We start from the raw sequence: 288,358 nt of genomic DNA, 5'->3' as shown, positions 1-288,358 counted from the left end.
AAAAGTGTCCATGCAGCTTGCAGGGATTTCACTTTAGTCACTGTACCTTTTAATTTCTGTTTAATTAACCCCCTCATTTTTGCATAGTTCCCCTTTTTTAAATTAAATGCCACAGTGTTGGGCTGTTGAGATGTTCTTCCCACCACAGGGATGTTCAATGTTATTATATTATGGTCACTATTTCCAAGCAGTCCTGTTATAGTTACCTCTTGGACCAGATCCTGTGCTCCACTCAGGACTAAATCTAGAGTTGCCTCTTCCCTTGTGGGTTCCCGTACCAGCTGCCCCAAGAAGCAGTCATTTAAAGTATCAAGAAAGTTTGTCTCTGCATTTTGTCCTGAGGTGACATGTTCCCAGTCAATATGGGGATAATTGAAATCCCCCATTATTATTGAGTTCTTAATTTTGATAGCGTCTCTAATTTCCCTTAGCATTTCATCATCACTATCACTGTCCTGGTCAGGTTGTCAATAATAGATCCCTAATGTTATATTCTTATTAGAGCATGAAATTACTATCTATAGAGATTCTATGGAACATGTGGATTTACTTAAGATTTTTACTTCATTTGATTCTACATTTTCTTTCACGTATAGTGCCACTCCCCACCCCGCACGACCTGTTCTGTCCTTCTGATATATTTTGTACCCCGGAATGATTGTGTCCCATTGATTGTCCTCAGTCCACCAGGTTTCTGTGATACCTATTATATCAATATCCTCCTTTATAAAGAGGCACTCTAGTTTACCCATTTTATTATTTAGACTTCTAGCATTTGTGTACAAGCACTTTAAAAACTTGTCACTGTTTATTTGTCTACCCTTTTCTGATGTGTCCAATTCTTTATGTGAATGTTTCTCGTCAGATCTGGCCCTTACATTATCCTCTTCCATCCTCTGCTCCTGACTAGAACCTAGAGAATCTCTATCAATAGACTCTCCTCTAAGAGAAGTCTCTGTCCGATCTACATGTTCCTCTGCAGCAGTCGGCTTTCCGCCATCTCCTAGTTTAAAAACTGCTCCGCAACCTTTTTAATGTTAAGTGCCAGCAGTCTGGTTCCACTTTGGTTTGGTGGAGCCATCCTTCCTGTATAGGCTCCCCCATCCCAAAAGTTTCCCCAATTCCTAATGAATCTAAACCCCTCCTCTCTACACCATCATCTCATCCACGTATTGAGACTCTGAAGCTCTGCCTGCCTACCTAGGCCTGCGTGTGGAACTAGGAGCATTTCTGAGAATGCCACCATAGAGGTCCTGGATTTCAGTCTCTTTCCTAGCAGCCTAAATTTGGCCTCCAGAATGTCTCTCCTACCCTTCCCTATGTCATTGGTACCTACATGTACTACGACCACCGGCTCCTCCCCAGCACTACACATAAGTCTATCCAGATGCCTCGAGAGATCTGCAACCTTCGCACCAGGCAGACAAGTCACCATACGGTTCTCCCGGTCATCACAAACCCAGCTATCTATGTTTTTAATGATTGAATCTCCCATTACTAACACCTGCCTTTTCCTAGTGACTGGAGTTCCCTCCCCCGGAGAGGTAACCTCAGTGCGAGAGGATACCCTAACACAATCTGGAAGGAGGGTCCCAACTATGGGAAGGTTTCCCTCTGTTCCTGTTGACTGCTCTGCTTCCCTGGGTCTTTAATCCTCCTCAACAGTGGAGGGGCTGTCTGACCGGAGGTGGGACAATTCTACAGTTTCCTGGAAAGCCTCATCAGCATACTTCTCTGCCTCCCTTAGCTCCTCCAGTTCCGCCACCCTAGCCTCCAAAGCCCGTACGTGGTCTCTGAGGGCCAGGAGCTCCTTGAACCGAATGCACACATACGCCACCCACCCACAGGGCAGGTAATCATACATGCTGCACTCAGCACAATAAACTGGATAACCCCCACTCTGCTGCTGGGCTTCTGCCTGAATGGTCTCCTGGTTAATGAAAGGGTGTTGTTTAAATCAGGAAGTTTTGACGGTAGTTTAGTTTATAGTTTTAAAGAAAACAGCAAGGGGCCTTTGCCCCCTTCCCACTCCCCTTCCAAACTCCCTTGCGAAATTCCCTGTTAGCAGCCCCTGTTTGCAAAGCTCCCTGGTCGCTTGCGCACTGCTTTATAAAGCCCTGGCCTGCTTGATAGCCCCGCCCACTGATTAAGGCTCAGCCAATTAACAGAGGCTTCTAGCTTTCAAACCTTCCTTTGAAGCTCACAGTTTCCAACTGCCAGCCACAGCACATGGTCCTACAAACAAACAAACAAACAAACAGGGACAAACACAAGTTCAGCACACAGCGAGTAACCCCCAAACACAAACACACACACACACTACAGACAGTCACTTACCCCAAGGGTGTTGTATTTGCTCCTCCTTCACCTGGAGAACTCCCTTGCGAAACTCCCTGATGAGGAAAACTAACTGCAGGTTTACAAGCAGACATTTGAGTTATAATTTTCTTAATTTATAAATGTTCAATATGCATAAATATAATCTTAAGTAAGTCTTAAGTAAGCTTGTTTAAATTTAAGTCCTCAACAGTATGGTTGCAGAAATGATTTGAGTATGAACAACTTACTTCTATTGTTTTCCAATTTGCTCTGCTCTAGAGATGTAATCTAGGTACAACATGAGGAAAACGTTTAAAAATAAAAGTAAAATCTTGTTTCAAAATTAACCATGCAATCAAACTACATTCTGAAGAGGATTTTTTTTAAACCTGCCCATGCATGGACCAAACTTCCAAAAAATGACCACTCAGCCCCACATTTAGCATGGTCCCATGTGCAAACAGACAGTCTTTTGTGCACAATAGGTACCTGTGTGTTTTTGTATACAGTGTCTTGCTTTGCAAGCCTGTTGATGCATACAAATATATGCTTAGAGTATGTGTGTGCAATTTAGGCATCCGGTTTTGAAAATTTGATCCACTTTGGTCAAATAGTTCTGATTTCCACTTAAATCCTCTGTGGTAACAATTCCTGTTCAAAGTTGTGGTTAATGCTGGCCTCTCCTAACAGGCTGCTTGTCATTCCAGAAAATTTGTCTAGTTTTTAAAGAATGTACAGTGAAAAAGAAACATAAGATTAGTGCAAAGCAGAGTCAAATGTTGTTTCTTCTGGACACAAAGTGAAGTTGCTTTTCCCTTTTCCATTAGGTCTTTGCCAGCCCCGGGTGCCAGGTGTGGTTGGGGCAGAGCCATTCTCTGCCAAGCTGCGCTACACTGGCCCGGAAGATCCAGACTATGCTAATCTAATCAAACTGACCATCACAATGCCTCATATTGATGGTATGTAAAAATTTCATCTATAGGTCAGCGTGCACATCATCTTCATTTTATTTTAGCAAATGTCTTAAGTAGCCAAAAGCACAATGTAATCTCGTAGTGTTTACAACAGTGGAGAAATGTCATGAATGTGTAATTTGAACCTGTGATAGTACAATATGTCATAGTGATATATGTGTAAGGAGATGAGTCATCCCTCAATTAGAGCCTGATTAAACCACATGGACTGAAGAGTCACTCCTGTGCTAGGCTCTAGCCAATCCACAATCCAGAAACTGATCTGTGACTCTCGGGGCAGGTATATAAGCCTTACAGGAGGAACAGCAGCTCAGTCTGCTCAATGGCACTCTGGAGCTTGGAACCTTTCCCTGCCTGATGATGGCAACAGACTCCACAAGCCTTAATCTGCTTTTGCTCCAGCCCTGTTCCTAGTGCTGCTCCAGCCTTGCTCTCACTCCAACCTTGTTCCAATCCCACACTGGACTCCTTATTCTGGCTCTTGACTCCCTGGCTCTGACCAGTAGGCATAACTGCCACAGCTCCAATCACTAGGCCCGACTATGCTCATCATAGTTTCTGACAGTTAGAGCAGACTGACCTCCATTGGACTCAATGACCAAGATGGATCTCCTATGTTGGCAGGTGCACTCTACAATTGAAATAAAATCTCTAGACTCCTCTGCCACTAAGATGACAGAACTAGTTCGAGCTCTCGAGAACTAAGTGGCCCAGCTACAATTGGAAAGTGCCTTCCTGCGCTCACACCTCCCAGCAGTCCCAGGCCCCTCTAACATCATCAGCCATGACAGCCCGAGATCTAAGTCCAAAGATCCTGCTTCCAGAGAGATTTGATGGGAACCATCAAAAGTTTTGTTTTGGGGGGAGAGGGGTGCAATCATTGTTGCCTACGGTTCCTGTTACACCTAGCAATGTACATGAAAAAACAAACCAAGAGTGGTGTCATCAGCAGCTTATTAACAGGAAGCACTGGATTAGGCATCGCCAATCCTGGAGCAGAACTTTGATTAATTCATTTGTGTCTTTTCATTCATGTTTGATGACCCAGACCGTACCCACTCCACCGAAGCTGCCCTGCAGTCACTCAAACAAGATCCCCATTCTGTTGCAGCCTACACCACCCGTTTCCATCATAGGTAACTGACATGGCTTGGAACAAAGCAGTGCAGATTTACCTTTTCTGTCTAGGCCCGAATGATGAGATTAAGATAAACTGGCCCAGGTAGATCCCCACTCGGCATTGCTCCCCAACATCAAGTTGTGTATCCAAATTGACTGTTCGAGTAATGCCAGGAATGAAGGAAGGTACACGCTTGGCCACTGCCTAGCCCACACCTATTCCTGCCACACACACATCCCTAGGCAGTCGTCAGACCCAAATCCATGCAGGTAGACATGACATGAAGGTGCCTCTCAGATCAAAAGAAGGAATATCATTGTCTGAAAGGCCTCTGCCTGTTCTGTGGGGAACGAGGCCACTTTGCCACCAGGTTTCCCCTCAAGTCCTGTTCTGTGGCTAGTCTGAGAAAATGAGCAAGTTCAGCCTCATTAGAAGAGACACATCCAGATGAAACAACAGGATTGGGTTCCCTGACCAGACCCCTTCTGCTACCTACGTGTATCCTAACCATCGTGGACAATGGCCAATCCCACCTTCAGATGACGCTCCGACTTTGGGCCCTCTATACGGCTGAAGCAAGCCGCACCCAGCTTGTGCAGATAGACTCCAGAGGCTCTGGCAATTTCATGGACACTGGATCCATCACCTACTAGTGCAAAGGAAACTCGCCCCCATCTTGGTGGAGGCAATTGACGGCAGCTTGCTATCCTCAGGCCCAGTGGTCTGTCAGACTGACCCCCTCTGAACTGTAATTCAAACCACCAGGAAACCCTGCAGTTTAACCTGATTGACTCAGCCCACTTCCCAATCATGCCTGGTATCCCCTGACTCTTCCCTCCACAATCCAGGCATTTTCTGGAGAGCACACAACATTCGGTTTGAGTCTGATTATTGTCAGCATCAGTGCCTAGTCCAACCTAGTGTCGAGGACATTAGACGTAATCTGGGGAAGGCCTCAATTTTTTACACACTGCAGACTCCAAGTAAGGATAATTTACCAATTCCTACAAAATACATGGACTTTGAGGATATATTCAATGAAAGAAATACTGCTGTTCTGCACCCACATAGGCCCTACTACTGCCCCATAGATCTCTAGCCAGTGGCCAAAATTCCCTTTGGTGAATTTACTCTATGAACTCAGGGCCCAATGGGAGTACTTAGATGAAAATCTAGCAAAAAATTTTATCAGTCCCTTTGCATCTCCTGTCGGGGCCCCAATCTTGTTTGTCAAAAAAAAAAGGATGGCACCCTGTACTTCTGCATAGACTGTCAAGCACTGAACAGTATCACTATCAAAAATAAAATATCCCTTGCCATTGATCAGTGAACTACTGGAGAGGGTCAGCTCAGCAAACATTTTTACTAAACTTGACCTACGCTGCACCTATAACCTGATCCTCATCTGAGAGGACAATGAATGGAAAACAGCTTTTCGTACTCAGTATGGATGTTTTGAGTAACTTGTCATGCCTTTTGGTCTCTGTAATGCCCCTGCTACATTCCAGCACTTGATTAATGATATCTTCAGGGATGTTCTGGACCAGTTTATCGTTCTCTACCTAGATGACGTTCTTATTTTTTTCAGAGAACCAAACCTTGCATGACCAGTATGGCTAGTTAGTACATGAACACCTTCAAACCAAGTCTGTATGGGAAGCCTGAGAAATGTAAGTTTGATCACACCTCTGTGGACTTCTTGGGTTATACCATTTCTCCCAACAGAATAAGTATGGATCCCAAAAAAGTCTCTGCAGTTTTGACCTGGGCGACACACAAAAGCATCCATGATATCCAGTACTTCCTAGAGTTCACCAGTTTCTATAGATGATTCATCCATTGATTCTCGCAAGTGGTGTTCCCATCTAAACCCTTTGTCATCAAAACAGATGCCTCCAATTACACGATCGGGGCAACGATATCTCAGCAACATGGGCCCCCAAATGACCTCCACTTTTGTGCCTTCTATTCTACAAAATTGATACTCGAGGAACAAAATTAAGAAATCTACTATAAGGAAATACTGGCCATCAAGGCTGCATTTCAGGAGTGTCACCACTATTTAGAAGGTGCAGGCTTTCCAGTCCAGGTGTTCACAAATCATAAAAACCTAGAACATCTCCGAACCGCCACAGCCCTGAACCAGCGTCAGATACATAGATCCCTCTTCTTTTCTAGATTCAGCTTCATCCTGGTCTGCCAGACCAGAACCCGAAATGAGAGAGACGATGCATTATCCCATGAGGGAGAGTACCTAGATAATTTTGCCTTGCCATTTTGTAAACCTACTGGCCAACACCAATCTTTTGGCCCTTGTAAAATCCTCATGCCCAGTGATGTGCTTATAGTGACATGGATGTCAGCCAATTTTGACCCAAACTTCTCTGTCAGAAACGAGGTACTTTGGTACAAGGATCGCATTTATGTCCCTGAAGGACCACCTTGTCTAGCAATGCTCCAGCTATGCCATGATTCCACTCTGGCAGGCCACTTCAGGTACGGGTAGACAGCAAAGCTGATCTCTCACAAATTGGTAGCCAAAACTATTCTCCTCCGTCAAGTCTTACATTGCTTCCAGTGAGGTGTGCAGCTGGACGAAGACCCCTCGCCCCCATACCAAACCTCTAGGTGCCCTGATCCTGCTTCCAACCCCACCCAACCATGAGCATCTTATCTCAATGGACATCATCACTGATGTCCCCACTTCTCAGGGCTGCATAGTTATACTGGTCATTGTTGACCTTCTTACTCAAATGGTGCACTTTGTGCCTTGTCAAAAGATACCCACTGCAGAAATGACAGCTCACTGAATTTTTGACTACGTCTTCAAGCTCCATGGGTCACCAACAGACATTATTCCTGATCACGGGCTACAGTTTTTCTCCCACTTTTGGAGAGAATTGTTCAAACTCCTGGAAGACACCCTACACATTTCCTCTGCCAGATGGAGGGACAAACAGAAAAGGTAAACCAAAATCTAGAACAATAACTTTGTTGCTTCATCAACTACCAGCAAGATGACTGGTTCCAGTTCTTGCCTTTTGCCAAATTTGCTTACAGTAACTCCAATCACAGATCAACCTGCCAAAGACCCTTCTATGCCAGTTATAGCTTCCACCCCCAATTTCATCAGTCTGTACTGCAGTCCTCCCATGTCCCTGTGGTTTCTGATTTGGTTCAACACCTCCAACATATTCAAGAAAAATTAAAATCACACTTAAACTCAGCCAAGGAGGACTACAAATGAAACGCTGACCTTCATTGACAGGGACATCCACCTATGGCAGTCAGAGACAGAGGATGGCTCTCAACTCAACACTTAGACTCCTCCCGACCCTCAAGGAAACTAGACCACCATTATCTTGGCCCATTCCAGATGATTCAACAAATTAACCCCATGGCCTTCAGACTCCAGCTGCTATGTACCATGAAGATACATCCAGTACTCCATACTTCCTTGTTAAAGAAATATGTGAACAACTCCTTTCCTTGATGCACACAACTACCTCCACTCCCCATCATGGACAGGAAGAACACGTGGTGAGGCAGATCCTGGACTCTAAGCTCCTCCGAGGATGACTGCTGTGCCTCGTGGATTTGGAAGGGTGTGGCCCAGCGAATGGTTCATGGGAACCAGCCAGTAACATACATGTACCTGACCTCCTTCGTGAATTCCATCAATCACACCCTGACAAGTGGGGTCTAAAGCACCCGGGGCAGGGGTGGGAGGGTAATGTAAGGTGATGAGTCATCCCTGAAGTAGACCCTGATTAAGCCACATGGATTGTTCAGTCATTCCTGTTCTAGGCTTCAGCCAATCCACAAGACAGGAACTGGTCTGGTGACTCTCAGGGAAGGTATATAAGCCTCACAGGAGGAACAGCAGCTCAGTCTGGTAAATGGCACTCCAGGGCTTGGAACCTGCCCCTGCCTGATAGTGGCAACAGATTCCACAAGCCTTAGCCTGCTCCAGCCCTTTTCCTAGGCCTGCTGCAGCCTTGCTCTCACTCTGGCCTCATTCCAACCCCGTAGCAGACTCCTGATTCCAGCTCTGACCCACCCGGCTCCAAGCACTAAACCTGACCGCCATGGCTCCAACCACTAGGCCTGACCATCCCCATCACAGTTTCTGACAAGATGTTTTCTTTTCCTCGTGTTCTTCGATGTGAAAAGTAAATGGTTCTAAATTATTTGCATAGTTTGCACAAATTGGTCTAATCAATCCTTAAGATAACTCCTTTGAAGTTTATGAAGTTACACCAGGGATGAATTTACCATGTTGAATATTAAGTGTTATGCAGTGAGGGGGGGGGAGGGAATGAAATCTCCTGGATACCTAAGCACTGCTTATTGAATGCCTTTCAGAAAACAGAGATTGATTTGAGCTCAGAAGTTGCTTATGTTACACGGAAGTGTCACTCTAGTAGAATGGGCATCTAAACATTCTGGCAACAGCCATTGGTGAACTAGTTTTTAAATTTAGCTTGAGTGTAGAATGGTTAGGGCAGACAGCTAGAATTCTTTTCCCAGTCTTGCTGCCATCCATGGACAAATAACTTACCCTAAATATACCTCAGTTTATCCATGTGCAAGCTGGGTATAATCATATTACCAATTTCACAGAGGTTTTAGGAGACTTTAATGAATGTTTTTAAAGCATTTTAATGAATGGTGAGGGATGCAGTAGAAATTGATTTGCTGGGATGATTAGGAAATCAGTTAATTAGCCAATAAGTAAACAAACAATTTAAAAAGCAAGAAAACTGCATCACAAAATGCACTTTGTGCTTTTATATTAACAGCTATAGCTCAGTTTTAATTATTTTATGATGAATCTTAATAATGTGCAATTAATGCATTATAACATAATTTATGCGGAATAATATCTTATAAATGAGATCTCGGATAAAATTGGGAAAGCACCTACGTGACTTAGGATCTAACATCTCATTTTAAAAAGTGACTTAGGCACCTGGTTTTACCCAAGGTCTCGTATTACAAAGATGTCATTATTTTCCAACATTCTGCTACACAGATGCAAAGGACATCATTTTTGTTTACATTTTAAAGTGCATTGATTAGTGGGGTTCTTCTGTATGTTCAAAGCAGGGTCTAATATACCTGATATAATGTGTTAGGTGACTGGCAAATTTTGGCAGAACTGAATGTTAAAATGTAGTTATGGTGCCACCAGTTACACATATGTCTTCTAGGCATGTTACCTGTTATCTCCACAAGAGAGCTGTCCAACTTTGAGCTAACCCTCAGCCCTGATGGAACTAGGGTGGGAAATCATAAATGCTCCAACCTGTTGGATTACACAGAAGTGAAGACTCACCATGGTTTCTTGACTGATGCTACCAAAAATCCAGATGTGATTGGAGAGACCATTCCCTACCAACACAGTGCATCAATCAGGGGTCCCAGTACTTTACGCTTCTACCGAAATCTGAACCTGGAGGCCTGTTTATGGGAGTTTGTCAGCTATTATGACATGTCTGAGCTCCTCACTGATTGTGGAGGCACCATTGGGACAGATGGACAGGTACCAAATTTTTACTTCTTATCTATAAAGTGGTCTCAAAATGAACTAATCCAGTTCAGTAATTTCCCCTGTGATTTACATGTGCTCTAAGACTAAGTGGCTTAAGAACTGCATTTAGTTAAAAATGAAAGCCTTTTCTTTCATAACCATCCGTAGGCCTGTCATGAACCCGATTATTTCATAGTGTTTATTTCATAACACTATCAATAGCCACTAAATACCAGTAAACATAATGGGTAAAATCCTGGCCCCAATTAAGCTAATGGCAAAACTCACATTGATTTCAGCGTAGCCAGGTTTTCATCCAATACATTTACATTTTTTACATTTGAACGTGTAGTAAAAGCATCCCACTCCAGTCCTACTTTGGAGTGTAGCCCTTCTGAAAAGCTTGTGGTTTTAATCAAGTGGTTGTTAGCCCGTTTCCAGTACAGATTGTGAAGTACTGCGATATTTAGATGTAGACAAAATACAATCACCTTAAAGTAACATTAAAGAGGAAGGCGTGGAGGCTGATCCCATATGCTGATGGCAATTTCCTGTGCTGCCATGTCAGGGGGGCTTAGATTTAGCTGTCAGTGCTAGTCTCTTTCTCTCTGGAGCAGCAAGAGTTGTGAGTTCAGACAGCCCTGGGAAGAGAGTGTGCTTCATATCACTCAACAGAAAACCCCTCAGGCAAGAAGGAAGGAGAGACTCTGCCAGTTTTACATGTCATATAGTGGTTGTCATATGGAGCTCTGGAAATGGAGTGCGGATTAAAGCAGGGGAATTAGGTTTCCATCAGGGAAAGAATTTCTACAAGTCTATGCCAATATTGTGAAGGAGGCAAACAGGGCTTGTATTTTTTCTGCCACTGTGACAGCAAAGTCACCTCCCAGAACTTTTCTGTACAATAAATTGCTTCATAAGCCCATACTGCCTCCACTCAACCCCAGAATAGAGCACCACTGGCTGTGAGGAGTTATCTTTTTATTTCACAGAGAAGGTTATATCTTGGAATAGTCTCAGAGGCTGAGAACAGGACCAAAACCACAACACTATCCTTCCTTTCATTGTAACTTCTCTCTAGGATAATGCTACAGAATGCAACCAGAACCTCCAAGAGGTACATTCCACTGGAACCCTGAAACTATTAGCAAGAAAGGGGAGGCTAGTGAGTATGGGATGCAAAACTTACACAGCAGGTGGAGCTAGACTGCAGAATACGTTCCCAGAAGATAAGAATGATTACAGACCCTACCGCTTTCAGAGCTAAATACTAACTAATGTCTTCAGCTCTGCTTTCCCCCAGTCTCTGAGCTCTCACACAAACATACAACACACTCACTAAAACCACACATTAATTTCTTCTCTCTCATACACAACACAATCCTTAACACACAAACTAGCACAGAGAAACCCCTGTAACCAATCAAGCTATTTCTCCCACTACCTGGAAAGGAAGACAGACAGATTATTTTTTTGGTAATCATTTCTGTTTTAAAATATTTGTAAATACTTCAGAGATAAGGCCAGATAGATAAGATAAGATGCTTTTCACATATAAACATAGCTGGAAAAAATAAGGGACATTGTTAACACTAATTTTTATGAATATTTTTAGAATATTAAAAGAAGTTATATATTCTAGCTCAGGATGAAACATGGCACTTGCTTCAAGCTCAGGAAGCATTTTGTACTGTAGGTAAGAATCATGATTTTGTGTGGCGGGGGAATCTTGAGAAGCCTCAAGCAGTGGTGAAGTCATTGCTCAGTGCCTCGCAGGATATGGTTAAAAGATTACAGTGCTGTAAGTGAAATATCAAACTGAATTGGTTCTAGCAGTGAAGCATTGCCCTTCATTTCCCCCCTCTCCACCCCCCGTCATAATGCGCTTCACTGCCTTCTTCATTTTTAATTCTTCTCTGAGTTTGGTCTTTGTCTTCACATGACCCCCCTCCAGCTGAGAGGCTAGTCAGTCAGTACCCTATGTCTGCAGTTGTCACCATTGTGGGGCTTTTTTCCCCTTCAGCTAACAATTAATAATCCTCCTATGTGGGATGAAAGTTGGCAACTGCAGTTTTCACCGTGCTCTTGGTTCAGCACGCCAAGGAAGTTTGTGTTCCACAATTCAGAATGTAATAGATAAGGAAATGACAAAAAACACTTTTAGCAATATTATACTACCCACTGCTCCTGATGGGTCTTGGTTTTTGTTTGTTCAAGGTGAGCAGATTGGCAGATGAATTGCCAGTCAGTGAGAAGATTTTATTGTCTTTGTGTCTTTAAGGCCAAGTCTTGGTTCTTCACTCTACCTGGCCCATGTGGCCCAAAAAGTAGTGCTGAGGAGGGGTGCAATGAAAAGATTTCCTGGAAGGGGTCTGCAACTTCCTTCATGCCATGGGGCTTTGCTTTGTGGTAGCTCCACCCATGGCAGTGTCTGGAATAAAATTGCGTGCATGCTCGGGGAGATGAGGCAGTGATGTCAATGGCCCAGTGACTTGTTTGGTTTCATTGGCAACACTGCAAGCAGTCTGGGGCAGGAGGTGCAGCAGCCACAGACACTGTGCAGATGGCACAGAGCATTTCTTTTGGGGCTCTCTGTCTGCAAGGGAGCATTCTCTCCCAGGACTACCTCAGCATGGCAGCAAACCCCGTGTGAGGATATGAGCACAGCCTCCTTCAATCTGTACCATGAGGCCAGGGAAGAGGGGCTAGAGAAGGTTCTTGGCAGGCATTCTTGAAGCAGAGAGCCACAGAGTTCTTCATAGGGATTTTCACAGGGGCTGAGCACCCTCAACTCCACAGTGGATGTTTATGGGAATTGCATGTGCTCAGCCCCTCTTGAAAATCAAACCACTTTTATTTAAGTGTCTAAATGTGGATGTAGCTACCTAACTTTAGGAACCTACATCAGAACCTACACTGGTTAGTCTAGATTAGAACTGTGTTCTGGCTAAAGCTGAGGTCAGCCCTTACGGTTAGCAATAGTTTTCATTATGCCAACACTCCACAATCCAGTAAGCCAAAGTCTGAAATTCAAGATATATAAAGTGTATAAACTTGTAGTATATAAAGCTCTTAAAATAATAGATCTGAGATACTTGAAAGATCCAAGCAATAGATAGATATAGGTTGGGTTGTGACCCCTATAAGTTCCTTAAATACTTCACAGCAATGTTGTGAAGCTTAGTGAATTAATGACTCTGAAGAGCTTTGTGATCCTCAGATGAAAGGTGCTATAGAAGTGCAAAGTATTATTTTTGAAAGGAAGTTAAAAATGGAGAAAAAAAAACTAAGAAAGTTGGAGTCCCTTTTAATATTTAATTTATATAGGGGGAAAAAGTCAGCCCAGACTTATTTGATAGAGTATAAAGTATCATTTGATCTTATTTCCTCCTGTTCCAATTACATTCTTGAGCCAGACAATTTGTGGTTCTGGCCATGTGTTTAATTGTGGAAGTTTCTTTCTCTGGTTCCAGTCCATTACCAGGCTTGACATGGTGGCTCAAGAAAATTATCATTCAAACAGATTTTATTAACAACATTAAGTAAGTCTCTGCCAGAAACAACAAGATGAAGAACATACATTAAAATGTTTGAATGTACAGATTGGTAGCTTGAAGCTACTGTAATGGAATACAGCCGAGCAGTTGTATTTCACTCTGCAATAGAGAGGCTGCTTCTAGCCAGGGTTTGAAAAGATTTTCCTTCCAGTCTGTTCAGCTCATATTTATAGTGCAGATGGTGTAGGCTGAGATGTTTAGATGGTCCATATAAAAATTCATTTAAAAGCGATCATTTTACTGCCTTGAGTTGTACACGGAGGTTCACAGATTTTTATTCTAAAGAGACAGTGTTTTTCCATCTTCACTAGATCTAGCTTCAGCAATATTGAACCTCAGAGCTGCGAGTTAATTTTCTTGTTAAGTTTGCTGAACAGTGTAAATTGCAAATAAAAAGAAATATATATTTTCATGGCAGTTTTTCAAGCTCAGCTAGCATAATCAACTTGTGATTTTTCCTTAAACATGTCAGGTTCCATAACACACGTCTTCCTGCGCCGCCCCCCCCCCCCCCCAGCTGTTTTTGTAAATAAGTGAATTCAGTAAGGGATGAAAAGAAAAACTGTTTTATAAAGTGAATACTTTGTGGATATATGGGCACCAGCTGTGCAACAAAGTAAAAGGTTAAACATTTCAAGAGGCCTGACATGTCAAGGCTGTGTTCCATTATCCTCTCCATTCAAATTCTTTTAAACATACCTGTTTTGCATTTCACCTTTAACTCACCTGGCCATCTGCCTTCCTGGGACTGACTTTTCACTTTAACAAACTGTTATTGTGTAAATAAGTGGTTGATAACATTGTTAAGCTTGCATGGAGAAACTGAAGAGAGATCTCCCACTAATGCAATGAAAAATAGGTTCAGGACAACTTGGAGGACAAAATTATAGTTAGCATGAAAATCCTCCTTCACTGAGAAATATATTACAAAGGATTCAAGGAATACTGCTTGCCTCTAACTATTTTTCATGCTATAAACACCTAGCGATGAGGACACACTCTCTCATGCTTTCCCTGCTAGTATCCCAACAATCACGTAAAAGATCATTTCCCTGGGCCAGGTTCTGCCCTCACTTAAACTAGGGCCATATTGTTAAAATCAGTGGGGTTGCAATAGTGAAATTATGACCAAAATGTGCCTAAAATGGACCAAAAACAGAGAATGTCCTTTCTGATGTGTGTTTTCTCATTTAATCTGTGCTGTGACAGATTTGGCACTGAAACATATTTGTATTATCTAATAAAGTGTTCTCTAATGAAAAGAGAACCTGTAGAAATGGTGTGTGGACGCAGAGGTTGTTTTTTACCTCTTGTAATCCTAGCATGGGAATCATCAATGTTCAGAAACAGACGTCAGGCTCATTCTGACATTTCAGATTGCAAAGGAGATGCTTGTAAATCTACTCCCCACACTGATGACAGGCATAAAAGATTTGCTTCGCTCACAGGAATGACTTTTATAAACAGCTGTTAGAGTGATTTATTGATCCGCAGCTTTATCAGGTACACCTCTACCCCGTTATAACGCAACCCGATAGAACACGAATTCAGATATAATGTGGTAAAGCAGCGCTCCGGGGGGGCGGGGCTGCACACTCCGGTGGATCAAAACAAGTTCGATATAACACGGTTTCACCTATAATGCGGTAAGATTTTTTGGCTCCCAAGGACAGCATTATATCGGGGAAGAGGTGTATTGGTAGAGTGCATTTCTTGTACTGCTTGGAGCAGCTCCTCTGTTCTATCTTCTCATGTTCTCCAGGCATGACATGGTTACAGTGCATTAGGCACAATTTCCTAGATCCCACAGCCCCCTCTCTCTCTTGGCTTTGAGTGTGACAGTGAACTGTGAATATCCACGTCAGCATCATAAGGTTAAAAGTCATACAACATTCTGAGAAATTATTCTAGATATTATTTTCATTATTTTATTGCTAATGAATAAAACTCTGATAATGCAACTGCTAAGTTCTACTGAGTGTGGAATACATAGATATGTAATGCACCTGTTCTGTATCTCCATAGCACTTAAACTGATACTCTACTTTTATAGCTGTCAGTTAGCCTCCTGCTTTCATAACATCAAGTTAAAATAGGAACAGCTGCCTACTTTCATTAGTCTCTGCGGGCAGTGCTAAAAAATGGAGATATCACAATGGAAGGAGTGTTTTCCATATTCCATTGAATGGCATATCCCAAGTAGGACTGTAAAAATAGGGTTTCTCAAACTATATGGAAATGGTTAGTTGATTTATTTGTTTTTTTTTCCTATCCAGACTGGAACCAGAAGCATTTGGGTTCTGTTCACTGGCAACTCAACTTGGAATACAGGGAAAAAGTCTCCTCTCCAGTCTCCACAGCAGCTTTTTAAGAAGCTTGCCTATTATATTTTAGTTTTATTTAGTTTGATCGAGGAGATGAACTACATGTTTTTATATTTTATTTTTCTGTCTACTGGGCTAAAATGATGATTTTCACTGGCAGGGTTCTGCTTATTTATTAAGAAATAGTGTAGTGATGCAACTTATTTAATAACATTTGGGGTAGAATCTGAGTATAGATAATGGACTTAATTAATCTTGGTGGGCATCGGGAGTGCAATTTTCAAACTATTGCTGAACCTATGAGAGGGCAGCTATTCTGGCAGAGGTATATTTTCCTCTCTCTCTTTCTCTCTGACACACACCCAGCAATATTACCTAGGGTTGCCAGGCGTCCAGTTTCTGACCGGAACACTCAGTCGAAAAGGGACCCTGGTGGCTCCAGTCAGCACCACTGACTGGGCCACTGAAAGTCCGGTCAGCAGTGCAGCGGGGCTAAGGCAGGCTGCCTGCCTTCCCTAGTTCTGTGCAGCTCCTGGAAGCAGTTGGCATGTCCAGCTTCTAGGCGCAGGGGTGACCAGGGAGGCTCCGTGCACTGCCCCCACCCCAAGCACTGGCCCCGCAGCTCCCATTGGCTGGGGACCGCAGCCAATGAGAGCTGCGGGGGCAGTGCCTGCAGGCGCAGGCAGTGCACAGAGCCCCCTAGCCCCTCCGCCTAGGAGCGGGACATACCGGCCGCTTCCGGGAGCCACCTCAGGTCAGCACCACCTGGTTGGAGCCCGGAGCCCGCACCCCGTATACCCTCCCGCACCCCAACCCCCTGCTCTAGCCTTGAGCCCCCTCACGCACTCCAAACCCCTCAGCCCCAAGCCTTGAGCCTCTCCTGCACCCCAAACCCCTCATCCCTGGCCCCAACCCAGAGCCCTCACTCCCTCCTTCACCCCAACCTCCTGCCTCAGCCCAGAGCCCCCTCCCATCTCTGAACCCCTTGGCCCCAAGCCTGGAGCCTTCTCCTTCACCAAAACCTCTCATCCTCAGCCCCACCCCAGAGCCCACACCCCCAGCCTGAGCCCTCCGCCTCTCCTGCACCCAATCCCCTGCTCCATCCCAGTGAAAGTAAGTGAGGGTGGGGGAGAGTGAGCAACATGCGGGGGGGGAATGGCGTGAGCTAGGGACAGGGCCTCAGAGCAGGGGTGGGGGTCTCAGAGAAGGGATAGAGCAAGGGTGTTTGGTTTTATGTGATTAGAAAATTTACAACCCTAACAATCCCCCCTGCCTTCCTTCATGGGTTCTCCCAGGGGAGGATAACTTTTAAATTCCATATAGGGGGGATGATCAAGAGATGCGTTGAATTAGCCCATCTCCTAATTCATTGATCCCAGCCAGGCCTTTCATTCTTTCTATGCTGTACCAGCTGGCTTCAGGCCCTTCTTTGAGGTAGACTTTCACTCAGCAGGGACCTTCAGACTTATTTCCACCAGTAGAAATGAATTGTCTCATTTCATTCATTGACTTATGCCCTATAGAATGGAGGGGGGAAATGCAAGTCTAAATTGTTGCTTACAGATTACGTTAATTAGTTCATGTAAACTATGCATGAATATCTGACAATGTCTGGTGTACACAGCTCAGGAAAAGGTGTAACAGAAAAACAAAGCATTGCACTATGCTTGTTTTCTTTATAACAGGTAATTGAAAATATGTCAAACCTTTTATCATGTTAGCTCTTTTAGCTAGGGTTTTTTTTCCACTCCCGTCATCACACACAAACTCAATTTAAGACCTTTGGTTGGTTGGCTTGTTTTCTGCTATATGAACATGCAGATAAAAAACAAAAACTCATATGTAAAGATCAAGAAAAGGCCATTTGGGCTGGCAGCGATGGTAGAGATGTGTTTAGTTATGGAAGCAAATGGGTTTGAATCTTGACTATGTGCCAGGAGTGCAAGATTGCCCCTGAATCAAAGGCAAACCAAATCTCCTGTGGAGCTGCATCACAACGTGCATTTGTCTTAACATAAGTGAATAGCCTGTTTTATTGCTTTGGAACAACATGCCAAATCTGTGCCTGAGGTAATTCCATTGAAGTCAATGGAGTTACCTCAGGGTGAACTTGGCCCTATTTGTGTAATACATAGTTGACTGAAGGAGCAATTTTTTGTCTAAGAACTTCTTGGCATTCAGTACACCTAGACAGGAAAGCTGCTATTTTGATCCAGAAAAAAAGTTCCTGAATATGTTTAGTAGAACCAGCAAAGGAGCATTAATCTTAACTGACTTAACAGTAGCACCTAATATTAGCTGTGAGGCCACTTGATTACATAGCACTTTAAGAATCATAAATATACATTTCAAGATCAATTGCTAAGTACTAGTAATAACAGACACCTTATAACAGTATTTTTCTATTATACTTACTTAGTTCAGAATGTGAAGTGCTGCAAAAAAGTAATATTGCTATACTTGTGGTTTCATGTATTACTGTGCTTTTTGTCTAGGATAGGAAAACATAAAACACGAGTGAGAGAGACCCAATAAATGGAGCTGGGTGAACCCAAAGAGGCTTTGGATTTCACACAACTTGTAAAGTTTTAAAACAGCGCTAGAGGTCTTGCAAAACACTTTTAAAACCCTTTAAGATATTAATCTGGGGGAGATATTCAAAGCAGTTAAGTGCCCCTCTCCCAATGAAATTGAAATCTTTCCATCCTTCTCCCATAACCTCTTACCCTTTCCCCTCCAGTGCAACCCATGGTGTTGTAAAAGTTCTTCCTCAGTTACAAGCTCTGGATGGCCCTATCTCTAATAATAGGGCAGTAATGGCAGTATTATTTCACAAAAAAAATGAATATTAAATTAAATAGATATAAAAAATCTGTTCAGAAAATAAAAAGGGCATATAAGTCAGATAATAACTCTGTCGTATATAATAGTGATTTTCTAACCTTGTTCTTCTTTACTTTGTAAAACATACCTTTTCTGGCTGAAAATATTTAAATAGAGTATTAGTATTTATATGATATAAACCAAAAATATTCTTTTTTAAAATCTGATTTAACTTTCTAATTCTTTTCAGTTGAAAGTATTCTAACTTGATCCTTCAGTGCACTATTAGTATTTATTTATGGGAATGCATGCAATATGACACCCGCTGTCTACACACAGAAGAAGCCACAGGTCAAGCCATGAAGAGAATGTAATCTAAGGCTTCAATCTTGCAATGAGCTCCATGCAAATGCAGGGTCCTCCCATTCGGAGGTTATTGCAGGATTTGACATCTCAGAAGATGAGCACTAGGTGAAGGTTGAGAGAGAAAGATAAAATGTACAAGCAAAGATTTGTTTTGTTTTGTTAACTGACTATCCCCAACTGGTTCTCTATCTAGCCATTGTTAGTTGGCTATTTACAAAGACTGAACAAGAATACATATCCTGCTTCAAATACAAACAGGGCACTTGAGAAGATATGTATCCACACGCAAGCCACTGAAATTCAGTGCTTTATTCATCATGTATAATTTGGAAGAGAGCGTACTCATCTCATTCAAAATGTTTACAGTAATCTGTATCTTCTGTATTTTTTGCTTATGCATTAGAGTTGTCTATACTGGACTATATTTCATTACCATGTACCAAACTAACTGATTTTGGTCTTTATAGGTCCTCAATCTAGTGCAGTCCTACGTGACCTTGCGAGTCCCCTTGTATGTCTCCTATGTTTTCCATTCGCCTGTGGGTGTCGGTGGCTGGCAGCATTTTGACCTACAGTCTGAACTTCGGCTGACTTTTGTGTATGACACTGCCATCTTGTGGAAGGATGGAATTGGCAGCCCACCTGAAGCAGAGCTCCAAGGTATGTGTTCAGACTAAGGGCTGGTCTACACTTAGTCCGGACTTCGGACTAAGGTACGCAAATTCAGCTACGTTAATAACGTAGCTGAATTCGAAGTACCTTACTCCGGACTTACCGCGGTCCAGACGCGGCCGGAAGTCTCCCCCCCGTCGACGCCGCGTACTCCTCTCGGCGAGCTGGAGTACCGGCGTCGATTGTGAGCACTTCCGGGATCGATCCCAGAACATCGATGGCGTGCCTCCGGACCAGCCGGTAAGTGAAGACTAGGCCTTAGTTGATTTTTACTCTTGCTCTGTTGCTGAAGTCTTAGTTGCATGCAGCAGAATAATTTTTGAAGCAATTGTATATGAAAATATTGCTTTTTAGTATATATGTGAAATAATTAATTGCAAATAAATTGCCATTGGTCAGCCATTCTGTTCAATATTCTAGAAAGACTCTCTGATTTGGAAAGTCTGTAAACTTGACTTCAGATGTGTTATTGCATTGAATGAAAAATATCAAGATATTTATCAATCACCTATGAAAAATCATAAAATTCCATTTTCTTACATGTTGACTGAAATTTAGGATTTGTTGTGTTTTTCTATTCCATTGTCACACAAGCTGTCGTTGATTATAAAACTTTTAAGTAACATGAATTCATTATTCTGCTGGCTATGAAATATTACATAGCTGGAAGCAGTTTTAACCTCAGGGAAGACACATGCATTAAACTCTCTGTCTAGATGAATGTTTGAGTGTGGGTACCAAGCCAAAATCCTTGTTGTTCCAAGGAGGCATGTTTTATAGTTTGGAAGACTGTAGTACCACACAAAGTATGGGCCCTTCATATAAATTCTTACTTGACAGTCACCATGAGTAAATCCAAAGGATGTCAGCAGACTCCCTGCCAAATTGTTGACTGACTTGGCAATGTGAAATAAAAGGGTGCCAGTGTTTTATCAAACCATGACTCATTTATTAACCATTTGCATGCTGAATAATCAGTGCTACTTGGCATCTGCTGGCAGGTTCTCTCTATCCAACCAGTATGCGCATCAGTGAAGAAGGGCGTTTGGTTGTCAACTTCAAGACTGAAGCCCGATTTCATGGTTTATTTGTGATGTCTCATCCTGGTAAGTCAATTCTGAGGTCTGATAATATTTCATAGCTGTGAATTTTATACTGTTTATTATCTTATTCCTACTATTAAAATCTGGATCTTTTTAATGTGCTGTGCCCAGCAGCAGGGGCTTTATTCTATGCCAGTGGTTTTCAACCTTTTTTTCATTTGCAGACCCCTAAAAGTTTTGAATGGAGGTGCTGACTCCTTTGGAAAACTTAGGCATTGTCTGTGAACCCTTAGAGGTCCATGGACCACAGGTTGAAGACCATTGCTCTATGCTCATAAATTCATAATGTGTAACGAATTTCAAATACATCATGCCACAACCACAGCTGGTGTAAATTGGAGTAGCTCCATTTATTGGAGTAGACTTATACCAGATGAGGATCCAGTAGAAAAGAGTGTGTGAACCATATTTTGCTGTTAATAAAATGTTCAGTGGCATTTAATCATATGTGAGGCCTTGATCCTGCAATCTAATCCATACAGGTTGACCGTTGTGCCCCATTGTAGCCCCATTCACTTCAGTTAGACTACATGCAGGTGTATGGTTCCAACTGCACAGATAAATTGCAGGATCAGCGCCTAAGTGTACTTCTGGACATGAATGCTGAAGGTGAACAAGAATATCTGAATAAATTAAACTCTCCAAACAAGATCATATACAATAATGTGTGTTGAAGAAAAAAAGCATCATTAATGAAATTATTTTAGTTTATCCAAGTTTCATTAACCAAAAAAGCTCCTTTATAGCAATTCCACTCTTTCTTTACTTTTAAAATACATACAGCGTTTTACATCCAGGGCAGAGCTGAAAGAGTTACAATACAGTAGAAATTGTTTTATGTTCCCTGGGTTGACATTCCAGTTTTAAAATAGGAGGGATTATAGATCTTTACCATTCCACTCTCCCTGTTTTGCCTTTCCGTTAAATTTAATCTTTATACAGCTTTGGTTGCATAGCCCCATAAGAGATTGTTTAACAGATATTTGAACAAGAGTCAAGCAGGCTCAGCTGTGTTGACTATAATTGGTTTTGTTTGTTTCAGTTAATAAAACCAATGCACTGTAAATGTATTAGCATCAGCCGTCACATTGTGGCTTATGAATCTCTGGGAATGCTTTTCAGGTTCTGAGAATCTGCAACTAGACATTTAAACTGACAGGCTTGTCTGTTGACATATTTCTAGCTTCCTCTCTGAGCTCCATGGTTATGTCAGCTGATCACCCAGGCCTGACATTTAGCCTCAGCCTCGTGCGGAGTGAACCAACGTACAACCAACCAATACAGCAGTGGAGCTTTATTTCAGATTTTGCGGTAAAACCTCAGATTTCCCTTCCTTGGTTTGCTCTGTCCCAGTTCTGAAATATTTTAGTGGAAGTGCCATGTCTCTCCTTTGCTTTTAACAGGTACGAGACTATTCTGGAACATACACCGTGAAGCTGATAGCTTGTACCACGGTACCTCACCAGGAGTACAGTGTACCAGTGATCTGTAATCCTAGAGAACCAATCACATTTGACCTTGATATCCGATTCCAGCAGGTACCATCAAGAAATGTTTTGCATGGTTTTTACTTCAATTCTAAAAATGTCTTTGGTAGTCATGAAGGATGCTGGATTGACAGTCCTGGGGGCTGGAATCCTTTCCTTATCCACAGAACAGGTACAGAATGGGCAATGACACTGCAAATTACTCACGCTACCCCCACCAGGGTGACTCAGCCTTGACCTGGAGGGGACTACTGAAGGAGTGAGTGTGTGTCACAGGGCTTGTCTTCACTTTTGGGGTAAGTCGACCTAAATTACGCTACTCCAGTTACGTGAATAATGTAGCTGGAGTTGACGTAGCTTAAGTCAATTTATTCCGATGTCTTCACTGCACTGCGACGATGGGAGACACTCTCCGGTTGACTTCCCTTACTCTTCTTGGAGAGCTGGAGTACCAGAGTCGACCAGAGAGTGCTCTTCACTAGACCTACTAAATCGACACCTTCTACATCGATTGCAGCAGCGTCAGTCTCCCCGGGAGTGAAGACCAGCCCTTAGCCTCAAGACCCAGGTGATCTTTGGCCACTCTGCTGTGACAGCTAATAGAGTGTCAGTTGTTGCCAATTTTGGTCCTGGCTTTTGTGGTGTATAACTATCCACTGGAGACTGGACTGAGATCCCAAAACTGTATCATCATCATAATAGGCACCAGTATAGGAACACAGATACATAGACACATAAAACTTAGCATTGATTCCTAGGATTTTTAAGTGCTCTGCAAAGGTGGGTGAGCATTATTATCCACATTTTACAGATGGAGAAACAAAAGGTGAAGGGCCAGATTGTAAAAGCACCTTGTTCCAAGAATAGTCCCACTGAAGTCATTGAGTACCTGTATCAGAACCTGGGCCTCAGAGTTTGAGTACATGGCAACGTAGTCTGATCTGCGGGAGTGTAAATTGTAGAGCGCTCTCACGAGTTGTGCTCTATCTGCTCCCTGTAGACCCTGTACCTAGTGTGTGTTAACGAAGTCCTGTTTGAAACAGGACTACATCATCACGAACTAGATACTTTTGAGTTCGCACCAGCAGGGTCTCCATGGGGCAGTTAGAGCACAACATGTGAGAGTGCTCTACAGTTCATACATGTAGACCAGTCTGTGTCACCATGTAGGCAAGCCCTAAGTCACTTGTCTCAAGGTCCAAGTGAATCAGAGGTGAAAATGGTAATAGAACCTGTCTCTCTTGACTCCCTGTCTAGTGCCCTATCTACTGGACTACACAACCTTGCCTGTAGTTTTTTCAATTTTTTATTTTTTAAAATAGACTAATATGATGGATATTTTTATGTTGTCCCTCTTGGGAATTGTTTACACAATGAATGAGGGTCTCTTTTTAAAAGCAAGTATCAAGTAAGTGGGAAGGGTGTCTCCCATTCTAATACTTTGTTTTTACATTTCCTTGTTGAAGCTTTTTGTGTCCTTTTTTTCTCTCCCGGGGAAAGCACTGTCCTCGTGGTATTTCTACAAGACACAGTGTAACTTTATGGCTAGTGGCAACTCTACTACCCAAAGCCCAGCTTCAATATCTTGGGGACCAGGAAGAAAGAATCCTAGTAGCCTTGTAAACAGCACCTTACTACCCCAGTAGGGAAAGGATTGTTTGCACAAAGCAGGAGATTTCTCCCTTTTTTTGCAGTTCCCTACGCTTCTCTCTCCAAGCCTTCTGCACACCTCCTGTAGGGAGGAATTGGGATCCATACTGCACTGGGGTGTACAACGCATGCACAGCCTCCCCAAATCCTGCCCCTTCTTTGTGTAGCAGAGATCACAGTGGCTTTGCTGCAGGAGGTCCTCTGGTCCCACCGATGTGCCCTTTAGTCAGGGGTGAAAGTAACTTAAAGGACATACCGGTACTCCGGAGTCCTGAGCAGGGGGCGTTGCCTCAAACGGAAGAGGCATGGCCTCAACCAGAAGAGGCGGGGTCTTTACATTCCCTGGGCCCTTTAAATCAAGATTTAAAGGCCCCAGGGCTCCGGCTGCGTCTGGGAGCCCCAGGGCCTTTAAATCACCCCCGGAGGTCCCAGCTGCAGAGGTGGCTGAGAGCCCTTGGGCTCAGGGGCGATTTAAAGGGCCCCGGGCTCCCACCACTACCACAGCAGAGCTCCAGGCCCTTTAAATCACCCTTGGAACCCTGCCGCTGCTACCCCAGGGCTCCGGCAGCAGGGCTCAGGTGGCGCTTTAAAGGGGCCAGGGCTCTGCCACTTTGGGGGCTCAGGCGGCACTTTAAAGGGCCCAGGACTCCCCCGCTGAGCGGACCCCGGGCCCTTTAAAGCACCGTCCGAGCCCCGCTGCCAGAGCCCAGGGACAGCCGCGGCAAGGCTCAGGCCGGGATTTGAATGGCCCAGGGCTCCCCGCAGAGGTGGAGCTCCTAGCCCTTTAATATGCTGCGTGGGGGCAGCAGCAGCAGGGCTCGGGCCAGGATTTGAAAGGCCTGGAGCTCCCCTCAGCAGTGGAGCCCCTGGCCTTTTGAAGAGCCACCCGAGCCCCTTTAAATCACCAGCTGGTCTGGTCCGGCACAGCATACTGGCTCTTGCTGGTACACCATACCGGACCGGACCAGCTTACTTTCACCTCTGCCTTTAGTGAATTCCTACAATGTTCTTCATCCATACAAAAATCTGGCCATCTGCAGTGATGATAGTTAAATATTGGTGAGAATCTCAAAGATTAAAAGCAAGTAAGGTGATACTCCTCTCACCCCAAATAATCCTTACATGTTATATTATTGAGAACCTTTGCTTAAAGTGTTTCCATCATGAAAATAATTGTATGCTTAAACTACTGCTGTAACACCCACAAGTCAATCAGTGTGTGACAGTGAGACATTCATGTGAAATTGCAAAAAAAAAATAGATGTAAAAGGGAACGTGTCAGGGTATATTCACAGCTATACATAGTGTTAATGGGAACTGCATAACTATATCTTATATAAGATTCAGTTATACAGTTCCCATTAACGGTACTGTAAATTTCATGGCTAAATTCCAGTGCTACTAGCTGAAAATACATTTCCAGTTTCTTCTTCATTAGACAGTTACTCTCTCTAAAAGAAAAGTTTGATTCAGCCACTCTTGTTTTTCTTTCACATGCTTGTGAAAATAAGCTGGAACCCAGCTGTGTGAGTGAGGCATTTGAATTTTGAACCTCTAGGACTTTGGATCCTATAGCCTGAATCCATGCATTAAAACTGAAAAATTCCAAACAAATCGGAAAGGAATGTCTTCTGTAAACAGTGTTGTTAGGTTTCATCTCCATGGAGAGTAGCAGTTGGTCTATAAGAAGAGCCTCAGTATTACATTTTCAGTTGCCAAATCCCGCTGCTTTGATATTTTGGAGTCTGTTCCGTGGAAAAGTGATTTCAAGAGAAATGAGTAGGTCAGCTGCATAATTTCTAGTGATAGTTTCTAATGGTATTTTTATGACTCACCTCATCAGCCTCACATAAGAACAAGTGAGAAGATTGTTCGTTTACTGTTTGGAAAAAAAACAGAATTCTCTCTTTTATTAGTGATTCTTTAATATCTCTTTTTCTATTTATCTTTTAAAAAACAAAACGTGTGCAACTTCCAAACTGTATTCCTAGCTAATATATGTATCTTTGTTCTCCTATTACTGTTCCTCTGGTCTTCTGCCACCCCCCTCCATTGTATTCTATGCCACCTGTCACATCTTGACCATATTTAGATTGTAAACTCTGGGAATGTCTTCTGCTTTGTGTTTGTAGAGTACACCGCCTCATGGGGCCCCAATACTGATTGAACTGACCCTGGGTATTACTGTAATATGCATAATTAAAATTGATTTGTATCAAGTATGTAAAGGCAAACATAGTAGACACTGATGTTAATATTAATTAAGAAATGGATAGTGTAAGTAAGTGCTGTTTCATGGTAAATATATTCATATAGGTGAATACACAGACCAGATTAATGACCTCATGTTGAAGAGCTTTATGCTGTATTTTAGGTCAGCGACCCAGTGGCTGCTGAGTTCAGCCTGAATACCCAGATGTTCCTCCTCTCTAAGAAGACCCTCTGGTTATCTGATGGCTCGATGGGATTTGGTCAGGAGAGCGATGTTGCTTTCACAGAAGGTAAAATACATAGATGATGGCTAATTTATGTGACATCTCTTTACTGTGTTCCGCTCTATCAGCATTTTCTTTCAATCAGAACAAACTACCACCACGTGTCTTTCTGCTTTTGTCAGGCCTAAATGGGAATTGGCCATGTTGCTGGTCGCCATTCAGGGTTAGACCTGTTCAGCTCATTGCTCACTTCTCAGGGCACCAATAATAATAATAGCAGTTTTCATATTCTAAGTACTTTACAAACATTGCTGATCCTCTAACAACATCCCTAAAAGATAAGAGTAACTGCCCCTGTATCCCTCCCACCCCTGTGGTCCACTTCAGGAGTGCCCAGACAGGTCTCTTGTCTCCAGTCATCACCTATCTCTGGGCACAACCCTTGTCCCCCTCCTTCTGACAGGGAAGTTTTAAGGCTGCTCAGCTCCCTGCCTTACACTGGGATATCCCCAGCAAGCCAGTCTGCGTAATGGCCAGCGCCTGTGGTTTGGCTATGAACAATGTATTGCCAGCAGTTACAACTTACCACACCACTCTGTCTAAGCAGACATGTTTATTCTTAAGGCAAAAGCATTACAGAGAAACCATATAAAAACCATAAACAGATTTAAACACCCACTAAGTATACCAGGAGTCGCCAGTCAGTCTGGTGGGGCCATAGGAGGCTAAAGTCTTTCCAACCCTTCCTCATGGGTTGGGACCTCTCTTGGACAGAAAGTCCTGTCCAATTGCTGGATCAGAAAGAGAAGGCCCCAAGTCAATCTAAATTCCGCCTTTTTTATGCCAGAAGCCTTTTCTTTGTCTGTTGGTCTCTGGAAAACCCAGTTTGAAGCAGTATATGCAAGCCTCTCCAGGGAGTGGTACCGCTCTAGAGGTGTTTACAACCTAAGTGATTCACCTTAATGACCGGCCACGGTTTTTCATTTCTGGAGGAGCTGAGGTAACCCTCCCCCATTGCACTGCATACAGTCCTGACCCAGAGTGATACATAAAGTTAATACAATATGATCCTACGAAGATAGTGCATGGGATGCCAATATCTGGCATGTAAGTGAGTAAGTATTAATAGTCCTCTTTGTACAGATGGGGAAAACAAGGCAGATTAATTGATTTGTCCTCTCAATGGAAATCAAAGTCAAAACTGAGATTAGATTTCAGGAATTCCTGCTTTGAAGGTCTAAGCTCACACCCCAAGGAGGGGCAGCCAGATCCAGCAAATAACGCTCTGGACTGGGACTCAGGAGACCAGGGGTCTATCCATGTCTCTGCCACTGATCTGTTTTGTGCCCTTGGCAAATCACCCAGCCTGTGTCTGACTTGGCTATTTAGAATGTAAGCTGTTCAGGGTAAGGATTGTCTCTTACTATGTGGTGGTACAGTGCCTGGCATAATGGGACTTTAGTCTCTGTCAAAACCTTTAGGTGCTTCTGTAATACACATACTAAATAACAAGCCACATATCTCTCTGAAGACAAATTCACAGTGTCCTATTCACTATAATGTTTGTTTGACTCTTGGATATGGACTACCATGGTCTGCTACTGGCAGTGCTCTTTTGTTGCATATTTTTTGACAACCCACAAATCTTCTATGGGTTTAGCAAGCAAAACCTGCCTTAAATTTTGGCAGGCAGCAGAAAGTCTTAAAAACTCCACATGTCTCTCTTCGGTTTTGGCAAAGTTAGGTGTGAACAGATTTAATCAAGTGTTAAGAGGCCAGAGTTGAAAACAAAACCACTTTGGAAATAGAGGAATGTTTTCTCATAGAGTAGATGTCATTTTCACTGTGCCAAGTGCTGCCCATCTAACTAAGTATTAGCAAGGCCACCCTGTAGCCAAGGTCTTGCTGACATAGGAGAAGGTATCTTGCTATTCCAGACACATTTTTAGAAGACAAAAGGCTGCTGTCCAAGATGGGATTTGGGGAGGACAGAAGTGGCTTTATACCTTTGCGCCTTGTGAATTATGGGTCCAGAAGCACCCAACTCATTTTTTTAGCAGCCCTAGTGGCTGCTTTAAGTTATAGCAGCCTTGTATGGCCACTTATGGGCTACTCTGCTGGCCCAGAATAGATGGAGCACAGTACATTCTAGCCATGCCTCTTCCTGCCCCTCAGGCAAACCCCTAAGCTGGGAGCTCTGCAGGAAGGTGTAGTAGGACTACACCAGCCATGGAATGCAACCTTTTCCCTACTGCCAGTGAGATTCCACCTGGGTTCCAGTCCATTTACGTTGCTAGAGCAGTGGACTGGAGCACAGCTCAGAATTGAGGTCAATTTGTTAAAAGGAGCGTGCTTGTTTCTTATAACCTGCTGTTTCACAGTATACGTGTCTGACCACCATCAGCTCATCTGACGTACTTGGATACTTGCTTTACAGAATGATATATTGTATTTGAAACAATGATTGTTTTCAGGTGATATTATATATGGTCGTGTGATGGTGGATCCAGTACAGAACCTGGGTGATTCCTTTTACTGTAGCATTGAGAAGGTTTTCCTGTGCACTGGAGCAGATGGATATGTACCCAAGTATAGTCCACCAAATGCAGAATATGGCTGTCTAGCTGATTCTCCATCCCTCTTATATAGATTTAAGATTGTGGTAAGTGTTCTGCATTTAATCAAAAGCATGTGTAATTTTTTTTTTCAGATTTTCAACACAATTTGTTATTTTGAGCCTGCTGCAGGGCAAGGGTCTCTTAAAAACATACCTACCAGAAGATGTTAGGGAGGTTCTCAAACCTGAGCCATCCTTTGTAGGTGACAAATCTGAGGAATTGTCACAGATTGAAGTGTCTCTAGAGGAGGTTTTGGAATTAATTGATAAACTTAACAGTAACAAGTCACCGGGATCAGATGGCATTCACCCAAGAGTTCTCAAAGAACTCAAATGTGAAATTGCGGAACTACTAGCTGTGGTTTTTAACCTGTCCTCTAAATCAGTTTCTGTACCCGATGACTGGAAGATAGCTAATGTAATGCCAATATTTAAAAAGGTCTCTAGAGGTGATCCCAGCAATTACAGACCAGTAAGTCTAACGTCGGTACCGGGCAAATTAGTTGAAACAATAGTAAAGAATAAAATTGTCAGACACATAGAAGAACATAAATTGTTGGGCAAAAGTCAACATGGTTTCTGTAAAGGGAAATCATGTCTTACTAATCTATTAGAGTTCTTTGAAGGGCTTGTGGACAAACATGTGGACAAGGGGGATCCAGTGGACATAGTGTACTTAGATTTCCAGAAAGCCTTTGACAGGATCCCTCGCCAAAGGCTCTTACGTAAATTAAGTTGTCATGGGATAGGAGAGAAGATCCTTTCATGGACTGAGAACTGGTTAAAAGACAGGGAACAAAGGGTAGGAATAAATGGTAAATTTTCAGAATGGAGAGGGGTAACTAGTGGTGTTCCCCAGGATCAATCCTAGGACCAATCCTATTCAACTGATTCATAAATGATCTGAAGAAAGGGGTAAACAGTGAAGCGGCAAAGTTTGCAGATGATACTAAACTGCTCAAGATAGTTAAGACCAAAGCAGACTGTGAAGAACGTCAAAAAGATCTCACAAAACTAAAAAAAGAACAGGAGTACTAGTGGCACCTTAGAGACTAACAAATTTATTTGAGCATAAGCTTTCGTGGGCTACAGCCCACTTCTTCAGATGCATAGAATGGAACATATAGTAAGGCAAGGCAATATATATACATACAGAACATGAAAAGGTGGAAGTAGCCATATCAATTCTAAGAGACTAATTAATTAAGATGAGCAATTAGCAGGAGAAAAAAAAAACTTTTGTAGTGATAATCAAGATGACCCATTTCAGACAGTTGACAAGAGGTGTGAGGATACTTAACATGGAGAAATAGATTCAATTTGTGTAATGACTCAGCCATTCCCAGTCTCTATTCAAGCCTAAGTTAATGGTATCTAGTTTGCATATTAATTCAAGTTCAGCAGTTTCTCGTTGGAGTCTGTTTTTGAAGCTTTTCTGTTGCAAAATTGCCATCTTTAAGTCTGTTACTGAGTGACCAGAGAGGTTGAAGTGTTCCCCTACTGGTTTTTGAATGTTATGATTCCTGATGTCAGATTTGTGTCCATTTATTCTTTTGCATAGAGACTGTCCAGTTTGGCCAATGTACATGGCAGAGGGGCATTGCTGGCACATGATGGCATATATCACATTGGTAGATGTGCAGGTGATGGCATGGCTGATGTGATTAGGTCCTATGATGGTGTCACTTGAATAGATATGTGGACAGATCTGGCATCGGACTTTGTTGCAAGGATAGGTTCTATAACAGGGTTTAAAAGAGAACTAGATAAATTCATGGAGGTTAAGTCCATTAATGGCTATTAGCCAGGATGGGTAAGGAATGGTGTCCCTAGCCTCTGTTTGTCAGAGGGTGGAGATGGCTGGCTGGAGAGAGATCACTTGATCATTGCCTGTTAGGTTCACTCCCTCTGGGGCACCTGGCATTGGCCACTGTTGGCAGACAGGATGCTGAGCTGGATGGACCCTGGGTCTGACCCAGTATGGCCGTTCTTATGTTCTTTCATCAAGCTTTTGACTTCAGTTCTAGTCTACTGCAGCTTGGTTAGGGCATAATATTGTTATCCAGGACCTTCTGTGTGCTGGTTACAACCTGGTTAATCCCGCCAGGGACTCTCAGCACTTGTGGCATATCTTACAGTTTGACTTGTCAAGATAACAGTATGACATGTTGCTTGTATAGTCTCATATGTTTAGGCTTGGAAGGATTAGATTTTTATCAGTAAAAGTTGAGGAACATTGATTTCACTGTACACACACAAACCACAAAAATATTTCCATTGATAATAATTAAAGTTTATAGATAGGCAAAATAAGCAAAATGCTGCTTGATAACTTATTAGAGTTTGATTTAAGGCTATTTACTTTATGTATTTTGACATGTGATGTTGACAATTTGGGTTTAAAGCTTCAACTTTTTGAATCTCAACATCTACTGTCATTAAATGATTATTTTCTAATACCCATATTGTCTTACCTGCCCCATAGTTTCCCACAACTGTGAAAATTTAAATAAATAAAAATAGAAAAAATGCTTTAAAATAAACATCGATGTTTTCCATCGAAATTATTTAAAAGATCATCGAAATCTGCCAAGCCTACATATATTGTACGTTTCAAAACAGGAAAACCCACACCAGAAGTAACAAGAACAGAATAACTTTGATTTTCAGGAACAGGTAATTTTGCTTATTAAATGGGAATAGTGAGAGCATTCAGTTGAATGAGATTTTGTTGATATGAGGAGCTGTACAAATGTTGATAAAGTGTAAGAAACAAATCAGATCCCTTGGGTGTCTGTTGGAGCAGGTAGAATTATTACCCAGGTTTTGGATTTGATTCCCTGTATCCATTGTCATTACTGTCCATTCCTGAATTGGTGGAGGTGTGCTGTGTATGGATATGATGCCATCTCTGCTACCTCTCTGATTTCTCAGGCACAGTTTTCCCTCAGTCCTTTTGGATTTGTCAACGCCTGCTATTTGCATTACCTGCTCTGTCCTGGCAATAGTAATCAAGCAGTGGTTCTGGCTTCCAGATAGACCTCTTGGTACATTTAGAGAAGGAGAGGAGTCTATCTCTCAGCTGAGACTGCTCTTTTCATTCCAGCATTCTTAAAAAGGACCCTACAGTAGCAGCTTTTTTCATTACATTTCTCCCCCAGTTTTGACTATGTTTCTTTTCTATTTACAATGATTTTCCTAGAGATTACATAGTGGAAAAATGCTTCTTCAAATTGCGTGTGTCCAACAAAATAAGTGAGAAACTTTCATAATCTTCCTCACCTTCATTTTACAGTGCTTAAATGCTGATCTGTAGGAAATAGTGATCAGAATCTTGAAGGCAGAACTTGCTATCTCCTTTTCATGTTGCACAATACCCCAGTACTTGCCTCCGAAGAAAGAGATCCCCTTGAAAAGGGGTACCTAACCCTTTATAAGCATTCTGCCTAGAATTTGACCCTCGTGTCTGCAAGTTTAGGAGTGCAGTGAGATTCACTGAGAGGACATCTCCCTCATGTTTGTCAGCAGGGGGTTGAGTCATCGTGGTGGGTCAGTCAGTGGGTGAGACAACCTAGAAGGGTTGAATCAAATATTGAATCATTTTGGGTTCCTAGGTTTCCTTGGAAACTGAGCCCCTCATACCATGACACAAAAATTTCCTGTGGGAGGGAGGGTGAAGTGAAGGGAATACGCTTAAATCTGATGTCGCCTACCTCTCTCTAAGGCAGGGGTCGGCAATGTTTGGCACGCGGCTCGCCAGGGTAAGCACACTAGCGGGCTGGGCCAGTTTATTTACCTGCTGACGCGGCAGGTTCAGCCGATCGCGGCCCCCACTCACCACGGTTCACCGTCCCGGGTCAATGGGGGCGGCGGGAAGCGGCGCGGGTGAGGGATGTGCTGGCCGCGGCTTCCTGACGCCCCCATTGGCCTGGGATGGCGAACCGCGGCCAGTAGGGGCTGTGATTGGCCGAACCTGCCACGTCAGCAGGTAAATAAACTGGCCCAGCCCGCTAGTGTGCTTACCCTGGCGAGCCGCGTGCCAAACGTTGCCGACCCCTGCTCTAAGGTATGCCTCCTGCCATGGTCCAGAGCTGGAGCACCAGAGGAAGGTTGATTGGACAGATCTGGAGGGGCTGCTTCCAGGAGCTATGCAGGGTTGTCCAATGTAGAGTAGTCATTTGATCATCTTCAGCCTAGGGTAAAATTTTCTAAAGCATCTAAGTCTCATTTTCAGAAGGGACTTAGACTCTTAAGGAGCCTAAGTCCCATAACTTTAAATGAGACTTAGACTCCTGAGGCTACTTTGGTGCTTTTGAAAATTATACCACTAGTCTAAATAAAAGGAAAATTAGTCCTTGCCAGACATCTGCTCCTTTTCCTTAAGGGAGTCAGTGAGGTGGTTTGAGCTGGCAGAAGGTCAAGGGTGGTCAAGGACTCAAGTTTCAGGGGGGGAAGTTAGGCATTGTTTCTAGGAGAGAGTTGTTCAAGCTTTTGATGTTAGTGTCTTAGAGCCCTCACCTATTTACAATTTAAAGGTAATCTGTGAAATGGGGAAGGAATGGGTTTCTGCCTATCTTTATAATAATCTGGAAAGAAGGTGTGAAAAAAAAAAAAAAGCTATAGAATTTCCCTCCATTTTATTTCTATGGCAAAAATCCTAAAACAGTAAAGAAATTAGTGCTAGTCAGATGTAATCACGATGTTGCTGAAGAGCACTTTTTTTCTTAGGAATGCACCAGATTACATAAATTAGTATGTGTTGATTATGTTCCTGGGAAAATTGCATTTCTATGTGAATATAAAAACTTCTTTCTTGGTGGAAGTGAATGTGCGAATGTACAATGCACAAACAGAATTATTTTTCCCTTTCACCATTTAGGACAAAGCTCAACCAGAGACACAAGCCACAAGCTTTGGAAATGTGCTTTTTAATGCAAAACTAGCAATAGATGATCCTGAGGCAATTCCTTTAGTCAAGCAACCTGGCTCGGATGGATTTAAAGTAGAATCAACACCACTGTTTCAGGTGAGCAGTCTATGGGTCAGCCTCAAGAATACTGTGCTAAGAATCTGAAATAGAGTCAGGCATCATATAAGGAAATACTTGATTATAAGAATAATGAACTTGAGGATGTGTAAACTGCAATAAGGACACCAACACCATTGAAGTCAGTGAATTTGCATAGGTGTAAACCTGTATAAGTGAAAGCAGGGCCCAGAATATTCATGGAGATTGAACCAATCCCCTTTAGCTCTCTCTGTCTTATTTTTGTGGTATTTCCCCTTGTTTTTTGCCCTTTCCAGTTTCTTGAGGCTACAGCCCAGGTCACTCATGTACCAAGCTGTTGTATATACGTACACTGCAAAGTTTAAAATTATTTGTAAATGATGATAAAGTGACCTGCTTTTGACTCCAGTCCTGGATTGGGAGGTAGAGGTAGAGGTGGGGAAAATCTAGAGAGGAAAAGTTCAGGATGAGTGATGATGAGGAGAACAGTGGACTAGGACTGGCCTGGAGCTGTGCTAACTGCTCTTAGAATTGAAGTCTCAGAGAGAGGTGAGGTGGGGGAGCTTGGAAGGCGCATACAGGGCAGGGGAACTCTTATCCCGGTATATTTTAAGGGCTTGATGCAACTCCCATTTAAGTCAATGGAAAGATTCCCACTGACTCCAACAGGAGTTGGATAAGGCCTTAAATGCACCTCATAAAACCTTTCAGAGCAGGGCTCTTCTCCTCTGGACTTTATACACCAACCCAACATAAACTTTTTCATGGTCAGTAAAAAAAAAAAAAAAAAAAACTGGCAAAATCAAACAAATGCTTACTGAGTTAAGGTCGAAAGTACGTTTTAGCAAAGTCCAGCTAACTAAAGTTACCAAAACAGTATCACTTTCTGTACAACCATTCTACACCGTCCAAAGCACAAAACCCCTAGAATGTCTAGAAGTGAGCAGGTAAGGGATCCAACTACTTCCTCAATGCCATATCTTTCATTCATGCTCAGCCTCTTGATTTATGCAGTCCATACAAATTTTACTTTGCCCCTTTAACATTTGCAAAAACATATGTGAAGGTCAAAATAACCAAGTAGAAGAAACAATAGGGAGCCCTTACTCTGATTGCTGAACATTTTAAGCACATGTGGAGTCCCATTAAAACCAGTGGGATTGTTTGAATGAGTAACTGCTCACCCATGTAAGTAAGGGTTTCACAATCTGGCACATAGAGATTGTAAAATCCCATTTGCTATTTAAGGGTTCTGTTTCCAGTAATAATCTAGTCATTTGTTCTGCCCTCTTAGACTGCAACACAATGAGAATGGCAAGAGACAATGGTAGATAGGTATATGGAAGGCAATGGAGGGATAAAAGTAGATTATAGGAAGGTAATGCTGACATGGTGTGTCAGGCAGTAAACATAGTTTATTAAAATTAGATATGGACTAGCTATGAAAAGCCCTAGAGAGACAAGGTGGGTGAGGTAGTGTCTTTTATTGGACCAACTTCTGTTGGTGAAAGAGACAAGATTTTGAACTACACAGACCTCTTCTTCAGGTTTGAAAAGACTTGTCTCTTTCACCAACAGAAGTTGGTTCAATAAAAGTTCATCCACCTTGACTCTCTAATATCCTGGGACCAACGTGGCTACAACAACGCTGCGAACATGAAATGGCCTATTCATTGCATGCCCTCTTTTTGATGAGCTGGTGCAAATTCAAGGCCAGATTGTAGCTCACCTCTGGTTGGGCATGCATAGTGGGCAGAATGTGCAATGATTCTTTCTCTTTTGGAGTACAGCCATAACTGTAGTCCTTGCACAAGGACTCTGTGAGGCCAGTGACACTAAAATCACCAAAAAAGGCCAGGGAGGAGATGGCTCATGCTCCTCCATCTGCACCAGGCAGCAATGGAGGCTGGCTATGGCGGTACTCGGGCTCCACACTCTATGTGTAGCAGATGGCATGATTGCCAATTCCTGCTGGGGTGCTTGGCATGTGGCATATTCTTTCTGAGCATGGCCTCAGGAGTGCTGTCCAGGCATTTCAGGATCAGATGATGAAACAGCTTGCAATTTACTTCTCAGTTTGTATTGATGTGTAACGGCTTCATCGAGGTGGGTAATGCTGAATAAAATGTTGTGTTTTCTAGGTGTCTTTGGGTAGAGAATGGTACATACATACAATCTACACTGTGAGATCAAAAGAAAGTGCCAACCGAGGTATTGGCAAAAGAAGTGTGGAGTACCAATATCACTCTCTGGTCAGTGGTGGGAATCCAGGAACTTCAATGCAGATACGTCAAAAGAGAGGGGTCAAAGAAGCTCCAGAGCTTGCTAAAGCAATTGGCATAGAAAACAGCAGAGGAACTAACATTCAGCACATAGCTTTGGATCACACCAACAAGAAACAGATCCCACAAAGAGAAGTTACAGTCAATGGAATTCTCCCCAGGGAGCTGAATAACAGGAACCCAGAGGTCAACATAGTAACGATCATCGGCGGAGCTGCTGCTGTTTTACTTGCCATCGGTTTCATTGCAATTATTATTTTGCTGTTAAAGCATAAACAGAGCTCAGAGAAGAAAGAAGTCGCAAAGGGGTCAGGGAGCAGTGAGCCAATGATGCCACCACATAATTACACTAGTGACAGCTCTGAGGTTTGATTCCAAGACCATGGGATTTGAACCTGTCTCCAGAGTGCCTTAAAGATAAACTTGAACTGCTCCTTATTAGCAGAAGGTCACCATTATGCTTGGAAATTAAAAGATCGTATGGCTCTAGCTGTACTTGAAAATACCAATTTGAGCTCTTGCTACCATTCTCACACATAAAGGAAGAATCCAACCCAAACCTCCTGTTTTGCACAATAGGCAATCCTGACGTCCGTACATCATGCACTAACGTTAAGCTGCATTGCAAGAAACTGCATCACAAGAGAGAGATTTTTTTGTTTTGTTTTTGTGTTTTCTTTCAATTAAAAAGAAGAAATTATCCAAAGGTGCTAGTGGGCCCCTCTCGGCAATACAAAAGGAAGTCTCTTATTACTGTACTCTTGTCTACTTGGGAGGTGCAATGCTGACACTCTCTGAATGATTTCTCACACAGAACTTCCTTGTTGTTGTTGTTAGTCTGTAGAGTGTGAAAATCCTCTGGCCTGATTCATCGCAGTTAGAGTCCTTTGGCTTCAGTTAAGTTACACCAGTGATGAATTGTATCCCTTGCATTTAACTGACATTTCTTCCAAAGACAAATAGATTAGTCACAACAGAGTTATAAGCAGGCACATATGCCAGGATACATTACACATTCTTCACTGGGAATTCACAATCAGCTATTTGACCTGACTTTTTTTTCTTCTTCTGTTTTTTTTCCTTATTTAAGTTTATATAAAACCAAAGAATATGATAATGTCCAAAAGGAAGCTTGATTTTTACAAACGCTGGATAGTTGTGTCCTCTTACGCTTATAATGGATTATAACAATATTTGTACAGTAAATTGTATTTGTCAGTGCACATCCAATGGTGGGAAATGCATGAGTTGGTACCATTGCAGTGTCTAGAGGCGGGGTAGTGTTAGATTCAAAATGCAGAAGACAAGGTTCTGTCCGAACTGAGGCTATGAATTGTGATGTAGAATTCAGTGCTTACTAGACAGTTACCATATTACAAGTGGCAACAATGGGAAGAAAATACAAACATTTTATGGGAGCAAGTTGTATTTATTAAGTTGATGCATAATCATTGTGCTTCTTGAGAAACATACTGTTTTATGAGTAACTTCACTTTTGGAAGAATACTTCTAGTTTTCTCTGTCTTTTTGGTTAAGGTAATATGACAGCAGGATGTTCTGCAGAAGACTGGATCAATGGTGCTTCATTACAGTGTTTATCCAGTTAGGGCCTGATCCACCCAAAAGGTCTCTCTGCAGCTGCTGGCCCACAGAAGCTCTGTCATTTCCACAGTCTTAGTCAGTTGTCCTTGCTCTGAGAGAGTCTGACCCTCTCTCACACATGCATAAACCAGGAGTAATTCCATTGCAGTCAGTGGAGTTAAACCAGTGTCAGATCAGAATCAGGCTCTTTGTGCTGTTTCTAGAACATCCTCTTTCTCTACTATAGAATCACAGAGGGACCCATCTGGACTCTTTTACTCTGGAGTTACACTGATGTGAGTCCAGTGACTTCAGAAGAGTTACTCTAGATTCGCATCAGTGACTGAGATCAGAAACTAACCCACTGATTCCTTATGGGTTTATCCTAATGGGCTGTATGATCTAAAGACATTTTCAGTGCTCTCAGGGTATGTCTACATTGCAGTTAGAGACCCACAGCTGGCCCATGCCCAGCTTACTCAGGCTGGCACGGGCCAGCCTTGAGCATCTAATTGCAGTGTAGACATACCCTGAGAGCCAAACCCTATCTTTCTCTTGTTTAAATCAGCCAGAAAGCATACTGGCTTTCAAATGTTACCAAACATTTTTGGCCTGAAACAGTTATTTACAGAAGCCCAGAAGGCACCCTATGTGTTATAACTTTCTCCCACTAAGTTCACCATTGATTTGCTGTATGTCTCTAATAATGATGTGTTTTTGAGAGCCATGTTATAACTCATGCCAGATATATCAAAGATTTAACTGGCAGATATTTTTCGCTTTTACCTCAAATTCAGAAGTAGATAAGTAGCAACAACAATCTTGGGCCAAATATGCCTTTGTGTCTGCATACCAAGCCCACTGAGATCAATGGGAGTAATGCACAGCCAAATGCAGAATTTGTCCCCTAGGTTCTACATGTACAGCAAACCAGCAATAAATGACTCTATAGTCAAATGGAACACATGTAAATAATAGCACACTTCAATATTTATAATGGGCCTGTTTTCTACAAGCAGAGAAGTAATTTTAAAAAAAGTTATAATAAAAACAGAAATTAGGGATTTATCACCAGAGCTATTTTTCTGCTTTTGAATGTTAACAAATAGGAATGCTATTTGGTAACATTGATACAAGATCTTCTTCTTATTCCTTTTATGAAGTCAATCTGGGACCCATTTATTTTACAAGCCAAATACTGAGCCTGTTAGGCAGTATAGTAATTACTTTAAACAAGCCCAATGCAATTACTAATTACTCAAAGGACTTTGTAATAGTACAATAAAAAGCAGCATCGCACCCTTAGGTAACTGAGCAGTTATCCAAACTCAGTTTATTTAAAATCTTTGTTGGGGATTAAAGCCTCTAGTGTTTTGGGGGTTTTTTAAATTAAAAAAAAACACTATATAAAACAATATAGAATCAAAGCAGCTGATAAAAAATGGGGGGGGGGAATCAAACACTGAAGATAGACAAGTATCAATGAGATGCATGAGGTCAAATCCTGAAATCCTCTCTTCCAAAACTCCCATTGGTTTCATTAAGGTCTGCCAGATTTGTGCCATAATTAACAAATTGGGTTTCTTAGAATTCAGCGGGTTATAAATACATCTGTAACAGAATGCCTTTTTATTATGGCTTCAGGATTTCAGTTTTCACCAAGATCATTTGAGGCCTATTAACATTTGCCCTTCTGCTTAAAAAGGGGCTTTGTGAATAGTAATTTGAATAAGTGCCTCAATCCCAGTTACTGTGCACAGATACATTTATATTTATCTATACACTCAATAAATTAACTGTATATATTTAACTATTTGCAGATTTTTCTACTGAACCTATTTTCCCATAGAGAGATTATACTATCATCAATAACCAGCATTGTTAGGATGTTTATACAGTGATTACTGTATTGTAATTTGTTGTTTGGATGCATATAGATTTTGTTACACTGTCAAAATGATTTGCACCCATATTTATTTGAAACAACTTGTTTGTTTATGGCTTTTGTATTTGGCATTTATATCAGGAAAAAAATAAAGCTACTTCCCCTTTTGGTTACTAATCAAGTATTTATATATAAGTATCAGATTATTGAGAATGGCCAGTAATACACTACTGGGGTAAGTACTGTAATTTATAATTCAGATAGTCAAGCACAAATTTACCATAGTCTGCAATAAAACCTCTTTTTTTTTCATTCTTCTTGTGATTGTTTCCCAATATAAAATGATTAGTGCAAGATTTGTTTGCTTTTTAATTTAAGAACTATGGTTTCATTCCTGGACCACAAGTGGAATGGCCAATAAAGAATGGATGTTTCATATCTAGTGTTACAGATTCAGAAGATCAGAAGTGCCTAGACAGAGGGATAGACAGAAGTACCTCACACACTAGGGACCAATATTTTTTTACTGCAATCACTAAAATACTGACCACAAAGGGGTAGTCTGAAAAATGACATCACAATGCCTGTCAGATCATTTGTGCTGGTCAGTGCAGCAATCTTCAATCCACTACAAATATGACTTTTGGAGCAGTGATCCTTGAAGGGGGTACAATACTGCAAGATGGCAGAAGTCATCAGTTCAGAGTGAGGAGATGGATAGCAGAGATACCCCACCTACACAATGACCTCTGAAATATGCTTGGGTTTAATTCCCCTCTTTTCTCATGGCAGATTAAGAGAAATCTCAGTTTGGAAAGGGTCACATTGTGAATCAATATACAAACATTGCCAGATTCAGGCCCTTTGTAGGCTTGATTTGTTACCCAGCTTTGTACTATCAGGGTTTCCTGTATTTTATGAAGACACAGGCAGCAGTGGGCAGTTTTCACAAAACATCACTCCATATCTGATCTCTCAGTCCTTGTCCTCCAAGGAAACCTGCACAATATCTTCAAAAGATGAGCCTGGGAGCTTAAATTCATAACTTTGCTAGACACTGAAAATCATGGACTCAATAAAGACACTAGATTTATGGCTTATTACAACCATGTGTAACCCACTAATCCTCCTTTGTCCTACGACTGCAGAGGTGTTAACTGATCGGTAAACCTTGGTCTTTTGCAACACGTGTTAACTCCTTATGCTAAACAATCTGTTCCAGCTTGTATTTCGGTGTGACACTCTGAATACATTTCCCAGCCCTGAAGACGAGCTCTGTGTGAGCTCAAAAGCTTGTCTCTTTCACCAACAGAAGTTGGCCCAATAAAAGATATTGTCTCACCCACCTTTTCTATCTATACCTTTAAGCAGAATAACTCTAGATTTAGCCTCTACATCTGATACTTAAACTGGGAAAGCAGGTCTGCAATCACTTTTTAATTGATACTCTTCCTTTGGGGTTTGAACCTCTTGCTAATTACCCAGAGAGTTGATCCATCCAGGTAATCATCTTGAATCACCACTCCTAGATAAGTATCTGTACTTTGATTCACACAGGTAATGAATGGATCAGTTAAGAGATTTTTGAACCACACCTTTTGGTTCATTACATGAGTGAGTCTTCAAGAATACATCAATTTTTTTCTAGCTATTTGATGGTTGTCATTTGCACTTTAAAGGTATTGAGTCTTAATACATAGAATCATAGGACTGGAAGGGACCTCAAGAGGTCATCTAGTCCAGTCTCCTGCACTCCTGGCAGGACTAAGTATTATCTAGACCATTCCTGACAGGTGTTTGTCTAATCAGGTCTTAAAAATCTCCAATGATGGAGATTCCACAACCTCCCAAAATAATTTATTCCAGTGCTTAACTACCCTGACAGGAAGTTTTTCCTAATGTCCAACCTAAACCTCCCTTGCTGCAATTTAAGCCCATTGCTTCTTGTCCTATCCTCAGAGGTTAAGAAGAATATTTTTTCTCCTTCCTCCTTGTAAGAACCTTTTATATACTTGAAAATTGTTAACATGTCCCCTCTCAGTCTTCTCTTTTCCAGACTAAACAAACCCAGTTTTTTCAATCTTCCCTCATAGGTCATGTTTTCTAGACCTTTAATCATTTTTGTTGCTCTTCTCTGGACTTTCTCCAGGTTGTCCACATCTTTCCTGAAATGTAGCGCCCAGAACTGGACACAATACTCCAGGTGAGGCCTAATCAGCGTGGAGTAGAGCTGAAGAATTACTTCTCGTATCTTGCTTACAACACACCTGCTAATACATCCAAGAATGATGTTTGCTTTTTTTTTGCAATATTGTTACACTGTTGACTCATATTTAGCTTGTTATCCACTATGACCCTCAGATCCCTTTCCGCAGTACTCCTTCCTAGTCAGTTATTTCCCATTTTGTATGTGTGCAACTGATTGTTCCTTCCTAAGTGGAGTACTTTGCATTTGTCCTTATTGAATTTCATCCTATTTACACCAGAGCATTTCTCCAGTTTGTCCAGATCATTTTGAATTTTAATCCTATCCTCCAAAGCACTTGCAACCCCTCCCAGCTTAGTATTGTCCGCAAACTTTATAAGTGTACTTTCTATACCATTATCTAAATCGTTGATGAAGATATTGAATAGAACTGAACTGATCCCTGTGGGACCCCACTCGTTATGCCCTTCCAGCATGACCGTGAACCACTGATGACTACTCTGTGAATGGTTTTCCAACCAGTTTTGCACCCACCTTATAGTAGCTCCATCTAGGTTGTATTTCCCTAGCTTGTTCATGAAAAGGTCATGTGAGACAGTATCAAAAGCCTTACTAAAATCAAGATATACCACCTCTGCTGCTTCCCCCCATCCACAAGGCTTATTACCCTGTCAAAGAAAGCTATCCGGTTGGTTTGACAAGATGTGTTCTTGACAAATCCATGCTGACTGTTACTTATCACCTTATTATCTTCTAGATGTTTGCAAATTGATTGCTTAATTATTTGCTCCATTATCTTTCCGGGTAAAGAAGTTAAGCTGACTGGTCTGTAATTCCCCAGGTTGTCCTTATTCCCCTTTTTATAGATGGGCACTATAATTGCCCTTTTCCAGTCTTCTGGAATCTCTCCCGTCTTCCATGATTTTGCAGAGATAATCTCTAATGGGTCAGATATCTTCTCAGTCAGCTCCTTGAGTATTCTAGGATGCATTTCGTCAGCCCCTGGTGACTTGAAGACATCTAATTTATCTAAGTAATTTTTAACTTGTTCTTTTCCTATTTTAGCCTCTGAGTCTGCCTCATTTTCACTGACATTCACTATGTTAGATGTCCAATCACCACCAACCTTCTTGGTGAAAACTGAAGCAAAGAAGTCATTAAGCACCTCTGTCATTTTCACATTTTCTGTTATAATTTTTTCCCCTTCTTTGAGTAATGGGCCTACCCTGTCCTTGGTCTTCCTCTTGCTTCTAATGTATTTGTAGAATGTTTTCTTGTTACCTTTTATGTCTCTAGCTAGTTTGATCTCGTTTTGTGCCTTGGCCTTTCTGATTTTGCCACTACATACTTGTGTTATTTGTTTATATTCATCCTTTGTAATTTGACCTAGTTTCCACTTTTTGTAGGACTCTTTTTTTTTTTTTTTTTTAGATCATTGACAATCTCCTGGTTAAGCCAGGGTGATCTCTTGCCATACTACGTATCTTTCCTCTGCAGTGGGATAGTTTGCTCTTGTGCCCTTAATAACGGCTCTTTTGAAAAACTGTCAACTGTCTTCAATTGTTTTTCCTCTTGGACTTGCTTCCCATGGGATTTTACCTACTGACTTCCTGAGTTTGTTAAAGTCTGCCTTCTTGAAAGCCATTGTCTTTATTGTGCTGTTCTCTCTCCTACCATTCCTTAGAATCATGAACTCTATCATTTCATGATCACTTTCACCCAAACTGCCTTTCACTTTCAAATTCTTAACCAGTTTCTCCCTATTTTTCAAAATCAAATCTAGAACAACTTCTCCTCTAGTTGCTTTCTCCACCTTCTGAAATAAAAAATGGTCTCCAATGCATTCCAAGAACTTGTTGGATAATCTGTGTCTTGCTGTTTTATTTTCCCAACAGATGTCTGAGTAAGTCCCCCATCACCACCAAGTCCTATGCATTGGATTATTTTGTTAGTTTAAAAAAAGCCTCATCCACCTCTTCCTCCTGGTTAGGTGGTCTGTAGAAGACCCCTATCATAATATCACCCATGTTTTTTACCCCCTTTTTCCTTACCCAGAGACTTTCAACAAGTCTGTCTCCTATTTCCATCTCAACCTCAGTCCAAGTGTATACATTTTAACATATAAAGCAACACCTCCTCCCTTTTTTCCCTACCTGTCCTTCCTGAGCAAGCTATACCCTTCTATACCAATATTCAAGTCATGCATATTATCCCACCAAGTGTCTGTCATGCCAACTTTGTCATAGTTGTGTTTATTTACTAGCAATTTAAGTTCTTCCTGCTTATTCTCCATACTTCTGGCATTAGTATACAGACATCTAAGATACTGATTTGATTCCCGTCCCCAGTTCCCCCCTGCCCAGTTCTGTCTTGTCTCTCCTTTATCCCTGCTATAACAGCCCATGCGCCCCCAAAATTCCGACCCTTCTCCCATGTCTCTATGTTTTTGACTTACCTGTGGATTTTGGTCACCTGCGCCCGTCAAACCTAGTTTAAAGCCCTCCTCACTTGGTTAGCCAGTCTGTATCCAAATATGCTCTTCCCCTTCCTCAATAGGTGGACCCCATCTCTGCTTAGCAGTCCTTCTTCTTGGAACAGCATCCCAATAGGTGGACCCAATCTCTGCTTAGCAGTCCTTCTTCTTGGAACAGCATCCCATGGTCAAGGAAGCTGAAGCCCTCCTAGTGACACCATCTTCACAGCCAGGCATTCACCAGGGCCCCCCAGAGGATTCAGGGGGCCTGGGGCAAAGCAATTTCGGGGGCCCCTTCCATAAAAAAAGTTGCAATACTATAGTAACATGTATTTGGAAATGTAAAAAATAACCAGTGAAATACATTCAAAAATTAAAGTTTAATCATTTGAAAATACACAAAATACATTATTTAAAAACATTAAATGCTTTAATGGTATGTATACATTTGCAATTACATAATGCTTCTTATGAAATCATTTTTTTACAAATTGTTCTGAACATTAATTATACAGCTGCAAATTCTTTCCTCGCTTTCATTTTGGCGAACTCATTCATAATGTCATCAAAACTTATGTCTTTGGCCATTTCATATTCTATGCTCAAAGTAAGCAAATTGTTCAGCCTTTCTTCCCCAGTGGCTAAACGCAAACGATTTTTAATCAATGTTAGCTTACTAAATGCACGCTTTCCCAATGCTACCAACACTGGCAACACTATTAGTAGGCGTAAACAAATACAAATCTGTGGAAACACATTTTCCAACCCTTTTTTGAAGAGAGCATTAAGAAATGTAAGTGCAGAGGTTATATGTCCATCAACTCTTAAGTTGGAATCTTCTTTTATTTTGTAAAAGATTCTAAGTTCCTCTTTAAGATCTTCTCTCTGGAGGTCTTTTGGATATGCTGTGGCCAAAGTGTCAACAAAATTTTCTATAGAAGATTCATCCACTTTATCTGGCAGACACAAAATGGGTGAAAATAAATTTGAGACTTCAGTCATTCTTTCGCCAAGACCTCCTAGCTCTGACAGAAGCAAATCCATTGTCGGGAAGAACATCTGTACTTTGAACTGAGTATTGGGAGAATCAAACGTATGGTCTGCATCCCCTGTATCGTCAAAGAATTGCTTGTTCTTCAGGATCCTTGAGTCACTTTTCATTTTTGGGTCAATACCGAGGCTTGAAGCGACTTGTTTGGCTTCTTCAAAAAAAATTGGTCAAGAAGCTTTCACTGTTTGAATTTCCTTGACTGTTGCTCACGTGTTTAGCTCCCTCTTCCATTGTTAATTTGGCGCTTTGTAGGACCTTGTTCTTATCATCAATACACTGAAGCACTTTAAACCATATTGTAGTAAGAAGTACAAATTCAAATGACTTAAGCCACTTAATCAAACAGTCAACATCTGCCTGGATTTCGGGAGGTAAATGGAGCTCCTCTTCAATTTTAATGAAACTTTCCAGCACGCCTGTGTGATTTTTGATTAGGGGGCAAACAGCATCAACTCTTGTGCTCCACCTAGTTTTAGATACAGTGTGAAGAGATATATTCACAGTGGTCTGCAAAATTTTCCATCTCGCAGGGCTAAGAGCAAATACTTTATAGAGTTTCCGAACATTTCCAAAATACGTTTTTACCCCTACACTGGTTTCCATAGCGTGGGTGCCACAGAGGTTCAGCGTGTGAGCACTGCATAGAGAAAAATAGGCTTGGGCATTTTCTTCCAAAATTCTTGTCTTTACTCCCTGAAATTTTCCTGACATGTTAGAGGCATTGTCATATACCTGGCCGCTGCACCAAGATAGTTCTAAGTCACATTCTTTTAAAAACCTCTTTATCTGTTCTGCTATATCTGCAACAGTCTTCTTTTCAAAATCTACTAATTTAACAAATCTTTCATGCACATCCCAATTTCCGTTTTTTGCATCACATATCTGAGAATAAAAACTAACTGCTCTGTGTGTGAAACATCAGGTGTACCATCAACAATGCTGAAATATCGGGCTTTTCTTACCTCTTCAAGAATAGAGTTTAAAACTTTCTCCCCACACAGTTTCAAGAACTCATTCTGACTACGCCATGACAGGTAGTGAGCCTGCATTCTTCGACCACACTCTCTGCATTGAGCTACCAGTTCTAGATGTTGTTTCACCTCAGTATTGTACCTGCCCACAAGCTTCAGTGTTGACAAGAAAAGCCCACAGTCGTCATAATCAAGAGTAGAATGGTTACCATGAAATGGCAGATTATTCTTTGCTAGGAAAAGAATTACGTCAACAACAGCAGTTAATATTTTACACCATTTTTCCTCTTCCTGTTTAATACTATGCTGTAATGCTGCATCAATGCCTCTTTTATCACTGAGTGTCTGAAATAATTCCTTCCACTTAATGTAATTGCTCAAATGTAAAGTGTTTTCTTTGTGACTCTTGATTTTCTCGTAAATCTTTTTCCAATTATCAGCAATTCCACCTTCGACAAATTTTGAGTGATGTAATTGGTTAGTTTGAGTTTCACTTCTGTAGAGACTGCAGGGAAAACAAAATATTGCTGCAGCATCTTTACTCCACACCATCCAGCCTCTTTCAATACATTCACCATTACTCAGATGTTTAGAAAAAACTGTTATCGGCAATTTTCTGCCAAAAGAATCACGAGGAAAGTTTTCATGCTTATGTGGTGGACCCTTCAATACAATAAGATCTCTTTTCTTTATATCTAGGTACTTCCAAGAGGCTGGGTCATTACTGCACAACTCTTCTTTGTCATTCCCATCTACAGCAGCAGGACTAGTTGACTGTACCAGTTTCTCAGTTATAGCATCCTGCTCCTTGTCCCCTGACTGCCCCCTGAGACTCCCCCCAACCACCACCCTGGGACCCCACCCCCCACCAATCCCTCCTGCTCCCTGTCCCCTGACTGCCCCGACCCCTATCCACCCCCCAGCTGAGTCCTGACAGACCCCTGGAACGCCCACGATCCAACCCGCCATTTCTCCGTCCCCGACCGCCCCCACCCAGAACCTCTGCCCCTCCAACCCCCCCCCCCCGGCTCCCTGCCCCTTATTCAACCCCCCCAGCCCCGGGCCCTTACCATGCCGCTTACCCCTGCCTCCCCTCTCTCCTGGAGCCTCAGTGAGCCGCGTCCAGGAGCAGCCCTGGACAGTGCTGCAACCGTGTGGCTCCGGCAGGACCTGAGCTCCTGCGGCTTGGCCTGCTGGAGCTCACAGACCCACCCCCTTACTACACAGCTCTGAGCGAAAGGAGCTCAGGTCCTGCCGGAGCCACACCGCTGCAGCGCTGTCCAGTGCTGCTCCTGGACGTGGCGCGCTGAGGCACCAGTGGATGGGGGGAGGCGGGGGCGGGGCTGGGGGGGAGCCTCAGAAATTCTCGTGGGGGCCCTGCGGGGCCCGGGGCTTGGGGCAAATTTCCCCACTTGACCCCCCTCTGGGTAGCCCTGGCATTCATCTCCAGGATGAATCAGTCTCTGCCTGGGCCCCTACCCTTGACTAGAAGGATCATAGAGAACACCACCTGCATTCCCAACTCCTTCACCCTTATTCCCAGAGCCCTGTAGTCACTTCTTACCTGCTGAGGGTCATACCTCACAGTGTTATTAGTGCTCTCATGGATGAGTAGCATGGGGTAGTCAGAGGGCCGGATGATCCTTGACAATCCCTCCATAATGTCTCAGATATGGGCCCCTGGCAGGCAGCATACCTCCCGGGATGCCATGTCAGGGTGACAGATGGGTTCCTCCGTCCCCCTCAGAAGAGAGTCACCAACCACCACTACCCTACGTTTCCTCTTGGGAGTGGTGGCTGCGATCCTCCCAGCCTTGGGGGTACATGGCTTCTCCTCCTCCACCTTGTGGGGTGATTCCTTATCGCTTGTTGCCACGGCAGCATATGAGTTTTCCATCGCTCTGGTGGGTGGGTTGGGAGTAGGGGTGGAACACTGCCTGCTGCCAGAAGTAACCAGTAGCCAGTGTCCTCCTTGTGACAGAACCATATCCTCCTCCCCCGGTGGTGTGACAGCAGTCCTCTGTAGCTGGATAGCTTCCTCAGCCTTGGATGTCTCCATATGAATATTCTCAAGAAATTCCTCATGGGCACAGATGCTCCTCAGCCTAGCCACCTCATCCTGTAGCTCTCCACCTGCTGCCTGAGAGATTCCACCAACAGGCACCTTTCACACTGGATAGTCCCCCCCAGACTGGCCTTCTGTGAATGGGAAATGTCTTAAGAACATCTAAGGATGGAGATTCCACAGCCTCCCTAGGTAACCCATTCCAGTGCTTCACCACCCTCCTAGTGAAATAGTTTTTCCTAATATCCAACCTAGATCGCCCCCATTGCAACTTGAGACCATTACTTCTTGTTCTGTCATTTGCCACCGCTGAGAACAGCCGAGCTCCATCCTCTTTGGAACCCCCCTTCAAGTAGTTGAAGGCTGCTATCAAATCCTCCCTCACTCTTCTCTTCTGCAGACTAAATAAGCCCAGTTCCCTCAGCCTCTCCTCATAAGTCATGTGCCTCAGCCCCCTAATCATTTTCATTGCCCTCTGCTGGACTTTCTCCTATTTGTCCACATCCTTTCTGTAATGGGGTGCTCAATACTGGATGCAGTACTCCAGATGTGGCCTCACCAGTGCTGTATAGAGGGGAATAATCACTTCCCTCAATCTGCTGGCAGTGCTTCTACTAATGCAGCCCAATATGCCATTAGCCTTCTTGGCAACAAGGGCACACTGTTGACTCATAGCCAGCTTCTCATCCACTGTAATCCCCAGGTCCTTTTCTGCAGAACTGTTGCTTAGCCAGTCGGTCCCCAGCCTGTAGCGGTGCATGGGATTCTTCCGTCCTAAGTGTATGACTCTGCACTTGTCCTTGTTGAACTTCATCAGATTTCTTTTGGCCCAATCCTCCAATTTGTCTAGGTCACCCTGGACCCTATCCCTACCCTCCAGCGTATCTACCTCTTCCCTTGGTGAATCCATGTTAACTGTTCCTGATCACCTATCTCTCCTCCAAGTGCTTCAAGATGGATTCCTTGAGAACCTGCTCCATGATTTTTCTGGGGACTGAGGTGAGGCTAACCGGTCTATAGTTCCCTGGATTCTCCTTCTTCTCTTTTTTAAAGATGGGCACTATGTTTGCCTTTTTCCAATCGTCCGGCATGTCCCCCAATCGCCACAAGTTTTCAAAAATAATGGCCAATGGCTCTGCAGTCACATCAGCCAACTCCCTCAACACCCTCGGATGCATTGCATCTGGCCCCATGGACTTGTGCATATCCAGTTTTTCTAAATAGTCCTTAACCTGTTCTTTCACCACTGAGGGCTGCTTACCTCCTCCCCATACTGTATTGCCCAGTGCAGCAGTTTGGGAGCTGACCTTGTCTGTGAAGACAGAGGCAATAAAAGCATTGAGTACTTCAGCTTTTTCCACATCATCTGTCACTAGGTTACCTCCCCCATTCAGTAAGGGTCCCATACTTTCCCTGACCTTCTTCTTGTTGCTTACATATCTGTAGAAACCCTTCTTGTTACCCTTCACATCCCTTGCTAGCTGCAACTCCAGTTGCGCTTTGGCCTTCCAGATTACACCCCTGCATGCTCGAGCAATATTTTTATACTCCTCCCTAGTCATCTGTCCAAGTTTCCACTTCTTGTAAGCTTCCTTTTTGTGTTTAAGCTCACTGAAGATTTCTCTGTTAAGCGAAGCTGGTCGCCTCCCATATTTGCTATTCTTTCTGCACATCAGGATGGTTTGTTCCTGTGCCTTCAATAAGGCTTCTTTAAAATACAGCCAGATTTCCTGGACTCCTTGCCCCCTCATATTAGCTTCCCAGGGGATTCTGCCGATCAATTCCCTGAGGGAGTCAAAGGTGCAGGTGGAGGAGACAGAAGTAGCATTGGCTCTGGTGATGCAGCCCTTCCTAACCATAGCAATTATATTACAGCTCCCCCCCAAACTCCCTTCTTTGCGGTCCCCTGTTTGCTAGCTCCCCTTGGTCACTTAGTCTCTGGCTTTTAAGACCTTCTCTCGTAGGTCAGCCCTACCCTCTCATTAATCACACAGGGGTAGGGTGATCACATCAGGGCCGGCTCTAGGATTTTTGCTGCCCAAAGCAAAAACAATTTTGGCCGCCCCCCCCCCTTATTTAATTACCCCACCCTCGGCCCCACCTCAACTCTGCCCCTTCCCCAAATCCCCAGCCCTGCCTCCTCCCCCCAGGCTCTCAAGCCTAGGAGGGAGGGAGGGGGAGAAGCGGCACTGCGCCGCGGCCACTCAGAGTCTCCCCCTCCCTCCCAGGTTTGAGAGTCTTGGAGGGAGGGAGGGGGAGACTCCGAGTGGCCGCGGCGCGGCGCGGGCGCCGCTTCTCCCCCTCACTCCCAGGCTCTCAAGTCTGGGAGGGAGGGGGAGCAGGGGCGCGCGAAACGGCCGCTCGGGATCTCCCCCTCCTTCCCAGGTTTGAGAGCCTGAGGGGGAGGGTGAGTAGCGGTGCGCGAATCAGCTGTTTCGCGCGCCGTGGCAGCAGCAGCGGAGGTGTGCTAGGGCGGCCGGGGCACATTTTTAGGGGTGGCATTCTGGCGCCGGCCATGCCGCCCCTAAAAATGTGCCGCCCCAAGCACCAGCTTTTTTTGCTGGTGCCTAGAGCCGGCCCTGCAGCCAAACAAACTCACTCAGCCCAAAGTGAGTACTCACACCTTGTTTGTTCAGTCTCAGGCAGGCAATCATCAAAGAGGCATTAAACAGGATTATTCACGTTCTCTATTCAGTTTAGCCTCTCAGACATGCCTGACTCTCCAGGTTTCAAGCGCTGTCTCACCTGTAGACTTTCAATACCAGTGACAGATGGCCATGCGCAGTATGTCCGTTGCCTGGGGGAGAGACACATTACCCAAAGTGTTCCCACTGCAAGAAACTGACAGCGAGGACAAGGATGGCTAGGGACCTCCAACTAAAACGCTTAATGATGGAGAGCTCCCTCCGACCTGCCTCCAACCTTGAGTCCAGGACACCTCCTCGCCAGTCCTCACCTGCAGCTGCCTCAGATATGGGGTCTTCTTCAAAAATGGCTGCTAAGGATCCTGGTCCTAAAAAAGCCACAAAAAAGTGGTCTCACTCTTCACTGCACTGTGATTCGCCTCCTAAAAAGCGATCTCCGACCACAAAAACTGCTCCAGTACCAACGGCACCAAGAGCACCGGACCACGAGGCACCGGGACCGTCTGGTACTGAGACGTCCCGAGGAACAAAAGACCCCATGCGATCTAGCTCTCATAGGAGCAAAACTAAGCCTCTTAGCTGGGCACCAAGGGAGCTGAACAAACCTCAGGCATAGAACAGCACTATGCCGCCATCTGCTGCACCAATACAATATGTAATAGAATACAACAGATTCGGACTAACACGGCTACCCCTCTGATACAATACAATATGGCAAATCTATAGCATCGACAACTCTGATTCCTCTGATTCCTAGCCTGAGCTTGCCTCTGCTGCTGGTACCGAGCCTCCTGGTACCATCACAGTTTGTCAGCCAGGTGGACCTACTCATTACTTCTACCCTGGGAACTCTGTGTTTCAGCACCGATGGTACCCCAGCCAGGTCAGGGCCAAGCTTTTTCATTACACCCGCTGGCTCGGCCCCTCCTCTCTCCAGTGATGAATAGGAGGAAGTGGAGACAGGAATGGGCAGCCCTCGCCACTCTTCTCCCAAACCTGGACCCTTGCAGCTGCAGGGTATAGGTTGGCAACCCCCACATTCCTCAAGGACAAAGTCACCCTATGCCCACACCCTAAATTCATACCCAAGATTGCCTCCCTCTTTCATCTTATCAAACCCATTTACTTACCTGTATTCTTTCCCAAGCCACACACTGACAACAGGAAGGCATCCCTTCACACACTAGACATCTGTAGAGTGCTGGTGTTCTACAGAGAGAGGAAAAAAAACATTCAGAAAATCATGCAGACTATTCATATCCACAACAGAATGATCAAGAGGCCAAACCATTTCCAAACAGAGACTTTCTAAGTGGATCTCTAATTGTATCCATTTATGTTACCAAAATTACAATCTGCAAGCTCCTTCTAGACTTTGCACACACTCCAGTAGAGCTATGTCCACATCCATAGCCTTTCTCAAAGATGTACCCATCATGGATATTTGTAAACAAGCTACCTGGGCATCGCTCCATACTTTCACCAAACATTATGCCCTGGAACAGCAGTCAGCTGCAGATGCTCATTTTGGACTATGGGTCAGTGCTCTCCACTGTACATACCTCAACTCCAAAGCCCCTCCGCTCCACCAAGGGGGACTGCTCTTCAGTCAGCTTGAAGAAGAAAAGGTTACTCATCTTGTGCACTAACTGAGGTTCTTTGAGATGGTTGTCCCTGTGGGTGCTCCACTACCAACCCTCCTCCCCTCTACTTCGGAGTTTCAGCTCGATCCTCTGGGATAGAAGAGGAACTGGGTGATGGTTGGCTGCATGCACAGGGTAACCGCTCAGAGCGGTGTGAGACCAACTGGGGCACTGCTACCAAAAGTTTCCGACTGGAAGCGCAGGGCGCCAAGACATCTAAAGTGGAGTACTCTCAGGGACAACCATCTCGAAGAACCTCAGTTACTGCACAAGGTGAATAATCTCGTATATCTGTGCCACAGTTCTGGTGTCCGTTCCACCTGTCTTTGGGGGATCATATTTCCTTTCTAACAGCAATATGTATAAAAGCAAGAAATTGATAGCTTGGCATGACAATATTAAGTACAAACACCAAACTTTGTAATATTCTGGAGTGAGAGGGGAGGAAACTTATCAGCTGTCATCACCCTTGGTCTCTAACAGCTGAGTTATCCCCACTTCACATCTGTCAAGGAAAGCTTGGCAAGCTGTGATCAGTCAACAGACTTTCCACTGTGCATATCCTCTATATGTATTTGATCTTGGCAGGCTAAAGGTGAAGGGCCTAGGGAGAAGAAGGTGTAGGGAGATATAAAAGGATACTGCCAAATACTTTTATTTAGCTGATCAGTGTATTATTTTTTACTCTCCACTGTTCATAATAGAAGGTTGTGGGGGAGGGAAATGTCCTGGGCTATCAAACATCCTTTTACATTTGATTTTTTCCCTGTTCTTTTTAGTTCCTGGTGGCACTGAAATGATCTTGACTAAATGTAGGTGCTGGTGCAGAGGAAAACAAACATTAAGTCTCGCCAAAATAGCAGCTAAGGCTGATGTGGTTGGGTTCTTTTGGCAGCAAACATAGATTTTAAATACAGAATGCTGAACTGTGCCCTCAAGTCTGGACACTGCCCCTTTGCATCATCACAGCAGTGCAATGGGGCCATAGAATGTGGGAGAATCTAAACTATTATTTTCACCCATCTGTATGCTATGTGTCTTTGTCCTCTGGGACAACATAATTGTGATGTATGACACTGCAGCATGCCACAACATTTGCATCATTTAATGGCATTATGTCTTGGTGTGATGTGTCCTCACAGATTGATATAACATAATGACAGTGTCACACAACATCTGAAATAAACTTGGGACTCGTAGCTATTCTAGAAAACAGACTTCTAGAGCTCCAGATATTCAGCAGAAAATCAAAATGAGCTTTAGCCTTTTGAAATAGCAACTTTTGTAGTGCTCTTCTTCTCACTTGACTCAGATCACTATCATGACTGTTAAAATGCCTGTCTTTTTAGCTGATAATCTGTCCCAGATGCTCACTGTATTTTATGAGGCACCTACTTATAAACAGTAGTTACACAATATCTCAATTTACTTCCTGTTCTACTTTTATGACAGTCGTTCTCAACCAGGGATATGCATATCCCTGGGGTGACACAGAGGTCTTCCAGGGGGTACATCAACTCATCTAGATATTTGCCTAGTTTTACAACAGGCTACATAAACAGCACTAGTGAAGTCAGTACACACTAAAATTTCATAGAGACAATGACTTCTTTATACTGCTCTATAGACTATACACTGACATAGAATCATAGAAGATTACGGTTGGAAGAGACCTCAGGAGGTCACCTAGTCCAAACTCCTGCTCAAAGCAGGACCAACCCCATCCCAGCCAGGGATGTACATGTAAGTACAATATTTATATTCCAATTGATTTATTTTATAATGGTAAAAATGAGAAAGTAAGCAATTTTTCAGTAATGTGCTGTGACACTTTTGGATTTTTATGTCTGATTATCTACGTTTTTAAGTGAGGTGAAACTTTGGGTATACGAGACAAATCAGACTCCTGAAAGGGGTACAGTAGTCTGGAAAGGTTGAGAGACACTGCTGTATAACACTTTGTTTTTCAAATGCAGCAGATCATTAGGTTTGTGTTCTTGTGTATCTAATGTTCTAAAACACTGTCGATAAACATTGTCCTGCATATTTCAGATGTCTTATGGTAAGTCTTTTTATATTACTGTCAGTTGTAAGGCAGAATCTATCAATTGCTTTCAATGCGCCCAGAGGGGAATATTTTATACAATATCTAATCTTGATACATTGTGTCAGAATATTGTTCACTCATTTAACCTTTTCAGACTATTTTTATTATAACAACCTTGAGCAAACACTGTCCAAATGGTTGCAATGATTCCATTATCAGCTATAACAATATTTACCTGTGGGTCATAATTTTGTGTAAACAATTAACCAAAAAGAGGGAAAAATTAAAAAACAAACACCATCATTAAATTACTCATGCAGAAACGTAATCCTGAATTTCCGGCTCAGCAGTAGCATGGCCAGACAATACAGATGTGCATGCAAAACTAGTGAGACTCAGGAGCTCTGAGTTCAGTCCCCAGTTCTCCCACACATAGGGTGATCAGATGTCCTGATTTTATAGGGACAGTCTATGGGTGAAAGTAACTTAAAAGACTTACCGGTATGCAAGGCAGCTGGGGTCCTGGGCAAGGTGTGTGTGTGGGGTGGCTCTGGGCCTCCGGAAGGGGCGGGACCTTGGGCGGAAGGGGCGGGGCTGGGGCAGACCCTTCAGTGCTGCCCAGCCCACGCCGCCCAGGGCTCCAGTCGCTGCCCAGAGCCCCGAGCCCTTTTAAATCGCCAGGCCCCAGGGCAGCTGTGCCCCCTCACACTCCATCAGCCGCCCTGTCAGTATGGTCGGCTGTGTCCCGGCCCGTACCAGCAGCCACTTTCTTATCGGGCCATACCAGCTTACTTTCATCTCTGGGACAGTCCTGATATTCAGGGCTTTGTCTTATATAGCCGCCTATTTCCCCCCCTTCTGCCCCCACACCCAGTTTTTCACACTTGCTAGCTGGTCACCCTACCCACAGACTTCCTGTGTGACCGTGGCAAGTCACTTGACTCAGTTTCCCACCTGCAAGATGAGGTAATAATATTTTCTTTTCTCCCACCCTTTCTCCATGTTTGTCTATTTAGATTGTAAAACTTTGAGGCAACAATTATCTCTTACCTTGTGTACATCATGCACTGGTTTCTGCTGGGATCTCCAGGCACTGCTGTAATACAAATAATAATTATAAATGAGTAATAAGTTGCTTGTTTCACACAACAAAAGAACAAGGAAAGTGAACATATCACAGAAGCATGCATAAGGTTCCCAGCCATTAAAAGAGGTGTTGCTGCACCAATTTGTTATTGTCTGTGGTAGGAAACAGTGTGGGTAAGAAAATTTTAAACTAAAAGAATTCTATGCATGCAGTGTGGAGCTCACCATTACCTCCCTGTCATTTCTACAGACACAGCAGAAGCAAGACACTGACTGACGTGGGGAAAATTTAGCTATTGTGGAACATATCTGAGATTGAGATGTCCTTTACATTTCAAAGCTCTTCCTGGGTGCAGAGTTCAGCAGCCATGTTGTTCTCAGTGCTCAGTACATCCTCGCTTAGGAAGCTCTTTGTTCTTTATACAGGTTCTTTTGGACTCCAATTATTCTATTCGTTCTTTGTCTGCAGAAAAAACAGAACAGTCACAAGTTTTTTAACATAATAATCACTGTCATGCTACTAACCCCAAAGACTAGCACTAGTCTCTGAGAGCTAAAAACTGGGGGAAAGGTGTGCCCAGATCCCTTCCACCTTATCCAGACATCAGAACCCCCGGGGTCCCACTGGCAAGACAGTGTAGCTACCCAGCCAAATGCTTATGTGCGTGAAAATCACAGTGGAGGCCGTTGTTTTCTTCCATGTCAATACCCACAGAGGTTCCTGTCCCTCCAGTTCCGTCTCTTCTAGTCCCTCCTCAAAATCCACTTCTTCTCTGATGGTAACATCAAGGAATGACCCAAGATCATGTAGGGTAAGATCAACTGGATAGAGATGATTTTATTTACTTGTTTTTAAAATGTTTTAAAATATAATGTAGGTTCATTAAAAATTTATCTGTTTTACACACGCTATCTCTCCTCCACCCTTTGCAGTACTGCCAGTTTTATCATGAATCTCATAATATTTGGTGTTTCTTGACTCCCGAACTCCTGGAGTCTTGGGAATATGTGAGAATCTCAGCTTTATTTTTTTTAATATAAGAAAGTTTCTTGCCCTCATGGTTGCAAAGAGAAGTTTGAAAATGGGACCTAAGTGTAACCCAAAGATTCAAAAATCAGAAAGGTAAATGAAAAGAACCAAAAATGTATATTTTAATCTCATGATTTTTAATGCCAATCTCAAGATTTTGAAGGGCCTGACTCATGATTTGTGATTATATGGGTTGGCAATGCTGCATATGTTTCTTGTTTTAGATATTAACCTTTTGGGAGGTAGGGACTGCTTTCCTCCATGTGTGTGGTGGTAGCTGGAAAAGCAGCATTTGGCCAGAAAGAGCCCAGCTTTACTGCATAGTCAAGGACTAGAAATGCATCAATCAATTTGGTGAGTCATTAAGGTTGATTTGACCAAGATGCTCTTGATGTAGAAAAGACACTGAAATTGCCCTGGGACTTTCTTAAGGATGGGAGTTGAGCATTAGCACCTCCTGGAAGAGACTGACCATGCATCTGGTCACCATCACCTCCTGCCAGATTTTGTCACTCAACATCTGGTACCATATATCAGATGAAGTAACAAAAATCATTTGAAACTCTCCAGGCTGGTCCCTGTGCACAGGGATAGGTTGTAAATCATTAACAATACTTTGAAAAAGAAGTACCCCAAAATCCCACACTTTAATGCTTAATCCACCAGCCTTATCTCAAAATGCAGTAATAGCAGTATTTCCCCATCCTTTGTGATGGCAGCAGTGCAGTTGGAAAATAACAGCTGTGACAAAAGGCTCTTTTTTGTGAACTTCTATTTTGCCAGTTTGGCTTCCATTTTGCAATTGCTGTGAGATTTAGTAAATAAATAATACTGCAGCGTGGAAATTCCTCGTATTGAGGGCAAAGATAGCAGATTAGAACTGGAACCCACGTCAGACAATTTGTTTGCTTTTGAGTGCTATGAAAGCTGATTGGCTGCCTGAGTCCAATCTTTTTTCAAGTCCCCAGTCATTTCAATAAAGCCTCATTCAGCTAAAGTATGAAGTTAAACCCTAATCAGGAGCCTGGGAAGCAAGTGAATTTGGCTTGAAAACAAAAAAGAGACATCTGCTGTAGGACTGACTCCAAGATTTCTGAAAGCAGCAAGAGAGGCACAAACTCACTGAACAAGTACCATCATAAATGTATATTTTAACTCCTCTTTGCCCACCCACCCCTCTGGCTCCTGAAGATGGAGCCAAGGTCAACCTGGGCCCACTCACAGCAGCTCAGCCAGATGGTAAGATGCTCCACCTTGTCCTCCACAATCTATGCTTTTCTTTTTAAATAATTAAATTCCTAACCCTTACGGTTGTGAAGCTTGCCTTCAAAATGTGAATCATAGAATCTCAGGGTTGGAAGGGACCTCAGGAGGTTATCTAGTCTAACCCCCTGCTCAAAGCAGGACCAATCCCAAACTAAGTCATCCCAGCCAGGGCTTTGTCAAGCCTGGCCTTAAAAACCTCTAAGGAAGGCGATTCCACCACCTCCCTAGGTAACCCATTCCAGTGCTTCACCATCCTCCTAGTGAAAAAGGTTTTCCTAATATCCAACCTAAACCTCCCCCACTGCAACTTGAGACCATTATTCCTTGTTCTGTCATCTGGTAGCACTGAGAACAGTCTAGATCCATCCTCTTTGGAACCCCCGTTCAGGCAGTTGAAAGCAGCTATCAAATCCCCCCTCATTCTTCTCTTCTGCAGACTAAACAATCTCAGTTCCCTCAGCCTCTCCTCATAAGTCATGTGTTCCAGCCCGCTAATCATTTTTGTTGCCCTCCGCTGGACTCTTTCCAATTTTTCCACATCCCTCTTGTAGTGTGGGGTCCAGAACTGGACACAGTACTCCAGATGAGGCCTCACCAATGTCGAATAGAAGGGAATGATCATGTCCCTCGATCTGCTGGCAATGCCCCTACTTATTGAACAGAGCATAGTTGGGATTCCTAGTGAATGACCAATAACGCTGGTAAGAGGGGCATCTCTCATGAAAGGATCTCCCAAACAGTTGTGGAAATGTTGGTTTTAAAGAAATATGCATGAATAGGTAAATGTTTGCTTTCCAAAAACAAGAGAAAAATGAACCACCACCACCAACAAAAGGGCCCAGAGGATGGCTGGAGATTGGTTGGGTAGTTAACCAATTGATTCCTTCAAAAAAAATGTTGTCCTGGGCTGAAAAATAAAAGGATGCAGCCACAGTCTCCAAATTAATCTCTTGATTTTCTTTTCTAGCAAAAGTGGGTTAATTTTCTCCCTTTCTCAGTTTGCCCTGAGCTGGCTCCAGGGCAAAGAGGTCTGAACGAAGTATGCAGGGAGGAAGGGAGGACTATCATTGGCCCTACTTCTGCCTGTCCCCCTGCCCAGGATTTAATTCTCCGCTTCAGCCCCAAATCAATCCTTTCCCCCCCATTCGCTGCATCAGTTCTGCCCCTTGTGCGCTAGCTTCACCTCTGTGGTCCTTCATCCCTCTCTCCCAGGCTTGGAGGGCTTCAGTGGGATCCGCCTGCCAGCTTCCCAGGCTGTGTGTTTTGGAAAGGAGAAAGCAGAGTATCCCTGAACTGCTGGGCTCTTTCTACTCCCTCCTGTGAGAAGGGGGTCTGCTCCGAAGAGGAGGGGAACATCTCTGTCTGCTTCTTGCAGCAGGCCCAATTGGCTGCTCTAGCCCAGGAGGCGAGCAAGTTGAGAAAGCAGCCAATTAGAGGGTTTCCCCCGAGCCAGTGCTAAAACGGTGCACCCTTCACCGACCTGGCTGGCATCTAAACTTTATTTCCCATGTGTGTGACCTGTTTTGACCCCATGGCCTTTAAGTTCAGGCTGTCTCTTTCACATATTTAGCTTAGAAACACTGTAAGGGCAAGGTCTCAAATGTAGCTCTTGTTAAACTGTTCACATAACTTTTTTTTCAGTTCCAGTGAGAAACAGGTTTTGAGTGTGTGTGTGTGGGGGGGGGGGGTTAAACTAAGTAACCATCCCCTTTTACAGTTTGCAATTCAAACCTTGCAGCCTTGAAAGTGGAATTGAGTAGAAACTGATCAGTCTCTATTCACTGTCTGAAAAAACAGCACAAGTAGGGAGTAGTAAGTTAGGTTTCTAAAATTCTTTCAGAATAATAAAGTGTTTTTATAGCAGAGTGATGGACACTTTTTAATGAGCTTTATAACCTAGCAGTGTCCTTTTATCTTGTCTTAATGCCTTTGCTCAGTGTCTAAGCTAAACCTTTAATATATCCACCTCAGGTGATTAATACCACCCACTGTTCTTTAAAAATATTATACCCGAATCACAGCTCTGAAAAATAACTTCTTTTTGCACAGCTCACAGCCATCCACCCTCTGATGATCAACTTACATGGATTCACAGATTCTTCTATAGCCCCACTCTCTATTAGGACCCCAGCCCCTTCCACACACACTGTCACTAAAGGGTTAACAAGGAAACCAGATGGTAGGGCAATCTCACACCACTATTATTGGAAGTGAGGGAAGAGCAAGTTCATCCAGTGTCCTTTAAAACCTGTAGGGGACATGAGCTCATGGGCTGTTCTTTCTTTCTTAGCATCCACAGACTTTAGCCTCCCCTTTGCAGTGGGGCTGTAATGTGGAAATCTCTCTCCTGCTGCTATAACTATGGTAGAGAAGCTGCTGCACTCCCAGCAACGCACATCATGCATCCACACTCATGCAACACTGCTGTAAACACCCAGAGTGTCGGTAAGATGTAAGCACCTCTAAAGTCCCAGTACTTTATTTTTTTTCTTTACATGTAACTAGTGCTTTTAAATTGCTCATGCCCCCTTCTATTTCCTTAAAAATTGTTATTTATTTGCATTATCACAGTGCCTAGGAGCTTCAGTTATGGACCCCCCCACACACATACACACACACTGTGCTAGGCACTGTACAAACACAGAACAAAATGGCAATCCCTGTCCCAGAAAGCTTATGGTCTAACGTTAGCTACGTTATTACACATTATAATCAGTAACCATTTGCTCAGCAAACAAAGAGAGCCATCTGAGGGGATATAGGATGTGTGGGGACACGGTATGGAGTTGGCTCATCCGTCCCTTCCACTCCACACATCCACCCACAAAGGATTCTCTTCATGAACAGATTTGATAGCCACAATCTGTCCCACTAGGTAGATGAATTAAATCAATAAGGTCCAAAGGGATGTTTCTTTCTCAGGCACGGCCTTTCTATTAAGTGCGTTCATCCCCGGATAAAAATCCATCACCAAATAACGTAGGAGACCTGATCTGACTGGGTCCTGGATGACAAAGCAGTGATGTCACTAAGAAAAATGAATAGCGTCCTTTTATGGAATTTTTAATCATAAAAATGTAGGGCTGGAAGTGATCTCAAGAGGTCTAGTATAGCCCTTTGTGCTGAGGCTGGCCCAAGTATACTCAGTCGATCCCTAACAGGTGTGTATCCAACCTGTTCTTAAAAATCTCCAGTGACAGGAATTCTATGACCTCTCTTGGAAGTCTATTCCAGTACTAAATTACCCTTATTACTCCTGGGGGAATTCTGCACCAAAAATTAAAAATTCTGCACATAATTTTTCAAAATTCTGCATATTTTATTTGTCAAAATAACACAGTATAATCACACCAGTTTCAATTATTTTTGGTCATTTATTTCAAAATACCTGTCAGCAAGTATGTCTATAACAATACAGTCAACAAAAAAGATTCAGGAAATGTTTTTTGACAGATTCTTTACTAGTAATATTAATACATAAGTCTGAGTAATAATTCACTTAAACTACAATACAGAACCGTATTACCCGCACCCTTCAGAAGCAGTGCAAAGGCTTGAGGGCTTCAGGGGTAATGGAGGAGCTGAGGGAAAGGGAAATAATTGCTGGGAAGGAGCCTGGGTGTGAACTTGGAGGGTTATTGGGTATGGGTGGTGTTGTAGGAGCAGCCTTGATCTGTATGCTCTGTATGACTATTCTATGTATAACCTGTATGCTCAAAAGGTCTGTTATACTCCCCCCTCCCCTTTTGTCTCCTCTCCCTCTCTGAATACCTGTGAAGTGGCTTTTCCCCTCCACCTCCCTCCTGGAATGCTTGTGGGATGAGTGGGCTGGTTGAACAGCTGGAAGATCAGAAGAGCTCCCCGTAGACAAGGTGTCTGGGACTCTAATTAGGCAGCGCTCACACACACACTGCATGGACACTGCCCGAGGTGGAGTGTGACCAACCAGATACGGCCAAGTCATCTCTAGTCACAGGCCATGAGGAGCAGGTCCTTAAAAGGGGAAAGGGCCATGTGCTCAGGAGTGCACTCACAAGTTTGTACCTCTCGTAAAGGCCCTTCACCCGGACCTCCTGGCCAGTGGTTCACCGCGTTGCATTCCATCGTGCCTCGAGAAGACTTACCTTCATCGCACCATCCATCGCTGTACAGTGGGACACTTACCTTGAAGGATCCTGACACCTCCAGTGCTGTGCCTGTCCTGGGAGGGTGAGTATGCGAGTATGAGTGTGACCCCCCCACACCTTCTTTTGAGCTTAGCTATCAGTATAATAAATGTGCTGCTTTCTGCCAAACTCTGGTGGGTTATTAGTCCTCCCTAAGCTTACTAGCTGGCCCAATTTCAGGTAACAGGTGGGAAAAGTATGGAACAGGTGTTTTGGGGGGGCAGGGAGGGATTATTAGGGTGCTTCCTCTATGCAGACCCTGGCTGACCTCTAGCATCTCCCATTCAGTCAGGCACATCTGACCCTGTCCTCATGTGGTCCTGCACCCCCATGTGTCCTTGCACTCCCTGTCCACATGTGTTCCTCCATTCCCACTCAAATACCCACTCCCCCCATCCCTATGTGGCCCTTCACCCCTCCTCCATCCCTATGTGGCTCTGTACCCCCTCCCCATTCCCAGGTGCCTCTGTGCCCCCACTCAGCAACTCCCCTGTCCCTATGTGTCCCTGTACCTCCTACCCCTACCCCATGTGTCTTTGTACCCCCACTCAACCACCCTCTGTCCCTATGTAGCTCTGCATCCCCTCCCTCATCACCATGTGGCCCTTCACCTTCCTCCCCCACCCATGGCCCTGTGACTCCACTCCCATTCAGCCCCTGCTCCAGTCTGTCCTCCACTCCACTAACCCTTATAAGCCCCTGTCTCCTGACCTGGCCTGACAGATGCTGTGAAGAAGGCAGGCTCTTTCTCTTCCCTAGCTGGTTGGGAGCTGTTGCAGTTCTTGCACCACAGTGCCCTCTGGTGGGCAAAAGACATAACTGGAGCAACATTTTGGCAAAAACTTTTTTCTGCACAAAAAATTAAAAATATGTGTGGCTCATTAATTATGTGTGCACACAGTAGTGCAGAATTCCCCCAGGAGTAAAGCCATATAGTTAGGAAGTTTTTTCCTAATATCTAACTTAAATCTCCCTTGCTGCAGATTAAGCCCATTATTTCTTATCCTACCTTCAGTGGACCTGGAGAACAATTGATCATCATCCTCTTTATAACAGCCCTTAATGTATTTGATGACTGTTATCAGGTCCCCCCTTAGTCTTTTTTTCTCAAGACTAAACATGCACAGTATTTTTAACCTTTCTTCATAGGTCAGGTTTTGAAACCTTTTATCATTTTTGTTGCTCCCTTCTGGATTTCCTCCAGTTTGTGCCTATATTCCTTAAAGTGTGGTGCCTAGGACTGGACACAATACTGCAGCTAAGGCCTCACCAGTTCTGAGTAGACGGGGCAATTACCTCTCGTGTCTTACATACTACACTCCTTTAATACACTCTAGAATGATATTAGCCATTCTCGCAATTGAATCACATTGTTGACTCATATCCACTCTGTGATCTTCTATAATCCCCTGACCCTTTTCAGCAGTTCTACTGCCTAGTCAGTTATTTGTAGCTGTGCATTTGATTTTTCTTTCCTAAGTGAAGTACTTTGCACTTGTCTTTATTGAATTTCATCTTGTTCATTTCAGACCAATTCTCCAATTTGTCAAGGTCATTTTGAATTCTGATCCTGTCCTCCTCCTGCTTGCAACCCCATCCAGCTTGTTGTCTTCTGCAAATTTTATAAGTATACTCTCCATTCCATTATCAAAGGCATTAATGAAAATATTGAATAGTACTAGACATAGGACAGACCCCTGTGGAACCTCATAATATGTTCTCTCCCCACCCCAGTTGGACAGTGAATCATTGATAACTACTTTTTGAGTATTGTCTTTCAACCAGTTTTTCACCCACCTTAAAGTAATTTCTTCTAAACCACATTTCCCTAGTGTGGTTTTGAGACTGCCACATGGGACTGTGTCAAAAGCTTTACTAAAATCAAAATATATCACCTATACAGTTTCCCTTCATCCACTAGGCTAGTAACACTTTCAAAGAAGGAAATTAGGGGTTGGTTTGATGTGATGTATTCTTGACAAATCCATGTAGGCTATTCTAAACTTGTTATCCTCTAGGTGCTTACAAACTGACATGCTTAATAACTTCTTACAGTCATTTTCCAAATATTGAAGATAGGCTGACTGGTCTATAATAGCCCTGGTCCTGTTTTTCCTTCTTTTTTAAAGATAAGCAGTATTTTTGCCCTTCTTCAGTCCTCTGGGACCTTGCCTGTGCTCCATGAGCTCTCAAAGATAATCACTAACAGTTCTGAGATTGGTTCAACTAGTTCCTTAAGTACCCTAGGGTGCATTTCATCAGGCTCCACTGACTTAAATATATCTAACTTAAAACTAAATATTCTTTAACCTGTTATTTCCCTATTTTGGTTTGTGTTCCTTCCCCCTTGTTACCTGTGTTACGTATCTGGTCATCAGTTATTAGCTCTCCTTCCCTTCTAAGTAGAGGACCTACACTTTACTTCATCTTTCTCTTGCTCCTTATATATTTATCTAATCTCTTCTTATAGCTGTTTATGTCTCTTGCTAAATGTAATTCATTTTGTGCCTTTGCCTGTCTAAGTTTGTCCTTTTATGATTGTGTTATTCTTTTGTACTCCTCCTTAGCAATTGTCCACGTTTCCACTTTTTGTAGGATGCACCTACTTCACACCAATGAGGTAAATTCAGCCTTGCAATTAGGCTTGATTTCATTGGGTGCAGAATCTGCTTGAGCCAGAGATGAATTGGATCTAATATGTAAATATAGGGATCCAATATTTCTCACATACCAGAGTAATTTTTTAAAGAGTACTCATTAGCTTTTTCTTTTTTTAATGGATTGGTCCTCTCAGAACCCCTCTTGCAGTAAAGTAGTGCTGCTACACTACTGGAATGGCTTTACTTACATATTCGCCCTATGGCCAGAAACCCCAGCAGGGAAAGAGCTCACTACTCCCTCTGCTGGACTCTGCTCAAGGGTCCTGATTGCTCTTGGCTCCTCTCCTGTTGGGACTTTGTGGTGAGAGACGGATGACTTAATGGCAAGAAGTGGTGCAGAGAGCAGCAACGGCAGAATTAAGTGGACTTTGGTGAGACCCCACCTACCCAGCACCTCCATAAAGCTGAATCACTAAGCTGGGTTAAGTGGTGGTGCCTCCAGGCAGGACCAGGCAAACAGCTCTCTTGGGACTAGAAGTAGACATGTGAAGACTGTTACATGGACTGCCCTTATTTGCTGATCCAAACCGTGAGGGGGGGTTGGTGGATGGGTGAGGTGGTGTGACTAAGGGACCTGTGGGATATTCTCTTTGGCAGGAGGAAAGGGAGTTAGATGGATTAGTGCCACATTTACTGGCAAGGGCGGGTATTTCATGCTTTATTTGGATATAGATTCTGTTGCTGGCTTTTCCTGAGTTTATGACAATGTTCCCTTTCCCCTAATGAGTCCCTTGTTTATACACAGTCGCCCAGTTCTTGGGAGTGGGGAAGTTCTGCTTGTTTAGGGCACAAAGGGAGGTTGCATTTTGTTTTCCTAGCTGTCTGAGTAGAGGTTCAACTTGGTTTACTTATTTGCCAAGAGGGACCCCAGATAAATTGCTGCCTTTAGCCACCTGGCAGAAGGGTTACACACAGACTGAGAGTAGAATCTAGCTCTGTTACATCAGTGCAATCCCATTTCAGGGTGATTCATGTAACTCATACTAGAATTTTTACCCATGGGGCTTTATTCTCACTTACCCTACAGTCACCGTGAATAGGCCGTAGTCACCTTATCCAGACAGCTGGAGATTCCGTGAGCATAAAGAGAACCCCATATGACATGAACACAACCGGTCTCTCTCCACCACCTTTTCCCCAGCTCCTGATATAGGGGTTATGGCAGAGGAATAAGGGGCCTACTCTGCCTATTCCCAAATAGCCTGAGCGACCTTAAATAGCTGGTCTTAAATTAGAGCAGCCTGATGCTGCTTTAAGTGGCACCAGAGACTGAATTAGCCCTTCCTCAGCCCCTGAATGTGGGGACCACAAAGGTGGTTTAAAGTTACTTTTCACTGCTCCCCTCCTTACCACCATTGTTCCTGCACTGAGCAGAATTCAGCTAGAACAGAAAATAGGGCCTGTGGACTTTAGACTGCCAGTTTCCCAGAAAAGCTCTGTCTGTGATTAAAATAGGGACAGCTCCCCTGTACCAAAGCAGGTTCTCACAGGTGAGACAATTAAGGGGGCAAGGCTGAAGCTGGGCTATAAAGAGTCAGAAGAGGCCTCAGTGAGGGCAGAGCAGAGCTAGACGGGGGAACCACAGAGTTAAGTTGCAATGGTCCCCGAGGAGGGGTTGGGTAAGAAGGCCCAGGTAAAGGTTTTGTTTATCCTTTGGGAGAAGGCAGGCTAGGCCTTATTACTTCTCCAGCTGTTCAGAGAGCAGGAAAGGGCAGCACTGCAGGGAGGAAGGACTGTGCCCAGTTTAAGGTTGGGTGCAAGATTTCTTTTGTGTTTGTTTTTTCAAACTTTGTGTTAGTAAACAACCAGACCACAAGAAGGACTGTGATTGGAAGAGAGACTGTGTGGAGTTTCAGGAGCCCTGAAGAAGGGGAAAACAGAGGTGGGGCTCTGCAGAGGCACCCTGGGCACAAGGGGCTGCTCAGATGACCGCCACAGTGTTATACTCTTAAATCATATAGAGGAGGAAGAAATAAGTGAGTTGCAATAGATCAGAAAGTCTGTAAGCCATAGAAAAGGGGGCAGTTCTTGATGGCAGTAATTGCTTCAGAAAAGACATGGATGAACTGGACCTCATGCTTGGCAATAAATTGTAGTGATCAGCACAAAACATTTGGTCATATTAGTTTCCAGTTGTTAACATGATAGGGCTGATGTGGCCAGGTAGAATATACTACACAGCAGGGCAGTTCCACATTGCTCTGTATTGTCCCACAGAATAGAACAAAGTCGTTCTTGGTCTGGAATAGAATGTTCCATAGGGAGCTACCTCACACTAGCTAAATTATACTGGGATCGTTATTCCAGAATGGCTATGTGGTCAGTTTCCCCCGAGTAGATAAGGCCTAACCTGAACTAAGCCCAGATCACCAAGTCAGCAAAAGATGTCCTGGCATCCAAAAGCAATAAGTCTTCATATAGAGCTAAAGTCGGCCTTTGGATCTAAGTCTATGACTCCCACTAACTGCAGTGGGAATCCCAGGAGTGCACATGAAAGCAGAATTTGGCCTCCTAATTTTCTTCAGACTGTGTTTAACACAGCTGTCCACTGGAGGGCACCATTATTACACACATATACCATTGCTGGGCGAATGTAAACCTTTCCTTTACTACTGCTACTACTACTATAGTGCTTATATAGCAACCTGAGTACAGACAAACAGGATATGAGCCCTGCATCCAGGAATTTACATTCTAAATTACTAGTTTTTGCTGACTTTTTTTAAAGACATGAAAACTATAACTGAAGGCACAGAAAACTGCCAACAACACAGTATGTATAGATATCAAAGGGATAGCCATGTTAGTCTGGATCTGTAAAAGCAGCAAAGAGTCCTGTGGCACCTTATGTGTACCCAGAAGCCTCCTACTGCAAGACAAGCCCAAGAAAGAAACCAACAGAACTCCAGAGGCCATCACATACAGTCCCCAGCTAAAACCTCTCCAACGTATCATCAGTGATCTACAACCCATCCTGGACAACGATCCCTCACTTTCACAGGCCTTGGGTGGCAGGCCAGTCCTCGCCCACAGACAACCCACCAACCTGAAGCATATTCTCATCAATAACTACACACCGCACCATAGTAACTCTAACTCAGGAACCAATCTATGCAACAAACCTCGATGCCAACTCTGCCCACATATCTACACCAGCGACACCATCACAGGACCTAACCAGATCAGCCACACCATCACCGGTTCATTCACCTGCACGTCCACCAAGGTAATATACACCATCATATGCCAGCAATGCCCCTCTGCTATGTACATCGGCCAAACTGGACAGTCCTTACATAAAAGGATAAATGGAACAAATCAGATATTAGGAATGGCAATATACAAAAACTTGTAGGAGAACACTTCAACCTCCCTGGGCACACAATAGCAGATTTAAAGGTAGCCATCCTGCAGCAAAAAAACTTCCGGACCAGACTTCAAAGAGAAACTGCTGAGCTTCAGTTCATCTGCAAATTTGACACCATCTGCTCAGGATTAAACAAAGACTGTGAATGGCTAGCCAACTACAAAAGCAGTTTCTCCTCCTTTGGTGTTCACACCTCAACTTCTAGAAGAGGGCCTCATCCTCCCTGATTGAACTAACCTCGTCATCTCTAGCCTGACTCACTCTTGCTTGCATATTTATACCTGCCTCTGGTAATTTCCACTACATGCATCCGACAAAGTGGGTATTCACCCACGAACGCTCATGCTCCAATATGTCTGTTAGTCTATAAGGTGCCACAGGACTCTTTGCTGTATGTATAGATGGATCACAGATTCTTCTTCTTTATTTATATTCTGGCACATTGTGGTTATGGGATTATTTTAGATATTACATTACAGCCTATGGCTAGTGCTATGTTCTAGGATTCTTTTCCATGACTGCAGGCTTCTGTTTCTAAATGACACATGTGGTGTACACCTTCTAGTTTTATTAACTACATACCACTGGGAAAATGTAACTTCCCAAATCACCTTTGTCTCTTGCACCCTTCCTAAGTTGTGATCTTGATGTTAACTATATTGTGGTGCTGTCATTACCTTATTATCATTAATACTGTCAAATAGGTTGTAGCCAAAATATTTTCTCTCACTTACAAAACTGCAGTGATTTTGCATCATTTCCCCCTTGCCTCCCCACAACCACAGACAGACAAAGGACAGAAGAAAAGTAAAAGAGGCTCAGAGTGGGGGGAGGGGGTTGTAGAATTGCTATGTCAGTCCAAAGTTGGCACCCTCTCTCAAACAGGCAGGAATTACCATGGGCTCCCTGTGTGTCTTGAGTTGGGTTGTGGAGGGGAAGTTATTGCTGTTTTGTCATGAATGAATGTGGCTTTTGGTATACTTGAATCTGCATGGGAACAGGCTGCTGAGAGCACCCATCTGCTGGTTAACCAGACTCTCTTCCCTCCTCACCATATATTCCAAACTGCATGTTGTTCGTGTAGAGGGACTGTTGATTGCTACACAGGTGGAAGGGACAAGTGCCTCCTAGCTGGCTTTCTTTTTTCACTTCCCAGCACTTGTGTAGAGAAGAAGCCAGCAGTGTTTTTATCACTAGGTTGACTACGTCTCTCCTCAGAGCAAGCCTGGAGAGCACACTGGTAAAAAGGCAAGCAGACACCAGCACCGTGCCCACCATTGCCAACATCACTGGAGCTGTATCAGTGTACCAATGGTGGGAAACTTTAGGGCAGTGTTTCTCAAATGTGGCCACCAGAGGCTTTTCTTGCAGCCTCATGGGCAGTGATTGGGTCGGGAGGGCAAAGCAGCAGCCCCTACCCCAGGGCCATCAACAGGATCTTCCCCTCCCACCCCCAACACAAACGTTGGGGGAGCCGGCTTTCCCGGGGATGGTGGGCTTGGGCTTTGGACTTCAGCCCTGGGGTGATGGGGGGCAGGCTCCAGCCATGGGGCTTTGGGCTCCGGCCCCAGTCCCCGGCCCAAAGCTCACCACCCCATTGCCTCCCGCTGCCTCCTCTGGCCCCAGACTTCAGCCATGTGGCAGCGGCGAGTGGGAATTCGGGCTCTAGACCTGGTCCCTAGCTACATGGCAGCAGGCTCTGGCCCTGGGCTCACCCCCCTCATCGCCCTGGCCCCCACTGGCAGCCTCCCCTGGCCACTCATTCATACACACACCCCCATTGCTCCTGGCCCCCACTGCCTCCCCCAACCCCCCATCCAACCCCCCATCCCCCTCCGGCCCTCACCGCCTCCCTACCCACTTCCCCATCCAGGGCTTAATTTGTCCCCGGGCTTGTGTAAGTCTGCTGTGAAAAGTGATATTAACAAACATATAAATATCACTTTTCACAGCAGCAGACTTACTAGACTAGCATGTTTCTAAAAAAGCAACCAAAAAGCAAAAGAAACAGCAAAAAAGACAAGAACGTACAAAGCACCTTATCTGTGTTCCTTTTTGTGCAGGTCCAGTAAACAATAGACACAACTGAACTTTTTTTTTTATTATTGAGTCTGCAAAAAACCCCTACATAAATAAATTACAATGATTTGGACACATATATGTGCATACTGATTTGTTTTTCATAAAGTTAATTATTTTAGGAAAAATTATTAGTCCACGAAAAATATCGTTGTGAGAATCCTTGCTTTGGGGGTGTGGAAGCAGAGAAAGAACTGACAGGAAGGGGATGCAATGCATGACAGTTCGTTAGCAAGAGTTAGGCTAACTGTAACCCTAATAACTTGAGATTTGTAGAAGCGAGGATTGTGTGAGGCAAGTGGGAAAGAACTGTGTGAGAAGTTGTTGCGACCTTGTGTAGATAATGTGTAGATAATATGGAATGTAGACTCAGAGTCTACATTAGTGAGCAAAACAAGATATCAGAATGACCTATGTATAAACAAAATGCAGCTGTTGCTCATTATTGTCTGTAACAAAAGGTATAAATGCTTGCTGTAATTGTTTACCTGTTGAGAGACCTGCTTAGCTCTCTCCCTCTGCGCAATTGTGAGAGAAATAAAGCATCTGACTTGCTGTACCCAAACAAAAAGTGAGAACTGTGTTTTTCTCCGACAATTTCGGGGCTCATCCGGGATGGCAACGCCCGCAGAGGTACCGGCAGCTGCTACGGATCGTTCCCCTCCGAACCCCATGGCGCCACAATAGATGTAGGAGACCTTTTGAAATCTCTATTGGGATGTCGGAGGAGGACTGTCCGTGGGGCCGTCTGTCCCTGTTGGGCTCACGCCATCCGAACTTATTGACTGTGCAGCAAGGTCAGATGCTGAGCGGCATAGGAGAATTGTTTGCCGCCCCCTGTATGCATATGCGAGGTGCATAGGTATGCACCGGTGTTGAGGGGTTGTTACCGCCTCAGGAGGGGTTGTTACCGCTTCGAGTGATGCATCAAGGTACTTGGGAATAGTACCTGGAGGTACTTGGGAATAGTACCTGGAATAAGGCCTTGGTGTGTGTATGTGTGTGTGTACACCAGTGTGAATTGAGTGTTACCGGAAGACGCCCAGAGTACTCTGCGAAGTCTTTTGGCTCGTGACCAGAACTACTCTAACGCAAGCCCGGTAACTAGAGGATCTTTTAGGAGATCCGACCCACAGGCTAACTCGGCCTGGCATCGTCTGGCGAGGAGGCTACCTGGGTCTAGGAGTGTGTGAACCCATCTTCCCTCCCCTTTTCCTCTCCGTGTGAGCCACTGACAGTCTGATTTTTCTCCGAAAGGGGGTTGTGAGTGAAGACTGTTGTAGACCAGGCCTAACTGCAACTTATTTAACTTGCTGTTTAAATGGCCGACCCTTTTCTAACGTGATTTTCTTGTATTTTTGGTGGGTCACCGCCTCCTGTGATGTAAATCAGCACAGCTCTGATTACAGTGGAGCTAGGTGCATGGTCCAACTGATGCCATAAAAAATATTTCTTTTAACATGGCTTTTTCTGAATTATTCTTTTACATGCACCATGTTTAGTTAAACACCAAAAGGCTGATACTTTAAAAGGTAACAATAGCGTGGAGTGCTGCATTAACCGATGTACAGCTCTCTCCCTAGCCCTTTACAGAGGCTCCGCGCTTTACGGGGGTGGGTTTCACCCTCATTTCACAGCTGTAACCACCAAAGTTCAGAGGGGATCATTTAAAGCCTAGTCAGGCCCCATTCAACTGCTAACCCAAAGCAATCAGTGAAATATAACTTCCACTTAGGGGATCGGGGCTGTTTCTCGCCTGACCCTACAGTGAGGGGCTCCGATTGATGGCTTGACAGTTCCAGCCTACTCCCCTTGCTACCAGACATCAGCAGGGCCTGGGTTGGGGGAGGGGATGAAGGCAGCGCCACTGCACAAGTGACTCTTGGGAGCTGATCTACGGGAGCTAACAATGGCCCCAGGGCAGGAGCCCACCCTGCCCAAGCTTTACTGAGGATTTCCCAGGGCTGGGAGTCACTGCTTCTTTTCTCCTAACTGAGGCTGCCCAGCCCCTCATCCATCCTCACACATGGGGTAGAGAGCGGCTCCGAAAGCGCAGCAGCACCTGAGCCCTGTGCCATGGCTGCTGCCTCTTCCAGTGCATCCCTGCACAGTGAGCTGCAGCGCCCTGGTCTGCCTGGAGTCCTTCACTGACCCTGTCATCCTGCCCTATGGCCACAACTTCTGCCGCCTCTGCATGCAGGGCAGAGACATGGAAGGACTGGACTGGCTTTCCCTGTCCCCCTAACGCCAGGTGAGCCTCCTATCCGCGGGGTGCTCCTGCCCTGCGAGGTCACCTTCTCCTTAATTAGCTCCTGGGGCTTCTTCAAAGAGCCCAACCTGCCACTAAGGCCTTCCTCTGAGGGAGAGCAGGGAGAGACTGAGATGGGCTCTAACCAAACACTCCCAAAGGTTGGTGTGACGGGATCCCCAGGGTACAACCTGGAACCGGGGTACCACTGTGCCCCCTTAACTCTCTAGCCTGGGCTGTCTCTCACAATGCCTTGCTAGTGACAAGCAGCAAACCCCTGCAGGTCCTGTTAGTCACCTCATTTGTCATTGTCACTGGAAAACTATCATTAGAGACTCTCAGAATGGCGACATATTTCAGTAACAACCATACAGCAAAATCTCATAACTTCATACACACTCATGATGTGCATAGTCTGACAGAACAGTGGGTTTCAGCAGGTCATGACCTCTCGTATGATATCTTAGTTGGCCTTCTTTGTATGAAATATATCATAATTATAAGACAGCAGTGAATATGGGGATTCCAGGGTGCTGCTTTGAGGTACAGATTGTCACAGTTGGGATCTGCAAACTCCCCCAACCAGAAGCTTCTCCCCACCTCCAATAATTAGCATCTCATCTCTCTGAAGCTCTCCTTCTGCTCTCAAAGCCTCAGGGTGGGGCTTTAATTTACTCTTACAGCCTGGAGGTGACTGAAAGGGGTCTGATCTTTAACACAAGCACCTGGGAAACTGGCACTACTTACCTGGGTGAAATTACTCACATGCAGGGCCTGTATGTGTTTCTTATATACCCCTTCAGATTGAGGACTAAATGGAAAATGGTCTTTGTATCTGTGAGGTTCTTGCCTGTTTGTGTCCCCACAGTCAATAAATCAATGTGGTTTGCACAGAACCATGTCTGAAAATAGCTAATTGTGTAGTGAATATGGGGCCTTGGAAAATCAAGTAAGCCAAAATTCCATTCTGGAGTCTAAACTGGCCCCAGGTGCTCTTATTCCATTGGGATGAATGGGGAGCAGACACAGTCTCTTCTTTGGATGATTTGTATTGGTTGGTTGGGGGCAGTTTTTTTCAATGTTGGGTTGACAGTGCAGAAGTCAATTGGTTTGTGCTGTGATTGCCAAGTCTGTGCTGGGTACTGCTCTGGCTGCTTAATGTGATCCTTGATGATACTAGGAAACGTGTTCCTCAAACCAAATAGCTGCTTTAAAATCTTATAGCTGCAGCTAGACTTCTGTAGAAAGTATAGAACAGTACAAGATCTGGCAAATAACCATCCGACTGAATTACTATAAAATAAATTCACATTACTGCAGTGGTTACCTGCTGGTTGTGGTTGTTTCCTGGTGAGATGATGCAGCAGTGTTGCAAACTCTTCATGTTCAAATATGTTACAACTAAACAGGTTATAATTTACAAGAAAAAAATGATTTACTTCTCCAATTACCTTCCTTCTCTATTCCATCTTTCCCTTTTGGTTTCCCTCCCTGGAAATGAAGACAGAGGGCCCAAAATGGGGTAGCTTCTGATTGATCAGTGCAGATATTCCAAATGTGATTATAATCTATTAGCTGTTTATCACAAATTTGAACAGTGCAAAATGCAGCAAAAATCCTTGTTTAATACCCCCTTTTTTGCATCTGCAATTTTCTCCTTTCTGTAAGAGCTTTGTTGGGTGGGAACAAGGGAGGACTTTGCTGAACATTTCAGTTTTAACTTCATGCGAATTGTCCTAACAGCTGCCATTGTGTATTCACCCACCCACAGATAGTCAGAAGAAGAGAAGCAGACAACAAAATAGTCAGGGGTGGAGGAGTTGGGCAGAAGATAAGGGTGGCACTGCCCCACCTAGCTGCTAGACATGGTTGGAGGGGAAGAAAAGTTTTCCTTCCTCCCCTGCACACAAAGTAACCCTCAGCAAGGCTGGAAGAGCATTACATATTGATGAGACAGCAGCTAGCCAAGGTAGTTACTAAAAGCACACGTATGTGGAAATGAATGTGTGGTTACAACAAGGATGTTGCACTTCCCCCAACCAGTAGCTACATGGATGCCATGCCTCACAGATCTGCCTCTAGCCAGTAGGAATCTTTTTCTTTTCTGGACAAGCTCTGGTGGGAACATTCAGTCTGCCCACTTGAGCTAATCCATGTTGTCTTTTAAAAATGTCACTAATCTCTGCCATTTTGTAGGATCTTGAGAAATCACAGCATAAACCTCTGTTTTTATTGCAGGGAGCTGATGAACATAAGTGTAAGCAGAGTCAGGATAAGCTCTACCCTGACATCTGGTGGTGAATTATGGCGAGGGTGGAAAAGAACTTCAGGGGCTGATCTTGTTTGCATAGGCACACCCACTTGCCTAGCCTGGGGCAACAACAACTGAAAGTGGTTACTTTGGCTGGTGTGCAATCCCCAGTTTCTCTGTTATTGGGGCAGGAAGAATAAAGTGTTGTTACCCTGATTCTGTGAATCAGGGCTAGTGGAACTGTTGTATGAAAGAGGGACTCACCAGTAACTAAGTAGCACTCGCTAGACAAGCGGCATGGGTTACAAAACCCAGTGAATTGAGAGAGGTTGGGGACAGGTATGTGTATCTGATGGTATGGGTCCCTTTTGAGGGCCCAGAACACCAATTATACTACCCCCTCTCTCCACTGTTGAATAGCAGAGCTAAGTTTGCTTCCATTAGGAATCTAGATAGAAGTTGCTGAACTGAATTCACTTTGGGACAATGGTGCACCAGCACTGGGGCTCCCCTACTACAAGCTGAAATCACTAAAAGAGCTAAAATTGCTGAGCTGAGATCACTGAGTGCTGTGTTAACCAGTGGGGGAGCCTGAAGATATATTGCTAAGCAGCTGGCAGAGCCGAGCAGTTTGTGGGACGGTTGGAGCGGCCCATGGAACAGCGAGCGAGCGGAGTGACGCAGAGCTGAGCCATTTGCGGGGGGCAGCTGGAGTGGTTTATGGGACAGCTGGTGGAGTGGAGAGGCTGGCAGAGCTGAGCAGTTTGTGGGACGGTTGGAGCGGCCCACAGAACAGGGAGCAGTTTGCGGGGACGGCTGGAGGAGCGGAGCGGAGTGACATTGCGCGGCTAGTAGAGCGGAGCCATTTGTGGTAAAGGCTGCAGCAGAACTCCACGGAGAGGTGGGGCAGTCGGCCTCGGACCATGTAAGGAGCCCCCTTAACATCCCGTGTGCCCCCCCCCATTTCCGCCCAAGCTGTGGGGGTAAAACTTTGCAGATAAACTTTTGAACTCTAGAGCGGCACTGACCAGGGACAGTGACTTTTGGGTTGTTGGACTTTGGGGTGATTGGACTTAAGACCCTGAGGGGAAAAGGACATTGCCAAACTTACTTGGAGGTGGGTCTTTTGCTCGTGGTTTGTGTTATGAATCCTGTTTGTGGTGTTTCCCCAACATAATGCCGCATTGTTTCCCTCCTTTATTAAAAGACTTTTGCTACACTCAGACTCCGTGCTTGCAAGAGGGGAAGTATTGCCTCCTAGAGGCGCCCGGGGTAATTGTCCCAGGTCACTGGGTGGGGGCTCGAGCCGGTTTTTCATTGCATTATTGAAATGGAACCCCTAGATACTGAACCCGGTCCTTGTTGCTGCCAACTCAGAGGGGCAGAAGGGTTACATAAGTATTAAAGCTCAACCTTCCTGTGCACAGTATTGTAAATATCCCACCTGAAAGAATGAATCCCCACATTTTAACCCTCACATCACTGATTGTTTTGATAGGTTTTCCCAGATCCCAGTTTCCCTATGAATTTCTCGGTGGCAAACCTAGTGGGAGCGATCACAAAGTTCAAGGCCTCCCTTCCTCAGCAAAATAATGTGGGTCACCAAAAGTGTGGAAAGCATAATGAAGAACTGAAGTTGTATTCTTAAACTGACCCGGTGTCTGTCTCTGTGGTATGCTGGGAATCCAGGGCTCACAGGTAAATGGGTTGTACTTGCTTTTCCCTTTTAAAAAGTATGTATATTCTCCTCAGCAAAGATGCTTAGGAAGGGTAGTGTGCAAAAGAAATGATGTGGAGGAAAAGGCCAGTTCTTCCAGAGGAAAACCAGTGAGAATCTCTTCTCTGTAAAATAAGAATAGTAATATTTCCTTTCTCCCCACCTTTTCGCTGTCACATCTGTTCAGACTATAAGTTTTTGGGGGTAGGGACTGTCTATTACTGTGTATGTATATACAGTGCCTTGCACAATGAGACCCTGGTCTCTATGTCATTAATACGAATCTAGCCAATTTCAGATTTCTTTCCTTTTAAGTGAACTCTATTCAAATGGACTCTATGGATCTACGCCTTTGGCCTGCCCTCAGTACCTTTTCAAAATTAGAATGATAGCCAGGCTTGTGAAGGCAGTGATTGATGCCATTGCCTGTATGATCTCTATCAGCATCTCCAGCTATCACAAAGCAATACAAGATTCAGCTAGTCAGTTGGTTCATGGTGACCTGGGACAAGAATTCTTTAGTAAAAAGCAACAGAGGGTCCTGTGGCACCTTTAAGACTAACAGAAGTATTGGGAGCATAAGCTTTCGTGGGTAAGAACCTCACTTCTTCAGCTACTCCTCGAATTCTTTAGTGTGTCCTTTTCAGGACCATATGTATTTAAGACCTCCAGTTTACACACACAGGGCATTTCTACACTTAAAATGCTGCATCAGCGCAACTGCAGCGCTTAGCTGAAGACACCTTAATCCACCTCCCAAAGGAGCAGTAGCTATATTAATGGGAGAAGCTCTCCTGTCGACATAGTGCTGGCTACACAGGGGGTTAAGGTCAGTTTAACTACAATACTTGGGTGTGGATTTTTCACATTTCTGAGCGATATAGTTATACTGACATAGCTTTATAGTCTGAAGCCAGGTCTACATTGTCTTTCTTCTGAAAAAGAGTCTACCTGACCTCTTCTTTTGTGGTCCATGAGCTCTGCCTGACATCCTTCAGCTTCTGCACCTCACAGTATCCTGTGCCAATACTGCCCAATGGGCCATTGTCTTACTCTCCATCTGAGACCACCAGAAAGGAAATAACTTAGTACAATTTTTAGGTTTTTCTTCACTCACACCCCAAGTCAGATGCCTTCTAGAACTCTGGGTTAGGTGTCCTTTATTAGATAGGTACAATATATGGCTACTAAGCTTGGGGGTTCTTGTTCTGTTTATGCACAGGGGATTTTGCCTGTCTCTTACTCTCATTTTGAAAAGGTGTTCGGAGCAGAGCCATATTGTCTCTTTTGAATAGTCTATTGAAAAGCAAATAAATTTGAAATTGACAGGATTAAGCAGCAATGAGACAGTGCTTCTTCAAACAACAGGGGTTTCTTCTGCGGGAAACATATGAGGTGTTTCCTGTAAAAGAAATGTATGAAGAGCTTGAGGTAATCACAAAAGGAGAAAATTGAAGCCCAGTTTAGTGAACTTATTCAGTTCTTGCTGGATGAGAACAAAGTGCTTTTGGAAGATCTTCAAGCTGAAGAACAGAAAGCCATAGCTATCATGCAAAACACAATGAAAGACCATGAAGTGAAAATGAAGTTATTGGAAGAAGAGATAGCAGACGTTCAAGAAAAAGTGCCTGTCTCATTCAGTGGAGGTTCACTATTTAATTTTTACTTTGTATCTGAATCCCAGACTGTTTTGTAGTCTGTGTATTGGACTTTGGCTCAACAAATGAATCAGTATGACGGTCAGCAAAACCTTAGCAGATAGGTAAATATGAAAGAACATTGACTTTGGAAGATATACAACAGTTTAAATATTTTAGTTGAAGTCCTTCTGCTGCCTTGTTACAGAGAGGTGCAGTGACAGGGGTAGGTTCCATGGAATGTCAGTTTGTTTGTTTGTTTGTTTTTAAAGGGGACTTCCAAAGCAACTTTTTGTGTTATGTTAGAAATTCCTGTGCTATCTAGATTGGGAGATTCTATGGTAACTCGAGAGCTAATGAAAGGATAATATCAAACCGATCCAGAGATGGAAAGTTAAGCAAACAAGAGGAGAAGGAATTTCTATTCTAATTGAATAAACCTCTTCTGGGGTATGCATGTGCACAAATCCCTATTTAAATTCAGTAGTCAGTTTCTATTTTGGAGAAAGGATGTCTTTGTTAAGGGTTCAACCTGCCTCTCTTAATTTAAGATTCGAGATATTAACAATATACACCTCTACCTCGATATAACGCTGTCCTCAGGAGCCAAAAAATCTTACCGCGTTATAGGTGAAACCGCTTGCCACGTTATAGGTGAAATCAACTTGCTTTGATCCGCCAGAGTGTGCAGCCCTGCCCCCCTGGAGCGCTGCTTTACCGCATTATATCTGAATTCGTGTTATATTGGGTCGCGTTATATCAGGGTAGAGGTGTACATGTCCTGTAGATTCTCCAAGGGAGACCTGATATTTCTTAATGCCAAAAATCAAGCAGGGATGAAACTTAATAGAAGAAACATCTGAGCTGTCTTATACATAAGGAAGCTAAAAATGGCACAGATCCAGTTTAAAAAAAAACTTTTAGGATCATCTTTAAAGAGTGATCCATGAAAAGGTCTGAGTTGTGAGCTCATGTGTTTCAGGGGCATAGTGACGGACTCCAAACTAAACAGCTGTTTGTCACAACTATACAAACAAACATTATTCTATATCCAAATAAGCCTGCCCAGACAACGATACTATGACCTCCCACCAAATAATGAAGATTAGAAATAAAGCAAACTTTTGACATGATCCGACAGTACATTTTGGGCTGTGCCAGCACCATTTCTTCTTTTAGGGGCTGGCAACTTGTTACTTTAAACACTGGCTGACCTGCATAATTTATCAAATTTATCTCATTTTAAATTGGCAGAACTAATTAAGTTATCCTTGAAGGGGCAGAGGATTGGGTATGGGGGTACTGATCATTATTCTTCTTCCTTCCCTATGCTCTGGACAGAGTGCGAAGTGACCCATTAGTATTGGTGTCTTGCTCCAGTTAGTGATGGAGCTCACTCTATAATTGCATGATTGCTGATCTTTGATATCAGTGGTACAGGGATCACTTGAGTCTTGACTTACAAGTGCCCATAGAGGAACACCAACCTCTTCCGAAAAATCTCAGTAGGCTTCGCATGTTCTACTTCTGTGTTTTCATTAGATCCCACATTAGCCTCTTCCTTGCTCATGCAGTATGAGAGAGCTTTTCGGTTCTCCAGACTTTAGCTTGCCCAGGTTCTGCTGCCAAACCACAGTCCCAGGAGAACATGAGCCCAGCGTCTCTGGAGAACTTTCGTTGGCATGAATTGTTGCTATTTTCCTTTAATACAAATTGGTTCCAAGATGGAAATGATAGTACTTACTGCTCAGTGTGCTTTGATTTAAGGATTCCATAGGCCTTGAAGGAACTGATGTAATGGTGACCAGGGGCCAGTTAGTCTCAGCATTACATAGTCAAAGTGGGAATGACTGGGGAAGTGTGGACCCAGATCTATCTCAGTTCTTTGGGGGTCTCCTTGAGACATCTCTTGCCAGGTTTCAGCACAGCCTTTGTGTCCCCTTAGGGTCAACTCTCTGTTTTCCAAAAGGCAGTGGAATAATTTCTTCATGCCCTCTCTTCCTCCTTGTTGACTGCTGGCTGGGGAATGTGGAAGCCCGCCAAGGGAGTAGTGAAGACAGGAGCGGTCACAGTAAATTTCTGAGCTGAAGAAAACTAACTATATCTATTTATCTCCACCGTAATCTGGGAATTCTAAAGTTGGCAGCTGCTACAAAACCTGCACAGCCATTTCCTCGCTTGCTTTAATCTAGAGCAGAGTGAAATGTTTTTCTCTGCCCACAACAATATATGACTGTTTTTAATTTCCTTTGGTTCACAGGATGTATATTCCACTCTCTCAATGTTAGTGAACTTTCTGTTAACCCCAGGCTCCACAGTGTGCTGCAGTGACTGGCGACTTCAGAGAAGGGCTGAGTGACTGGCGGGGGACTGGAGTTGAATATCAGGCTTTCAGTGGGTTCCGTTAGTTCGCCTTATCCCTTAAAATCAAAAATAGTTGTAAAGTGCAGCACCTCAGTCAGTGCAACCACAAACTTCAGTTTTGTTAAACAAACGTGTGGAATTTGTGCTGGTGAAGACATTAGCTCGAGAGCTCTGGTAAATGAAGAGTCCTCCATCTTGTCTCCTTCCTTGCCTATTCTCTTAACATCTGCCTCCCTGCACTCTGTCCCTGGGACTTCTTTCTGTGGTGGAAATGGCGCTGCCATTTCAGAAGTGCGGTAGGAAGACCCAGTTCTGGACCTTCTCTTGCCTACAGGGCAATAGGGGCTGCTGCAGCTTCAGATAAACACAGATGTTGGCAGGACCATCTGGCCAATCCCTTCTTCTATCACCACTCAGTGACCATCTCCACCTCCATGCCTGCCTGACCCCTACATGTACAGAGCAGGGTTCAGAAACCCTTCAAAGCGCTGCCAGTCAAAATCAGAACGCTTAATAGTCTTGATTTACACCGCTGCTGGACGGTCCCTGCAATTTCAGCCCTGCCCTTACGCAAATCAGAGTGGGTGATAACTCTAGTGCCCACGAAAGTGCCAACTAGAACCAGTTATGTTCTTTGTCACGTGGAAATAGATGAATGGTGACCAGGGCTATCTGTCTTAGCTCTGTATAGGGCTCCCATCACTGTAGTACCTGAGCGCATCACTATCTTTAATGGATTTTTCCCCTACCAATCCCACCTGTGAGGCAGGGAAGGGCTACCTCATTTTACAGATGGAGAACTGAGCCACAGAGAGACTAAAATCACACAGGAAGTCTGTGGTAGAGGAGGGAATTGAACCTGGGTTGCCTAACTCCCAGTTTGCCGGTCCATGCTTCCTCACCATGTAGGGTCCTAAGCAGCCATCAGCTATTAATAACTTTCAGTCATGACTGAGGTGGACAGAATTTGACTTGGTGACCTTCAGGTGAAAGGCTCTGGCCCCAAACTTTCAAACCTGGGTGCCTATAGCTGGGCTCTTAAATCTACTGACATCAGGTGGCCAGGCCACTTCTATTTAAATGCCTAAATGAAAATTTAGCAGCCTGACTTTAGGCTGCCAGGTTTAAAAGTGTTGCCCCTGTGTCCCATTACCTATTTCATGAGCCTTCTAGTCTAAAAACTTATCTTTGATATTGAGGATTGTTTTTCTTCTGCAGTCATCTACCAGCAATGCCCAGTTTCAACAAGTATAAAGTGATTCCTCATTGGCATAAATTCAATGGACCAATCCAATATGCTGCTTAGAAAAAAATGTTTGCAGATCTCAGTCCAGGTACTGTCCCTTTTTTTTTTTTTTTTTTAAAGAAAGTTGATTTGCTAAAATGCATCCTGTCTAATACTTAGCAGCTGTCTTAAACATTGCTAAGAGAAACTGATCTGCAGGTATGTGTAACACTGTATGTATGTGATAAGAACTAATCCAGTGCAAAGAACTCTTGAGAGAGTTTTATAGAAGAAAAGCATGAGCAAGTCAAACTATCCTGTTTCAGCAGTCTTGCCATTCCTAAGACCAAAAGGGTATGTAGGGGGCCTCTACCGCTCCACACAAGCAAGTGTGTGGGACTGTGGCTCTGTTCCCTGACACACTGGCTAGCAGAGAGAAGCTGTACCCTGAACAGGGTTGAGGTAACTTCCTTTACGCCTCAGAGCAGGGAGAAGTGGGGAAGGAACTTCAACTCTCTCAATTCTTTCAGCCTCAATTCTTTCCTGCAGCTTTTCCTGCAATAATGTAACTACATGCAGCCCGCCCCCCCCGCCCCCTTTCCCGAGCTAGTGATTGGGTCACAATCTAACTGATAATTAGTAAGTAAATATATTACGAGTCCCAAACGAAGCATGTTTCTGAAATGTAAAAAAGGCCTTGAAAGTTAAAGTAAATCCATCACAGGAGGACAGTGTTCCATCATTGTGACTATCTTTAGCCTTTTCAACAGAAATTCCATAGGGACTTCTATTTCACTTGATGGCATAACATTTTATCTGTCCATTTCTGTTGTGCCAATCTCATACATTTTTATTTATTTATCTTGGAAGGGTTTTATGCTTCGTATGTTAGTTTCTCAATTAAAAACTTTTCTAGTGCAAAAAGGAGGAACACAGATGATTTAAAATGCCATTTGTAATACAAACCCCTTTAAAATCATTCGGATACACAGAGGTCCATGCTAGCTGGTCCTACTGAAGAATCAGGCCCTTTAATGTTTTCATTCTTTACTTTAGGACATTTGGCTCGCCTCTTCGATTGTTCTACAAATTAAGGGAAAATCTGTTTCATTGTGTCTGGAAATGTATGACTGATTTTTTAAAATTAAATTATAAATATGAAATGAAAAATGGATTTTTGTGGTAGTTCACATTTTGCCATAATAATGCCTATCTCCCTAGGGCCAGATACACTCCTCCGGACCCCCATCCTGAGCTCTGACGGTGGCCTAATTCCTTGACTCAGGAGCCAGCCGGCTGGCAGAGGGCAGGCCCTGTCCAGTGCTCAGACTGGCTAAAGAACCAGAAGGAGGTGAGCAGCAGGAAATGTGGCTGGGTGGGTCGGGTGATTGGAGAGGCCTCACTTAATGGAAGAGGAGCGAGAGGCGTGTGACTGGGGAGACAGGGGAGCTGGGGAGCTGAAGAGAAGTTGAGTCGTGCTTGGCAGTCTAAGGGATGAAGAGTTTTTGTAAGGAAATTTCAACAGAGTTTGGGTTCTGAAGTGGGCTTTTCCTGAGAGAAGCTGGTCTTGATGAGAAGCAGAATATACACCAGCTGTGCTGCCCCTCTGCAAATGCCATTTCTTCACACTCTCATCTACACCATCCATAGATTACCCAGCTAGGAGAGAACAGAAGGGTGAACCTAGATTCCTGCTATATGGAGGGGCCTTCCCCTACTGTTGGCCTGTGTTTAATCTGGCACTGGCTTTCTATATATGATATAACCATAAATAGTAAAGTTTTGACAGTGTTCTGTATGCAAGTGCCCCATCTACTTGTGTATAGAGACAATTAAAACTTGTGTGGTAGCCTGGGGCTCCAGGCCTGTGCTTTTGGATTCTGCTGGAAAGTCTGGCAGCAGTTGGAAGACTCCTCATTCTGCTACATTTATTCATTAATGTCAGTTAGCTGCATTGCGAGAAACGGAATAGTTTCGGTTTCAGAGTAGCAGCCGCGTTGGTCTGTGTACACAACAAGAACAGGCGTACTTGTGGCACCTTAGAGACTAACAAATTTATTTGAGCATAAGCTTTCATGGGCTTCAGCCCACTTCATTGGATGCATAGAATGGAACATATGGTAAGGAGATATATATACACATACAGAGAACATGAAAAGGTGGGAATTTCCCTACCAACTCTAAGAGGCTAATTAATTAAGATAAGAAAAAAAACTTTTGTAGTGATAATCACGATGACCTTTTCAGACAGTTTGACAAGAAGGTGTGAGGATACTTAACATGGAGAAATAGATTCAATGTGTGTAATGGCTCAGCCATTCCCAGTCTCTATTCAAGCCTAAATTGATGGTATCTAGTTTGCATATTAATTCAAGTTCAGCAGTTTCTCGTTGGCGTCTGTTTTTGAAGCTTTTCTGTTGCAAGATTGCCAACTTTAAGTCTGTTACTGAGTGACCAGAAAGGTTGAGGTGTTCTCCTACTGGTTTTTGAATGTTATGATTCCTGATTTGTATCCATTTATTCTTTTGCATAGAGACTGTCCCAGTTCGGCCAATGTACATGGCAGAGGGGCATTGCTGGCACATGTTGTTGTATATCACATTGGTAGATGTCCAGGTGAATGAGCCCCTGATGGCATGGCTGATTTGATTAGGTCCTATGATGATGTCACTTGAATAGATGTGTGGACAGAGTTGGCAACGGGCTTCGTTGCAAGGATAGGTTCCTGGGTTAGTGCTTTTGTTCTGTGGTGTGTGGTTGCTGGTGAGTATTTGCTTCAGGTTTGGGGGCTGTCAGTAAGTGAGGACAGGTCTGTCTCCCAAGATCTGTGAGAGTGAGGGATCGTCTTTCAGGATAGATTGTAGATCTTTGATGATGCGCTGGAGAGGTTTTAGTTGGGGGCTGAAGGTGACGGCTAGTGGTGTTCTGTTATTTTCTTTGTTGGGCCTGTCCTGTAGTAGGTAACTTCTGAATACCCTTCTGGCTCTGTCAATTTGTTTTTTCACTTCAGCAGGTGGGTATTGTAGTTTTAAGAATGCTTGATAAAGATCTTTTAGGTGCTTGTCTCTGTCTGAGGGATTGGAGCAAATGTGGTTGTATCTTAGAGCTTGTCTGTAGACAATGGATCGTGTGGTGTGTCCTGGAGGGAAGCTGGAGGCATGTAGGTAAGTAGGCATGTAGTTTTGTTCAGATTTCTAAATATAGTTGACCCAGATTTCTGCTACTTACCCCTCAACTACTTACTTTGGGATTGCGTGAGGATTGAGGTGCTGTTCCACATGCATAAGACTCTTATTTTTTTCTTCCGAAAGACATTGTTCAAACAAATATGGATTTCCCTGCCAAACCTTTCAGAGCCATGAGTAGGTACCTAATAAACTGAGTTGTCTATGTAAGCCCAGGATCTGTTCCCATACAAATGTTTTTGAGCACCCAAAATTAGGGTGCACAATTTTGGGCACTCATTGTAGTTACTTTAGAAAATGTCCCATAATATTTGCAGTGAAGACTAGTCCTGGGACACCCCAGCTCCCCCCCCAAAAGGAGCTCTTCCAGATAATCCAAAGGGAGCCTCTGGAAAAGCCAACAGGACGTATGTCACAGCTGCAAGTTGTGCATCTATCATGCTGTGCCCAGAGTTCTATAAATGGATGGAAGTGTAGGAGGGTTGTGCCAGCTCCCAGCTTTAGCAAGATGATCCTTTCCCGCTTGCCTTGGACTGAGGCACCTACTGCTCTTGTGGCACCATCAGTGTGTGTATCAGGAAGACTTTTCATTTTAAATGATTTAACTTAATGGATTGTAGTTTAATGAGAGTGTGGAGTTGTTGACCACTGTAGAGCAAATTTCATGGGTAGCGTGGGATGGAGGAGCTGGGTGAGTTTGGAATGGGCCATTACGGGGGGTACTGGGGGTTGGAAATTCTCAGTCCCTCCCAACAGAGCAAATTTTTGCAGAAATGGACATGGGACAGTAGTGGTAGTTCTGATTGTAAGTATCACGGCCTCACTTTGAATATAAATACAACCTACAAATTCTTAGACAACTGCCTTTTAATACCTGTTCCAGGCATATGATGTTAATAATTAAGGATCAGACTTAAATGTTATATGCCAAAGGGCAGTTTATCACTAGAAAATCTGGGCCGTTCTCATGGGCTCATTTCTTGTTTTCAGTTGTCAGTGAATCAGATGGGCAATTTTCCCTTTTCTTCTGTCAATAAAACTATGTTTATGAGTCAGCGTTCCGGGAAAGGGCTTCTGAAATTAGACCTGATGGTGGTTTTAGCTAATGCTTCTGTATTGCCTTTAATAAAGAGCTGGTAACAACACAAACAGCTAGGTGTTAATTACTTCTGTGTGTCCAACCCTGTATGGTACTGATTGCACCCAACTCCCATGGATTTCAATAGGAGATGAGGGTGCTCAGCCTCTCAGGAGACGTGCTCTCCGCTTTGTAGGATGGGGTCCTGGAATTACAGTGACTAGTTCAATGCCATGGCCAAGGGTGTCTCCGTCCCTTCCTGAGGCTGAGTCACAGGCAGAAACTTGTGTTACTGCTCCTAGTTAATGGACTTAGGGTTAGCGTCACAAAGGTACTTAGGTGTGATGCTGCTGAGTGTCACAACACTTAACTTTTAGGTGCCTGGAAAGTCACAGGAATTCACAAAGCCTGCATTACACAGCTGGGCTCCCTATACAATGAATGGGGAGAGAGAGGCACCTTCCAATACCATTCACAAAAGCCAGCATGCTTGGTGCTGTGGGCTAAGCCCCGATGCTCTCAGGGAGATAGGAGCCTAAATCCAGGCTCTAGGGAGACTCCGAGCTCTGCTAGCAATCCAAAGCCAGGAGCCCGCTTTGGAGTTAGTCGCCTAAGGCATTTTATTTTATTTATTTATTTGCATGGAGGGGGGTGGTTGTCCACAGTGCGACAGCTTGAAGAGTCATTTGGGTGAGAAAGGAAGCATGAGACTGACACTGTAGCCTAGGGTCAGGGCACTCACCTGGGCGGTGGGAGACAGAGCTGGGCTGATGACTCCTTGTTTATTTACAGTGGAACAGCTTCCTCAGGAGAGACAAAGGGAGCCCTACATCAGGATGTTCTATAGCTCAGTGGGTAGAATGCACTCCAGTCAGGTGGATGAGCCCTGTTCAAATCCCTTCCACCTGCCCCACCCTCAGGCAGTGGTGGGGATTTGAACTGGTGGTTTCCTACATCCCATTTGGGTAACTAACCATTGGGCTAAAAGTCTTCCTCCCTCTCCTCGACTATTTTCAAGCTGGTAGGTGGCCTCCGCGCAGGCCTACCAGATCAGGCCCTGCACACAACTTAGCTGGCTGAACAACCATCCTCCCTGGCTCATGAATCGCTCTGTGGCTTAGGCAGGAGACTGGCGTCTGAACACCTAGTGGGAGGTAGTGGTGCGCAGGCCCGCAGGCAGAGACATAGGTGTCTAGGGAACTTCTACTGCAAAAGCTTAGGGCGCCAAGTGCTTTCAGGTGCTACAGCTGTCATATGGAGTTTTGTGAAGTGCAGTGGAGCCTAAAACTGAGACATAAGTGTGTAAGTCTGGGGTTTAAGTGCCTAAGTACCACAGGCACCGACTCCATGGGTGCTCTGGGGCTGGAGCATCCACAGAAAAAAAATAGTAGGTGCTCAGCACCCACTGGCCACAGCTGTTCAGTGGCACCACTGCCGATCAGCTGTTTGGTGGTGCCCCCGATGAGCTAATCAGGAGCATGACCAAACAGCTCTTTGGCCATGCCCCCAAACACCTGTTTGGTGGCTTGGGGAAGGGTTTGGGGGAGAGTGGCGGGCAAGCAAGGGCCTCAGGGAGGGGGTGGAGCGGGGAGGGGCAGGAAGAGGCAGAGTGAGGGCGTGGCCTAGGGGAGGGGGCAGAGTGGGTGCGAGAAGAGGTGGGGTGATGGCGGGGCCTAGTGGGAAGGGGTGGAGTGGGGGCAGAGCACCCCTGGGGAAAACTAGAAGTCGACGCCTATGCTAAGTACTTTTGTGTCTCTAGCTCTTAGTCCTTCAGCTCAAGTGGTAAATATCTGCTTTGTAACTAACTAGAGGGCACTGATTCAATCCCTGCCAATGATCCACACAGAAGAGGGTGGAGGCTGTTGCAAAAAATTTTATAGAAAACCTTTAGAAACTATTCTTGGACCATCTTAAAGATGGATCACTAACATGAGGACTTTTGAATGAGGACTTTTGCGTCTAAATAGTTGAAACAAATAAATGAATCAAAGCTTTATTTTTATTGTTACTTAGTGGGAGGCAGGTGACCCAGAGTCTATGCTCGGCTCTACCGCTGACCTGCTGGGTGATCTTAGACAAGTCACTTCACCTGAGGGATAGCTCCGTGATTTGAGCATTGGCCTGCTAAACCCAAGGTTGTGAGCTCAATCCTTGAGGGGGCCATTTAGGGATCGGGGCAAAAATCTGTCTGGGGCTTGGTCCTGCTTTGAGCAGTGGGTTGGACTAGATGACTCCCTTTGAACCCTGATATTCTATGATCTCCCTGCTTCAGTTTCCTCATCTGTAAAACAGGGACAATGGCCCAGGGACCTTGGTTTGTCAAGTGCTTTGAGATCTAAGATGAAAAGCACGATATGAGAGCTCAGTATTTTACTATCACTCTCTCCTAAAGAGCTGAAGCAGAGGGCTAGCATTAGCATTGCTACACTCACCTTTCATCTCTAGAAGCCTGGGTTCATATGTGCCTTAGACCCGACAATGAAAATGGGCTTCTTGTCTGTTTTGGGATAGAAACAACTGACCAAAGCTAGGAATACGTGGCTTGATTTGATTTTGCTTTAATTTTGAAATTAATTTGTTTTCATAAGAATGTGTAAGGGGCCATTTCTCTCAATGCATCTTTTCATGATGCTGTCTCTGAACACACAGAATACATTAGCCCCTTGTAATAAAATCAAGAAGCTGAGAAGGCCATTAGTTAAACGGGCTGTGTTTCTGGTCTCCTACAGATACAAACAAGCAATAAAAACCTAACTCTCTGTAGATAAATCTTAACACTGAACATACATTGAAAAAGGCCTTGTAATGAAAATGAAGAAAGAAAAGAAGCAGGATGTTTTGTAATGTGTCACCTAATTAAAATCAGAGAAGTGACCGTTATCACATAAAGAAACTGGCCACTCCACCTCCAAACAGCATGTAGAAAGTGAAGGGAAGGGGTGGCGCTGGAATCAGAGAACTGTGTTTATTGAGCTCTTTAGACACGTTTTAATTTTGAACCATTCTTCAAGGTTATTCACATACCTTATTGCAGTTCAACCTTTCCAGACTATTGTACCCCTTTCAGGAGTCTAATTGTCTTCTGTACCCCAAGTTTTACCTCACTTAAAAACTACCTGCTTACACATCAGACATATAAATACAAAAGTGCCACTGCACACTATTACTGAAAGATTGTTTACTTTCTTCTTTTTACCATATAATTATAAAATAAATCAATTGGAATGTAAATATTGTATTTACATTTCAGTGTATAGTATATAGAGCAGTATAAACAAGTCATTGTCTGTATGAAATTTTAGTTTGTACTGACTTGGCTAGTGTTTTTATGTAGCCTGTTGTAAAAGTAGGCAAATATCTAGATGAGTTGATGTACCCCCTGGAAGACCTGGTTGATGTACCCCTGGTTGAAAACCACTGCCTTAGTGGCATGTCTGCTAATCTCACTAACGGTCACTGTCCTGTCAAGGAAATTGAACTGTGCCCTGATAACAATTGACCAGATTTTGGAGAAAAGAGACTGAAACAAGATGAGAGAAAAGAGGATGTGGGCCTCCAGGACATCCGTAAAGTATGACCAGATCCAACTGACTGGATGTCTTTAATTCATGCCTGCAGTAAGCATTTGTCCACAACACAAACCCAGCACATAATCTGGTATGGTTCAATGCAACTCTCAGGCTTTGCTCAGGATAAGTCCAGAGTGTGATAGTTTGAGTATTGCAGGCCAGGATGGAGTTGCATTGGAGGAGTTCCATTGTGAACTTTGCTGAGTGCCTGCCCATGCTATACTTGGCTGTAGTCAGTATTTCTCATGTTTTCATAATCACTAAATTCAATCAGTGTTTAAACACACAGAAAAGAAGCTTTCTTACTAGAACAAAGTTACACTCAGATAGAAAAAAGCACCGTTTGTTTTATTCCCCACTCAGAATGAAGAATTGGCTTATTGCAATTGTTTTTGTCATGCCGTCTTTTTCATGAAACTGGTTTTAAGGATAGCATTTTCAGAACTTACACTATTAAAGTAGGCATCATACTATAAGAACTTCACTCCACATGATTTTAAATGACTAACATTTGAAAATATTGCAGCTGCAAAGAATCTGGGCAACGGAGGCTGAATAATAACATGCCAAGTCTTGATTAGCTCTAGAATGCACATCCCTGGGCTATGTTTTTACATCTCTGGAACCTTCAGTCACTATTGATTGCATAATATTGAGGGTTATTAATGAGTAACCCAGGATAGAGACTGATAACTGATGTAATCTGTGGTCAGCCCCGTTCTAACCACCGCCATCTCAAAGGGAGGTTGTTAATGTTCTTCGGATAGATCTTTTTCGCAGCAAGGACATTTATATTGCAAGGGTTTTTGATGGAAAGGCTGGTATTTGTGCTGAGCATTTGTGCATTCTTGCGCAATGCAGAACAAGCGCCATCGTAAGTATATTGCTTATTAGTTTTCTGCTTAATGACAAATGCAATGGGACAGAAAGCATAGCTGGCTGACACTCAACTCCCTATCTCCTTCTCATGAAACCCAGATTCTATAGTCTTGTATTGCTAGTATTTTAGGGAGACAGGCATCTGGATGAAGATGAACTATCTATAACTCAACATATATAAGATGGAGGTGATACCTGTTGACATTTGGAAGCATTTGGAGGAATGGATAGTATAGGGGAGGTATTGGTACCATCAGTTGAAGATACATGTTTTCAAGTATAAAATACACACATTTATATAATGTTATTAATGCACTGCCTGGTATTACTTCCAGATATGTAGGCATGAGCCTGTCTAATCTTGCTCTCTATTAAACTGGGCATTGGTAGTCATTATTCGGTCTACAAGGTCCACCCTTTCCCCCTTTGTATGTGAGATGAATTTGGGGTAGGACTGGTTATGGTGATTCAGGGTGGCTAAGAATTGTGGGGAAGGAGTTGATTGATTTCTATTGTATTTATGTTGTTGCTGGGTCGGTTTGATCTGGGGGAATTAAAAAGTCTGTTTATTTAGTGTCTTTTGAAAAGTTTGCACTTGATGGGTGCTCTTTTAGTGTCTGTTTAAAAAAATCCACATAAGTCAGTAAATAGTCTATTCTATCTGGTTTTAGATTTCTTATTACTGCACCAAATGTGGTACATGTGGGAGAATATGAGACAATAACTGTTCAAGTACACAGAGCACAGAGCTCTGTCAAAGTTACAGTATATTTCAAGGATGAGATAAATAATGAGCTACTATCAGACATGACTGTCTTTACTCTCAATCAAGAGAACAACTATCAGGAAATGAAAAAAATTATGGTGAGTCAACAATCATACTAGTAACCAAAAGCTGTCATTTAAAAATCTCTCTGCAGCCATATCATCATGAGCTGGGACTTTGTGATATCACTGACTAGACGGGGTCAAAGCTTGGATAGGAAAACTCAAGCTCTCTTTGGAGTAGTATTTCCGGTTCAGATGGTGGCACTCTATTTTGAGTCTATACTACTAAAGAAGTGCTCCAGCATGGTTTCAGTGGACTCTTTGTGATAGGGTGACCAGACAGCAAGTGTGAAAAATCAGGACAGGGGGTGGGGGAGTAATAGGAGCCTATATAAGAAAAAGATCCCAAAATCGGGACTGTCCCTATAAAATCGGGACATCTGGTCACCCTACTTTGTGATGATAGGTGCTATCTTCTATGCAGTAGGTAGACCCAAGTTCCTGATCACTTTTGATTAATAAAGATCCAGTGACTTTTTCATGAGAATGTGGAATGGAATATTGGCCCTGGTGCCCTGGCAAAGTCACTTCACAGTTCCATTTAGAGAAAGTGGTCGTCTTCACTTTTATTATTGAGGACTTGTCTAGACTTAAAACACTACGCATCACAGCTGCACCACTGCAGTTGCACTGCTGTAGTGCTTCAATGTAGACACTACCTATGCCAATGGGCGAGATTCTTCCATCAGCATAGGTAATCCACCTCCCCAAGAGACGGTAGCTAAATTGACAGAAGAATTCTTCCATTGACCTAGCACTGTCTACATGGGGACTTAGGTTGTTTTAACTCCACCACTCAGGGGTGTGGATCTTGCACACCCCTGAGCAACATGGTTATACTGACCTAATTTTCTAGTGTAGACCAGGCCTAAGATTGTGGTAGCACCCAGAGTGTGATGGGCACTTTCCATACCTAGGGGTAGAATGTATGGTCTTCTAATCTAAAAATGTACGCTATTGCTGTGAGCTGTCAAGGAGCTGCTGCATTGCACCCCAAAGCCTGCTTACTGTTAATGGCAGTTGAAATGAGTCCTTAAAGTTCAGGAGAGTTGAGATCTGGGGTTTTGTTTTGGCTTATTGTGGAGACAGAGACATGCTGCAAAATTCCGACTTGATTTGAATATCCCTAAAGTTCAGATCTGCAGCTTTGGTTTGAGCTCCTTTCTAGACAGGACATTTGGTAGCTATTATTAATATGCATCAGACAACACTCTAATCACATACCCAAACTTTGAATAAATAAGGGAATATGGGGTAATATTATAGCTAGCAAATGGCATGGTAACAAGAATGTAATATGTATTTAGGGTAAAAAGTAATTAGGTTTTAATTATATTTCATTTGAAAGAAGGTGTTTTACTTTTCCATAGTTCCATGGCAGAAAATTAGGGAGTGAATTGCATTTCTAATGGCAAAGAAATAATAGTCCCAAAATAGAAATAAACTTGAGTACCATCTGTATAAAAATGATATGAGCCATACAAATGGTATCAACTCTTCAGCTATTTCATGGATACTTCAATTGGATAAACTTCTTAGGCCAGATTCTCAGCTGCTCTAAATTGGCATAACTCCTTGGAATTCAGTAGAGCTACATTGAATAACACCATGTGAGGATCTAACACTGTTCTTCCATTATATTCAGGTCAAGCCTGATTTGATGCCTGAAGATATGTTCAAGAAAAGACGAAAACCGTATATTCTGCTAGTCGCTGAAAGCAAGGAGCTTTTTAAGGAACATGCTCAGCACACTCGCATCCTCCTGTCTTCCAAGAAGGGCTACATTTTTATTCAGACAGATAAACCTATATACACACCTAATACAAAAGGTTAAAAAAAATAGTACCACTTTTCAGAAGTTAAAAATGCTGTATATCATGTGGTTGCTCTTAGGGAAAAAATTAATGGCAAATTCTTCACTTTATGGCAAAAACCTCACTACTCCCCTCACCCCCTATGTGTGTCCAGCAGCTGCAGTAGACTCTAGGCACTTGTACTGCAGTAGACTCTGGCCTGCGGCATTGTGACATAGCTCTGTGTAATGGCACAAAAGGGGAAAGAATTTTTTTGTTCCTTCTCCTAGCCCTTAGACATTCATCCAGGGCCCAAGTGGAATCTGGAACTTCCTCCTCAAGCACACAGCAATGACTCTCATCAGAAAAATATTAAAATGCAGGGGGAACACCCTCACAGAGCTTTGTGATGCACAATATGTCCCCTTTTAGTGATTGTGAAGTTACAAAATATGAGATTGGATTAAGTGATAACACAGGGAGCTCAACATTATACACATTTGAGTTGCAATGGTTAAGTGCCTGTAATGATACTATCGTGGAACCAAACTTATTTTATCTTTATAAGAGATAGGTTTAAAACAGCAAACACATTTGTTCATATTTATCTTGCTTCATACAGTATAACCTGGAAAAGACAGTGGTAGTTTTTTTTATTACGTTTCTGATTATTTGATTTGCCTTCCTGAATTGATTGACTCCGTTAACAACATGAAATTAGAACTAGAATGTGTATTTTAGAAAGGTAAAATGAAACCCTCAGCTTTACCGTTTTTGTTATATAGTCAAATACAGGATCTTCACCTTGGACAATGCAATGAAACCTGCAAATGAGAAGATTCAAGTCATTGTACTAGTGAGTATTTAAACTGTGGTAGGTAGTTCTCCAGGAAGTTCAAGAGTGAGACTGGTTCCAATGATGGCTTTTGAGAGTGCAGCTGCACTTTAATTCACAATTGTGAGAATCTGGTTAAAAAATTTTCTAGTGCAGAGGTGGCTTCCGAGACCTCCATCAAGAGTTCCAATTAATGGATGTGTTTTTGTGGCATGGGCATTTGTCCATTAAAAACTGAATAGAGACCATCAATTTATTTCATATGGCCATTGGACAGCTATCCGATGGTGACAACTTTCAGTCATTATTAGGGCTGTCAATTAATCGCCGCTAACTCACGCGATTACCTCAAAAAAATTTAATCACAATTAAAAAAATTAATCATGATTAATTGCAGTTTTAATCACACTGTTAAACAATAGAATACCAATTGAAATGTATTAAATATTTTGGATGTTTTTCTACATTTTCATATATATTGTATTCTGTGTTGTAATTGAAATCAAAGTGTATATTATTTTTTATTATCAATATTTGCACTGTAAAAATGATAAACAAAAGAAATAGTACTTTTCAATTCACCTCATACAAGTACAGTAGTGAAATCTCGTTGTGAAAGTGCAATTTACATATCTAGATTTTTTTGTTACATAACTGCACACAAAAACAAAAGAATGTAAAACTTCAGAGCCTACAAGTCCACTCAGTCCTACTTCTTGTTCAGCCAATAGCGAAGACAAACAAGTTTGTTTACATTTATGGGAGATAATGCTGCCCTCTTCTTATTTACAATGTCACCAGAAAGTGAGAACAGGCATTTGCATGGCACTTTTGTAGCCAACATTGCAAAGAATTTACATTCCAGATATGCTAAACCTTCATGCTTCGGCCACCATTCTGGAGGACATACTTTCATGCTGATGACGCTTGTTAAATAAATAATGTGTTAATTAAATTTGTGACTGAACTCCTTGGGGAGAATTGTATGTCCCCCGCTCTGTTTTACCCGTATTCTGCCATATATTTTCTGTTATAGCAGTCTTGGATGATGACCCAGCATATGTTGTTCATTTTAAGAACACTTTCACTTCAGATTTGACAAAACACAAAGAAGGTGCCAATGTGAGATTTCTGAAGAAGTTACAGCACTCAACCCAAGGTTTAAGAATCTGAAGTGCCTTCCAAAATCTGAGAGGAATGAGGTGTAGAGCATTCTTTCAGAAGTCTTAAAAGAGCAACACTCTGATGCAGTCACTACAGAACCCGAAGCACCAAAAAAGAAAATCAACCTTCTTCTGGTGGCATTTGACTCAGATAATGAAAATGAACATGCATCAGTCTGCACTGCTTTGGATTATTATCGAGCAGAACCCATCATCAGCATGGATGCATGTCCCCTGTAATGGTGGTTGAAGCATATGAATATTTAACGCATCTGGCATATAAATATCTTATGACGCCAGCTACAACAGTGCCATGAGAACACCTGTTCTCACTTTCAAGTGACATTGTAAAAAAGAAGCAGGCAGCATTATCTCCTGCAAGTGTAAACTAACTTGTTTGTCTGAGTGATTGGCTGAACAAGAAGGAGGACTGAGTGGACTTGCAGGCTCTAAAATTTTACATCGTGATTAATTTTTTGAATCGCTTGACAGCCCTAGTATTACCAAATTGTTTCAGACTTGAACTTGTAAGTAGATGAGAAAGGCTTTGTTAGTTTCCCATCCAGGTCTCATGAGGGGGATTGTTTAAAAGTATATCCTTAAATATAAGGTAAAGAACAATAATTATATTAAGACATTCAGCATATGGCTAATTGAGTAGCCTAGGACTAGTTCTGTGCACTATCATGTTGGAATCTTGGGTCCAATTTCTTCCTTTCTTCCTAGGCCAGAAAGGGCAGGGAGGACTATCAGGGCAATTTACTGTGTCACTTAGCAGTAAGTCTTCCAGTCAGAGGAGAAGTCGTGTTTACGGGCTGTGAAGAGAATCTAATATAGTCCTTCTCGGTCTAAAGTGGAGTATGGAGGTGGGGCAGAAAAGTGGAATCCTAAAGAAAGGAAAAATTAGAGCAATCTTGCTCTTTCCCCTCCCCAGGATCTAGATGCAAACTTCAGCTAATGACACAACCGTTTCATTCTGAGGGTATGAGCTGTGTCTTTGTTTTTGTTTTTTTCCTTGATAGAATTCAAAAGGAATGGTGGTTAAAAAATCAGCGTTGCAGACAAAGCCAATGACCAGTGGACATTTTGTGATACCTGACATTGCAGAGTAAGTTACTGTGGCATAATCTTCAATGTGTCAACATATCAAAATTACTACTATTATTATTTGGGAGCATCAGAAATGTCTTCAGACTAAAAGTGGCTAGAGAGATACACAGGCTCAGTTTGGAAACAATTTTCCCTTCCTCACCAAGTGTTGTTTAGTTTTGCCATCCTTTGTTAGAGCAGGGAGAGGAATGTAGGATGGTGTGTTACAAATTGCCCTTTCCCCAGTGCAATTCAGACAAGTCTGAGAGAGATCAGGTGGATTTTAACTATTTTATTGAGAACTACAATAGGATCTAAATATATGCTTCTAGGCTACAATTACAGGAAGTAAGGAAAATCTCATTCTCTGCTGTGTGGTCTGGCGGGGCGTACCAGCTACGGTCCGATGAACCTGTTTCTCTGTCTAGAGTCTGTCACGCCTACATCACACAGTACATGGAGAAGCTCTTAACACACCCATATATATCCTAGGCTATTCATGTGCTCTGTCACATGCACATACACAGCATGTCTATACATGCCAAGCCATGGCTCCCCCTAATGCTGGAAAACATGAAACACATACTAAAAAGATAAACCTTAAAAACAAGAAGGGTAAAGGTTCCTCACCCTGGGACACAGAGTGGGGCGCTACAGTCCCGTAACAGATGAAGGGGATGTTTCTGCTTTGATTACATTCAAGCACAGCTATGGTATCCTTTTAGAAAACGCCATTTGGCAGGAAATGATGGCCCAGTCATGTGTGGCCCTGAGATCCTTGTGGAAGACACCTTGATCCTTACAAGAGCCAGCTCAACCATTTAGTGCTTATATGGTGCTGCTATATGTATTCCAAATTATGAAGGCCCCAATTCAGCAAACTGCTTAATTGTAATCATGTGCTTAAATCCATCCCTCTTCAGTATAGCACTTATGTTTAAGCATTTGTTTATTACAAGCTTGAATCCCATTGACTTCAATGAGACTTAAGCATGTGCTTAAAGTTAAACGTGCTTAAATGCTATGCTGAATTATTTAGAGCTCATAGCATCAGGGCCGGCTCCAGGGTTTTGGCCGCCCCAAGCAGCCAAAAAAAAAAGGGGGGGAAAAAAAGCCGCGATCGCGATCTGAGGCGGCAATTCGGCGGAAGGTCCTTCGCTCCGAGAGGGAGTGAGGGACCGTCCGCCGAATAGCTGGACGTGCCGCCCCCCTCCGGAGTGGCCACCCCAAGCACCTGCTTGCCAGGCTGGTGCCTAGAGCCGGCCCTACATAGCATGAAGATTGCCTTTTGTGAATATACTGTGACTGTCTTCTTCATATAGGTTTTTAGGGAGTAATCTGTGTTCCATGTAGTTTGCAACATAGTAATTTATTGGCTTGTTCCTCATGCTCTACAAAGTGTCTATTTCAATCCAGACTGCAGCGCTTCAGAGAGACATTTATGGGCTTCCCAGCAGTAAAGGGAAAGTAAAATGAAGGAAATTCATTGTTAGAGGGTGAAAACAAAGGAAGGAAGCAAAGATTGATGTTTGGTTTCAACTGCTGGGTTTTTTGTTTTTTTCCTTATTCTATTTAGCAAGACATTAAATATGTTTAAATTGCTTTGAAAATCTGTTGAGTAAGAGAAACTTTCCCCTTTCTATTTAATCTGAACACTAGTCCTGGAAACTGGAAAATCCTGGCCTGGTTTGATGGGTATGAGATGTCCAATAGTTCAGCTGAATTTGAAGTTAAAAAATATGGTAAGCTAATGTTTAACTGGGAGCATGAGTACATGAAGTTCTGACTATATCTCAGTGAAGTTTCTGGTTGTGCTTAGATATTAGATCTTCTAGATAACTGAGGGCCAAATCGGCTTGATAGGCAGTGACCCAATTAGGAGGTGGTGTTAACCATTCTTCAAGCAGCGCTTAGTGGAGGAGGTGTAATCCCTTGCTGAGTTCCCTGGTGCATATGGTAGCGCGCAGTCTCCAACATCCATTAAGATGATGATGGTTACTCACCCCAGTGTGTCTGAATTGCTGTGTGAGCCAGTGCAGTGTGTGTGGGAGGGGGAGGGGCCAGTGATGGGAGGTATCAGGGCAATCGCTCTACCCCCTCTAGAATGCTTTGGGCTCAAAGAGATGCACAGAGGAACAGTCTCGACACTGGGCTGAGACAATCCATATGCAAGGTGCTTGAATTGGGAAGAATTTGTACCCTCTCATCCCTATGCAACCATGTAGGGGCCAATCATGACCTGACCCTTAGTGAACTGGAGGATTTTATAATGAATGTACTTTGGTGAGGAACAGCCAACTCTAAGAGTATCACTCAGCCAATGGGCCTGATTCTGATCTCACATATATTTTCATATGTGAAATATCATTGACTTCAGTGGATATAAATCAGTATTTGTGAGATCAGGCTCCTAAAAAAAAAAAAAAAAAAAAAAAAATCCAGAGTCTATCTGTCTCTATGCCATTGTAATATAGCTCCAACTATTGATTAGCAAGAGGGCTATCAAAGACTGCTCTGCTTTTGACTACAGCTTAAATGGAGACTTCAACTGTCTCTGCACACCTTTCAGTGCAGGAACAAAGAGCTGCCAATTTTTCTGAAGCCTCATGCATTATGAACTCTCAGGAGTTGAAGGCACATTTGAACTGTGAACTCTTTTAGACATGACCTTTTATTTTTTGTGTTCTTTTGTGCAGAACTTCCATCTTTTGAAATCAAACTTATCCCATTAGAGCCATATTACCATATTTGGAACAAGACCTTTACATTTGATATTTACGCAACGTAAGTATATTTTAATGGTGTCTTTTTTATGAGGCTTAGGGATAAGAAAAAGTGAGCTCTGTCACTTCCTCCACAAATTGTAATTAATAATTAAATTAATCCATAAAACAGGAGAGGCAGTTCAATTGTTGGCAAATGCATCTTTTGGGGCCCCGAATTTGAAGACTGGATGCTTTCAAGCCATATGAAAAGTCAAAATGCACTACTTGGAGTGTCTTCACAAAATTAATATTATATGTTGCTTAATTTGACAATTTAAATAACCAAACATTTTTTTAAAATGTTTGTTTTCTAGATTAGATGCTTAGATACTAGGTTGATGAGGGCCACATAGGTACCTAAATAGACAGATATTATATTTTTTTACATTGGTATGGATCATACACCATATACATATAATTCTTGTTTCTGAGTACATGCTGCAGGTCATCTAACATCTAATCCTGTATAATAGAAATCAGTTGGAGACTTTCCACTAACTTTAGTGGGAGCAGGCTCTGGTTTTTCTCAAGCATTTCTCCTTCAGTCTCTCATATTCTGGTCCTTTCTCTCTGTCTCTTCTTTCTTGAAACATTGCTGTGAAATGCTGCTTCTGTGCTAATGGGATGCAGTCTGATAAAGAAAGAAACAGGGCTTTGTGCCTTTCTTTATGAGCTATAGAAGAGATGAAGATGAGAGAGAATTTCTTTCTGGATTGCTAGATCAACAAGTCCCTAAGACAACCAGAGATCATTATTTTTAATTAAATGGAAAATCAGCAAGTATAAGAGTTAGCAACATTCTAAGCCCAGTAACTTACGATTTAGATAGAGGTGGACCTCAGCTGTTAGTTCAGACCCAAATCTGAACTTTTCCCAAAGCTCAGTGGTGTTTAGATCTCGTAGCTCAGTGTTTCTCAAACTTGTTCCGCCGCTTGTGTAGGGAAAGCCTCTGGAGGGCCGGGCTGGTTTGTTTACCTGCCTCGTCCGCAGGTCCGGCTGATCGTGGCTCCCACTGGCCGCAGTTCACTGCTCCAGGCCAATGGGGGCTGCTGGAAGTGGCGCAGGCCAAGGGACGTACTGGACGCTGCTTCCCGCAGCCCCCATTGGCCTGGAGTAGTGAGCCGCGGCCAGTGGGAGCCACAATCGGCCGGACCTGCGGACGAGGCAGGTAAACAAACCGGCCCGGCCTGCCAGGGGCTTTCCCTACACAAGCAGCGGCCCCAGTTTGAGAAACACTGCACTTCTTAGACATTATGTTCTTATGCACAGGTTTCAAGCAGAGACTGGGAGAACCAAGAGCAGTTCAGATCTAGGTTCTATTTTTCCAAAATCCTGAAAATTCAGTGATTTCAGATAAATGGTTCTGTTTTTAGGCCATCTGTAGTCTGAATTGGAAATGCTAATTCTACATTAGCAGTTACTGTAGGGTTGATCCTTTATGCAGAGAGTCTCAGAAATTTGGTGTTTCTTTACTTGCTATATCAATCTTAGGCACTTATGTGCCCCATCACTGTAGTGTGCCCTGTGAGGTAGGGCAGTGTAGCAGGGTCGGCACCCGCCTCTCGCGAGTGTCCCCTCTGGTTGGGTGTGTGTGCGGTCTTTAAACCAGTCCAGCCCTGGTATGGGGCTGTATCCCCGGGGCTTCCTCCCTGGAGACACTATCTTTCTGCGGCCCTCCAAAGGCTCAGTCCCTACTCAGTGTCCACAGCCAGACGGGAGCTCCTTCATTGCTTCCCCAGTCTCTGCTAGCAAACTGTCTTTGGCTCAGACCTAGCAGCCAGCCAGCAGCCTCTCGCTCCCTCCAGTCCCTGCCATCCATTGTGCTGCAGTTCCCTCGGCCAGGCAGGAATGCAGTCGTTTCTTCTCCAGCTTCCAGCAGCAACTAACTGCTACTCTGTTCTGCAGCTCCTTTTATATGGCCCTCCTGGGGCAGGATTGGCTGCTTCCACCCTGCAGTCACTCTAGCCTGCTTGGAGGACCTCTCCATTGTGCCTTTCCTGGGATGGGTGTGGCAAAACCCTGCCTTTGGGCCTAGTCCACCCCATCACAGGCAGTAGCACAGTTCCAGGGTAACTGCATCTGTAATCCCTGTCTGTGATCCCTCAGGGGAATCCACTTAAGGTTTCTGGCTCCTACCATCACCTCTTTTGCATGGAGATCTGAATGTGTCTCCCTTCTGACCAGGGTTTTAAGGCTGCATAGCCTCCTGCCTTACATTGTGATATCCCCAGCAAGTCAGTCTGCCTCAAGGCCAGCGCTTGTGCTTTGCTTTCTCTCTGAAGTCTGTGACCAGTTTATTGCCAGCAGTTACAGGTTACCACACAGCTCCTTCTAGGCAAGCATATTTATTCTTAAGGTAAAAGCATTAGAGAGAAAACATATTAAAATTATAAAAGCTCCAATGTACATGCTCAAAACTTACCAGAAGTCACCCATCAGTCTTCTGGGGCCAAGTAGGCCAAAGTCTTTCCAACCCTTTTGCAAGATGAGATCTTTGCACGGGTTCAGAAAGAAGGCCCTGTGTGAGTTCAAGCTAATCCTTTTGTACTAAAAACCCTTTCTTTGTTTCCTAGTCTCTGGAAAACCCAGTTTGAACCAGTATATACAAGACTTTCCAGGGTAGTACATCTCTATGGTTGTTTAGTCTCAATGACTCGCCTTAATCACTCCCCACTGTTTTTTGATTCCTGTGAGATCTGTGGTAACCCTCCTCCATGGAGTAGAACACAATGATACAGAAACCGTACAGAGACTGAATAGAGTGACCCCACAGATATTGAATGGGGTTGCAATATTGTTCGCAGGGAGTGCTATGGCCCCCTTTGTGCAGATGAGGAACTGAGGCACAGAGGCCAGATCTACACTACAAAGTTATGCTGACAGAGTTATGTTAGCCAGGACTGTGAAAAAAAACGCACCTCTGACTGAGATAGCTATGCTGACAACCTCCAATCCCCATGGAGATGTACCTATACCAACAAAAGGAGTCCTTTTGCCAGTATATGCTGTGTCTCCACCTGGGGGCTCTGCTGGTATCTCTATACTGGTGCAGCTGTATCATTAAAGCCTTTGTAGTGTAGACTAGCTCAGGGACTAAGTGACGCATCCCAGGTCTGCACTTTGTATACCTATACCTTTGTATACAAAGCTGTCAAAGATTATCATATGTATAGCACTAGTTACTAGAGCTGTATTTCAGTTGTAAATAATCAGTTACAAAGGCACAATACTAACTCATTGCTAGGCAAAGGGACTCTTTCATTTCATGTTCATTAGCAATTGCACATTAGACTGTCTACTGTGTGTATATTACTATAATTATTGTTGCTTCATTCTTTTTCCTATAAAAGGCACTCTTATGGAAAAGGGATAGATGGTGTTGCATATGTGCGATTTGGCATAATAGAGGAAACTGATAAAAAAATCTTTCTCCCAGGCCTGGAACAACAGCCTTCAGTAAGTACCACATGTTAGAAGTGATTATTGTATATGATTAAATATTGAATCATATTTAAATATTAGTTCCGTGGAGCTATGCCATTTTATACCAGTTGAGTTCAATATTTGTTGAGATTCCTGGAAATAAAATATCAAATGGCCTTAAAACACTGGCCCTTGTAATATTACAGTCAATTTACTGGAAGTGCAACATAACCTTTAAATCTAATACCATTCAAAGCACCAAAGGCAATAATATTTTTCCACCTTTATTTTAGATACAAAATGGAAAAGGAACAGTCACGTTAAGTACCAAATCTTTGGAAGAGAAAATAACAAAGAACATTACTGTTTTGGAAGGGCATTTTTTATATGTCTCTGTTACAGTTATTGAAACTGCAAGTAAGTAAACTAAGCATTTGCTGATGTAATCTACAACATTTTCATTGATCTTTTCCCAGTACAGTTCTCATTTGGTGAAATCTTGGTCCATGGATCTTCTTTTCACTGCAAATTAACACAAGTCCTTATTTGACTGTTGTCCACACACATTATGTCTATGCCGCAGGCTTTATCATGTGTTCTTATCCTTGTTTTACGCTCACCCCTCACACCACCGTCCACACACAGTATCCTAAAGCATGTGGTTATATGTGCCTTGAATCCATGTTGGCTTGCACAGCTGGGGGATGGGTTAAAGCCCACATTTTGCTGTAAGGCATGCTTCAAACTGTCCACTTTGCAGTGAGGATACAGCTGTAGCCAAACTTGTGTTCAGATAATCCTCCAATGCCAAACCACATTCCCGGGTCCTGTATGTTCCAGCTCTTCTTCCTAGTCACTTCTTACTTGCCTCCCATGCATCAGAAGCTACTTGTCAGTCAATGTTTAACTCTTCATTCCACTCAGCCTGCTCCATTTCCTGCTCAGCCCAATTCTGCAAAACAGCTCTATGTTATGCTCAACACCCAGCATGCTGCTAGCTGACCAAAGGAGCATGCCACAGTTCTGGTTAACCAGTGGTGTGAGCACAGAAGGGAGCATGATTTTGGGAGCAACATCAGAAATATCCACTTGTCTGAGAATATCTTAAAGAGGCTAGTGAAGATGGGACTGCTGTTCAATGCAGGTAGTGCATTAAACATCTAAGGACCTTCTACCGCAAGGCAAAGATTAGCAGATCACCATCTACCCGCCCCTGTTAGGAAGGAGTTTGACTGGGGGCTCACCACAGTCCCAAGCACAGAGCCCATAGCCCTACATGATAAGTTTCTGAGCAGGGCTTTTGAGACCAGCGGTAATGGCACCTGAGTAGATACAGCAGAACATGGGGCGGAGTCACAGGAACAGACCGTGGTGCTTGGATCAGGCCCCGCAGCTAGATGTGTGAAGGGGTATCCCAAGGCTATATTCCAAGGATCTGAGCATACTGCAGCGCTAAGAGCCATGGGATATGCCCCAGCAGTCTTACTGCCACACACAACTGAGTACAGCATCAATGTGGACGCAACAATTTGAGTGTTATTTCACAGAGTGGCTGCTCTCACTCATGCTAGGCTGACATGAGAGAATTAACTGGAGTGTAGATCTTTTGAGTTAACTCTGTAGAGAAGACATACCCATGGAAGCCAATGGCAAAACTCCCATTGACTTCACTAGGGCCAGGATTTCATCCATTATGTTTTATTGTCCACTTAGCACAATTGAAAAAGAGCTGGATAATATATTTGCTCATACTTGCTATAATTTAGTCTGAATCTTAACATTGTGGACACCATTGTGCATATAATGGCATGCACAGCTGATGAACTTTACTCAGCAGGGGCTGACCCTGGGAGCACACAAGTAACAAATAGGTATTATAGAAGGGTTTCTTCCCCTCTCTCCTCGCTAGCCACACTGAATTTTTGCTAGGAATGTATCGGCTTTTTTGCAGCAAGAAGAAGACCCAGTCAAAACCAGTGAATGATAATGCTGGATGGGCAGGAACTGATTGTGAACTTATCGTAAAGGTTTGAACCTGCAAAATAAAATATCGAACAATCCATAAAAGTATTAGAAGTATTTGCCAGAAAAGAAAATTCTCCTCCCAGAATGTTAGAGACCTAAGGCCTGATTCTTCTTCCACCATTACTCACGCTGAGTAAGGCCTGCTTTTTTGAGTACTCCCAATAGAACTAATTGTAGAGAAAAGAACTACTCAAAGGGAGTGAGAGTGCTGGAAAAAAGCCCAAAGTAAAAAACAAAGCTCTCAAAGGGCCAGAGTCTACCCTCCTGACACTGAGTAACAGTAACCTTTAACAGTAAAGAAATATCACCTGCCTGCTATCAATTCACAGAAATGGTAAAAACGCTAAGTGTTTTCTTTCCCTCAAACCACTCTCTGCACCACGTTCCCTCAGCAAGGACAGCAAGAGGGATGTGAGCAGGCGGTGTAGGCTGTTCAGAAGGGAAAACTGGGTTGTATATGTGTAGGGGAGGGTGGAAAGCAGGAAGGCTGAGGAGTACACACTGGCAATGCAATCCAGCTTCATTGGCTATGTGGATTAGCTGCTTGGCACAACCCAAGAGCAGCCTGAGTATATTAGGGAATCCAAGGCCAAGAAAAGTGATATTCCATTATAAACTAAGCCGTGAGTCTTTGGAAATGAAGGCTTAGCTTCATTCACTTCTATTGTACTTTAGTTTTCTTCTTTTAATATTTGTGTGGGAGTAAAAAATATCTTGGACCATAAAAGGTGTTTGCTATTAATAGGTGGTGAAATCCAGGAGGAAGAACTCAGTAATGTGAAGTTTGTCAAATCTCCTTATACTATCGACCTGTCCAACACCAAACAATATTTTGTGCCTGGGGCACCTTTCTCTGTTGTGGTAAGTAACATTTAGTTTGCAGTATCTGCTTTCTTCCATTAAAAGGGACTCATCTAGCAGCTGTTCTGCCCATAGAATTCCCAGCTGCTTCCATGGGATTTCTTTGTGAGGAGTGCCTGGCAGGTATAGGCCAAAAACGTTGCTGGCTATCTCTGTTCATTTTCTGGTTTTATCTTTCTGAGTACATAGAGCCATACCAGGGGGTGGAGAGTAGAAAATATAGAACTTATTTTTAAGAAAGGAACTAGGAATGCAATGGTGCACCTCAAGCCTTCAAAAGCTATCAGACAGTGCCTCCTTCCCCCTCCCCCCCCCAATTATGAAATTGGCTTACAAATCCAGAGATTTTTAAAATAAAAGTTGGTTTCTTTTCATTTGTCTTCTGGCTTTTGAGCTGTCAGGGTTAATGTTTTCACATTTTTCAGCACAGCTATCAAGGCTAGAAACTTAATGTGTGTGTCTGTCCGCCTGTTATGGAAGCTGAAATTCTCATATAATCACTTGTCTCCAAGGCCTAAGTGATTACATATGCTACTCCTGGGAGAATTGTGCACCAAAAACTTAAAATTCTGTAAAATTCTGAATATTTTATTTGTCAAAATAACACAATATAATCATGTCAGTTACAAATATTTTGATAATTTATTTAAAAATACCTATCAACAAGTATGTTTGTAACAATACAGACAACAAAAAAGATTCATTAAATGTTTTTCTGACAAACAGACTCCTTACTAGGCATATGAGTAATAATTTATTTAATCTACAATACAGAAACGTATTTCCCACACCCCTCAGAAGCAGTGCAAAGGTTGGGGGAGTCAGGGGTAATGGAGGAGCTGAGGGAGAAGTAATTGCTGGGAATGAGCCTGGGAGTGAACCTGAAAGGTTCCTGGGTGTGGGTGGGAGAAGTATGGAACAGGGTTTTTTTGGGGGGGAAGGGATTGTTAGGGAGTTGAGGAGCCTCCCCCATGCAGACCCTGGCTGACCCCTAGCCTTTCCCAGTCAGTCAGACACATCTGCCCCCATCCCCATGTGTCCCTGCACGCCCACTCAGCCACCCCTGCCCCCTGTTCCCATGTGTCCCTGCCCCCCATCTCCATGTAGGCCTGCTCCCACATTCAGCTGTCCCCCCCAATATATCTCTGCATCCCCCTGTCCCCATGGGTCCCTGCACCCCCACTCCCATTCAACTACTACGACAGGCTGTTCCCACCACTAGCCCTTCTGAACCCCAGTCTATGTGATCCCCCAGCAGCCCCATATGACACTCTCTGTCCGTCCCTTGCCTCCTCACCTGGCCCCATAGGCAGGGTGCTGTGAGGAACACACACTCTGCTCTCTCCCCATCGGCTGTTGAGTGCTACAGCCAGTGAGCTGGCTGCCTGTGTTCTGGTGCCAGAGAGAGCAGCCCCTGGTGAGTGAAAGGCATAACTACAGTGCCTCTCCAGCAGTATGTATTTTCTGTGGAGAAAAACAAATCTTCAGGGCACATGAATTCTGCACTTGTGCACTGGCACAGAATTCCCCCAGGAGTAACATGTGCTTAGGAGAGCTCTGGCACAACAGGGGATCTGGGTGTAGTTGTATGATACTAGTTGGTAACAAGACGAAGTCACCTCCTGTTTCTCCCTCCCAATGGTCAAATTTCCAAATAATAATTTTTAAAGGTTCATATTTCCTATTGGTTTAAAATATCTTTCCTTGTTTTAAGATTTTATTTTCACCCTGTCATTTGCCTGTGGAAATTTTCCCGAATAGGCATCTATAACTTCTGCTGATGGCTCTCCTGCTGCTGACGTGTCTGTTACTGCAACTCTTACCCGAGATAGAAAAGACCCAAAGAAAAAGACTGCACTTTCTAGTAAAGAAGGTCTAGTATCCTTTGTATTCAACATTCCTCGTGCTGCAGAGAAGCTACAAATCATGGTAAAAAAAATTGTTAGACAAATTTTTACAGAAAATGAATGCCCAGAATATTTTTGATGGAAGCTGCAAGGCAACTGCAGCATGATTCCTTACATCATATGAACATCTTTAGGAAGATTCCATTGAAGATGTTACATAAAGTAGGAGCCTGATGCTGCAAATCGTTATGCACTTGAATAGTTTCACTGATATGATTGAAACTACTTCTGTGTTTCAGGATTGTTTGCATGGGCAAGGGTTGACTGACTCAGGCCCTAAAGTTGTATTGTAAAATAGTTTGTATGATTAGCTAGACTGTAATCTTCTCAGGGCAGGGATCAGTTCTTTATTTTCCCTGTACAGCATCTGTGGTGCTCTGTACAAATGTTAAATACTAGTAATAGTGTTTGTTCTTGGTTTGTGATAGGCAAATTTTGTCAAAATATAGCTTCCACTTTCACACAATTGGCAGAAATGGTGGGCAAACTCCTGAGGTCACTATGCATTTTGTTCTTGGGCAAACTCCTGACCACAAAGGGTACATCTGTACTTTGGGCTGGAGGTGTAATTTTTATCTTGCGTAAATGTACACGTGCTAGCTTTGATCAAGTTAATATGCTAAAAATAGCAGTGTAACCACAGTGGCATGAGTGGCAGGAGAGCTTAGTCACTTGAGCAACTACCTAGGGCCTCAGATGGGATTGTACTCCAATGGATAGCCTATCCTGCTGTCTGTGCTATTGCAGCTACACTTTTTGTAGCATGCTAGGTCAATAAAAGCTAGTGTGTGCGCATCTGGAAATTGCACCTCTAGCTGCAGTGTAGACGGATCCGGAGTCAACCTCGAACATCAGTGGGGCTGCACTCAGGTGCAGGGGTCTTCCTGCAGAGTCATTGGTAGGATAGGGCCCTAATAATAGACATGACTCAATGCATAGCAAACGGGGAAGAGGCGAGGTGAGAAATGACAAAGGACAGATCAGTAAGATCACACAGCTATTTAGCATAGTCATCTGTGCATTTGAATGGTTGTTAATTTTATTTTCAAAATACTTATTGTTAATCATTATTAAGTCACTTATTGTGGGTGTCATTGAGCAAGCTACTCTAGGAAAATATCAAAGACAAATATAGCAACAGCAAAATAAGCAACGAGCGAGAATCGGGTTATAGAATTGTTGTTCTTGTTTTGAAATCACCAAGCTCTGCAAAAAGAATGAGGAGTACTTGTGGCACCTTAGAGACTAACAAATTTATTTAGGCATAAGCTTTCGTGGGCTAAAACCCACTTCATCGGATGCATGCAGTGGAAAATACAGTAGGAAGATATACAGAATATACTCGTTCATTAGCCCATTCGTTTATAAGCCGACCCCCCAAGATGGTTAGGTAAAAATAGCAAAAACTGTATGAGCCTTTCAGAAGCCCACCCTATATTTCAGGGGTTGGCAAACTTTGGCTCCTGGCCCATTAGGGTAAGCCTCTAGCGGGCCTGGACATTTTGTTTACCTGGAGCGTTCACAGGCACCTTCACAGCTCCCAGTGTCCCCGGTATGCTGTCCCAGCCAATGGGAGCTGCGGGAAGTGCCGCGCCCCATTGGCTGGGAATGGTGAACCGCGGCCACAGGGAGCTGAGGGGTTCCATGCCTGCAGATGCTCCAGGTAAACAAAACGACAATGTATTAGATGTTCAATTCAATGATTCCATAGAGTTTAAAATCATCAAATTTTGGTGTAGACCTGTTTATAAGCTGACCCCCGCTTTTTGATGCATCGCTTTTTTACCAAAAATATTCAGTTTATGAACGAGTATATGTGGTATATACACAGAGAACATGGAAAAATGGGTGTTGCCATACCAACTCTAATGAGACTAATCAATTAAGGTGGGCTATTATCAGCAGGAGAAAAAAAAACTTTTGTAGTGATAATCAGGATGACCCATTTCAAACAGTTGACAAGAAGGTGTGAGTAACAGTAGGGGGGAAAATTAGCATGGGGAAATAGTTTTTACTTTGTGTAATGACCCATCCACTCCCAGTCTTTATTCAAGCCTAATTTAATGGTGTCCAGTTTGCAAACAAGCTCCTAGACTTACTGCATTATGGTGACTCAACTCACCCTCCAGTGTTTTCCAGGTGACTTGGTGATACATGAATTAACAGTGGCACCTGATATTGTCTCTTAATTGGCATGCTGTTTGCTCTGTCCTTTTCTTTCTTCACAGGTGAGGGCTGAAGAGGGGAAGCCTGGCATGGAATCAGCTGGAACCAAAACCACTGCTGAGAGATACCAGTCTGCTAACCAGAACTACCTTAGTATCAGCATTCCACATGCTGTCATAGCACCTGGAGACACTTTACAAGTTACCTTGAAGGATGTCCACCGGTCCAGCAGCAGTAACATCGACTATTTCTATTACATGGTTAGAAATAGGACTGTGACAACAATACTTTGTATTAGAACAGATCATTTTGCAGTTTATAAATCTACACAACTGACTTTTTTCAGGTTGGGAGAAAAGCATGTTAATGTAAGATGCAGCTTCGGAGGAGATCTGGTGCAAAGAGATCCATACACGTGGTATTTTTAGATCTTTTGTGACATCCATATACTTTAATTGAAGTGAAAGGCACCAGATTGAGAGCTTTGGAAACTGAAGTCCTAGGGAGAAAAATTCCGTGATCTCCTGATTTTCCTAAGTTTGGGCCAAATTTATGCCCACTTCTACCAGATCTGAATTTGGTCCTTAAAACTGCAATAAGCCCAGATTTTGCTTTTTTAAAATTTAGTCTTTATAGTCCTGATTCTTATTTACACTCAGGCCTCTTTACATCACTCTTTCAGTGTCGAGGGGCCTTAAAGTCAGCAGAAAAGTATATGTGCAGAAATGAGAATCAGGCCCTGTGAGTTTAAAGTGCAGTCATATTGCTGGCGTCATTTAATGTCTTGCAGTGTCTCTTCCAGATAAATGGTTCTCATTTTACAAGTAAAACTATACTTTTTTTTAAAATTACCTAGGATCCCAAAGTCCAGCTAGTCCTTTCAAGCTAGTGCATCATTACCTGCAACTAGAGCTGGCCAGGAATTTTTTGACAAAACATTTTTCAGTGGAAATGATCTGTTGAAACTGATGCTTTTCACAGGAAATGTCCTGTTTTGAAATATTTTTTGAAACGTGTTTTGAAATTGTCAAAATGTCCCATTTCAACATTTTCAAAATGAAAAGTTCCATTTTTTTGGAACCAAATTATATTTTTTGTTGATAAATTTAAAGTTTTTGTTTTTTAAATTAAATTATATAAATATTGAAATGATATGTTTCAAACTTATCTGAAGCAACCCAAACTGAAAGTTTTTTTGGATTAACAGTTTGCTAAAAATTTTGAGATTTTGGCTTTTTGTGCTGATTTAGGATTTCAAAAATCTCAAACATCTCCTTAGGATGAGAAAATAGTTTCCTGTTCAGCTGTGACTGAATCTAAGAGCATGTCTACACTACAAAATTAAGTTGCTCTAGTTTATGTTGGCATACAGCCGCCTCAGTAATTGCATAGCTTGTGCATATCTGCACTTTGCCCCTTGAGTGGGCTGTGTGCATCCTCACCAGGAGCACTAGCACGATTGAACTGTCAGTTCGGTGGCACCAGGTTCTTCAGATACAGATGAAGAAGTGGGGTTTTTTACCGATGAAAGCTTATGCCCAAATAAATCTGTTAGTCTTTAAGGTGCCACCGGACTCCTCGTTGTTTTTGTGGATACAGACTAACACGGCTACCCCTCTGATACTTGAACTGTCAGTGTGGGGAATTGTGGGATGGCTTCGGAAAGCCAGCAACAGGTGATGTAAGCAACAAATCAAAGGCCTGATTTACACTACAGCATAGGCGCCGACTTCCCCTTTGCCCAGTGGGTGGTTGACTCCTCACCCCTGTCCCTGGCCCCACCATTTCCCCGCCTCTTCCTGCCCTGCACCACACTCACCCTGCCCCCATTCCACCCCTTCCCCAAAGTCCCTGCCCCCATTCCATCCCCTTCCCCCAAGTCCCCGCCCCTGCCCCGCCTCTTCTTCACCTCGTCCCCGCTCCTCCCCATTGCTCACGGAAAGTCCAAAGTGCCACCAAACAGCTGTTAGGTGGCAGGGGGGCGGGAAGTGCTAGGAAGGAGGGGGAGGAGCGGGGATGTGGTGCGCTCCGGGGAGGGGAGGACGATGCGGGGGGAGCTTGGCTGCTGGTGGGTGCTAAACACCCGCTAATTTTTCCCCATGGGTGCTCCAGCCCCGAAGCACCCACAGAGTCGGCACCTATGCACTACAGAATTAGGTCAACTTAAGGCAGCTTATGTCAACCTTACTCTGTAAGCGTCTACATTAAAATGTAGCTCCCACCAATGTAACTTGCCCACTACACTGACTTAATAACTCCATTCCACAAGAGGCATAGTGCTTAGGTCAATGTAGTTAGGTTGATGCAGTGTCAGTGTAGACACTGCATTGCAAACATCGGCTATTGCTGCCTTTCAGAAACCGTCCCACAATGCCCCACCCTGGTAGTTAAATCAGTACAAGTTCCCCTGGTGAGGATGCACACTGTCACCACAAGGAGCGTAATATGGACATGTAAAACTAATTCAATTACTGTGCTGGCTGTACGTCAACATCCACAGTGTCTACACTGGCACTCTGTCGACCTAACTACATTGACATTGACTCATAGAGTCAATTGTGAAGGTAGAGTTATTAAGTTGGTGTAGTGGACAAATTACATTGGCAGGAGCGCAATTTTAGTGTAGACACTTACATAGTTAGGTCAACGTAAGCTGCCTTGCGTCGATCTAACTCTATAGTGTAGCTAAGACTGGAATTTAATGAGCAATTCTCTTCATGATCTCTTCATCTCTTCATGCACAAGCCAGAAAACAGTCTTGCTCAGTTTCTCACAGCTTTTATTGACTCTGCAATGCTAACAAGTATAAAAAATATTTCTTTCACTAAAATAAGCAGATCTGACTATGAATCCACTCAGGGAACAAATCAGTTGAATGACAAATATGTTCATTTTTTTTAATGATAACTGCACTTTACAGCTGACATTTTCAAAGCTGTGCAAAGCATTTGGACACCCAGTTACCATTTAATTTCAATGGGAATCAGGTGTCCAAATCCTTAGACAGTTTTGGAGATCACAGTCCCAAGATTTACAAGTAAGATGTAAAAAAAGAGACAATTTTATGCCAGAAAAACAATGAGGAGTCCAGTGGCACTTTAAAGACTAATAGATTTATTTGGGCATAAGCTTTCATGGGTAAAAAAAAACCCAGTTCTTCAGATGCAATTTTATATCAGGATTAGAATACCTGCTACCCAGAACTACCTGGGCACCTTAGTACCCTTGAAGTGCAATATCTGTAAGAAAGTTAAAACCTGTCTGAAAGGAGAAACTCCATTAGCTCATTTGTGAGGATCTCTGTTCTACTTTGGCCATTTTAATGGCAAAAACCTGCTGTTTTTTTTAGACTTATGGCCACATGACCCTGTGTTTTTATTGTGTCCTGTCTCATGATTTTTACTGTTGTTTTGAAAAGTGTCTGGCATCAGTTCAGGTAAAATCTTTATCAACTCTGCCATCTAAGGGTCTGATTCTGACTTTCTTACAACTTTTTCTAGAAGTGGTTCAACTGAAATAAATAGGATTACTTGCAGAGAAAGGAATTAGCCAATGTAACAATGACAAAATCAAGAATAAGAGCCAGACTCTGATACTCTTACTCACACTGAGTAATACCTTATCCTGTCAGTGAAAGACCTATCCCCCCTTCAGCCCAATGTAAGAGAGCCAGTGTTCCTATAGCCTGCTGAAAGACAGCCACAAGCCTGCCTTCTGAAGTCCCTTTTGCAAGGTCGGGTACAGGGGTGTGCTGGGGATAGAGTTGGGGATGAAGGAGTGTGTCAGGGTGGATCCCCAGCACACACATATGCAGAAATTCTGGGCAGTGCTGCAGTTCTAAGGGCAGCCTTGGGATGCTATTGTAACTTAAACAGGCTACCAGAGCTAAGTTATACTGGGGGACCTCTCCAGCCCTGGGAGTTGCCCAGAATCAGGAGAGCACGATTCCATGAGGTCTCCCATGGAGCTCAGAGGTACTAACCAGAGGCCATGAGTTGTGTGCTGTTCCTCTTTGAGGTGCAGCACCCAACATCACCCTATGGGTAGGTCTATACTTACCTCCGGGTCCAACGGTAAGCAATTGATCTTCTGGGATCAATCCCGGAAGTGCTCGCTGTCGACGCCGGTACTCCTGCTCCGCGAGAGGAGTACGCGGAGTCGACGGGGGAGCCTGCCTGCCGCGTCTGGACCCGCAGTAAGTTCGAACTAAGGTACTTGGACTTCAGCTACGTTATTCACGTAGCTGAAGTTGCGTATCTTCGTTCAAAGTGGGGGGTTAGTGTGGACCAGGCTTATGAGTAGTACCATTGACTTCAATGGGAGAACTTATGGAGTTAGGTGCTACTAACCCAGAATAAGTTATCAGAATCTGGCCCTAAGTGACATGATTATTAAGTTTCATATTCCCTTTATGTAATACAAATTCTGTCGTGATTGCACAGCATTTGATTTGTTTTGTATTTGCTTTTGAATTGCAGGTGGTGACAAAGGGGAAAGTTGAGGTTATGGGAAGGGTCCCTTACGCAAACAAAATAATCACCCTGGATGTTACTGAGAAAATGGTGCCTGCATTTCGCTTTATTGCTTACTACTTCGTTAAAAATCAACGCCACAGTGAGATTGTGGCTGACTCTGTGTGGCTAGACATTGTGGATGCCTGTGAAGGAAAGGTAATGACAAATAAAGGGATATTTATAGAGAACAAAAATAGAAAAAACATAAATAAGGTGGGATATGATAGAGATCGAGCCAAAGATCTGATCCCATATGTATAGAAGGGACAAAAAACAGTTTCATACAGGTTGGCGTGCATTTATTAATAATCTTTTGGTAATTCCACCATTACCACCATCACCACCATCTAATTCTGAATACACAAAGAATCTACATTAGAGTGGTCCCTTGTAGTAATCTTTTAAAAGCCTAGTATTTGAGGAACAAATTCTGCTCTCATGTACTTGATTTAGACCTGTGTAACCAAGAGCAGAATTTGGTCCATTAGCTGAAAGTGAGAAGGCAGATGTGGGAGAAGAGAAAGTGAAGTAGCAATTGTTTTAGTTTAATTAACTTTGTAACATAAATAAGCTACACGTCACTAGTTTTATTTCAAAGTATTTTTGATTGTCAGCTTGCTTTGGAAAGATATTAAATGCAGCTGGTACTGTTTAAGGCCCTGATTCAGCAAGGCACTTAAACATGTGCTTAAATCTAATTGAAGTTAAGCTCATGCTTTTCTGAATCCCTAAATATTTAAGGTAAAATTCTCTTCACACAGCTTCCAAGGCTCTTAGTGGGTGTTGCCCACATGTATCTGAGGGCAGAGTCTCCATTCTTTAAGGTTCTGGTGTTCTGAGCTCTCATTGTAGCAACTGGAGTAAAGGACTATCAGCACAGTTTAGGATCAGCCCTTTATCTTCGTCTGCCAACAAACATATACCATAAGTGACACAAGATAAATGTTAGTGATGTGAAATGCAGAAAGCTTAGATAGAGATTACCTATATTGCTAATACCCTACTAATATCAATGCTTGATATTAATGCTAATGAGAAATGTAAAATTCTGTTATTTAAACATTTTGCATTTAGATTAAACTGAAAACAGACCGAGACACATACGAACCAACAGAACTGGTAAATTTATCCATTGACACAGATCATGCAGGAACTGTTGCCTTAGCTGTGGTCGATACTGCAGTTTTCATTCTGAACAGAAAGAATAAGCTTACGGCCAAAAAAGTAAGTGTGTTAAAAAGAAAATAGCCTGTGTCACTGAGTCAAGTAGTATTTCATAGGAGAATAGAGAGATCTGAATATAATAAATGAGTAGTAATCAAAACATTATTCTAGACGTTGCTTATTTGGGAAAATATTTTTCTTATTTATTTATAATACATTTATAACCAATTTGCATAGGATTTGCCAAAGCAGAAAAGACTAGTAGGCTGTCCACTCTCATATGGGCAAAATTGATGATGCAGAGGAAGGCCATAAATTAATTCAATGTGTGCCCTTCTTAAAATGTTAGATTCCTTTCATCTCAGTGCTGGGGTGTAACCAATACTTCTATTTGCATCATTTCTGCATATGGCCCGATAACAGGATATGACATCGCTATTCAGAAAAGAATCACTAGTTTTGCAATAGTGCACCTTCCTATAATGCTATTATATTTTGTAGGTCTTTGAAGCAATGAATTCATATGATCTTGGATGCTCAGTGGGCGGAGGTGCTAACAGTGCTCAAGTTTTCAATGATGTGGGTCTGGCCTTTATATCAGACACAATTAAATCACATTTTCGGCAAGGTAAACAAAGACCTTCTTCCTTTGCTATAGAAGTGTATTGTGGTAGAATAAGTTCACACTGAATTTCTGGGGGTTGATTTTTAGACCTTGTATGGCACTGTATTGTTGCTTTACTCAGCGGCCTCCCTTCTGTGTGGTCTTCTTATTTCCCAATGTTCATTTTCCCGTCTTATACTATGTGTTCATAGCTCATATGCGGGTGAAACAGGCTACACTCTTGAGACTGGTCATTTGGCATCTATTGTAGATTGGACTGTGTGAGGGGGAAAGGCACTGGTAAACCAGCTTTGCAGATCATGCATCCTCTGGCTGCCAGGCCCCAGGCTGGTGCTGAGAAGCAACTTAGAGCAGCCTCAGGAATTATTTTAACCAAACTCTCTTGCTCTGTTTTCCTAGGTTATAAGTGTTCCCCTGCTACCAGAAGACAGAAAAGATCATTGGATTTTCACAAGCAAATTTCAGGAATTGGTATGGCCATTAATCTTCAGGGGGAAGAGTCAGAGGCTGCTGGGGCAGGGCGGAGAGGACTGGAGAGCTAGGGACCAGAGCCTCAGGGGTGGATGGAAGGAAGGGGAAGGATGGTGGCTGGGGGGAGGGGCGGCAGGAGCTGGAGCTTGCCTGAGGGAATGGGAGAGGTCTCAGTTATAGGAACAGGTGCTAAACGTTACAGGGTGTAATCAGGCTAAATCTATTTATACTCTTTTAGAGGACATGCCAATGCTAATTGTATGCCATTCCACTGTATCACCCAATATGTTTATGTTCTGTGTGTGCCATAGATTTCAGAGGAAAGCCATTTTAGAAATGATTTTATGGTTAGAAAATGTTTTATTAATACCACGTTTCCTTCCCTTCTGCTTCAAAGCCAGGTTGCCTTCGGCACAGTGTGCTTCAAATGACAGAAGTGTTAGTGATCTAAATATATATGATCTGAAGAAAGCATTTTCAAAAATAATTTTCCTATAAGTCTGTCACATGAAGACCTGATATCTTATGATCTGTCACTATAAGAAACAAATGCTTTATCCAAGGGTTTTCCTAACTTTCTGGAACTGGCTCTCTATTCCAAGAATAAAAATAGGGTCATGACTCACTCCCTGCAAGACCTCTAACCCTCAGCATGGGCAGGTGAAATTTTGAGTCATAACCATACTAGACATAACAACTAACTATGTAGTTTTTAACAGTGATTTTAAGGTTGTCTAAAGTTTTATAGATCAACATGCTGGAAGAACCTGTCTGACTGATTAATGATGTTCCACATAATGCTGAATTGGAGATTACAATCTTAATTCTTTTTATCTCTATGCAATCATGATACTTCATTTATATCTTTACCGTTAGAGAGAAACCTGATTTACAGAGACAAGAGAATGAAAATGAGATGGGAACTGTCAAAACTGATCCATCAAAAGCTGAGTATTCATCTTTCAGAGATACCCAAAATCTTCTGTTCTTCTGGCTAGAGAAAGCCAGTTCCAAAGTGCTGACGCAAGGGATGTCTGTCAACTTGCCTTCCAACAGCCCAGTCAGTCAACATCTTAGCTGAAAGGATTGGTGGTCCACCTCTTTCCTGTTGGTGGATCATCAGAAAAATAGTCCTGCTGCTGGATCTGAAGTTCTTTGAGATGCTGACTGTTGAATTCCTGATGGCTCCCATCTGGCATCTGTTCCCTTTAAAGTTTGAGGTGAAAGAAAGCTTCTCCAAGTTTCCTCTTTGCGCTTGGGAAGACCAGTTTCTAAGTGTTCTTATGAATAAGATCTGCCCTGTTTTTCAGGTACTGAGCAGTCATATTCCACTACAATAGAGAAAAGTTCAGCTCCTTTAGGTGCCCCCAAATGTCAGCAGCATAAGCTACGCATGACCCCTCCTGAATTATTGAAGGCATCCGCCAAGGGAGCTCAATCTTCATTCAGGAAAACGTCTGCTCTCAGTAAAAACAGTTGAGTTAGCCTGAAACTGTGAACCCATGAGACATGAGGTGCAGTGTTAGATCTGAGTGACCACACCACTGTTCTTACTTGTCTTTGCCCTGGTACCATATATGCAGGTTGAGATGCATCAGTGAGATACACCGCTCTCACTGAATGTGGGAGTCTTTGACTGCTTCTGAAATGTCTCAGATAAGCATTTTCGTGGCACTGCTTTGTAGAGGAGCAAGCCTTTTTCAATAGCAACATTAGAAACATACCTCACAAGCGCTAGAAGCCATCCAGTACCAGAGATACCAGTTGACTCATTACATTGAATTGTTAAATAGTCCCTTTTCCTGTCTTTTGAAAGCAACTGTTCTCATACATTCTCAGCCACATCACTGATACAGTACTGAATAGTCTCATTTTACAGGGCCTCTTTTCAGTTTGGTGGCTGATTCATAGATTCCAAGGCCAGAAGAGACCATCTAGTCAGGCTTCCTGCATAGCACAAAATAATTCCTAGAGCAGATCTTTTAGAAAACATCCAATCTCAATATAAAGATTGCCAGTGATGGAGAATCCATCACAACCCTTGGTAAATTGTTCCAATGGTTAATTGCCCTTACTATCAAAACTATATGTCTTATTACCAGTCTGAATTTGTCTAGCTTCAACTTCCAGCCATTGGATCCTGTTATATCTTTCTCCGCTAGATTGAAGAGCTCATTGTTAAATATTTGTTCCCCCGTTGACGCTTATAGCTTGTAATCAAGTCACTCCTCCTTTGTTAAGCTAAATAGACTGAGCTCTTAGAGTCTAGCACTATAAAGCATGTTTTCTAATCCCTTCATCATTTTTGTGGCTCTTCTCTGAACCCTCTCCAAGTTATCCACATCCTTCTTGAACTGTGGTCTCCAGAACTGGAGACAGTATTCCAGCCGCAGTCACATCAGTGATCAATACAGAGGTAAAATAACCTCTCTCCTCCTGCTTGAGATTCCCCCGTTTATTCATCCTAGGATTGCATTAGCCCTTTTGGCCACAGCATCATGCTGGGAACTCATGTTCAGCTGATTATCAACCACAGCCCCCAAATCTTTTTCAGAGTCAAGCCATATAATTTTTGAACCCATATTCATTGAGCAGGGAAGTATAAGATTTTCTACAATAGTATAATCCTTATAGTATTGTGTGATCAAGATAAGATGCCTGAAGGGCATGAGTTTTGTCATAGCCAGTTTGAATAGTCAAGTCTTGCTGATTGTTCAAGGCTTTGTGTTTTCTCAGGAAAAAACCCTCAGGTTCATCTTTCAGTGACAGTCATTTTGAAGGCTTCTTAGCCTCAGCTGCTAGCATTTCATATCACACCACACACTGTGATATCAAATCAGTCAATGTAAAACCAATTGTTGCATCTCGTGTTGTCTGTTAATTTTATGAACTGTCCTGAGAACACCTCACTTGCCATTGTCTCATTCACAAAACTTTTCAACAAGGCAGGGTCCTTTCCTGGCTGACAACCCTTTGGCTAGACGTGATCTCTAGTAAAAATGGAATGACATAGACAACATGATCATGTTAGGCTCATTGGGCCTTTGTGTTAACAGCAGATGCGCTGTTCTAGCTCAGTGGTATGTTTTATCATGGTCTGTGTGCATGGGCATGAGCACTTGCACTTCCTATGGTACATCATAAATAACAGTGCCGGTACAGGTGTTTTATTTGCAGCAGCTCTGTTGGCATACTACGTTCACGTTCTGCTCAAGACTATACTGAGCATTAGTCTAGATTAAGGTTGCAGTAATATGATGGCCTTAAAGGAAGCATGCCAATCATGACAAGACTTATAATGTGTATCTAATTACAAATGTATTACATTTCTTTTCTTTCCCACTGCAAACTCTTATAGTCATGTTTCAATTACATTTTTGGTAGAATTTTTCATGACATTGTTGGATCTTCTCTACAACCCTCTCTGGGACTGGATTCTACGCTTTGGGGAACAATACCTTATACTCTAAGAGAGCGTGGCTTCTCAGCTCTCCAAAAGGGATGGAGCATTCATTTCTAGCACTCCACCGTTATGAGATATTAGAACTTACCATTGTCACTGGATCGGGACGGAAGATGATGAGTGTAGTTTTCACTCTTTACTTTTATCTGAGCCTGAATGGGAGGGAAATGGGAAATGTTTTTGTGGCAGGTTCTTTTGTTTTTAATGATGGTCATTGAAAAGCTATTCAAAGACTAAGTATGTTGGAAGCATTCTCAGTGGAAATGGGCTAGTAGGCAGATTACAGGTGAGGATTTCCAAGTATATGTTTAGTTTATTAAACCATTCTGTTGTTTGTTCTGGCAGAAGCAGAAATAAAGGAACATAATCCATGCAGAGGAGAATAAACCTGATAACTGAAACTCACAATCTTAAATTTTTCTCTGTAAGAAAACAAGCATTTGAAAAATGTGTCCTAAATAAGATTCCAATTCTGCTCTCATTCACTTCAATTTCAGTCAGCTGATCCTGCCCCCAGTGACTTCATGGTCTGAACTTGAAGGAAAGATAAGATTGTAAACCCTTCAGGGGAAAGGACCTTCTTCTCGTTCAGTTTTAGTACAATGCCTAGCCGGGTGGGGCCCTGGTTCATGATAAGGATTCCTATGGCTACTGTAATAATAGTGAAAAATAATAATAATGACATAAGTGAAGTACATAAGTATGATTGAATATCTCAAAATTTATCAAAGCCTCTGCAACACTGATGTCACTGTAATTTTGTTACAGCTAACAAATACCAAGATCCTGCTCTACGAAAGTGCTGTCATGATGGAATGAAATTAAATCCAATGAGGTTTTCTTGTGCCAAAAGGCTAACTAGAGTTACTGGCTCAATAAAATGCAAAGAAGCTTTCAAGTACTGTTGTGAGAGGGCTCAGAGCCTAAGGAGGGAGCTGGAAGAGAAGAAACTAGCTTCTGCATTGGCAAGAAGTAAGGAATTTTGCCTTTTAGTAACATACCATTTTTAAAAAGTGAATTGTATACAGTCATCTCTGAAAAACGAACAGGAGTACTTGTGGCACCTTAGAGACTAACAAATTTATTTGAGCATAAGCTTTCATGGGCTACAGCCCACTTCTTCGGATGCATAGAATGGAACATATAGTGAGGAGTTATATATACATACAGAGAACATGAAAAGGTGGGAGTTGCCCAACCAACTCTAAGAGGCTAATTAATTAACGTGAACTGTTGTCAGCAGGAGAAAAAAAACTTTTGTAGTGATAATCAGGATAGCCCATTTCAGACAGTTTGACAAGAAGCTGTGAGGATACTTAACATGGGGAAATAGATTCAATGTGTGTAATGGCTCAGCCATTTCCAGTCTCTATTTAAGCCTAAGCTGATTGTATCTAGTTTGTATATCAATTCAAGTTCAGCAGTTTCTCGTTGGAGTCTGTTTTGAAGCTTTTCTTTTGCAAAATTGCCACCTTTAAGTCTTTAAGGGCTTTGTTGCAAGGATAGGTTCCTGGGTTAGTGTTTTTGTTCTGTGGTGTGTGGTTGCTGGTGAGTATTTGCTTCAGGTTTGGGGGCTGTCAGTAAGTGAGGACAGGTCTGTCTTCCAAGATCTGTGAGAGTGAGGGATCATCTTTCAGGATAGATTGTAGATCTCACTGTGTATTTGTACAGTGCCTAGCATAATGGTGACCCAATCTTAGCTGGGGTCTCTAAACACTCTTGTCATGCAAATAAATAATAACAATCACTATCATCATCATTTCTGAATGAATTTCAGTGCACTTTGGATCACACCCTATGTACCCAAGCACTCTGAAAGTCTTCCTGCCTGCTGACACTGTATGAAATTCAAGCAGAGAAGTGTTTTGCATTTGTCTCCATTCTGCCCCTTAGGCAGTCAATTTCATTGAACAATTCTGTGTGTCATGACTGATCCCATTCAAAGCATGATTTCTGTCACCGGTGTTCTCTCCTTTCACGCCCCATCTATCACAGTAGTAATGAAGAAATAATTTCTCCTCTTGTAACTAAAGGGGGAATTTTTTTGGTTGATAGCATATAATTTCCCAGTTTGGAAGGAAGAATTAACCTTTTGTTCAGTGTCAATCTTTAGTCGTTGTCTGTTGTCTTTATGCATTTTTTTGCACTTTACAAGATCAAAACCAGACAGAGTCTTTTCATTCAGCTAGTCAGCATATTAATCCTTTTGTCTTGTCTCTCTGACAACTGATTCTCCAAATCAGTGTAAGGTTATCAGCCATAGGTTTTAAGGAAGACTCCCAATTTCTGTTTTCCAGTTGGTGACGTTCCAGAAGAAGACGTGTTTGATGAAACTTCAATCAACTTGCGCAGTGTCTTTCCTGAGAGCTGGTGGTGGGAGACAGTAGAAATTAAAGAACCTGGACAGCATAGGTACTGTATTATTTGACCAGATGAATACACCTCCATGTATGTAAAAATACCTATAAATGTCAGTGTTCTGTTGAATCTATTATAGAGGGATTTGGACCTGCTTGCTGTGTCTCTCCTCCACAACTGATATTTTTTTTCAGTCTTCAAGATTTAAGGAATGAACTTGTTTTCATTTCATACATTCTTCTTAATACCTTATCTCTTGTCCCTTTAGGGTAACAAATGCTATTCCTGACTCTATAACTACTTGGGAAATTCAAGCAATAAGTATATCACCTCAAAAAGGTAAAAAACCCAATTGGTAAACTGTTGGTTCACTCTGTACTGATGCATGAATATTGACTCAACCTCTACATGATCTTAAAGATGTGCACTAGCTCATCTAGAAGTTATGGGCTCAATACAGAAAGTACAGAGTTGAATTTTATGGCCTGTTTTATACAGGAGATCAGATTAAGCAATCATCATGGTTCCTTCTGGCTTTGAATATCTAAGAACCTTTTAATTTTAGCTTCCAGTTGGACAGAGGGTTATGGCAAATGTAAATAACAATGATAAATAAAATGCTGAGCACTTTGAACCTATGAATCTTTCACTGTGTTTAGTGATGCCTGTGTTCATATTAAGTAAGTCTGGGGAGCAGATGCAAAAAGAAAATTCCAAAGGAATCCTATTCAGAAGATTTTAACTGAATATGTGGTACATTACCATTAACAGATTCATTGGTTTTGAATAATAATACCTAGCACTTTGCATCTGTAGATCTCAACATGCTTCACAAAAGAGGTCAGTGTCATTGTACCATTTTAAAGATGGGGAAACTGAGATACAGAAAGGTGAAGTGACTTCCATGTGATGACCAAGCAGGCCAGTTGCAGATATGGGAATAGAATCCAGATCTTCTGAGTCCCAGTCCTGTGCTCCATCCACTAGGCAACATTGCCTCATACATGCAGAAAGGATCATTCATTTGATCATCTAGTGTGCGCTCCTGTATAACACAGACCATAGAATTTCACTCTGTTAGAGTCATAGTCACAGAGTTTAAGGGCAGAAGAAGCCACCAGATCATCTAGTCTGATCTGCTATATAGCACAGGCCACCAGCACCCACACACTCAACTCAGCAACAGACATTAGACCAAAGTATTACAGCCCAAAGGTCATTAGACTATTATGTGCCACAGGCAGAGAATAGGAAGGACTGTGGTGCACCAGTGTCTGAGGCCCCAGCAATGGCAGGGAAATTTGGGCTCATACAGTTACTCCTGTATTGAGCCCAAATTCTCCACAAAGCATTTTAAGAACATGGGATTTGCCATGCCAGATCAAATTCAAGACCATTGATGTATCCAGTTGGGTATTCTGTTTCCAAATTTGCTGAACCAACCACTGGCCCATACTTCATGGCTTCAGAAAGCACACAACAAATCCACAATATACCCAGCCAGTTGTTCAGTGTTGGAGGCAGGAGTAAAAGTTTCCTCCTGACCCGGCAGGTCAGCTTATGGTCTGAAGCATACAGTGTGATTACCGTTATCAGTATTTTAGCTTGCCCAATCACAGACATAAGCTGCCATAAGATATAGCTACAGAGACTTTTATTCCTAGTTTGTAAACAACCAAACTCAGTGCCATTCTTTTGAATTTATTGTAAAAGCTTAGCAAATTCAGGCCTTTTCATAAGTCTCCCATGGATGCCAGCACTGGGTTTAGGTAGCACTGCTGTTCCAAATTAACATACCTTTTAACTAACGCATTATTGTAGACCCCAAAAAGATTGCCTGCACGGACCTTTGAGCCCATGCAGAATCCCATTGATTTCAGCAGGGCTCTGCACATGAAATGTCCCTTTGCAGAATCAGGACCGTAGTCATTTAGGCCTTGATTCATCAAGGGGTTTAACATGTGCCAAATATAAAGCCCCTGAGCAGGGCCGGCTCCAGGGTTTTGGCCGCCCCAAGCAGCCAAAAAAAAAAAAAAAGCCGCGATCGCGATCTGTGGCGGCAATTCAGCGGGAGGTCCTTTGCTCCCAGCGGGAGTGAGGGACCGTCCGCCGAATTGCCGCCGAATACCTGGATGTGCCGCCCCTCTCCGGAGCAGCTGCCCCAAGCACCTGCTTATCAGGCTGGTGCCTGGAGCCGGCCCTGCCCCCGAGTAGTCTCCATTGGTGTAACAATTACAGCAGTGGAGCACGACTATGGAGTACTACCCAAGAAAAGTAATGGAAAAGGCATTTCCTAGGAACCTAATTCACAGTCTGTTAAATATTTTCAGAGAAAAGAGATTATTTGGAAAGAAGTTCAACAAACTTTGTGCTATTTATTTTAGTACTGTGTGCAGGGCCAGCTCCAGGCACCAGCTTACCAAGCAGGTGCTTGGGGCGGCCACTTCGGAGAGGGGCAGCACGTCCAGCTGTTCAGTGGCAATTCGGCAGACTGTCCCTCACTCCTGCTCGGAGCAAAGGACTTCCCGCCAAATTGCCGCCGCAGATCGCGATTGCAGCTTTTTTTTGTTTTGTTTTTGTTTGGCTGCTTGGGGCGGCCAAAACCCTGGAGCCGGCCCTGACTGTGTGGGGTAAATTCTGTCATCCCTTTGTGCATGTAGAGAGCCCCGCCCTCAGCAGAACCAGTGTAGTTGTCCATGGGGAGACTACACTTCTGTATGTTACACAGAACACAAATTCACAGCTGCCTCCCTTTATGAAGCTCTGGGATGGGGACTGGAGCCAGGCCAGGAGTGGGGAAGGGTCAGTTTGGTGCATCCATGCCTGTGCAATCTCCATCTCATAGGTCATGTAGAGCAGGCATGCAGTCATGGTTGTCGAGCTGATCTGCTGGTGCACTACAGTCTTGGGGAAGGAATCTGTCTCCTAGACCTCCCCGGGACTTCCAACGCTATGCTGGGCTTGATGCAGGGTAGATTTGGACATATGTTTGTTTCTGAACATCAAGAAAGGAGTACAGCTATTTGTTCTTTTTTAAATGCAACATCTTAATGAGTACCTAAACTAACAGCACTTTGAAAAGCTAACATACCGTGGTTTTGCTGGGTCTGAACTCCAGTTTTCTCCTCCACCAGGTTTCTGCATAGCTGACCCCAAGACCTTTAAGGTTTTCAAAGATTTTTTTTTATCAATAAGGTTACCATATTCAGTTAAACGGTATGAGCAACTAGAAGTAAAAGCAGTTGTCTACAACTACCTTTCTGAAGATCTCAAGGTAATGTTACTGTAGTACATTGCTGAACTGTATGCTATATAAATCACCCAACCACCAATCCTTACTTCCTTTGTCAAGTTTCAGCTACATTGTCTGAGTTGCCCATACTTGGCTGAGGTCCTCTGGGCTTTGTAGAAAGGAGTAGAGCTAGATACAGGGAAGACTGTTGTATTTCCCCTGCTCCCTCACGCTTCGGGGACTAATGGAAAATAACATTAATGTTTATATTGCATGTTTTGAAAGCAATGAACAAATATTCACTAATGTATCCTTACATCCCTCCTGTAGGCAGGTGAGTACAGTTAGCCCCATCTTAGAATAAGCTGCTCAGTCTAAGTGGTTTAGCTGGGAGGCAAGATGGTCTAATGGATTAGCTATCGGACTGGGAATTAATAGATTGCAGTTCTGTTCTTGGTTTTGATAATGATTCATTGTGTAGCCACAATGGGCACTTAGCTCCTCTGAACCTCTGATCTATTTGAGGTTTGCTCTTCATTGTTTATATCTGTCAGATATCTATTTACTTGAGCAGTGGTGTAATAAATATTATTACAAGCATTTTCTTGTTCCAATAGGTTACAGTGAAGATGATCACTGTGGAGGGAGTGTGCAGTGCAGGGACATCGACAAAGGACGTGCAACAGAAACTAACTGTTAAGGGAAACTCAGCAGTGCCTGCCTATTTCTCAGTAGTTCCACTCACTGTAGGGGAAATTCCAATTACCATTACTGCTTTTGACCCAATTTCTGGGCACAGCGATAGTGTTATGAAGAAACTCAAAGTTGTGGTAAGTATAACAGCATTTGATCAGCTCAGCTGTGGAGCAGGAATTTAATAGCTCTCTTTCTGTCTGTCTCTGTTTCATTACATATACACATAATTGTGTGCATGGAACTCTCAGGAAGAAAATAGCATTAGAAAGTAGTGACTAGAATGCATTTAGCACAGAGAAGAAACTTCATTCTGGGATTGACCTATGACTACAATTCCCTGTTATAAGGTGGGTGCACAACTGGTTGGAAAAGCATACTCAGAGTAGTTATCAATGGTTCACAGTCAAGCTGGAAGGGCATATTGAGTTGGGTTCTGCAGGGATCTGTCCTTGGTCTGGTTCTATTCAATATCATAAGAACATAAGAACGGCCATACAGGGTCAGACCAAAGGTCCATCTAGCCCAGTATCCTGTCGTCTGACAGTGGCCAATGCCAGGTGCCCCAGAGGGAATGAACAGAAAAGGTAATCATCAAGTGATCCATCCCCTGTCGCCCATTCCCAGCTTCTGGCAAACAGAGGCTAGGGACACCATCCCTGCCCATCCTGGCTAATAGCCATTGATGGACCTATTCTCCATGAACTTATGTAGTTCTTTTCTGAATCCTGTTATAGTCTTGGCCTTTACAACATCCTCTGGCAAGGAATTCCACAGGTTGACTGTGCATTGTGTGAAAAAAATATTTCCTTTTGTTTGTTTTAAACCTACTGCCTATAAATTTTATTTGGTGGCTCCTAGTTCTTGTGTTCTGAGAAGGAGTAAATAACACTTCCTTACTTACTTTCTTCACACCAGTCATGATTTTATAGACCTCTATTATATCCCCTCGTAGTTGTCTCTTTTCCAAGCTGAAAAGTCCCAGTCTTATTAATCTCTCCTCATACTGCGGCTGTTCCATACCCCTAATCATTTTTGTTGCCCTTTTCTGAATCTTTTCCAATCCCAATATATCTTTTTTGAGATGGGGCGACCACATCTGCACACAGTATTCAAGATGTGGGCATACCAGGGATTTATATAGAGGCAAAATGATATTTTCTATCTTATTATCCATTCTATCCCTTTCTTAATGATTCCCATCATTCTGTTCGCTTTTTTGACTGTTGCTGCACATTGAGTGGATGTTTTCAGAGAACTATGCACAGTGACTCCAAGATCTCTTTCTTCAATGTTAACAGCTAATTTAGACCCCATCATTTTATATGTATAGCTGGGATTATGTTTTCCAATATGCATTACTTTGCATTTATCAACATTGAATTTCATCTACCATTTTGTTGCCCACTCACCCAGTTTTGAGAGATCCTTTTATAGCTCTTTGCAGTCTGCCTGGGACTTAACTATCTTGAGTAGTTTTTTATCATCTGCAAATTTTGCCACCTCATTGTTTACCCCTTTTTCCAGATCATTTATGTATATGTTGAATAGGACTGGGCCCAGTACAGACCCCGGGGGACACCACTATTTACCTCTCTCCATTCTAAAAACTGACCATTTATTCTTACCCTTTGTTTCCTATTTTGTAACCAGTTACCAATCCGTGAGAGAACCTTCCCTCTTATCCCATGACTGCTTATTTTGCTTAAGAGCCTTTGGTGAGGGACCTTGGCTTTCTGAAAATCTAAATACACTATATCCATTGGATCCCCCTTATCCACATGCTAGTTGACCCCCTCAAAGAATTCTAGTAGATTGATGAGGCATGATTTCCCTTTTCAAAAAACATTCCCCAACAAATTATGTTCATCTATGTGTCTAACGATTTTGTTCTTTACTATAGTTTCAACTAGTTTGCGAGGTACTGAAGTCAGGTTTACCAGCCTGTAATTGCCAGGGTCACCTCTGTAGCCCTTTTTAAAAATTGGCGTCACTTTAGCTATCCTCCAGTCATTTGGTACAGAAGCTGATTTAAATGATAGGTTACAGACTACAGTTAGTAGTCCTGAAATTTCACATTTGAATTCCTTCGGAACCCTTGGGTGAATACCATCTGGTCCTGGTGACTTATTACTGTTTAGTTTATCAATTTGTTCCAAAACCTCCTCTAATGACACCTCCATCTGGGACAGTTCCTCAGATTTGTCACCTAAAAAGAATGGCTGAAGTTTGGGAATCTCCCTCACATCCTCAGCCATGAAGACCGATGGAAAGAATTCATTTAGTTTTTCTGCAATGGCCTTATCGTCCTTGAATGCTCCCTTAGCATCTCGATCATCCAGTGGCCCCACTGGTTGTTTAGCAGGCATCCTGCTTCTGATGTACTTAAACATTTTTTTGCTATTACTTTTTGAGTCTTTGCCTAGCTGTTCTTCAAATTCTTTTTTGGCCTTCCAAATTATATATCTTCATAAATTATTAGGATAATGGCAGCAAGAGTACATTTATAAAGTCTGCAGATACCACCAAGCTGGGAGGGCTTGCAAGCACTTTGGAGGACAGGATTAGAATTCAAAATGATCTTGACAAACTGGAGAAATGGTCTGAAGTGAACAGGGTGAAATTCAATAAGAACAAATGCAAAGTATTACACTTAGGAAGGAATACTCAATTGTACAAATATAAAATGGGAAATGATTGCCTAGGAAGGAGTACAGAGGAATATGAGTCAATAGTGTAACACTGTTGTAAAAAAAGCAAACATCATTCTGGGGTGTATTAGTAGGAGTGTTGTAAGCAAGACATGAGAAGTACGTCTTTGGTTCTACTCAACAATGATAAGGCCTCACTGGAGTATTGTGTCCAGTTCTGGGCACCATGCTTCAGGAAAGATGTGGACAAATTGGAGAAAGTCCAGAGGAGAGCAACAAAAATTATTAAAGGTCTAGAAAACATGATCTACAGGGAAAGATTAAAAAAACTGGGTTTGTTTAGTCTGGAGAAGAGAAGACTGTGGTGTGACATAGCAGTCTTCAAGCATGTAGAAGGCTGTTATAAAGAGAAGAGTGATAAATTGTTCTTCTTAAGCCGTCAGGACTAGCAAGAAGTTCTGGGCTTAAATTGCAGCACGGGAGGTTTAGGTTAGCCATTAGGAAAAACTTCCTAACTGTCACGGTGATTAAGCACTGGAACAAATTACCTACAGAGATTGCAGAATCTCCATCATTGGAGGCTTTTAAGAACAGGTTAGACAAACACCTGTCCAGGATAATCTAGAAATACATAGTCCTGCCTCAGTGCAGGGGAATGGACTCGATGACCTATAAAGGTTTCTTGTAGTTCTACATTTCTATGACTATTGTAGGTAAAAAGAGCTCACTACTGAATTATCCTGAAGGAGAGAGGAGTTCACTACCTCCGATGTATCTCGAACTACTCCAGTATGCTTGGTTCTCTGCTCTTAAAGGAGGAGTCCAATTGCTTTGGCAACCATCAAAGGAGTGGCCTCGCAAACCAGCCAATCACAGTTGGTTGGAAAACAGTGTGGGCCTAACTAGCCCCAAACCTCCTCCTAGGTTGTATATAGTACTGCATGTGCAGCTGGGAGGGTTTTTTTTCTCCATGAACCTGTGGCTGAAGATTTGCATGGTGTTCACCCACCTATATGCAACATTTGTGATGGTGGTAACTCCTAGTAGCCCTGGCTTTTGTTCCTAGCCAACATTAATGGTTGTACAGCTAAGGAGCATACCTGAAAAGAAAGCTGCCTTGGATGAATCTTTAATCTCACTGCTTTCTTCTTTAAAGGTGGGAGGGGATGCCATTTTCAAAAGTCAATCTAGCTCGGGGCTTCCCAACAGAGGGTCCCTTTGGCAACCTGCCAGGAGCCCAAGGCCACACCTAATTTACATATAATGGGACTGATTCTGGCTGCACTCACCATTAATAAGCAGGTGCAGCCTCAGGGATCAAGATAAAGCACTGAGTGTTGGGAACCTGTAGCTTCCACTGGCCACATTCCCACATTAAAATGGAGGCAGCCTTTATTATTTATTTATGTATTTATTTATATGTTCACTTGCTAATAACATGCTTGTTGCTGTACAAGACACAAAGATAAAGTCAGTTCCTACCCCAAGAAGCTTCATCTAAAAGACATAGAGAAGATGGGAGACACTGGGAAGTCAGGAAGGAAAGCAGTCATTTGTGGTAACTTTCTGCCTCTTTGCTGGAAAAAGCACTATTGGCCTTATCTGGCCTCCATTGCTTTAGTATCCATGCAGGAAGTCTGTGGCAGAGGAGGGAACTGAAACTGTGCCCCCCAGATCCTAGCTTGGCACCCTTCTCAGTGGACCATCCTTCATAGTGATAATGCCCAGCACAAGGTCTTCCATATTTAACAAGCAGTCTGGAATTTTGCAATGTCATGATAACAGGGACCACATTCCAGGTAGTGAGATCAAGAATACTGAGACATTAGAATCATAGGACTGGAAGGGACCTCGAGAGGTCATCTAGTCCAGTCCCCTGCACCCCTGGCAGGACTACGTATTATCGAGACGAGTGGTGTGCAACCTGCGGCCCATGGGCTGCAAGTGGCCATTCAGGGTAATTCGCTGGCGGGCTACAAGACAGTTGGTTTACATTGACCGTCCACAGGCATGGCTGCCTGCAGTTCCCAGTGGCCACGGTTCGCCGCTTCCGGCCAATGGGAGCTGTGGGAAGTGGAGGCCGGCATGTCCCTGCAGCTCCCATGGGCTGGGAATGGCAAACTGCAGCCACTGGGAGTTGCAGGTGGCCATACCTGCGGACGGTCAATGTAAACAAACTGTCTTGCGGCCCGCCAGCAGATTACCCTGAAGGGCTGCTTGCAGTCCATGGGCCGCAGGTTGCCCACCACTGATCTAGACCATCCCTGACAGGTGTTTGCCTCATATCACTCGAATCAAGGCCATTAGTTGTTTCAGCTGTAACTTGTATGAGCTTTGCACAGTCAGCATCTTTTAATTATTTTTTAAAAAAGAATTGATTAAAAGAAAATTAAGACATAGCTCCTTTATTGACACTTTGCATAGTGTGTGTGTAAAACTGAGCCCTCCTATGGACTGTAGATGTAGGTTTCACTTGCTAAAAATAAATGTCAAAGCTTCACATTTCTTGTTTGTTCTTAGTAAAATGTTTCATCTGAAAGAAATGATGCTTTTTCTAACAAAAAAGACTAGTAAAAATCACTACTCAATTCAGCTGGTATATTTATGGACTTGAAATGCTGACTCTAAGCACCTTTTATTGTATTTGATCAGAAATCTCTCTCCAAATGAAATTATTGCTGCCATCTACTGGTCCAATATTATGTTAGAGAGGATATGTTTTTAGCAGTTAAGTCCTCAGGATGCAATCATTTGCAATGGGGTTGACCTATTTTTTTTTTCTTTATTGTGCAGACTGAAGGCATTTTACAGACAGAAGAAGAGACCATTTGCATTAATAATAATTGTAAGTTACAAGAGGGGCTTTATTTTTTAAGATTTCCACCATATTTAGTCTAATAATCTGATTTCAAAATGCTTTACAACCATCTGGGCTAGTAGGATCATAGGAACTGCCTATGGCAATCCTAGGCCCGTATACTTCTGGATTCCATCTCTGACAGTGGCAAGCACCAGATGCTTCAGAGGTAAGTGTAAGAACCTTATCTAAAGTGACATTCCTGTCCCCATGCTGTGTTACATGCCACCAGGAAATAAGCTGAAATATTTGATTGAAATATTTCTTGTATGTTTTTAGTAAATTTTTATCCTGGGCAATTGATGTTTGTTGTTCCATGTTCAGAATAATTGTACTGCCAATCCTTATTTACCAAAATGATAGTGACTAACGGGCAGCTACAATTACCTCCATAAAATATTTCCTCTTCTCTGAAAACAAATAATTTGACATGTGAATGTGTCAAAGTACTAAAAATTAATATTGATAAAATTTCACTCCACATTGACAGCCAAATCATGTTCCCCATGCTAACTGAATAGTCTCATTAACATAAATGGGGCTGAGTGCTTGCAGAGGAAAGCATGCACAAGTTGGCCTCTAGATAAGCTATGATTATGTTCTGCTCTCAGTTCAATTGGTTGACACTAGAGCTGGGCAAAAAGTTTTAGGACAAATAGTTTCTTCACCAAAAAATGCAGTTTTGGGCCTGTTGAAACTATTTGAGAATTCAACATAAATTTGCTGAATAGTTTGAGCCAAAAACAATTTTTGAGCTTGCATGTGGGAGACCCAAGTTCAAATCCCTATTCCAATGACTACGTATGTTGTACAAAGTGGAATGGCTTCAACAGGAGAGACTGAGAAAGACCGATCCCAGTGTACCCTGTTGCCCAGTGGTTAGGGCACACACCTGGGAGGTGTGAGACCCAAGTTCAAATCATTGCTGTGCATAAGGCAGAATAGGACTTGACCCTGGGTCTCACACATCCCAGTTGAGTGCACCACCTCCTCTTCTAGTTTTGTGACTGGTGTTTCCAAATTTCCTTGCTTTTAATTAAAAAAAGAAGTGGTTAAAATGTTTAAAATCTAAATAAAACAGTCCGTTTGACTTGAATCTATATATCTTTTGTTTTGCCAAGAAAACCGAAAAATTTCCATTTTGATCTGAAATTAATTATTTTAGGGGTTGGGATTTTTTTTGGTTTGGCCAATGAACGAAAATATCAATTATCCCCACACACAGCTCCAGTTGTCAATGAAGTTGTTTCTTGTGAACAAAATGGAAATGTGGTAAAAAAAAAAAAAAAAAAAAAAAAAAAAACAATCTAAGTTTCCAGTAAAATCCTGTCTAACAGCCATTGAGAGACATGGGGAATGTTAGTGAGTTATAGATCGGGATGGTCAAACGTACTGACCCTCTGAGCTGCATATGATAATCTTCGGAGGTTTGAGAGCTGGGTGTGCTAGCCGGGGCTCCAGCCCCAAGTGTCCCCCCCCCCATCCCTGCAAGGCAGAAGCCCCATGGCCCAGCAGGCACCTCCCGTGGGCCTGAAGCCCCAAGGCCCACCACCCTGCTGCTGGGCAGAAGCCCCAAATCTCTGTCCCAGTCTGGTAGGCGGAGAATGGGGGGGGGGTGCTCCACGAGCCACACTTTAACTGTAAAAGCGCCGTATGTGACTCTCAAGCCGCAGGTTTGGTCACCCCTGTTATACATTATTGTAACAGGCTACAAATCCAGTGGTGCTATTCAGTCCATGATTTTTAGTGTCTAGCAAAATTATGAATTTAAGCTCCCAGGTTTGTCTTTTGAAGGTGTTGTGCAGATTTCTTTTGAGGATGAGAAGAGGTCTATTATAGAGTGATCGTTTTGTGAAAAATATTCACCCATGGTTGATATGGTGTTTTTGTCTTTTATCATGTTCTGTGTGAGTTCATTCAAGAGCATAGTGATTGTCTGGTTTCACCTACATGGTTGTTACTGAGCGCTGTTATTGGAGCATTTAGTGCGTTGGATGAGGTACACCAGATGCCATGATAGGCATGTGTAGGACCCCTGCATCTTGAAAGATGTGTTGTGGAAGGTATTGATTATCGTAGCAGTGGAGATATGTCTATAGGTTTTGTGTCTGGTGCTGCTTTGAGTTGGTGTGTCCTGGTCTGTGGGGAGCTTGCTTCAGATAATGAGCTTGGAGAGGTTGGGGGGTTGTTTGAAGGCCAGAAGAGTGGGTTCCGGAAAGATTTCTTTTAGGATGTGGTCCCCATGAAGTATCAGTTGTAATTTTTTAATGAGATCCCATATGGTTTCTGGTGTGAGGTGATAGGTGACAACTAGGGGTGTGCGGTTGGAGGGGTTTTTATTTCCGTACTGAAGCAGCTTTCCCTCAGGGCATTTGAGTAACCAGTTCCATGATGCAATCTACTCTGGTGGAGAGAGACTTTCACTGGAAGACTTTCATAGCCAGGAAACTGTTAACCCTTTGCTGACACCGTACTGTCTATCAAGAATAATTCATCCATATCTTTCTGCATCCCTGATCCCTTTTTAAAATGATGTTCAAAATCATTTCTTCATAGCTTACAACAAATTTCTCATGTTAGCACTTAGTGACCCTTGTTCAGCAAGGTGCTTAAGCATGCATGTCACTTTAAGCACCTAAGTAGTGACATTGAAATTGCATTGCAATTACTCAGGTGCTTAAAGTTAAGCACATGCTTAAATACCTTGCTGAATCAGGGCCACTATTATCAGCTCTTCATGCTGCTTCTTGTCTGCCCTTGACCTCAACTCTCACAACTTCCTAATGTAACAGTTCTGTTGTGACTGCTATGCATTGTGAGATATTGGTATGAAGGATATGTTTTTAAATTAAATTGTATTGGATAACACTTAATCAGTTCTCATGCACATCTTCTTTTCTAGTTAGAAGCCTTGTTCTTGATATGAAGAAACCCTCTGATATGATACCAGAGTCTGAGAGCCATGTCTTTATGAGCGTGAAAGGTAAAAATAGCCTCCAGAGATTATAATGATGGCAAATGATATGCGAACTGGTGGATCAGGTTCATAAGCTGATCTCTGTACATATGAGTCACAATTCTTTCCTGGGGTTCCCCTGTCATTCAGCAGGAAATATTCTGCTATTGGTTTGGCCCAAATCACTGTGAGAGGCAGAACCAAATCTAAGCCATGTCCCTCTCCATCTACTCTCTACATAGCAAAAGTGTATATACAATCTAATATTGTGTGTGTGTAAAATGTATAAAAAAATGTGTTAAAAGAACATTAAGGTTGCAAAATGAAGCATTCAGAAGTTAGGAAATTCCAGAATCATATGCACTATGAACAGTCTTTAAGTACATGATCACATACTGTTTTTTCCATGGGAGCCCTGCCTCATTCAGTGCATAGACTGTATAGTGCTCAATTAAGGAGCAGCAAATCAGCATTTTTTTTATCTTCATTGGTCGGTCACAGAATTTCCATTGCTGTTCAGTCTTTGACATTTGATAACTTGGTTGTCCCTTAGCACGTAGACTTCTCTGCCACAAAATACTGTACACCTGTCTGGACACACATATAGCCTTATTGATGGATGGGTATATTGATCATTGATTAATCTCTTAGACTGCATTGGTTAAAGATTCAGTCTCCTGAGGTCTAGAGTATCAGGAATATTATTATTATTAGGAGACCCTAGGAGCACACGAGAAACAATTCCGGTGTATTACAAGTTCTTTTAGTAACAAATTCTCTAAGCAGATAAACAATCCCACAAATACTAAAACACAATAGCAGATACAGAGAGAGTGCAAAACGTTTAGCCCTCTATGACCAGTCTCATTCACATCTCCTGCTGGGGGACCCTGGAGAGTCAGTCATTATTCTCCTCATCACTGTCATCATCACCACCGGTGGTTGACATCTTGGCATCTCCTCATGCATTTATTCTCCCCTCCCCCTACACAGACCAAGCAACACCTTTTATCCTGAGTTACGCTTATGCCTACTAAGGCTCATATATATGCATAAGGCTGTCAATCCCTTTTTTCTTATTTCCACTTCCACACCCCATAGACTTATGAGTGCTCCACTTTTCATAGGTTATCTTAGTAGACCAGGTCTACATTACAAACTTACATCACTACAACTATGTCGCTCGGGGATTTGAAAAATCCACACCCCTGAGCAACACAGTTATAGCGACCTAACTCCCAGTATAGACAGCGTTATGTCAATGGAAGGGCTTCTCTTGTCAACATAGCTACTGCCTCTCATGGAGGTGGATTAACTGTGCTGATGGGAGAAGCTCTCCCATTAGTGTAGTAGCATTTTCACTGATGTGCTACAGAAGCACAGCTGCACCGGTGCAGTGTTTTAATGTAGTCCTGCCCTTAGTTCCCCTTATTCTCATTAACATCTATGCAGACAAGTCTGGATGGCAACCTGCAGTTCCTGCAGAATTTCTCATGAGGTTACAATCGGGTGTCTTGCTGTCTAGACCACTGTGCCCTTTTAAGGAATCTGATTCCAAGTTTCACCTCACTTAAAAATTACTTGCTTACAAAATCAGACAAAAAATACTAAAGTGACACAGCCACACTATTACTGAAAAATGGTTTACTTTCTCATTTTACCATATAATTATAAAATAAATCAATTGGAATATTAATATTGTACTTATATTTCAGTGTATAGAGCAGTATAAACAAGTCATTGTCTGTATGAAATTTTAGTTTGTACTGACTTGGCTAGTGCTTTTTATGTATCCTGTTTTAAAACTAGGCAAATATCTAGAAGAGTTGATGTACCCCCTAGAAGACCTCCGTGTACCCCAAAGGGCACATGTACCCCTGGTTGAGAACCATTAGTCTAGACGGATACATTGTGGCATATTTTCTTAAACATTTTTTTACTTTTATCTTGTAACTTTACTGGTACAGGGTTATTCCTGGGTTACCTACTTATGTCAACCTCCTTAGGCCTGAGGCCTAGTATGGCTAAGCTGAAATCATACAGGCCTCAGCCTGTAGACCTTGTAATACAACCTTACTTGCTTATATACCTAATACATATTTTTCTCTCATAACTACTTGTCAATCTTATACTCCTATGATCCTATCATGCTTAAACCTGTCCATTACACATTAATTAATTATATTTAACCACAACAATAAATACTCTATGAAATGATTAATTAAACTAATTGGCTACAAATAGCTCCCACACATCATTTGTGGAGTCTCAGCTTAACACATTCACGTGGATTATTACAGGCACAGTGAAATCAACGCCACTTGTTGATCCTGGCTTCCTGAACCTGCGTATAGCCACCTACCTTAAATTTGTCATGAGAATTCTTTGGAAGTTCCATCGTATTCAAGGGAACAAGGATCTTCCAATACATGAAGGCCTAAATAATATATTGAGATTCTGTTTCAAATCCAGAAAACCTTTTTGGCTTGGAATACAAGGGTACATCTACACAGCGACAAAAGACCCGCAGCGCAGCTGCAGCTTGCCCGGATCTCAGGCTGTGTGGCAATAAAGTTTCAGTGTAGACATTTGGGCTTAGGCTGGAGCCTGGGCTCAGGGACCCTCCCCACTGATGGGGTCTCAGATCCCAGGCTTCAGCTCAAGCCCAAATGTCTACACTGCAATTGTATAGCCATGCAGCCTCACTCAGCGGACCTGGGCCAGCTGTGGGTCTTTTATTGTAGTGTAGAGATATCCCAAGAGCTTGAAAACTTGTGGTGGAAGGTGGACAGATGCCAACATCCCAAATACACACCGAATCGAGCATCATGTTGAAGAAATAAGTGGCTTTTCACTCCCATAGAAAATATGGTCCACTTTGAATTGCATGCACACATCACATGGCGGATGTGCCTACTTTCTCCATAAATGGGGACTGAGAGATGGAGACACAATTCTACTTGTGACTGTGGAAACAGATTTCAAACTATGGAACACATCATCAATCAATGTGTCAAATGATCATATCTCAGTAATATCTCTGCCATCCTCTCCACTTCACCTGAAACAATCAATTCGCCAACCTAGACTTAGATATCTAAAATTCCTTGTTTTCAACTCAGATGAAAAGAGAAGAAAAATAGAAAGGAGGGCTGGAAGGGACCTCAAGAGGTCATCTAATCCATCCCCAGTGCCGAGTCAGGATTAAGATAGCTAGACCATCCTTACATGTTTGTCTATCATAGAATCATAGAATCTTAGAATCATAGAATATCAGGGTTGGAAGGGACATCAGGAGGTCATCTAGTCCAACCCCCTGCTCAAAGCAGGACCAATCCCCATCTAAAGCATCCCAGCCAGGGCTTTGTCAAGCCTGACCTAAAAAACCTCTAAGGAAGGAGATTTCACCACCTTCCTAGGTAACCCATTCCAGTGCTTAACCACCCTCCTAGTGAAAAAGGTTTTCCTAATATCCAACCTAAACCTCCCCCACTGCAACTTGAGACCATTACTCCTTGTTCTGTCGTCTGCCACCACTGAGAACAGTCTAGATCCATCCTCTTTGGAACCCCCTTTCATGAAGGCCTAAATAGTTGAAAGCAGCTATCAAATCCCCCCTCATTCTTCTCTTCTGCAGACTAAACAATCCCAGCTTCACGTCCACTGTAACCCCTAGGTCCTTTTCTGTTGAACTGCTGCCTAGCCTCTCGGTCCCTAGTCTGTAACAGTGCATGGGATTCTTCCGTCCTGCACTTGTCCTTGTTGAACCTCATCAGATTACTTTTGACCCAATCCTCTATTTTGTCTAGGTCCCTCTGTATCCTATCCCTACCCTCCAGCGTATCTACCACTCCTCCCGATTTAGTGTCATCTGCAAAGTTGCTGAGGGTACAATCCACTCCATCCTCCAGATCATTAATGAAGATATTGAACAAAACCGGCCCCAGGACCGACCCATGGGGGACTCTGCTTGATACCAGCTGCCAACTAGACATCGAGCCATTGATCACGACCCGTTGAGCCCGATGATCTAGCCAGCTTTCTATCCACCTTATAGTCCATTCATCCAGCCCATACTTTTTTAACTTGCTGGCAAGAATACTGTGGTCTTTAAAGCCCCCAATGACAGGGATTCTACCATCCCTAGATAACCTATTCCAGTGCTTAACTATCCTTATAGTTAGAAAGTTTTTCCTAATATCTAACCTAAATCTCTCTACAGAAAACAGTTGCTTTCACTACAAAACCCTGATTCGCCTCCAGAGTAAAATCCATCCTGTGCACTGAATGAGGCAGGGGTTCTGTGGAAAAAATGGTATGTGGTCATATAATTAAAGACTGGATCATAATGCATACCTAGAGAGGGACAACTTAAGGTTGCACGAGTAGTCGATTTTTGTGTAATTTCCTAGTTTTTTTAAAAAAAGCAAACGAAAAAAAAAAACAGAAATTCCATCATGTGGCATCATATTGACACCAACATGGGTCATCAGCAGGGTTGGAACTTTAAGATCCACTGTACAGACCTCTGCCACTTGAGCTAACAAAGTAACTGATAGCAGTAGAAGTTGTCATCCTCTATGTGGACCAGCGCTAGAGGGGAAAAGCAACACACTTTGCCAGAGGGTTTCACTGATGTCTGCTGACAGTGGAGGAATGGAGACTTGGGAATCATGGGTTCCATTAGAGGCTCTGGAGGGGAGTTTTCCCTAGTGGGCACAGGCTCTTCTGTCCATTTGCTCCCAGCTTGACCCCTTCTTTCCAATAACCTCCAACATGTTCCTGTCCTACCTCTTTCCCACCCCTGGTTCTTTGTCCCAGTCGTGTTCTCCATGCCTAGCCAGTTCCATTCTCCATTCCTCAGGCTTCTCATCCCAGCTCTAGTCTCCTTGCCCAGCCAGTCTCAGTTCCCATCTCCTGGCTTCTTTCTCAATCTGTGTCTTCACCCCTAGCATCTGGTCACCCCATACCCTCATTCCCCATCCCCATAAGCTCCAGTCCCAATCTCCCTCCTTGGGCTCCTTCTCCAATGTCCAGCATTTCCACCCCACCCAGCTGCTTGTTTCATTCTCTTTGCACATCTAATCTTGGTTCTCCCACTTCACCCTGGCTCTTCATCAGACCAGCCTGTCTCCCCTTCACCTTTTCCCCTGGCCCCACTGGTTCCCAGTCCTCATCTCCTTGCTCAGCCAGTCTCATTCTTCTTCCCCAGTCTCCTAGACCAACCACAGTCTCCTTCCTCATCCACTGGCTCCGAGTGCCCCCTCCTTTTCCCTTCCTGACTCCCAATCTCCTTGTCCAGCTAGTCTCAGTCCCCCACAACTGTCTCCCAGTCTCCATCTATTTGTCTTACCAGTCATAATCTCCTCTGCCCCCGTCTCCAAGTCCTAGTCTCCTTGCCCACCCAGTCCCAGTCTCCTCTTTACCCCCAACTCCTGGTCCCAATTTTCCCTCTCCTGCCCCATACTCTTCAGCCTCCAGTTCCATCCTTCCCTCCCAATGTCATTGTCCCAATGAACTCAGTCTGTCTCCTCCACACACACACACACACACACACACACACACACACACACACACACACATATATCTCAGGTCCAGCTCTTTTCCCCTCTGCATTCAGTTATTCAGTTCAGGTGGCTCATGCCTCCTGGGCCCAGTAGGAGAGTCTTTGAAAGCACAGGAGAGACAGCCTCCCTGCTCACCGTTCTAGTGCTTGGACCTGGCACAGCTGGGAACTTGTGACACTTTCTCGGGATGCCCATGACTGTTACCCCACTGACCCCAGTGAGAGGAAGACTTGCTGGTGCTGGGTGTCAGCTCCCTGACACCACCCGTCTGTTAGTCACCCAAACAATCTCCTCAGGGCTCTGTCAGCCCTTACTTTGCCTTGTGGTTTAACAAGAGATGTACCCCAATCACCTTTGAAATGTTCCCCTGTAGTATCCAGCTCCTGTCGCTGGACAGTCTCAGAAATTGCCAGATTCGCTATCCCCAGTGTACACTGAAAGTCGGTTCCTATATAACATCACAGCACTGAGATAGAGCTACAGTAAAAACAATCATAAGTTTATTATCAAAAGCTAAAATGTAGGGGACAGTGAGTAAGGACAATGGAAACAGGAATGGTTTCATATAAAACAAAATCATAAAATGCCAAGCTGGGTCTACACTTATCAGTGGTTACCTTTCTTATATAATCAAATAGATTTCCCCTTTCTTCACACACCCCCCCGCAACCCCCCAAAAAAGGTTCAGTCTTATGCAGAGCTAGCTGGTTTCTGACAAACCAGGATCCAAGCATTCATGAAGCACCTTCCCTCTGCCAGGGGTTTTCCTCAGTGAATGGATAACAAAATGTCTCCTTTCATTCATTTTGTATTCTTCAAAGTTCATTTTTTGCCCCCAGAGACAGCAGAACCCCCCTGTGGTTTAGTCTCCAATGACATCCCAACCTCTTGTTGACTTCATGTTTAAATTGGTCTCCCACTGTGTTGGCTTATAATACTTAATCACATGTGAACCAAGATGGACAGGTGAATATATATTCTAACTCCTGTCTGGAAGAAACCTGTTTTTTTTCTTTGGTTAGTGACAGACTTTAAAACATAGTTTCAATACATATACACAACATGTTTAAATACCATCTGTACATATATCTCACAATGATTATGAGGATCAGTATAAAATAAGCCTTTATTAGAAGCCTTACATGACATTCTTTATGGATAAATACTGTAAAAGTTGTCTGCTAGGTGCAATGAGTTTGTCAAGCCTGCTCGGAGTTGCTGTTACAGAACACTAAACCATTTGCCAGCTGGCACAGAGGTGTTGCTTAGGGTCGCAGAACTGCAATTGCAGGGAAAGTCCTGCTCAACCCTGGGCTGGCTTATGCCCAGTCTAGATGGAATTTTCAGGGAATGAATCTGAAGATATAACAAATATCTACTGAGCATGTGCAAACTATGATTTTTCAAAGGCTTATAACTTGGCCAAATTTGGGCTGATTTTTCACCGGCATGGCAAAAGGCATATCACTGACACAAAGTCCCCCCCCCCCCCCCTCCACACACACACACCCAATTTCAAGTCACTGCTCCAAAGCATAGGGAGTGCTAGAACTTCTGAAATAAAAGCTGGTCAGAATTTTTTAACATTATTCCCTAGCCTTGTTCTTGGAAATAGCTGAACTGTTGTGACTGAAATTAAAAATAAATAAATAAATCAGCCTGAGGCAGACATGTGGCCTGGAAAAGTTCAACCAAGCAGTTAAAGTTGGGCAAAGTTATAAGCAACTGAAAACAGGATCTTATAATGAGAACTGTTGGGCAATCTTAATAATCGGCAATGCTACTAGCCCCACCTATAATCAGTTATTTTAGGGTTATGTTTACTCTTATTTTTTACCCTTTCCAACCTTTTAATACAATAATTTTGTTCTTTTTTTTTTCTTGCCAATATAGGGGATATAATGGGTGAGTCCATTCAAAACTGTCTCAGTCCAGCTGGAATTGATAAGCTTATCAAAGTGCCCACTGGTTGTGCTGAGCAAACTATGGTGACAATGGCTCCAGCAACGTATGCCATTGAATACCTGGATGCAAGTGAACAGTGGATCAACTTTAAACCTGAAAGGAAAGAAGAAGCCCATAACATGATTGCACAAGGTATGTGGAGCCTCTTCCTCCTTCCCCTCTCCCCCAGCCCCAAATAACAAAACTGTTTTTACTTGTTCTCTCTTTGCATTGTAGAGTAAACGTTGATGTTAGACATAGGACTGAGCTTGATTCTAACTAACTTGCAGAACCAGGCACAAAATCTGCACATTCACCTACCAGGATGATAATGAAAGAGCTAATGAAATTCCATACATTTATAAAATCAAAGGGGAAGGGTGTAAGCAAATCCACAGCTGTCTGTGAACTGATGAAGATCCAAGTCAATGGAGTTGTGTCAATTTCCACCAGCTGTGGCTCTGACCCAAAGACTCTTTTTGGTTATGGTCCACACTAACCCCCCACTTCGGACTAAGGTACGCAAATTCAGCTACATTAATAACGTAGCTGAATTCAAAGTACCTTAGTCCGAACTTACCGCGGGTCCAGACGCGGCAGGCAGGCTCCCCCGTCGATGCTGCGTACTCCTCTCGCTGAGCTGGAGTACCGGCTTCGATGGCAAGCACTTCCGGGATCGATCCCAGAAGATCGATCGCTTACATCCGGACCAGGAAGTAAGTATAGACGTGTAGTATTCTGCAAACCTTTTCTCATATAATTAGGGGCTTCTCTTCCCCCCAGCTCCTGTACGGGCATGGAACTCCCATGCTACTTAGGGCTTCTCTATATAAACACTTAGTTCACGGCAAGTTGGGGTGTAAATCTACTCTGCACTAACCTGCCGTGCATGAAGTGTCTATGTGGACACTGCTGCCATGCAATATCTGTTGGGCCACGCATTTACATAAGTATATAATATGTGGTGTCTTTTAAATTAATTCAAATGTGGCTATAAAAATATCCCCAGCTTATCAAATTCCTCCAGTTGTTACTTGTTTTATTGATGATCCAAAGCTACTTTTCCCTGCTTTCATCTGGTCGCATCATTTGTCACAAGCCCATGAAGAAAGCTACAGCCCTCCATCGCTGGATGCCAGTTCTTAGGTACACTATAACCCCTGCACTCACAGCAATTCCCTTTTAAGTTTTTACGGGCTATCAAATAAGACTGGGCATGAAGTAAGATATTGCAAACCTTACTGCAGAGTTGTCATTGTGCAACATGCAGAATAGAACCACACCTACAATTTATCCCCTTAAATAAATAGCTATTAACGAAATATTCCCATTACAAGAATTATATTGTGGTGAAACATATTCCTGTTGTGTCTTTATTACAGCAGCGATATATATATGGTTACCATCTGTACTTGCTTATAAGCCAAACACACTCTAATATGAATATTGAAATTGATCCATATATCCAATTATCTTTGAGAGCTCCTGGAGGACTGATGAGGTCCCAGAAGACTTGAGAAGGGCAAACATGGTGCCTATTTTTAAAAAGGGGTGAAATGAGGACACAGGAAATTATAACACAGCCATCCTCACTTCGATACCTAGAAAGATACTGGAACAAATTATTAAACAAGCAATTTGTAAACGTGTGGAGGATAACAGGGTTATAAGGAATAGGCAGCATGGATTAGTCAGGAACAAATCATGCCAGATCAACCTAATTTCCTTCTTTGACAGGCTTACTGGCCTAGTGGATGGGTAGAAGCAGTGGATGTGATGTATCTTGATTTTAATAAGGCTTTTGACAGTGCCGCATGATAGTCTCATAAGCAAATTAGGGAAAGGTGGTCTAGATGTAATTACTATAAGGTGGGTGCTCAATTGGTTGAAAGGCCATACTCAAAGAGTAGTTATCGATGGTTTGCTGTCAAACTGGGAGAGCATATCTACTGGGGTCCTGCCAGGGTCAGCCTTGAGTCTGGTACAATTCAGTATTTTCATTAATGATTTGAGTAATGGAGTGGAGAGTACGCTTATAAAATTTGCAGATGACACCAAGCTGGGAAGAGTTGCAAGCACTTTGGAGGACAGGATTAGAATTCAGAGTGGAGACTTGGTCTGAATTCAACAAGATGAAATTCAGTAAATACCAGGACAGAGTACTCAATTTAGGAAGGAAAAATCAGAAAGCACAACTACAAAATGGGGAATAACTGGCTAGGCAGTAGTGCTGCTGAAAAGGATCTGGGGGTTATACTGGATTACAAATTGAATATGAGTCAACAATATGATGCAGCTGCAAAAGATGCTAATATCATTCTGAGATGTATTAATGGGAGTGTTATGTGTAAGACAAAAAGGGTAATTGCCCCACTGTACTCAGCACTGGTGAGGCCTCAGCTGGAGTACTGTGTCCAGTTCTGGGTGTCACACTTTAGGAAAGATGTGGACAAATTAGAAAGTCCAGAGGAGACCAACAAAAATGAGAAAAGGTTTAGAAAACTTGAGCTATGAAGAAAGGTTTTTAAAAAACTGGTCATGTTTAGTCTTGAGAAAAGTAGACTGGGGGGGCCTGATAACAGTCTTCCAATATGTTAAAGGGTGTTATAAAGAAGACAGTAACTAAAGGAATAGTTAAGCTCTGGAACAGGCTTCAAAGGGAGGTTGTGGAATTCCAATCATTGGAGGTTTTTAAGAAGTGGTTGAACATACACCTGTCAGGGATCACCTACGTTTACTTGGTTCTGCCACAGTGCAGGGGGCTGAACTTGATGACTTCTCGAGGTCCCTTCCAGTCCAACAATTCTGCGATTCTATGTCAGCTGACCATAGGCACAAGTATATATGAATCTAGTAACATTAGTATGGCTAGTCCTGCCTAGGGATCCAGCCCTTGTGCAGGACATGACACACCTCAGCCAGGTGAAGATGAGCCGATGGGGCCATTAACAGCAGTTTCTGCCTGGGGATCCTGGATGTGTTTGAAGGTGGCACTTCCATTCTAAGCCCCAGATTTTTTTTCAAGTGCTTCTAACTATCCACAGAATTTAGCCTAGGGCTGGAGTTCCTCATGTTTGTCTCAACCCAGTTGTGACAATGAAATAGGGGAAGATTCTGTGCAGCAGTTTTCGGGTTACCCACAGACAGAAAGAAAACTGCTTTTTGCAGCTTATCCCATAGGCAATTGGAGAGTTGCCTGATGGCTGTCAGCTGGAGACTCGCGAACGTCCTGGGGTTTGTGGCAGCTTGAGGGCTCTATACCAGCTAGGAGGCAGAGTCTGATAGGAAGCAAGGCTAGCTCAAGACTGCTGGCCAAACTTTTAAACACTAAGTGATGATTTTAGGATGTCTCACATTTTGGGCATCCTACCTGAAACACTTTAAAGAGCCTGGTTTTCAGAAAGTGCTGAGTGCCTGCCATTTAAAAATGGATCCCTTTTAAGGTGCCTTAACATAGGCACCAAAAAACTGGGGTACCTGAAATCACCAGTGTTTTAAAATCTTAGCCCTCTTTTTCATAGATTTCAGTGCCAGAAACCAATCTATGTCTCTGGCCAGTCGTCATCTTATTCTGCCCCATCTTCTGCTGGCAGGTCTCACTTCCTCACTCAGCCTAAGAGCCAACAGTTAACTCAGGATTTGTCTACACAAGGAAACCAGCATGTAAATCTACCCCACACTAACCTGCTGCACAATATGTATCCATGTGGACCCTGGTGCGCTTTGATCTAGTCCTATTTCAAAGCAGCGTAGGTTGAAGTGTGCTACAGAACTTTTAGTGTACGGCAGCAGAGTCCACATGGACGCTTAGTGAGCGGCAGGCTAGCGCGGGGTAGATTTACACCCCAGCTTGTGGCAAACTAAGTGTTTGTGTAGACCAGTGGTGGGCAAACTACGGGCTGCGTCTGGCCCATCAGACCTTTTAATCCGACCCTCGAGCTCTTGCCAGGGAGCGGGGTTGGGGGCTTGCCCAGCTCTGCACGTGCCATGGCTACACGCAACTCCCAAAAGCAGCGGCATGTCCCCCCTCCAGCTCCTATGCATAGGGACAGCCAGGGGACGCCTCATGCTTCCTCCGCGCAGCTCCCATTGGCAGGGAACCACGGCCAATGGGAGCTGTAGGGGAGGTGCCTGTGGATGGGGCAGTGCACAGAGCTGCCTGGCTGTGCCTCCGCATAGGAGCTAGAGCTGCTTCTGGGAGCTGCTTGAGGTAAGCGCCACCCAGAGCCTGCACCTCAGACCTCTTCCTGTGCCCCAACCCCTCCTCCCCCAGCCTGGAGCACCCTCCCAGCCCGGAACACCCTCCTGCACCCCAAACTCCTCATCCCCAGCCCAGCCCCAGAGTCTGCACCCCCAGCTGGAGCCCTCACCCCCTCCTGTATCCCAACCCCCTACACCAGGCTGGAGCCCCCTCCCGTACCCTGAACTCCTCATTTCTGGCCCCACCCCAGAGCCTGAACTCCCACACAGAGCCCTCATCCCCTCCCGCACCCCAACCCCCAATTTCATGAGCATTCATGGCCCGCCATACAATTTCCATACCTAGATGTGGCCCTCAAGCCAAAAAGTTTGCCCACCCCTCATGTAGACAAACCCTTCCCTCGCTCCAGCACCTTTACACTGGGTCAAAGAGCCAGAGTGACTCTAAATGCCCCAGATGCAGCAAAGGCTGGCTACACGTTGGGAGATGCTGGAGGTGAGAGGGGTGCAGGGAGGCCTGGATTGTAGTATGTGGGGCTGCAGTGATCCGGGCAGTGCTGTGACCCATAGGCAGCCAATGACAGGCTGCCATAACTTACACTGGTCCCAAGGGAAGTTTGTGTTACGTCAGGGCCTGCTGAGCATCCCAGAATTGGGAGGGCGTACAAATGACTTAAAACCACCCTATCCACCTTTCTCCATGGGCTATGAGTGCTGTGTTGCGCAGCACAGACTCTCACCCATGAAGAGTAATGATGGAAAATAGACTTTCGTTTGGCAGTTAGCTGAATGGAGATCTTTGGCCTTGTTGTATATCTGTTACCAAGGGCCTCATCAGAATAATTTGTTCCCACCGTCATTGGCTTCTGTGCATCTTAACAATGAATTAGAGTGCAACACAAACCTGAAGTATGTTAGAATGTGTTGCATGCATCTGACTGGAAAACAGAAACACTTTGAACCTGAGATGTTTGGTCAATCATCGTTTCTTTTTCTTAGTAGTTGTATTTATCTAAAATCCCCCAAGGAAACGTGATGCTATTTTATTACTGGCGATTAATTATTATTAATAAAACATAGTTCTACTGTGCCTTTTTTCAATAGATCAGAAAGAACTTTACAAGGATGAGTATCACTCTCACATTAAAGGTGGGAAAATGAGGTGCAGAAAAATGAAGTGATCTATTCAAGTCAATGGCAGAGCTGGGAATGGAGCCCAGATCTCCTGACTTCCAGTTGTGTCCTATCTGCTGGACCTCACTGCCTTTTTTATGTCTTATTTCAACCCCTTGTACAGCTGCTCAAGAAAGTGGCAGTACTTGGGGATGGATTTTCAGGGACCCATCAGGCAGAAATTCCTTGGTATCCACAAATGTTTGTAATATTGATGCCCTTATGCCAACCCAAGTAGACCCATCAAGGCAGGACTTAAACAAAACTCATGCTCCCTTTCCTCTACTTTATTCCAAAGGGCCTGCTGTCGCAATCATATACACACAACCTTTATGAGGAGCAAACAAAAGCAGTGGAGTGCACTTCCATGTTAATCCAGGTGTTGCATGTAAAGGCCCAAAGTGCAAAAATACAAGTCCATGTACAGTAATATTCTTACCCAATATATTTGATTGCTTGTTTATGCAGGTTACACGAGACTTCTTGAATTTCAGAAGGAGGATGGCTCTTACGGAGCATTCAAAAAAACTCCCAGCAGTACATGGTAGTGTATGCGTCATAATCAGCCTTAGTTGTTGTTTTATATTCTAAAATGCCAATGTTGTCACACATAGTGTATCAGAAGTTTACTTGCTGGCTTTTGGGGCCAAATTATCAAATTGTGCCCATATACTTGAGTGTATCTAATATGTACACAGACAATTTAGCTACATACACAGCTATGTGAGCAGGCTTCATACGTGCACAATGGGTATTTGCAAATATATGGATGCAAGTCTGTGTGCCTAAACTTTGATTCTTTGGCTTTTTATGGCCAAATAGTTTTTATTATTAATAAAGTGAGACTTTTTTTCTGAACAACTTTCAGTGAACAGCTAATGCTGATGTAATTACGTGGGCACGTGCAAGCATTGTTTAATAAGAAGTGCAAACACCTGGGCGGACACTTCTATATATATTTAAAACTGCTTATACTGGCAGGAGTGAAAATAATATGAAACACTAACCGGTAAGGGGGCCCGGCTCCAGGCCTCGAGTGGAAAGGGCGGGGCCTCGAGCAGAAGGGGCAGGACTGGGGCATCAACCTCCCCCAGCCAACCCATCTGCGCTGCCTGGCCCGTGCCGCCCGGAGCTCCAGTGGCAATTTAAAAGGGCCCAGGGCTGCTGACGGAGGGGGCAAAAGGAGCAGCGACATTAAAGTGCTTTAACATCAGCTGCATATGGGCCAGTACCAGCTTCTTACCGGTATGCCATACCGGCCCACTTTCACCCCTGTATCTTGGTTTAATTTAAACTCATCAGTGCAAGAAGGGTATAAACACAGGGGGTTGCCTGGTATAATTAAAACAGTAGAAATTCACACTGCTAGTTAAACCAATGCAACTTGGTGTGTAAACCAGGCTTCATTGTACATGAGGCTGTCTCTGTCTTTCTCTCTATCTTTTTGTATATCTATCTCTATCTTTTACACTCATGAAAAACCAGTATCAGAAGAGAACTGGGCCCAGTGTGGTAGTGAGTAGTGTTGTACCCTAAGGTATGAATTGCACTGAGATTCTTCAGTCTTTCTGGATGCCTCGTATATCTTTCGGCATTGCCCCATAACTAGCCATTGCCTGGTCAACATTATACATAGCGGTAGCTTGTGCAAAATTGTATCAGAATCTTCTGACATACTAATTAGGGCTGTCGATTAATCGCAGTTAACTCACACGATTAACTCAAAAAATTACTCACAATGAATCACAGTTTTAATCACAATAGAATCGCTGCTGGAGCCCTGGCACATAAATACCTAGCAATGCCTGCTGCAAAAGTGCCATGTGAACACCTCTTCTCATTTTCAGGTGACATTGTAAATAAGAAGTGGGCAGCATTATCTCCTGCAAATGTAAACAAACTTGTTTGTCTGAGCGATTGGCTGAACAAGAAGTAGGAGTGAGTGGACTTGCAGGCTCTAAAGTTTTACATTGTTTTATTTTTGAGTGTACTGTAGACTTTGTATTCTGTGTTGTAATTGAAATCAATATATTAAAAAATACAGAAAACATCCAAAAATATTTAAATAAATGGTATTCTAGTATTGTTTAACAGAGCGATTAATCATGATTATTTTTTAATTGCTTGACAGCCCTAGTACTAATTCGTGTTAGCAAACCACAAATATCAATGAGTTTAGAAAACGAAACCAGTTTCTTTTATACAGGCTAACTGCATTCATTGCTAAAGTGCTCACAAGGTGCAGAAAATACATCAGTGTCGAAGACCGTTACATACACAAAGCTGTTTCCTACTTGCTTGGACAACAGCAGGCGGATGGCTCATTCCGTGACCCTCACCCAGTGATGGACAGACTTATGCAGGTTGGTCACTGAAAATGATAAGAACCTGTTCCCATATGGGCCAGATTCTCAAGTGCTGTAAATCAGTGTCACTCTATTGAAATCCTTGGGACTATACCAGCTGATGATGTGGCCACGTGTTTTATTTTGTTTTGTTTTGTTTCCCCTGATTCTGGACTTTTATCTTTTGCTTCCCATATAATTGTGTGTGGGGAGGGAAAAATCAACAGCTCTTGCAGCAAAATATTTTTAACTCTTTAAAAGGATGAGTATTTGAGGCAGACTGGGGAGGAATTAGGACTTTTTCTAAAGGCAGAGGGTGCAGAGAAAAACCAGAAAATGAGTCAAGGGCTGGACAAAAACACCTGACAGTGAGAGACTCCAGGAACTCAATCAGTTCAGTTTATTAAGAAGATCAAGTAGTGATTCGATTACAGTGTATAAGTACCTTCATCAGGAGAAGATACCAGGTGCTAAAGGGCTCTATAATCTAGCAGAAAAAGACATAACAGGAACCAATGGCTGCAAGCTGAAGCCAGACAAATTGAAATTCGGGATACAGCACACATTTTTAACCAGGACTGTGATAAACCATTGGGACAAACTACCAAGGGAAGTGGTGGATTCTCATCTTGGATGTCCTCAAATCAAGACGGGATGCCTTCCTGGAAGTGTGCTTTAGACACGTTATTGGGCTCAGTATAGGAGTAAATGGGGAACATGTAAAGGACTGTGTACTAGAAGGTTAGAGTAGAGGATCCAATTGTCTTTTTTTACTTTAAAAGCTATGAATCTATGAATGAAAAAAATACTTATACGATAGAAAAAAAGTGTGGCTGGGAGAATGGAGAAGGATGTTAGGGTGGGTGTATTAGCAATAAATGTGTGACCGTGTGGCGGTGTTTATTCTTCATACAAAGAAATAAAATTAGATTTGCTCAATTTAATAATAAAACAAATGTATGCTTTAGAAGCTTTCCCATGATTAACCTTCTAGGGTGGAGTTGGGAAAGCTGAAGAACATTTGGCTTTGACAGCCTTTATAACCATCGCTATGCAAGAGGCCTTGGGGGCTTTCGATGACTCTAAGTCTTCTGAGGTGGTAAGAAGCCTGCTTTTCTTTTCTCCTTAAATCTTTCATTCTCTTTTTATGTGCATTTGTTTTGTGCTGGCATGCGTGCTGCACTTGGTTTAGCGGCATAGAGATTCCTGAGCATGTCCTTGGCCTCATGTTCACTACTGAGGCTGCCTTTCCACTATGGCACCAACCTTACGCTTCTTGGGCCATATTCAACTCTAATTTCTGTTGGGAGAAATACAGTCACAGCACCCCAGTGGCCACAAGTCTGCTGGACTGGTGCAGTGCAAAACAACCACAACCTTTCCTCCACTGTGGGGAGACTGCAGATCCCCAAAATCACATAGTGCAGGCCAGTGTGACTGGAGGACACACAGATTCAATGCATCCCCTTGGCTGCCTCTACTAGCAAGTTTCTTTGAAGCCCCTCGCAGATTTTAAAGCTACCCTCCCCCAGGTCAGAGCCAGAGGGAAGGAAGGTGGCAGCATCACTACTTGCTCTCCTTGGGGTGAATCCTTTCTATAGTGCAAGAGGAACAGTGGGCCCAGAGAAATGTGGTTTTACACTAGTTGGGGAAACCAGGCCATAGTCAGTAGTGTGCTTATGATACTTTGCTTTTTTATAGCTCCTTTCATCTGAAGATCTCACATTTAAATGAATAAGTCCTCACTATGCCCCTGTGAGGATGAAAGTGCTGTTATCCATTAAACAGATGGGTAAACTTGGAAACCAGCACTAAAAATACTGTTACAAAATGAAGCCAGGACTAAAAGCCATGTCCTTGGAGCTTCAAACACAATAATTATTCTGTAATCCATGGTCAGGTAATAAAATCATGGTTCTAGGTGGAAGCAGGAACAGAGGAATATAGTAATAGCCAGATTTAACAGTGGCCAGCACTTGATGCTTCAGTGGAAGGTGCAAGAAACCTCCTAACTCTAATAATTAGAGACTGGCTTAACCCTTGAATCATAAAGTTTAATCTCTCAGAGCCTATGTTAGAATTAACTATTATACCTCTGTATAGTCTTGTTATCCATATTGATGCCCAATCCCTTTTTTAATCTTGCTATGTTTTTGGCTACAATGACATCCCGTGGAAATGAATTCCACAGTTTAATTAGGCATTATGTGAAAATGTATTTCTTTTAATTTGTCTTGAATTTGACCCTAGTGATAATAAATAATTAATAATAATTAATAGCCCCAGATCCTGAGGTCCCCATTCAGGCAAACACCCAGTTTTGTCTGAGAAAGGACTAAGTAAAAATTGAGTAATAAACTCAGGATTTGGCCAAACAATGCTGTTTAGCACTTATCCAGCACTTTACAAATTCAGAACATTGGACAAACATTCATTTTGAAGTATCTTGTTTTTGCACACATTACTGCCTGCATCGTCTTCGAAGCCTTCCTCTCCCAGAAAATTAGGATCTGGTGCCACAACCGTTGCAATCAGACGCTAAAGGTGCCTCCTCTTCTCCCCCAGAAATCAGCTGTATGTGGCAGGGAGTCTCTGATGAGAATTTTGTACTCCTTGTAAATGGAGCAATTGCAACTCAAATAGCCCATCTATTTTAGCATAGGCCAGCCAGTGCTCATATCAGAAATCATTTTATTCCCTGCCAAAATCTTCAACAAATATCATTGTTTTGCATTATTCTTAACCACAGTTATTAGGGTCACCTCACTCCCATTCAATTTAATTTAGAAATAGCTGTGTTGTATTGTTATAATTCATTGGAACTCAAATCAGTGTTACCTTTGCATTGGTTTTGTACCACCCTTCAAACTGATCCATATTTATTTCCACAGAAACAAGGCATTGAAAAAGCTGTCGCTTACGTGCATAGACAACTCTCACCTCAGCTGAACTTCTACTCAGTTGCAATCTCTGCCTATGCTCTGGCTCTTGTGAAACACGATAGCTCAGAAGCCAAACGGGCAGAACATATTTTAAGAGAAATTTCTACACTCGATGCAGGTACTAATAATTATTCTTACAATGATGATTCAATTTATAAAGCACTCTTCCCAACCAAAGTCCTTGTGAGCTGTTGCAACATAATTAAAAAAAAAAGATCAGGTGCAACAAGGCCAACATGATTAAATGTAGGTAGTATGCAGATTATTAATTCTAGACCTATTGGAATAATAATTCTACCATTAAGCTATCCCCAGAAGCAATCTTAGCACCACACTGAGTTGGCATTGCATACCTTGTGATCAGTACTCTATAACAACTGGGTACATTTGATCAATACACTATAATGGCTGGGATAAGTCAAAACTCTGTTCGAAATCTGGCTTTTTAATAACCTTTGGTTCCTATACTTATTTATGTATATTGTCAGAGTGGTGGTGGCTCTCTCTCTTGGGTGGAATCATTACTATGAAATAAATTACCTATATTTTTCTAAATTGAGCTAAATTGAAGTAATTTTTGGAAAATATCTTCCCCCGATTGATTTAAGACTGAGTCATTGTTTCAGCAATGCAACAGCGCTACTGGGGAAATGGTGAAGATGCAGTTTCTATAGAAGCTACCGCTTACGCATTACTTCAGACGTTACTCCAGAAGGATATCAAGTATGCAGAACCTATTGCTACATGGTTAACAGAAAAAAGGAAATATGGTGGCGGATACTGTTCTACACAGGTATCTGGCTTTCAGGCTCAATGGAGGGGGGGGGAAGTACTGTAAAAAAAAAACCTTATGTGTCCAATAAATATGGAAAGATAAATATTTCTATGGGTCCAACCAGGTAGTCTTTTACAGCAGTTCAGGATCATAATGTTATGGGGCGAAACTGGATTTTCCATTGGTAGAAAGTTGCTTATTTTGATTTGAAGCCCACAGTGAGCCAAGTCCTGATGTCCTTAAGTAAACACCTGAGAATTTGGCCCTCGGAAAGGAACAATATGGGTTAGTGAGGGTTCCATGACTTTAATGGAGCTATGAAGATTTATACCCACTGCGGATCTGGTCCAAAATGTTGATAGAAGAATCTGGAAAATAAGGTGAATGGATTGAGGGGGGTGAGCGGACATGTGGAGATCTCAAAGAGAGAACCTCAAAGGAACAGAGATCTAAAAAGGAGACATCTGAATGAGGAGTTACTTACAAGGAGAGGCATGTGACTAGAGCACTTCGTTATTACCGAAAGACTCCAGTGTGGCTGGTGTTCATTTGTATTTCAATCTCACACAGGATACAGTGGTGGCCCTGGAAGCTTTGTCACAGTATAGCATACAGACTATAGAAAGCGATCCCACCATTCTGAACCTTGCATTAAACCTACCTGGAAGGCACAAAAAGCACTATTTTAACCTGAATAGTAACAATGTCCAGATTCAGGAAGAACTACAGGTACTCAACCCTTTATTGTTCTAAGTTGTGATATTTCCTAGTTTGCAAACAGAAAGAATGTTTTCATTTCTCAGCAAACTTGATATACTTTAGTTGCAGCCTTTTTTCTGTGTAATAACAATATTTAGCACTTTCTGGGCACCTTTCTGCCTCTCCCAGATGTTCAGATTTCTGCTTTTCCTCCGATGGGAAGGACCACTGCAGTCCTCTGTCCATTCAGGGTCATCTTAGGGGAGGGAAGAGGCAAGATATGTCCTTTGCTCTGACCCACAATGCAGTGGGGCCTGGAAAAAGGATCCCTACTCCTGCTGAAGGGATCACTTTAGTGAGGTGGGGAAGACAGGCCCCATAGTTCCTTGAATGACAGTTAGGGAACTGTTACAACCCTGCACTAGGGAGGAGGAACCCCTATAGTCCCTCACTTATGGCAAAAGGGGAACACCACCTAACCTGGTGCAGGTTGCCCAGGTCCCAGACAACAAGTAAGACTCTCAGGGATCACAGGAAAAAGACAACGTGAATAATGGCCAAAGTGTTAAATGTCTACTGTTTGGTACTCAGAGAGTTGTTATTAATGGTTCCCAATCCTGCTGGAAAGGCGTAACGAGTGGGGTTCCGCAGGGGTCTGTTTTGGGACCGGCTCTGTTCAATATCTTCATCAACGACTTAGATATTGGCATAGAAAGTACGCTTATTAAGTTTGCGGATGATACCAAACTGGGAGGGATTGCAACTACTTTGGAGGACAGGGTCATAATTCAAAATGATCTGGACAAATTGGAGAAATGGTCTGTGTTAAACAGGATGAAGTTTAATAAAGACAAATGCAAAGTGCTCCACTTAGGAAGGAAAAATCAATTTCACACATACAGAATGGGAAAAGACTGTCTAGGAAGGAGTACGGCAGAAAGGGATCTAGGGGTTATAGTGGACCACAAGCTAAATATGAGTCAACAGTGTGATGCTGTTGCAAAAAAAGCAAACATGATTCTGGGATGTATTAACAGGTGTGTTGTGAGCAAGACACGAGAAGTCATTCTTCCGCTCTACTCTGCTCTGGTTAGGCCTCAGCTGGAGTATTGTGTCCAGTTCTGGGCGCCGCATTTTAAAAAAGATGTGGAGAAATTGGAAAGGGTCCAAAGAAGAGCAACAAGAATGATTAAAGGTCTTGAGAACATGACCTATGAAGGAAGGCTGAAAGAACTGGGTTTGTTTAGTTTGGAAAAGAGAAGACTGAGAGGGGACATGATAGCAGTTTTCAGGTATCTAAAAGGGTGTCATAAGGAGGAGGGAGAGAACTTGTTCACCTTAGCCTCTAAGGATAGAACCAGAAACAATGGGTTTAAACTGCAGCAAGGGAGGTCTAGGTTGGACATTAGGAAAAAGTTCCTAACTGTCAGGGTGGTTAAACACTGGAACAAATTGCCTAGGGAGGTTGTGGAATCTCCGTCTCTGGAGATATTTAAGAGTAGGTTAGATAAATGTCTATCAGGGATGGTCTAGACAGTATTTGGTCCTGCCATGCGGGCAGGGGACTGGACTCGATGACCTCTCGAGGTCCCTTCCAGTCCTATAATCTATGAATCTATGAATCTATGGTTTGGTTTGCAGTTTGACCTCGGAAGCAAAGTTGAAGTGACGGTAAAGGGCAAAGGAAATGGGACGCTGAGTGTAAGATGGAGCTTGGAAACTTATAAGTTTCATTTTATTTTTCTCTTTCAAAAAGAAAACGGTACTAATTCACATCTGTAGGCGCCTGCCCCACCATCACTTCCAATCACACACAATGCAGGAAGGAACCTTGGGCAGCCTCACCCCTTCCCAAATCCTGCCTAACAGTAACTAAGCAAAGGAATCAATACCCCATACTGCGTAAGACCTTGTCCTTATGCATCCCTGCCCTCCCCCAAATCCCAGGAAAATAGATGCAGAGTGCCCTGAAGGTCACAGATTTTGCCTGTTTTGGACCCGGCTGCAGGGAAAAATTCCAAAGTCTATGGAGCCTCATGGAGAACAGCCTGATAGTTATTTATTACACTGAAATTACTTCAGTTTGTGCACCTCCACTGAGCGCTGCTGGTGGGGGGCAGGAAGGGGGTCTTTGAAGTGGGTAGGTCCCAGGCCATTTAGGTCTTTGAATATTGCACATCAGTCTGTCATTGTTGTATCCACTACAGTCATCAGGAGATAATCTATAGCTATAACTACATTATAAGCTATGGGTGTGATTGACCTGCTCATGCACACAGACTCGTGATAGCTCTCATTGGGCTATCACAAGTATCACAAGCAGGGTAGCTGCGATAGCGCTGGTAGCTGCATCGGAGGCATGGCTGAGTCATACCAAGTACAAACCTGCCTGAAACTAGTTTCTGTGGAATCTCTCTCACGCTCCCTGATCACATGTAACTTCCAGTATGTGCAGAATCAGATAAATTGCTGCAGACCTGGTTGGTTAAATTCTTTGTAATTTAAAGGAGCTTTTAGGGTGTTCTCTTTTTTTTTTCAGATACAAAAAATATATTATTCTGTTGAGAAGGAGAACAACACCTGTAATGACTTGATTCTGAAAGTTGAAATGGAAGGAAACGTCAAATATTCAAGTACGTGAAAAGAAAACAGAGCACCTGTTTTTAATGGTGGCAAATTTGGCTAAACCCTGATAGTATAGACTTTTTAGCTGATTAGATTGGGAAAGGAGAAAGATCTATACTATCGTGCCTTCAGGACAATTTGTATTTTTATTACATGTAGGGTGTTTAATTGGTAATATTTTAAGAATTGTTTTATAAGAGACTTTTTGGAGGGTGCTTAATAAATATACTTATTATTATAATTATTATTATTAGTTATTACTAGAGAGCAAGGATGGCCTTCTTGGCCAAATGACTTAATATCTCTGTGTATCATGGTTCCCGCCCAAAAAGAGTTAATAATATTTCCTGTGTCTGTCTTTTAGCTATTTATTATACTGAAATTACTTCAGTTGGAACACCTCCACTGAGTGCTATCTGTCTTTTCTCCTTAGATTGTTAGCTCTTTGGGGCAGGAATTGTCTTTGTGTATTTACAGATGGGGCCCCAATCTCAGCGGGGACCTCTAGGTGCTACTCTCATACAAATTAAAAATAATGGTGATTATTGCGGGCATTTATTTTAAGCTTTAATTTAAAAGATACATGAGATAATGAGACTGAGGAAAATTAGGTTTATGAAAGCAGTGGAGGTGGCAGGAGTCAACGCTGATCCCTCACAAAGTGCAAAGAGGAGCGCAATCAGCAAGCTCTTCATCCCAGTCTGCCAGGGTCTGATTGTGTCTAACACCTCCAGGTGCTCTGGACGCTGAGGGAGAGGACTATGATTATGGGCAGGACCATGCGATGGAAACCAGAAGAGATGAGCCCATAAGCCAGATAGAATGGTTTGACATCCGCAATAGAAGGAAAAGAGAGGTGCCTGTTCCCGGTAAAACAGAATCATTACGATACAAAGTCTGTGTCAGGTAGGTTTGGGACTAGGTTAACTTTATTAGTGAGATTACACACTTTTGGTTAGGAAGTCTTATACATCTTTCTGCCACTTGTCTTTCTGGAAGCACATGTTCAAATCCTGGCATGGTGGCTCAGCTCTTCATCTTCCAAGACAGTAAAGCTGATTTCCATGCAGTGTATGGGCCATTCACACAAGATCTTAAGCACCAAGCTCCTGTTTGCTCTGCATATCATTAAAGAATAGTTTGTCTGTCTGCTGTTTTCATGTAAGATTTTGCCCCCGTGTTCTTGGTCAAAAATTAACTCCTGCCTTATATCCCCATAGTTGTATTGTATGCCAACTATTCACCTGGCTGCTGCCTTCCACCTCAGAGGTAGTTGCACTTCAGCATATGTAAACAACAAAAACTCAATAATCTACACCAAAGAGGAGGGGAAACCTCAGTGGGATTAGTGTAGTTTGCAGATTACGGAGTGTTGGCGTGTGCCCCGTGTGAGTAACTTCCTTCTCCCTGTGGATGTCACATATTCTCCCCCGCTCCCTCACACTCATTAATGCCCTGGAAAAGAGCTAGTCCATTTACTATTGGCTGGCGGTGCCTCTCCAAAGATAGACCACGTTCTCTTGCTGTTGTGTGGAGAGCAGAGGGGAAGGTCTGGCTCTAAGTGCCCCTGGTTCTGTTGGAACCATGGGAATGAAGAGAAACTGGTAGTTATGTAGTAGAGGCACTGGAACCCAATGAGTGAGAAGGGCCTTTATTAAGGCTGCTGTTTCACTCTCCTCCTGTGCAATGGTGGCTTTTAAGCAGTGGCAGCTCAGAGTTTTAGGCAGGACTTTGTAACTTGCTTTTGTTCTGTACATGTATCAGTGGGAGGTGAGATGCAAGGTGAATGAGGTAATACCTTTTATTGGAGGACCAGCTTCTGTTGATGACAGAGACAGGGTTTTGAGCCACACAGGTCTGACCTGAAGAAGAGCTCTGTGTGGCTTGAAAGCTTGTCTTTCTCACTAGCAGAAGTTGGTCCAATAAACGATATTACCGCACCCACCTTGTCTCTCTAATATCCTGGGACCCACATGGCTACAACAACCCTGCATACAACAATGGGAGGTGAGGGCACTTAGTACCACATGGGATCAAGGTATAATAAAGGGCACTTTGAAAGTGCCTATCAGTGTTGCATTGTGGGTGCACCAGCAGGAGCCCTGGGCTGTGCGCCGCCACCTGCTCCCACAGCACCAGCGGGGGTCCCAGGCCACCCCCCCAGCACCCATGGTGCTCCCCAGACCGCCCCCCTCAGAGCACCCCTGGCCCAAAGTTTAGTCAGCAGTATATAGTATAAGTCATGCAGTCACGGGCCGTGAATTTTTGTTTACTGCCCTTGACCTGTCCGTGACTTTTACTAAAAATATCCAAGACTAAAATGTAGCCTTAGCTATGGACACTTGGGGAAGTTGCTGCTGTGAGTGTTAGGGTTGTTTGGTAATGTCTGACTGAACGCCCTGAGAGGAGGAGGGGAGGCACTTTATTCATTGATCATATGGAAGAACTATTCCAGTAAATTAGCAGCTGCAATGAGTATAAAGGTACCTACCCCAGCTGTCCCATTCATAATGCTGCACTGCTTTTTAGAGAGATGCTGTCACCTCCTCTGTAGCCATCATGAGTAAAGAAGATGGCTACTAACATCCTAGGGGATGTCTTGTTGTTTGCTAATCAAGAAGCAGGAAAGGGCAGAGCTGGCAGAACATAGTGTCCTATACAGAATAGGGTTGCAGCAGCCATTTTGCTTGCTCCCACAGTTAAGCTAGGGCTGCCAGAGAGCATGGCAGTGGCCTTCCTGAGAACCCCCACTTCAGAAGAGCCGGGGGGTGGTAACAACCATTCTATCAGGCCACCTGCCCTGCTGGAATCTGTTTCTTCCACTGCCACCCGCAGAGCCTTAGGAGCAGTGACCACCTGGTCTAGCTACCCCCAGAGAATAGCAGCAGCAAGAGTGGGAGGAGAACTAGGACTCACCTTGTTCCAGAGCATTACTGGGTACCAGGGCCAGTGGCAATGAGTAATGTGAGACTCCTGCAGTGGCTCTTAGGGTGTGTGATGATATCTGCACTGTCCTCCCCATCACAGCAACAGAACATCCCTGAACTGTGCTACAGTGCACTGCACACTTGCAATCCAGTGTGGATTTATGGGGTTGTGGTTTACCACAGCATGAATTATCAAAGAGCCACTGTCATTTGTAAAGCACATTGTAACAGCTTCTGATGAGAGGTACCATGTAAATGTAACATACCATCATCATCTCTGGCTTCTTGGCTCAACAAAAACAATCCAACTCTGAAGAATTTGGGACAGAGGGGAATTAAAGGGCATTAGAAAAGCACAACAGACAGTTGCATATTTAGGAATTTAGTCTCTAGACATAAATTTAAGCTATTTACTTGCCTAGGTAGATAAGTTTAAATAAATGGCTTCTAGGAAAGCTTTGGATTGTGCTCATTGACAATAGGAATCAGAATCTGTTTCATCATCACCAGGCAGGAATGGCAAAGCTCTTCAGATGACCCTCTTTGTAACAAAATGTAAATGTACAATGTAGAGAGACAAGGTGGGGAAGGTAATATCTTTTATTGGACCAACTTCCATTAGTGAGAGAGACAGTGTTACACAGAAAGCTTGTCTCTCTCTCATTAATGGAATTTGGTCCAATAAAAGATATTACCTCACCCACCTAATGTTTCTAATGTCCTGGGACTGATATGGCAACAGCAACATTGCATAAGTTGTACAATGTAAGCATTTACTAACAGCAATTTTCTCTAAAAGGTCCACAGGTCCCAATATACCAAAGATGTCTCTAGTTGATCTCTCACTTTTAAGTGGCTTGGAACCTGACACAACTGAACTTGAGCAGGTGAGGAGCATTTCTTTCATTGACATCTGTAATTTAATTTATTATTTTTGCACTGTTCTTTGGGAGTCTTTGTTTATCACAAGAGTAAAAGGGGTGGGTTTTAGCCCCACGTCTCTCAAAAGTTTGCAGAATAATTAACAGGAAACTGAGAATCGGGACAGACATTTTCATTATGGAAAAGAGTTAGGGCTGTCAATCAATCACAGTTAACTCACGCAAATAACTCAAAAATTAATCACGATTTTAAAAATTAATTGTGATTAATCACAGTTTTAATCACACTGTTAAACAATACAATTCAATTGACATTTATTAACTATTTGTGGATTTTTTTCTACATTTTCAAATATATTGATTTTAATTATAACACAGAATACCAAGTGTACAGTGCTCACTTTAAATTATTATTTTTGATAAGAAGAAGCAGGCAGCAGTATTTTCCGTAAATGTAAATCTTGTTTGTCTTAGCAATTGGCTGAACAAGAAGTAGGACTGAGTGGACTTGTAGGCTCTAAAGTTTTATATTGTTTTGTTTTTGAGTGCAGTTATGTAACAAAAAAAAATCTACATTTGTAAATTACACTTTCACGATAAAGAGATTGCACTATGGTACTTGTATGAGGTGAATTGAAAAATACTGTTTCTTTTGTTTATCATTTTTACAGTGCAAATATTTGAAATCAAAAATAATAATATAAAGTGAACACTGTACACTTTGTAGTCTATGTTGTAATAGAAATCAATATATTTAGATGTGTAGAAAAACATCCAAAATATTTAATAAATGTCAATTGGTATTCTATTGTTTAACAGTACGATTCATCGCAATTAATTTTTTTAATCACGATTAATATTTTTAAATTAATCACGTGAGTTAACTGCGATTAACTGACAGCCCTAGGTATGTGAGCTGTGAATTGCACCACTAGATCACATACCGTAGACATACCCTTAGTTAGGGATTGATTGCTTTTGTTGATAGGTGGCTTGTCTGATGACTACTGGATTTGTCCTCCTAGACTTTTTTTTTTTTTTTTTTAAATAGTCCCTGGCTGGATATGGTGTTTGGTTGCTTCAGTCAACTCAAATCTTAATATTTTGTACTCTTTTGTCTTATGACTGTTAGATGCTCACAATATGCCCTTCATAATGGATTAAATAAATAAAATACAATAAAAATGAGCAAACAGTCCCTCCATATACTCATCCAGAAAATAGCCTAGGTCCTCCACCACATAAAGGAACAGCAGATGAAGGAACTGTTCATTCTAAGGAAGAATCAACCAGTCCAGTACAATACACAGCTAAGCAGTTTAAAACAGCCAGCATAAGCCAAAACAGATTTTAAACCAAGGTAAAAACGATGTTTCTGTTTTTGTAGTTGGTAAAGTCTACAGACCAATACATCGACCACTTTGAGTACAAAGAAGGAAAGGTTTTGCTCTACTTTGGAGAGGTGAGTGAATCCTGTATGACTTTTCCAACTTCCGTCAGGTGATGTTATAAAGAAGAGAGTATGTTTAGAGGCATATCTTTTAAATCTGTATATTGTTGGTACTGCTGCTTAGCTCAATGTAGGGGGAGGGATAGCTCAGTGGTTTGAGCATTGGCCTGTTAAACCCAGGGTTGTGAGTTTAATCCTTAAGGGGGCCATTTAGGGATCTGGGGCAAAAATCAGTACTTGGTCCTGCTAGTGAAGGCAGGGGGCTGGACTTAATGACCTTTCAAGGTCCCTTCCGGTTCTATGAAATAGGTATCTCTCCATATATTATTAGTCCACCCAGACAGCAGTGCACCATCATGTATTAATTAGAGGACATACCCGTTCTTTATCCAAAAGTATCTTTAGGCCTTTGTAATACCCAGAAAGATTAATACTATGTTCTGGACCAGGACTTTGGAACAAAGTAGTCACAGAGCCCCTAATGAATCCATTCAAGCCAGAGCAATTGCTAGCATTTGTGAGGCCCCAGGGCCCGAATCCTGCAAAGCAATTATGCATGTGCATAACTTCAGGCATGAGAGTAATCCCATTACAGATGGTGTGTTTCCATGTGTGTAAAGTTAAATATGTGCTTTGCTGGATCAGGGCCCATGACAAGAGAGATGTACAGGGACGTCCTCAAATTATCTGCCTTCTGGGTATCTACAATGCCCCTGACATCCCTGTGGCATTACTTCACATGGTGACTTCTTCCTTCAGCCATTTGAGATGCTTCACTTCCTTAAGTGACACTCAAGCATAGATGCCACTCGCAGGTGATTTACACAGAAGGCAGCAAGAAAAGAAATAATTAAGGACAAGGGCCAAACTGGATGAGAAAAAAAATAGATATTAGTATTGCTATGGTTGACAAAGTGATTGTGTTTATGTGGGGATCATAAATAAATGTAACATATGTGGGATGGGATAGCTCAGTGGTTTGAGCATTGGCCTGCTAAACCCAGGGTTGTGAGCTCAATCCTCAAGGGGGCAACTTATGGACCTGGGGCAAAAATCAGTACTTAGTCCTGCTAATGAAGGTGGGGGGCTGGACTGAATTGACCCTTCAGGGTCCCTTCTAGCTCTATGAGATAGGTATATCTCCATTAAATGTAAATAAACTGTAACGGGTCAGCACCCGCCTCTTGTGCATGCCCCCTTTTCTCTGGCCAATCGTGCCTGCAAACACAGTTCTTTTCACGGGGAGGGGGCACCCACCTTTCGTGGATGGCCCCCTTTCTCTCGGTTAGGTGTGAGCCTGCTTTTGGTTTTTTGTTCTTTCAATGGGGTGGCATCCACCTCTCGCAAGCACCACCCCTCCCCCAGCCGGTGGTTCTCTCAACTGGTCTTCAGCAGCTTAGCCCTCGGGCCAAGCCGCACATGCTGTCCCCGCTTTTGGGATATACAGTCCTGAGTTCTTATCACAGCCCTGGTTTGGAACCATAGATCACCCAGCTGGTGTCCATTTCAGCAGCCCTCCCTGAGCTTAGTCTGCTACCAGACCAGCAGGGCACATCTCGGTACCCTTGTTTGGTCTGGCCAGGTCTTGTGCTCAGTTCTCCGGGCTCAGCCTTCCCGCACTGACTTTTTGACAGCTCTGCTGCTGCTCAATCCAGCCAGCCAGGCATCCAGTCTTTGGCAGCCTTGCTGGGCTCAGTTCTGTCTGGTGAGCTGTCTGGAATGAGCTATCCGCAGTCCAGCCACGCACCTGGTCCTCCCTCGTCAAGCGCCACACAGCCACTGAAGGCTCTGCTCTGCTGCTTGCCTTTTATCTGGCCCTTCTGGCCCCTTATTGGTGGCTCTCGCAGTCCCTCTGATTGGCCGCTCTTCTGCAGCCACTCTAGGCTGCCTAGACTACTAGAGGACTTCTCGCCGCTCTATTCTGGGAAAGGGTGATGCAGGACTGCAAGGCCTCCAGCAGGGGGCCTCCGGACCTAGTCCACCCTGCCACCTGCCCTATGCAGTTACATAGTTAACAAAGTTCTAAAGCTGTCCCTTACTTCTATAAAAGAACCAGTGCATATTGGCACAGGGCACTTTGGGATGTTAGGGCCTGATTCAGGAAAGCCTTTAAGCCTCCATTACTGTTCAGGATGATTTCAGTGGGATTTAAGCACATGCTTAAAATAAAGCAAGTGCTCTGATGATTAGGGATACTTTCCGGAGTGAGGAGCTCAGAAAGAGAAGACCATCGCTGCTGTACACAGCCAATAAACCTGCTTATTCTTTAATAGCAACTCTTTAGCATATTGATTCAAAGCGCCCAATAACCTGAGAAAGAACAACCTTATGCATTTGTAGCTGAAACAGCCAGTTAATTCATCCATGCTGTCAGAAAAAAAGTGTTCAGCAGGACCAACACTATAGGCACAAATAAATTGGGGAGTGGTTGGGGAGCATGAATTCTCTTTTTGTAATAAATGTTGTTTGTGTTTGCTTTTTTTCTGCAGCTCAGCAATGGATCCAAACCAGACTGTGTGTCATTTGGGGCTAAGCAAATCAATCCCATGGGTCTAGTACAGCCAGCAAATGCCATCATTTATGATTTTTACAACCCTGGTAAGCTGACCCGTAGTATAGAAAAAATGAACATGAAACTATTAAGAAAGAGCAAGACGCCAAGACTGAATTTTTCCCTTCTGTCCATTGAGAAGAAACCCTAATATATTGGAATGTGATGTGTGAATCAATATTTTTCTTACAGTGCTTAATGCAAAGACTCCCCTCTGAATAATGACTGGTAACATCACAGCGAGAGCACACTTTAACAGAGATCTTTTCAAGAAGTGATCTCCTGGTTTCCATTGATTGCAGGGGATTGAAAATAAATATTTTACTTGTATGAGGTTTTTAAGTGAACTTTTCATGCTTGTGTAAAATTGATCTCCACAGATCACATAGAGCCATAGGCGCTGACTGGAGCACCCACAGGGAAAAATTAGTGGGTGCTCTGCACCCACCAGCAACCAAGCTCCCCTCACTCCCCGCCCCCCTTCCAACTCCCCCCCTGAACGTGCCGCGTCCCCACTCCTCCACCTATCTCCCAGCGCTTCCCGCCGGGCCGCCACCAAACAGCTGTTTAGCAGCATTAGCACTCACTGGGAGGGGGAGAGGAGCAGGAACGTGGCACACTCAGGGGAGGAGGTGGGGAAGAGGTGGGGCCAGTGCGGGGATTTGGGGAAGGAGTTGGAATGGGGGTGGGGAAGAGGTGGGGCTGGGGCAGGGCCTCATGGAGGGGGAGGGGGAGCCAAGGGCAGGGGTGGTTGAGCACCCACGGCAAAGAGGGGAAGTTGGCGCCTATGCATAAAGCACCAGCAGCAGTAGACCAAGCTTCCCCAAATTTGTCCCTTGGATCAACTCTAAGGACAAAGGCCCAGATTCTCAAAGGTATTTAGGTTCCTAACTCGATACATTGAATGGGAGTTAGACATCTAAATACCTTTGAGGATCTGGGCCAAAGAGACTAGTTCAGTCTCTATGTTGATTCAAACCTTGGCCTCTGATAGTACTATTAGCACAGTGATCAACTAGTGCTGTACATTGTGGTGGTATTTGTAGTGTGGATCGTTTATCGACTAAAAAATGTTTAATTGATGAATTTGCATCAGAACTTTTTTTTTCAAGAAACAGTCAATGTTTTACATAACTTTTTCTCCTTTAAGCTTTCCATTGTGGATCTGTCCACCATTGCACTTTGTTTATTAGACCATCTTTTTTCCTTTACAACATCCAACCCACAAACCAGCTAAGTACTCCAAATCCTAGGCTTCTTAGAAGTCTTTTATAGAAAGGAGACACTTCAACTGCAAAATATCATATGTCTTCCAGCAGAATCTAGAGTCCCCAATCAGGATCAGAGCCTTGTTATGCTAGGCATTCTACCTCAATACATTCCCAGAGTCCCTAGCGGGCTTTTACTCAGGGGGCAAACCTGTTTTACCACATCACTGCTATTGTAACCTGTGTTAGCTAGATTACAGGTAGCACAGGTTTCCCTCCCCGTGCTACAGTCACACCTTCATTTGTGGTGTAGACAGGGCCGGCTCTACCATTTTTGCCGCCCCAAGCAAAAAAAAATAAGCCACTCAGACTGCTGCCCGAACTGCTGAAGCAAAAAAAAAAAAAAAAAGCCGCTTGGACTGTGGCGCCCCAAGAATGGACAGAATGCCGCCCCTTAGCATGTGTCACCCCAGGCATGTGCTTCCTCCGCTGGTGCCTGGAGCCAGCCCTGGGTATAGACATACTCAGGCAATGGCCTCCTCAGACCCATATAATATAGGGAGCAAAGTTGTTGCTATCTTCTCTGTAAATGCTGTGGCAGTGAACTGTACTTGCAAAAGAAAGATACCCTGATGTGAGATTGCTCAAAGTCTCACTCCTTGTGGGACTTACAAGCAGCAAGGTTATTAAGGTCTCTTTCTCTTCTCTCTTCAGACTGCCCCTGCTAGCAGATGAGGATAGCAGAGAACAGGCAAACTCCAGAGCTCTAAAGTGCAAGCAACCACTTGGGGCCCAGTCTAAACCCCCATCCTGGGATGTTTAGATTCCAACCTTCCCCACCTGCCATAATTCTGAGCAGAATGAAAACATTGGGCTAGACCGATTTACACTATCTGGCCCAGAGATAGAAAGATGGCTCGTAGGACAAAGGTCCTTAATAGACATTATTTAAAACTTGTAAATTAGTGTTGACTGTGTCCCTTTTTAAACAGATGTTTTATGTGATGAAACGGGTTTAAAATTAAACACATTGTTCAGTTGGAATCCAAACCATGAGTTTCCATCAATATTATAGGGTTAAGGGACGGCAGTTGCTCATGCAGGTTGCACAGAAGAACCCTCAGTGCACTGGGGATGTTCAGTTGCAAAGGTGAACTCTGTAACTCTGGCCCATCGCCACCTTTTCCAGTTTAGGCTGCTTGATAATTAAATTATTTTGTTTCCTTTCTTTAGGGAGAAAATGCAGTATATTTTACAGTGCACCCAGACAGAGTGCCATGTTATCAAAGCTGTGCCATGCAGAGGTTTGCCAGTGTGCTGAAGGTAAGGTATTGATAAATGTGATTGAATCAGTTCCAAATGAATTCATTCCTTCATAGCAGCTAGCTGTTCATTTTAAGGCCAGAAGGGACAATTATGATCATCTTGTCTGATCTGCAAAACACAGGCCATAGAACCTTACCCAGTAGTATCTGCACCAAGACCGTAACTTCTGTTTGAAAGTTAGTCAGTCTTGATTTAAAGTTTCAATATGATAAAAAAATTCATCACATCCCTAGGTACATTGTTCCAATGGTTAGTTATCTGCAGTGTTAAAAATTTGTACCTTATTTCAAGTCTGAATTTGTCTAGTTTCAGCTTCCAATCATTTGTTTCTCTTAGGATAGAGTGCGACTGTTGAATATATTTAAATTGTTCAATCTAGGTCCCTGTCCACGAAGAAGAATGACTTTCAATAAAGCCATGACAGAGGATACACGGGAAAGTTTTGCATGCTACCACCCTGTTGTAGACTATGGTAAGACATGAAAGTTATTTTCAATGTCTTTTAAACTTGGTGTTTCTCTATGTGAACCTTCTGCCAAGTGAAGCCAGCAGCAGCCAGGGCCGGGTTCAATATCTAGTGGTTCCTTTCCATCGATACAACACAGAACCGGCTTGAGCTCCCACCCAGGAACCTGGGGAAATTACACACCACCCCTGGGTGCCTCTGAGAGGCAATACTTCCCCACTCGCAAGCACAGAGGCTGAGTGTAGAAAAGAAACATTTAATAAAAGGAGGGAAGTGACTCAGTGTTAATTTGGGAAAACACCGCAAACAGGGTTCATAAACATAAACCATGAGCAAATGACCCACCCCCAAGTAAGTTGAATAGTGTCCTTTTCCCCTCAGGTTCTTAAGTCCAGCAACCCAAAAAGCAGAGTAGGTGTGTTCATGTTTGCTCCAGAAGTCTCTCCCCTTCCCAGCTAGCTGTCAGGGGAGAATTCATTCAGTTCATTTTGACCCTGACATCTCTAGTGGTAAATTCTCTCTATAATGAACCTCCCCTAAACTGAGCAGAGTTTCTGGCTTGGCGTCTGTCTGGGATGGGGAGACGAGTGGGTATTAGGGCAGTCATTCTGGACAGAGGAAAGAAAAAGAGAGGTTTCCAAGGAATTCATCTGGGCTGGGGAGAAGGGCAGTGAGTGGGTGATGAGAAGTCTGGCTGGGCGGGGGTTGGGGGGCAAGAAAGAATGCATACCAGTATGTCACTCTGATTCAGAGAAGACTGGTGGCATTGGAGCCTTGACCTCACGGTCCCTGGTGTTAGGTAATAATATTAAGGCCTATTTCTTATATAGCAGTTTTCATCAGTAGATCTCAAATAGCTTCACACTCCATAATGTATTTTCCTCAAAACACCCCAGCAAGGTAGGGAAGTGCTGTACAGATAGGCACAGAGAGGCTGCATGACTTGCCCAAGGCCATCCAAGACATCCACGAGTAGGGAATTGAACCTCAGTCTCCCATAGCCTAAGCTAATACCTCAGCCACCAAACTATCCTTCTCTTCTGGTAGGAAAGGGGATAGCAAACAGTAGGCGACTCCTTCTAGCGTTTCCTTCCTTCCCAAACCTGCTGAGCCAGCTAAATACCTCTTCATATGTACGTTTGTCTCTCTGGCTCCTCTCTAGGATATGCAGGGTGTAAGAGATACTGGAGGAAGAATCTGGCTCAGCAGCTTTAGTGGCGTGCACATGAATGCAGTGGTAGGACAAAGACAGGCCTTTCTTGGTGCAGCAGTCCAGGAAACCTACTGATGTAGTCTGGTCTATCTACAAGTGGGAGATAATGTCACATTTGGCAGAGGGGGTTCAACCCCACAAACTCCTGATCAGTGTCTGCCTCGTCAAGTACATACCTTACCAATTGTCTTTCAGATTTCCAGCTCTCTTGTCAAATATCAGGGGGTAGCCGTGTTAGTCTGTATCTACAAAAACAAGGAGTCTTTAAGGTGCCACCAGACTCCTTGTTGTTTTTGCAGCTCTCTTGTGTACCACTTGGTAGCACATCTGCCTCTGTGCTGGAAACCACTTAAAGTGTATTTGATTTTCCTTTCTGTATGCTTTTTAATATTTGCATCCATCCTCACACAAATACTATCCTGTTGCAGCATACCATGTAGAGATCCTGGGGATGACCCAAAAGAATGCTTTTAATTACTATGAGACCAAAATCCAAAGAATCCTAAAAGTCGGTAAGTATAAACTTTGCATTCATTTACGGCAAAATCTGGCCTTCTCCAAGGAAAGTAATTTTTTCTACCAAACTGGTGGCATTCTAAGGACAATAATACTCATTCAATAGTTCCATTTTCTATGTTTTAACAGAAATGACCAGGCCATTGTACTAGAGAGCCAATGAAAAATTTGTTTGTTTTAAAGGCAGGATTGAGATAGATATTTGCTAATAATTAGGTACAACCATACTAACAATGGGTGAACATCAACAGATTTCAAGTTGGAATTCAGTTTAGAATAATCACCCAAAATTGGAATAGTTATACAGGCCATCCAAACCTCTCTGAGTCTGTAAAGTAAGGCTGGGAATCTTATGAAAGCAGGACTGGACTTCCACTCCTGTCCCAGCCAGGAATACCCAGAGACCTGCCTTTCTCATGCTGTTTCAGCACATTGTCATTCCAATCCCAGTGGGAGACAAACGTGGTGAAAATAGATCTAAACATTTCAGAGCCTCCAAAAGTTTTGGTTCAAATGAACCAGCGAATCTTTCCAGAAGACTGGAGGAATAAAATGCTGTCCACTAGGAGCAGTACATATTCCCTTTCAGGGAGAGAAGACCAGTGGAGAGTTTTATGATTAGATATTTTCACACATATGTCTTGCATACCAGTTTGTGTCTCTGAAGGGAAGACACTGGTCTTTTCTTTTCATGGTGGACAGGGTTTGTTACTTACTGGATTTTACCAGCCAAGAAGAAGATGGATTTGTTTTACAGATAGCGGCTCAAATATTTCTCAAAGTTTCTAGACCCTCGTTTAGTGTGATAGAGTTGAACTATATTCGGTTAGCGCGTGGTTAAACCTATCTGGTCCAGGTTAGGATTTCCTGTCTTTTAAAATCTTCTCTCAGATTCAGTTGATCATTCCCATATGATAGTATGAGAACTCACCACAGTGTTTGCTGCTCAGAGCCAATGGATGGATTATGAAGTCCAATTAGCTGGTAAACTAGAGAGAGCAGCCCTTCAAGCCTGGATTTTGTACCTGTGATGACAGAAGAGAAGAAGATTGTCTTTGCTTCCATTGCTGCAATGGCGCAGTCCTGCAGAAGACTTTGTGCTGATGGTGGGTGGGTTCAAAGTAGGTGTTGTGCCACCACCATTCTAGTATCCATATCCCAGGGGAAGTTCAGCCGCTGTGGACATCAGTTGGTTGTAGTATCTTATCAACCTCTTGGTCTTGTAGCTGGGAGGTTTGCCTTCCCAGAGCAAACTGAAAAACTTTAAAGTTCCGAAAGCTTCCATGGTCACTCCCGCCTTGTTGGTTCATTCCCCCGATGGGATGGAATGAAGGCACTGGTCTTTGCCTGAATGAGTGGTTGTCACACCTGGATGAGCAGAACTTTTGTTATGTGCCCAGTGGTCCAGTTTTTGGCTGATGATCTGGTCCTGGGTGTGTGGGTCCAGAGATAGCTTATGTGAGCTCAGTGGTTTCCGAGTGCAGGAGGTAGGATAATGCAGTCCTTGGCATTGTCTATATGGAGGGTGAGGATGCTAGGAACAGTGACTCTGGAGGAGTCCAGCAACATGCTGGACGGATCTGTTAATTCTAGGAAATCTGCAGGGTCTTAGCCAGGAAATCCATAGACTGCAAGGTTCTCTTTGCTCTTATTCTCCAAGCCTATTATGGTTTTTTCTCAGATAGTTACAATCCCCCCATGGATTTGAACACTTATCAGACTACAGCATGAGCCATACAGTTATCTACAAGCCATAAGAATTTTAAAAACTGATGGCAATTTGACTACAATGGGCCTGCGGCAAAATGACATAATTGCTCAAGTAAGCAAGCCCAATCCATCTTTGTTTTCCTTTGCATTCCTAGCTGTAAGGGAAATTGAGTCCATTATGTAGCATACATGCCCTACAAGTCTTGCACTACACAACAAATCTGCAGCACTTGCTGTATTACTCAAGGGAGCAATGCACATGTAGGACAGCATATATTACTGAATGGCTTTTTTCTTTGGATTTGAAATAGTGTACGTAAAATTGATGTAAGTTTAAACTAGTGAATAAATAAAATTCTCTTAGAGTTGGGCTTCAAGGGTTTAATATTTTTTTCCAAGTCGCACTGAAATCTTATTTGCTTTGAAATATTCAACTTTAGGATTAGGTTTTATATCCAGAACTTTTCACACTCAGGATATCCCATAATACTTTATAGTGCAGAGACTGTGTAAGAAGCCAGGAGCCACTATGAACACAGCAATGTCTTGTAAACAGCTTGGGATGCCTTTTAATTGTTGCTGTTAAGATTTGTATATGTGCCATAGTTATGCCTGCTATTTTGCATTGTATTCAGAAGGAGAATTTGGCCAGCACAGTGGCGCTCTCTGCTCTTTTCAAAACGTGTCATGAGATCTTAAAATTCCATCTGGAATGTTGCTAGAAGCAGGCAGAAGTGACCTTACTTTTATGTCCTACCCAAGTAGTAATACAGTGCAGCACCACTACCAGTACTGCACAGCTGTGTTAGTATTTTTGTGTTCTATCATTCTAGTCACTGTGGTATCTGAGCACCTTCTCTCTCCCCCTAGAGATAGGTTCTCAACTCCGGCAATGAGCTCAAGCCCAAGTCCTGAAGTAATATTGAAATCCATGACTTTCTGGCCCAGAACTAGAATAGGATCATCTGACCTATTTTAACACAGAGATTAGTCTCTGTTTGCCAGAAGCTGGGAATGATCACTTGATGATTACCTGTTCTGTCCATTGTCGGAAGACAGGATACTGGGCTAGATGGACCTTTGGTCTGACCCAGTATGGCCATTCTTATGTTCTTATTATGATCCCTGTTATGGCTGGGAAGTGAATGTCCTATGCAGTAGTTTCTGAGGGAATAGCATATCATAGTGGTTTTCAACCTTTTTTCATTTACGGACCCCTACAAAATTTCAAATGGAGGTGCGGACCCCTTTGGAAATCTTAGACACAGTCTGCAGGTCCCCATGGGTCCACAAACCACAGGGTTGAAAACTACTGTTCTGTGTTACCAATAACCTTTCACGAACCCCTTAGACATAGATTGCGGGCCCCTCATGAACCACAGGTTGAAAACCACAAGCATATTAGGATGCATCATTGTAGGGCAGGTCAGCAGCACTGGAGATGTAGATTTTCTGATTCTGCCTGTTACACTAAGCACTGAAACACCACCAATGTTGAGGTGAAGATTATGAAACATCAACTTCGCTGGGCTGCTCATTGTGTGGGGATGGCTGATACTAGTATTCCGAAGCAAGTCCATTTTTCTCAACTTAATCATAGTTTGAGGACTTGCAGGGGACTGAGGAAATGCTACAAGGACACCCTGAAAGTATCTTAAGAAGGGAGGCATTGACCCCACGAATTGGGAAGAGCTGGCTGGCAATAGACTGCAGTGGTGTCACATCACACATCGAGCCTCAGCCCGTTTTGAAGAAAATCACCTTGCTCAAGAGACTGAGAAGGAAGGAGCATGTACAGCATCCTGGCCAGCAGTTGTGCTCTCTCCAGGCAGATACCAGTCACATATCTGGGAGAACCTGTAGAGCATGGATTGGACTCCTGAACCATCTTAAGTCTCATCAATGACTTTTCCCCCTGGCAGATGACATCCTCATATCAAGGGATAGCCGATGACGACGATTAGGTTTGCGTGCTTTGAAGGAAGAGTGTGAGCGTAAACCATTTTAAATAAATTACTGCTTTTGTTTTTCTAAGAGACAAGGTGGGTGAGATAATATATTTTATTGGACCAATTCCTGTTGGTGAAAGAGACAAACATTTGAGCTTCACAGAGCTCTTCTTCAGATCTGGGAAAGGTACTCAGCCTGGTCTATACTAGAGAATTTGGTTGGTTTAACTATGTCAGTCAGGGGTGTGGAAAAGCCACACCACTGAGTGAGGTAGTTAAGCTGATCTAGGTCCCTGTGTAGACGGCGCTAGGTAGACATAAGATTTCTTCCATCGACCTAGCTACCATCTCTTAGGGATCTGGATGACCTATGCCAACAAAAATCCCTCCCGTTGGCATAGGTAGGGTTTACACTGAAGCGCTGCAGTGGCACAGCGTTTTAAGTGTAGACAAGCCCTCAGAGTGTCACAGCTAAATACAAGGTGAAACAGATTGTTAAGCACAGGGAGTTAACACATGTTGCAAGAAACCCTTCAAAATGAAGTGGACAGTGAACACCTCTGCAGTCATAGGACAAAGGTGAGTTAGTGGATAGTAATGAGACATAAAACCAGTGTCTTTGTTTTTTAAAAGCTTTTCTTCCTAAATCTCTTCATCTTTATACAATTTAAACAAAGCTTCAGATGGGTTTAAAAAGCTACATATCAAAGCAACAAGAGACTTGTAATATCCTTATTAATGTTTGTTATCGACCTAGGTCAGAGTAGCCAACTTGTGACCCTCTGTGCTCTAAACTGTGGCCCTTAAAGGTGACTGTGTTAAGAAGAAAATTTGTGGTTGGTTATGAATGAAAAATGGATCCCTGAGCCAGACTCTGGGAGTGTTTGAACCAGGCCCGCCAATTTCTCCCCCGCAGCTGCTTCCCACTGCTTTCCTCACAGACATAGGCACAGCTTGGATGTAAGCCAGCTGTGCTCTGTGAAGCTGCAGTCCTTTCTCCCATTCACCAGCATCAGAGGGCTGGGAGGAGAGAGTAGCTCTGGGTTTTCCATTGCCTGCTTCCCGGCTGGGCTGTAGGACTCCAGTAAGAGCAGGGTAGGTGCTCAAATGGCAGTGCCAGAGCCTAGGGGAGCACCCCGCAAAGGAGGACTCCCTTTCCCCACAAACCTGGCCAGGAGAGGGGGAATAAAAGAGAAGAAGCTGAGACACAACACCCAGTTCCACAGTTCTCAGGCCCAGCCCTTGTGCAGGTTACAGGGACTGTTCTAACTTGTGTCAGGTAACACCTCTCCCCTAGGGACCACACGTCACCTGAGGATAGTAGAGCAGAGTACACTGCAGCCACTCGCCATCCCCACTGCACTGTGGTTGTGGTGAGAGAGGCATGGGGACTATCCCTGCCTGATCTGTGCCTGCTGGGGAGTTCCTTATTCCAAGGGATTCCCCAGCAAGGGGACTTGAAAATGTCCAAAAGGAGCAGAATTTTGGAATCATATTTCAGCCGTAAGGATGACCTGAGGGTATGTCTACACAGCAAAGAAAAACCTGTGACTGGCCTATGCCAGCTGACTCAGGTCACAGGGCTCGGTAGGGTTGCCAACATTGTAATATTTAACAACCGGGCACTCCAGCACGAGTGCTGGAACCTCCCCTGCCCTGTCTCTTCTCCCGAGACCCCACCCCTGCCCTGCCTCTTACCCCCTCCCCTCATCACTCACTGCTTTTCCCTCTGGCCCCCCACTCCGCTCTGCCTGGGTCGGGAGGGACTCACCTGCAGAACTGGGCCTGGGAGCTGCAGCCACCCAACGCAGGTAGGAGGTGGCCCCAGCTGAGTAGGGGTTGGTGGTGGTGATGGCCTGACATCTTCCCTCCTCCCTCACCCACAGTAACTGGACTTGACTGGACACAGTCAGGTCCCCTTTTTGACCAGACTTTCCAGTTGAAAACTGGTCACCTAGCCACCCTAACCTGTGGGGCTGTTTCATTGCTGTGTAGGCTTCAACCTGGGGCTGAAGCCCAAGCTCTAGGACCTTCCCACCCCACAGGGCCCTAGAGTCCTGGGTCCAGCCCGAGCCTGGAAGTCCACACAGCAATGAAACAGCCCTGCAGCTCAAGTCGGCTGGCATGGGCCAGCTGTGGGTTTTTCTTTGCTGTGTAGATATTCCCTGAGTGGCCTCACAGATCTAGGTGTTTGTAGGCGACTGGACTAGATGAGCTGTCGAGGTCCCTTCCAGTCCTACATTTCTATGATTCTATGGCCCCCATCAGCATAATATCTGAGCACCTAAAAGGAAGCATAGTCCCTGCCCAAAGAACGTACAGTCTAAATATTGACATGTTCCCAGGGTTTATTTGCTCCCAGTAATGTATGGAACTATTTGCTTTGTCCTTTTTATGAAGCAGAGGTGGTTGCTTCTTTTATCTGGAAAGGAAAGATTTATAGTCTAGTACAGTTCTTCTGTCTGGGAGAAGCTCCTGAATGGCAGGAAGCATTCTCTAGTAGTTAGAACAAAGGTCTGGGATCCTGGACTCCATTCCCAGCATTTTCCTTTGACTTTCCCTGTGTTGTTGAGTAAATTATTCACCTTCTATGCATCTCAGTTTGCCCATCTGTAAAATAGGCATAGCAGTCATGAACTGTCTCTCTGGGGTGTGTGCGAATAAATTGATGCTTCGAAATCACTTTGTGATACTTCAGGAAGCAAAATGTTACCCATCAAGGTGTGATTATAGCCTTTGCTTTGCCTGGTAGCGAATGCAGTAGTTAGTAAAGCAAAACCATTTCCGAGTGGCCCATGATGCCAGCCTCCGTCATCCACTGGTTACATTTTCAAACAAGCACCTTTGTGCTTTCCGCCAGTGCTGCCCCTCATTCTTGAGAGGAGCTTCCAGTGAACATCTGCAAAGCTATCTCATTCTCCCTAAAATTCCTCTTTGCTGTGATGCCTGCAATAAACTTGACAATGACAATAACTGTGCAAAGACCACTGCCTATCACGCTGACCAATATTGTCTCGTTTCCTTTGACTTCTTTGTTCAGCTGTGTGCATCTATCTTGTCTTATACTAAGGGATGGAAGTTGTAAATTCCAGCTTCAGCAGACATACCTGCACTACCACTAATTGAGCTAATGTGCTAAATATTGACATGTAGCTGTGGCAACACAAGAAGGGCTTGCTGCCCTGAGCATGTACGTATGGTCTCAGGTGGGATTGTACTTGGGGTGGTAGCCCCTTCCACTGTTCACACCACTGCAGCTACACTTTGCATTTTTAGTGCACCCGCTTGGTTAGAGCTAGCATGTGCCCGTGAGCTGGAGTTTACACCTATTAGCTCTAGTGTAAACACACCTTAAGAGAAATTCCAGCTGAAATTTTTCAGCTAGCTCCATTGGGAAACTAGGTTTTGGAACAAAGCACTGCATCTGTTGATCTATGAGCAGCGCCGTATTGTTGCCTAAGCCCACAAGGCCTAGGCCTAGGGCGGCAAATTTGCAGGGGCGGAAGCTCCCCTCTGCGCCCCACCCCCCTGCTCCAGCTCACCTCCATCTCCTCGGCAAGCGCGCCACCGCGTCCTGTTTCTCTCCGCTCCCAGTGCTTGCGCCGCAAAACAGCTGTTTCGTGGGGCAGGGAGGGAGGGGGAGGAAGGGGAACGCTGCGCACTGGGGGAAGAGGCGGGGGCGGGGATTTGGGGAAGGGATCCAATAGGGGAAGTGAGGGGGCGGAGTTGGGGCGGGGACTTTGGGGATGGGGTTGGAATGGGGGCGGGAAAAGGGTGGAGTAAGGGCAGCAATTATTTCCCGGCCTAGGGGTGGCAAAATTATTAATCTGCCACTGTCTATGGGATCCTAGATTTCCTGGTTTTCCAGTAGAACAGAGATCTGTAGAAATTGATAGGTTTAAGTATTCTAATGTAGTCTACTGCAATCGAGATTAAGTAATTTAGCAAGCGCTAGGCAGACAAAGACAATATTACTGTTGGAAACTTAAGCTTTATTTCCTAATTGTTTTGGGGGGTGCGGGTGGATAAGTGCTCAGGGTTGAGGAGCCAATAACACAGCTTATTGCATTTCATTATTAGATTTCCACATAAAATCCCTCACCATGTATGTGCAGTGGTGACAAATGAAATGCAATGGTGACAGATATCCTATGTGCCTGAGGATAAAGTGAGCACTGTCAAATATTTATTAGTAGCAATCAACCCTGGTAGTGTTCAGTGCTTTGGAAGTTAGTTAATAAAATGCTAGGACAAAAAATCTGTTTCAGATTTGAAGAGTATGTGATAAGGGATAGACCTGGGGTTCCCAAACTTTTTGCTGGCACAACCTCATTTTAATGAAGTCTTTCTGTCCAGAACACTAGACTGCCTGGAGGACACCATTTTGAAGAGCAAATGGCATCCTCCACACAGAGTGACTTCACACGTACCTTATGTGTGAGATCATGCCGTACATGGGAGGTCACACTGTGTGGCACAAAATGGTGGCCTACGCACAATAGGGATAGCGGCACTCCCAGCTGCTGATGGTGCGACTGCAGTTGGGGTCCTGACCCATAATTTGGGAACTGCTGGGCTAGACCCTCCAGTGCCCTGCACTCTGTGTGTCACTTACACCAGTGTCAAGTGCAGGGCCGGCTCCAGCGTTTTCGCCGCCCCAAGCGGCGCAAAAAACAAACAAAAAAAAGCCGCGATCGGCACTCTACTGCTTCATTCTTCGGCGGCAATTCGGCGGCAGATCCTTCCCTCTGAGAGGGACTGAGGGACTTGCTGCCGAAGAGCCGGATGTGCCGCCCCTTTCCGTTGGCCGCCCCAAGCACCTGCTTGCTGCACCGGTGTCTGGAGCCGGCCCTGGACAAATGGCCTTAAAAAGCTACTAAAAGCAAATGGAAATGATGTACACTTGCTTGGCAATGGTGTACATGACTCCACAGGGTGCAGGACACTGGACAATCTGTCCCTAAAAGTTTATTTTACTGTTGAAAAAACATAGTTCTTACTGTGACCACTACAGACTTTTTCTTTTTACTAGTATCAGTCAGAAGCTGTTTATGGTGCTTTCTTTGTTTCCACAATAGCTGGTGATGAAACCATCCAGATAGGTGATCTCCGGCAGTTCTTAAAGCGTTCATCTTGTGAATTAAAGGTGGAGGCTGGCAAACAATACCTTCTAATGGGGAAAGATGGGCAAACTATTGACTGCAACAACAAGTAAGTAAAGTGCCTCCTTTATAAGCAATATTGACTGATGTTTCAAGGCCTATCAACAGATACTGAACTGTGAGGTGACCTGTGAGTCAGATGTGCCAAGATCTATCATCTTCCAGGGAAGTCTGCAACTGAGGACTTTTTTTAATTAGAATGCTCTTTTTATAAAGGATTGGGCCAAATTTTGAGGCCCTTATTCAGGCACTGATTCTGCTGCCCTCGTCCATCTGCAAAATATGCAACGACACAGGTAAAATGGTCATTGCACTGTAACATGCAGCTGCTTGACCCAAGCAGGTAACTGCCCAGTTACCTATTCTGCATGCACAGTTGCATGTTTTCATGCGAAATTACGTGCCTAGAGCCAGGCATGCATACTCTGGAGGCTCAAGGTAGGCTGCTATTTTTGAAAATCTGTCCCTGAGGCTACGGTATCATAACTGTAGGAAATGGGGAATGGGAAACTCCAGTTCAGTATCTTGAGAACTCCTTGAACCATGTTTGTGTTTGAAGAACAAATTTGAATACGTTGTTCTTTTGGCAAAGTGGGGTTAAAAAAAGAAACAAAAATGCCCATTCTAATGGGAAGCCTGTGCTGCGTATATGGGGATAGAACAACTCTCAAAATCAAGGCTGCTTCCACTGCATGAAGGTTTGCCTCAGGAAGGACCGAGTAAAATCTGTGGGCCCAGTTCCGGGACAACTTGTAGCCTGATCCAAAGCCAATTGAAGTCAATGGACAAGCTTCCATTGTCTTCAGTAGGCCTCGGATAGGGCCCCAAAGCATTTCTCATCATGTTAGAGGCTATTCCCTATGGTGCTTTCTCCATTCCAGTTTTAAATGGCTGAAGGCAAAGCACTATGGCTTTCACTATCTTTCTGGTCGTCTACCACCTAATAGCTCTCACTGTATGTCTCTTGAGATTCTGCCTATATGTCTTTACTCCAATTTTATCCCGTTACTCCTCTGAGTACCCCCTTGCACCACCTTAGCAAGTCCTCTTGCTGAGCTGGGGAGTTTCACCAATTCTGGTTTGTATGATTTTTTTTCATTTCCCGTCACAAAATTTTGAACTCCCAAAACTCAAAGTGAAATTTAACCCAGTCTACCACATTTACCTTGGTTTAAACCCCAAACCATAAATCATCCCGGGACTGCCCTAATCCAAAGCTTGTTCAAACTTGAGTGAACCTGTTGGGGAGCCCAGATTAGGTTTCATGTTTGCTGCAAAACCTGAAACCAGGCAATGTTCATCTGGCCTAGGGCCAGATTCACGGCTGGTGCAACACCACTGACCTTACAGTTATTAGCCCAAGGATGAATCAGACCCCACAGGGTTTATACTCTTCACATACTTTAGGCAAAGCTGTCTTTCAGCATTAACTAACACCTCCTTTGTTATTGTAATTGTTACATAGGATGCAGTACTTCCTCGATTCACAAACTTGGATAGAGGAGATTCCAGATGGTAACACATGCAAAGCCACCACTCGCCGAAAACCTTGTGTTGACCTCCATGATTTTATGAATGAGTATGAGATAAACAAATGCAACATTTGAATCTTGGTGTCACACAACGTACCCTCTACCTGTTAGTGCTACTCTTTCCCTGGGCTGGGTATGGCCCATAAAGCATTAAAGGTCTAGGAACATATAACAGAGCTTGTTTTGTTACTGTGTGTGTTTCTATGAATAACTGCCTGCTCCCTGGATGGGATTTATTACTGTGTGGGGATAGCGTGGCAAAAATGTCAGTTAAATTATAATTTCAAATGCACAAGCCTTTCCTTGAAACAAAGACTACGGCCTGGTCAACACTAGAAGATTAAGTCAGCATAACTACATTGCTGGGGACCTAAGTCGCTTTGGAGACAAACCCTAAAAAATGGCCAAGAAAAGGATACCTTCCTTAAAGGATATGTCCCCCAGTCAGAGACAGAGAAAACTGTTCCCAGACAATAGTTGCAATTGCCATTAATTGCTATATTTGTTGTCTGACTCTAGCTTGTATGGCAATAGTTAGATGTGTGACAGCTGCACCGTTGTAGTGTAGACACGACCTACATGGGAAGGAGGGTGAATAGGCCGGAATACCTACATCTCTCAGGGGTGTGGGTTTTTCACACCCTTGAGAGATGTAGCTATACCAATGTAAATTCCGAGTGTAAACCAGGCTTTAGACACTGAGGAAATAGGGCCCTTAGAAATATATAAAATGGATGATTGCACCAGAATGCCCAGAGAGGCAGATATCTGTGACAGCCAGTTAGGGGAGTAGATGTTTGACCCATAAATAGAAAATAAACACATCTTGGTCAATTAGAAACTTGGTTACTTAAGTCTGTACAGCAATCTGTATAGCTCAGTCAATCAGAGCATTTTAAGCACATCATAGGGCTGTTCTCTGTCTCAGCCTCAGCCCATCACAAAAAGGTTATTGCAGAATTAGAGGTGGTGGAGGCATTCAGATGACGGTGATGAGAATGATATTGGGCATGGAAAATCACTCAGGAAGCAAGATTGGAAAGGAGGGGACAGGATGAAAACAAAAAATAATGACTGGGTTAGAGAAGGTAAATTGGGAGCTTCTGTTCTCCTGGTCTCATAACACAACAAGGGGACATTAAATTAAAAAGGTAGGCAATTCAAAATTGATAAAAGGAAATACTTTTTCACATAATATGTAATTAGACGTAAAATGTACTGCTACAGGATATCATTGAGGCCAAAAGCCCAGCAGGATTTAAAAAAAAAAAAAAAAAAATGGCTTGGCCATTTACATTGTTAACAAGAATATCCAGAGTTTTAACTGTTAATGCTAACACAAAGTTTTGGAAGCAATGCTAAATCTCCTGCTGCAGTGTTCTTATACCTCCCTCTGAAGCATCTGGTGTTGGCTGCTATCAGTAACAGGATCCTAGACTAGATGGACCTCAGGTCTGCTCCAGTCTGGCAATTCCCACATTCCTTTCATGTACGCTAGCAGCAGTAACCCACTGGGGGCAGGCAGAGAGACCTCTCAGTTGTTCTCCTCTCTCTCTTTATTTTTTTTTTAAGTCAGCTGCTGTGGCTGTGAAGAGAAACTTCAAAATGTGATCAAGTGGCAGAGTTCACAGAGACCTGATACAATAGCTCTGTGCGTGTGATCTGCCCTATCAATGTCAAAGGATGCTAACTCATATGCCAGTGATGATACTTTACAATGTTGACTTCTTCACTGCCCATCACACCGTGTGTAAAAGGAGAGGAAGTCTCATATTACAAATATCTACATCAATGTGTCCCAAATATGGGGGGCATGGGGAAAACAAAGGACTAGCTGGATGCAAAGGCGTGGAGAAGATGCACACATTAAAATGTGTAGGTATTTAATCCCACACGGCTGGGTTCATTTTCCTGAAAGTAGGCTCAGCTTTTGAAAGTGCAAGAAATGCTGCTGTAACCACTGGAAATACGTTCTCTTCCTTTTATTGTACATAGTGCCGATTAGTTTGGGATGCCAAATACCACATAGGCCTGATTCTGATCCCACTTACACTTGCGGAAAACTCCATTAAAGTCAATGGACTTACTGCTAATTTACATCTGCGGAAGAGCAGAAGGAGGCGCTAGATCCACCAAGGGACTTACACTCAGCTTTGCAATGCCTACATTTTGGGTGCTGTGTCACCCAGTAGAAACTGTAGCATTGAATTAGGGGCTCAGGCTCCGTATGCACTGCAGGGGGGAGAGTTCATTAGAATGGGGCCCAGCATGCTCAGCAAGGAGTCACCTCTGCTAGGCATTAGCATGTCCCAAGGAGAAGAGGGTGGTCTAAACCCTGAGCCACTCAGAAAGCCCCTCTGCTTGGGATTCTCAGACATTAACCCTCTCCTGGAATTAGGGGCCTAAACTGATTTTTGCAAGAGGGAACCCCCAGTGGTCAGAGCACTTCTTCAGGATGTGGGAGATCCAGGTTCAATTCCCCCATCTGCTAGCTGTGGAGAAGTGATGCAAAATTGGGTCTCCTGCCTCTCAGGAGAGTTCCTTAACCACTGGGCTATGGGATAGTCTGGTGCTGGTGTCTCTCAGTCTCACCTGTTAAAGCTGTTTTGCTGTGTAGAAATAATTAAATATGGATTGGGACAGACACAGAGTGAAAATAACTCTCTAGGGCCAATGGTTGGGCATTCCCTTCAGGAACAGGAGACCCAAGTTCAAACACATACTCCCCATCAGCCAGGAGGGAGAACAGAACCCAGGTCTCCCAGGTCCTGCCTGAGTGCCCTACCACCTGACTAAAGGTTATAAGAAGGCCAGGCTATTCTCTGTGGTCATTGTTATTTTGTGTGGATTTAAATGTGCTCAGTGCATGCCAACTGGATTTACCCACATAGGTGAAATAGATGGGGTCCACCAAGTTTGAGGAGCCTGCTGGGGCTTAGGTGAGAGAGAGAGGTTTAAGGCTGGTGGCATCTAAATGTTGGATAGAGGCACCTAAGTCCTTTTGTAGATGTAGCCCCAGTCTATAAGTGCTACATAGACTTACAAATTACTTGGTGGTTCCAGTAATGATCAAGGAATACCTCTGGGTGACATTCTTCTCGCCACTATTCTGGTATTTTCAACTGAGTTGCTACAAATTTACCCCAGTGTAACAGAGCAGGAACTGGCCTATTTACTGCATGCAGCTTTTAGAGGCAGGCTCCTGGTGAGCAGACAAATCACCACATACCTGCTAAACGAGTGACTCTGTAAAAATCAAGTAACATCAAAAGCGAGCATCACAGTTTAAGTTTAACCTGCATTTTAACAAAGTCTCTTCTATTTTTTACCTAGAGATGAGCTTGAACCACAACATTTGGATGTCTGAATTTTGAATCCCTCAGAAATTTGGGGGCATTCAGATTCAGTGTTCTGGCTTGTGATTGTCTCTGTGTAGTTAACACTATTCCTGAGGCAGGGTATCAAAGTGTACTTTCTACACTAATTCTGATCATCTGCAGAGGCTTGCCTCTCCTGAATCCCTGTAAAACTCTCCAAACTAAATAATTCGGTGTAAAAAAGCCTTGTCACCATTTGGTTTTGTCCTATTATTGTTTATAAAAACCCTGCAGAATATTCATGGGCAGAGGAAAGACAATGGTGGAATTCTTCTCAGTAGCCAGTGTGGTCCAGGTCTGCAAGTAGCGCAGCTGGAGAGCTGATGGAGCCTCGACCAGCACCATGGAGGCTTGCTTCAGTGCTTCGGAAGCATTCCTTTCTCCTTCTGCTGCTATGATCTAAAAACGTGATAGAAATGGACACGTTGGTGGCAATGAGGAAAAGCCACCCTCCAATTGAAGCAAAAAAACCAACGTGGAGGTTTGTCCTTCAAAAGATGTAGAGGTTATAGATGTACAACGTTATACGAATGAGAGAAATATTACTGTGGATCTCACCTGAGCTCTAGCGTCTCGTGTTGCTTCAGCTTCAGCAGCCATAGCTCTTTGCATCTCCATAGGGATCCTGACGTCTTTGATTTCCACACGTGCTACTTGGATTCCCCATTTACCGGTGGCATTATCGAGGATAGACTTTTTTTTTTTTAAAAAGGACAATTAATATCAAAACCTATACTATGTGACTTAAATGACAAATCACACTAACCAAAATGGCTCAGATATTGACTACACTCCAAATTCCAAAACAATTGCAAAAGAATAATTGAAATAAAAGAATAAATGGGAGGAAATTATGATCTGCATGGGGATATTTCAGGGGTACGTCAAGTGCCTAAAAAAGGTCAGATCAATTATTAGTTGCGAAATATTCTCTCGGATCTGTGATGTGTTGGAGGGGAGATGATGCACATGGGCAAGTCATTGTGCTATTTTTTTAGCATCAGTTCTGCCCGATGGGAACAGCTTTGAAAGAAGCCATTTACCTTTATTGTGGTCAGAATTAAAGACCTGCAGGCCCAAACCTACAGATACTGCCTTGAGTTACATTCCTCATGTGAGGAAGTGCTTGCAGAACCAGGTGCAATAGTGGGAGCTGTTAATAAAGGACCAAGAGAATCTGGGAACATAGAAAAGTAAGTACTCCCATGTAAAAGAATAGCACTCAACCCTTCATCACAGATAAGCCACTCTGTTATCCACTGGAGCCAGAGACTCTCAGAAGAGTGCAAGTGACATCCTGAAATTGCCCTGTACTATTTGCCATCAATACATAGAATCAGTATGATGCATCACAATGCCTAGCACAATGGGATCCTGGTCCATGACTAGGGCTCCAGGGCGCTACCACAATCAAGACCACTGACTCTTCCTCATTACACATTGACACAACATCACGTCATATCACCTCTCTCACGCACACATTTTCTCCTGGCTGTTGGAAGGGGTGTGGAGGTGAGCTGTCTTTTTTTGGTGTCTCTCTCTCTTCCTGATATCTAAGAGGAAACAAGATCTTTTTTCTCAACTCTACTCTCTCTTGGCTGTCAGAGTGACACTCCCTGGATTGGGGGAGGGGGTAAAGGGGGCGAGATTTAAACACTGGAACAGTTCAATCCAGTTCAGGTCAATTCAATACATTTTATTGACATGACATGAGAGATGGGTGGTGCCAAAGTTTAATCAAGCATCTGCTTAAGATAATACAAGATGGTTTTACAAAAGGTAGATTGTGCCAGACCAACCTGGTCTCCTTCTTTGAGACAGTAACTGTTTTTTTAGACAAAGGAAATGCAGTAGATCTAATCTACCTGGATTTCAGTAAGGGAAATTATTAGTTAAATTACAGAAGATGGGGATTAATATGAGAATTGAAAGGTGGATAAGGAACTGGTTAAAGGGGAGACTACAACAGGTCATACTGAAAGGTGGACTCTTAGGCTGGAGGGAGGTTACTAGTGGAGTTCATCAGGGATCAGTCTTGGGCCCAATCTTATTTAACATTTTTATTACTGACCTTGGCACAAAAAGTAGGAGTGAGCTAATAAAATTTTCAGATGACACAAAGTTGGGAGGTATTGCCAATACAGAGGAGGCCCACATTATCAAATAATATGATCTGGACAACCTTGTAAACTGGAGTAATAGAAATGAGATTGCATTTAGGGACTAACAACAAGAATTTTTGCTATAAAATGGGAATGTATCATTTGGAAGTGACAGAGGAGGCAAAAGATCTGGGTGTATTGGTTGATCGTAGGATGACTATGAGCCACTAATATGATGTAGCTGTGAAAAAGGCTAATGCAGTCCTAGGATGCATCAGGTAAGGTATTTCCAGTAGCCACAGGGAAGTGTTAGTACCATTATACAAGGCACTGGTGAGACCTCATCTGGAATACTGTGTGCAATTTTGGACTCCCATCTTTAAGAAAGATGAATTCAAACTGGAACAGGTGCAGAGAAGGGTTACTAGGATGATCCAAAGTATGGAGAACCTACCTTATGAGAGGAGACTCAAAGAACTTGGCTTGTTTAGCCTAACCAAAAGAAGACTGAGGGGAGATATAATTGCTCTCTATAAATACATCAGAGGGATAAATACCAGGAGGGAGGGGAGCTAGTTAAGTTATGTGCCAATGTGGACACAAGAACAAATGGATATAAACTGGCCATCAACAAATTTAGGCTTGAAATTAGACAAAGGTTTCTAACCATCAGAGGAGTAAAAGTTCTGGAACAGTCTTCCAAGGGGAGCAGTGGGGGCAAAAAACCTAACTGGCTTGAAGACTGATCTTGACAAGTTTATGGAGGGGATGGTATGATGAGAATGAGAATGGTATGTAGCCAATCTGTGACTGCCAGCAGCAAATATCTCCAATGGCTGGTGATGGGACACTTGATGGGGTGGGCTCTGAGTTACTACAGAGAATTCTTTCCCAGGTGTCTAGCTGGTGGTCTTGCACACATGCTCAGGGTCTAACTGAACACCATATTTGGGGTCAGGAAGGAATTTTTCCCCTGGGTCAGACTGGAAGAGACCCTAGGGTTTTTTTGCCTTGCTCTGCAGCATTGAGCATGGGTCACTTGCAGGTTTAAACTAGTGTAAATGGTAGCTTCTCTGTAACTTAAAGTATTTAAATCATGATTTGAAGACTTCAGTAACTCAGCCAGAGGTTAGGGGTTTATTATAGGAGTGGGTGGGTGAGGGTGAGGTTCTGTGGCATAGGCAGCATGTGACTCTTGCATTTGGGGAGGTGGGGTGGGAGTGCCGGAAGTTCCTGGACCATGGCTCCACCCCCTGCTCCACCCCGAGGCCCACACCACTCCGCCTCTTCCTGCCCATGCTCCGCCGCTTCCCGCCCCTGCTCCGCATCTTCTCCTGAGGCCTCCCCACCCACTCCTCTCCCCCAATACCCACTCCACCCACCGCTCTGGGGTTTCGGGCTCTGGGGTGGGGCCACGGATGAGGGGTTGGAAGTGCAGGAGAGGGCTCAGGGCTGGGATAGGGGGTTGGGGTGCAGAAGGGGGCTCGGGGTGTGGGCTGTGTGAGGGAGTTTGGGTGCGGGAGGGCGATCAGGGCTGGGGCAGGGGATTGGGATGCAGGATGTGAGGAGTGTGGGCTCCAGCCGGGTGGCGCTTACCTTGTGTGGCTCCCAGAAGTGGACGGCATGTCTGGTTCCTAGGCTCAGGGGTGGACAGATGACCCTGTGTGCTGCCCCTGCCTGCAGGCACTGCCCCCGCAGCTCCCATTGGCCGTGATTCCTGGCCAATGGGAGCTGCGGAGTCGGCGTTCAGGGCAGGGGCAGCATGCAGCGACCCCGTGGGCACTCCTGCGCTTAGGAGGTGGACATGCTGGCCACTTCCAGGAGCCACGCAGAGCCAGGACAGGTAAGGAGCCTGCCTTAGCCCCGCTGTGCTGCTGACCGGACTTTTAGCGACCTATTAAAATCTCCCGGATTGGTTTCAAATTCACCGGGAGATTGATGCCCATTCCAGTAGAATCCTGGCCAAACTGGAGCCCTCACCCCCTCCCACACCCCAACCCTCTGCCCCAGCTGTGAGCCCCCTCCGACACTGTAACTCCCTACCCTAGCCCGGAGCCCCCTCCCAACCCTGAACCCCTGATTTCTGGCCCCACCCCAGAGACCGCACCCCCAGCTGGAGCCCTCACCTTCTCTTGCACCCTAACCCCCTGCCCCATCCCAGTGAAAGTGAATGAGGGTGGGGGAAAGCGAGCGACAGAGGGAGGGTGATGGCGTGAGTGGGGGGCAGGGCCTCAAAGAAGGGGCGGGGCAGGGGTGTGGCCTCGGGGCAGGGGGGCAAGGGTGTTCACATTTGTGCAATTAGAAAGTTGGCAGCTCTACCCCCTCCTCCATGGCCCCCGGCTCCTCTCCATCTCCTTCCCTGAGTCTCCCCCCACCCTCTCCTCTCCACCCCCTCTTCCGAGGCCTCCATACCTGCCTCTCACTCCTCTCCACCCCCTCCCTACTCACTTCTTTCTGGCCCTTCCTGCCTTAAGGGCAAGTGATGGGGAGAGAGGGGGCAGAGAGGAGCAACTGATGGGCAGGCAAGGGGGGGCCTCAGGAGAAGAGGCAGAGTGGGGGCAGGAAGAGGCGGAACGAGGGTAGGGCCTCCAGAGGAAGAGGCCAAGTGAGGGTGGGGCCTCAGGGCGGAGCACAAATGGGGCCACAGTTTGGGCATTTGTTGCCCCACCGCTTCTTGGGAGCCTCCAGGGGTGGCGGCGGGCCTCCAAAGAGAGGTGCACTGCATCTGGCATTTCTTGCCTGGTTTGGGGAGGCTTAGTCTCCCCAAGCCTCTTATACCAACGACCCATATTCTGTGGCCTGCAATGTGCAGGAGGTCAGTTTAGCTGGCCATGATGGTCCCTTCTGACCTTAAAGTCATGAGTCTATGAGTCTAAGATAGAGCATCCCAGTAACTATGGATTTCTCCACCATCGCACTTTATTGCTCATTTCTAAAGAAGTGGCAGGGAGCCCCATATCAAGACTCTTTACTGTCTCATTCACTTCTCAAGAAGTTAAGTTCCAAGAACCTTGTTTGCTTTTTAACAAGAGATTACTAGTTTTATCAGCTGAGGAAATATCTTTACAATATTTCTTCCATATTTTGCAGGTGGGGTATGAAACTGAAAGGAGATAATGAAAGATTTTACCATCATGTTTTTTTTTAAAAAGGCCACTCGTTTCTAAGATTATATTCCATAAAATGAGATGTTGTGCCCATCAATAGAACATTAGATGTGGATTTACCTGGATATTGTGGGCAATCTCTTCTCGACCAGACAGGATCTGGGACAAGCTTTGGGTGCCTAGAACATTTCTCAAAGTGGTCTGTGCCAGCAGGTTGGTGGCTAAATGGACATCTGTGACATTAGCCACTGAACAGACAGCACTGTGGATTTTATAGTAGACCACTCCATCAACTTGGGTAGTTACAGAATCTTTTGTAAGAATCTACGAACAACAAACATACCCAGATTAGATCATCATCCAGGACACACAAATCCCAACGTTATGGAGATGTTTGTTTCCTGTAGTAAGACAAGAAGCCACTATAATTCGAAGAAATCAAGGTAAATTGATTTCAATGGCAACACCCTGGATTTACAACCTCTAAACCAAAGCAACATTTGTGTAAAGTATTTAAATGACTCGACCAGTAATATGTTAACCATCTGTGATGATTCTGAGTACATTTGCCTTGGAATAATCATAGGCAGGTTCGTGGAATTTAAAAATCATAGGCACAAGGACAGGGAAAAAATGCAACAACTGGATGACATGTTCTTAAATGGTCTGTGGGGTCCCTTTATGTAGCATGCCAGGCCACATTCACCAACACTGGTGGTGAACAATTCATCTTGCTGGAGCACAGGTGATGTTTCCACCGCTGCCTTACCACCAGAATAGGTGGGAGGCAACTTTAGTTTGCAGCCAAGGGCTCCATAGAAGCCCTGCCAGAAGAGATTGCAGTGAGGATATATTGCGTGAGAATGTTCCCAGGCTATTATGGCCATCTTCCTTCCTGTACAGACCTACCCATGTTCAGAGATGGCTCTCTTCATCCCTCCTGCATGTCATCTCCCCTCTCCCCTTTTCACTACATCAGCTTCCCCTCCACCCCAGCTGACTTTCCATCTATGGAGTCTTTCTAACAGGGTGTTATGCTGGGAGTTTGGATAAACCTCACTGAAGCTAGTGGGCATGACAGTCACTCTTCATACAGGATAAAAGTAAGAAGAGTTAAGCTCTCTTATGGAATCCAGAGCTGAAACAATAGGGAGCCACCACCCACAAATATAGACCACATGCAAGGCTGGAATAGGAGATGAGCCATGCACTCTGAGAGGTTTTCCTTGGGGTCTGAATGAAATGCAGTTTGTGTATGAGAGAGAGAGGAAGATCAGTACCATAGAAGCACACAAAGAAGGCAGCAAGGAAGCCCCAGATGCATTGGTGTCCCTAGCTTCTGTTTGCCAGAAGCTGGGAATGGGTGACGGGATGGTTCACTTGATGATTACCTGTTCTGTTCATTCCCTCTGAAGCACCTGGCACTGGCCACTGTCGGAAGACTGGAGACTGGTCTAACTGGACTTTTGGTCTGACCCAGTATGGCCGTTCTTATGTTCAGCCAGAGGAGCACTTGTAGTATGACCCTGAGAAATGGCTAAGAGATGGAGCTTTTGCACAGAGTGCTGATGGAAATAGGTGGGAAACTATGAGCAAAGAAACGGTCTCCTGCTGTTTGATTCCTACTGTATTTAGGGAAACAGGACTTGGTACATTTTTTGTAAATAAACAGGATTGCATCGAAGAAATATCTGCCTCGATCATCATTTTTTCCTCCTAATGGAAACAACCCACAAGACCATGAATACTGATCACTTGGGTCAAAGGGGGTAATAGAGTTTAGACTCAGTGAATTTGACACTACATAAAATAAGACCCATGAGCTCTTAAAACCTAGGAGGTTCCTTAAGCATATTTACTCCAGGCCACAGGCATTTAATTTTTGGATGGAATATTTACGAACAATCTCTAGCAGCACACTATATCAGAAAGAACCTTTTCTAGATCTGTAACACGGAAACGTTGTGGCTCTATCACTACTGATTCTTGTTTCTCCTTTCTTCAGGAGAGCACAATAAAATGGCAACTCTTCAAGTAGAAACACAGTACTGTAGCTACATGTAAATAAACCTTTTTTTGGAGAGAGGGAGATTTCCCATTGACTATTTTTAAAAATGAACTTCTTTGGCTAACATTTTCAACCCTATGTGCCTAAAGAGAAGGCCCTAAATCCCTATTAAAGCCAGATTTTCAGAGATGACGAGCGCCTGCAGCTTCCTTTGACTTCAAGGTGATTTGTTAAGGTACCTAAGTACGTATTAAATTACATATCCGTAGGCACCAAATGTGACAAATTTGGTCTTTGCTCATTGTTTTGTCTGGAACAACATTAACTTTCTAAGTGACTTCAGTGAAGGCTTTTGTAATGATGATAAATTTTGAATCTAATCAGTTAGTTACCAGATCTTCTATTTACTAGGAAAAATAGTTACTGGGGATCCCACTCTAGTTTATTGCTTGATTTCCGTGGATGTTAGAGAGAGGACTAATTATGAAGGCTTGGTAAATTTCAGCTCTCTTGACTTCCCTCTCTCTCATCTTTGGACCTCCCCACATCTCCAGCTCTAATCTCACTTTCCTCTTTTTCTAATCCAGAATGCTGAAAGTCAATAAGAAAAGCCTGCTTGACTTGCCAGGAGTGACAAGATTGTAACCTGAGCTGGTAGGGTTGTAGGCTTGATTAGATTCCAGTGTTATTCTGGTGCCAGCATTTGTAAGTAAACAAGTACAGCAAATGAAGTTAAGTCTGTACCGCTGCCAAAGACTGTGAGACAATAAAACTGCTTTCTTAGTTTGACATGTTAAAAACTAAAACTGCTTTAGGTTTGATTTCTAGTTTAAATGACTATTGGGTAGTTGTTACCTCTTGTAGAGGAATGTTACTGGTAACAGTTCTAAGATCAACCCTGGCAAAAACATCCGTACATGGAAGGACCATGATCAAACCTGCAAAAAAGAAGAAAAGGCCAAAGCTGTAACACTTTTCTCTGAAGGCTAAGCTCTGATCGCATATGAAGCAAACCTCTGAAAATAACTATTTCTATTGTGTAATGAGAATGGCCCTCAGAGCTATACTGATATTTCATTACCACAGCATTTCTTTTTCCGTATGGTTGAGTAGATAGTGCACTAGACTGGGAGTCAGAAGAACTCTGTTCTGTTCTCAGCCCTGCCATGTGACCTTGGGCAAGTTACTTCCTTTTTCTGTGCCTCTGTTTCCCCTCTCAAACTTTTGTCTATTTAGATTGTTAGCTCTTCAGGATGGTGGGTCAGGGGAAACTAGCCATTTAGTGTGGCTCCTCCTTCAACCCCTGGCCCTGCCTACTTTTTGGGCCACATGGTTGTTTTGCAGAGGAAGCAAGATGGTTATGTGATAAGGAGGTTCTTCCTCCATTCCTACTCCACATTTGTACCGTCTGACTGTACTTTTTCCAATGGATTGTTTTTCATCCGCGCGATGCAAAGGTACTTGTTATAATAATGTAGAGAACATTCTTTTTATTAGTGATCGTTTCCAATGACAATAGCACCTGAAGGCCCCAACTATGATATCAAGTGTTGTGCTAGGCACTGTACACACACTTAGTAAGAGACTGCTTCTGCCCTTAAATAGACAAGACTGATTAAGGGTGAGATAAAGGAAGTATTATTATCCCCATTTTACAGATGGCAAACTGAAGTCCAGGGAGATTGAGTGATTTGCCAAAGGTCACACAGGAAGTCTGTGGCAGAATGGAGAATGGAATTCAGATCTCCTAAGTCTCTGTCCAGTGTGTTAAGCACAAGATCATCCTTCCCCTTCATGTGATCTTTAGTTTATTATAAAGCCAGGTTTCGATCTCAGGATCTGTTGGCTACTTCTCTAAACAGCAATAGAGAGAAAACAAGCACCAGATGGACAGGCTCATGGACAAAGAATTACTTTGGCCTTTTTACTGTGCCCTGGACAGATTCCTTGCATCACCCATTCTCTGAACAAGAACTTGAGAGAACCTCAGATGCAGAACATCTGGTTACAGTGAAAACATAATAATAACATAATAATAACCTCATTTACTCACCTGGTCCCTTTGCTTTTTTAGACACTATACGTCCCAGCCGAAATACAACAGCACGCTCATATTCTTTGACAATCTAGGACAATATTTTTAAATAATAAATAATAAATAAATAATAAACTAACACCACCCTTCCCTCTTGCCTGACCTTCTATCCTTCAGACCACATGGAAATGACAAAATAATTATAGCAAAAGATGTGTAGGTAATTAGGCCTCGATCCTGCAAATACTTATGCATGTGATCACAGGCGCCAGCTTCTTCCTTTCCCTGGGAGTGCTCAACCCCCACTCAGTCCCAGGCCCCACCCCGACTCCACCCCTTCCTGCCTCCACCCCTGCCCCACCTCTTCCCACCCCCGCTCCGTCCTGCCCCTCCTCTTCCCAGCCCCCCTCTGCTCCCACCCTGCCTCTTTCCACCCAGTCCCCCTCCTCCCTCAAGTGCGCCCCGTTCCCGCTCCTTCTCCTCCTCCCTCCCAGCACCTCCTGCACACCGCGGGACAGCTGGTCGTGGTGGGCGGGAGGCACTGGGAGGGAAGAGAAGGAGCTGATTGGAAGGGGGGTGGGGGAGGGACCTTGGCTGCCAGTGGGTGCTAAGCACCTACTATTTTTTTCCATGGGTGGTCCAAGATGTGGACCTGCATTTGTATTTGTTTGTTCAAATATTGATCAGTTTTTCTAGGTCTCTTATCCCCAGCACCTCAGAAACATTCATTTATTTATTCTCACACTATCCCTGTGAAATAGGGAAGTAGTATCCCTGTGTGAGAGCTGAAGGCACAGACAATTTAAATGACTTGTCTGAGGTTATACAGGAAGCCTGGGGATGAATATGGACCAGAACACAGAACTCTTGCATCCCAGTCTTGAACCTTAACTACAAAAACTATCCTTTGTCCCATAACATGGGGTACAAATGGCTTTTGTTCTGGTGAAATACATGGTAGTAATAGACCATTCTCTCAGTGCTCCAATTCCCATCAGCTTACCTTCAAGCACATCCAGATGGAGAAAGGAAAGGTAATAAGCACAAACAGGAATGAAAGAGAAACCAGGATCCAGCCACAGGCCCCAATTCCTTCCTTCTTATCTGCTACAGAATGAAAAGACGGGAACCGTTGTCAGTTCCCTGGTCCATCTGCTGAGTTTATAGTAAAACATCTGGCACAACAAAGCTCTACATGAGGAAAATGACAGGGCCTTCCAGGACAGTTTAGGTTTGAAACTTCTGGTGTAGAGAGCTGGCCCGTTCACCAAATGCCAGAAAAGCTTTAAACCAGTGATTGTCAAAATGTGCAGATGTGTGACTAGCCCTCTGGGCAGTTCTTTTCACTCTCTGATCCTGCTGCCTTTCCTCAGCACTGTATTATTATTATTTAATTGTGTCGGGATAGAGCCTGGAGACCCTAATTGCCAGGTGCCAGGATTTTTTTTTTTTTTTTTTTTTTTTTTTTTTTTAAGCAGGGGAGGGGATACTTAGGAGCAGAGCTGCAATGAGGCAAGGAAAAGCCAGAGATTTTTTCACAGGAAGGGTGTGACGAATCCAGCCCAGCCAAGCCCCACACAAGAGGAGCAGTTGGGGCATAAGCAATAGGAACCAGAACAGGAGAAGTGGAGGGAGCCATCCCAGGGGAAGACCAGCTTCAGGAATCAATTTTTCAATGGAAAGTGTGGCCGTAATTGATTTTTGTGAGCATGCTACCGAGAAGCTGAATGTTGCTGCCTCCTCCGCTTCTTCACTCCATGCCTCTCCACTACTTGGAGACGAAGACAGCTAGGGGCTCAGAGCAGGATACAAGGGAGGCATGTTCACAGGCTCTGAGTGTAGAGGCTGTTCCAGACAACCTGCTCCCACACTGGGCTGAACACAACCTGTGGTGGGGGCTGCTCTTCCCCGTATGAGGACTCCTATACCAGAACTAAGGTCTTTTCCCTGCTCACTTGCTCTGCTTGGGATTCAAACTTCGCCCTGTGTAAAAACCTTCTTGTATAACTTCTAAAATCTTTTTTCCCCCACCACAATCCCTGAGGAGACAATGCTGAGCTCTGCAGTCCTCTGCTCCACATTTCGGAGGTCCTTGCTACAGATTTAATCATTCACAGGTTGAGAAGTTTGGGCCCAAGAGGACCGAGTTTCAGGCCTTCTTTGGAACATCCTGCCTTTTCTGTTCAAGCTTGTTGCATGAGAACTGTGTGTGAATCTTACACTAATACTCTACATTTGGGACAGTTTGAATCCAGGCTTTTGTTCTGACCTATTGTAACAGAAAAGACACAAATCTAGGGGTTAGGTTCAGGTAGGGTTACCATACGTCCGGATTTTCTTGGACATGTCTGGCTTTTTGGTCATCAAATCCCTGTCCGGGAGGAAATTCCAAAACCCGGACATGTCCAGGAAAATAGGGAGGGGTCGTGGGGCTTGGGTCCGGGCTGGAGCCACTGGGGCCGGAGCTGGAGCCGCTGGGGCCGGAGCTGGAGCCGCTGGGGCCGGCCGTGCTCTGCTGCCGGCTGGCATGGCTTGGGCAGGGCCGGGCCGGAGCCGCTCGACTGGAACCGTGGCCCAAGCCGAGCCGGGCCGGAGCCGCTGGGACCGGGGCTGGAGGTGCTTGGCCGCTGGCCGGCACCGCTTGGCTGGGGCCGGGGGCGGAGCTACTCGGCTGGGGCCAGTGCCCCGGGGCCTGAGCCGAGCTGGAGTTGCTAGGGCCGGAGCCGCCGGGGTGGGCCAGAGCCGCTCAGCCGGGGCCGGCGCGCTCGGCCGGAACCGGGGTCCGAGCCGGGCCGGAGCTGCTGGGACCGGGGCTAGGGTCGGAGCCACTGGTGCTGGGGCGGGCCAGAGCTGCTCGGCCGGGGCTGGCGCACTCGGCCGGAACCAGGGCCGGCGTCCCAGGGCCCGAGCCGAGCCGGGCCGGAGACGCCGGGGCCAGAGCCTCTTGGCCGGGGCCGGCCGCCGGAAGGAGCCGCTCGGCCGGGGGGGCCAGACTGGGCCACACCTCCTCGCGCCCCCCCCCACACACCCCCGTCCCCACCCCTGCCCCAGCCCCAGCTTACCTGCTGGCTGGCTGCCTGCCTGCCTATTTCAGGCTTCCCGCGAACATTTGATTCATGGAAAGCAGGGGAGGGGGAGGAGCAGGGGAGCGGAGTGTTCAGGGGATGGGGCGGGGAAGGGGCGGGGCTGGGGCAGGGCTGGGGCCCCATGGAGTGTCATCTTTTTGGAATATTAAAATATGGTAACCCTAGTTCAGGCCAGTTGCTAGAAAAATATCATTTGGTCTTGCCACTGCTGGAACCAATGATTTGAGCAGTTCTTTTGAATAAATTACCATGAAAAGCTCAGGTACATATGGCTGAGGCCAGATTAGGACCCTCAGGGATTAGTGTTAAAAACTTAAAAACATTGTCTATGCTGTTTCTTCACCATACATCCTGCCCTATTCAGATTCATTTGGCATCACTGGAGTGTCAGGCTATAGCTGGTACATTAAGTAATAGGCAAGAGGATAAATGTTTCTTCCATCAGCTGAATGTCCTACTCACTCTTATGATCAAATGTAATGTGAACAAATAATGGGAGATGTTTGTATCAACACTGGTTCACTGTCAGCTCCAAGTGTGAAAGATTGCTTAAGAAGCAGGGCCATGTTTTAATCACAGAAGAATTTTACAGATGTTAAAAAAAGGCATATTGTACCTCTTGGCCTTCATCATCCTCCCCACCTCCAACCATGCCATCATCCCCTTTCCTCCTGCCCCTTTTACACCCAGATAAGCTGTAGGTTTCAACAGAGTTTTTCTTTGCAGCTCAAAAGTTACTCTGATTTAAAATATCATACTTGTATCCCTGTTCACTATGCTGCCACTGTTGTCATTCACATCCTTCCTAAAGACTCTGGGCTAGATCTTCCAAGGGACTTACTTAGGTGCCTATGGCCAACATTTACATGTCATTGAGATCCTCAAAGCCGTCACTCAACTGAGCCCTAAGTTCCCAAGTTCCCACTGGTAATGTCTCCTAGGTGGCTAAGTTTCTGCTGATGGGCGCATACAAAGCCTTCTCTGTCCCGACACCCCCAAGGTGCTCAGAGCCCTAGTACGATTCATAAACTAGATGTTCCCTCACCCTATCTTGCCCGGGCCTAATCTAGTAGGTGTTCTTGGAGCACGCCTAACTCACACAAAAGTCAGGTGTGGTGATGGCTGTTAGACCGCTCACCTGGGCTGATTACTGCAGAGGCAGGATTTGAATACAGCACTCCCACCTCTCACATGGGTGCCCTAACCACTAGGGTATTAGCTACTCTGATGTGGATTTCCCTCCGTCTCTCCTGTTGAAGCAGTTTCACTTTGGGTAAATAGCTAAATATTCATTAGCCTAGAAAAATAATCACTTGACAGCCCAGTGGTTAGGGCATTCACCTAGGACATGGGAGACCCAGATTCCACTCCCCGCAGCTGAGCAGGAATCTGAAAGCAGGTCTCCCACATCCCAGGAGACAGTCCTAACCCCGGAGCTACTTGCTATCATGGGGGATGGAAAGAAGGCGCTCTCACTGTGTGTTTTTCTTGCTACAAAGGACTGACCTGAGCCTAACTCCAGGACTGTCCCTTTGAGGCCCAGGGCTTAGGCCGCACCCCTCTCCTGAGCATTTCCTACTGGGTAGCTTCAGGCGCTCCCCATTCAGCTTGTATGAATTCCATTCTTAGGTGTCAGACGCTTTTCATGCATTGAATAGGGAGCCTAACTCGGGGCTGGGGATTCCACTGGATGGCAGGATGCCTGAATGTTAGGCATTGCATGTCAGCGTGGCCATGCCTATGTCCCTTTGTGGATCTAACTTTCCCTACCCGATGCCCTCCCAAAGTGAAGTAATAGAAACAAATAAAATAAAAAATCTTCCAAGTTATTTCCTTCTCTGAGTTTCCCAGTGCCTCAAGTCTCTTCTGTGTCTGTCTTTTGAAGGGCCAGGCCTCTGGCACCACAACTGTTTTTATTTTGGGATTTTGTACAGAGCTGAGCACTATTGGTGCTTTCACCATCACTTTGTGAGAGACAGAACTAAGTGAATATAAGGCCACATGTTATAGAGAGAAAGAAAAATGTTCCCTTATGGAAAAGTCCTATAGGATTTAGTAGAAAATACTACCCTTTATATAGGTTTATGGATCCCTATAGACTATCATAGAGAATTATATCTCTATCCTAGAATTCTATAAGATGGTCTAAAACCCTATAGAACGTTTATAATTCTTTATTAAAATCTATCGAACTTTTTCATAAGGATTATGTTGCTCTTGATTGCTGAAGCCAAAATGCTAGCAGCATAGATTGTCTATCTAACCTATAATTATCACACAAAATTAGTAACCATTTAAAAAAAAAACAGGGGGATGTTGGATGGCTCCAGGAATATGTAATGGAATATGGAGTCTTTTACCTGTAGGAGCTCCAACACCCTGGCAATGGGTGCAGTGAAAAAACTAGAAAGAATGGAACTGGTAAATAGTTCCAGTCCATATTGGACCACTGACTGAAAGCTATTACCTGTTCAGTTGCTTGGTGACTTAGGTGAAATGAGTTGGTTGTCTCAGTCCAATTCTCAGGAGCCTTCATTACAAAACCACCTGCGTAATTGGCATCATTTGGTACCATCATGGCTAGTCTTAGCAGAGAGAGGCTAAGGATTGTATGGGTATGGACTCTGAATTAGCCTATCCCCTATAGGTGTCAGTCCCCAGATAAGGGTTCAGACATACTGGCAGGACAGTGGGGAAGCTGGCACAAGTGCTGTCCATGAAGATGGAGGAATCCAGGGCCAGCAATCTGAGGCCTTTGACCTACACTTAACTTCTCTCTCTCTCACACACACACACACACACACACACACACACACGTTTGTTGGGGTTATTTTGCAGTAAGAATGGAAGGAATACTTACCAACTAGAGTCTCCTTACTCTCTTTCCCAAGGGAGCCTTTCCTGGAATCCATCTCATTATAGAGAAATCCTTATCACCTCACAAGCCGTAATGAAGACACCCCCTCAAATGGCACACAGCTTGTTAAAGTGTCTGAGAAGAAAAGCAGAGTGACAGAAGAACAAGCTCTCACCTGCGAGTGAGTCCTCAAGGGATTAGTTACCCAGGTGAGGGAAGAATGTTTACAAAAACAAAGTCTGATGGGACATGTTCCTCTCTGGAGTAACTCCACTGGTTTCAATGACTTTACTCCAGGGCTGAATTTGGCCCAGCACTTCTAGTTCCTGCAGAATCGTCTCTGATTTCTACACACGTCAGCAATGAATGGCACCATTTTCAAAGCCACGGCAAAAAAAGAAAAGAAGTCAAAGCTGGATTGTAAACTCTCCAGGGCAGGGATTGTTTCTTGAGCTGCGCCTTTACTGTATCCAGTGTAATGGGGCCACAATTTTGTTTAGGGTCCCTAGGTACTAATACAATACATATAATAATGTAAGGATGCCAGTGAGATTTCAAGGAGCATAGTGAATCCTCCTTCTTCTCGTTAGCTTATAAGAGACACCTTAAAATTATTAATTATTAATAAACATTTATACTGCAGTAGGACCTAGAGGCCAACCAAGTTGAAGCCCTATTGTGCGAGACACTGTAAAAACATATGGAAACTTTTCCAGCCTTTAACTCCTTACATTGCCCAGGAATTATATGGGTCAATGGACATTTGCTAGACTTCCTGAAACTCGTTGCTTTAGTGCTGCATCAAATTGGCTGTAATTAGAGTGTGAAAATAAAGACAAAACCATTTACAAAGAGTGTGGGCGGGGGGGGGACGGGGGAGGTTGAAGGAAGGAGCTAATAGAGGAGGTATCTGAGCCTCTAGCTATTATCTTTGGAAAGTCATGGGAGACGGGAGAGATTCCAGAAGACTGGAAAAGGGCAAATATAGTGCCCATCTATAAAAAGGGAAATAAAAACAACCCAGGTAACTACAGACCAGTTAGTTTAACTTCTGTGCCAGGGAAGATAATGGAGCAAGTAATTAAGGAAATCATCTGCAAACACTTGGAAGGTGGTAAGGTGATAGGGAACAGCCAGCATGGATTTGTGAAGAACAAATCATGTCAAACCAATCTGATAGCTTTCTTTGATAGGATAACAAGCCTTGTGGATAAGGGTGAAGCGGTGGATATGGTATACCTAGACTTTAGTAAGGCATTTGATACGGTCTCGCATGATATTCTTATCGATAAACTAGGCAAATACAATTTAGATGGGGCTACTATAAGGTGGGTGCATAACTGGCTGGATAACCGTACTCAGAGAGTTGTTATTAATGGTTCCCAATCCTGCTGGAAAGGCGTAACGAGTGGGGTACCGCAGGGGTCTGTTTTGGGACCGGCTCTGTTCAATATCTTCATCAACGACTTAGATATTGGCATAGAAAGTACGCTTATTAAGTTTGCGGATGATACCAAACTGGGAGGGATTGCAACTACTTTGGAGGACAGGGTCATAATTCAAAATGATCTGGACAAATTGGAGAAATGGTCTGTGTTAAACAGGATGAAGTTTAATAAAGACAAATGCAAAGTGCTCCACTTAGGAAGGAAAAATCAATTTCACACATACAGAATGGGAAAAGACTGTCTAGGAAGGAGTACGGCAGAAAGGGATCTAGGGGTTATAGTGGACCACAAGCTAAATATGAGTCAACAGTGTGATGCTGTTGCAAAAAAAGCAAACATGATTCTGGGATGCATTAACAGGTGTGTTGTGAGCAAGACACGAGAAGTCATTCTTCCGCTCTACTCTGCTCTGGTTAGGCCTCAGCTGGAGTATTGTGTCCAGTTCTGGGCACCGCATTTTAAAAAAGATGTCGAGAAATTGGAAAGGGTCCAAAGAAGAGCAACAAGAATGATTAAAGGTCTTGAGAACATGACCTATGAAGGAAGGCTGAAAGAACTGGGTTTGTTTAGTTTGGAAAAGAGAAGACTGAGAGGGGACATGATAGCAGTTTTCAGGTATCTAAAAGGGTGTCATGAGGAGGAGGGAGAGAACTTGTTCACCTTAGCCTCTAAGGATAGAACCAGGAACAATGGGTTTAAACTGCAGCAAGGGAGGTCTAGGTTGGACATTAGGAAAAAGTTCCTAACTGTCAGGGTGGTTAAACACTGGAACAAATTGCCTAGGGAGGTTGTGGAATCTCCGTCTCTGGAGATATTTAAGAGTAGGTTAGATAAATGTCTATCAGGGATGGTCTAGACAGTATTTGGTCCTGCCATGCGGGCAGGGGACTGGACTCGATGACCTCTCGAGGTCCCTTCCAGTCCTATAATCTATGAAAGGTGTCAGCCCCTTCTAAGGACATAGGACAAAATGTCATAGTATGTTAATTCAATGAGCCATTTTCTCTCTTTCTCTCACTTAGTTGCATTAATTATATTTTTATGCATCCGAAGAAGTGGGCTGTAGTCCACGAAAGCTTATGCTCTAATAAATTTGTTAGTCTCTAAGGTGCCACAAGTACTCCTGTTCTTCTTATATTTTTATGACTTATCTTCTCCATCACACTTTAATTCTCCCTCTATATCCATTGCTTCCCTATTGCTGCCAAGACATTTAATTATATTTTGCCTAATACCTGTTACATGTCCTCCCCATGGATGGGCACCAGGCTGCTATATTGGACCCAACCTTTGGATCTCATGGGCTTCCACACCCACTGGGTTTGAGCAGCATCCAGGCACCATCTCTGGATCTGGGCTCTCAGGCACACTTTAGAGGGGCAGACTCCCTGTTGGGTGCCCCTTCCTTTGGGAATGGAATCCCACAGGCCAGCTGTCCTGGCCCCAAAACCATACTAACCCTCCAAGTCTCCCCAGCAGTTTATACAGGCATCCCTCAGAACCCCACCTCATGGGAACTGTAGGGTTTAGTTTAACTCTTTGGGGACATGTGACAGATAAAGCAAGGAACACACAGGCTTTGCAAAGGAACTTCTTAAACACACCCCTTTACCTAGATCGTGAGCCCCATGGGACAGGGCCTGTCTTGTGCTTCTGTGTTTGTACAGTGCCTAGCACAATACGGCCCTGACCCATGACTGGGACTCCTAGGCGCTATGGTAGCACAAGAGATATTAAAAACAACAAACACCTATACCCTGTTCCTCTGCCCTGAGTCTATGCTCACCCCCTTCTATGCATGCTTCGGCCCAGTCTCTGTGAGAGGCAGGTAGGTCCCTCTTCCTCCAGCAGTCCTTCCACTTGCTGGCGATTGCTCAGCTGGTGTATGTGGTTGTGAGAGAAAGAGAGTGTCTGGGGCAGAGCCTGCCCTTAAATAAAGTTTCATCCCCCTTCTGTCAGATGAGTCACTCACCACCTTCAAAGCCCTAGTCAGGGGTGTGTCACAGCCCTGGCAAAATGCCCCTACTGGATATTCACCAGTCTGTGGGTTTGGACCCACAAACTGGAGCACCATGTGCAGTTAAGCTCCCTTTGATTCCCCAAATAGGCCCCAGTCACAGTCTTTCATATCCTGATATCTGACTTGTGTCCATTTATCCTCTTGCATATCCTCACTACGCAAGAGGATAAATGGACACAAGTCAGATATCAGGAATGGCAATATACAAAAACCTGTAGGAGAACACTTCAACCTCCCTGGCCACACAATAGCAGATGTTAAGGTAGCCATCTTACAGCAAAAAAACTTCAGGACCAGACTCCAAAGAGAAACTGCTGAGCTCCAGTTCATTTGCAAATTTGACACCATCAGATCAGGATTAAACAAAGACTGTGAATGGCTATCCAACTACAGAAGCAGTTTCTCCTCCCTTGGTGTTCACACCTCAACTGCTAGCAGAGCACCTCACCCTCCCTGATTGAACTAACCTCGTTATCTCCATACTGATTTATACTTGCCTCTGGAGATTTCCATTACTTGCGTCTGATGAAGTGGGCATTCACCCATGAAAGCTTATGCTCCAATACTTCTGTTAGTCTTAAAGGTGCCACAGGACCCTCTGTTGCTTTTTACTAATTTAGGTTGGCATACAGCCACCCACAGTAATTACTGCAGTGGTTTATGTCCACACTACGCGCCCTGTTGGTGGTGCATGTCCTCATCAGGAGTGTTTCCACCAACTTAATAGTGTGGGGCAGTGTGGGGCACTGATAACTGGAGCACCCATCCTCCTGAGTGGGGCTCACCCCATGCGACGCTCGTAGCTGGAGTCCACCCGCCCCAGGGCTGACAGTGTGATTCTCACTGTGAGCCCCGTGCTGGACTGACAGCCAGGCTGTCAGCACCAGGGCAGGGGGAGCTCCAGCTATGAGCCTGGTGCGGGGCTGACAGCCAACAGGCAATGTAAGTAATGCAGTGTCTACACAGACATTGTGTCACCAGGGCTGTCCCTACCCGTACGCAAAGTACGCAGCTGCGTAGGGCACCAGGAAATTTGGGGCATGCTGCTCCAGCCCCTGCTCTGCCTCTTCCCCAAGGCCCCTGCCCCTGCTCCACCCCAGCCCCGCCTCTGCTCCGCCCCAGCCCCGCTCTCACTCCCCTGAGGACTGCAGCAGGGGTCGGGCCTGCCCTCACCAGCAGTGGTAAGTGGAGCGACCCGGCCCCAGCCCACTCCGCTCCTCTGGCTCCCAGCCACGCTGCCGGTGAGTGCTGGGGGGCAGTTCCCCCCCGCCCCCAAACCCAAGGCTCAGCCATTCCCAGTCCCTATTCAAGCCTAAATTTGCAATCAATTTAGGCTTGAATGGCTGAGGCATTACAAACATTGAATCTATCTCCCCTTGTAAGTATTCTCACACTTCTTATCAAACTGTCTGTACTGGGCTATCTTGATTATCACTTCAAAAGTTTTTTTCTCTTACTTAATTGGCCTCTCAGAGTTGGTAAGACAACTCCCACCTGTTCATGCTCTCTGTATGTGTGTATATATATCTCCTCAATATATGTTCCATTCTATGCATCCGAAGAAGTGGGCTGTAGCCCACGAAAGCTTATGCTCAAATAAATTTGTTAGTCTCTAAGGTGCCACAAGTACTACTGTTCTTATGGCTAATATGCATAACTTCAGATACCAAGATGAATATACATGCATAGAAATAGCATAATCATAAGTACCAGCTGTTTCACCTACATGACTATTCCCAAAAAAGTTTCTGAAAAAGCACACCAAGTACCTGAGACCCTATGTGCCAGCACCATGCCCCACTGGAGTTTTGTTATCTGTTATGTAACAACAGAGATGAAGCCAGTGACATGACTCAGTTTAGCTTAAAAGGGCAAGGTTAATTTTTAGCTGTTCAGGTGTGACTGCACCTTTAGTCAGTGAGGGCATGCTGGCTGGCACACATTCCGGTTAATGGGCTTCAGTGTTCTTTTGCAGTTAACTTTTTAATGTTCATAAACCTGGTATGTGCTGAGGTGGTTTAATGCATAACACAGGTTTTTAGGTTTGCAAATTCGTGAACCTCTGCCTATTTGAGATTTTATTATTATTATTTTTGCTGGTCATAATGTGGGAGGGTATCTTCTCCGCCTCTGCTCATGAGATTATGTATGTCTTGTAGCACTCTTCTGAACACCAGCTGGAAGGATTTTTTTTTTTCCAGTAAGTGTGGACTGATTCTTTTCTCTTAGAAGGCATGTAATTTTTGCAGGTTCACACTGACTAACACTGAAAACAATTGGGGCTGTTAATTTTCTATGGCATTTGAAGAAAGTTTACTCACTTTCCCCCATCATATGTAGTATTTCAATCTGTTTATGTGGAATATGGGAGTTGGGTAAGGAGCCATTTCAGCATATGTATGACTTATTAAAAGACATATTTTAAGTAGAACTGTATCCTAAACTGCTTTATGGTATTGTACCCAAACATTGCATCTCAATGGGACATTCAACTTCCTTTATAGGAACAGAACAGACTCCTGAAACTCTTACCACAAAAGGGGTCCATAGACATGCAAATAGTCACATTATCGTCAATTAGGGTGAACAGATCGCAAGTGTAAAAAATTGGGATGAGGGGAGAGGGGGGTAATAGATGCCTATATAAGAAAAAGCCCTCAAAATCAGAAGTGGCTCTATAAAATCGGGACATCTGGTCACCCTATCTTCAATGGGATTGATCAAATGATTAAGGGTTTACAGGATTAGGTTTCAAGTTTGTAAATTGTTCTAGATGAAACTGACAATACCTGAGCTGTCAGATCAGAAGGAGGGTCATTCGAATAAAGGGGGCAGATGTGTGAGAAGTCTTAGCTCCATTGCTAAGATGAGGAAAATATTTTCAGCAAAGTTCTCGACAGATTCCTGAGGCAGCTGGTTTAAGGTTGTCAGGGTCCCAGACTCCTGCACTGGGCAGCACAGTATGGAGAGGAGGTGACCAGCCCTCTGTGATGACACAAGTGGTTCAGGACTATTTAGAAAAGCTGGATGAGCACAAGTCCATGGGGCTGGATGTGTTGCATCCGAGGGTGCTAAAGGAGTTGGTGGATGTGATTGCAGAGCCATTAGCCATTATCTTTGAAAACTCCATGGTGATCGGGGGATGTCCCGGATGACTGGAAAAAGGCTAATGTAGTGCCCATCTTTAAAAAAGGGAAGAAGGAGGATCCGGGGAACTACATGCCAGTCAGCCTCACCTCAGTCTCTGGAAAAATCATAGAGCAGGTCCTCAAGGAATCAATTCTGAAGCACTTAGAGGAGAGGAAAGTGATCAGAAACAGTCAGCATGGATTCACCAAGGGCAAGTCATGCCTGACTAATCTAATAGCCTTATATGAGGAGATAACTGTCTCTGTGGATGAGGGGAAAGCAGTGGATGTATTATTACTTAACTTTAGCAAAGCTTTTGATATGGTCTACCACAGTATTCTTGCCGGCAAGTTAAGGTGGATAAGTTAAGGTGGATAGAAAGCTGGCTAGATCGTCAGGCTCAACGGGTAGTGATCAATGGATCCATGTCTAGTTGGCAGCTGGTATCAAGCGGCATGCCCCAAGGGTCGATCTTGGGGCTGGTTTTGTTCAATATCTTCATTAATGATTTGGAGGATGGCGTGGACTGCATCCTCAGCAAGTTTGCAGATGACACTAAACTGGGAGGAGTGGTAGATACACTGGAGGGTAGGGATCGGATACAGAGGGACCTAGACAAATTAGAGGATTGTGCCAAAAGAAATCTGATGAGGTTCACCAAGGACAAGTGCAGAGTCCTGCACTTAGGATGGAAGAATCCAATGCACTGCTACAGACTAGGGACTGAATGGCTAGGCAGCAGTTCTGCAGAAAAGGACCTATGGGTTATAGTGGACGAGAAGCTGGATATGAGTTGACAGTGTGCCCTTGTTGCCAAGAAGGCTAACGGCATTTTGGGCTGTATAAGTAGGGGAATTGCCAGCAGATCGAGGGACATGATCATTCCCCTCTAATCGACATTGGTGAGGCCTCATCTGGAGTACTGTGTCCAGTTTTGGGCTCCACACTACAAGAAGGATGTGGAAAAATTGGAAAGAGTCCAGCAGAGGGCAACAAAAATGATTAGGGGGCTGGAGCACATGACTTATGAGGAGAGGCTGAGGGAACTGGGATTGTTTAGTCTGCAGAAGAGAAGAATGAGGTGGGATTTGATAGCTGCTTTCAACTACTTGAAAGGGGGTTCCAAAGAGGATGGATCTAGACTGTTCTCAGTGGTACCAGAACAAGGAGTAATGGTCTCAAGTTGCAGTGGGGAAGGTTTAGGTTGTTTATTAGGAAAAACTTTTTCACTAGGAGGGTGGTTAAGCCCTCAAATGGGTTACCTAGGGAGGTGGTGAAATCTCCTTCCTTAGAGGTTTTTATTTATTTATCCCTGGCTGGGATGATTTAGTTGGGGATTGGTCCAGCTTTGAGCAGGGGGTTGGACTAGATGACCTCCTGAGGTCCCTTCCAACCCTGATATTCTATGATTCTATGATCCTATGAGTGTCCGGCACTATAATCTTTACTTATAGTTCTCTCACCCACAAAGCTGGAAAATGAGGCATTTGTTTTCTTTGTTTTTCTGCTCCAGTTCCAGTTAGCAAAATGCATGTTAGACTAGTTTGGCTGCAAAGAAGAATTCTATGTACACTGGGGATAACACCTGATACCTGTCAGGCTGCAGAACTGGGCTGACATCGGAATCCAAACATTCTCTAGTCAATGCAAGCAGAGGCATTCCTCTAATTATTTGGACTTGATGTGATGCAGTAAGAATGTCATGGATAATTCAGACCAATGGGGAGAAACAGAATCAAAAACACTGTTTAAATACCTTCCGTCCCCCGTCTTCCCCCCCCCCCCCCCCCGACCCCCCCCACTCCTCCCCTCTTGAGGACTCCTGACCAATTTAACAGCACAATACATATGCTAACAAACTTAAACAAAGCTTTTAAGTTTGTTAGCATATGCATTGTGCTGTTAAAGCCATATAAAGAATGAATGTCCTCCCTAGCCGGTTACTGCACCTAGGATGCAGCATGCCCATTTTCTGTTCAGGCAAGATCTGGTCAGATGTGGATGATTTAGTTAGAGACAAACACGCAGGTGCCTCGCCCAGGCTCCTTATCACAAGGCAAATGAGGCATGACCACAGCAAAGATAATCATCTGGTCTTAACCATACAAACATCATAATCGCAAACAGAATTAATAAATTGCACATTGACAGATTCCCAAGATCATCACAGCCCTGGAAACAAACTGGAAGAACCAGTTTGCTTTAACCTTGTCCTCCCACTCCCACCCTCTTTTTTAGCAAACTCCTTGGTCTATAGGTGAAAGATATTCAAAGGTGACGGGCCCCTGGAAGGCCTGGTTTCAGATTCACAGTAATGGTCTGTTCCTACCATGACATTGCAGTTCTGCTCCACACTGAAAAATACAGTCATCTAGACTAGAGAGAGTTCATAAAATCAAACTGGAATGTATAAGTTTACATAGATTCCCCAAACTATCATAATATCTGTTGTTGTTTTCCAGCAGTTCTCCGTTGAAAGTAGAAGACAAATGTTGGGAATGATATCTGACACTATTGCCAACCCAAGAGCTCAAAAATTATCGGTCAGCACCCCAAAAATTCAGGAGAGGGGCTCAAAAAAAAATTAGATTTAAAAAGATGATGTTGTGGTGTTTGGGCTGGCTTTTGAGTGTTTAACGTCTCCTGCCCATCCTGTGTGTGATAAGGTAATAGCTTTTATTGGACCAATGTCTGATAAAAGATATTACCTCACCCACCTTGTCTTGCTAATATCCCGGGACCAACATGGTTATAACTACACTGCATACACGTCCTGTGTGGGCCAATTAGTGTTGCCCACACTCCCAAATGTATTGTGTAATGTGCTTTTGGCCACTGCACCAGGAGCTCTCGCCCCACATGCCTGTTCCCTATCCTGCAATTAATCCTGTCCCTCCAGCAGAGCCATCCTGTCCATAAGATGGCCCAGGGCAACGGCCCTGGGCTTCGCGCTTTCGGGGGGGGGGCAGAGGCCGCACTTTGGGACATGGGGTCCAGGGCAGCCTGGAGGTTAGTGGGGGGGCCTGGTGCCAGCAGCAGCAAGTGACCCAGCCCAAGCCCACTTGCCCCGCCCCGCTGGCTCCCAGCATTGCTCGGGGGTGGGGTCAGAAGCCAGCAAGAGGCAGGGTGGAAGTTTGGGGAGAAGGGGTGAATAGGGAGGGGCCTGGGCTGGCAGGGGGGTTGTCCCAGGCCCCATGTTACCCATACACCTCCTGGGTGTTGTGTTCTGTCCTATCTAGTGGCATTGAGACCACTTAGAGAGAGAGATAAAATGTATCTGCTCTACAGCCTTAACTAGCAGCCAGTTGGCTTTTAGCTCATGCGGTAGAGACTCATGTACTAAGGTCCCCGGTTAAATCCCACCCGCCAGTGACTGGGGTCTGTTGGCGTTACACCCCCCTAGGGATGGCACTGCCCTCCAGTTTCCCCCATCTGTTCAACCCACACAGCTCCATCTTCACTTCTGCTCCTCCTGGGGTTCTAACCCCGCTGCCTGGCCTTGAAGAGGAAGGGGGGGGGGTACCAACCTGAGCTGCTGGACTCTTTAGCTCCAGCTGAGGGCTGCCAGCCTGGGGAATTTGTGACCAACTGGGCTACTTCTGAAAGGCATCAGGTGACTTGTTGGGCTATAAATTACTTTCTTGGGGCATAAGTTGGGTGATATGACTGCTACTCAGTCCCTTCTCTTTGCTGCCACCTGGTGGCCTTTCAAAGGGGAAGTCATCCAGGTACATGAACAACTGGATCAAATTTGCCTCCCACCCTAGCCAGCAGAAGCCATACAGCGCATGGCGGGGAGGCGAGGGGGGTTGGAAAAGTAGGTTCATGCTTCATGAATTGCATGTTCCTGAAGCAGACCCCGCACAAGTAACAGTGTCCCAGAAAATGTTATTTTTTTCTGATTTTACTGAAAATAATGCTGTTAATTAGAAACAATATCTGCACAGTCGTTTACATGTTTGATAGTTATGTAAAAACCTATTAAAACATAACAGTAATAATAATTGCTCCCTGCTGCCTACTGAGAAATCCTGATGGGGATCATAAATATGTCCCTTAGAAGATGACTAAGCAGCTGGTATTTTTCTTTTCCCTGAAAGAGTGTTGCTGTATTTCCCTTTGGGCAGTCAGAGCTTGAGTTTGTTTTACAATTTCCTGCCCAGTTTCTTTGGGAGAAAGCATCTGAAATCATTACATATTTTTAAAGGTGTTAATAGTCGGAACCCCCAAAAAGCGTGAAATACATAAACTATGAACATGGTTTTGCTTGGGTGGGTATTGGAGTGGAGCAGCAGTTATGAGAGTCACTTGCTGTTTAAGGGATGATTATTCTAAATGCGCTAAAACCCACATTGGCTTACATGGTCTTAACCTTTACTATGCCTCATGGGTAGAGCTAGTGGTCAAATTAGGGGTAATCAGGATGGGGGTGTTTATTAGTGGGGGAGCTAGAAAGTGCTGAGAGAACAGAACTATGATGGTGGAAACTGGGCACCTTCCCCGCCAGTGATGTACTTCTTGGAGGAAAGGATATGGAGCCATCTATGCCCTCCTCAACAAACTCTTCAACAGTTCCTCATCATGGCTACACCTTACCAAGCCACGGGAGGTGGCTCAGAGGTTCCTCTCCTATCCACTGCTCCCTGATTAGGGGAAGGGACCCAGAACTCTCCTCCTGCCTCATGTTGCCTCCTGCAGTAGGGAAGAGCCCCTTTCAACCAATGCTGCTCCATCTAGGGGAAAAGGGGAGGTCAGACCAGTGCAGAAAAGTATGGGGAGGGAAGGAGACAGTCAGAGCTGAGCATTTGTGGATGTAGATGGGAGACACAGCAATGACACAAGGACACTGAAGAGCCTAACATGCCTCCAGTGCCTTCTCTGGCTGGTTTAATCCTTGTCAAGGAGAGAGAGGCAGTGAAGGGGGGAGATCAGGACTGTGGAACATGCAAGTGTTGAGAAAAATTTTTTTTTAAAGAACCAGGAAATTAATTGCCCAAAACCTTTGTTAATGCAGCTATAAGATTACCTAGTGGTGCTTTATGCCTTTCCAGAATATCAGCTTTAGTTACGTTTAAGCATCTGAAAACCATGAAATACAAAGGTAAAGGTACACACCACTCCTGCAAGGCAATCTTAACTATTCCCTCTTTGAGTGATGCCCCAACATGCCAATAACATAAATGCTAGCATTCTTCCCCTTATAAGTACTATGGAACACTGAGAACAAAGCATAGAGGCACTGTAGGACAAAGTCTACAGGGATCGGTAACCTTTGGCATGCGGCCCGCCAGTGAAAGCCTCTGGCGGGCCGGGCCAGTTTGTTTACCTACTGCGTCTGCAGCTCCCACTGGCTCACAGTCCCAGGCCAATGGGGGCTGCGGGAAGGTCGGCCAGCACGTACCTCGGTCTGCAGGGCTCAGAGGCAATTTAAAGGGCCCAGGGCTCCCCGCTGTGGCAGGAGCACTTGGCCCTTTAAATCCCCGCAGAAGCCCTGCCACCCCAGGGGTAGCAGCAGCATGGCTCCCACAGTGATTTAAAGGGCCTGGAGCTCCACGGCGGCTGGAGCCCAGGGCTCTTTAATTCACCCCGGAGCCCCGGGGCTTCCAGCCGCCTCTGCAGCTGGGAGCTCCAGGGTGATTTAAAGGCCCTAGGGCTCCCAGCCACAGTTGGAGCCCCAGGGCCTTTAAATCATGAAAGGCCCTGCCTCTTCCAGTTGAGGCCATGCCCGCGCTCAGGACTCCGGCATACTGGCAAATCCTTTAAGTTACTTTCACCCCTGACAGGGAAAGGCTTCGGCAGCTGGCAGAGCCTTTCCCTGCTGCAGTGACAGACTCCTGGAGTGGGGAAAGGCTGAGCAGTGGGGAGCCTTTCCCTGCTGCCTCCCCACTGCTAGAGCCTTTCCCTGGCACGTGTAGCTACACACTACAGCGTGGACATAACCTCCTTGGTTCACTGCAACGTCTGCCCAAGAACATATTGTTCCTTGATGCCAACAAGGTTTCTGAAACAGAGTGTTGGAGCATTAAGCAAACTGAAATATTGAACATTGAAACTAAGTTGAAATAGTGTTCTGCCTTTTCAGTTTTTACTGATTTACACCCATTTATTGATCCAGTCAGTATTTTGGGGGAGGGGGTACTTCTTTTTGTTAAACACTAACACTTTACGTGACTGTTGTGTCCTGCAGCTCTGAGATTGCAGCAGTTCTATAGAGTAAAGCACAGAACACATACAGGGGAGGTTGGGAAGAAAAATCAAACGTTAATATTGCGCAGTGATTGGCTCGCGAGGAGATGCTGCCCACCTATTTCTTTGTGTCAATTTAGTGTAGCGCTGAATTTAAACAATCAAGCCTCCACAGATAAAAATATGTAATGCCCCCTATCCACCCGCATACCTCCTTTAGTGTCAATCTCTTTACGGGTTTGGCTGGACTGGACTGGGCTGGGTTCTTCTGGATCCCCACACACCCAATCCTGCCCTTTCTGTGGCTGGCTCCAGACTACCCTCAAAATGGCTTTCCCTCCCTCCAGGGATCCCAGGGGAGGGCATTTCACTCTCAATTGGTCAGGCTAGCTCTTCTTCCTGGGCTTTCCCTTGCCAATCATTTCACTCTGCCCCATCCTCTGAGCAGGACCACCTGCAATCCTCCTCCAAACCAACAGGCACCCGTTGTTCTACATAGTGCCTCTCTTCTCTCCCCCTTGGCTATCTAGCAGAGTCTGCATTTGACCTTGGCTCTTCCTTACTATCAGGGACAGTGTCTCTCTCCCTGAACTACCAGCACACAGAGCTCCAGGAAACTAGGTAAACTTCTTGGTGGTTACAGATAGATAAGCTAAAAAGGTAAACATGGGGTGAAAATGCAAATCTATGCCTGAATACCAACAAGAAAATCAGTGCTTAGAAATTTTCAAGAGAAGTAAAGATGAGCATGAAGAAGACTCATTGCACTGCAAGTACTGCAGGATTGAGGTCAGTGCTCGTGCTGGCCGAATAAAGGAGCATGTCGAAAGCAAGCGACACAAGCAGCTTAAAAAAGAGAGCGAGTGTCAGGATAAACAGTCAGTATCAGGATCTTACACCAAGGCTTTAATGAAGAACACAGCACAATTCTGTCAATGAATGTGTGTGTGCTCTTTGTTTTGCCAGACAACCGCTGTTAATTGCAGGTGACTTTGTGTTACAATACTGTCCAGCAGCAAAATCCCTTCCTACTGCACACAATCTCACTCGTAAGTATCTAAAAGAAAATGATGCTTTAGTATCTAAATCGATGGAACAAATTGATGGAAATGTGGTTGTCTAATCTGATTTTTTACAGGTCTCCTAATGCTTTGGACCGTCTGATTCTTGGCCTCATTTTCATTTTTTGATTTCAAAGCAAATAAACCCGCATTGTTTTGTGCTGATGTGACATTCATCCCTTCTGCTGACAGGCGTTTTGTCAATGCAGCAATCACTGACATGTTTGAGATGTACCAACTAACTTGGGAAAACGTGGCCACAACTAACACAGATTTCACTTCCTACATAGCTACGTTTGCACAGATTAAACTCAATCAGAAACCAGAGCTGCTAAGCATTACCTGTCCTGCTCATCTGATTAACGTTGTGCTGTCATCAGCTACTGTTACAGAAGAAATGAAAGACATGACATTTTGCCATCATTGGATTCGGGGAGGTTTTCAAGCATGCGAACAACTTGAAGGCTTTGTTTTACACAATGCGAGACAAGTGCAGAGCTAACTGCCGATTACCTACCCTTCTTGTGCCACATCAATGGATGAGCTTGGATTTCACTGCCCATCATGTAAATAATTCATGGGCTGTGCTATTGAGTCTCCTAGATCATCCTGAGTTTGTTGGTTCTATAGCAGAAACTCTGAAGAGACTGGCAAATAATCAAAATGACCGCCAGATTCAGCACACAAAGGTAATGTTCATTGTTGAAACGCTGGAGTTTTCTCTGACTACTGCCAACACGTTTGCCAACACCGACATTTACCAGATCCTGACAAGCAAAATCTCAGCTGAATTGAGCACAAAAGGTGCAAGAGAAACATATGGCAAGAAAAAACAGCTGTTTTTGGAAATCTTTCCAACCCCGGAACATGAGTAAGCCAAAAAAAGCACTCAAAACTTTCAACACAATGCTCAGCGAGAAATGGGAGGGGACCATGGTCCCTAAGTTTGGTGACAAAGATTGTTTTTGGAATGTTGCACCCCTTCCTCAGGGTGAATTTTGCAGCAGACTATGATCATTATGCCAGAGCATTTCAACCATTTGCCTCTAAAGATGAAATTTCAAACCTGAAAAGGGAATTTACTACTTTGCCTAACCCTGACAATGTGAAATTGGATGTGCAAGTTTTTTGGAACAGTCATTAAGACACTTCCCACTTCAGCAAAGTGGCACAGCAAGTTTTGAGTGTATCCTCTGGATCTATTGACACAGAATGCATATTTTCAAATTTGGACTACCTCCAAGACAGCAAGAGACTCAACATGAGTGAGGACACTTTGAAAAAAAAAATCATGTGAGCATACGCAAACCACGATTTAGAGAAAAACTACTAGCTCAGAGAGACAAAAGATACCTTTGTACAAAAAAAGAAGTTTCAATTATACTGTAGTAAAATGTGTATATTATGAAAGTTTTGGGGTTTTTCTTTTTTCCCCAATGTTTCTAATTTTTTTTAAAACTCGATTTCATCCCGGTTTTAATATTTGGAAAATAAACACAAAAATATTCCCAGAATTTTTTTTAAACAAATAAAAGCTGAAAACATGGAACTAAATATACTGTACTGTTGATCACTGTTGTTTGCATTAACAAAATCAAGATTACTGAAGTTCCTTATCTAATACTGATTACAGTACTCTATGGTAAAATATTCACAAATCAGTAATTGATGTGGGAAAGAGTATGGGAAGCAAATTGACATTGGCTCTTCTGGATAATTTTTAAATAGGCTTTTCCTTGTATTAACTCCCGAAGGAAAGCCTGTACATCTGGTGTGAACTAAAAGACAACATTTGACCTGCACTTGGATTCCTGACCCAAGACATTCTAGTGCTTTATAAAATTCATCTCCAGTTTAAATATCTGCTGTATCTTTGGAAAACGGAACTAACTGAGGTGGTTCACATTTTAATACAGCTGGGTCAGAAACAGTCTCCCTACATGGGGAGTGAAGTGGGTAGCCAGAATCACATATTTTGTAGCCAAACCACAGCCAAATTTTCAAATTTTCTATGTATTGTATACAAGTATCATATCTGATGCCTAATATTTGTTGTAAACCACTATAAGAAGATTAGAGATTTTACAGGCAAACTCAATGACATAATATACCATGGCCAAATTTGGATTTGATGGAAACAGGTATAGCAACTGCACTGTCTTCAATGGAGTCACAACCACTTACACTAGATCCAAATTTGGCCAATTGCCTTAATGTTTCTGGACATGTACTCCATACCCTAACCCCCAAAATGGTGCAGGCTCTATGTTTGACAGTATCTATCCTCACTAGCACACAATGCATACCTTCCAAGATATTAAATTGAAACAAAAAACCTTATCTGTTACCTTATCTTCCTCCTCCTGGGAAAACTAACCAAGTGCTAGACAGTAATAGTTGTGCAATGAAATACAGTTTTGGAAAAAGACAGCTGAACCCACAAGATGACCTCGAAGAAAAATGAGAGCTGCACACTCTAGGATTGGGCCCAAGTTGAAGAAAACATTGAAGAGACATCTCCTCTCCCAGCTTCAGTATCAAAGCATGTATGCAGCAACTGTTCTGTCTTGCTTTGGAAGATTTTCATACACTGATAAGTTATATTTCAGACATTTGAAAACAGCTGTGTCACTCTTATTGCTGTTGACAGTTACATACAGTTTAAAGTATTATAGAATCAAATGTATTTAAATACTGGTCTGATTCAGACATACTCAGCAGAATATTTGTTGTATTATCGCACTGTTTGTTTTTAAGTAACTAAATTATATTCAGCATAAAATTCTACATTATACCATAGGATCTCTCATTTCGATTAATCTAAAGATAAAACTTTAGGAAATTTTTTTGTAAAAAATTGTTTATTCAAGTGTTTTTATAAACTACTAGGCAAATAGTCACTAAAGCCTTTGTGCCATGAGTGTAAACTTATTTTAAAAAATTGTGTTAAAAACTAATACAGGAATTCCCATTAATGTTTTAAAAAAGTTTGTTCACACATTGAAAGAAAATACATTAGCAACGTCTTCCAGCAGAATCCATCTTTAAAAAAGTAAAACTCTAGGTGCAGAACTGTTCTACAGTATATCTTCTACAGTTTATTTTAAAATCACATGATTGCATATCATCTCTATTGTCTTTTAGAACTTGATCAAGAGTTTTTCTTAAACAGATGATATTCAATGATGTGTTACACACTGCCACAGGTACTACAATTATTATGAGTGCACACACTGCATTTTACTTACAAAGCAAGACCTTTCCATATGCTGTGTCATACCATTCCTAGCCAATGCAGTTAATTCAGTTATTTACCTTTAAAATCATGTACGTTTTCCAAGGAAAAATGCTAAAAATCCATAGCCCAAATTCTGCACTCACTTACACACTTGCTATTCCACGGAATATAACCAAACTTTGGTTACATGAGTGTGAGAGCAAAATTTGGTCCATGACTGTAAACAGTCACAAAAGCCTGCAGCAAACAGTGATGGATAGGTAGTCTATGTGCAATACAATTACTTCCATTAACATAGGGGGATGTTAAAGAGCATATCCTGGAGACAAAATGAAAGGCTTGTTTGCATTTCTGTAAAGAAGTGTTCCTCACTAGCTAAACTTTACTCAATTAAAAGTAACTAATTCCTATCCCAGAATACAGTACAGCATCATTGTCTGCTTCCTTCTGTTCTGACTCAGATAGAGGAGTATTCAGTTCAGCAGCAGGTCCACAACAATATTTCATATGGCATTTTAAGAACCTGATCTAGTCTCCCCTCGACATACTACTGATACTAATGAAGAGTTACTCATGCATATGAAGGAGAGAATAAATCCCAAGAGCCATACACGGACCTTGATCTGTGCACATAACTCTTACTGATGGTAACGAGAGATGTGCATCTACACTAAGGATTGTCTACAGCTTTAAGTGTCTAATTTCAATCTAGATGTTCTTTCTACATTACCACACGTACCATACAAATTTGAAAAGAATGATGGGTGAAAAATACCACACACTATTTAGAATACCATTTTCCCCATACCGTTTGGCTGACACAGGAAGTCTGTGTTTAAAGGGCCTGGTCCTATGAGGAACCAAACACCCATCTCCCCAGCTACAGAGGAAGTTGAGGATGTTCAGCACATCACAGGATCACATCCCAAATTGTTTAAAAGCAAGAGTAATCATGGATTTGTTTGTAATCTGACACAAGAACAGTTTCCCAGAAGCTCTTCACTCTCTTCTTGCTTCTCTGTCCCAATTTCTGGGCCAGATCATGTCCCCATTGAAGTCAATGGGTATTTTGCCATCGACTTAATGGCAACAGGATCAGGCTCTGTCAAGCCACCACTTCAGTCTTCAAATATGTCTTGCTTGTCAAGAAAAAGATGATATTTATTGCCATCCACTCTGGGGTAGACTTGTCTGCAGTGAAAACGGTGTTCCTGGTGCAGAGGGATAGCTAGTAAAACCATCAGGCTGAGCTGGATAGTTCTCTAGAGCTGAAGCTGAATGTGCCTTCAATAAAGAGAAAACAAGCAGGTTAGGAAGGAACTTTTAAAAAAGCAAAAAGCCATGCAGAGAACTATTCCTGTTCATGGTACAGAACTTTTAACAAGAGAAGTTTCAGAATAGCATGTTGGGTGTGCTGCAGAGGAGGGAGATGGGAAGGAAGTATATCTAAGCGTAGGCGGTTCTTTAACAACCCCTCAAGGATTGAGCTCACAACCCTGGGTTTAGCAGGCCAATGCTCAAACCACTGAGCTATCTCTCCCCCCAAAATCTAAATCTAAATCTTCCTTGCTGCAGATTAAGCCATTATTTGTTCTACCTTCAGTGGACACGGAGAACAATTGAGCCCCATTTATGACAGTCCTTAACTTAATTTGAAGACTTTTCGGGTCCCGCTCCCAGTCTTCTTTTCTCAAGACTTAATATACAGAGTTTGTTGGGGGTTTTTTAGCCTTTCCTCAGCGATCAGGTCCTTTTACCATTTTTGTTGCTCTCTTCTAGACTCTCTTCAAGACTCTCTTCAGTTTGTCCCTATCTCTCCTGAAGCGTGATACCCAGAACTGGAAAAAGTAGTCCAGCTAAGGCCTCATCAGTGCCAAATACAGAGGGACAATTGCCTCTTGTGTTTGACACAAAATATTCCTGTTAATACACCCTAGAATGATATTAGCCCTTTTTGCAACTGAATCACATTGTTGATTCATATTCAATTTGGGATCTACTGTAATCCCCAGATCCTTTTCTGCAGCACTACTGCCTAGCCAGTTATTTCCCATTTTGTAGATGTGCATTTGATTTTTCTTTCCTAAGTGTAGTACTTTGCACTTGTCTTTATTGTCTTGTTGATTTCAAGACAATTTGTTACGGTTATTTTGAATTCTAATGCGGTCTTCCAAAGTGCTTGCCACCTCTGCTACATTTTTATAAGCACACTCTCCACTCCATTATCCAAGTCATTAATGAAAATATTGAGTAGTGCCCGACCCAGGACAGACCCCTATGGACTCTCCCCACACACACCAATACATCTTCCAAGTTTGACAGCAAACCATTGATAATTACTTCTTTGAGTAAGTCTTTGACCCAATTTTGCACCCACCTTACAGTAATTTCATCTAAACTGCATTTCCCTAGTTTGATTATGAGAATGTCCTGTGAAACTGTATGAAAAGCTTTAGTAAAATTAAGATATCATGCGTACAGCTTCCCCATATCCACTAGACCAGTAACCCTGTCAAAGAAGGAAATTAGGTTGGTTTGGAATAATATGTTCTTGACAAATCCATGCTGACTATTCCTTACAACCTATTATCCTCTACCTGCTTATAAACTGATTGTTTAATAATTTGTTCCAGTATCTTTCCACGTATCCAAGTTCAGCTGACTGGTCTATAATTTCTCCAGGTCCTCTTTGTTCCCCATTTTAAAGACCGGTACTAGATTTGCGCTTCTCCGGTCCTCTGAGGCCTTAACCATCCTTCATGTGTTCTCAAAGATAATCATTAATGGTTCTGAGATTGTTTCAGCCAATTCCTTAAGTACTTTAGGGTAAATTTCATCAGGCCCTGTCAATTTAAATACATCCAACGTATCTAAATATTCTTTAACTTGCTCTTTCTCTATTTTAGCTTGCATTTCTTACCCCTTGTTGCAAATATTAATTTTGTTATGTATCTGGCCACAATTTACATTTTTAGTGAAGAATGAAGCACAATAGGCATTAAACATCTCAGCCTTCTTGATGTTGTCCATTATTAGCTCTCCTGGCCTGCTAAGTAGAGGACCTACACTTTCCTTTGTCTTTCTCTTGCTCCTGATATATTCATAAACCCTCTTCTTATTGCCTTTTATGTTCCTTCCTAGGTGTAACTCAGGGTATATCTACACTACAGCCACTACAGAACACTAGGAAAGCAGTCTGATTCACAGAGACGGTAAAGAGGGGTGGCTTTCCAGATGGCTTCATTTGAGACTGAGGTTTTAAGAAGAGTTTCACTAATTTTCTAATCTTAAATCTTCCTTCACAACCTTATTGTATTTTTAACTAAGATCTATATTTAAGTTATAATTTCAGTGATCAAAGCATGCAAACAAGAACAATGTTTTCTATTAGTACAATATATATGGGTATAATTTTAAAATCCTTTAGGTCATTCTTTGTTCCCTTATCATTTTCCATCTGTAGATCTTAAAGACTTTACAAAGCAAACGGTTTCTCTGTCTGTAAAAACCAATGAAGCACAGATTAAGTGATTTGCCTAAAATCGCAAAATTAGTGCTAGGAACAGAACCCAGGTCAGTGCACTAGATCAAGATATCACACATTTTACAAGTCAGATCTGTCCCCTTCTTTCCTCCTCCCCACTTTTACAATGCCACCCATAAGAAAAAATTTGACACATCCACAGTCTTTATAGAAAGTCAGCTGAAGTGCCATTGATGATGCTCTTGGGGGACAGGACTAACAGCTATCTTCAGACAACTGGATGTTGGATTATCAGAGTGTACTGTATCAGCCTTGTAGCCAATTCTTTAAAGTAAGCTGTGCTTTCTAAAAGCGAAGATTTGATATTGAACAATTAATACTCCGGTGGGGCCTTAAGGCAGTGAAATATCAAGACATATGCAGCTTACCTGTAGTAGCGCTGATTGCGCTGCTGCACTATGCTGCAATTCCTGCAGGGAAGACTGTGTGGCACTTTGGGTAAATCCAGGGATACCAGGAAGAGACAAGAGTCCAGGGAAAACTGTATTTCCTGGGGTTTGCAGCCCAGAAGTCAAGCTGAAATAATCAAGACATGGAAGTCATTAGGAACACTTTCAACAATATTTTATCCTAGATTTCTTATCTTGCTAGAGCACCAGGGTTTCTAAACCTCAGTTAACTAAGTTTCCCAAACAGAACACCTAAGCTGCCACCCACACGATGTTTGCATGTACAAGCCAGAACACTGGTACACACATGCAACTTGAGCATGCAAGCCAGTATCTTGTGTGCGGTTACCTGCTTGTGCATGAATATTTTGTAGGTGAAAATGTAGTGCTGGATGTTTTTCTTGACACAGAAAAGGCTAGGATATTGTCTGCTATTACCTGAGTATGTCAATTGATACATATTTTAGACCCATTCTTGCAAAATCCTAGCATGTTGTAGGAGATGCCAAGTACCCTCAACATGGAGCTGAGGACACTCATCACCTTGCAGGATTGGACCTTATAGAAACTGTAATCCTGTACACTAGTTGCAAAATAGACTGGCCTCCTCATTTAAATTCTAAAGACAGATGAAAATCTACTGCTGAAGTAAGCATTTAAAATATTAAAAGTACTTTATAACTATGCCTGGAAATACCATCTATGTCTAAAGTAAATCAGTGTTTTGCTGAGAAAGAAATGGTTTTGACCTCCTTCAGAAACAGAAACATACCCAGCCTGTGCAACAAGTGCAGAGTTGAAGTTTGAGCTAAAGGCCGAGGCAAACCCTGGCAGGACCGGAGCCGGAGATGGGGCTGTGGCAGCTGCCGGCAGCGGTGCAACTGCTGCTACTGTAGAAGATGCCTGGAGGCCAGGGAAAGAAGGGAGAGCTGGAGTGACAGTGGGTGTGTTAGAGACAGGGAAACCAGGAAAGGATGGGTTTGATGATCCCAGAGGCCCCTGGGTGACAGAAAATAGGGAGGGGACGGCACTGGACAAGTTAAGCGGAAAGGGTGGAGCAGAGACTGTTGCTGAAGCAGTGAGTCCGGAGAGAACAGCTGCTGTAGAATTCACATGAGACGCAGACACAGATGAAGCAGTTGTAGATGGAGTGGCTAACAAAGACCCTGGGACAGTGACTGGTGGTGTAAGTGCTGGGTTACCAGTAAAAGCAAAGTTACTGGTCAGAGACGTGAAGGGAGGAAGTCCATTAAATACTGGGGCAACTGGAGCAGAGGAAGCATGTGGGGCAAGGGAAATGGAGGCAAGAGACGTGGAGCTGTTTAAGGGAGCACTCAAAGAGGAGAGACCTGATAATGCTGGATTAAGGGAACTAGGTAAACTGACTGGCACTGAAGTTGCAGAGGTATATGCACGCCCAAGCGCTGACAATCCTAGCGTGCCATGAGATGGGCCAGCCGAATGAGAAGGGCCTTTGAAGGCTGAGAGAGTAGGGCTCATGGGTTCAGTTTTGACCAGAACTGGAATACCTGTGGCAACTGGGGCTGATGAAATCTGATGCTCGGGATTAGTAGGGCTCGCACCATGCAAAAGCGCAACAGAGGCGCCACAGCTGACTGGTATAATAGATTGTGAAGTGGTTAATGGTGACTGAGTTGGCAATGTTGGGGGAGTGGAACTAGGATTGGCTACAGAGGGAGATGGAAGACCCGGGAAAATGGCCAGCCCTGGCGTGGAAGAACGTTGAGGTGTAGGTGTGGCAGATGGGGTATAACATTTGTTTACAGAGGAGGCAGGAGGCTCAGAGCTTTGATTAGCAAGAGCAGATAAAGAGGCAAGCTCACTTGTCACAGCAGAAGGTAAAGCACTGATTAATGAGGTATCATTTGATGTCAGAAATCCCTTTAAGACAGACAGAATTGGATTAGGCAAGCTAAGTGGGCCAGAGATGCTAGTGGCAGGAGAGCTAGCAATTGCAGAAGGAATGGGACTAGACATCCCTTGAGGAGTGGGGGTCAAGGACAAAGGGAGGCCAGCAAAAACTGATGACAATGGAGCAGGATTATTAACTGAAGCAATTGAAGAGGTTGCAGAAAAAGGGAGGCCAGCAAATGGTGCAGAAACAGATGCAAAAGCTTCATTAGAAGCAGGTGTGGCACATGGTGTGGAAGAAGCTTGTGGAGCTGGCGTAGCAGCAGGGATAGAAGCCAGTCCAGAGAAAACTGCAGGAATAGGGATGGAGGTTGCACTATGAACAGATGTGACAGGAACACCAGACAATGAAAGGGATTTGATGACAGATGGGGTTGGGGTTGATGGCTGAGATGTATGGATGGAAGAGGAGACCTGCCCTGGGAAAACAGGAAGCACAGGGGTAGACATGCTCATCCCAGGGATGACTGCAGTGGCAGGTGCTAATGGATGGCTTATCGCCTTGACAGGGGATGGGGTAGGGACTGGAGTAGCAGCAGGTGTTGAAGGATTAGAACCATGAGGAGTAAAGAGCTGATTCGCTTGTGCAGAAAAAGCTGCAAAGAAACAAAACTGGTAAGAATACTTGAAACCCACAGAAATGTTTCAATTAAACACAAACGCATCTTGTATAATTATAAAATAGGATACACAAGCAGTAACTAACACATGTTTGTATATACACAATCTACATGGAAGGCTATGAAGATAAAATATAGAGGTATCTACATATAGGTGATACATGCCGAGCAGTATACAGTAAGTAGACTACATGTATCTATGTGTCGCCCTTCAACGATTATCTATTACACGCACTAGCAATTATGTCTAAACCACTCTATAGCATTTACAATTTCTTAATGAGCTAGTGCAAGAGAGTTTAGATCTTCAAACATGCTCCCAGAGATATCTGTATGTAAGACAGGTAAACAGCTAATTCCTGCCCCTAACATCTAGCAGCACCCATAATAGGATGAGCATTCTGCACTTGTACCATTTCTGCTCTCCACATGAGCTCTATATGAAGGTCTACGCTAATTCTAGAACAGGTAGATTGCCAGGATTTTACAGAGGTTTGTTGGAATCCAGTCCACAACTGCAGAGTACATAATTTTAGGAGAAGTTTGGTTTTTATTTTATTGGTTGGTAGGTTTAAATCTTTCACTGTTTTTGATTCTGTATATCACAATCTGGACGGTACAGGAAGTACACTACAAGATTCATGTGTGCTACAGGTGGTACTAGCTAACAATGAAACCTGCCCATAAAAACAGTCTAAAAAACAGTTTGTTCCAACTGAGGATCAAATGTCCAATCTTCAAGTACCAACGAACTACAGCTAACACCAAGAATTTCAGTTTATATCAACCCTACAAAGTAAATAAAGAGGGATGTTCTCTGGAGGAAAGCAGGAAGGCACACTACCAGATTAAATGGGAGAGAGGACATTAAGTCTAGGTCTGAAAGCTGGTGTCTCAGAGCTCATTATGGGTCTTGAAACTCTTACTAAGTGCGAGTAGCCCCATCACCTTCAATGTGGGCATTTCCATGAGTAAGAACTGTTTGACCTCAACACCCCAAAATTTGTGCTAAACTGTGTTTTAACCAATTTGGAGTGCTATGTAAATACTACATAAGGATTGAGCCCTTTAATTCTAGTCACTTCCATAGCATTTTTATAACACCTTGCTCTCCCTATAAATGCTATCATGTTCTTTGTTCCCATTATTTTTAATATAATTCCCTTGCTCCATTGTGGATTAGAAATAAGGCATGTAGTAATCTAATCACTGGTCATTTCCCTTAAAAACTAACTTTTATATTTTGTTTAGAAATTAACATTTTCTGTTTAACCATGAACAGAACACTGGCCCAGGAGGCAAAACTTATTGTTTCTTTAACTCCATGTTATATCATAAATTTACCTCTCCCCCCTTTATAACCTTAAGTTTTCTACCACTGAAAACTCAGCCCTAAGATCTTCGGATACTGTTTAAATTGATATAGGCAAATACTCTTAATATTCTGAAACTTAAACATTTTAGATATTTGCAAACAAAATGAAAAAGGTTCACTTCTGTCCTTTTCTACAAAACCAGGATCTGTGCCCCATGTCCTGGACTCTCTTTCCACAACCTCATCCTGAACTCCAAATTGAAGAATTAACTAGGGCTGACAAGCAATTAAAAAAAAGTAATCGTGATTAATCACACTGTTAAACAATAACAGAATACCATTTATTTAAATATGTTTGGATGTTTTCTACATTTTCAAATATATTGATTTCAATTACAACACAGAATACAAAGTGTACAGTGCTCACTTTATATTTGTTTTTGATTACACATATTTGCACTGTAAAAACAAAAAAATATTTTTCAATTCACCTAATACAAGTACTGTAGTGCAATTTCTTTATCATGAAAGTTGAACTTACAAATGTAAAATTATGTACAAAAAAACCTGCATTCAAAAATAAAACAACGTAAAAGTTTAGAGCCTGTAAGTCCACTCAGTCCTACTTCTTGTTCAGCCAATCGCTAAGACAAACAAATTTATTTACATTTGCAGGAGATAATGCTGCACGTATAATTCTCCCCCAAGGAGTTCAGTCACAAATTTAAATTAACACATTTTTTTTTAACGAGCGTCATCAGCATGGAAGCACATCCTCCGGAATGATGGTCAAAGCATGAAGGGGCATATGAATGTTTAGCATATCTGGCAAGGAAATAAATTGCAATGCTGACTACAAAAGTGTCAGGCAAATGCCTGTTCTCACTTTCTGATGACATTGTAAATAAGAAGAGGGCAGCATTATCTCCTGTAAATGTAAGCAAACTTGTTTATCTTAGCGACTGGCTGAATAAGAAAAAGGACTGAGTGGATTTGTAGGCTCTGAAGTTTTTCATTGTCTTGTTTTTGAGTACAGTTATGTAACGAAAAAAAGTACATTTGTAAGTTGCACTTTCACGACAGATTGCATTATGGTACGTGTATGAGGTGAATTGAAAAATACTATTTATTTTGTTTGTCATTTTTATAGTGCAAATATTTGTAATCCAAAATAATATATACTTTGATTTCAATTACAACACAGAATACAGTATACGAAAATGTAGAATAACATCCAAAATATTTAATAAATTTCAATTGGTATTCTATTGTTAAACAGTGCGATTAATCACAATTAATTTTTTTAATCACAATAATTTTTTTTTTTTAGTTAATCGCGCGAGTTAACTGCGAATAATCGACAACCCTAGAATTAACTAATGGTCACAGTTCTTGGCTCTGACCCATTAAAGTTGGTATCAGAGAAATCTAAGTTCAAGATAGCCAAGGATTGTTGTTGGTACTCTGGTTTTCAATGAGGATGTTGTCCTTTTAATTGTATTGATTTACCTGTGTATCTGTCATAAGCGTATAACTAAGTATGTCTTTAAGTAGCAAAATTCCTGAGCAACTACACCTGGGCAGAGAGGATGGAGACAAAACAGACAGAGAACATTCTCCCAGAATTTTTAATATTAGCTCCTTTAACAGGGCCATTTTACTTTGTTTTGGTTACTTGCTTGTGTGCATAACAGAAGACAAATTCAGCTTGAAAAAAGTTCAAGTTATTTTGTTTTTAGTTTCTGCCATATAATAGGAATGGCACAAGTAGCAGCAATGAAACTTTCCCCACATACTGGATTTAAACAAGTTACAAGCTGTGAACATACTGTGCTATCAGCAAAATTTGGCGGTTGTGCATTCAAATCTCCCACTGTGACTTACATACACAAAAATCCTCCTTGCCCCAGATTAGGCAAAAAGCAATTTTTTCAGCAACTGAAAAACAGTTGCTAATAATGAATTTCCGTGCACTGCATTTCTAAGAGTATTTTGTCTTAGTTGTTTGCTATATTATCTGGACAAATAGGCACACAATTAAAAATACAAAATATTAATCTTCATTCAGATTAAGTTAAAAGTCCTGAGGTTTAAAAATAATTTACAACTTTCTGAAAGGAATGCATTAAATTGCATCAAAATACAGCAGATTTTCCCTGAAGAGCTGCACTTTACCTTGATTTTGGGAAGGTTTTGCCTGATTGGAAAGGTCTTCGTTTTCTATGTAGAGAACAACAGTTATTTAAGGACAGAACAACTTCAGAAATAAGTTATCCATTCTCACATTTAAAAACATTTGTTTACGCCAACATTTATACAGACACACATGCTTTACCTGATCCCACTTGATTAGGGGTATATGGTGGAGGAGCTGGTAAGCTTGGTGCTAGGACACTGGCCATTGGAACTAGACCAGCATTGTAAGCACCTAAAAAAAAACCCAAACACCACACATATGCGTCAAACAAAACTCAATAAATACAAACAGATGATTTAAGAGTGGACTAGTCAGTATTATTCTGTTATTATTTCAAGGCTCTAAAATGTTCCCTTATTAGTTAAAGCAAAGCCACTTAACCCCCCCAGGCTGCATACGATGAGAGGCATGTGTTCCAATGTAAGTTTTAGTTAGGGCAGCTCTCTGATGGATCATAAGAACAGTGTCAACGGAAGACCGAGATAAATGTATTTCTTGCTCTCTGAAGCAATCTGGGAGAGCAAAATTCTTGCCTCTTTCAATTCCATGCTGTCTTACAAGAAAAGAGATGGGAGAAAGGAAGTGATACGAAATGCATATGTGGGTCACAGTATTTATTGTTATTGTTCCCACCCTAACAACTCCCACCCCAAGGCTGTGACAACCCTTGTTTTTGGAGGGTTGACAATAAAAAAACCCACCAACACTGGCAAGGAGATTTACATGAAAAAGAAAGAGTCCTTTCAAGGTAAATGTCATATTTTGGAACCGTCATCCTTCAACATCTCTTTAAATGATAAGGTACTAAACTGGAATAGCAGGTGATCTTGATAGATTAGGTATAGTAAATGTTTCCTATCATAAAAATAGCTTATTTTCCTATAATGTATAGTAACTGACACACGGTTTTGTACTGTTTTAGTGCTTAGTTATTGCAGTGAAGAAGGACATCAGAGCTTATATAAAAATATGTATCCACACCCCCACAAAGGGTGTGAAAAACATATATGCAAATTCACACACATAAGATACAGACACTACTATCAACACCACTCAAAACATGGAAAGGAGCTTTACAACATCAAGTAACTTACGATACGCGCACTTTTCATTCATGCTACAGGTATTAAAATTCCTTGCATGACTGTTTATGGCAAAGATCTAAGGAGCAGTTTACATTCACTGAGGGGACAAACACTCCCCACTGATATATACCAAAACACGTTTACATAAGTTTTGCTCATGGCTTAAAAACAGTCAAGTGAAGCAAAGCTCAGCTCACTTTATTTACTAACTAATTACAATGCAGTTTCTTAATGCAGTGTAGCATTTGATCAATGGAGCTTAAAGCAACTGAAATAAACTTACTTCTGCTTGATGATGTGGTCTTTGTCTTTAAGGATACATCTACACAGCCTGGGGCAGCGAGCCTCTGAGCCCAGGGTGACAGACTCAGGTTCACAGGGCTCGTGCTACCACACTACAAATAGCTTGTAGATGTCGTGGCTCAGGCTCTGAAGCCTAGAGAGGGAAGCGCGTTTCAGAGCCCAAGTTCTAGCACAAGCTGCAACTTAAAAACAATCTACACAGCTATATTTAGTGGGGTAGCATGAGCCCAAGTCTGTTGGCTTTGCACTGGCTTAGCAGACATATCCTAAAAGGGACAGCATATCTTTTTCATGGCCAGATTCAAAGAACACATCCAGCTTTCCAATAACAAACTCTGTATTGGCATTTATGATACAGAAGTCAAATATTTATATTCAATTGAATTCTAAGAACTCTATAGTTATCTTCATCTTTTCTGAAACGCATGTAACCTCCAGAAATAAGAGATTCTACAATTAGAATGGTGTTGACAGTTCTCTGAATGATGCACAAGCTGGAAAAGAAGCCAACACACTCATCGTATTGGCTTTACAGTGGTAACAGGAGAAGTTAGAGCTAGGACGCAGAATACACAAAGGGAGCACAGTCAACTAAAAAGGTAACTCTGGTCAGAAATGGATCACCACACTAGAACCTTTTTAAAAGAAAACAAATAGATCAAATAATAGGATCAAGCTAAAGCACAAAGAAGCCTTACTTGGTGCAATAGTTGCATGTGGCCGGCATGGTGGGATGGGGTATGGAACAGGTTTGTGTGGGTTGTACGTTGCTGGAGCCTACGTTAAAAAAAGTGAAAAAGCATTAAGTAATATGTTTCTCCACCAAAAATTATAGCATTTAGATCAGGGGTTCTCAAACTGAGGGTCGGGACCCCTCAGAGGGTCACAAAGTTATTATATGGGGGGTCGCGAGCTGTCAGCCTCCACCCCAAACCCCGCTTTGTCTCCAGCATTTATAATAGTGTTAAATATATAAAAAGTGTTTTTAATTTACTGGGGGGGGGGGGTCGCACTCAGAGGCTTGCTATGTGACAGGGGTCACCAGTACAAAAGTTTGAGAACCACCGATTTAGATGCTTAGATACTGTACAGATCATTGTTATTTATCCTGGGAAAGAGAATTTGCTGTATCGAATCACATTGCTGACTCATTATGTTTGCTACCCTGTCTCTAAAGCTGCCAATACTTGAATGCTTCTAAAGAAGGTGAAATACTGTGTTGTAATAACATAGTTGTGTAATATAGCAATAGGAAAGGAAAAAAGGAAAGTCTTTCCTGATCCATGCAGCTTTCATGCCCTGAAGCACTGGATTCTGTTTCCCTTCTCTTAATTTGCACAACCACAAATGTAAACTATGGCCATAAAATTATCCAGTCCTTAAAATAAATAAAATTAAAAATACAGCCACTAGATTGGGAAACACCTGGAAACAGAAGTACTAGTCATACATTTCTACAATACTTCTCAACTCACACTGAAAACGTCAGATTCAGTACTTAGCTGTCCATTTGTTACCAAAAAAAAATTAGTTTTAATCAGAAATTTAGTTGTGTTGCCACGGAATAAATTTCCTCACAACGCACCTTATTTCAGGAGTTGTGTATTAGATTTTGATGTGGAAAAAACAGATCATGAAGCAAAGCCAGAATGGCTATTAAAACTTGTAGACCAGGTCATGATGGAACTATGGGAACCAGCTTGGCTTTCCTTACTAGCCTAGTTGATATTGTGTCCTAGAATGCATGCATATTGTATCGAATGGAAGCCCCTGCAGAATTTATTTCTTTATAGTTAATAATATTCTAGAAATACTGGGACACTGCACAGCATTCTTATTACAATTAAGAAGCTCAAGTAAAGCCATCAATACTTATTGACAAGAAAGTAGAGATGCAGCTTCCTCATACCCTCTTCAAGTCTTTTTATTTTCTAGTGATATGACAGCATTTCATAAGGAAAAAAAAAATCATAAGGCTTAAGGCGTACTGGTTTGGATGGTCCAAGTATACGGGCTGCAATTCCCTTCCCTTCATTAGTACATTCTTCAGTCTCCTTTTTGATAGGCGTTCCCTAAGACATAAAAAACATCAGTTATTAAGCATTTTATTTAGAAATAAATAGGAGAAAGCAGAAATAAAGCTTTTCACCTTAGTCTTATTCTGAATAATATTCAAATTCACAGCTATTCTGATAGTCTCAATTAATCACACATTCCAAAATACAGAACTGTGTTCTGAATTTGTTGCATCACAATTAAGAAAGTTCCAATTAGGCTGCATTATAACACTGCAGAAACATATTAAATAATCACAGTTTTTGCTACACCTGGAATTCTGCATTCAATTCTGGGGTCCTCACCACCAGAAAGACAAGCTATAAGGAGTTCACAGACAACATTTAAAAATGGACTGAGATTAGTAAATGTATTGCAGAGACCAATCACATATTATGTCAAAAAGTTCATCTACTAATAAGCCTTTTACACCTTTAGTTTCCATGATTCTGTATAGCAAGTTTGTGGTACAAGTTTTTCTATCTATTTCTTGTATAAAAGGAAGTTTTACATAGAACTCTGAAGGAAAGAAATCAGAGTTCTTTTTAATTGTTCACTATGAGTGGTTACTGGGCAATATACGACAAAAAGTTATTGCTTTTAATTCCACTCATGCCAAGTTGTCCTCATTTCATTTGAATGAACAGCAGTTCAGGTATACTATAGTACATCCTAAATCAAAAGCACTTTTGAAGAACTTAAGTAGACTTCACATACTGGGAAAATTCCATTTATCCGGCTTGGTTTCCCCTTGGGATAAGGGTTTCCAGGAATCATGCCACAGGAAGATATCATAGCGTGAGGGGCTTTACAACCTCCTTTGGAAGCCTGCAACATAACCAAAGAAAGTAGCATTAAAACTCTACAAATTCAGATAGTATTGCATTATTTAGTGTCTGAAATTCAGCACTTTTAAAAGGATATGAATTGTGATATTCAGCCTTCATTAATAATGAATGTACCTACATGGAAATCCAGATTCAAAGCTCTCCATAGCTTTGCTTATCCTGTATGTTAGTTCTTCTTTCTATCTACTCCTCCCCTATTCACTATATGCTCTATCCAGTCCCACCTTGTTTTGATGGCTCCTTTGGGCCCAATTCTGCTCCTACTGAAGTCAATGGCAGTACTCAGAATGACTTTAAAGAAAGTAGGACTGTGACCCTAGTCATCTCTCACATTATCATGGCTTTTTTCCTACACAACCCTCGTGTGAAAAAGTCTTCCTTTTCTCGTACAACCACCAATTATTTGCTCTCCTCCTTCACAGACTCACTTCCTTCAGATTATCAACCAACAGTTTCCATTAGCTATTAATTATATGGGCCCTGATCCTGCAGTGACCATATGGATGGAAATAACACAATATCAGCGAACATCTTCTAATACCTGCTCAAGAATTCTCCTGCATCTTTTCTTCTCTGACATGTTAATCCTGAACAGGTCCTCAATAAGGCGGTAATTCTGAGCATCAACAATGTTGCTACAAGGGAAACGGTTGAACAGTTACTGTCATTTCTTATACCTATCACACACACACACGATCGGGAACTAGCAGCTGAAAGCCCATGCAACTGCACAGGCATAGGGGGGACGTGTGTGTAAAAAAGAGAAAATGGCTGAGATGTTAAAAATTGGATGGTAACAAATCACAAAACCCAGTGATGGATCAACCTAATGATATTCTGAACCAAAAGAGCTCTCGACCATGCTTGTAGCTGCTTCCACGACTTTACATTATCTAACCAGACATTTTAGGCTTCACAGTGACACAGAGTGACATTCCTGGAATATTATATACACCTCTACCCCAATATAACACGACCCGATATAACATGAATGCTGATATAACGCGGTAAAGCAGCGCTCCGGGGGGGGGCGGGGCTGCGCACTCCAGCGGATCAAAGCAAGTTCGATATAACGTGGTTTCACCTATAACGCAGTAAGATTTTTTGGCTCCCGAGGACAGCGTTATATTGGGGTAGAGGTGTACTAATCGTTTTTGAATAGTATTATTTGTTCAAACAGTTCTCAGTAATATATTATTAATATATATAATTAGTCTGTGCACAAACTATTATTAAACCTGTGTAGTGCTTGATTTCTCCCTCTTACAGGTCAAGAAATGAATTCAGCCTTACATATGCCACCAATGCTTATGTCTTGAAATAGGGTCTCAATTCTTTGTAAATTAATACAATACACAGGAAAATACAAACTTGAATTTCTGAGTGGCCAAAACAGCCACATTGAAAGGATGAGTAAAACCTAAGTTTATTGTCATAGTTCACATTAGCAGCTCTCACTCCGACTGATGCACAATTCTTATCACAGCAGCAAGGCTGCAGCTACTAGGCTTGGCACAGGCTCCTGCTCTCCACCATCTGGTGGCCCAGTGACAGATTCCTGCAGGATCAAAAAGAGGCTCTTGGCAGTTACCTCCATGCTGTGGAGTGGTGGTGAAACACTCCAAATGTCACATCAAAATTTAAATAAAGAAATATACCAAACAACTAACATTTCAAAGTGCAGCAGGCATCCCAATACCTGGTGTCACCGTTTTGCCTAATGGTCCTGGTAGCAGCAGCCATACTGCTGTCACAGATGTTCCAGACTAGCAACAGGGAGAGCTAATAGCAAAGAACAACTATGATTATAGTTACTTTCCATAAAAATAGATTTCTTGATAGAGGAAAATGTGGTGTAAATGGGATCATCATGGTACTGAACAAAGCTGTTAGCCACACACAAGCACAATGGTGTAAAATAAAAGTGGATCAACTTTAACTTTTTTTCTGTTTTGTTAGTTTGCACCACAGCCATAACATGAACCGAGTATATTTTTTATGGTGTTAGTGTTCTTTGTTTTAACAGCTGTTCATATCAAGAATTGGCATACTAAGAAGTCCGCAAATAGGCTTTAACACTATGAACCACAGTACAAGAGTCCCCAAATATAGATGTATAGGATAGACAGATCCTGGAGCAGTTGTGTTCCATCAATAATCCCAAATGTATGTTTACATGGAAACATTTTAAAAAGTGAATTATTTGCCAAGTGTAAATAAATACTTAGGGAGCTTTTAAAATGCAGAAGGCGTTGGGTATTGGATAGATGACAGTGAGCTAATGCCCTGTGTAGAAATGGCTTGATATGAATTGTTGGACATGGGTGAGGTCTCATCCCTTGGGAGAGAGGATTAGAATCTGCTGACTGGAAACAGAATGTCTATACTAGATAAGATAAGGGGGGAGAGGGGGAATACAATTTACAATGGACAAGATAATGCTAGAACATAAAATGAGGTAAAGAGTAGTCCTACATGCATAGTGCATGATGTACAGGGATTGGTTCCTACGACAAGACTAAGCCAATCCCAAAACGTGTGATACAATTGATAGTATATGCAATGTAATGTGTAAAGGCATATAAAGGAAGAGGTTTGTTGTGTAACTTCGGTATAGGGCATACGACACATCCAGAGGTTTTCAAACTGGGGGTTGGGACCCCCTCAGAAGATCGTGAGATTATTACATGGGGGGGTCGCGAGCTGTCAGCCTCCACCTCAAACCGCACTTTGCCTCCAGCATTTAAAATGGGTGTTAAATATATAAAAAAGTGTTTTTAATGTATTGGGGGGGGGGTCACACTCAGAGGCTATGTGAAAGGGGTCACTAGTACAAAAGTTTGAGAACCACTGCCCTATACCAACCCCCTATGCTTGAGTCCGATCAACTCAGCATAGCTTTGCCATGTGCCAAATAAAGGTATCTGAGTCGGACTGAATTCATGGAGAATCAAGTGGGAGAGGTCTCAGGGGAACCCTAATACACAGTTTTAACCCACCTGGACTACTTTTGGCATAGTTCAGTAAGTGGAAATGAGTTTGATAAGCTCTGCCAAGATTCTAAGTGTACATCTACACTACACACTCCTTATGGAGATATGCTACATGCCCCCCAATAGCATGGGTATAAACAGTAGTGTAGACACTGAAGCACTGCTTAGGTGACTAGAGTAAAGACATCTGAATCCACAGGGTCTGTACCCTACACGGCTCTCTACACATCCAAAGTCTCCTGCTTCTCTTTTCTTGAGCAGGTCCTGCCCGAGGGTGCTCTTGGCCCACCTCTCACCCTGACCCTCTAGAAGTTGTCATCAGGCCCCTGCCTGAGCCCCTCTGGCCATCCCAACAAGCCACTTGAATAGGCTGAATGCCATCCAGCTGGTCTGTCTCCGAACTGCACCCAGAAAACATCTGTACACATGCTTCATACCATCCACTTCCTCGCCCTTGTGTCCTGCCCCGACACCAAGTTCCAGGACCTGCTGACACCTGAGGCGGGTGAGGAACCTCGGTGGGCGAGAAACCTCGGTGGGCCAGCCTATACTCCACTCTGATATCACAGCCTGCTGGGGATATTAGTTGGCAGCTCCTCCATGGAGCCGTAAGTACAGGCATGTATTTGGCATTATTTACGAACTCCCAACACCTGTTCTTTTTGCGGTGAGAGGGAGACACTGGCACACATTTAACATAGAGTCATCAGGCTGCAGTCCCTCTTCCAGCTCCTCCAAAACCTCTTACTGAGACACTAGCTGCACTTTCCCCCTCACTTGTTTATCCTAGCACATTCTAGTCGCAGCCCCACAAAGTCATGAGACCTCCTCATCAACCTCCTTTTCGTGCTGGCCAAGATGGCCAACCATCAGACCAGGAGGAGGAGGAAAATGGATGGCAGGTGCTCTGCTACTGTGGGACCTATTTCTGGTTCCTTGTCCAATCCCGGGCAGAGTTCCTCTGGGTGGTGTCCACTGACTGCTCAGACACCTTTGAGGAGCAGTGGGCATTGTCAGGGATTCTCTGCTCAGGATCCTCCTCTGGATCCTTGATTTTTAACCTTTAAGCTTCACTCTTGTCTCCTTTTTCCCCGCATTGGTTGTCCTCAGTATTTAATTGTGGCCTGGGTTCAATGGCCCCTTTCCTTCGGTTGAGGGAGCAAGCCTTTGGCTTTGAGTGGGCTTAGGCCTGCCGTCTCCCAGCAACCACAACAGGTACACGCCCAAGAAATGCCTCCCCCCTCTACACTGCTAGTTTTAGGGTTGTAGTGTCCCGCTGCCAGAGTCTTTCCCACAGCAGGAAACGCTCAGGCAGCGGGTAGCCAGTGGGAAAAGGCTTTGGCAGCGGAGAGCTGCTGGGGCATTTCCCTGTTGTTGCCCCGCCTGCCAGAGCCTTTCACTGAAGCCTGTAGCTACACACTGCCCTACATGCTGCTGCCAGTAATATGCAGTGTAGACATAGCCTAAAAGGCTTTTGAATACATCATTAACTTTGGCACAACAGTCAGTTTTCAATCGGGTAGCAGGGGTATTGCAGTTCAGGACAGATGAACTTAGGAAGTTTGGCAACGCCTAGCTCCATTATTACAAGCTACAGCCATTACTTTTTCCATTCATGAGCACCAAATCATTTTAAAGCAAGTAGGTGTTTTGCCTTAATTGTCCAAAGTGGTTCCTCTGAAACTTTCCTTTGTCTGACATATTCAGACATGAATAAAAACAGTAACATCTCAGTAAGTAAATACAACACATAAAAGAAATACTTACGAAGCTAAGAGTTCTAGAGCAACAAGCTTGTCTTTACTAAAGGTGAAGCAGTTAAGGATATTAACCACTTTTGATGCTGGAACAGCTACCATTTTCTGACAACACAAGTAGGGAAAATAAAAAATAAGACAGGATTCTTATTTTTAGTACAGTATGTAACTTTAAAATCTTCATTATCAGGAATTTCAATAAACAATCATCTTACACTCTCTGAGGAACAGTATTCTTATGTGCTAAGTGCTGAATACATAATAGAGCCCCAATTCTGGCAAACTGTATGCTACTGCAAAATGTTTAAATTAGTCATAATTACCAAGAACTAGATTATTCCCTGGGATATATGGTGCAGAAAGCGTACAATCAAGATACTCCCGATAGACGCAAAGAGTAAGAGAAGCAACACAGCATAATGCCATCATAAGAGAAAGCGGTGAAGAGGAAAGCACACAGATTATAAACTATGCCCATGCGATGGGAATACAGATGTGGTTATGGAAATTAAAAGCAGAGGAAACACTTCAAAGGATTGCTCCATGAAAACATACATGTTGTAAAGCCTTCATTGCCTTTAGTTGTGGTTCAGCCCAAGAAAAGTATCTCAGTAATTCAACAATCTGAAACAGAAAAACCTACAGTTCATCTCTTATATATACACATGTTCCGCTGACAACATTAAATATCTTTGCTGCCACTCTACTCATTGAGCATGGTGGGATTTTGCTAGGCACTGTGCATATATAGGCACTATTTGATCAGGTGTTATTACACAACAGTATCAGCCATTAGCCAGGATGGGCAGGGATGGTGTCCCTAGCCTCAGTTTGCCAGAAGCTGGGAATGGACAACAGGGGATGGATCACTTGATGATTACCTGTTCTGTTCATTCCCTCTGGGGCACCTGGCATTGGCCACTGCCGGAAGACAGGATACCAGGCTAGATGGACCTTTGGTCTGACCCAGTAAAGCCGTTCTTATGTTCTTGTCCAGTGTGTTTTTTTGTTTCATCTAACCCTTAAAATCCCATTGGGTAGCAAGATGGATTTTGGGGTAATTATTTTAATATTCTTGTTTTTATATACACAAATACCTGACCAAATATCACACATGCTAGAGTATTATAGACTTTTAAAAAAGAAGCCTTAGAGAAGATTATAAACATTTAATTTCAAAAAGAATTGCATCCAAATTTATACACAAATACATACATACATACACATATACACACACACACACACAAATCCTGTAAAGTTATCTTACTTGGCACCAAAGTATCAATCTTTACTTATAAGCTTAGAAGATAAAGACAGGTTCAAAATATCCCATCATCATCATCAAGGTCCTGAATTCCATGATAATTAACTACGGATATTTCCCTCCCACATGCTAAGAGCCAAAATCTGATCTCTATTAATTGGTACAATCTGGACCCCATTATTATGTTACTCCAGATTAAAACTGGTGTAACAAAGAATTTGTCACAAATCTCCTAAATTAGTAAAAAGGCAACTAGTGAAATCTGATCTGGCTTTGCATAGCAGGAGGAACTGTCTATGTACATGAGTGTATAGATCAAATCCTGAATTTTACATTTTCCATAAATACATAGCAGTATGTAGAATATTACCTGTTCACTAGAGAAGTATCCATGCACATATTCTATAGCTTTTAATTTGTATTCAGTCAACACAGCCTAAAAGACAAAGAAAGGCATTTAGCTGACAAAAAAACCAAAAACAATTAAAAACACACCATCTGCAAGACAAATGTATTCCAGAGAAAAACATATCTAATCTCACAAAAATTTGCATCAATTATACTGAAAGATTTCTATACCACAGAATATTCCTTGAACAATTACGTGAATATTTTCAAGCAGAAGGAGACAATCTCTCTTTTACTTTGTTAGTTTCTCTATTAAGAAGTTCACCATCTCTCTGTTTAGGTTCAGACTGGAAGAATACCATAATGGTCCTCCCTTTCAAGCTTTAGATACACAGGCTTTAATATTAACTCTCGAAACCAAGAGATGGCAGTTAACTACTTCAAACTGAAGCTTATATATATTCCTATTTAAAGCATTTAGTTGTACATCTTGCTTTAATTACTTTTATGAAGAATCTAGAGCAGCAATCGGCAACCTTTGGCATGCGGCTCGCCAGGGTAAGCACCCTGACAGGCTGGGCCAGTTTGTTTACCTGCCGCGTCCGCAGGTTCGGCCGATCGCAACTCCCACTGGCTGCGGTTCGTCGCTCCATGCCAATGGGGGCTGCGGGAAGCAGTGCGGGCTGAGGGATCTGCTGGCCGACGGTTCCCACCGCCCCCACTGGCCTGGAGCGGCGAACTGCGGCCAGGGGGAGCCGCGATCGGCCGAACCTGCGGAAGCAGCAGATAAACAAACTGGCCCGGCCCACCAGAGTGCTTACCATGGCAGACCGCGTGCCAAAGGTTGCCGATCCCTGATCTAGAGCCACTCACTCTGGGCATTTCTTGTGGACAGGCTGCTAGAAATATAAAGGTGATCACTAAAATTATGGTCATGAAAGTTAGCTCTAGAGAATGCTGTGAGCTTGTCAATATTCTCCTGTTACACATGTTTAATACACACTTGTACAAAACATAGGGAAGCAGAGTGGCACAGTGGTTAGGGAACTGGACTGGTACTTATGAGATTGGTTCTATTCCCCTTTCTGCCACTGACCTGCTGTAAGACCTTGGACAAATCACTTCACCCTTCTGTGCCTCTGTTTGCCCATCTATAAAATGGGGATGATAATTATCTCCTTTATAAGATACTTTGAGATTTGCAGGTGAAAAATCACTACATAAGAGCAGTTATAATAATTAGGTTAGGTCTTGGGGTCATGTTTGAGCAAAGGGTGTTCTAACTACTCCAACAGTCCAAAACTAAAAACATATTCAGTGATCATCATTGCATGAGGGTGTCGCAAGCCTGAGGTAGACAATCCTGGGGAAAGTTATGCTACCTTTAGGCCCTGCACAAAAACTGCACTAGAGGCTGACCCATTATTTTTAGATCAGATGGTTTTTGATACCATATCTGTTAGATGTCTAAGCTTATGGCCCATGGCAAGATCTTCAAAACTAGAGGCAATATTATTTCAGTGCATTCCTACCTAGCAAACATAAGTATTCTGTTGTGAAACTCCACAATCAAGTTGTTAAACCCAGCTTAACCATAACAAAAGTAATCACGCTGGCTTTATCCCCTCTAGAAGTTAAAAGAAAAGGTAGAAAGGAAAGGAACCATCTCTTTGTGTACAGTACATGGCCTCCTCCCCCGGACCACAGTTCAGGCCTCTAGGGACTACAACAATAAGTAAGTGCTCTCTCTCTGCACCATACCACTCTAGTATGATCAAGCTACTTACAAAGAAAATTCATCTCTACACAAAGTTGAGGATAAATAACCCCATTCTTACTGAACTCCTGCATTCCTATTCCTCTGCTTCCATTTAAAAAGTTATTTCCAGAAATCAAGACATCATCATAACATGTGGTATGTTTGAAGGAAGTGAAATGGATTGCAGGCCTTAGAATGATAAGAGTATCTCTCTTTTTTTTCTTTTCCTTTTCTTTTTTTTAAGATTCTGGGAGATTCTTATTTACTTATACTATGTCCAAATATCCAGGAAGATCGCATAAAATTTCAAAATATTACACATCTACACATCTGAAAAAATCTTGTTTCAGAATTTTATTCAAATATAGTTCTGAACTTGCTCCCAGAACTTTGTTTTTATTTACAGTAGAACCCACTATGTCCTAGGCGCTTTACAAACAGTAAAAAAAGGTCTGTGCTTGAAGGGGTTTAGTCTCAGGACAGAAACAGACTGACGGGGAAAGAGAGGTCAGCAGTCACTGTAAGTAGCACAGCAGAAGTGGTTCTTTCAAGGGGGCTTAAATGAGGAGTTTAGGGGCCTTGTTGATGGTCATACGAATAGGGGGCTGTGTGGAAGAAGGTGGGGAAACGGTTGTGTAATAAGACAAATGGGTCAACAAGGCTGAGAGCACTAGCAGACTGGAGATGGGCAACATGAAACTGGACAGAGGAGCAAAGTTACGCAGAGATTTACAGGAGGTGACGAGAGGCTTAAGTTTAATGCAATAGCAGACGGGGGACCAGTGGAGGGATTCAAAGTAAGAGTTATCGGATCAAATACGTGTGTTCCAGAGATCAGTGATGAGATTCTGAACAAAAAGGTTTGGCTGCAGGGATGCAAAAGAATAGAATGGAACTTGAAGGTTCTGAAAAGGCAGCGGCAGGAGGATTCGGATATGGCCTTAATATGCAAGGGAGCAGAAGTCAAACAGTCACAAGAGTATAGGCCTGAGAAATGGTGAGCATGTTGCTGACAGTGATGAAGAACTTCTGTTTTGGGCATATTCAACTGGAGATGACAAGACATCCAAGGAGAGAGATATGATTGGAGGGAAGGAGATAGTGGCAAAGCTATATCTACAGGTCATCAGCATAAAGATGATGCCTGGTGTCATGTGAGCCAATGACTAGGATCGCTTCTTTAAAAGGATTGAACAGTCTCACAAACACAAACAGTTTGTGTTTTCAGAGACTGCAGGTAGAGGCTCAGGTTATGTCTATACTACAAATTACTATGAATAATTTACGTCACTCAGCGGTGTGAATAATCCACACCCCTGCCCGATATAAGTTATACCGACCTTAGCACTGGTATGGACAGTGCTATGCCGGCAGGAGAACTTCTCCTGCCTACATAGCTTCTGCCTTTCACGGAGGCAGGAGTTAAGATGACCAGCTTAGAGCGTCTTCACCAGAAGTGCTACAATGGCGTAGATGCACCACTGTAGCTGCTGTAGTGTAGACATAGCCTCAGACACATAGCACAGTTGCTCAAGTTCTTTTCCAGTTAGGAATAAGTTACTCAAGATGCAGCTCAAGCATTGGACTGTTTCCTTAATTACACCCCAGCACTTGGAAGCCGGCATAATTATGCATGGTCTCAAGTAGCATTCTAAAGCTACAACTCTTTGGGAAAAAGAAAAAAAATATCAGTGATATTGTTACAGCTTTAGACTAGCAGTAAATGCCGCACATTGGTAACTCCCCTTGAAAACAAAAGAAATTGAAAGGATATATTCAGGGGAAGAATGAAGTGATATTCGTACCAAAATAGGTTGCTGTTCAATTACAGATCACATTTTAAATTATTTATTTGCAGTTTCATAATAAAAGAATACAAGAATTATTTGTCATTGTGGTACAGAGCTGGTCTTAAAATTTTTACACAAGTGATTCTAGTCAGTCAATGGGCCTACTCATCAATAATTTACTAGAAAGGGACTTGGATTGTAGATACAGTACTTACAAGAAACAGGGGTAACCTTTCCTTCATTCACATGTTCAGAGCTAAGTTGCTAATAGTTTGAGTAACAATAGCATGATAAAACTTGCATTTAAGGTATTTTAAATTAAATCAAAAAGCAGTTGGTATCTCTAAAATATAACTCAGAAAACTGAACTTTATTTAATGGGAGGCTATGTGAAAAATTAATGCTGACAAAAAAAAAATTACTATTGTTACAAGTAGCATAAGACAACTGAAACACTACAGAAAGCTGAGGTTTCCTTTCATTGGCATGAACCTTTCACATAATGAAAAGCAGAGAGAACATATTTTTAAAATAATAAAATAAAATTGCAAAAATTTACATGTGAATTCAGGGAGACACACAGTATCTGATACTGTACTTTTGATACATTTTTAAAGTTGACTAGATTTCAAGTTCACCCTGAATACGTAGTCTCTCTCTCTCTCACACACATACATATACTACTTAATTACTTCTACCCTGCCTTCAGTACTAGAATCTGAAATCACTTACAAATAATTAGTTAAGACTCACAACATATCTAATGTTGGGACGTGTTAATCCCATTTTACAGATTAGGAAATGGAGGCAAACAAGTTAAGCAACTCTATCATCAGTAGTTAGCTCAGCAGAAAATTCCAGTAGACCATTTCAGGCTAGCGGTTTGTCAGACAAGTGAATGTTTAACCTACTTTTAAAGATTAGAGACCCACGTTTAATTTAACCAACTAGCAAGCTATTTTTAAAATTGCACTTTTTATGAATTTCTTCTTCTACCATTGATCAAAAATATTTGCTGGGAAAGATTTAGCCTCATACTCATAATAAGTATTTAATGTCACTAACACTAGGTAAAATTTGATTTTTCAAAGCATTATATCCTCTAAAAGAATTGTAGTTTCAAGATTAACAAAAAAAATAAAATAAAAAAATGCCAGTTTAGGCAGGGCCTTTCACTAATGGGATAACAAATTAATTCAATGTATGATTAACTTTTAGGGGTGCTCTTTTAAGAGACTGAATTAATTTTACTTGCAATCAAAAACTGTATTTAAACATGACACTGGATGTTGCCTTCACTTTAAAAATAACTCAATTCTAAACTGAACACCTACGATGTACAAATCTATATTAAAAAGATAAAGTGTGGGAAATAGATAAAAATAAGATGTATTACATATAAGGACAAATACATGTCAGTGTTATTCAAATTTCACATGGAATAGTAGCAGTATTTAACTTTCCAACTACCTTCTAGCCCATGAATTTTTAGCTTAATATAACTTTAAAACATATTCCTTAAATCTGGTCATGGAAGAAAGTGATGCCAATTTAAAATATACCTAAAATAAATGGGTCATTTTGGTGTTCCTTAAATCTTCATCACATCTGGGATGAGAATGCAAGCTATAGAACAGGCTAGTCCACTTAAACAATTTAAAGTTCGCCAGTATCAAACATAAATGTTTTGATAGAGCATGATCCAGTATAATATTAAAATGGCTGTCATTTAGTCTCAGTTTTCTGAGCAAATGATAAGCGTTCGAAAACTTGTTCATACATGACCAAAAGTCAGGGAGGGATTACACATACTTTTTTAAAAAGCACAAAATGCATAATATAGCATTAATATTGAAACCTTTATAATATGTTGAACTTCCATAAAAACCTTTCATCTAAGAATCTCACAGCACTTTATAGACATGAATGAACTAAGTCCCATAGCATGCCTCGTTCTACGTAAAGACTGAGGAAACCTGAGGTTTCAAGAGACCAAGGGCTTGTCTACACTTACCGGGGAATCCACACGTGGCGATCGATGCATCAGCGCTCGATTTAGCGGGTCTAGTGAAGCCCCGCTAAAACGACCGCAGATCGCTCTCCTGTCGATTCCTGTACTCCACCTGAACGAGAAGAGCAAGAGGAGTCGACGGGAGAGCATCTTCTATCGACATAGCGTAGTGTGGACCCCGCAGTAAGTAGATCTAAGTATGTCAACTTCAGCTACGTTATTCATGTAGCTGAAGTTTCATAACTTAGATCGATCTCCCCCCGCAGTTTAGACAAGGCCTAAGTAACTAGCTAGACACTGCACAGGAACTCTAGAACAGCAAGAAATAGAATGCAGATCTTCTGTCTTTCACTGTCATGCTTTAACTATACAATAGATACTACTTACAAGTCCAGAACAAAATAATTTAAAACAGTGATTTTCAACCTGTGGCACTGAGCTCAGGGGTCCGCTGACTATATCTAAGGGGTCCACAAAAGGCTGTCAATATACAACAGTGGTTTTCAACATGTGGTTCACAGACCCCCGGAGGTCTGCAGACTAAGATTTCCACCTCCATTTGAAATTTTTTAGGGGTCTGCAAATGAAGAAAGGTTGAACCCAGTTTTTAAAAATATCTATTATAGTTATATTTTAACCTTTTATGAATTAGTCAAGTTTCAACACAATCTCACAAGATATAATCTCTGCCATGAGGCATGCAGATGGAAACAAACATGCCACACAAGAAAGAGTCTCAACTAAACTAAATTTGGTTTACATTCAGCAAAAACTAGTATGTCTTATCAGCATATCATTCTGCTCTTTGAAGAGCGGGCAATAATTTGACTTTTACTGCCTTCCAGAAGGAACAATTAAGGCAAACTGTGTTTAACCAACTGTACTCCAGCAAGGAGTTTTGCATTTACACAACCAAACATGTAAAAAGATAAGTTACCTTTCTAATTTCATCAAGCACGGTCTCAAATGATTTCTTATCCATCTTTACTTGTTCATCCAATGTAGATTTTTATTTAAAGAAAAAATACATCCAGGCAAGACTCTTTACTGCAGAAGCGTCTTTTTTATTGTAGAAGAAAAGCACCGAAAAGCGACACTTTACAGAGATGAAAAAAATCTTTTAAAACAATCAGTAAGAAAAAGGGTCAGGGCAGGGGATACGACTCTTTTGGACAGCGGTGCGGATTTCAGTCACGATATAAATGATTGATCCAATGCACAGTTCAGCAGGAGACGGGGATTAACGCTCCTTGCCTCGGAACTGGCACATTAAAGGGGAGAAAGAGTTACATGGTTTTGTGAGGACGGGGAGAGAAAGGGGACGAAGAAGACACAGAGGAGGCGAGGAGCAGGGAGAGAGCGGACCCCAGAAAGGGGGGTGAGAAGCGGGGCAGCGCCTGGCTCAGGTGCCGCCGGGCATACGGGGCGATAGAGCTGTGCAGCTGCCTCAGCCTCTGGTCGCGCCCGTCAGCGCGCGGCCCTCAGGCCCGGCAGCCCCCGGGCTCCCCCGCTGCCCATCGCCTGCAAAGCTCCCGGCTCTTTGTTACCAGCAGCAACAAAAGCCACAGCGCTGCCGCGGCTCCGGCACAAAGTAGCCCCGGCTCCGGACCTAGCACAGCCAACCCCCAGCCCGCGCCGCACCGCGCCCCGGGGCCGCCGCCGCCGCCGCCGCCGCCAGTGAAGTGTAGAGCGCTCTGCACAAGCAATAACCATCGGCGACGAGGTTCCTCCTCGCCACTGGGGTCCACAATGCCCATGAATCGCACCCCAATGACATCATCAACCAACGTCCATTGTATCTCTCGGAGGACCCCTCATGCGGCAGAAACCCCAACGGTAAGTTGACTGAGTAGAATGCCTGAATCCGGGCGGAATGGTCCCTCTGTTACAGCGAGCATAACCCTCGCTGCTGTGCTCCTAGCATTCTGCCGAAAGGACTGGTATCGATTGTTTAAAAATTCCTGGATCCCGGACATTGTTCTCCTGCGCTCAGGCACTCAGCTGGACAACCCCAAAGGAGATCAACAGGGTATAAAAAATTGGGAGGGAGGCCTGACCGCGCCATCTCAGAGTCACGTGACTGACATGCGCCTCCTGTTGTCATATGACAAAGCTGCAGTTTTCCAGACAGGAACCAGTAGGAGCCGTGGCTCTGCCTGGAGCCTGCCGTAGCATGCCCGGCTCGCGCACGCTGAGGGGTGGGGCCTCCTGCTGACGTGAGCCACGAGCGGCTCCGGGGTGGGGGTGGGGGTCGGGGGGGGGAGACCGAACCCCGGCGGTGACGCTGTCCGGGCTCCATGAAGCTGCGCGGCAGGCCGGGCCTGGCGGTTGCTATGGGCAGCGCGGTAGTAGCGCTGCTGGTTTTCTATTGCGCGCTCTCGGGATCCCAGGTGGGTCTGGGCAGGGGCGGGCGGGGCTGCCCGCTCGCTAGGTCCCGCGGAGCGGGCGGGGGGGTCCCCCTACAGGTGGGTGGGGTGAGCTTGTGCCCCCTGTGTCTGCTGGCTCCGTACCTCCATCCCCCATCTTCCGTGTCAGTCATCCCACCCTGGGCCACAGCTGCGATGGGGGGGGCTGGGCCACGGGCGGGGGCAGGAGATGGCTGCTGGAGGAAGGGGGAGCCCGCTCCGTCCTCTCTGTCTCTTCCTAAGCCAAATCAACAAGGAGTCTGGTGGCACCTTAAAGACTAACAGATTTATTTGGACATAAGCTTTCGTGGGTAAAAACCTCACTTCTTCAGATGCATAGAGTGAAAGTTACAGATGCAGGCATTATATACTGACACATGGAGAGCAGGGAGTTACTTTGCAAGTGGAGAACCAGTGTTGACAGGGCCAATTCGATCAGGGTGGGTGTAGTCCACTCCCAATAATAGATGAGGAGGTGTCAATTCCAGGAGAGGAAAAGCTGCTTCTGTAGTGAGCCAGCCACTCCCAGTCCCTATTCAAGCCCAGGTTAATGGTGTTAAATTTGCAAATGAATTTTAGTTCTGCTGTTTCTCTTTGAAGTCTGTTTCTGAAGTTTTTTTGTTCAATGATAGTGACTTTTAAATCTGCAATAGAATGACCAGGAAGATTGAAGTGTTCACTTACTGGCTTTTGTATGTTACCATTCCTGATGTCCGATTTGTGTCCATTTATTCTTTTGCGGAGGGACTGTCCATTTTGGCCAATGTACGTGGTAGAGGGGCATTGCTGGCACATGATGGCATATATAACATTAGTAGATGTGCAGGTGAACGAGCCCTTGATGGTGTCGTCAGAGTAGATATGGGGACAGAGTAGGCAACGAGGTTTGCTACAGGGATTGGTTCCTGGGTTGGTGTTTCTGTGGTGTGGTGTGTAGTTGCTGGTGAGTATTTGCTTCAGGTTGGGGGGTTGTCTGTAAGCAAGGACTGGCCTGCCTCCCAAGGTCTGTGATAGTGAGGGGTCATTTTCCAGGATAGGTTGTAGATCGTGGATAATGTGCTGGAGAGGTTTTAGCTGGGGACTGTATGTGATGGCCAATGGTGTTCTGTTATTGTCCTTGTTGGGCCTGTCCTGTAGTAGGTGATTTCTGGGTAGCAGTCTTGCTCTGTCAATCTGTTTCCTCACTTCCTCAGGTGGGTATTGTAGTTTTACGAATGCTTGATAAAGGTCTTGTAGGTGTTTGTCTCTGTCTGAGGGGTTGGAGCAAATTCGGTTGTATCTTAGGGCTTGGCTGTAGACAATGGATCGCGTGATGTGTCTTGGATGGAAGCTGGAGGCATGTAGGTACGTATAGCGATCAGTAGGTTTCCGGTATAGGGTGGTGTTTATGTGACCATCACTTATTTGCACTGTAGTGTCCAGGAAGTGGATCTCTTGTGTGGACTGGTCCAGGCTGAGGTTGATGGTGGGGTGGAAATTGTTAAAGTCCAGGTGGAATTCTTCAAGGGCTTCCTTTCCGTGGGTCCATATGATGAAGATGTCATCAATGTAGCGCAAGTAGAGGAGGGGCACTAGGGGATGAGAGCTGAGGAAGTGTTGTTCTAAGTCAGCCATAAAAATGTTGGCATACTGTGGGGCCATGCAGGTACCCATAGCAGTGCCATTGACTTGAGGTATAGTTGGGGTATAGAAGGTATAAGTTGTCTCCAAATCTGAAGTGGTTGTGGGTGAGGACAAAGTCACAAAGCTCAGCCACCAGGTGTGCTGTGGCCTCATCAGGGATACTGTTCCTGACAGCTTCTAGTCCATCCTCATGTGGAATATTGGCGTAAAGTGCTTCTACATCCATGGTGGCCAGGATGGTCTTTTCAGAAAGAACACCAATGCATTGTAGTTTTCTGGTGGCAAATTTAACACCATTAATCTGGGCTTGAATAGGGACTGGGAGTGGCTGGCTCATTACAGAAGCAGCTTTTATCTCCTGGAACTGACACCTCCTCATCTATTATTGGGAGTGGACTACATCCACCCTGATTGAATTGGCCCTGTCAACACTGGTTCTCCACTTGCGAAGTAACTCCCTTCTCTCCATGTGTCAGTGTATATAATGCCTGCATCTGTAACTTTCACTCTATGCATCTGAAGAAGTGAGGTTTTTACCCACGAAAGCTTATGTCCAAATAAATCTGTTAGTCTTTAAGGTGCCACCAGACTCCTTGTTGTTTTTGTAGATATAGACTAACACTGCTACCCCCGATACTTCAAGCCAAACCCTCTCCAACCCCCACCTTTTCAGTCTCGTCCTCCCAAAGAGCTGAACTTGGTTCTCTGTTCCAAGTTCTTTGTTCATGGTTCCTAGTTAACTTAGTCAAAGGGCAACATTATTTTAAAATGTAAGAGTCAGTTTTTAGAAATATCACCTAATGGGGGAGGGGGAAATAGCTCAGTGGCTTGAGCATTGGCCTGCTAAACCCCGGGTTTGAAGTTCAATCCTTGAGGGGGCCACTTAGGGATCTAGGGCAAAATCAGTATTTGGTCCTGCTAGTGAAGGCAGGGCGCTGGACTCAATGACCTTTCAGAGTACCTTTCAGTTCTGAGATAGGAATATCTCCATATATTTTTATATTTAACATGAATAACGTAAATTACTCATTACTAACTAATCAAGTAAGAAGCTGGGTGTGACCATATAAGCCTCAGGTCACCTAACAGGCGTGTCCCTGCAACAGTCAGCCTGTTCTGAAGGAGCTGGGGCACCTCGCTCACTGACCCCAAAGCTTTGTTCCTGTGCAGTGTGCTGTTGCATAGCACCCCATCCCACTTCCATAGTGTAAATGGTGATGGAATAAGGAAGTGGGTTTGTCTGGCTGTGCATGACAAACTCTTTCCCAGGTCACCCAAAGTGACACATTGCCACAACCATCTGAATGTTCGGAAGGAGCTGGGCTACACTGCCACTCACTGACCTGAAACTTTGTTCTTGAGCAGTGTGCTGCCACTTGTTATGCCCCCCCCCTTTCCATATTGTAAACAGTGCTTGAATAGAGAACTGGATTTTGGCTGGCTGTATGTGATAAAATAAGTCTTTAGTCATCCTAAGTGACATGTCCCTACAATCATTAAGCTATTCTAATGTAGCTGAGAAATGGAACTGCCTTACTTGAAACTTTTAGGGTGCAAAAAATTGTGGCCCATTACCCCTTCCCCCCCACCCCAACACAATCTCTTGTGAAATAGGCTGCAATTTTTGCAAAGAGTTTCAAGTAAGGTACAGCCAGTCAAAATCCAACTTCCTAATCAAGCACCGTTTACAATATGAAGTAGGATGGGGGCATAAGAGATGGCAGTAGTTAGGGTTTGCTGTCAAACTGGGGAGATGTATCTAGTGGGGTCCTGCAGGGGTCTGTCACTAGTCAATATTTTCAGTAATGAAATAGCTAATGGAGTGAAGAGTATGCTTATAAAATTTGCAGATGACACAAATTGGGAGAGGTTGCAAGGAACAGAATTCAAAATGACCTTGACAAAGTCAAGAATTGGTTGGAAATCAAGAGTATTAAATTAAATAAAGACAAGTTCAAAGTGTCACAGTTCATGGCAACTGCCATTCCTCCTCCATGGTCCCACAAGGGAACCCACTCTAGGCTCCTGCCTCCTCGACTGTCGCTTCTCTTGAGTAGAGACCCATATTTTTCTCCCTCCTTACCAGGGGTGCACAGTTCCCTAGTTACACTGTGAGATTTCCAGCATCTGCAGTGTGTTTTCTCTTTGAAGGCTATGAACAGCATAATTGCCTTCAGGTGCAAGTTACCATATAGCCCTTTATAAGCAAGCACATTTATTCTTAAGGTGAAATTATCATAGAGAAAACATTAAAACAACAAAAGAACCTACATGCATACCAATAAGCGTACTACTGATCACCCTCAACTCCAACAAGGACTCTGGTAGGAGACAGTCCTTCAAACCCCACAAAAGGGTTTTTCTGTGGTTACAAGTTCATAACAACCTCAGCTCACAACCAGAATTGCTAGGAAAGTTCACTCTTTCATTGATCTTCAGATTCCAGGAACAGGTAATCAGTAGACAGTCAGCCCCTCTGAAGAGCATAGCTTCAACAGTCTGGGGTTTTTTTTGCATAACCAGAGGTGGGAAATTTTCATTCACCTCCCCCTAGCGATCCTCAGGAAAATCACTTGATAATACCCCAATTGTCCATTCTTGTCTGGCCCATTGTTCAGTATACGCCTCTGAAATTATTAGCACTTCCTGAGGTTTACATCCTCTCTCTCCCATAGAGAAGTACAGACAATCCTAGTCCACAATAATACATAACCATTGCATTTAATGCAATGGATTCGAAATATACTTAACCTTAATTCAGGAAGGTTTTCCAAGGATATTGCAGGAAATTGCCATATCTGTCACACAAAATACTATACATAGGAAAGAAAAATCAAATGGATAACTATAAAATGAGGAATAACTGGCTAGGTGGTAGTACTGCTGAAAATGATCTGGGGGGTTTTAGCGGATCACAGATTGAATTTGAGTAAGGCTACATTTTAGTCACTGGTATTTTTAGTAAAAGTCACGGGCAGTAAACAAAAATTCACAGCTCATGACCTGTCCATGACTTTTATTATATATACCCCGACTAAAACGTGGGAGGGTGCCACGGGTGCTTTGGGGGGGGGGGTGACTGGGGTAGGGCATTGCGGGTACTGGGGGCGGTGACCTGGGGGGGCACTGCGGGTGTTGGGGGTGGGGTTTGGCGGGGCTGGGGCAGGCTCCCTACCCGGCTTCTCAGCTCTATGTGCTGCCTTGCCTCCGCTCTGCCCCAAGCCCCAGTTCTGCAGCTCCCATTGGCTGGGAACCGTGGCCAATGGGAGCTGCAGGGGCGGTGCCTGCTGGTAGAGGCAGCACATGGAGCTAGGAGCTGAGAGAGGGAAGCCCCCCCTCCAGGTAAGCACCACTCACCCCAGCCCTGAGCCCCGCCACACCCAAACTCCTGCTGCTGGGGGGCTGAGGTGGGGAGACTGCCCCAGCAGCAGCTGGTGCACCTGGCCCTGGGCGTTGCCCGAGCTGCTCAGGCAGCTCGCGAGCCAGGCACACCAGCTGCTGCAGAAGTCACAGAGGTCAGGAAAAGTCACAAAATCCATGATCTCCGTGACAAACACAGAGCCTTAAATATGAGCCAACAACGTGATTCAGTGGTAAAAAAGGCTAATACCATTTGGGGGTGTATTAGCAGGAGTGTCACATATAAGACACTGAGGAAAATGTCCTGTTCTACTCCGCAGTGGTGAGGCCTCAACCAAAGTAGTGTGCCCAGCTCTGGATGACACACTTTAAGAAAGATATGGAAAAATTAGAGCAAGTCCAGAGGAGAAAAAGCAAAAATGATAAAAGGTTTAGAAAACTTGACCTAAAAGGAAAGGTGAGCAAGTTTAGTCTTGAGAAGAGAAGACTGAAGGGGCATGACAACAGTTTTGAAATACATTAAGGATTGTTATAAAGAGAACAGTGATTAATTGTTCTGCATGTCCACTTCCATTAGGACAAGTCGTCACTGGCTTAATCTGCTACAAGGGAGATTTAGAGTAGGCATTAGGAAAAACTTTCTAACTATCAAAATAGTTAAGCACTGGATTAGGTTTTCAGGAGAGGTTGCAGAATCCCCATCATTGAATGTTTTTAAGAACAGATTAGATAAACACCTGGCAGGGATGGTCTAGGTATACTTGAGAATCTGTGAAACCCTGTTACTGGCCCTTCTGCATGCACACCTTTATCAAAGTTTCCCCCTCCATGTGGATGTTTGGCGCAATAGGTGGTTGTGTCAGGATTACAGACCATAAAGCAGCAGACAGCACCAGATTATGCAGCAATTCTGTGCAGAAATTTATGAAGAAACGTCCTTTCTGTGCAAAATGGAGTCTGACCATACAGATCCTTAGGAATGCTTAAATATAGGTGTCACCAATAATCAGTACTAACAACAGCAACCATTGCTCAATTAATTAAAATATTATAATAAATAGCAACATCTATACTTATTTTACAATTTCAGAGTAAACATGAACATATGCAATGGATTACGTCTATTGAGTACACATCATTTCATTAATGGTGACCCATGCATCTTATTCATTATTGTTAAGTCTGATCACAGATTCAAAAATTTTACCATGGGTTATTTCCAGCAGAGATTTCCAGCATGATAGCAAGTAAGTTGAAAGACAACAGATGCATTTTGGAGGATTTTTTTCAGAGTAGTGACTTGTCTTTTTCAAATATAATTTATTGAATATTCAGACAAAAATGCAGTTCCCCTACCACAGAAACATACGCCAACTGCCCTTCCTGTAGTACCTTTTTATGTAACTTGAATATAGTATTAATGTTTACAGTGTTTCAAATATTGATTAGTTCAATAGAAGTCATCAGTATTATTTGTATAAACAGTAAAGCTTTTTTCTTGTGTAATGAGCAAAACACACAACTCTAATAAGCACAACTGGTTTTATGTGTGTAACAGAATTTAAAAAATGTTTATACATTTTTCATCTAAAAACAAACCAAAGTTCTTCATTTGTAACTATCATATAATTTCTATGAAAACATTACGGCATGATTTGCAGCAAATTCATTGAATACTGATTCTGTTGATTTTTACATGCAATATTACATATTGTATGTTAACAGAGAAAACACACACAAAAATTGGGGCAATATATCTGTCAGACCAGAAATAAAGATTTGCCTCTGGAAGGGGCCTATCCTCATCTCTTCATAATGAAATAACTGTTGCAGGGACTTGTCACTTGGGGTAACTCAATACGTATTTTGTCCCATACAACCAGTCAAAAGCCAGCTCCTTATTCACACACACTATGTACAATATGGAACTGGGGTGGAGATGAGACGAATGGCAGTATATTGCTGAAGAACAAATCTTAGGGTTGGCAAGTGGCATAGAATCCTAGAACCATTGGCTTAAAAGGGACCACAAGGGTCATCTAGTCTAACCCCTGGCATGTCTCAGCTACTTCAGAACAGTCTGACAGTTGTGGAGATATGTCACTTGGGGTGACCCAAATTGAATTATCTCACGTATAGTCTGTCAAAACCCAGCTCCTTATTTAAGCACTATGTACAGTATGGAACAGGGGTGGGGGAGCATATAGCCCAAGAACAAACCTTGTGGTCGGCAAGAGGCATATCCCAGCTCCTTCAGAACTTCCTGACAGTCGCTGTGCCATGTCACCTGAAGTGACCTGAGACACATTTTGTCATATACAGGCAGTCAAATCCCTGCTCCATATTCAAGCAGTGTGGAATAGGAGTAACATGTGGCAGCATACTGTGTCACAACAAAGCTTCAGGTTGGCGAGTGGGATTCCCAGCTCCTTAAGAACAGTCTGATGGTCACAGGGATGTGTCACTTTGTGTGTCCCTAGACTCATTTATTCACATACAGTCTGTCAAAACCCACCTCCTTATTCAAACTCTGTGTACGATATAGAAGTGTGGTAGGGGTGTGACATGTGGCAGTATATTGCACAGGAACAAAACTTGGGGCTGGGGAGTGACTTCTCCCAGCTCCTTCAGAACAGTCATGTGGGTCAGAACAGAACATGTCATGGGGACATGTCATTTTGGGTGATCCAAGACTTATTTTGTCACATGCAGGCAGTGAAAACCCAGCTCTCTGATTATTTACTTGATAAATAAGGAATTAGTAATTAAAATGGTCACATTGTCACATTAATCTGATGACTTTTCTAAATATTTAATCTTACATTGATATATTTTAAAATAATGTTGGCCTTTGAATAAGGAACTGGGAACCATGAATGTGGAGTTGGTACCACAAATAAGGAACTGGGAGTAAGGAATCAACTTCAGCCTTGTGTCTCTCCCTGACTTTCTTCCCTTGATTAAGAAAAAGAATACCAGCTATATTACAGTAAAGGGTGAGGTTTTAGAAAACATTTTCTCTCTCTTTGTTCCCTCTACTATATTTTCTATCAGGTGTCTGCAAGTCTAACTTTTATTAGGAGAATGCCAAATTAAGCAGCCATAGAATTGCAGAGTCCAGTGGGCCCTGATTGAAATGAATGGGACAAGTCACCCTATCAAAGCTATTGTTTCAGGCTCCCTCCAGATGCTGGTAGATGATACAGACAGTTTATGCTTGGCTCACATTTGAGTTTTCCTCTGTGACTGTAAGGGCTAGAACATATATATATATATATATATATAAAATGTGTCAGATTCTGGAGCACAGTTCTATGGTAAGGAGATAAATTCTGTAGCAGATTCCATTGTCATGGAACATGGAATCATGGAGTGTCCAGGGCCCTGCATATTCCTTGCTCTTTTTCTTGTCTTTATGCTTCTTGCCCTCCTGATCTATGTTCACAGGATTCTGGCTTTTATGCTTTTTTTCACTTCCCTGCTCATTCCTTCTCTACCTGTGTTTCAACCTATTCCTCTCTTTCCGCTTTCTCTTTGCCACACTCATTCTCTCTGTACTTTGTTTTCCCTCTTCTGTCCTCTCCTTAAACTAAGTTCCCCTCCCCCCCGCCTTTGCTCACTTGCCCTGCACAATCCAGCATTTTACCTTTGGAGAGAGGAGGTGAGGTAAAGCATAGATGCCTTCCCAGCTCTGCCAGGATCAGTAGCCAGCTGCATATTGTGGCCAGGAGGCTGAGTTGCTTGCAGGGCTACTAATCAAGTGTTTCCTCAAGAGTTTTGGCTCTCCTTGTGTGTAAGGAAAGGCTGAAGGTCTGTATGGGAGGCTTCTGGGAGGGTGGCAAAATGTGTTAGACTTGGTTGGATGTGGTCTTTGAAATGCACGTGTGCTCATCCTGTCTATTGTCACCCCTTCATCTCCAATAACCCGCCTCTGATCCTTTCGTCTATAGTAACATTCTGTAGTACATTTACGTGTACAAGAGAGTGAGCATGATGTTGTCCTTCAGCGAAGACCACCAAGAGCATAAGGAGCCTACTACTAGAATAAGCCACTAGAGATCTTCTTTAGCTTAAGTTGTAGAGAGCTGTAGGGAGCTGAAGAACTAGAATTCCAGGCTGGCTGTAGCAGAATGGAGTCATGTTGAACTCTGTGGTTGTGGCAGCAAGAGTCTTGAGATCCATTGGATGCTTTGTTATGGAGCTGTCAACTACCTGTTAACACACACAGGTGTTATGCAGTGAAGGTCCCTTGATAATGGAAACCGCTTTAGGAAATTAAATCTAGCCACCACCCAGTTCACACAACCTCTTTAAACACAGGTGGTATGACTTGTTTCCATATTACCCAATTCAAAACTATATTACTGCTTGGGGTGAATTGTCTTGAACATCAGAGGGGTAGCCGTGTTAGTCTGAATCTGTAAAAAGCAACAGAGGGTCCTGTGGCACCTTTAAAACTAACAGAAGTATTGGGAGCATAAGCTTTCGTGGGTAAGAACCTCACTTCTTCAGATGCAAGTGAAGTATACTTGCATCTGAAGAAGTGATGTTCTTATCCACGAAAGCTTATGCTCTCAATATTTCTGTTAGTCTTAAAGGTGCCACAGGACCCTCTGTTGTCTTGAACATGATTCTGATCAACATGGTTTAGCCAGCACATCAGATACAGCTACTGGAAGGCTATTGTGGACATACCATCTAGAATTGTTACAAGAGCTTAGCAGTTTTTAAAAGTTTTAAGAAAGAGCTCAGTACATTTTGAGTGCCAAGAACTACACAACTGGGAAACAATCGTGTAATTTTGCCTCAGTAATTCTACAGCATCCCTGCACTCCGTTTAGATACAATCCCATGTCAGAATAATATTTGTTATTGAGTAATTGGTGGATGAACACTTGATTTAACATTTCAAGTGTGCTGATTCACTTGGCTCTAACAAGGAAGATTTACAAAGGACCAAAAAACAGCTAGATGCCTAACATCCAATGACTTTCAATGGAAATTAGACACCCAACCATCAAATTTGTGTCTTTGAAAATCTCACCTTAATAATAACTAATAAAAAGCTGAAGGATTATAGAAAGTGGAATTTCATGGAATTTAACTGTTAATGGTTTTTTACTTTTATATTTTTAAGGTATTAAGAGCAATTGCTTCTTACTCCCCTTGGAGGATAGAACAACAGCTTTACAAGCTGGATGTAGGCTGGCCTAAACGTCCAGAATATTTCACTGGGCAAACATTTTGTGTTGCTGTTGACCCTCTCCATGATCTGGTCTATGTTGCACAAGTAAGTAATAGCACTAGAATTTTGTCCTTATTAGCATTATACTGTTTTTCCTGTGTGGAGTTACCATTTGCATTTATATTAAGATAATTATAACAGTTTATTGTATTAAATTCTTGATGTAAATTTGACTAAGGTTATTAATAGTATACATTTCTTTAAAGTAGTCCTGGATATGAAGGTTCTTCCTGGGCATATTGAGCTTGTTGCTTTTATGTTTTTTAAAGGCTTAAAATTAAAAAAAAAATAGTTTTGAAATGGCAAGTGCCACAAGGAAAGATACAAATCAGATAGCCTACGACATGGAAGCTTGCTAGGAGAATGGAGGCAACTGTATATGTCACTTCTGCTACTCTTCTTTGCATCCCTGCCTCAACTCAGTAAACCGCAAAAGAAGGATGGCCCCAGTGGGCTGTGGGAGACCCGGGTTCAATTCCTGCACTGCCACAAACATCCTGTGTGAATTTGGGCAAGATACTTATAGGGATGTAAAAAGTTAATCGGTAAGCATAGTCTTACCGGTTAACCGCCTTAACCATTAACCCTGGCTGTCCCCAGCGGCCCCGCACCGGCCAGTCCAGTGGGCCCAGCTGCGCAGCCTGAGCAGCACCGCCCACCCGGAGCAGCGCCACCTGCCCAGAGTGAGCCCAGCTGCAGCACCCAGACAGAGCGGGCCCAGCCGTGCCGGCCAGATGGGCCCCAGCCGCTTAAACGACATCTTTTTAATTGTTTAAACAATTCACATTTTTAACAGTATTCACATCCCTAGAAACTTAGTTGTAAAGCAGGCCTGCACAACATACGGCCCGTGGGTCACAAGTGGACCGCGTAGGCTCACTGTGTGGCCCGCGGGGGGTGAGTAGGCAAGCATCGGGGTGGGGCAAGCCAACGGCCAGCGGGTGGCGGGGTGGTGAAGAGGCCAGTGGCAGGCTGGGGAGTGAGGGGCAGTGGCAGAAGGTAAAAGGCTGGCGGTGGGCAGTGGCGGGGGGGTGGGGGAAGCAGGCGAGCCCGCGGCGGACAGGCAGGTGAGCTGGCGGTGGGGGGTTGGTTGAGGAGGCGAGCAGGGGGGGATGATGAGCTGAGCGAGCGGGGAGGCTTTATACTTCGGGAGGTGGGGAGGCAAGCAGCGAGTCGGTGGCTGACCTGTTCTACTGATCTTGTCTCTCATAAAAATTGGTCCTTTTTGCTGCTTTTCTCTGGGCTGGGGGTTGTCCCAATGCTGCAAAGAGGGTGTTCCCAAAGGAAGGTGCTTGCTTCTAACCCCTGAGGCTATCAGTATGTCTGCTCTTCTCTAGTCAGCCCACTTGACAAGTTTGATTGTCCTTGGTCTGGCTCCCATCCCCTCTCCAAGGGTTGCAGCTGTCTGGAGGTGCCTGCCTTCCACACCTTCCTCATTCACACCTCATTTATTCAACAGGGCAATTGATTACAAAGTGGGGGGAAGATCTTATTCTACTTCTAGCAAAAAGACATTTTTCTGTTACCTTAATTATACTACCTTAGGGGCCCACTATAACATATTACCAAGGTTCAATACTACTGTTTCGGCGGGACGGCACTGGGGAAGGAAGGTTTGTTTCCGCAGGGCGGGTGGCGCTGGGGGGAGGTGTTTTAGGGGTGCTGGGGGGGAGTTTCGGGGGGGCCTGTGGGTTTTGGCCCTCAGCTGTTTTCTTTGGAGTAATATGGCCCTTGCTGCTTTTCGAGTTGTGCAGGCCTGTTGTAAAGGGTATTTACATCCCTAGATACTTAGTCTCTCTCTGCCCCTCTTCCCCATCTGTAAAATGAGGATAATAATACTCATAGGAATGTTGTGAGGATTAATAAATCAAAAACTGTGAGGTGCTCAGATACTCCAGTGTTGGGGGCTGCCACAATTCAGGTAACTGCGCCTGCATTCACCTCCATGGTCCATTAAGGGCACCCCTTCTAGGCTCCCAGCTCCTCAGCCATTAACTCTCTTGGGGAGAGACCTTATCTCTCCCTCCTGACCAAGGGGCTTTCCAGGTTGCACAGTTCCCTGGCTACACTGTGATATTCCCAGGAATCCAGACTGCCTAAACAGGGCAAGGTCTGCATTTTGCTTTCTCTCAAGGCAATTATGCACAACATAATTGCCAGCAGTTGAAAGTTACCACACAGCCCTTTATAAGCAAGCACATTTAATCTTAAAGTGAAAGCGCTACATAGAAAACTTATTAAAACAACGAAAGCATTTACATACAAACTAATAAGCTTACCAGAGATCACCTTCCAACTCCAGCCAGGGCTCTGGTAGGAGTCAGTCCTTCAAATCCTATTTCAGAAGCATTTAGAAATACATCCATGTCATCCTCCTCCCTAAAATGAGGAAGAAATTTGGAGTCAATGCCATTCACCAGGACAGGTAGCTAGTGACTGGCTCCACTTACCAGACTATGGTTCTGCTGGTGCAGTTTCTCTTTTTTGAGCTGATGTTATTGAACCTGGTCCTACTGGCACAGTCTCTCCATCTTGACAATACTTCTGCTTCTCTGCGTGTTTGTGCTGACACTGGCACTTTTTATGCTGGTGCTGTTGCTCCTTGTCTGCAAACAGCTGGGGTTCCAGATGCAGTCAGTCCTTCTTCAGCTGTGTCCTGTCTTGGTCAGCCTGTGGACCTGCCCACGATCCCAGTTGTAGTGATGGATTCGGTCTGGACAGAACATAGTTGCTGCTTCTTGTTAGCCTCTTCCATGCTGCCCTGCAAAGTGTTGGCTCCAAGATTCCCCCTGCCTGCTGGACCCTGCGCCAGTGAGTTGAATGTTCCCTACCAACCTGGACTTCATACGTCTTCCCATCATCCAAATACAGCAAACCTACTAGCTGTGTCGTTAGTCCTCTGTGTTGAGCTGCCTGTCTGTGCATAGCTCAGCCAGCTGACCTTTCTTCAGCTGTTGATAATTCATTTTTGCCTGGCTCTCTTTTCACTATTCCTTTCCACAAAAGACTATGACTTTACTCTGTGGTTTTTCCTTCTATGGTACTTGCTTTCACTGCTGTTAGCACTTATGGCAATTCACACTGCCACCATATATGTCATAGTCCAGGGCAATTGCACCTCTGTTCCCCCTTCATGGTCCCTCAAGGGCACCATTCTAGGTTTATGGCTCCTCAGCCACCAACTCTTTTGGTCCGAGACCCACATCTCTCTCCTTCCTGATGGGGGTGGAGGGGTTTCCTAGGCTGCACAGTTCCCTGGGTACACTGTGATATTCCCAGCAAGCCAGACTGCCTAAACAGGCCAGCATCTGTGATTTGCTTTTGTCTTCACAGGCTATGAACAGCTGTAATTGCTTGCCATTATAAGTTATCACAAATCTTTTTCTAACCAAGCACACTTATATTTAAGGTGAAAATTTTAGAGACAAAACATATTCAAAACAATAAAGGAACCTACACACATACTAAAAAGCTTAATAAAGATCACACCCAGCTCCAACAAGGGCTCTGGTAGGTGTTAGTCTTTCCAACTCTTCTGCAAGGATTGGGCCACTCCAGGTGAGTTGATTTAAATCAGCATGTGGAAAGCCTCAATCTAAATCAGGGGTGGGGAACCTTTTTTCTAACAGGGGCCACTGACCCACAGAAAAAATCAGTCGTGGGCCACATACAGCCCCGTGGGGGGGCACGGAAGCTCGGAGGTCCCACCCCAGCAAGGCGAGCCAGTGCTCGCAGCTCCAGCCCCACGGGGGAGGTGGGGCAGAGGCTCAGGGCTTCCCCCAAGCTGGGGTGGGGCCAAAAATGAGGGGTTTGGGATGTGGGATGGGGCTCTGGGCTGGGGCAGGGGGTTGGGGTGCAGGAGGGGGGTGAGGCATTTGGGGTGCAGGAGGGGGCTCCAGGCTGGGGCAGGGGATTGGGAGGTGGTTCGGGGTGTGGGCTCTGGGAGGGAGTTTGGGTGTAGGAGGGGGCTCAGGGCAGGGGGTTGGGGTGTGGGAGGAGAGTCAGGGTGTGGGCTTTGGGAGGGAGTTTGGGTGCAGGAGGGGACTCAGGGCTGGGGCCGGGGGTTGGGGTGCAGGTATAGGTATGGGTTCTGGGAGGGATTTAGGGTGTGGGAGGGGAATACAACCTGGAGCAGGGGATTGGGATGCAAGATCTGGGAGGCAGTTAGGGTGTGGGTTCTGATCTGGGGAGGGGGTTCAGGGTGCGGGCTCTAGCTGGCTGGCACTTACCCCCAGTGGCTCCCAGTCAGTGGGGCTAAGACAGGCTCCCTGCCTGCCTTGGCTCCACGCTGCTCCCAGAAGCAGGCGGCATATCCCTGCGTCCCTTAGGCAGAGATACGGCCAGGCGGCTCTGCGCAGTGCATGGTGCCCACGCCTGCAGTTCCCATTGGCTGTGGTTCCCAGCCAATGGGAGCTGGGGGCGGGAGAAGCGCACAGAGCTTCCCTGATCGCTCCAGCGCCTAGGGGCCGCAGGGACATTCCATCCGCTTCCGGGAGCTGCACGGAGCCAACCGGACTTTTAATAACCTGGCAACCCTAGCTTCCCCCCCCGCAGCGGGGCAAGCTGGTGCTTGCGGCTCCAGCGTCACAAGCAGTCGCGGGGGGGTGCTGAGGCTCAGGGCTTTCGGCCCACAGCGTGGAGACTTGCCGAGGGCCGGATGAAATGAAGCAGTGGGTCAGATCCGGCTGGCAGGCTGTAGGTTCCCCACCCCTCATCTAAATGATTGATTTTAATCTACTTTTCCATTTTTACTTCAGTTATTTTCTAGGGAAAGGTGCATTCTCATTGGTTGATATAACCATTAAAACGTGTTGATTTACAACTAAATAGAGCCTTTACACTAGATTTGGTACATCTTTTTACTACCTAGGAGGTTACACTATGACTATATACATTTATTTAAGCAATTATATAGCTTAATATTTTCAAATTCTTATTGTACATTTTTAATATGTTAGAAGATGGTGAATGATATATTGCTTATTCACTAGATAATTAACTTTTTTCTCATGATTTGTGTCAAGCTGCATTAGGATGGTAACTAGAATTTAATTAAACATACAAAACAGCATATCAAAATTACTTTTATTTAACAAAACAAGCCCTTAATACAGTACATGACCTATTGTGCTCTATCTATAAAGCTTGACGTCAAAAGTTAGCTGTTTTCCCCCTGCTTCTTTCTTTATATAGAAATGCAGCCTTCAACTCAGTTTTGATAGAGGCTTATGGATTCAGCATATTTATTTTTTATTTAAATGTTTTAAGAGATTATAATAAGTTTACGTCTTAACATATTTTGTATTAAATTCATATTTCATTTTAAACAGGTTTATTTTTATAAAGAACAACTTATTAAAATTTAAATAAAATAAAATAAAATAATCCAATTTAAATGAAAAATTTCCTTTTTTTTTTTTTTTTTTTTTTTAACAAAATCATTGATTTTTTAGCCTCTCACTCCCACCCCTCCAGATAGAAGGTTCTGTACATTGTGTAAATCAGAAAGAAGGCCCAAGTCAGTTTAAACTCAGGCTATTTATCCCAAAGTCATTTCTTTGTCTGTTGGTCCGTGAAAAATCTAGTTTGAGCTAGTATACGCAAGCATCCCCAGGAGGTGGTACCTCTTTTGGGGATTACAACTTGGCTGACTTGCCTTAATCACCATCCACTGTTTTTAGTTCCTGCAGGAGCTGTGGTAGCCTTCTCCCCTGGAGTGGAACACAATAAAACATTCATTTAAACAGTGGACCCCAAAGATACACATGGGGTTGCAATATTTGTCACATCTCTCTCATAAAGAAATTACATACAGTCCTGGCCCACAATAATAGATACATAAGAGTTTCGAGGATATTGCAGGAAATTACCATATCTGTCACAGTGGCCACATCAGTACCTAGAATGGATAGACAGAAAATCATCCATCCCAAACAACTGTTATAATAGAATTTTACTAACTGTACTAGTCATGCCTACATGTTGGTATCTAGATTCTGGTTGAGACCCTCTCTCTTCAGCAATGCAAACAAAAGTGGTGAGATTTTTATTTCTAAAACACAGCCATGGCACCTGCAATCCTGGACAATTAACTACAATTAAAAATGTTGTGTGCCCATCTTGGGAGACCGAGGGCATGATGGTTTTTTCAGAGATGGTGTGCCATCACAATTCAAAATGAAGACAGTGAGAGCAGCCGTGGCTCAGCACCTCTGAAAATCAGGCCGTAAGTGTCCCAAAATTAATGAACACAGTTGCAAACTTAACCTTTCTGTGTCTTTCGCCAGCTGTAAAATGGGGTTAGCCGTACTTGCCCACGTCACAAAGGTGATTGTGAGAATTATTAATTAATGTCTGTAAAAGTGTTTGACATGAAAATTACTAACATTGAAACAGAATTGTCAAAGGTGAGATTATTTGCTTGATAAGATCCTTTTTTCAATTGACTATTTTTGTACACCTTCAGAGAGGGGCTAATGTACCAAAGGTACTAGTGTTTTCAGATGAAGGACATTTCCTGCATGCATGGAATTCCACAGTTGAAATGCCTCATGGTATCTTTGCAGTCAGCACCCCTACAGATACCTCAATATGGATCACAGATGTTGGAAGCGGTATGTATAATGGAAACATGTTAAAAATATTATTCCACAGAGAAAATAGGTTTTTTGCAGGTATCCCTTTGAACAGTAATTTTAATTGTTTAAATAAGGTAATTGTCAGGGTTCCCTCTCCACTCTGAACTCTGGGATACAAATGTGGGGACCCGCATGAAAGACCCCGTAAGCTTATAAGTACCAGCTTAGGTTAAAAACTTCCCCAAGGCACAAATCCTTTCCTTATCCTTGGACGGTATTGCTGCCACCACCATGTGATTTAGACTAAGATTCAGGAAAAAGATCCCTCAAAGTCCCTATTTCCCCAAAATATCCCCCCCAAACCCCTTCACCCCCTTTCCTGGGGAGACTTGAGAATAATATACTAACCAATAGGTTAACAAAATGAGCACAGACCAAACCCTTTGTTTTTTAGCACACTAATTCTTAAAAGAAGAACTTTATTATAAAGAAAAAAGTAAAAGAATCACACCTGCAAAATCAGGATGGAAGGTAACTTTACAGGGTAATCAAACATTTTAAACACAGAGGACTCCCCTCTGGACTCAATTTCACAGTTACAAAAAAACAGTAATAAAACTCTCTCTTAGCATAAGGAAAATTCACAAGCTAAAACAAAAGATAATCTAACGCATGTCCTTGCCTTTACTTACAATTTCTGTAATTTTAGATGTATCATTTCAGGTATCTTTTTAAGAGCTGGTTTACCTGCTTGGTCTCTTTCTCTCTCCCGAGAGGGAACAAACAAAGAGAGCACAAACAAAACGTCTCCTCCCCCACCCCTCCCCAATTTGAAAGTATCTTCTTTCCCCATTGGTCCTTCTGGTCAGGTGCCAACTAGGTTAATTGAACTGATTAACCCCTTACAGGTAAGTGGTTCTGTACCTCTGGCCAGGAGGGATTTTATATTACTGCATACATAAAGGTTGTGACCCTTCCCTTTATATTTATGACAGTACCAAAAGAACACAAAGCCAGATTCATGCTCTCTGAGTCCTAATTGTGCACTGATCCTGTTCCCCAGTACAAGGTAGAGCAATTTGAAGGTTCATGAGTTGTGCCACGTGCTCATTTTCCAGAGCTGATAATCTTGGCCAACATTTCCAGATCTTAATCAAGGAGCAGGGCCAGAAAAGCATGCATCTCAATGCATAACTTTTGTCCTCTAACCCATCCTGATAGCTCCAGTCCTGTGCACATGTACATTTGATGCCTTGCTAATCTGAAATCATTCTCTTACTACAGAGTTTTCTTAGTTCAGTTTCATTCTTAAAGTGACAAGGGATTTTTATCTTGTTATTACTGATGTTGAAGAGCCATGGTTTTGCTGAGAAATTTCTATGCCTTTCTTTAATACAGGGGAGTATGGGCACACAGTTAAACAGTACAGTCCTTCTGGTAAACTTATTCAGATCCTGGGTACTCAAGGTAAAGCTGGCTCAGGTTTAAATCCGCTGCAGTTTGATCAGCCCGCAGAAATATTTGTGGAACAAACAGGGGAGATCTACGTTGTGGATGGAGATGGAGGGATGAACAACAGATTATTCAAACTGTCCACAGGTATGTGAAAAGGGAACGTACACAAGAGTTGACATTTGAAAATGTAGAGGCCTAGTAGTTTTAAACATCAACATTGCTGACTGTGGGCCTGATCTTATGGCCATTAGAATTAGTTGACAGACTCCCCATTGATTTTGATGAGCTTTGGATCAGAGCCTATTTCACTACTGATCATTTTAGCAAAAATACCCAGTTAATCAGCTAACTCCTTGATTGTCATGTTTTTAATACACCTCTACCCCGATAGAACACGACCCGATATAACACGAATTCAGATATAACGCGGTAAAGCAGCAGGGAGCCCCGGGCCCTTTAAAGCACCACCCAAGACCCGCTGCTTTACCGCCTTATATCCGAATTCGTGTGGAGCCCCGGGCCCTTTAAATCACCACCCGAGCCCAGCTGCCAGAGCAGGCTGGGCCGGTTTGTTTATCTGTCGCATCCGCAGGTTCAGCCGATCGCGGCTCCCACTGGCCATGGTTCGCCACTCCAGGCCAATGGGGGCTGCGGGAAGCGGCGGCCAGCACATCCCTCGGCCCGCGCCACTTCCCACCACCCGCGTTGGCCTGGGACGGCGAACCGTGGCCATTGGGAGCCGCGATCAGCTGAACCTGCACACGCAGCAGGTAAACAAACCTGCCCGGCCCGCCAGGGTGCTTAGCCTGGTGAGCCGCGTGCCAGAGGTTGCCGATCCCTGTACTACATAATAAAAGTGAAAACTACTTTTTCATTATTTATTCTGGTTTCTACTATTAGATTTCCAGGAGATATGGCTGCGTGGGGAAAATGGTACAGGTGTTGGTCAATTCAAGATTCCTCACAGTGTCACAGTGGATTCTGTTGGACGGGTAAGGAATTAAAACTATATTTTTCAGTGTTTTAGAGACAACTTTTATGCCTTCTCCTGTATATGTCTACATGTATTTTTGGTACTTAATGTCCTTTGGGGGGCAGAGGGGGAAGACAACCTAAAAAGTGCCATTCTTTCATCTTTGATTATTGAGGTCTGGCCTACTGCATACAATTTTAATCACGTGAGCAGTCATGCTTAACTTTTTCACATTGAAAACTTTTTCGTGACATGGTTGGGAGGGTAAGAGGAAGTCTTGACAAGCTGCCATAATCTCTTCACGTACATATATACACGGACTTCCTACAGACCCCAGGAAGAGGCAGCTACTCCTACAGACCTTTAAAGGGTTTGCACTGCAAGGGGGCAAGAAGAAGGAAGTCCCCCTAACATGCTGCCACTCTCACCCTGTTCTTGTGCATCTTATGGGCTCTGTAAGGTTGGGAGCATTGACTCTGATAACTTTTGGTGTTGTGGCTCCAAAGCTCCTTCAGAGAATCTTAGGACAATTTAAAAACTAAGAAAATTCCCTGACATACAACTCTGATGGGTTCTAACTTAGATAGAACCTTAACTGAGTGCCTCAGAGGTTGAGTACACATTGTGACACTTCCCAGGTAAACACAGGGTTATGTGGCACTTCACTACCACCTGCCCTTAGTGTGAGGAAGCCTTGTCTGGGACTGCAGTGGATCAGCTCTCCAACCTTACTGGCCACAGGCAACACAAGTAATCCCCTCTAGCCCTTGCAGGCTCTACTGTCACTCTACAGGTTAACGATAGGCACACTGGAACCATTGAGCTCTCCTAGTATCTCCCTGGAGTGTCCAGACTTTTGTCCATGGGACACTCGCAGTATTCACCAATCCACTGCTTCCAAGACACTACAACCCACCTTGCCAGTTTAACTTCAGATCACCACTTCGCTTAACTCGCAGCACTTAAATTTGTTTATAGGGAAATCAGGTATAAATTTATTTAACAAAACATAGAGATTCAAGTAATAGCAAGTGGAAATATTGGAAACAAATGATTGTATGTAAAATAAAATCATAATATGCATTCTGGAGCCTAGACTTAATTGACAAGATACCCTCATATCTAGTAGGATAGGATACTGCTCGCCCAAACTCCTTGCAGCACTTTACAGCTAGGGTGGCTGTGACCCTTCTTTCACGAGACATGCACACTGTAAGTTTGCCTCCGAGATGAAGGATTCAGTGTGTCTCTTAGCGCTCCAAGATATACCAGACCAATTCTTTGTCTTTATCCATAAACAGGACACACCCCTGCTCTTTGTTTCTTCCTGAAAATTTCCTCTCTTGTATATTTCTCAATCTCTCAATTTGTACCTGGCTCAGTATGCAAATAGGCATACAGTGTGTGGCATATAACATATCAATGGCCAGACAGGGAAATAAATATCAGTTACCTCCTGTGTGAAAGGAGTATCTTTGAGGTATGCCACTCCTGGTGATCTGCCTTAACTCCAACACCGTAAGAACATAACTTTCAGTATATATTAGGGAATCCCTGTAAAAACATGCGTGCCCCTTGTGCCCTCTGCCAGATGGCACCAGGCAGGGAGTCCCTGGGTCACACACAGTCTTACAGAAATGCTTTAATTTCTCAAATAAATAAATACATAAATAACTTTTAAAATGTAAACTTTTTTTTTTTAAATTCAAAGTATGGAAATTCACGGGTAAGGTACACAAACTGTCACTTACCTCTGCCCCTGAGCAATAATCTGACCTCAGCAATAATAATCTGAGAAAGCTAAAATGTTTGATGGACATGATTGTCTATAACAGAACAGTTTCATCTTGTCAGCGATTGCAATAAATGGGATGCCTTAATCTTAATAGTACAGTGTTATTACAACCCATTCACAGTCCACAGAAAGAAGCCTACTCCACACATTTCTGTTTAGCCCAAGGGCATACTGAAGATAACCAATCCCCAGAATTCCCTGTGCCAGCCAGTTTTCAAATTGTCATTGCGCACATATGTATTTACATATGCAAACCTCCTAGACCCTGCTCATGAAATTAGATCACATAGCTGAAAATAAAGAGCAATTATTAGTTTGGTAACATCATACTTAGTATTGATATGTGTATGTATCTGAGCACTGAAAAACCTGTGTTCTGTGGAAAACATTTCTGTCTTGCACCCACAAAAGAGGGGAGCATAAGACACTGGCATCTCAATTGGGGCAGAGTAAAGTAGATTGTGTATCTTACCTGTGATTTTTTATATTTAGTTTAACTTCATTGTAAGGTGTATTTTGCCCCCCCCCCCCCCCCTTTTTTTTTTTTTTTTTTTTTTTGAGCGGGAGTCTGAGAATTAATACCTGGTTAGACAACTTTGTAAAATAAAAGTTGAGCCAAATTCATTCCTGATGTAACCCTCTTTTCTTCACTATATTTGGCCCATTATGTGTAAGGAACATCTGATGCTTTTGATGTAACTATTTATAGCTGTATATACTGTATGGATGTATTATAGCTATATTTACTGTGTACAATAGGTGTGGGTTGCTGACCGAGGAAACAAACGAATCCAGGTTTTTGATAAAGTCACAGGGGAATGGCTGGGGTCCTGGAGTAGTTGTTTCGTAGAAGATGGTCCCTCTTCTGTCAGGTACTGTAATTATGTATTTACACAAAAACATTTCAAAGGAAACAGAATGCGACTTTTTCTCCAGTAAGATTTAAGTTGATAGCAAATGCTTGATATCAGGCTCTGGAATTAGCAAGTGGAATTGCTGTGGAATTAGGTCCTGATTCCTGATCCTGCAATAGGATCTGTAAAGGTAAATCCTTGCAATCACATGACTTCATAAGATCTGCCTGTGTGAATCCGTCTGATGGATTGGGACTTTCATTTTATTTAAAGCTGTGAGTTTCATAGACATTGGGGAACATGACTAGGAGCTTGATATTGCCCCCCCTTACTCAGATGTGTAAAGGCTACAGGCACAGGCCCTAACTTCCTTTGTGTAAATTCCTATTAATTTGCTGTTACACCAAAATCTGTGGCTCCAAAGAGCAGCGGCAGCATGTAGAGCAAGTCCTGCATGCTTACTCTGTATACTCTACAGCACGGTGAGACTGAGAATGTTAGAATCGTTTTCATTTGATTTGAAAACTTCAGCAGCTGGAAGTTAAGCGACTGACACATGAGTTATACATGAGGATACCCTAAAACTCAGATTTGAAGTCCAAATCAGAAAGTTAGAAAACTGATTGCCTCCTCTGCACATGAATGCTGTTTGCTCACGTAGATATGGATAATAATTTTTAAAGCACATAGCAGTGTTAACATGAAGTGTTCTAAGAATATGTTAATTCTAATTTTTTTATTTATTTTCAGATTAACTACCAATGAGAAATATCTAATTGTAGCTCAGCTGAATATTAACAGAGTGTCTGTCTTGGCAGCACCACCAGTAGGATCCATTGGAGATTGCCATGTGGTAAACACAATCCAGCTAGCTGATGAGGTTAAACCACACCTTGTGGATGTAAATGTGAAGACTGGAGCAATTTATGTTGCAGAAATTGGTGCACAACAAGTACAAAAATATGTACCCTTAAACTAATGGTTTTCTTTGGTTCATTCAGCACAAGCCATTTATTCTGGATTACAAAACCTGTGCTGGATTTCCTTACATTCATTGCAGACTGTGCTTCCACTCATAAGCACAGCATGTTGCACCACTAGAATGCATAAAATAACTGTTTTGTGACCTGCTCTCACTCTTATTTTCTTTGTCAAACTCAGGGAGCTATTTTCTCTTGATCTGTCATTATTTGTCTTTACTGGCATGTTTTGTGTGTTTTGTTTCATTTTAGTTAGTTGTTGGGATTTGGAGAATGCATTTGATATGCATATTAGTTCCGTTTTACCCTGCTTTTAACTTCAAGGTAGTTTTTCCCCTTGTCTCTTGATATATCATAAGACATTAAGTTTGTAATTATTCTGCTAGTCTAGACATAATTTCCATTGTTAATCAATATACACTCTACCTCCAGTGTCCGGGGTGAATCTTGTGACTTCTTTGCCTAGTCAGTGCACTCTGCTGCCTCCTAACATCCTAGCTGGCAGAGAGAAATGTCTGCATATTTAATTTTCCAGAAGCCTTGTCCACTTGAGGCTCTGGACTCTAGCTTAACATTGCTTCAGGTTTCCTTGACTCTTTATGCTAACATTGTCCAACTCAGAACATAAAGATGTAGCATGTCATAGTCTCCTGAGCTTCAGTGAGACCTTTGACACTTATGGCCAGTGCTGAGGTTTTAGCATCTCTGGCATCTATCTTAGGTAATCATTGATACCGCTGTTGACATCAAAGGCATCAGTTCTTTACTGATTTAAGCTAACTCCATATAAAGCACTTTAAATGAAATTAAGAGTGTCTTCACAATGAGGTGACACTGATTTTTAACTAACCGAGTTTCTAAATTGATTTAGTTAAATCGGTACAAGTTTTATGTGTAAGCAAGGCCTCAAAGTAGAATGTGTTGAAGTTTAACACAGCTGAGATCCCTGGGGCACATACTGGGGATTTACTAGGAGATTTTTAATCAGCCTTAGGTCTGGATACCTATAGCATGCTTTTGTCCTCTTAATCTTGTTGAAACTTAGACACGTTGTCTACAGCAATATTTGGCCTTTGGATTCTTGTTTTTAGAGACCAGTCTGATCTTTTATTCTGCCTTCAGATTTTCAAGGACATTCTTTCAATATTAAGCGGTGACTTTCCATTTCTTTTTGGGGGACTTCTGCCAATACATCAGCAGCTGATTTCTCTTTAGCACAGAACTTGCAAACTTCTTTGTGACTCTTCCAGAGTCATTGTCTTTATAATTCTTCCCCTGAATCCAGTTTGGGTTTTGAGTTGCATAAATTAGCTTCATTATCTTCTCCAAAAAACATACACCAGCATCTTTCTGTCCATCCCTTCCCTAGTCCACGGTAATTCCAAAGCCTTTTAGGTTTTGCTGGACAACCTTTCAGAGTATCCTCTCTTCAGTGTAGAAGGGGTGAAAAAAGAGCACCAGTTCTTTGATATATTTCTAGTGGTCAGGAATGACTCTCCTGGTAAAAGATTGGATGCATCTTAAGAAACTGTGGATCCATCCTCCTTGTTCAGTCAGGAGCTATGAATGCTTTTTCCTTTTCTTTTCACATAACTATCCTGATTCCTTGGCTATTTTGGGTGCTAGTAGTAGGTCAAGAGAGGCTAAGCTGTTCCACCTCCATAGTTAAGGAGTATGGGAAGTGGAACCCTGCTTCACCATCATGGATGCCTCAGCAGTTGAATGTGGTATTGCTTAGTTCAATTCCAGGTTCACTAAAATTAAGGTTTGCTCAGTTTAGCCTTGAAGACTTTTCTTGCCACAGTGTCCAGATCCTTATGTAACGTTACAGCAACAGTCTACATGAATCATCAAGGAAGAGTCAGATTTGGTTGCCATGTCTGGACATTATTGCTGCTTTGGAACCAGGCAATCCTGAACAAAGAGGACTTTGTATAGATGGTTATGATACTGAAAAAGACACTGTACTGGCAGATACCTTCAGATTGGCAGCTCAAGAAGCCTTCCATGTGATGCAGATCATGAAGTTCTGCGTGTGCCTTAGAGACTTGTCTTTGAGACTTGTCACTCAAACATCAATTTTTTAAAACCATTGTTGGCTGACTTTTGCTGCCCCCCTCATCCTTGGAATCAGTGGGAGCTAGGTGCCTAAATGCCTTTGAGAATCTGGGCCAAAGTGTGTTTGTTCAGTTTATAGGTACTTGTGGTATGAACAGGTGTCAGCTGGTGATTAGTAGGAGGCTATCAAACTCCTTTTCACTGCTATACTTGTGACCTAGTTCAAGAGGTGACTGATAAGTGCTTGAATTTGTAAAAATAATTGAGCAAAATTACATTTTAGCATAATTTGGCAAAAAGTAAGTAAGGCTTTTACAATGGGGGACCTTATGTCTTAATTTGAAAGTGCTCCTCATTTCTGTAGCTTGGTGTGATGACTTTGGCTGCATGGGATTTTTTGATTTGGGGAAAAGTGGGGGGGGAAAATCAGACTGGTAAACTTGAACTGTTCATCTAAATTACGTTTTGTATAAAAAATGTTTTTAAACACATTTTGCCTGATTTGCACACAGCTTAGTAAAATTACTTACTTGGAAGCTAAAATTCTGTGTCCCTTTTCTCTTCCTACCTCACCACTCTTGTGACTCTCGCTCTGTATGACATCAATAGTAAATTGAAAATGGATGCATACATCTTAATTATTACAGTTTATCATATGTTTTTCTCAGAGTAATTAATAATATGTGATGATTGAGTTACATAAGCCTTGATATGAAGACAGCAATATAATCATTTCCAGCTACACTGAGTCTTTTATAGAGGATTAGACTAATTCTTTCAAAAAATCCAGATATTAAATTAAGATTGAAATCAATGAGGGATTTAAAGAGTTCAAATTGTTCAGCTTGTCAAAAAGAAGATCAAGTGGTGACTTGATTACAATGTATAAAGTACCTTCACGGGGAGAAAATACCAGGTACTAAAGGGCTCTAATCTAGAAGAAAAGAGCATAACAAGAACTAATGGCTGGAAGTTAAAGCCAGACAAATGCAAATTAGAAATAAGGCACACATTTTTAATAGGGGATGAACCATTGAAACAAACTACCAAGGGAAATTGTGGATTCTCTATCTCTTGATGTCTTCAAACCATAGAATCATAGAATCATAGAATATCAGAGTTGGAAGGGACCTCAAGAGGTCATCTAGTCCAACCCCCTGCTCAAAGCAGGACCAATTCCCAGCTAAATCATCCCAGCCAGGGCTTTGTCAAGCCGGGCCTTAAAAACCTCCAAGGAAGGAGACTCCACCACCTCCCTAGGTAACGCATTCCAGTGTTTCACCACCCTCCTAGTGAAATAGTTTTTCCTGATATCCAACCTGGACCTCCCCCACTGCAACTTGAGACCATTGCTCCTTGTTCTGTCATCTGCCACCACTGAGAACAGCCGAGCTCCATCCTCTTTGGAACCCCCCTTCAGGTAGTTGAAGGCTGCTATCAAATCCCCCCTCATTCTTCTCTTCTGGAGACTAAACAATCCCAGTTCTCTCAGCCTCTCCTCATAAGTCATGTGCTCCAGACCCCTAATCATTTTTGTTGCCCTCCGCTGGACTCTTTCCAATTTTTCCACATCCTTCTTGTAGTGTGGGGCCCAAAACTGGACACAGTATTCCAGATGAGGCCTCACCAATGTCGAATAAAGGGGAACGATCACGTTCCTCGATCTGCTGGCAATGCCCCTACTTATACAGCCCAAAATGCCGTTAGCCTTCTTGGCAACAAGAGCACACTGTTGACTCATATCCAGCTTCTCGTCCACTGTGACCCCTAGGTCCTTTTCAGCAGAACTGCTACCTAGCCATTCGGTCCCTAGTCTGTAGCAGTGCATGGGATTCTTCCGTCCTAAGTGCAGGACTCTGCACTTGTCCTTGTTGAACCTCATCAGGTTTTTTTCTGCCCAATCCTCTAATTTGTCTAGGTCCCTCTGTATCCGATCCCTACCCTCTAGTGTATCTACCACGCCTCCTAGTTTAGTGTCATCTGCAAACTTGCTGAGAGTGCAGTCCACACCATCCTCCAGATCATTAATAAAGATATTAAACAAAACCGGCCCCAGGACCGACCCTTGGGGCACTCCACTTGAAACCGGCTGCCAACTAGACATGGAGCCATTGATCACTACCCGTTGAGCCCGACGATCTAGCCAGCTTTCTATCCACCTTACAGTCCATTCATCCAGCCCATACTTCTTTAACTTGGTGGCAAGAATACTGTGGGAGACCGTATCAAAAGCTTTGCTAAAGTCAAGAAATAACACATCCACTGCTTTCCCCTCATCCACAGAGCCAGTTATCTCATCATAGAAGGCAATTAGGTTAGTCAGGCATGACTTCCCCTTCGTGAATCCATGCTGACTGTTCCTGATCACTTTCCTCTCCTCTAAATGTTTCATAATTGATTCCTTGAGGACCTGCTCCATGATTTTTCCAGGGACTGAGGTGAGGCTGACTGGCCTGTAGTTCCCCGGATCCTCCTTCTTCCCTTTTTTAAAGATGGGCACTACATTAGCCTTTTTCCAGTCATCTGGGACCTCCCCCGATCGCCATGAGTTTTCAAAAATAATGGCTAATGGCTCTGCAATCTCACCCGCCAACTCTTTTAGCACCCTCGTATGCAGCGCATCCGGCCCCATGGACTTGTGCACGTCCAGTTTTTCTAAATAGTCCCGAACCACTTCTTTCTCCACAGAGGGTTGGTCACCTTCTCCCCATGCTGTACTGCCCAGTGCAGCAATCTGGGAGCTGACCTTGTGCGTGAAGACAGAGGCAAAAAAATCATTGAGTACATTAGCTTTTTCCACATCCTCTGTCACTAGGTTGCCTCCCTCATTCAGTAAGGGGCCCACACTTTCCTTGATTTTCTTCTTGTTGCTAACATACCTGAAGAAACCCTTCTTGTTACTCTTAACATCTCTTGCTAACTGCAACTCCAAGTGTGATTTGGCCTTCCTGATTTCACTCCTGCACGCCTGAGCAATATTTTTATACTCCTCCCTGGTCATTTGTCCAATCTTCCACTTCTTATAAGCCTCTTTTTTGCATTTAAGATCAGCAAGGATTTCACTGTTTAGCCAAGCTGGTCGCCTGCCATATTTACTATTCTTTCTACACATCGGGATGGTTTGTTCCTGCAACCTCAATAAGGATTCTTTAAAATACAGCCAGCTCTCCTGGACCCCTTTGCCCTTCATGTTATTCTCCCAGGGGATCCTGCCCATCTGTTCCCTGAGGGAGTCAAAGTCTGCTTTTCTGAAGTCCAGGGTCCGTATTCTGCTGCTCTCCTTTCTTCCTTGTGTCAGGATCCTGAACTCGACCATCTCATGGTCACTGCCTCCCAGGTTCCCATCCACTTTTGCTTCCCCTACTAGTTCTTCCCTGTTTGTGAGCAGCAGGTCAAGAAAAGCTTTGCCCCTAGTTGGTTCCTCCAGCACTTGCACCAGGAAATTGTCCCCTACACTTTCCAAAAATTTCCTGGATTGCCTGTGCACCGCTGTATTGCTCTCCCAGCAGATATCAGGGTGATTAAAGTCTCCCATGAGAACCAGGGCCTGTGATCTAGCAATTTCTGCTAGTTGCCAGAAGAAAGCCTCGTCCACCTCATCCCCCTGGTCTGGTGGTCTATAGCAGACTCCAACCACAACATCACCCTTGTTGCTCCCACTTCTCAACTTTATCCAGAGACTCTCAGGTTTTTCTGCAGTATCATACCGGAGCTCTGAGCAGTCATACTCCTCTCTTACATACAACGCAACTCCCCCACCTTTTCTGCCCTGCCTGTCCTTCCTGAACAGTTTATATCCATCCATGACAGTACTCCAGTCATGTGAGTTGTCCCACCAAGTCTCTGTTATTCCAATCACATCATAGTTCCCTGACTGTGCCAGGACTTCCAGTTCTCCCTGCTTGTTTCCCAGGCTTCTTGCATTTGTGTATAGGCACTTAAGATAACTCAATGATCGTCCCTCTTTCTCAGCATGAGACAGGAGTCCTCCCCTCTTGCGCTCTCCTGCTTGTGCTTCCTCCCAGGATCCCATTTCCCCACTTACCTCAGGGCTTTGGTCTCCTTCCCCCGGTGAACCTAGTTTAAAGCCCTCCTCACTAGGTTAGCCAGCCTGCTGGCGAAGATGCTCTTCCCTCTCTTTGTTAGGTGGAGCCCATCTCTGCCTAGCACTCCTTCTTCTTGGAACACCATCCCATGGTCGAAGAATCCAAAGCCTTCTCTCCGACACCACCTGCGTAGCCATTCGTTGACTTCCACGATTCGACGGTCTCTACCCCGGCCTTTTCCTTGCACAGGGAGGATGGACGAGAACACCACTTGCGCCTCAAACTCCTTTATCCTTCTTCCCAGAGCCACGTAGTCTGCAGTGATCCGCTCAAGGTCATTCTTGGCAGTATCATTGGTGCCCACGTGGAGAAGCAGGAAGGGGTAGCGATCCGAGGGCTTGATGAGTCTCGGCAGTCTCTCCGTCACATCGTGTATCCTAGCTCCTGGCAAGCAGCAAACCTGTCGGTTTTCCCGGTCAGGGCGGCAGATAGATGACTCAGTCCCCCTGAGGAGGGAGTCCCCGACCACCACCACCCTCCTCCTCCTCTTGGGAGTGGTGGTCGTGGAACCCCCATCCCTAGGACAGTGCATCTTTTGCCTTCCAATCGGTGGAGTCTCCTTCTGCTCCCTTCCCTCAGATGGGCCATCTAGTCCACTCTCCGCATTAGCACCTGTAGAGAGAACATGGAAACGATTGCTCACCTGTATCTCCATTGCTGGTGCATGGACGCTTCTCTTTCTTCTTCTGGAGGTCACATGCTGCCAAACCTCCTCACAATCCTTCTGTCCCTGCTGCGCCTGCTCTGAATCTTCAGAACATTGTAGCCGTAGAAGCATCTCCTGACGTCTGTCCAGGAAATCTTCATTTTCCCTTATGCAACGCAGAGTCGATACTTGTTTCTCCAGCCCTCGAACCTTCTCCTCCAGTATGGAGACCAGCTTGCACTTTGTACAGACAAAGTCGCTTCTGTCCTGCGGAAGAAAGATAAACATGGCACAACCTGTGCAGGTTACAACAGCTGATCGCTCACCTTCCATGTCACCGTCCTCTTAGGAGCTTCCTCAACTGTTGCAGGAACTACTCGGAGAAACCTGCAGATGAAAGCCTCAGTGCGCTCTCCCCACGCGAACTCCCAGGCAAACTCCCGCTGTTAGCCTCTGCTGTTCGCCGCTCAGCTGGTTCGCTGCTGACTGCCCTTATATACCAGTCAGGCCCACTCAAGGCCCAGCTGGAACAAAGCACTCCCAATTCACACTTTTCAAACAAACAAGCAAGCAATCAAGCACACGGTCAAACTGACCAACTGTTCCAGCAGCAGACACTCAGATACTCACCAACACAGCCCCCCTAATGCAGCACTTAGCGTACCTCCTCTCGGACAGCTCCCAGGCAAACTCCCGCTGTTAGCCTCTGCTGTTCGCCGCTCAGCTGGTTCGCTGCTTGGATGATTGGATGATTTCTGGAACACAAGTTATGGGGTTCAATACAGGATTAACTGGGTGAAATCCAAGACCTATGTTTATACAAGAGATCACAGGAGATCTAATGGTCCTTACTGGCCTTAAAATCTAGTGACTGAATTTGACTACAACAACCTTCCTTAAAACTCTGTCAAGGTGAGCAACACTATGTTTGTTTCAGGTTAGGTGAGTAATACATCAGAAGGGTATTTTTACTTGATTATTCTCAATATAAATGTGAGTGAGCAGGTGAATTTTAATAACAGTTTTGTGAAGCTGGACTTCCCACACTATAAGGAGGGTGGATATGTGGGTATTTGTTCTGAGTTAATGTAACCTATCTTACTTTTCTTGTGTGTACCAATAGTACCAATCTTTCAAATAAACAATTTCTGTAGTGCCAGAGGTGGTAGTTCTTCCTCAAAATAAGGTTTATTTACGTAATTTATTTTCTGAATTATGTGCCAGCAATTTGTTACCTGTATCTTTAAATACCATTATTGATATTTTTTCAGCCATGCAAGCCATTTTGGGTGAAGGCAAGGCTGTTCAGTTTTTGTTTGTTTGTTTTGTTTTTTTCATTAAGGAGAATGGGAAACTATATCTTGAACATGCAGAAAACAGCAGTGTGGTACTGATGCATTTCTTCCTCCATGCCTTAAGAAAAATTGACCACATTCTGTCAAAGACAAAGGATTTGCTTGGTGACATTTGCCATTGTTCAGTGTAACCAGGCTGTACAAAAAAAGTTAATTCCGTTGCTGGTAGAAAAATGCAGAAAAGTTTTCATGATTTTTTTATTTTTTTGGAAACTTCAGGCTTTGGCTAGCTAACATCAATTTTCCTTAGTGTATGCACCTTCCTCTAACATTAATGGAAAGTACAGGCACTTTCATGCACATGTGTTTTCATCCTGTGGGAAATCTGCTGTGCAGTCAGTAGTTACACAGTGTAGAGGGGCCATGGTAATGACCCCATGGGAAGAGCAATCTCTTGGATGACTACGTGAACGTGGTGAGAGTTATTAATTATTATTTGTATTATAATAGAGCTACCTTCTGTATGCAAAATCAGTAACCACATTGTGCTAACTATGTATAGACACCTATGCTAGAAAGCCTTGTTAGATACTTTGAAACATGTTACTGTCTAGACTGCTACAAAGCACTGTAAAATCCCAGTTTCTGGTGACAACAAATTAACAGCATTTAAATATGTTACGATACTGCAACACGCCATTGGTTAATAACATTGAATAAAAATTGTACCAGTTTATCCTGTTGACAATCCCTGAGCCAGGGACTCCTCCGAAGATTTTTGATTTTTTGTTTTGTTAAAGTTGATTTAGAAATTTAAAAAAGTTGAACTATTTCAGTCTGAAAAATAGCTACTAAACTGTACATTAGTTTGTCCAAATCATGTCCAAATCAGACATTATCAGTGATTAGTACTGTGGAAAATGCCCTTGCAGCAAAGTGGATGGAGGTTCTGTGACACATATAAAAAAGTGATTGTTATCCTCTCTGATACATTATCAAGGAATTAAGTAACCTGAGCAAACAGGTTAACCCATAGAAGTTTACATCTGAAACAAATGTGCAAATATGGGCTAGAGAGACAAGGTGGGTGAGGTAATCTTTTATTGGACAAGCTTCTGTTGGTGAAAGAGTCAAGCTTTCAGGCTTACACAGAGCTCAAAAAAGAGATTTAATTTTTTTATTAAATCTAATGTTAAAATTATATAATACACAGGTTAAGGAAAGAGTGTCTGTACATCTGGGTATAGTGCTTAGATTATCCACAAATGCGAAGTTTGATTTAAAAATCATAAGATACATATAGTACATAATCTTAACCCAAATTTAGGTGAATACATTTAACAATTCAGTTTAGATATTAGCATCCAAATATTTGGGTACATCACTCATGAAAAGTTATACAGAGAATTGGTTGTAGAAAGCAAATATGGGAATGAATGTAGATTGTCCCTCAGTGATTGAGAATTTAGGATAGGTTCTCCCTTAGAAAATACAACCATCAGGGAAGTATGTCTGTTATTACTTCAACACCTTGTCCCTCTAATATCCTGGGACCAACACAGCTACAGCAACACTGCAAACAGGTAAATTTTGGCAGTTACTGAAATTGCTTATTTGAAACACAAGAGGGCACCAAAACTCTGTTATTGATGTCTGGCTTCTTCAATGTACAAGGCAAGCGCAAACAACAAATCAGATCTGAAAGTCAACAGTAATCAATTGCTCTTTATTTTCTCTTTTCAAACCAGATAATTCTGTTACAAATGATTGTGTCTTGTTACAGGATTTATGGTTATTTTTATTTGTCTCCATTACATTTTCTAGTTGAACGAAATCCTTTCAATAATCTAATGTCCACAGGCTACCAGATATCTGAACTGATTCTTCTTTTCCTTACACCAAAGATTTCAGTGGAGTTTGTTACGTTAGTAGTGACATATGTAAAACCAAAAAAGATCACTGTTATTCCAAAAACTGTGTCCACATGAATTACTGGTATAACTAGCAGTATAATAATGCTGGAATAATGCTAGTAAATTTTCCAGTAAAGACAAGCTTTAAGTGAAGTCAGAATTAAGCTTGTTGATTCTGATTCATCAGTCCTCATTCTACCACCAGTAATTTACTGTTGAGTAATAACTCACGCCATGAGAATTCCCAGTGTGATCAATGGGGTTACTTCTGGAGTATGGTTGTCAGAATCAGGCCTTACCTCAGCATCATCATATTATCCACAATAACACACTGCATAAAGAGGTTGCATAACTGGGTTGTCTATGATAAGTGGTTGAAAGAACCTGAGACTTGCAGTGTTCAGCATAAAATACCTTGTAATGTGCTACTGCTTATAGGAAATGTGAAATGGTGATAATTGTAATGTATTAATTCACACATACAGCAGTTTGTCACACTTCTGAAGTCTGAGTAACACCCATGCAACTAGGTATAAATAATAAACATAGTCATAGAAGAGCTAGGCAGTTTTTTCCCAGCAAATAGTAAATTTGATGAAAAATGCATTGTTTAGGGCACCAAAACTATTCACAAATTCAGGTTAAATTTGGCAAATAGTTTAAGTGCAAAAAAAAACAAACCCACCCTGAAAACAATTTTTGGAAATGTCTAAAAGAACCATTTTGACACTTTGTTTCAAACTGATATTTTCAAAATTAAATGTTCAATTTGAACTGACTCTCTAAATGTTTTGGCCGAAATTAATGTTTTTGATTTTTCATTTAATCAAGAAAAACAAAAACAAAAAACCAACAGTTCAGTCCAAATTCTACCAGTTATTTTTGTTGTTGTTTTGTGCCTCTGAACTGAAGCTATAAGTCATAGATTCTAAGTCATAGATTTATAGATTCTAAGGCCAGAAGGAATCATTATGACTGTCTAGTCTGACCTGCATAACACAGCTCACAGAACCTCGCCCGGCAGTTTCTGCATCAAGCCCATAACTTCTGTTTGAACTATTGCTCAGTTTTTTAGAAATACATCCAATCTCTGATTAAGAGCTTCAAGTGACCTCACCCACCACCTCCTCAGATAAACTGTTCCCATGGTTGAGTATCCTCACTGTTAAAAATTTTCACTTTATTTTTGACTAAATTTGTCTAGTTTCAGATTCCAGCCACAGTTTTGCTTTTTTCTGCTAGATTGAGCTATCAGGAATCTCTGATACAGGAATCCCTGTATTTGCAGACTTAAGTCACTTCTTAATCTTTTCTTGGATAAACTAAATAGACTGAGAATAAGGCAGGTTTTCCAGATAGTGAATCATTTTTGTAGCTCCTTTTTGAACCCTTTTCAGTTTTTGAGCATCCTTTTTGAAGTGTGGATACTAGAACAGGACACATTATAATGGCCTCTGTGAAAGGGTGGACTCACATTAGAGCACATCCTCGTGGCTGGGCATGGCAGATCTCTCCCCATCTGGCATCCCCTGCCACAGGTGCTCTGCTCCTCCGGTGGTGCACCTCTTCCTGTCATTTGGCCCTCTGGTCTCCAGCTGACAGCGATCTGGCAACTGTCCAGTTCCTCCAGGGTTAAGCTGTAAAAAACACTTTCCTTTCTACATGTGGGCAACCCAAAATTGCTGAGCAGAATCATGGCATATTTTTCACAACCCAGAGTCACTATTAGGCTGAAACAAACATGAGGAAGTTCTGTAGTTAGTTAGAAGCATTTGAAAAAATCTAGGATTTAAAAGGAAAGTGTCTCCTTCAAACATATTCAGGATCCCTAGGTAGCAACTGCTGCTACTGGCCCCACTGACTTATCTTCACCTGGCTGGGGGATGTCCATAGTAGCCATATGGACATATATGTATATATGCTGCTAGATACATATATAAGTGTGTCTATGGTCAGCTGACACGTGGGTCAATTTCAATATTCATGTTAGTGTGCTTGGCTTATAAGCAAGTATAGATGGTAACCATGTACATCTTTCCTGTAATAAAATGAGAGAGACACACAATAGGAATATTTCACCTTAATATAATTCTCGTAAAAGGAATATTTCTTTAATAAATATTTTTAAAGGGATAGGTTAGAGGTGTGGTTCTACTCTACGTATTTTGCAATGACAATTCTGCTGTAAGGTCTGCAGTGTCTAATCCCTAGTATTATTTGATACCCTGTCAAAACTTAGACACAGGAAATTGCTGTATGAGTGGGGATTGTGCTGCACCTAAGTGCTGGCATACAAAACTGCAATAAAAACCTGCAGCACTGAGTCTCAGAGGCCAGGTCAATTAACTCAGGCTCACAGGGCAAAAATTGCAGTGTAGGTGTTCGGGCTTGGGCTGGAGCCCAGGCTCTGAGACCCACCCCCTACACAGGGTCTTGTAGCCCGGGCTCTAGACTGAGCCCAAACGTCTACACTGCAATTTTTCACCCCGCAGCCAGAGTTAGCTAAGCCGGGCCGGACATGGCTGTGCCACAGGTCTTTTATTGCAGTGTAGACGTACCCTCAGTGGGGCTTGTGACAGATGATGCTATCAGATTAAAGTAGCTTTGGGTCATCAATAAAACAGGTAAGAAGCTGGAGGAATGTAAACAGTTGGAGATAATTTTTAAGAAGCCACATTTTAATTAATTTGAAAAACACCACATAGTATACTTCAGGGATTGGCAACCTTTGGTATGTGGGCCGTCAGGGAAATCCGCTGGTGGGCCGGGACGTTTTTTTTACCTGCAGCGTTCACAGGTTCGGCCAATTGCAACTCCCACTGGCCGTGGTTCGCCGTTCCCGGCCAATGGGGGCTGTGGGAAGCGGCGCGGGCCGAGGGATGTGCTGATATATTATTATAGATATATCATAATTTCTTGGGTTTTTTGATTATTTTAATATTGCATTAGGATAGTGTGGATTCCTATTAGTTTGGGAGAGAGTGGAGTAGTAGTAAATATACTATGGTATTGCCCTAAGGTCCTAGTAGTGATTGAGGTTACCCACTGTAGTGGGTGCTGTACAATCATAGAAAACAAACAATGGTTTCCCTGAAAGGTTTACATTCTAAAGACAGAACAGCGTGGGTACCCAAGAACTCCCATTACACCAGTCTAACAGACATCATTACTTGCTATAGTAAGGTTTTAGCCGACTTTATGGAGTCTTCATCTCTCCTCTTTTGGTTATGTGATGTGCTGCTTGAGATAGGGAAGGGGCAGTAATTGCATGGTGAAAAAGCTTTATCAAAGGAGCAAAACTTGCAGCCTGACCAAAAGCTCAAAAGACTCCAGATTATTATTATTTCCTTATTAACTATTTGTTAAGCTTCAAACATGCTTGGCACTGTAATACACTCACAAAAATGCTCAGACCAAAGAGTTTGCTGTCTATAGGCACAGAGAAGATGGGAAACACTGGAATAAATCAAGAGATGGGGAACACTGAGCAACATTTAAAATGGTTTATTTTTTATGAATTCACTTGTGGGCCTGGTGGAATGGGTTTTTCTTTTTTTTTTCCTTGTGTGTTTATATATGCACTCAAGTAAAAAGCATTCAAAATATAATTAAACCTACAGTGCAATTTAGTGGAGGCACGAGTCCATAAGACAGACTGGAAACATAGCCTTTCGCTAGGTCATGCTTCATATAAGCTGAGTCAAATTAAATGTGACCAACAATGCATGCATTCAGAGTTTTAGATGGGTGCTCTTCCTAAATTAGCAGTTTCAAATCTGAAGCACAGATTAGATTCCAAATCAACTGTGGCAATTGGTGTTATGTAACTCAGTACAAATACACAGACTGACTTGGCATTTGATCAGTTTTCTGTTTCTAGATCTCGTTTCCTCTGTAAGAAAGATGGGAAAAGGCAAAACAGGATACATTTCATGAAGCGTAATAATTAAAATGGGCTAAATGGTTGAGTGTTCAGAAATACTGCTGCTGCTGCTTTAAACCTAGCTAAGAATTTATTAGCCTTTAATATAGATAATCAAACACACTGAAGGATAAAATTAAAGGGACATTGTCTACTTAAAAACCATAGGCCAAGTTAGATCGTCTTGGTTCATTGTTGTTCTGGGGTAAGTGTAGTTTGGCTGCTGGATTTGGTTGAGTTCCATGATATGTATTTTAAGTAAGTAGAAGGGTTTCTGGTGCCCGGGGTAAGTGCTCTGTTCCCTCTTTTTATGAAGTGAAAGAAAAATTAAAACCTGGCCTTGCTCCCCTGCAGCTGGGAACCCCAGCCTGGGCTCCACGACCTGGTTGAGTTTTGCAGTTGCAGAGCAATGGGCATCCCCATTCTGCAGCAACCACACTGAAGCACAGAGGTTGCCAGCCCCATCACCTCCCTCTGGAGCTGAAGTTCGTTAAGTATCTCACATATACACACATTGCCAAATGAAACAGCGGGGTTGAAGATCTTCCCCCCATCAACTTCCCCAAGTGAAAAAAAAAAAATGCTGGGAACAATACAGATTCTCGGAAGCCACTGGTTCCAGTTCCATTCAGGCATCTGTTGTTTTAGGTTGTTGAGTGAGCCCCCCAGTCCTGGTCCTCCCATTTCTCTCCTTCGTGTAGGCAGGTCCATTGGAGGTACTGCCAACCCAGGGCAGCGGTAGCCTCCATGGTCCTTAGGAAAGGAAAACAGAGGAATTAGGACTCGTGGGGAACCTGATGTCTGATTTCCACTTTCTGTTGTGTGGCTTTGTGTGATTGAGCCTTCAGCCCTCATAGCCTGACCATCCTACCAGGACTGAATGGGCCAGTATGGCCTTCCCTCGATGGCTTCAGTATTTCACCCCATGTTGACTCATGTTTATACTTGGTTTTGTTTGTAACACCACCTCCAAAAAGCACTCCATCCCAGTGTTCTCTATCTGCAATTGCCCCCCTTGCTCTCCTCACTCACATTTGTAAAACGGAAGCACATTTCTGTACATCCTGCTAGCTGCACAGCAACCTTCATTCTGGCATTTTCTAATCTTTGGCCTGGTCTACACTACGACTTTAATTCGGATTTATCAGCTTTAATTCGAATTAACCCTGTAACCGTCCACACAACGACGCCATTTAATTCGATGTAAAGGGCCCTTTAAATCGATTTCTGTACTCCACCCCAACGAGCGGAGTAGCGCCAAAATCGATTTTAGCAATTCGAATTAGGGTTAGTGTGGCCGCAATTCGATGGTATTGGCCTCCGGGAGCTATCCCACAGTGCATCATTGTGACCGCTCTGGACAGCAATCCGAACTCGGATGCACTGGCCAGGTAGACAGGAAAAGCCCCGCGAACATTTGAACTTCATTTCCTGTTTGCCCAGCGTGGAGAGCACAGGTGACCACAGATACCTCATCAGCACAGGTAACCATGCAGGCTGATAATCGAAAAAGAGCACCAGCATGGACCGTGAGGGAGGTACTGGATCTGATCGCTGTATGGGGAGAGGATTCAGTGCTTGCAGAACTTCGTTCTAAAAGACGAAATGCAAAAACTTTTGAAAAAATCTCCAAGGGCATGATGGAGAGAGGCCACAATAGGGACTCTGAGCAGTGCCGCGTGAAGGTCAAGGAGCTCAGACAAGCCTATCAAAAAACAAAGGAGGCAAACGGTCGCTCCGGGTCAGAGCCACGGACATGCCGCTACTACGCCGAGCTGCATGCAATTCTAGGGGGGGCTGCCACCACTACCCCACCTTTGTTCGTGGATTCTGGGTCGGGGATAGTCTCGACGCCTGAGGATTCTGCCGAGGGGGTAGAGGAGGAGGAGGAGGAGGAGGAGGATGAGCTTGCAGAGAGCACACAGCACTCCCTTCTCCCCAACAGCCAGGATCTTTTTCTCACCCTGACTGAAGTACCCTCCCAACCCTCCCAAGCCAGTACCCAAGACTCTGACCCCATGGAAGGGACCTCAGGTGAGTTTACCTTTTAAAATATAAAACTTGTTTTAAAAGCAAACGGTTTTTAATGATTACTTTGCCTGACTTTGCATTCGCGGTCAGTTCAGCTACTGGAAAAGTCTGTAGCTACTGGAAAAGTCTGTTAACGTGTATGGGGATGGAGCGGAAATCCTCCAGGGACATCTCAATGAAGCTCTCCTGGAGGTACTCCGAAAGCCTTGCCAGAAGGTTTCTGGGCAGTGCATCTTTATTCCCTCCTCCATGGTAGGACACTTGACCACGCCATGCTTGCAGCAAGTAATCTGGTATCATTGCCTGACAAAGCCTGGCAGCGTATGGTCCCGGTGTTTGCTGGCATTCAAGCAACATCCGTTCTTTATCTTGTTGTGTAATCCTCAGGAGAGTGATATCACTCCTGGTAACCTGGTTGAAATACGGGAACTTAATTAAGGGGACAGAGGTGGCCATTCCTACTGGGCTGTTTGCCTGTGGCGGAAAATAAATCCTTCCCTGCAGTTAGCCAAGCGCAGATGGGAAATGGGGGGGTGGGGGGTAGTTTGGTGCCTGCAGGGATCTTCCTGCAGGGTTAGTTTGTTTTCTGGTGCTGCTGAATGTTAACAGAAAAACCGCAGCACTCTACTTGCCTGAAGGGGCCCAGACAAGCACCACCACACTGCCCCCCCCCCCCCAACTGGCTGAGATTGGCCAGGCTTCTGCAGCACTCTACAAGCTATGCTTGGTATGTTGGAAAGCACGGACGGCGCTGAAGCTTACCATGGCCGCATGCAAGCCGAATTCTGTTGCCCAGACCTGTGATTGATCTCTAGCAGCAAAGCCACAGGCACTCAGCATTAAGAGGCAAAATGCGACCTTGCACAGAAATCACATGTGCTATGTAATGTGAACAGTGTTGGTCACCGTGAAAGAGTATAAGCATTGTTCTGCAAAATGTAGCTTTTAAAACAATTCTCTCTTTTTTCCCCTCCCTACAGCAGCTGCAAATTCCTCAAGCCTCCCTCCTCCATCCCGAAGGTTATCACAGATAAGGCGTCGTAAGAAGAAGACGCGGGAGGACATGTTTTCTGAAATTATGCAATCCAGCAGGAGTGACAGAGCTCATCTGAATGAGTGGAAGGAAACAGTTTCAAAGTATAGGAAAGAAGTCAGTGAACGTGAGGACAGGAGGGACCAACGTGAGGAGAGGAGGGACCAACGTGAGGAGAGGAGAGACGATCGAGATGAGAGATGGCGGCAGGAAGACCAGAGGATGAAGGATGCAACGCTGGGGCTGCTCCGGCGTCTGGTGGAGGTTCAGGAACGGCTGCTGGAAAACAGACTGCCGCTTCAGCCCCTGTTCCACCCTCCCCCCTCCCCATGTTCCGTATCCTCCTCACCCAGACGTGTAAGAACGCGGGGGGGGAGGCTCCGTACACCTTCCCATTCCACCCCAGTAGACAGCCCAAGCAAAAGGCTGTCATTTTTTTAACCTTTTCTTTGTGGCTTTTTCCTTCCCAGCAATCCTCCTCCCAAATACCACCCGGGTTCCCTCCCTCTTTTTCTAATCTATTAATAAAGAATAAATGATTTTTAAATGATAGTGACTTTATTTGGTTTGAAAGAAAGCTGGGGGAAGGGGCAGGGTGGGTTCCTTACAGAAAATCAGTCAGTAAAGGGGGAGGGTTTTCATGAAGGAGAAACAAACAGATATTTCACACGGTAGCCTGGCCAGCCATGAAACTGGTTTTCAAAGCTTCTCTGATGCACAGCGCTTCATGGTGTGATCTTCTAATCGCCCTGGTGTCTGGCTGCGCGTAATCAGCAGCCAGGCGATTTGCCTCAGCCTCCCACCCCGCCATAAAGGTCTCCCCCTTACTTTCACAGAGATTGTGGAGCACACAGCAAGCAGAAATAACAATGGGGAGATTTCTTTGGCTGAGGTCAGAGCGAGTCAATAATGAACGCCAGCGGCCTTTTAAACGGCCAAATGCACATTCTACCACCATTCTGCACTTGCTTAGCCTGTAGTTAAACAGCTCCTGACTCCTGTCCAGGCTGCCTGTGTATGGCTTCATAAGCCATGGCATTAAGGGGTAGGCTGGGTCCCCAAGAATAACTATGGGCATTTCAACATCCCCAACGGTTATTTTCTGGTCCGGAAAGTAAGTCCCTTGCTGCAGCCCTTTAAACAGAGTAGTGTTCCTGAAGACGCGAGCGTCATGAACCCTTCCCGCCCAGCCCGCGTTGATGTTGGTGAAACGTCCCTTGTGATCCACAAGTGCTTGCAGCACCATTGAAAAGTACCCCTTGCGGTTTATGTACTCGGTGGCTTGGTGCTCCGGTGCCAAGATAGGGATATGGGTTCCGTCTATTGCCCCACCACAGTTAGGGAATCCCATTGCAGCAAAACCATCCACTATAGCCTGCACATTTCCCAGAGTCACTAACTTTCGTAGCAGCACCTGAGTGATTGCTTTGGCTACTTGCATCACAGCAGCCCCCACAGTAGATTTGCCCACTCCAAATTGATTCCCGACTGACCGGTAGCTGTCTGGCGTTGCAAGCTTCCACAGGGCTATCGCCACGCGCTTCTCAACTGTGAGGGCTGCTCTCATCTTGGTATTCTGGCGTTTCAGGGCAGGGGACAGCAAGTCACAAAGTTCCATGAAAGTGCCCTTACGCATGCGAAAGTTCCGCAGCCACTGGGAATCGTCCCAGACCTGCAACACTATGCGGTCCCACCAGTCTGTGCTTGTTTCCCGGGCCCAGAATCGGCGTTCCATGGATAGAATCTGCCCCATTAACAACATGATCTCCAAAGCACCGGGGCCTGTGGTTTCACTGAATTCTGTATCCGTGTCTGTGTCCATGTCCTCATCATGCTGCCGCCGCCGCTGCCTCCTCTCCTCGTTTTTCTGGTCCTGGCTGAGCATAAACTCCACGAGAACGCGCGAGGTGTTTGCAATATTCATGAGTGCTGTCTTGACCTCAGCGGGCTCCATGCTTGCCGTGGTATGGAGTCTGCAGTGTTCACCCACCCAGGAAAAAAGGCGCGAAAATGGTTGTCTGCCGTCCGTTGCTTTCATGCAGGGAGGGAGGGAGGGAGGAAGTGAGACTGTACCCAGAACCACCTGCGACGATGTTTTTTGTCCCATCAGGCACTGGGATCTTAACCCACAATCCCAATGGGCGCGGGAGACTGCGGGAACTATGGGATAGCTATGGATTTGCTACCCACAGTGCAACGGTGCAGAAATCGACGCTAGCCCCGGTACCTGGACGCACACCACCGAATTACTGTGCTAGTGTGGCCGCACTCATTTCGACTTTATACAACCTGTATCTCAAATCCGAATTATCTAAATTCGGATTAATCCCGTAGTGTAGACATACCCTTTGAGTGCTCAACTTTTCAACCGTATTACTGTTCTTTTAACATGGTTTTGTGTGCGTAATTGTATATGTAATCTGACAATGTCCTGTTAATCATGTCATTCGGTTTGCAGCGCACAGCAGCTTTGGTGGTCAAGTCCTGTTTCTCCCTGAAAGTAATTGTTTCAAGTAATTGAAAGTAACACTCAGAACAGTGTTGCTGAGAAGTGTAGAAAAGTACAAAGCAAAGAGGGCTTTAGGTAAAGTTTCTCCTTTTTATTTGGGCTTTCTTTGTAATTGTTCTCAAACCACATCGCAACTATATTTTGTATCATTTGCAATCTATGTGTTTAAACAGAAAGAGTCTTTGTTCAAGGACTCAGGAATCTATGATTACTTTGTACTATATTTCAGCAAATACATTCATGGTGTTTAAAGTACACTAAATTACTCAATTTAATGGCTTTTGTAATCTGCTGAATGTTCTGACCCACCACATATGTTGGTTTGAAATTAGTTGATTTTATACAAAATCATAACTTTGGCTTCCCAGTTCTTTCTGCCCCCACATATGCAGAGCAAGTTGGAGTATATCTGGCAGTTTTCTGGAAATTTATATATGAAAGATGCTTAATAAGTACAGTGAAGTAAATACCAGGGGGGGAAAAAACTTAAAAAATATTCTGATTTTAAAATGAATTCACTGTGATAGTGTCCATGTCCCTTTTGTGTTCACTTTCCACATGTATTTTGCAAATGAGTTTACTGGCAGGAATGTTAGTTGAAACAGAAAACATTAAGCAAATAATTCCCTTCACCCAGCTATGATAAAAGAGTTTTCCCCATTCCCATGCTGCTGCTGCTGCTTCACTACTAGTATGTTGTTATTAGTTTGTATTAAGATAGCACTTAAGTTGCTTTCATCTTCATTAACTTTTGCATATTTAAGAACGTTTCTTCTGAGTTCAGGTGAGCAGAATTGGGTTCTGGTTTGTATCACTATCTTCTGAGCATTTGATTTCCCCCTATACATTCAGTTTTATGAGTGATGTTACTTTGTTAAAAGTTACAATTTGAATTCCTTCTAATTTAGAAGAGAATGATCTAGTAGTTGGTTCATTGCATTGTGGTAGAATAAATCCATAGACCCCCCCCCCCCCCCAGCCTAATTGGGATTGCATTGAAGGTGCGAAGGCAATCACATTTTGAATTTGGGAGGCGGGGAGGGTGGAGGTGATGATTATACTGCTAAAGAAAATGAAAAACAGATGGCACTTGCCAGAGCCAGACATAGCGCAATTATGCACTCTACAAGCATTACCACATAGCATCTATGCAAATTGAAGCTGCCTGCAACACCTCTGTTATTCAAATCATGGGTCCTTCTGAGTAGACTGTAGTGAAGTTTGAATTTCATTAAAGTGTGTGATTATGATGTTTTTTGTATGAATAAGATGAAGTTGTGACTTGGGCCAAATAAGCCCAGCTGTTACACACACCAGACCCTGCAGATCCTCTCTTCATGGGGTGGAGATAGCATGCCCAAACCTTGCTGTTTCTGCTGGAGGTTCAGGTTTTCATATGCACTAATCCTGGAAAAGCTGTAGAAGAGAATAGCTAGGATCTAGGGAGGATAAAGTGGGGATTTTTTAACTCAATTGAAATATATGGTGTCATGCTGTGTATATTTATATCATTGTTGTTACCACTGTTACACAATTTCCATAAGTCTTGTACAAAGTATATCATGTAAGGTATGAATGGAAAAGTTATGATTTGCTAAGTTTGATTATCCTGTTTATATGCATGTATCATCTTTGTATCTGATGTTATGAATCACCTTTGTATCTGATGTAATCTTTAAGATACAAGTACATAGCCAATATTCATGTGCTGTATTCCTGGGTGACACCCCCCAGATAGATTTACATCAGAGCTAGACAGCAATGTGTTGATGACCCATTAAGGACACTCAGCTCTCACAAAGGGTCACTGAAGAAACTCATCCTGCCCAGTAGGCCTTCCTGCAGATGCCTCAGACAGCATGGTACCAATGGCCACCCCTGTGATTCAGCAAAGCATGTAAAGACAGGTGATGAGGACATGTGATCTAAGACTCCATCTTTTATCAGTAGCTTTCTATGCTTATATGACCCTAGACTCCATGTTAGGCCAGTAACTTTCTATACACAGGGGCTGTGGACTTTGTTTGGGACAGTAAATTTCCATGCACACAGCAGAGGTTATGAAAGAT

General features: G+C 43.4%; 5 protein-coding genes and 1 long non-coding RNA gene across 9 annotated transcripts in view; 4 read left to right on the top strand and 2 right to left on the bottom strand.

The window, feature by feature from the left end:
• The window catches only part of FREM2 (FRAS1 related extracellular matrix 2), a 198,539-nt gene extending 158,489 nt beyond the window's left edge, over window positions 1-40,050 (top strand). The window contains exons 15-24 of one of the 3 annotated variants that reach the window (XM_034758572.1): window positions 3,147-3,278; window positions 9,627-9,958; window positions 19,484-19,676; window positions 20,690-20,794; window positions 21,975-22,102; window positions 22,195-22,329; window positions 26,303-26,429; window positions 28,838-29,025; window positions 33,860-34,006; window positions 36,130-40,050. In XM_034758572.1, the coding sequence (XP_034614463.1) occupies window positions 3,147-3,278; window positions 9,627-9,958; window positions 19,484-19,676; window positions 20,690-20,794; window positions 21,975-22,102; window positions 22,195-22,329; window positions 26,303-26,429; window positions 28,838-29,025; window positions 33,860-34,006; window positions 36,130-36,642 (2,000 nt within the window). In that variant the 3' untranslated portion in view covers window positions 36,643-40,050. Of the gene's footprint in view, window positions 1-3,146; window positions 3,279-9,626; window positions 9,959-15,779; window positions 16,198-19,483; window positions 19,677-20,689; window positions 20,795-21,974; window positions 22,103-22,194; window positions 22,330-26,302; window positions 26,430-28,837; window positions 29,026-33,859; window positions 34,007-36,129 lie in introns of those variants that run through there. The other 2 variants (XR_004644122.1, XM_034758573.1) reach the window with 2 other exon arrangements.
• A 36,449-nt stretch (window positions 40,051-76,499) lies between these two features.
• Window positions 76,500-83,278, top strand: LOC117871689. The gene is made up of 3 exons (XR_004644337.1): window positions 76,500-76,688; window positions 81,927-82,042; window positions 83,155-83,278. It is a non-coding gene; the product is annotated as an uncharacterized LOC117871689 (long non-coding RNA).
• A 7,194-nt stretch (window positions 83,279-90,472) lies between these two features.
• Window positions 90,473-179,821, top strand: LOC117871016 (complement C4-like). The gene is made up of 41 exons (XM_034758570.1): window positions 90,473-90,639; window positions 91,316-91,508; window positions 93,118-93,301; window positions 94,051-94,121; window positions 96,286-96,371; window positions 98,012-98,094; window positions 99,049-99,136; window positions 102,468-102,573; window positions 102,834-102,957; window positions 105,311-105,426; window positions 107,188-107,355; window positions 109,562-109,759; window positions 113,978-114,169; window positions 115,088-115,237; window positions 115,679-115,805; window positions 116,202-116,273; window positions 120,505-120,708; window positions 122,034-122,148; window positions 122,363-122,433; window positions 125,229-125,368; window positions 125,944-126,156; window positions 131,464-131,515; window positions 134,430-134,510; window positions 141,944-142,147; window positions 147,836-147,911; window positions 149,574-149,730; window positions 150,707-150,811; window positions 152,604-152,772; window positions 153,281-153,447; window positions 154,000-154,158; window positions 155,770-155,829; window positions 156,668-156,761; window positions 157,488-157,659; window positions 160,480-160,567; window positions 161,949-162,023; window positions 164,501-164,609; window positions 167,004-167,093; window positions 167,476-167,568; window positions 169,204-169,287; window positions 178,029-178,161; window positions 179,578-179,821. Exons 1-41 carry the CDS (start codon window positions 90,575-90,577, stop codon window positions 179,717-179,719), a joined length of 5,076 nt encoding a protein of 1,691 aa, XP_034614461.1. The 5' UTR covers window positions 90,473-90,574; the 3' UTR covers window positions 179,720-179,821.
• A 3,012-nt stretch (window positions 179,822-182,833) lies between these two features.
• Window positions 182,834-198,353, bottom strand: STOML3 (stomatin like 3). The gene is made up of 7 exons (XM_034758571.1): window positions 198,220-198,353; window positions 193,277-193,380; window positions 192,292-192,364; window positions 191,094-191,176; window positions 188,351-188,554; window positions 183,580-183,714; window positions 182,834-183,420 (listed from the first exon to the last, which is right to left on the bottom strand). Exons 1-7 carry the CDS (start codon window positions 198,269-198,271, stop codon window positions 183,232-183,234), a joined length of 840 nt encoding a protein of 279 aa, XP_034614462.1. The 5' UTR covers window positions 198,272-198,353; the 3' UTR covers window positions 182,834-183,231.
• A 16,549-nt stretch (window positions 198,354-214,902) lies between these two features.
• On the bottom strand, window positions 214,903-243,174 carry PROSER1 (proline and serine rich 1). Of its 2 annotated transcripts, XM_034758567.1 has the most exons (13): window positions 242,446-243,174; window positions 235,971-236,036; window positions 234,892-234,960; window positions 234,347-234,441; window positions 230,128-230,221; window positions 229,456-229,566; window positions 228,672-228,755; window positions 227,382-227,460; window positions 225,434-225,526; window positions 225,274-225,318; window positions 220,004-221,759; window positions 219,211-219,358; window positions 214,903-216,582 (listed from the first exon to the last, which is right to left on the bottom strand). In XM_034758567.1, exons 1-13 carry the CDS (start codon window positions 242,488-242,490, stop codon window positions 216,460-216,462), a joined length of 2,808 nt encoding a protein of 935 aa, XP_034614458.1. In that variant the 5' UTR covers window positions 242,491-243,174; the 3' UTR covers window positions 214,903-216,459. The 2 variants fall into 2 exon arrangements, with proteins under 2 accessions (XP_034614458.1, XP_034614459.1); XM_034758568.1 differs by lacking the exons at window positions 234,347-234,441; window positions 235,971-236,036; window positions 242,446-243,174.
• Window positions 243,175-243,754: 580 nt separating this feature from the next.
• On the top strand, window positions 243,755-269,253 carry NHLRC3 (NHL repeat containing 3). The gene is made up of 7 exons (XM_034758569.1): window positions 243,755-243,898; window positions 254,034-254,186; window positions 260,608-260,755; window positions 262,118-262,318; window positions 263,075-263,166; window positions 265,702-265,814; window positions 266,547-269,253. Exons 1-7 carry the CDS (start codon window positions 243,806-243,808, stop codon window positions 266,773-266,775), a joined length of 1,029 nt encoding a protein of 342 aa, XP_034614460.1. The 5' UTR covers window positions 243,755-243,805; the 3' UTR covers window positions 266,776-269,253.
• Window positions 269,254-288,358: the final 19,105 nt, after the last annotated feature.

The sequence above is a fragment of the Trachemys scripta genome, chromosome 1 (assembly GCF_013100865.1).
Source record: "Trachemys scripta elegans isolate TJP31775 chromosome 1, CAS_Tse_1.0, whole genome shotgun sequence".
Lineage (NCBI taxonomy): Eukaryota > Metazoa > Chordata > Testudines > Emydidae > Trachemys > Trachemys scripta.
The sequence above is the reverse complement of the archived record's forward strand: the minus strand, read 5'-3'. Positions and strand labels throughout refer to the sequence as shown.

Bases quoted from the DNA above. Each gene is read 5' to 3' on its own strand.
- STOML3 (XM_034758571.1), bottom strand. From the start codon at position 198,271: ATGGATTCCAGGAAAGGCTCCCTTGGGAAAGAGAGTAAGGAGACTCTA. The intron at 193,381-198,219 runs GTAAGTATTCCT...TTCATTCTGTAG, and splicing joins GAGTAAGGAGACTCTAGTTG to CAGATAAGAAGGAAGGAATT. The intron at 183,421-183,579 runs GTGAGATCCACA...TCACGTTTTTAG, and splicing joins CACGAGACGCTAGAGCTCAG to ATCATAGCAGCAGAAGGAGA.
- LOC117871016 (XM_034758570.1), top strand. From the start codon at position 90,575: ATGGAAAGGCTGGTATTTGTGCTGAGCATTTGTGCATTCTTGCGCAAT. The intron at 142,148-147,835 runs GTATGTGGAGCC...TTGTTTATGCAG, and splicing joins CCATAACATGATTGCACAAG to GTTACACGAGACTTCTTGAA. The intron at 167,094-167,475 runs GTAAGGTATTGA...TGTTCAATCTAG, and splicing joins GGTTTGCCAGTGTGCTGAAG to GTCCCTGTCCACGAAGAAGA.
- PROSER1 (XM_034758567.1), bottom strand. From the start codon at position 242,490: ATGGATAAGAAATCATTTGAGACCGTGCTTGATGAAATTAGAAAG. The intron at 236,037-242,445 runs GTAACTTATCTT...TTTGTCTTTTAG, and splicing joins TGCTTGATGAAATTAGAAAG to GCTGTGTTGACTGAATACAA. The intron at 234,961-235,970 runs GTAATATTCTAC...TTTCTGTTTCAG, and splicing joins GATACTTCTCTAGTGAACAG to ATTGTTGAATTACTGAGATA.
- NHLRC3 (XM_034758569.1), top strand. From the start codon at position 243,806: ATGAAGCTGCGCGGCAGGCCGGGCCTGGCGGTTGCTATGGGCAGCGCG. The intron at 260,756-262,117 runs GTATGTATAATG...TCTTTAATACAG, and splicing joins GATCACAGATGTTGGAAGCG to GGGAGTATGGGCACACAGTT. The intron at 265,815-266,546 runs GTACTGTAATTA...ATTTATTTTCAG, and splicing joins GATGGTCCCTCTTCTGTCAG to ATTAACTACCAATGAGAAAT.